Source organism: Crotalus tigris, unplaced genomic scaffold (genome assembly GCF_016545835.1).
Source record: "Crotalus tigris isolate CLP2741 ecotype Arizona unplaced genomic scaffold, ASM1654583v1 scf7180000017637.401561, whole genome shotgun sequence".
NCBI lineage: Eukaryota > Metazoa > Chordata > Lepidosauria > Squamata > Viperidae > Crotalus > Crotalus tigris.
Genome location: NW_024096530.1, coordinates 112,943 through 401,300, shown reverse-complemented (window position 1 = coordinate 401,300; position 288,358 = coordinate 112,943). Strand labels below are relative to the sequence as shown.

The window sequence follows — 288,358 nt, the reverse complement described above, 5'->3', positions numbered from 1 at the left end:
TCCTCTTCATGGCTTTAAATATTTTATTGGTAAAGTATAACAACTAGAAGATGTGACAAAGTGAAACTGAAAATATAACATTGCTAATGTAATAATATACAAAAGAGTAATTAAACTAAATATACATCCATAAAGTTGTTGTTGTTAATTGCGAAGTCGTGTCCGACCCATCGCGACCCCTTGGACAACATTCCTCCAGGTCTTCCTGTCCTCTACCATCTTCTGGAGTCCATTTAAATTCACACCTACTGCTTCAGTGACTCCATCCAGCCATCTCATTCTCTGTCGTCCCCTTCTTCTATTGCCCTCAATCTTTCCCAGCCTTAGGCTCTTCTCCAGTGAATCCTTCCTTCTCATTAGGTGGCCAAAGTACTTGAGTTTCAACTTCAGGATCTGGCCTTCTAAAGAGCAGTCGGGGTTGATCTCTTCTAGGACTGACCGGTTTGAACGCCTTGCAATCCAAGGGACTCGCAGGAGTCTTCTCCAGCACCATAGTTCAAAGGCTTCAATTCTTTGGCGCTCAGCCTTTCTTATGGTCCAACTTTCACAGCCATACATTGCAACTGGGAAAACCATGGCCTGGACTATACGCACTTTTGTTGGTAGGGTGATGTCTCTGCTTTTTAGAATGCTGTCTAGATTTGCCATAGCTTTCCTCCCAGGAGCAAGCGTCTTTTAATTTCTTGGCTGCAGTCCCCATCTGAGGTGATCTTGGAGCCCAGAAAAATAAAATCTGTCACTACCTCCATTTCTTCCCCATCTATTTGCCAGGAATTGAGAGGGCCGGATGCCATGATTTTGGTTTTATCCATAAAGTAGTAGCATAGAATTAGCTCAACCCTTTAACGCAGGGGTGTCAAACTCGCCACATCATGTGAAGTGTCGCAACATATAGCAACTTTTCCCCTTGCTGGAGCTGTAATGGGTGTGGCTTCTGCGTGACACATTTGGCCGAGGGCCAGCAGTTTAACACCCCTGCTTTAACGTATCATTAAATCTAGCTATATAGATCGTGTATTGCTCCATCTTCTCATTTTTCATAGTGTACTATTTCAGTACAATGATATTTATATAATAGGTATTTAACATTCTGCTATTTAGATGCCTTAATGAATATAGATAAGTGAATATTCTATCAATATTAGTTACAGTTTCAGATATTAATGTTACAAGCATTATTATTTTTGTTGCTGTTTAATTTGGCCCTCTGCAATTATCTTCCAAGATATTCTGTGTTCTCTTTATTATATAACAAAAATGTCTGGTAATATTAAGAAAGTGATACTCATCCACTGTGTTTAATTACAAAGCTGTTTGCTATTTTTAAAAACAAATTACAGAAGAGTGAAGAAAGGTGATTTTGATGAATCCTTCCTCCTTTTGTAGCTCAGAATATTAATTCAAAATTGTTGTGAACAGGAATTAGCATAAATTTGCCTTTGCTGAATATCAGTTCTTTCTTTGTGAAATAACAACATTGGGTCTAGTTCAGAGGAGAAGTTGGAAAGGAATAAAACTACCTTTTTATAACAGAGACAGTTATATAGATTTCCAGTCTTTGTGAAATTCTGATCTTTTGATTTGTTTGGGTTCCCTAAGGATTCACAATGCACTTAAAGGAATTCCAGATGACCGTGATGGGCTATTCGATACCATTCAGCGATCCAAGAACCATTATCAAAAAAGGGCTTACCAGTGTATAAAGTGTATGGTGGCTCTCTTCAGCAACTGTCCTGTGGCGTATCAAATTTTACAGGTAATTTGTCAACGCTGCTAACATTGGATGTTCTTGCTTTGACAATATATGAAGATGCAGCCAATTTCCCCTTAACTTGTGAGTTACTTTTAGAGTTAGAATTAGATGATACTGGGGGGGGGGGGAAGAATGCCAATGAGAATTAGTTAGACATAACAACATCGAAGTAGAGTGTTTTTCAAGGTTGTTTGAAATAAGAGATGATAAGAAATGGGTTGGAGAACTGGAGGGAAGGTCTGCATTTCAAACTAATTGGAGAATGATTTATGACTGTTAATTAGAGGAGGGAATTTTGCTTTGATACTATATGTTATGGGGAGGAGAATTCAGATTTGGCTTCGATCATGAATGTGCTGATGCCATGCAACTTGAATAAAGTTTCTTTAAGGTAAACAATGCCTCAAAGTTCTTTGAACAGTTTCATCTGTCGGAACCATCACATAATTGCTTTGACATTTTTGTGTGGTGCTGATTGAAAAAAACATGGATTGATGGAGGTGTTTTGGGGGGTCACAGCTGAATTCTTAGCAGAATTAACTAGCTAAATCAAGTTATTATTTTAGTGAAATACAGTATCAATCCTACCTCCCCATAGAAAGACCATTTTTAGTATTTTTTTTAATTCTCAGTCATGAGCAAGAAGCAATATTATATTAAAAGTGTATGGAATAGAAGAGTTGAAATAATTCTTCAAATATAGAATTGACTTCATTTTATCTCTACAGAGTAATGGAGATTTGAAGAGAAAATGGACCTGGGCAGTAGAATGGCTTGGAGATGAGCTAGAACGTAGGCCTTACACTGGCAATCCACAGTATACATACAATAACTGGTCTCCACCAGTACAAAGTAATGAAACATCAAATGGTTATTTTCTGGAGAGATCTCACAGTGCAAGAATGACTCTTGCAAAGGCTTGTGAACTGTGCCCTGAAGAGGTGAGAAATCTAATGCTATTTTGAAATTAATTTATACACAGATAATCTATCACAAAATTCTTAATAGAATTACAGCTTATATAATAGATACATGGATTGATATTTTGATATTACACTTTAATAGGAGCTTTTAAAAAAATTATAGTTTCTTCTTGCAGTAAGTTAATGAAGTAATTTTGATTGGGTTAAATCTTGAAAAATAGCTGATGACTTGCATGTTAACTTTGGATAGAAAATATTAATAATAAAGACTACATTATACCAAGATGTTATTTTCCCCTTGGTACAATATATTGAGGAAAAAATAAAGAGAAGTCACTAAATCTTATATTTCCATTATTTTCCAAGTTCTACTCTTAACTTTAAGCATCAGTTGTTCTCTAAATTTGCAGATTTTAATTTCTTTGATTTCATCAAGATTTCAGCATATTACAAATTAAGCCATAGTGGAATTCAAAGTTTTGAACTTCTATAAATCATAATATCAAACATATTAAGCATGCAATAGAAAAAGAAAAGGCATAAGAGAGTTTGTGACATTCGCATAAACCAGTAAGTTTCAGTTATTATCAAGCCCAGTTTTTATGTGCATGATTATTTTCTTTTCACAATAAAAACCCAGTTTACCATGGAGTTGTCTTGTATCACACACTTTTATTTAAAACATAAACTGAGAGCCAAAATCAGTGCAGTGGATTTAATATTCCATTGAAGGACTAACTCAGCAACCATTAGAAGTTCTGACCTGGCCCTTTGTTACTCCAGTGCTGCATATGCATAGTCAATGTGAAAATAATCCATTTAAGCAAACATTTTACTTGTTAGCAATCAATAAATATTGAATTATACCTAGTTGTTTGAAGCTCACTAAAACAAGTAAATTTTATATTCTTGCTGGAATAGATGATAGGGCAGTGGTACGAACCTATGGCACGGGTGCCAGAGGCGGCACTCAGAGCCCTCTCTGTGGGCACGCGCGCTGTCGCATCAGTCCTAGGCCTTCAGCTGGGTTTTATAAAACCTTTTCGCTTTAGGCTTCTGTCACTGTTTGCCAAAAAAAAAAAAAAAAAAAAGTTCAATCAGTCAATTTCAACTTCTCGTGGGAAAAAAAATCTTACAAAGTTGGAATTGATTGATTGAACTTTTTAGTCCCACCCAGTCTGCCGTTACCACTGCAGCCACGCCCAGCCAATGGGCCACACCCACCCGGCACCCGACGATGCATAAGTGAGTTTTGGGTTGCAGTTTGGGCACTAGGTCTCTAAAAGGTTCGCCATCACTGTGATAGGGCAATAGTTAAACAGGTGTGACTCCAGTAGAACAGAGCCCTGCAAATATAGTGTGAAGCAGAATTTTCTATTTTCTCCTTTATTAGGAATAGTATTGTACACTACGTAACCTCACAGTGAAGAAAATGTAGATGGCAAAAACATAAAACTAGTGGAATGATGTTTCTATGGGTCTTAGATTAGTGGCAAGTGGATTGCAGATGTTAATATACCAGAATGTTAAGTACATACATAGAAAATTTCCTTTGAGAGTGATACATACACAAAAATGGAATGACTTAATTCTGTATTTGGTCATTTAAAAATTATTAAAACTATGAGTTAAAATGTCTGTACTGTGTAAGCTTAACAAATGTGTAGGAAAATAATCATTTTTAAATAAAAAAACAGATAAAAATTTTGCCAATGTCTTAATGGAGTGAATTTCATTTCTAGGAACCAGATGATCCAGATGCTCCTGATGAGCATGAATCTTCTCCACCAGAAGATGCTCCATTGTACCCCCATTCACCTGGCTCCCAATACCAACAGGTGAGCAGAGATGAATCTTAAAGAGAATTTGTTACTTCACTATATCATCCGTGAATGGCAGATCCACCTCTTTCTTTCTAATCATAGCCAGCCCAAAAAAATGACTTTGCATATAACATACTGTGCAAACATTTGTTGATGCTTGCAGGGCAATTTTACAAAGCAAATCTAAATGCTTCAAAATATCTAAAACTATACATTTTGCATGAAATTACTGCTAATAATAGTAGACAATTAGCACACCAAATGTTTTAGTCTGTAATTCTCAAATCATTGATTATGTAAACTGTAGCTTACAGAAATTGCTGGTAAACATGTGTTAGGTCCTGATTGCCAAACATAGTGCTGATGTCAGGGCCAGCTCTAGATACTTTGGTGCCCTAGGCCTGGGGTCCCCAACTCCCGGTCTGTAGACCGGCACCAGGCAGTGGCATGCCAGAAACTGGTCCGCACAAATAAGCAAAGCTCCATGCAGGCAATACATGAAACCACGCCCTCTCCAGTCCACGGAAGAACCTCTCTACACAGAACCGGTCCCTGGTGCCCAAAATGTTGGAGACCTCTGCCCTAGGCAAAGTCATAATCTGGTGCCTCCTGGTTTGGCTCATCTTCCAATTTTCTTAGGAATTTCAAAAAGGCACTTCCTTTTCTTCAAGTTTTTGAGATTTACACTTATGATTTTTAGCCCCAGACATTTTTTTCCTTTTCTCCAACATTTCATCTGATTACACTAGGAAATTATACTAAATGTTCAAGTGTGTATTCAAGCTCACATAGTATGCCTTTACTTCTTTTTGCCTTTTTACTGCGTTTTTCAATTTGGTATCTGTAGGCTTGTACCTTCTTAGCCTAGTGTTGAGCTCAGGTTAATGGTTATGCTTCAGTCAGCACTTATCTGATTCTACAGTTCATTTGCAATGCTATCTAAAATAGTTCAAGAATAATTTGTGTGGTGGATTTTGAATTTTCAGTTTTTTTTAACAGGCATGAAGAAAAGAAATTACATTAAATGCAAGCATATAAAATTAATCGCTTGAATGTTATATGCTGCTAAAATACCATGCTATCTCTGCAAAATTAAAATCATGTTATTTGATATGAATTATGTTATAATAATTGCATTATTAGTTTTATTTTTATTAACCTACTTGTTAAATTGATTAATATTGGTTATTTGCCTTCATTTTGCTTTCTTTACTGATGTCTCTAGATGTAGACCTGTTGTCACAAAATTAACCATATTTTTTTTATTCATCACCTCCCTTATCTGTAAATACATGATTTATTCTCAAGAGATTGTTTTTCTCTCTTCCAGACTTGCACATTGACTAATTTTTATTTCAATTGTAGGTTGTAATTAATCCTAGTTTATATTATGATATACAAATTCTTTAAATTAATTTAGTTAATACATATGATGTAAATTATTTTACTATGTTTGACTCAAAGACTACTGTACCTTAGGGGCAAAAAATTAATGACAGTTTTCTTTAATAGATAATGCTACTACTTTCTCACCATTTCAATCCTGAATATTCTTCTTCCTTCTTTCCCAAGCTGTTTGTTTGATAGCATCTTTCTTTTCCTTTAGATCTTGCATGTAGTTAAACAGTGAATCGACATTTTGGTTTCATTATAAATTATATTTTTGTTAACAGATAAGTTTTTCTCTAGACTGTTACAAACTAATCCACCAAGCAGCTATTTAAATAAAGAAATTCAAATAATTCTTCTTAAACTGTATTTTCCTTCTTACAGAATAACCATGTGCATGGACAGCCATATACAGGCCCTGCAGCACACCATATGAACAATCCTCAGCGAACTGGCCAACGAGCACAAGAAAATTTTGAAGGCAGTGAAGAAGTTTCACCACCTCAGACAAAAGAATAGTGAAAATGCACACAATTAACTTGCTCCATCAAGACTGTGCACCCAGGCCTTACAGTCCAACTTTTCTCTGTGTCTGGCTGATATTTAGAAAAACTATTCCTAATCAACATGGAGTGAAGAGTCTATTCACTGTCTTATCTGCAGAAAATTGCTGTCAATATATAACCTGCCTGCAGTGGAAAGTGTATAGTGTTTTGTAATAAATGGCCTGATGCTAATGTGTAAATGGCAAAGGTGTATATAGTATATTAATGTTTGACTGTTAATTCTTAAACAAGAAACTTTTTTTGTCTTGAATGAGACTCACAGATCTACAACAATTAATTTCTTGATATATCTGCTGCGCTCTACAACCAGTGTTGCCTGCCTAATGGCAGTTAGATCAACTCAACTCCTTACCCTTGCCCCACCCAAAAAGTAAGCCTCTTCATGTCAACCAGAAAAATACTTTCATATAATTCTTTGCCACTGGAGTCCATTTTACTATGAGCATCATAATGACTGGTAACCTTTTAATTCTTTGGTTGATATGGAAAACTGGTGATATACCTTGTTTCTAGATCTTTTTCCATTGCCTTTTCCATTCTGGTATTAAGTTAATCACTTGAAGCTATAGTTAAGCTGTAACATTTAGCATGGCTTCACACCAAGTTAGAATAGCCAGTGAGGAAAGAAAAATTCAGTTGTCCAAAATGACAACTGTTACTTAAACCCTTTTCTTCAGACACCTGGGTTATAAAACAGGAAGGGAGGGTTGGGCAAAGTGGCCGATGGTTTTCAGTTGCACATATGTTCCTCACATCTGATGTTTGACAGTTCTGTCTCTGGATGGGGTAAAAGAACACTTAGTTTTCAGTAATAGGAAATTAAAAGATTTAAAACAAATATGCAAATTTTGCTATGCCAGGATGCCTGGAGCATAACAGACTGTATTTGGTGTGCTTGTTTTGTTTCTTCAGTAGAGCTTATTTGATAAAACTTCTAATACTTTCCTTTATACTGCACTGCAGTGAAGTGGAAGTCAACAAAATCACACAATACTTGTGAGTGCCACTGCACCAAGTTAACTTGCTGATTTTCTGCTCATGCACAATTCTACTTGAAAGCAAGAATTGTCTTAGCTCTATATCCATTAAAAGAGAAATCTTAACCTTAGGAGCAGGGTTTGATTATTAAAGTAAATAAACTACTGGTTAGTCAAATATAAACCCGAGGTATCTCTGTTCCAGAGTAAACATTTGTTTAAAGACTTCAAGGAACTCATCAGTAAATACTGTATTTAAATTAAAAATTGGTAACTTGAATGTGTGTAATTATTTTGGAACCTGTCAAAAAACCAAATACCCCTGCAAACAGATACAGCCCACCCTATACTATTTAAATATTTGCTGTTTTATTTTATAGAAATTATTTTGCTGAATTCACAAATAGAATTTGATTTAAGAAGACCATTTTTGTCCTGTGGTATGTGTGTGTGGTTTTTTGTTTTTTGTTTTTTTTAAACAGAATGCACAGGTAGTTGAATTCTGTGCACTATACTGAATTCTGGAACAAAAGTCACAGTGAGATTTGGTGGACCGAAATTTGATCCTTGACAAAGAATAAAAAAAGAAACCTGTCATAGTTTATTAATGTGACTATCTTGTACTTTTTGTATGTTTTATATATACATATATATTTAATGAGCACAAGCTTCCTGGTATTTTTGTTAAGTTAATACAAACAATGCTGCTTATCAGACTTAGAATTTATAGTTGAAATAAGTAAATTGAGGAAATCAGAGATTTCTTTTGCATTTAGTGTAACTAGAGTCTTAACACATTTTTATTCTAGGTAAAATGTTCACATTACCCTTCCAGGTTTGCTCTCAGATACTTGTTATGTTTTAATAGCATTTTCTTGGATTGGTTACCAACATTTGACCGAAGCTTTACCCATCTATTTGGGTAAATTTAGTACTAGCTTAAACAAAATAATACTCTGATTTTGTATGAGAACCTCAAACATTCCCTTGCTCCAACACTTATTGTTAGATGTTGTTTCAAAAACTTTTTGCCTTCCAAAACAAAGCAGTTATTATTTCAGCCTGGGGGGGGGGGGAAGCAAGTGTGACACAATTGTGGAACTTATGTTCACAATGCTATATGTTTTTTACCCTCCATGGGGGAACCTGTTTTAAAATGTTCAGCTTAGGGTTGTTATTAGTAAACTTTTACAGAAAACTGAGAGTATGGCTAGTTGGAAGTCAATGGGTAGCAGAAACATGAGAATTCTTTTTTTAGACAAAATGTCAGATTTATTCCTTTTAAAATGTTCTACATAGTAATTTATGCTTCTGCCAGTTACGGCAACAGCTTCAAAACTGTAATTTTATTACCTCAGTATTGATGGCACACATTAGAACAAGTCCTCAAAGTGCCTAAATGTTTAATTTTACTTTTCCCCTTATTGAGTTCTGCTTTTTTGTTTTTAACACCTAAGGAGAAACTGCTGTCTTCCATAAAAGTTATTCACCTATTGTTAATCTTACCTTTTTTTAAAATAATTTTAAGATTCAAACAAAAATAAGTTGAATAGCTATGGAGAAAAAAATAGCAATTTTCTTACCAGAATGTATTTATAAAAATAGCTTTCATTTTTATAGGACCAATTCTGTATGTGTGTAATTCTTTTATCACTAAGCTCAGTGAATACTAAATGTTTTGTTTTAGTATTCTCACTGCTAAACTCTAACCTAATTAAGTATGCATGGCTGCCAGCTTGCTGTTTTTTTTAATGTATTTTTCACTTTGAAAGATCTTTTGAATGCCAAAAGTCACAGGAGCTTCATTCATTAAAAAGCAAAACTAGATTCTAGTCTTTAGCAGTTTAGGGAAATAACGGTAAGCATGATTGCTATGTTCTCTGAAAACCAAGCAAGAAGTAAAAAATATCCAAAATAGAATTTTAAATCTCATAATTCTTAAATTGCATAACGTAGTTTCAGTTTTCAGAATTAGTTTTAGAAATGCATGTATTGATTTTATTTGCTTTTCAAACAGAATTAACTAGAAATAAACAATTATAAAGAATGTATATAGAGAGATACCTTTCTGAATGTCTTTTGTTCATTAATGAATTAAATAGAGTAAGTATTTAGTCAGTGTAGAGTTAGGAATAAACTAGGTTTTTTTCCCTCTTTTGGCACACTTTCGTATAGAAGCATACATGATCTTGCCACTGCCCTACAGGCATTCTTAAATAAAGTTGCACTTTAAAAACAAGCTGCAAAATGTTTGTGTTAGGTTTCATGTTTCATGAAAAGCATATTCCCAAAGTGGAATAATCTGAAGAATTACCCCAATAACACTCCTGTGTGTCCCATTGGAGCTTGATTAAAATACTGTTTTGTTTTTCAGACAGTCCTAATGTTCATTGATCTCCATGTACTGTTTATAGAAAAAATGGCAACATTACCAATTGTTATATGGCTAAATGTTTGTGCTATATAAAGTAGATTGTTACGGATATTTTTAACACAAATTGTGCTAGGGTTCACATTCTTAAAAACTTTTTTACCAAAAAAAAAAAAAAACCAAGAAATTTCTGCAAGAAATAAATACTTCAGAAAAGTACAAACATTTTTCTCAATGGAGATTATGGCAAATTGAAGAAAAATATGACAGGACAGGTTCATACTTGTATGTGTACCATTTCATGATACTCATGTCAGGTGGTGATTTGTATGTTACTGAGTCATAAATGTTTTGGCTGAAACATTTGCAGTTTTGCAATGATTTCTAAGAATGAACAAAGTTGACAAAAGAGGGCTTCTGTCTCTTCTAATAGTCTATCCTGAACTCAAGAGGAGTTCTCTATCTGAATTGGAACAGTTTTCTCCTCTGTGTGATACTGTTCATCTTAAAGTTATCTTCTACCTCTAAGGAATTATTTGGGGGGGAATAGGGAGGAGGTAGCTGAAATTTACTGTTTTCCATTTTCTTTCCTAATTAGTTTATCAGATCAAGGGAATCTATCCCAATACAGTAAATAGAAGCAAGTTGCTACATGTTGATCTTATGATGTAGATTTAGCCATAAATTTGGCTATGGGTTCTATCAGCTTTCTTTGGTTGAAATCATTTAAAGAGAAGAAAAGCTTTTCCTTATGGATGAAATCTACACATTCTTTCTTATTAGTTTCTCAACTTGCTTTCTATTTTTGAAATTAATTAGGTTTATTTATATATCTTATTTGTCTAATTAAACATGGCTACAGCATTAATATTGTTCATTACATTAAGCTATTTTTGGTACTTCCTATTTCTTGAGGAATTTTACACTGAATTTCACTTTTTTTCCAAATCAAAACATTACATAAATTAAATGAAGTAAATTTGAATCACAATGGCTTCCAGGTGCCTAAAAATAAATACTTTTAGGTTACTAAAAGTTATTATATTGGTGACTTGCTCTACTACAAAACATGTACTTAGGGACAGGCCTAACTACAAATCAGGAAGTTTACCTGTTTGAATTTCATTTGCTTAGAGCTCATTAGATAGCCTTTGGCAAGTTACTCTTTCAGCATCAGACTCTCTAATTATTGTACTACAGTTGTATGCAAAAGTGTATGCATGTTTGGTCAAGTCATAGTAAAGATGAAAACATTGAATTTTCAGCAAGACAGTGATCCAAAACACCTCTGATTCAGATTTGTTTAAAATAGGTTAAAAAAATTAAATGGTCTTCAAGGTCAATCAAACGGTCTTCAAACAATTTTGAAGATTGTTTCTGATTTAGAAATGTTATGTGAGAGAGGGAGAAAGGAATCAAAAGCAAAATAAGATCCATTAACAACAAAACTGAAAGCTGCTAACTTCAGCCAAAAGAAGCGTTAATGAGCACTGATGAAGGGAATATACAGGCTGCAATATTGACTATTTTCTCATTCTGATTTTGTAAGCAATCACATAAAGAATAAATAAGCATTCAAACCTTGGAGAGATGTGTTGAACTGTTACATGTAGAGGTATCAACTTCTGTTCATTTAATGATTCATCCAGTCTACATTTTGACCAAGGGTATCTAAACTGTAAATAACTCTTAATTTCTGTCAGTGTAGTAACTCTTATCACCTGCATGCAGTTGGGTTTTCTCTGTTTTTAATTTTCTGATTTTTAATCTTTCTGTCACAAGTGCTTTTTTTGGGACTAAATTGCCTTCATGTATGTTCTACCCAATATCCCCTGGAAATACACTACCAAGGGCCAAGTCAATGTTGGGTAGCAATTTCAATTGCTATAATGAAAATGAGTTTCAGTCATGACTGACCCAAGCACAAATGTCAGATTGTGTGCCAAGCAAATTATATATGTTTATTTTCTATAGATCTTTAATTCATTTTGCTTTTTCTTGATATAATAATTCTAAAATTTATTAAATAGCTTTTGTTGTTTCCCCCTCCTGCCAGTCACAATGATACCAAAAATATTTGTTTTATTTTATATGGCTTAATTTTCTGACTTCTTTAAAAAGAAAAATAATGTATTTTTAGGATTTTAGTATATTAATTTTTGGGACAAATTGGATGAAATTTTTACCGTTTTGCTTTTCTAAAATACTATCTTTTGGTAGTTCATCCTTTTGTTCTTTTTTAAAATGCATCAGTTGCTCTTAGTATAAACATCTAAATGTTCACTAAATTCATGGTGTACCTTCAAGTTTCTTCTCTTTTTTTTAACTTGAATGCTAAAGGATTCTGATTATTCCTGCACATGTGCTTCCTGTATGCCTCTTTTTTTTTTCTATACTGGCTTTCCTCTAACAATAATGCAATGTTGGTTAATTTACCTTTTTTTCTAATTTCATGTCTGTTTTTTAATTTTAGAAAATAATGTGTCGCTTTCAGTACAGTATTATGGTTTGGTTGATTTCTTAAAATAGTAACTCGAACAATAACTGTTCTAAAGTGCTTAGCTCGGTGCTTTCTTTATTGCAAGGCTAACTTGAAAAAAATGGTAAAAGGTCATGGCTTCCGACTCTCATCTTACAAAAAGGTTAGGCAAAACTAATCATTGCAAATTAATTATAGATGTGAAAAGGAAGTAGCAGAACAAGAAATGCTTTTACTGTTGTAGAAAGAAGTTATCTTTTAGAAAAGATTAACACCAAATCCTTACATTTTAGCATCTCTTTCTACATATTGGAATGCTTTGCATACAGAAATGTGGTAACTATTGGTTTTGTCATCAAATGCCAGAAGGGCTAATAGTCCAGTGGGTGTAAACTTGGATTCTCCTGCTACAAGATTCTATGGTTACTTACAAAGGACATAGGGGAATTAAGTAAAGAGCTGGAACTAAAATCCAATGAACATGGCTATGATTTCAGTACAAATATGATAACCTTTTCTTTCTTTGGGTCTAATTATTCCAAATATATTGCAATATTTTTATTTTCAAATATTGAAACATTGTTATGTTTTCTTTTTTACCCTGGGAACCAAATGATGGAAAGCTTAATGCTTTTTCAGTAGTTCTTTTTTAAAACCTTTTTACCTGACAAATGATTTAAGCTCTGATATTTTGTTTTTGTATTTAAATACATTTTAAAAAAAAATTAGCTAGATTTTATTAGTGTCTTAATAAATATTCTGTTTACCTAACAGGCATAGGTTCTTGCAGCTATAGTAGATTGTTCAGATAATGCTGTCAATATTATTGACCAATAGTTCTAAAAAGTCTGAAACTGCTGTTTTGAGCATTGTACCTTCTAATTTGCAAGTAGCAAGTAATTTAATCCTCCAGATGTTATTCAATGGCAATTTGGGACAGGACCAGCTCAGTGAAGAATGCCAAGAGAAACATCTGGAGGGCCAGAGGGTCTGCAACGTATCTGGTGTACTACTTTGGTTCCCATGGAATGCAATTTCCCATTCCCCACCCTTCCTTCCTGCCCTTCCAGATACTGTACTTCCAGATTCCACTTGGGAGCAGGAACTTGCATTGAGAAGGGAATTGCATTATCTCAGCACTGAGAGATGCTGTTTGGTTAAGGAAGGGACTAAAACATTATTTTTCACAAGTTAGTTACAATTCTATGCTCATTCTTTTCATTAGCCCTCGTAGTGCAATGGTTAGAATATGCTGACTCTAAACTGCTTTAAGAGGGCTGCAAATTGTGAAGTGGTATATAAGACTAAGTGCTATTACTATTAGCAAACTAATACAAATACTTTGTGTAAGTCATTGGGGCTATATATTTCATTGTAAACAAAAGATAGCTTGTGTTTTAAATTTTATGTTCCCTCTGCAGTAAACTCAAGTATAACAAAAGCATATGAATTTCATTTGCACTTTTGAACAGTTTGCTGCTCTAGAATATTTTCTGCTTCATTAATTATAATTTTAAATTTCCAGTTAAAGGGCTAAAGCACTAGAGTGTATCTGCAAATATGTTATTGCAGGATACCTCTTTGCCTCACACATGCCATATACATAAGTCATAACGACATGAAATTAGTGTAACTTTATAAGCGCAAAAAGTAATTGAAATTTTGCTAGCTGGGATAATACCACTTGAATCAGTTAAGTGATACCAAATCTATAACTGAAGTATGTCCATTAATCCCCAAATGAGTCATCTTCTAAATTGATAAGGATTATAAAACTACTCTAGATGATATTTGGTCTCTTGTAATTCTATAGCAGCCCTTTTCCAACTGATCCTTTCCAGACCGTAACTACAATTCTCAATTTCCTGACAAATTGAGACCATGCTGAGTGGGAACACAGAGTTGTAGGCCAAATATAACTAGATTTGGATTGGATAAGATTGTCCTAAATTTTTTGAAGTGGACTTGTTAAGTTAAAGAACTGAATGTTAGCTCTTGTGACTCCTTAGACACCAGGGGCATGAAGAGATAAAAAATAATGAATTCTTCTTCAGAGTGAAGGCAAGTCCAAGTTCTAAAAAATTTTTACATCTGCCGAAACTGAACAATTAATGGTAAGACCAATCTTCCATTATCAAATAAAATAGGTATGTGAAATGCTTGTAATTCATTTACGTCGTTCTTAAGTTTGAATACTTACATATTAGTCCATTAATGCTATTAACTTCTAGGGGAGAAAATTGAGTGTGACTTTTAGAGAAATGCTGAGCAACAAAAAAGGGGTTAAATCAGTGATGGCGAACCTTTTAGAGACCGAGTGCCCAAACTGCAACCCAAAACCCACATATGTATCGTCGGGTGCCGGGTGGGCATGGCCCATTGGGTGGTCGTGGCTGCAGTGGTAACAGCAGACTGGGTGGGACTAAAAAGTTCAATCAATTCCAACTTTGCAAGATCTTTTTTTTTCTGCGAGAAGTTGAAATTGATTGAACCTTTTTTTTTTTTTTTGCACACGGCGGCAGAGGCCTAAAGCAAAAATGTTTTATAAAACCCAGCTGAAGGCCTAGGACTGGGGCAATGACATGTGTGCCCATAGAGAGGGCTCTGAGTGCTGCCTCTGGCACACATGCCATAGGTTCGCCACCACTGTTGTAGATTTTAGTGAGCATTCCAGCGATTTCCAAAAAGAACACACAAGTTTTACACTGAACTTATTAAATACCAATCAAGATATAACAAGAAACATACTCAAATACAGTTGTCTGCAGTGAAAACACAGTGATTGATTACCTCACTGGATTAATATTATCTCACTTTTAGCTGATATTTTAGTACTATTCAGTTTCCTGGGTATATTGTGACCCACTTTGTCTTGTTTTCCTTGTTTGGATGCTTCTCTGATTATAAATAAAGTCTAGTTTCTAGAACATAAGGGTGTTGGTACAAGCTATTTCTAAAATAATTCTCACACTCCATTTAATCTTTTTTAATCAGATGGCATTTATTTATGAATATAGCAAAGTGAAGAATTTAATTCTCCTTCTCTTGCACAGTCTTTGTCCCACGCAGTCTACCAGTACGTCGGGCTGCAATAAGACCAACTTTGCGACCAGCAGGAGCATCCCTCCTAATAGTCGAAGGCTTACCGATGTGCTGATGGTTACCACCACCGAAGGGATGTTCAACAGGCTGGGAAAGAAAAGCAATCAAAGTCAAGGGCAGAAGGTGTTTCAAATATTAAAGGAACTTAATTAAAACTCCCATTAGGCAAATGACATTATTGCTAGTGTTACCAAACTGAAAGCAAAAGATTCTGAGAGCATCTTGTCCACTGCAAGCAAGCACCAGCATTAACAATTTTTAGGAAATGGTCCAAACTGCCGGTAGAGAATGTAATCTCTCTTGCTCCCTGCTTTTAAAATATTGATAACTATGTATTAGCTTTGATCTAAATGTTGTATTATCATTTTATATTATACATTTTATTGTATTATATTACAATTTGGGAGTTTAAAATCTTGCAAATAATATAGCAGACATTATAGTATATGGAAATCAACATAAAATACTAGTATGAGTAAAGATTTAAAATAAAATATGAACATCAACCTCACCATTAGGTTTGAGGGAGGAGACACATAACTAAGTCAAAAACCAATCTTGCCTAGAATTATATTATGAAAAATGCTTCTCTATTTTCCTCTTCCCTCATTCAATTTTTTAAAATCTTCGTTACCAAATAACCTAATGTAGAACTAGGAATGTGCATCAAAAGGGGCACCTTCTTTAAAAAGCGGTATCTTTTCTTGGCTCAAATAGTAACGGAGGACTCCCAAGAAAATATGCATTTGAGATGAGGTGCTGTGAATATAAAGATAAAACTGGGAACTTTTTTTGGGAGGGGGAGGGGGTTAATGGGAAAAAAATGGAACATTGATGTTATATGTCAGTGATGGCGAACCTTTTAGAGACCGAGTGCCCAAACTGCAACCCAAAACCCACTTATGCATCATCGAGTGCCGGGTGGGTGTGGCCCATTGGTTGGGCGTGGCTGCAATGGTAACGGCAGACTGGGTGGGACTAAAAAGTTCAATCAATCAATTCCATTTTTTTTTCCCTGCAAGAAGCTAAAATTGACTGACTGATTGAACCTTTTTTTTTTTTTTTTTGCACACGGCAGCGGAGGCCTAAAGCAAAAAGATTTTATAAAACCCAGCTGAAGGCCTAGGACTTGGACGATGGCACGCATGCCCACAGAGAGGGCTCTGAGTGCCACCTCTGGCACTCGTGCCATAGGTTCGCCACCACTATTATATGTTGATGGCAGCAAGATTATTTTATGCATAAAAATGGAAGGACACGTCAATCCCTACAATGGATGGATGGTTGCAAAAGCTGATGGAGTTAGCAGAGAAGGCTAAATTGACTGCTTTGATAAAAGAAAAAAAATACAATTACTTTTGTTTCTACTTGGAAACAGCTTCAGGACTTTGTGGTCGAGACGGGAAAAAAAACTTTGATTTTGGGTTTTACTGATTAGATAGAACTGTTGTTATAGAAATGGCTAGTTTATACCATTATGTAAAAGTAAAAAGGTGAGCTTTGATGTTACTATCTTATTCTATTGCACCAAAGGAAGTCGGAAGTCAGTGCCTTTTCTTTCTTTTTCCCTTCTTTTCTACACTTTTCTCTTCCCTTTTCCCTCTCCTATTTTTCCTATTACTTGCTTTTGTATTTTTGTCTTTTATATTATAAACTATGGTAACAAAAAAGGATAAAATTGAAAAGTGAAAAAAAAAAGAAGGTACTTAGGAAAGTTCTGCTCAAAAGTTCATTCCTTCCTCCCACCCACCCACCCCCGGTAATTGTTAGTAAAAGAGCTTTTGGGGTAGGATTGTCTAAAGAGCAGCTGCATGTGTAGATCAAATTTTGTGCTGGAGACTAAGCTCAGATCATCTGCAAAGATATCACTAATTTTAATTGAAAAGCACATTTCTTCATTTAGGACCAACACAAAATTATGTACAGAAAAGACTGAATGATTTCTGCAGTATATGTATCAACGCTGCTAACATCAGATGTTCTTGCTTTGACAACAGATGGAAATGCAGCCATTTTCTCTATTGCTTTTAGAATTAGATGCTGCTGGGAGGGAGAATAGAGATGAGAGTCCAGCTAGTCATAACAATAACTTAATCGTGGGAACCCAAGGACATTGGGCCCAGAGCTGATAGTGTTTTCTGCTTCAAGCTAATTGGGGAATGTGATTTCTGACTGTTTATTGGAGGAGGGAATTACAGTTTGTTACTTTGTATCCAGGGAGGGGGAATTTAGTTTCTGGTTTCAACTATGTAGTGCCGATACTGTTTCTCGAATAAAAGATTCTTTAAGGTAAACAATGCCTCAAAGTTCTTTTGAAGAGTTTCATCTATCGGAATCATGACAATATGCAAATCTTCCGAGGGTTGCCAACATGCAAACTCAAGAAAAGATGCAGCTTCATTAAAGAGATGTTGACAGGCAGTGTACAGATCCATGTCCCCTCCGAGACTCCTTTTCTTTTTAGGCAACATTATCAATGTAGTAAATAGAAATAAAAGCATGATAAATACAAAAACTACTTACATTCATAGCCACACCACGGACTCGCGGCCAGCAATTTCTCTTTGCTTTGTATTTGTGGTAGGCCCGCCCAGCCTTCAAGATGGGTTTATCAATACGACCACCGCCAGCAACAATACCTACAAGAATATGAGCAGTACAATTATTACTACAAAAGATCATCCCTGATGACATTTTTTGCAAATACCTACTTAGTTTGCCATATTAAATATCAGCATACTAAAATAACTTTCTGAAAAAAGAAATAACCATTATATTTTCATAACCTTTATAGTGCCAGGGCCATGCCATGCTGACCTAGTCTAAACTTCAGGTATTACAGATTGCAACCATATATTTAGGTTCAGAAATCTTAGGGGTAATATTTACCAACAACAGCTCGATTTGCAGAAGAGATCACCTTCTTTGATCCAGAAGGCAGCTTCACCCTGGTTTTCTTTGTTTCCGGATTGTGGGAAATAACGGTGGCATAGTTTCCAGAAGCACGAGCTAGTTTTCCACGATCTCCAGGTTTCTCTTCAAGACAACAGACAATGGTGCCTTCTGGCATTGTTCCAACAGGGAGGACATTGCCAATGTTGAGCTGAGCTGAAAGGGATGCATTTGCATGAATGAAAATGCTCTTTATAATAAAGTGACCTCTGGGTTACACAGGGAGAAGAACCATGCTAATCTACAGCAATAAAATAGTTGGCAAATCTGGTAGCATCTTCAAGGCTAAGGATGGAACCTTTTGACAACAGCAGATGCTCCTGACAGCTGATCCCTAACAAAGATGTTTGGCCTTGAAGGTCTGCCAGACTTTGTGTCTCTTTTCTATTTCATGCTTTTTTTCTCCAATACCAACTTTTCAAAGGATGCAGATGTTACAACAAATCATAAATGGTCACCAATTGTCTTTACTTACCTTTCTTGCCACAATAAACAAACTGTCCTGTGTGAATGCCCTCAGCTGCAATGAACAATTCTGTTCGTTTTTTGAACCTATATGGGTCACGAAAAACAACTTTGGCAAGGGGAGCTCCTCGGCCAGGATCATGAATGATATCCTAGAAAAATATTAGAACTTGAGAAGTTTGAGAAGCCTATGGCTTCAAAAATGCAATACAAAATACAATTTTACTTACAGAATTATTTACATGCTCTTGCAGCTCAAAATGACATTTTTTATACCCACAAAATAATATTGCAAGGCCACAGAACCGAGTACGTACGTCAAGTGCCATGTATGTAATATCCACACTGCAACGATTATTTTAGAAAAGATGGGTATGTGTGCATGTGAAAAGTTTAGATGCATTTTTATATTACTCACCCAGATGTTGTTTACTATATTTAAATTCATATTTTAGTTCTTGTATGACACTCAAAACCTTTCAACCCAGCCATCACTTTAAAAAGCCTGACGCCTCTGTTCACTTTGATTTTAAACAAACTATTTGTAAGTCTGTTCTCTTGGCATTGTTAGCTTTTTTTATTAGTAAAAACTGTTTTTAAACTTTAATAAACTATAGTTTGCTGCACAGCAATTCCACAACCTGATACTTGCCTTTACAATGCCCTTGATGTAGCCATGTCTTTCAGCAAAATCAACAGCCCTTAGCTTTGCTGCACCCTTTCTGTGTTTCACATGAGCCCTGAAAACAGAACCTGCACCTTTTCTTTGACCTCGTATTACACGGCCCATTGTGCACTGAAAAATAATTGGAATCACGGTTATTTAGGATTTTTTAAGAATAAACCCATTACTTAATACATACTGTAATGCCACATATCATTAAAATAAAAACTGTTAAGCTCCTGACAAGATCATAAATAAATCCACCTGTAGCCCTAGAAACTCAATGCAAAATATTAAGCCAGCTCTTTCAGTCCTATCTACCTTGTAGGGTTGTGGGGATAAAATTAAAGACTTAATCTGTAATAATATAAGCTACCTTGAGTTCCTGGGGAAAAAATAGAATATACATTGGGTAAACAAATTAATATGAAAATGGTTAAACCAATTCTTTCAAGGCTATTTTTTGCTTTCCAATCAAGTTCTACTGTACTGCAGGGGCTTTCCTGTTGTTTTCCTAAGTGCTAATTGGTTCTAACTAATTTTCTTGAAATCAGCCAAATTCTGATCTTGCAGTGACAATATACCAATATTAGCTTCAGTGCTATCCATAACTCAGCTCTTTCCATTTTTAAAAACAAATTCCAATAAATACTATAAATGTTTCTTTTTCTGTATCTTCATTTACAGTGATTAAATTGAACCTGAAAGAACTATGGTGCTTTTTAATCTGATCCATGTATCATTTAGGCATCCACTAAACCTCCATTTAAAAACATTCAGGGGGTTAAATCATCATTATTATTTTTTTTAATAGACCTGATTCTGAGTAAAAAACGGGTAATTTTTGAGAGCACAATGAAAAGGCACTGTGGACAAATCAGCTAAAGCTAAACTCTGGGGTTCTTTTTCAGTTTTAACTTAAAAGTTCTTCGTATGCAGTAGCAATATGAAAATACCTTAGAAGGCAATGTAAATGTTGATCAAAAGGTAAAAATGATTTAATGAGCAGCGGATCAATTGTGAATTATCGTGTAATAGCTTAAAGTTGAAAAGCTGACATGTTGTAAAATAAGGGCTTCAAAAACAGCTCGAAACAAGAATAAAAAAAGACGAGAAGATAGACAATTAAACACATCAGAATTAGAAAAGCTCTTCGCCATATTTCTCCAATTTTGCTCGTGGCCCAACAGGACCGGCGCTCGCTTGCCGCGGAAACCAAGTACTAGCTAGAGCGAGCCCGAAAACACCCGCCCTCCGCTCTGAAAGGGTGGACAAGGGGGCAAGCCGGTCAATAACCCTCAGAGGCGGCCAGGGAGGGGTCACGGAGACCCGATGCAGACGGATACCCTTGGACCGCTTTTCTACACCGGAGAGATTCTTACCTCTGCCGGAGCCTGCCCCAGGAAAAAGAAAGCTAGGGCGATGACGGCACTACAAACTCCTTCCGGCCAAGACGGGACGCGGAGAGCCAAGGCATCTCCGTGCCTGCTGGGTAATGTAGTTCGGGTACCCGGGAATCTGCATTCGTTCTTGCTTGGTCGTTAATGTCTTCCGAAGTGCGCTGCGTGCGTTCCGCTTGTGTTCCGCGCAGAGTGTTCGTCCTATTTTCTTTTATTTCCCGTTGCACGACTTCCCTTATTTATTTATGTATTTATTTAGTTTGTTCATTCAGTTTCAAAGCCGCCCGATTCCACAAGTCCTTTGGGCGGTTTACGGATAAAAATTAAAAGAAAATAAAATGTATCAAGAAAAAAGACAACTGCCCGGAGACCGAAACCCCGAGGCCAAAAGCAAAGGGGCTCAACCCCTATCCTAAACTGAGACCCCAGGATTACGTACAACAGGTCATCATATTGTTATCAATGCGCAGAAAAAAACACTCTTGAATTCACGATTATAGTATAATCAAATTGACTAATTGTATAATTAATAGAACGAAATCAAATTTAGTTTTTGTTACGGCCTTTTCAATAACTTATTGGGTACATCCATTTCAATATTTGGGGAGACGATATATGGAATTGTTGGACTTAAATCTCATGTCAGCGATACACTTAAGGTCCGTAATGGCTGTTAATGTTCCAAAGCAAGGTGGCTGTAAAAAAATTAAAAGAATAAAAATAATATTTATCAGGTAATAAAACCTTGGCAATTCCAAATTGAATAAAGTTGCTGATCTATGTTTGCAACTATCACTTTTATCTACACATTTATGTCATATGACTTGTTCTTTAACCTCTTTTTTTAGGCTTTTAATTAATTAATGTATTTTGGGAAGATTTTGTCCTGAAAGGGAACATAAAAATAAGTATTGCTTCATTGGACAGTTGTCCCTTCATTAAAATCCCCTTTTCCAAAGCAATGCCTATAGATCCCTATACAAGAATGCATGCTCTCTGTATGTAGTGTGCTTGCTATAAGAAAACGCTCAGTTCTTGAGCTAATTTTCAATTCTATTCTTTTACTACCATTTGTAAAATTTGCCCAGTTTCCCACCATTACTGACCAGAGTCCCATAAACCTTATTGTTGCTTTTTATATCATAAGGTAGATCAGTGGTTCTCAACCTGTGGGTCGGGACCCCATTTGGGGTCGAACGACCATTTCACGGGGGTCACCAAACAATGCAGTCTGCCATTTTTTTCCCCTTTTCAGTAGCTGTGCTACTCCCTTTTATTCTATTGGCTTTTAAAACCCAATAGAATAGACTCTCTTGAATAGAGTCTAATTCTATTGGCTTTCAAAACCCAATAGGAATTGTCCAGGCTGTCTCTGCCTTGCTGAGCCCGCCAAAAGTCCCATTCTGCAAACGGTGCTGCACCAGTTGAGTAGTCCTTGACTTACGACCGGTTGAGTAGTCCTCGACGTACGACCGGTTGGGGGTCGCAGCATTAAAAAGGTTGAGAACCATTGAGGTAGATATATTACTATTCCAATCTAATTCTTTTCTGCATGGCATTAATCCTACGTTGAAATTACAAAGTGATCTTATCCCACTCAAGTACTCTAATGCTTTATAACATTCTAAAATATTACTGTTAGTGAGAGTGTTATGCCTGATGGATAATTTAACTAGATTTGCTATACAGGTCACATAATTTTATGTATAAATATCCTGATTTCCAATAACATGAGAGGTGAGTGTGTGTGTGTCTGTCTATTTACAATGTTAAATAAATAATAAATAACCTCAAACAGTAAAATTCAAAGTAAACAACAAAGCAAGATTAGGAAAAAATAAACAGACTAAGAAGAACTAATTCATATTAAAGAAGAACACAGGTAATCACTTTGATCCAAAAGAATGGTGGATTTTTTTTTTTTTACTGTTAAATGATCTAGGAATAGTATGTTCAAAAGTGTGGACCACTACAGAAAAGGCCTGGTGCCTATTAGTATCTCACAATCTATGTCTTTCCAGTGGAGAGAGAGGATTCTCAGCAGGCTCTGTCAAAATTTATATCGTAGACTAGGTGGGGAGATTCATCTTCTAAAGCAGCCACTAATGTAACCTATGATGAGTCCTCTCTTGCATAGCTAAGGTAGAAGGCAGTACTAGCTGATCTCATCAATCTCTCAAAAATTAAGTATTGGACCTAACTAGTATGAGTGGGAGACTGCCAGGAAATATCAGCAATACAATAGGGTACACCGGGAAATGGAAAAACCATTGCTGAAGAAAATGTTTGGTATATTTTTTTCCAATAAAACAACATGGATGTGTCTTAGAGAGATCTGAAGGTTCAGAGGGATGGGTTTATCCCAATATCTGCATGTATTCAGACTGCTAGAATCCCTTATCACTTTTTCATTAGATTTATGTGATTTGTCCTCTTGCTGCAACATCCATTCAGCGATTGCAGTGATTCTTTTTTTTTTTTTTTTTTATTAAAATTTTTCAAAAGTTTTACAAATAAGAATCCACCCTCCCCTCCCCAACCACCCCACCCCCCCCCGACTTCCCAGAACTGAATATAGGATTATTTAAGAAATATTTTAAAAATAACATTTGCAATTTATAAAATAATTAATAATAATAATAATCACAGTAATAATATATATAATAATAATATGCATAACATAAACTTTAAAATGAATAATATATACTAAAAAAGAAAAAAAAAAAAAATAAAAAAAGAAGAGAGAGAGAGAAAGAAGAAAGAAGAAAGTAGACGAAGAATAAAGCATATATATATATAAAAAAAAAATATATATGAATAATAATACGTAAAAAATGTATATATATAAAAAAGAAAAAGAAGAAAGAAAGAAAGAAAAAACAATCATTACAAATTATAAAAAGGCTAAATAATATTTTTCCATATCCAAATTATGTTGTATAAAATTTATCCATTTTTCCCATACCGCAAAAAATTTTTCTTGAGATTGCTCCTTTAGGAAAGCCGAAATCTTTGCCATTTCTGCCAAATACGAAACTTTATGAAACCATTCTTGTAAAGTAGGCAAAGATTCCTTCTTCCAATATTGTCCTATTAACAACCTAGCGGCTGTAATCAAATTTAACATCAATATAACCTCCTTAGCATCACAGTCAATAACAATACCTAGTAAAAATAATTGCGGAGTAAATTTTACCCTCCTTTTAAAAATTCTTTGAATATTCCACCATATCTTAATCCAAAAAGCTTTTATATGCTTACACGTCCACCAAATATGGTAATAAGTAGCATCCAAATATCCACATCTCCAGCATTTCGGCTGTAGATTAGGGTACATAATGGACATTTTCTTTGGGTCAAGGTGCCATCTATAAAACATCTTATAAAAATTCTCTCTTAAATTTTGCGCTTGTGTGAATTTAACATTTCTTATCCAAATAAGTTCCCAAGTATCCATTGAAATCGTTTCACCAATATTCTGTGCCCATTTAATCATACAATCTTTAACTAGTTCAGGTTCTGAATCTAATTCCACTAAAACCCCATAAACTCTCTTAATATGGGTTGGCCTTTGATCTCTTACTTGTTTTAAAAAAATTTCATCTTCTCTAAGCCAGCCCATTTTACAATCCATCTTCCATCTATCCACTATTTGTCTATATTGGAACCATGAATAAGTTAAATTTTCATGTGTTAATTCTTCCAAAGATTTTAACTGCCAGTCTTGGCCATCCCATCTTAGTAACTGTACGTAAGAGACCTTGTCCATATTTACCCCTTTCCTTATACCTTCTATGGCATGCCGAGGTATAGCCCATAATGGTATTTTGAAGTCACTTTTATAATACTTTCTCCACACTCTTAGCAAAGAGTTTCTTATAATATGAGACTTAAAAACCCAATCCACTTTTTTATTAAATATTAAATAGGCATGCCATCCAAAAAGTAGGTCCCAGCCTTCCAAATGAAGTATTTCTGTATTTGTTAAATTCACCCAGTCGCTAATCAATGTCAATACTACAGCATCATAATACAATTTCATATTTGGTACCTTGAGTCCACCTCTCTCACGAAAATCTTGCAGTATTTTAAGTTTCACCCTTGGTTTTTTCCCTGCCCAAACAAATTTATTAATACCTTTTTGCCATTCATCTAAATTACGTTCGTTTTTTAAAATAGGTAACATTTGAAACAAAAAAATAAACTTTGGCAGGACATTCATTTTAATAACTGCAATTCTGCCCATAAGGGATAACTGTAAATTATTCCAGTTTTTTAAATCCTTCTGTACCTCCATCCACAGCTTTTCATAATTATTTTTATACAATTTTACATTAGAAGCAGATAATGTAACCCCCAAATATTTTACCTTATCAACAATTTCAAAGTCTGTTAAGTTAACTAGAGCCTGTTTATCACCATTAGTCATATTTTTAGCTAGTATTTTGGTCTTATTATTATTAATTTTAAAGCCAGAAACACGTCCATATTGTTGAATCAATTGTAATAATTTCACCACCGAAGAAACAGGTTGAGACAAAGTAACAACCAAGTCATCTGCAAAGGCTCTTAATTTATATTCTTTTTTATTAATTTCTATTCCTTTTATTTCTTGAGACTCCCGAATTTTAATCAACAAAATTTCCAGTGTTAAAACAAACAATAACGGAGACAACGGGCATCCCTGTCTTGTTCCTTTTTCTATTACAAAAGCCTCTGACAAACCCCCATTTACAATAATTTGAGCAGTCTGTTTTTGATATATATTGGATAATACTTGTAATATATTTTGTCCAAAATTCATCTCCTTGATTAAACACAGCATAAACTGCCAATTCACTTGGTCAAAGGCTTTTTCAGCATCCAAAAATATCAGGCCTGCAGAGACTTGGTTATTCTTTTCTAAATACTCTAATAAATTAATAATTTGTCTAACGTTATTCTTCATATACCTTCCAGTTATAAAACCCGATTGATCCCTATGTATAAACTGCTGCAAGATCCCCATAAGCCTGTTAGCTAAAATTTTTGCAAAAATTTTATAATCCACATTTAAAAGAGATATAGGCCTATAATTTTTAGGCAAAGTAAGATCTTGACTATCTTTTGGAATCAATGATATAAATGCATTACGCCAGGATGGAGGGATCTCTAACCCCTGTAATAAATTATTAAACAGTTCACACAACGGTTGAATCATCTCTTCTACTAAAGCTTTATAATAAATAGATGTCAACCCATCCGTACCCGGCGCTTTGCCCAATTTCAATTGTTTAATAGCTGTAACAATTTCTTCCTTAGTAATTAAACCGTTGATCTTTTTTTCCTGATCTTCTGTTAATTTAAGAAAGTTAACTTTGCCTAAATAATTATTTATATCTGTAATTTGAATATTAGTACCCTTATATAATTTTTGATAGTATTCTAAAAAAGATTTCTTAATCAATTCTTTCTAATAAACCAATTTACCATTATAATTTATTTTATCTATATTCCTCTGTTTCTGTTTTTTTCTTAACTGATAAGCCAACCATCTCCCTGGTTTATTAGCATTACAAAATGTATTTTGTTTCATAAATAGCAAATTAGTTGCAGCTTGATCAGCCATCAGCATGTTAAATTGTGTTTTTAACAATTTTAAAGCTCCTTTAACCTTTTCATCTAAGGGATTTGAAATTAAAAGTTTCTCTTTTAATTTAATCTCCTCTTCCAAGTCTTTCCGTTTCTGAGTCTGTTTCTGTCTATGCAAATTATTCATTTTTATCAAAATACCACGCATAAAAGCTTTACTTGCATCCCAGACCATTGACATTGATGTTCCCTTGTTCATATTTAAAGTAAAATATTCCTTTAAACATTCCTTTAATTTATGAACATTTTTTTCTTGTTTAAATAAATTCTCATTCACCCTCCAGGATCTCCTATCTTCCTTCTCTACAAACAGTTCCATCCAAACTGGACTATGATCGGACAATGTCCTAGGAAAAATTTTTACATTCTTCACCCTGTTGTATAAATCTGTTGTGATCAAAAAGAAATCAATTCTTGAGAAAGATTGGTGTCTATCTGAGAAAAACGTAAAATCCTTTTCTTCTTGATTACGTTCACGCCAATAGTCTCTCAATTCCCAATCTTCTTTCATATCAAAAAAGGCTTTAGGTAATTTAGCCTGTTTAAAAAAGGTAGAAGAGCCTTTTTTGTCCATTTGTATATCTAAGACACCATTCCAGTCTCCCATTAAAATCACAGATCTATAGTCCAACAAAGTTATTTTCTGATGTAGTAACCTATAAAATTGCTCCTGTTGCTGGTTTGGTGCATACAACCCCACAATAAGAATTTTCTTGCCATATAAACCAAGTTCAAGCATAACATATCTTCCGTAAGGATCTGATTCTAACAAGGTAGCAGATAAATTCTGTTTAACATAGATTACCACACCCCCTTTCTTCCCAGGGGCGGGAGATACAAAATGAGATCCCAAGCGAGGATTATTTAAATATTTTTGATCTTTAGCTGTAATATGAGTTTCTTGCAAGCAAATAATATCATTGTTATGTTGTTTCAAATAGTGGTAAATTTTTTTTCTCTTTTGAGGAATGTTTAATCCATTAACATTCCAGGACAGGAGCTTTGCCATCTCCCTTGGCCTTCAGCCTGGAGAAGATCCGCTCAAATTCTGCTGCTGATGAATATGTAGCAGAGCTTTTGGGTCTTGCTCCTCCCACCGGCACTGAAGCAATTTGCTGAGTAGATTCTTCAATTTCTTTTTCTTTTTCTTTTTTCTGTTGTTCTTTTTCTTTACGTTTATGTGCTGCACGGGTCATTCTCTGTTCTTTAACCTCTGGTTGAGACATCCATACCACCTGTCCAGCAGTCATCATCCCTGTACCTTCAGATTTCTGTTCCATCTCTTTGTCACTCAAGACTTTATGCATCATGGGCAAAGGAGAGCCTGCTCCCAGGACCGTTTTATAAAATTCCTTAGCTTTAGCAACTGTATTAAGTCTATAACGTGTCCCCGCATGGCTCAAAACAATGCCCATCGGAATCTCCCATCTAAATGGCATTTGTCTTGCTTTAAGTTCATTTACTAAAAAAGCAAAATCTTTTCTGCTTCTTAAAATTTTAGGTGGAATTTCCTTTAAAATAATAATATCTTGGGCAGCAATCTGAAATCTTTTATTATAAAAAGTTTGTAGAATCTGATTTCGCAAAGACTTCTTAGCAAAATATATCACCACATCTCTAGGCAAATTCCTCTGTTTTGCAATCCAAGAATTAACTCTATAAATTCTTTCCACATCCCCACGTAACTCTTCTTTATCAATATTCAAAATAACAGCCAAGTCATTAATCACCATTTCCATCAAATCTTGAGTTTTATCTTCTTTCAGACCCCTTATTCTCAAAGCATATTCCATCTGTCTATACTGGAACATAAGAATATCATCTTGTGAAGTCTCCACTTTTTTCTCCATATCTTGAAATTTATAATCCAAAAGTTCAACTGTTTCTTCAATTTCCTCTACTCTGGAGTCCAGCTTCACAACCACTGAGGCCATTCCAGATAGAGCTAGAAGTATATCATCCCTCAAAATAGCATTATTCTGTTCTAAAAGCTCCTTCATCTCTTTCTTCATTTCCTCCTTAGTTTCAGATTTATTCTGGTCCAAAAGTTGTTTCATTTCCTCCCTAAACTGTGAGACGGCACTTACCATTATTTCTTTAATGTCTTGTGCTGATGTGCCAGATGGGGGAGGTGAAGGTGGAGTAGATTTAGGTTGCTGCACTGAGGGTATTATTTTAAGTTGTTGTTGCACAGTAGAAGTAGCAGGAGAAGAAGTTACTTTAGAAGCTGCAGTAGCTGGTTGTCGTTTTGAAGCCATTTTAATTTATCTTCCTTTCTTCTTAAAAATACCGATAAAAATAAGTAATCCAAAAAAAAATTAAAAATAAGATAAAATAGAATAAAATAAGATCAATCTAAAAGTCCCCAAGAATAAAAAAGTAAAAAAGTAAAAAAAAAGCAATATTAAACAACAATTCAACCGATCCGTCTTTTAAAGGAAAAAACTTTCAAAACGCCATTTTACTTTCACTCTCACTTTTCCGCCCGAAAAAAAAGAGAAAGCTCAAAAAAATAAAAAAAAATCAGCACATACTAAATAAACTAAATAAACTAAAAAAAGATAAAATAAAGCTAAACTATAAATAAAATCCTTTAAACAGTTCTGTCCGGTTTAAGATTACTCACGGTTTCTTTAAGTACGGAGATGGTAGCGGCGTCTCGCTTTGTTTCCGAAGAAACAAAGACAGCTGAGAGGCGGAGAAGGCAATGAACTCCGAGGGAACCCTCTTTCTACCCCCCTAAAAATAAAAATCCAGGGAGAGTTAAGAGGTTCTACCTCTATTCATGCGATCTCTACCCCTTCCCTTCGCCCGGGAAGGGGATTGCGAGCCGCGGGCCAGCTGGTAAACGCTGTGCTCCGCGGATCTGACACCTTCTCAGGAGGACGGCTACAAAGTAGCCGCCATCTCCACCGCTTTAACCACCGGAAGTAGCGATTGCAGTGATTCTATGATGACTTTGACACTTTCTTAAGGCTGCCTAGAGTTGTAATTATAATTAAGGCAATTGTCAGTTGATAAAATAAAGTTCCAAAATCTAATTCAAAAGGCTAAAAACAGTAAAGAAAGAATGTAGCTACCAAAATACTAGGGCACGTGATGGGGCCTTCTTGCATAGGCAAGTGAAATGATTACTTATGGTGCTTCCAATTTTTAAAATCACACATTACAACAGGAAATCAATAAATACTGTCATAATTACACTGATTTTTTTTTTTATTTTTCTGAGCTTTCTAAATGTGCTAAAATAACATTTTGAATAGGAATATTTTTTGCAAGGTTATCTGGCTGAAGGCATTTTGGGAGAAAGAAAAAGTATTAGGTATGTTCACCCCCTTGAGTTACATAGTAAAGGAAAGATAAAAATCTAATAAATAAACACTTTTTCTTAAAATACACTACTTGTGCAATTTGTACCATTGCACTCAAAAGTAAGCACCACTGAATGTAATGAAACTTTTTCAATAATAATGCATAAAAATGAAACTACATCCCGTAAATTTAATTCTGATTAAATTTTAAAAATTGCCAATAGTTGATTTATCTATTCAATTATTTATTTATTTATTTCATTAAGTGTATTGTAGCCATTCACTCCAAAAGACTCTGGGTGGCTTACAAAATCTAAAATAAAACAATTAAAAACATAGATAAAATTGCCCAGACTAAAATCAGCCATTAAAATGCAGAAAGAGAACCTACCAACACACATACATATTAAAGCAGAGCACAAACCAAAGATAAGTTTCTAGGGCTCTTTGGAACCTCGGGAGAGTGTGTGCCAGCTGTATCTCTGGGGAGATGCTTATAGAGGTACAGGTCACGACAGAGAAAGCAGCTTCTTTGATCCCCAAAATGGTAACATTTAATAGAAGTGACTGGAAATGCATCCTTTTCCCAAACACAGTGGACAGCCAGAGAAAGAGGTCCCTCAGATAAGCAGGCCTTTATGAAGGACTTTAAAGGTAACAACTAGCATTTTGAATTACCAGAAGGCAACTGATAGCAATGCAGCCCATATAGCTATATGGTAACACATGGGCACAATAAGTGCCCATTACTGTTCATGCTGCTGCATTTTGAACCAGTTGTAAACTTTGAAAGGTCTTCAAAGACAACCACATACAGAGCTCATTTCAGTGATCCAGCTGCTAAGTGACGATATGGATGACAGTCTGCAGGCCCTGGTTGAAGAAAGATCTCAACTGTCACAAAAGATATACCTGTGGAAGGTTGGGTAGCCACATCTGCCACATGGTCTTTTATTTGGATCTCTGTGTTTTACAACAGAATGTTTAATTATAGTATAAACAATAAAAAAGTAATACTGATTATACAATACATTGTTATCTCCATATAAGATTCTTGGGGGCAGGGACAGGATGACTGTTATAAGGCACTCAATAAGGTTAAAATTTATCTAATTATTTTTTAAAACAAAAGTAGAAATATACATACAATATACTTTCCACAATCCCTAACTTAGATCGTTGCAATTACTTTTATCAGATACTGCATTTTGCAAAAAGGTAGCAATCTATTGGCCTTGATAGTTTTATTTGGTCACTGCATCATGCTGTAGATATATTTTATTTATTTATATCCCGCCTTTATTATTTTTATAAATAACCTCAAGGCGGTGAACATGCTCCTTTGTCCTCTTACCTTCCCCACAATATGGGAAGGTAGATTGGGCTAAGAGAGAATGACTGACAAAAGATCACCCAGCTGGCTTTCATGGGAAGTTAGGACTGGAACCTACTTTCCCTTGGTTTCTAGGCCAGCACTGCTCACTAATTTTCGTTTTTTTAAATTATTTTTATTATTATTTTTACCTTAAGAGAAATAATAATATATCGGAAGTATCTACAACCCTGGAAAACATGCAGTGAGAATCAGTTTTAATAATCTTTTCGTTTTTTTTGTTTTTGTTTTTATTGAAAATTTTTTAAAATTTTACAAAAAAAAGAGATTCCCCTCTCCAAACCCTCCCAACCCACCCCAACCCTCCCCCAATCTTCCCAGAGCTGAATACAGGCTTAGTTACAACTTAAAAGAATTTTTTTTTAAAACACTGTATACCATAAACAATTAGTTACAATAATTAAACAAATTATAAAATACTTTAAGACCAATATATAAAAAGCAAAAAAAAAATTATGATTACAATCATTAGACACATTATAAAATACTCTGAACATTTTCTAATGTCATACTTATATTATTTAAAATTTATCCATCATTCTTTATACACGCCCTCAAAAACACACATACAAACATTACTTATAACATTGAAATTCCCTTATACATATTTAAAACAAAATATTCCTTTAAATGCTCCTTAGATATCTAAACATACGCTATCTATCTAAAATTTTCATTCAATCTCCATAATATCATACTTATATTATATAAAATCTAATCTCTCCCTCTTTCTTTATTATCAAACACAAAAATAAACATATAAACGTTAGTTATACCATTAAAACAAGATACTCTTTTGAATACTCCTTAAATTACTAAACTTAAACTTCTTATCTAAAGTTTTCATTCGATCTCCATAATCTTTCTCTCCTCTTTACCAATAACCAATTCCATCCACAGTGAACTGTAATCTATCAATAACCTGAAAACAATCTATACATTCTTTATCAATCTCTCTTATCCAAAAACCTCGAGAGAAGTGCTTGGAATTCTGCCCTTAAAGGTTGCTCCCAAAAGTTTATAGATCTTGCTTCTCCCGCAGACTCAGAAACAAATACTTGTGAGGCTTCCTTAACCTCCTTCTTCTGTTGCTCCTTTTCTTTGCATTTATGTGATACACGAGTTATCCTCTGCTCCTTCATCTCAACTTGTTGAGGCCCCTCAGTCTGAAATTTCCCAATTTTCATCAATATAGGCTCTTCAGACTGCAATTCTACCTTCTTCTCTTCCAAAGCGATAGGTGGCGATGAACATACCCCCAGGACCGAAGTGTAAAACTCTTTTGCTTTGAAAACAGTATTAAGTCTATAACGTGTCCCCAGATAGTTCACCACCATTCCAGTCGGGACATCCCATCTGAACAACATTTGCCTCTTTTTAAGTTCATCTGCTAAAAAAGCAAACTCCTTTCTTCTTCTTAAAATTTTAGATGGGATCTCCTTTAAAATTATAACGTCTTGTGAAGCAATCTGAAACCTCTTATTGTAAAAAGCTTGTATAATTTCATTGCGCAGGGATCTTTTCCCAAAGTAAATCACCACATCTCTTGGCAGATTTCTTTGCTTTGCCACCACAGAGTTAACTCTAAATGTTTTTTCAATTGCACTAAATATTTCCTCTTTTTTTCTATCCAGAATCACAGCAAAGTCATTTGCAACCATCTCTCTCAGATCTCCTTGCAAAGACTCTCTCAAACCTCTAATTCTTAAAGCATATTCCATTTCTCTATATTGAAGCATAAGAATCTCATCTTGAGAATTTTCCATCTCTTTTTCCATGCCTTCAAATTTTCCCTCCAACAGCTCCACTTTCTCTGCTACCTCTTCTACACGAAAGTTCAACTTTTCAAGAACAGAGGCAACTCCTTTTAAAGCCAAAACTATATCTTGCCTCAGAATCCTATTATTTTCCGTTAAAATCTCTTTCACTTCTCCCCTGATTTGAGATATAGCATTTCCCATTATGTCTTGCAAATCCTTTACCGTTAATAACCGTGCCAAAGGAGAGGGTGAAGCTGTTAATTTAGATTGTTGCACTGATGATATCACCGAAGAAGAAACCACCTTAGGAGCTGTGGGAACTACTGGACGCTTTGGAGCCATCTTAAAAAATCTTTACTCCTTCTTAAAAATTACCCCCCCCCCAAAAAAAAGGGAGGGAAAGAAAAGTTAAGCAAAAAAAGAGAGATTAACTCCAAAAAATCAAAAACTCCTTCAAAAGGGGATCATTATAATAAAAGGAAAAAAGTTAAGAACCATTTTCAAAAAGAAAAAGTTTTGTTTCTTCTTTCCTCCTTCTTTGAAAAAGAAAATAAAGAAATACAAAAAAAAATCCCTTAAAAGAAAAAAAAGATAGCAAAAGCGAGTTTAACAAAAAAGAATCTTCCCAAAACACAAATCCACCTTAAGAAAATTTTTTTAAAAAAGAACAATCTAGTCCATTCCATTCCATTTCACTCGCTTTTTTTTTTTTAAAAAAAAAACTTTCCGATCGCCATTTTACTTTCACTCTCACAAAAAGAAAAAAAAGAGAAAAAAGAAGGGAAATAAAAATCAACCATTCAAACTAAAGTCCAAATAAAATCCAATAAAAAAATCCTTTATCCAACTCAGTCCGCTTTTAAAAGTAACTCACCCAGTCTCTTTAAGCGCGGAGGTGGGAGCAGCGTCTTGCTTTGTCCCCGAGAGATAAAGACAGCTGGGAGGCGGAGGCAACCCGAACTCCAAGGGAGCACTCTTTTCACCCCCCAAAGAAAACTTCCTGGGGGGTCCAAGAGGCTCTACCTCTATTCAGGTGATACTCCCCTCCCCCCCTTTGCCCAGCTGGTGCCTGCTGTTCTCTGCGGTTCTAACACTTTCCCAGGAGGACGGCTACAAAGTAGCCGCCATCACCGACGCTAAACCACCGGAAGTCCTCAATCTTTTCGTTTTTAAAATAATTTTATTAAACTTACCAAAGTGTAAAATACAAATGAAAATGAAAATAGTGGAAAGGGAGGTAGGAAAAGGGGAAAGAAAGAAATGTAGGGTAAAGGGGAAAAAAAGAAAGAAAAGCATTAAATGATACAGCCTCAACTTTTTACTTTTACATACTTAATACGTACTAGCCATTTTTATAACAACAAACTTATCTAATCAGCAAAACCCAAAGTCAACATTTCATTTTTCCCCACAAAATCCGCAAGCAATTTTCAAATAGGAACAAACGTTGATATATTCTTTTCTTTGATTAAAGCAGTTTTAATCTAACCATTTATTTTCCATCAGTTTTTCCAAACATTCATCCATTTTGGGACTTAAATGTGAGCCATTTTTCCAGGTTCTCTCTCTCCTTTCATAGAGAGAATTCTCTTTATCAGAGTACTCTAATAAATTGCTATTAAATGATCTTCCAACTCAGTTGCTTATTGGACAGAGAGTACCAACGCAGAACCTAAGGCCAGATTTGGCTATCAATAGATTTGCCATGATTAAACAATATTATTTGACTATAAGTCCACCAGCTTGTCTTGGCCTTCATTTCTTTTCTTCTTGAGGTAACATATAAAGAAGTACCTTCACAGAGACCTTTTTTTATATTTCTTCCAAATCCTTAGGATGGTACATCTAACAAGGCGATTCTTAAAATCAACATTTATTTTAATCTTGTTATACCATAAATAGGTGTGCTATCCAAATCTTTGTTTGTGGCCCTCTAATTCAAGTAGTCTCTTATTTTGGAGAATCACACACTCTTTCATCCAAACCAAACAGCAAGCATTAAAGTACAATTTCAAACCTGGTAAAGCCTAACTTCCTCTTTCTTCAGCATATTGCAATACTTATATCTAATTCTCATTTTTTTCCTTGACATATACATTTAAAAATGTCCTTTTGCTATTGTTTAAATTGAGTGCAAGTTGTCAAAAACTTGGTTTTTTAAAAGATTCTCACAAGATCCAGCTAAGTCAGGGGAAAACAGTGCTTATTGATCAGTTGCAAAATGCATCTTTAAAGAGGCTACAATGCTTGAATATAGAGTTAGGTCAGGGTGAAACATTTTAAAAATTATAAACAAATTATAAAGTATTAATATAATACATGTTTCTAAAATTTGAAAATGCAGTTAGTGGTCCAAATAGTTTTAATATAATTCAGAGAGTTAGATTTTAAATTGTCTTGTTTTTTCCTTCCTCGTTTCCTTCTAGAATTCTTAAATTTTTAATAGTAAGATTTAGCAAGCATAAAATAATAGAATATCCATAGAAATATGGTAAGCAACAGAAGTAAAAGCAGTAAAAGTTCTAACCCAGTGGTAGTCAACCTGGTCCCTGCCGCCCACTAGTGGGCGTTCCAGCTTTCATGGTGGGCGGTAGGAGTTTTGTCTGATACTGAAGCACTTTCCTTTTTTTTAATTTAATTGACTTTTAAAAGTTTTTTCATAGCATTATTTAAAAGCATTTTCATTAGGTTTTCATAAAATTCCCCATGACAATTTAAATTTCTGAAAATATACTATTTGTATCGCCCATGCATAAGTTTAGTTCATGTTGCGTAAGTGAAACTAAATGGCGCTATAGTGCGACCGCAAACAAAAGAGCCTCATCTCAGAATAGCTCGTGCATCTCCCCCCCACACCACCCAGCTGTAACAGACAAGCAGAGCTGGTAGCCGGCGCCCCCGCAAACCCAATCCACAACGCGCGAGAGGCATGCGCAGACGACAATACACGGCGCAGGCTCTTTTGTTTGTGGTCACACTGGTCAGTACACAATTAGATTTGTGAGAGTTAGCACGTGCCTACAGCTTCAAACAAAATATTGTGAATCCATGTCTCAAAAAAAGAAATACGCTCGTGGCTATTTGCCAGAGTATCTGAAGATGGGTTTCATATAATCTGTTGCAAATAAACAACATCCAATGTGTTTATTGTGTCATAAAACATTATCCAATGAGACAATGAAGCCAAGCTGATTGTGAGAACATCTTTCTACAAAGCATCCAAATGATAAGGACAAGCCCATTGAATATTTTCAGGAAATATATAAAAAAATTCAAAATCGTTCAACAATCATTGCATCATTTAAGAAACAACATGCAGCGAACGAAGATGGATTAATTGCCACTTATCGCATTTCACAATTAATTGCAAAAAGTGGTAAAAGCTATAATATTGGAGAAACTGTAACAATACCCTCTATAAAAGAATTTATCTCAACAGTAATGCATCAGGATATACATGAAATTTTAAAAATGTTGCCCCTAAGCGATAGCACAGTAAAGCAACGAATTGAAGAAATGGCAGTTAATGTTGAAAAAAAACCTGATAAGTATTCTCCAAAACTCTTCATTTTCCATGCAATTGGACGAGTCTACCATTGCAATTGGACGAGTCTACCATTGCTTTATTGATGGCATATGTACGTTATTTTGATGGAAACAATACATTACAAGAAGAAATGCTATTCACAATAAATCTCATTACAGATACAAGAGAATTATCTATATTTAATACTGTGAAATCATACTTTACAAAAAAATAATATTCCTTTGAATAATATTGTTGCATGCCTACTGATGGAGCACCATCAATGGTAGGTCGCTATCATGGATTTGTTGCTTATTTGAAGGAAGAAGTGCCAAATGTTTTATGTATTCATTGTGTGGTGCACAGACAACATCTTGTAGGAAAACATCTAAGTATAAGTCTCCATTCATCATTAACTATAATAATTCAAGCCCTAAACAAGATCAAATCCAGTGCAAAAAATGATAGAATGTTTCGATAGCTTTGCCGGGACAATAATGAAGATTTTATTACGTTACTTTTGCACACAGAAGTTTGGTGGCTGTGAAAGGGTACATCTTTGGCTCATTTTGTAGCATTATATGATAGTGTCATACAAGTTTTTGAAAGTAATAATGAGACCAATCTGTGTCAACAGTTAAAAACAGTAAAGAATGATGCCTTTTATTTGGCAGATATTTTCAAGAGATTTCATGATGTCAATTTGCAGCTTCCAGGAGCTAAAAAAACTCTTATAGGTTGCCAAAGTATTGTGTCATTATTTATTGACAAACTTGAACTACTTCGTTATAATCTATTGAAGAGAGAATTTCATCAGTTTCCTGAATTATTATCTATAAAAGATGATGTAACTCCAGAGGATATTGACAGATTCAGTAGCCACCTCAACGAACTTAAATTGGACATGGAAAAACGATTTGAAGATATTTTGAAATTGAAGGTGTATGACTGGATGAAAAATCCTTTTACCGCAAATATTGAAGAGGCTGATACAACTTGTCAAGAAGAACTGTTAGAAATTAGATATGATGAAGAAAGTAAACATAAATTCAATAGTGGTGGATATGAAAACCTATGGCAAAGTAAAAAAAATGCCTGCCTTATATCCAAATATGTGGAAAATGATATTCAGTTTATTGATACCTTTCCCTACCTCATATCTTGTGGAATCAGGATTTAGTGCTGTTAATCATATTATGACCAAAGAAAGAAACCGCCTGAATATTTCCGAAAGAGGAGACCTTTGTTTGTTCCTTACAAAAATTGAGCCAGATATCCAGTATTTAGTTTCACAGCATCAGCCTCAGGGATCTCATTAATAATTTAATTAATTAAATGTAATTTCAGCAGACTTCATGCTTCTATGTATGCAAAATATAAATAAAAAGATAGATTTAACTACAGTAAGTTGTTTTATAAAAATTTATTCTGCCAAACTTAGCGAAAGTCCAACATAAAGTATTTGGTAAGTAATTATTATTATATGCTTTAACTTGCTGTAACTCTGCTTTATAAATTTTATAAAGTAAAGTTACTTCCCTACTTTATAAATTACCATTACTGTGGAACTGGTGGGTGGTTAGAAAATTTTACTACTAACAGAGATACAAAAGTGGGCGGTAGGTATAAAAAGGTTGACTACCCCTGTTCTAACCAAACTCTGCCAGCAAATCTGAAGAATGCCACAGCAACCAACTGTTTGGAAGAGATCAGTCAACTTACCCAAACCAAAAAAAGTGGTAATGTTTAAACTTAATATTCATTGTAATATTAATATTAAACTTAATATTAATATTCATTGTAATATTGCACAATGTCCTTAATTTCACATGCTAACAAAGTATTACTTTTAATCAGGGCTTTTTTTCTCATAGAACGCCCAGAACGGAGTTCCGGCACCTTTTTTGGATGGAACCTTGTAGGGTAGGCAAGGCGGGTTGTATGACGTGTGTGAGTTCCGGCACTTTTTTTTTTCTTTTTTAGAAAAAAAGCACTGCTTTTAATATCAAAACACATTACAGCTGTCTATGGAAAGGGACACGCAGATGTTTAAGCTGATTTAGAAGAGACTAAGGAACAATGATATTATTTTTGATATATGCTAGATAACAGAAAAAGCCAAAATACCCAAAAATGTCAAATGAGCTTCATTGATTATAGAACTTTGTGTTATCCATGTCAAACCAATATCCTTAGGAAAACACATTGTTTTTCACTGAGAAAACTACAGTTTACACAGCATAGTAAGCCACAGTCTGGATGGCAATCATCAGATTAGTTCTCAATTGACAATAGAGTAAGAGAAAACTGTATACTCTTTTCTTATTAAATGTGTTTGTGTTAGAAAAAACATTGAGATACCATGAAGTATCTAAACCAGACATGTCAAACACAAGGCCCGGGGGCCGGATGCTGCCCGCAAAGTGGTTTCATGTGACCCACAAAGCCATCCTGGAAACAGTGAGGGAACGGCCTCCTCTGCCTTGGCCCTGCCTCAGGCCGGCTGGAAGCCAATGTACAATTTTGTGGTGGCCATCTATGCTGAAATGCATTTAGTCTTAGCTCCACAAGGCCATCTGGAAACAGCGAGGAACCAGCCCCTGGATGCATGCTGGGGAGGTGTCACCCTTTGTGAGGAATGAAGAAATGCACCATCACCTGGAAGTGGCCAGCAAATGGCCCTCACCTACTTTAGGCAGGCAGCAGGGTGCTCTCATCACAGCGCCAAGAGCTGAGCCAGGTGGCACGAATCTGATGAGAAGTGCAATGCTGCCTAGCCCCCAGTCTGCCCAGTTTCAGCAGGCAGCAAGGTGCAAAGCTGACGAGCTTCGCACTGCCCGGCTCAACCTCTTGGCGCTGTGAGGAGAGCGCCCTGCTGCCTGCCAAGACTGGGCAGGCTGGGGGCTAGGCGGCATTGCGCAGGTAATGTTGACTCTAACGCTGCTCATGGCATCTCCTCCCCCAGAGCCCACCAAGCCAGATATGTGAAGTAGGTGAGGGCCATGTGCTGGCCACTTCCAGGCGATAGTGCATTTCTTCATTCCTCACAAAGGGTGACACCTCCCCAGCTGCGTTTCTTGCCTATTTTTCTCCCTCCCTCATCTCAAATATTTTCCCACCACTCTGTACTTGGAAGGAAGGAAGGAAGGAAGGAAGGAAGGAAGGAAGGAAGGAAGGAAGGAAGGGAGAGGGAGGGAGGGTCTGAGGGAACTCCTGCTTTAGTCCTGCCCTGCTGCCCTTTTACCATCCCCTTGCCCCCTTCTCCTGGCCTATCCTGGTGGTCTCTCATCCTATTGCTAAGGAAGCTTTGGATACAAAGCCGGGCCTACTCCCACGGAGAGGGAATGGGCCTCCCTCTGACTTTGCCTTCATACCCATCATGAACAACCTGGCTAAGGAGAGCAAGCACAGCAGCAGCAGCCTTGAGGAAGAGATAAGTGCAGCTGGGGGCCCTTTTGGGCTTGGTGCTGTGAGTGCTCAAGGGCCAGGCTGGGCGTTTGACTTCTGCTGCCCAGGGCTCTGGGCAGCCCGTACCACCATCCAGCCCCCTCCGCATGGCCTGAGAGGAACAGTGAGGCTCTTCCAGTGGACCATGCCTTGGCACTTGCCCTGGTCCTACCCCCTTCTGCCAGAGACCCTCAGATCTGTCCCACTCCTGCTCAGGCCTTCATAGGTACCCTTGACGTGAACGATATAGAGCTGGCCATGGCCACCCAGTAGGCCGCACTCACCCTGGCCACACCCACCTGGCCCCCCAAGGGCAACCGCAATGCTGATGCGGTCCTCAGTGAAATTGAATTTGACACCCCTGATCTAAACCTACAAAAATCAGAACAATACAATGGTCTTTCCTATAGCACCACATGGAAGCAAAAGTTGGATTTTGAAAAAATGGGGTAGAAACAGGTAGATGCTTTTGAACTTAGGTGTTAAAGAAGATTCCTAAGAATATCCTGAATAGCTAAGAAAAGAAATGGATTATAGAAGAAATAAATCTAAATGCTCATTCAAGGCACAAATGACCAGGCTCAAATTATCCTATTTTGGACACTTTACATAAAGACCCAAGTCCTTTGAGAATTCTCTAATACTGGGGAAGTTGAAAGAAAAGAGGATGACCAGCAACAAGATAGACAGATTTTATTACAGTGGCAATGGGTCCACCACTAGAAGATCTGAATGGCCAGATTAGGGACAGTAGTTGTATCTGTGTGTGCACCAAGAGTCAACTTGATAGTCACATTCAGTTGAGGTCTTACAATACATTTTTCTTAGACATTACTAAGGGACAATGCAAAGTAGTGCTGCAGTGACTATGTCTAGCCTCTACCCAAATTTAGAGTGCAGGAATAGTGGAAAGTAGAGCTGGCATTAGCTCCTGGGCTAGCATGGATATGCTGCGCCTACTGGAGTTTAAACTGTTCATCACAGTATATCTTTTGGTTTATATTGCTTTTTAAAAAATGTCTATGGAAATTCTCAATCATCCAGGTGCTTTTTCAAAAGGCAACTGGTCTTTGTTTTTCCTTGAAGATTTTCACTTTTTCAGTTTTGACTAAATGGTAGAGAATGGAAGGATTTACATTTCTTGTGATCATCTGGTTGTTAGCACTCTTTCTTTTTTATATAATATTTTCTTGGTTTTCCAGTTTTACATTTGAGTATGTAGAAACCAACATGGTGATTGGGTTAATCAATAGTTCAATAGCAAAATATTTAGTACATATCTCAGGTTACATCATCAAATGTTTCTTCTCTGTTTCCCTTAACATTTGCTTTATCGTATTTAAGTTAGTAAATTTCTAATTGTATTAAACTCAATGAAAATTCCATTATCACATTTATCAATACATTTTTGCTTATACATATCTTAGTAGATCAGTTCATAATTAAGTTTTACCTAATTTTTAATTACAGTATTCCAATTTGACCTTTAATATCCATAGTATTTGACTTGCAGGTAACCCAAATTTCTTTTATCTCACTTCATAAAAAATATAATGTCTAAAATGCACATAATACTTATTTAAATATATTCTTATTCTATTTTGTAAATGTTTTTTATTTCTCACCCTAGTACATCACCCCCTTAATAATAGAGTATCCTTTGTTAGCTCAAGTCCATGATCTATATTATCTGGGCTAATCAATAGTTCAAACCTATTTCCTAATAGTTAGTTTTCATTTCCCTTGTAAGTCTAAGTCCTCAGTATTAAACAGATTAATCCCTTATTTTTTACTATTTTCCAACTATTTTAAATCTAATAGTCAAATTTCCCCTTGTCTCAAAATCTCCCTTTAGCCCACTGGTTGGCAATTTAAGATCCTCTCTAATAAATCAAAAGACCCCAATTTTTGAACCTAATTCTAGCTTTCTCCTTTTGCCAACCAGGCTTCCATACCAATGCTTTTAAATCATCAAATAGATCTCCCTTCATTCTTGTGTCTGTTACTTGAATTAAAGGAGACCATCTAGTTGCCAATTTTCTGGAAGAATTGGCCCATTTATAATCATTGTCGCCCTGAGAGGGCCCAAATCCCCACATTTGCTCTGGTATATTTGTCTTCAATTCGATCTGGTCTTCTTCTTTCTCGGATTTCTTCTGGTTTGTGTAGAAAGTCATTTCCATTTTTAAAGTTGTTGTTTCATTGTCTGGATTTTCGGTGAACTGTACATGTTGATCTTTAAAGCCCTCTGCCTTGGTATTCACTTCTTCCACTTCTGTTGTTTTTTGGATTGTTGGTTCTTTAATTGCAATCAAGGTTTTGCTTTGTACATCTGGGCTGGCACCTTGGTCTTTCAGATTAGATCTCATTGTCTTGCTGACTGTAAGAATAGTTTCAAGTATAGATTTTAGCATAGCCAAGATTTTTTGCTGGCCCTCCTCCATTTTTGGCGTAGTTGCAGATGGTCTTTCTAGTGAAAGCTGTTTCTTAAACAAGAGTCAATAAGTGTTCACCTCCACAGTTCCTAGATACCAATTTCACTGCCCAGCTGTTCTCTCAGCTTTAAATCTCTCATAGATAATACCAAAGTCAGGTCTGAACTGTGAAAGTCTCTTTGTCAGAGATAATAACTTGCTGTACCAAGCTTCGCCACAAGATGTCCCTGATAGCATTTAAAGTCTTTTTCAGATCCCGGGCTAGGTTCTTATCCAATTTAAATTCTTTTTTGCACATAGAATAAAATAGCAGGTCCCAGTAAGAGTAGGAACTTTTGGAGTCCCCAAATTCCCAAAAGATGTAAATCCAATTATATTAAGTTGTTCTTTTCAATGCTTTGTTTCCCCTGGGTAGTCAGACACCGCCATTTTAGAGGGTAGGAGGAAAAAATTCCCTTCCCTCTCTCCTCACAGGGGGAAGAAATTTCAAGAAGCTTTTTACAGGAAAGTACTTGGGGTACAGAGAAGGTAAGATCTCACCCAATTCCTCCGCGTTGCTTTGAAAGTGCTTGTTGATAAATTTGGCCTTGGCTGTCAGCAGCTTAGTGATGGGCCATGTTGATGGCCAATGTTTTCCCTGTCAGTTTGAAGAGCTGCCCTGGATCAAACGGGAGGGCTGCCGCTCTTCCGCAATCACTTGGGAGTCCTCTTCTTGCTTGTCGCCCCTACAGGGTGACTTCTGACCCTCCTCAGGGTCCCCTGGCAGAAGAAAACCAAATGGTGGAGGGAGCGATCACCCAAACGTTCGCCAACGCCGCAATCGCAAACTGGAAGCTGTTGTTAGCACTCTTTCTGAGAGTCATTGAAACCACTTGGAGGTTTATCTGTGCCCTCAGTTACCTGAATAGTGCAAATGGGTATGGAATCTTCTTGGAACTGCTGAAAGGACTGTCTTGTAAACATGAGATAGGTGGTGTCATATCCCTCCCCCTTTGTTGAGAGAGGGCTATTCAATCTTAATGTAGATGGCCTCTTTGACTCCTCTTTCAAACCATACATGTCTGTCCAGAATGTGAACTTTACTGTCTTCAAAAGAGTGATCTTAGTCTTTCAAATGCAGATGAACTGCTGAATCTTTCCTGATGGGTTTGTTCTCCTATGTTGTGCCATGTGTTTGTGAAGTGGTTGTTTTGTTTCTCCAATGTACAGATCTGTACATGTCTCACTGTATTGTACTACATATATCACATTGCTCAGTTTGTGTCTAGGTGTTTTATCCTTGGGGTGGACAAGGTTCTGTGTTAGTGTATTTTTGGGTTTCAAGTGTGTATGTATATTGGGTTGGTTGAAAATCCTCCTGAGCTTTTCAGATATTCCTGCAATGTATTCTAAAAATGTTTTGCCTTTTTAAATTTTTAAAAGTTGGAAAGCAGATAAACTAACATATATACATGATAAGGACTTTCATTTTAAAATTAATTTTTTATATCAAATAGTACTCATTCAAAGTAAAATGAATGCAAGTAAAAGTAAGGCAAGTCTGCTCAGTGGCCAAAATGTTCTTGAAGGACATCCAGTCCAAGAGTTTATAATAATCTGGCATAGAATTTGCTGATAATGGGTAGAAGATTAATTGAGCAGTAATTTACAGGATAACCTGTATTATCTTCGTTTATTGGAAAAATGGTGGAATGAAGTCAATCACTAAGGATAGAAGAGTTATTTATAACTGTAAAAAGTGTGGCTAGCCCAACATAATTTAGTTTTAAGAATTCTCTTAAAATTGGATATGTACGGCAGTTGGGTGCAGTGAAATACTGTAAATAAACTGAGATAATATTGAGTCCAAGATTTGAGAGTGATGAAATTATCATTATAGAAGATAATTTTGACAGGGACTCAACAAACACACTGCCAAAATAGACATTTTTTGTTGGTCAGAGTCTGTGGAATCCTTGTCCAGTTCTTTAAAGCAAAGTTTTGCTCTCCCCCCCCCCCCCGTCCCTTTAAATACTGGTCAGTCTTATTATGGATTAAAGTACTATATTATCACATCTCTCTGGTAAATACTGCAATTTGCTTAAAGGCACCCCATATGTTAATTTAATACATATAAGATATAATACCTCATAAATGACTGGAAGAAATTAGCTCCTACTTCAACTAAGCATCCTTAAATTACCTACATTACTATACCATGGTACTACCATCCAAGTCAAAGGATGGTAACCACCTAGGTAACCTAGTCAACAAGGCTATATTCTTCCCCCAGTATTGCTTCATTTTTATTTTATAATATATTTGAGTTGTTGCCAAGTCAGAATTCCATCCTCCATTCAATTGTTCCTTTTCTATTCTTCTTTGTGCTGTCTCTTATCCAAATAGTCCTCCAAAGATTTCTTAAAGCTATATTGCTTTATTGTACTATAGAACATCTTGAAATTTACTATTCCAAAAGAAAGGTCTTGATGTTTTCTAGGAAGTATTGTAAGACTCCACTTAGATGGATAACAGAGGGTAAGCAAATTGAACATGTTAATTCTTGGATGTTCAATTTCAAACTTTTACCAGCTGGTCAATTCAGGCAAGAGTGCTGCCTAAAAAGCTCCTCTTTTAAATTTTAAATTCATTGTTAAGTTCATAAATCAATTTGAAAATAATTATGGCCCATCCACGATTGAATTATTTGAATATGTTTTGGCTATCAATTGTGCATCTGTAAGGAAATTCCTAGCTTAGGCATAATTTAATCAAAACTCTTAAAAGTTATATGTTCCTCACTCAACTTCTAATGTTATTAAAATTAACCTGCATCTCCTTTTGGGGCTTGATGAAGCCCCAACTCAATAGTTTAGCTATAGAAACAATTCCTGATCCATCTCACCTTGCTTAACAGGTTTGGCTCTACCCTAGAGAAAAATTAGCAATGACTTGGTATATTGTGGCCTTTCCTTGTTGGCAGTTTCTGCCCTTTCTCTGGATAAAATTGTGGCTGAATTACAGCAGAGGAATTGGGATTTACTGCATAATTGGCCTCCACAAATCATATTAATAAAATTAATAGTTTTAATAATTTATATGTTCTCCACAGGAAACTTTATTCTGACATAAATAGTTTGTTACCATTAGGATGACAGTTAGCAAATATATTAACCTTTTGAATGAAAGTCAAGCCTGCTTGAGCTATGCATCATATCATTAAAATGTCCACTATATATCCAAATGGCAATTGAAGCTCATAACCCCAACTGCCAATAACTATAATTGCTCCTGTAATTATGAGATTATCAGTTCTTTTATTTTCAGATATCTCTAAGGTTGCAAAATTATCAGTAATGTGGCTTTTAGAAGTTTCCTGCTACCTTAGTCACATTACTACCTGATTCAGGGTTTTATTTTATATAGTTTTATACTTCTATTTTATTTGTTGCATTTTGCCTTTATGATAGATAGGACTTGGACTATAACTGTTTTGAATTAGGTCAGCGGGTACCAAATGTTTTGAACTGTAGTAATAAACTGTTGTAAGGAATTTAAAGGACAGAATGCAGATAAATAATATTTCTTTATTAATCATACTTAGCAAACAGGCCTTTCCATATACTTCCCCCTCAATATATCGCAAATGACCAGTGAAAAGGTTGTCAAATGAAGAAATGGTATCATGGCTTCTAAAGTACCTCCAAACCTATTAAATCCAGAATGCAAAATTGCCTAGTGGCAATCGTAGACCAAACTGTTGTATTTTATTCCTTGAACTGCCATTTCACAACACCAGAAGTCTAAATGGAAAATAATCAACAACCAAAACAGCTTCTTAAAACCTAGACATTTATATAACTTGCGATAATGCAAAAAAAGGGCTTTTTTATACAATTTATTTCTCCTTTCAGACAAAGTTAAAGAACAAAGATGCTAGTAATGTTTGTAAAAAAAAAAAAAAAAAAACCTGAAAATCCTGATACCAATATTATCCTTTTATCCATAACATGGTATAAAATTGCCTGGAGTCTGAAAAAGCACAGGGAATGGTTCTGAAAGAAGAGTTGTAGCAGAAGAAAACTGAACCATTAAGCTTATTAAAGGTAACCTTTTCAGTTCTTTTTTTCTGTCTGTATGCAGCTGTTATTGATGGATATGAGGAATGCAGCTAAGACTCTAACTGTTGCTATGGTTTCTGGGAAACTATAGTTTCTACTTCACAAATAAGTGCATGAAATTCAGAGCATGAGTGAGTTAAAATTCAAGACACATTTTAAGACATGATCAGCTAAGCTGACTGTATCTCTGAGGTTCTTATATTTATTCTCCACATTTCTCCCCATAATTCAGAAACTTTTGTTGGCTTACATAGATACATATGATACATAATTTTTCTAGTGAAAAAATAGTGTGGGAAGAATCCAGAGAAATAAATATTTTGGGGAATATTAAGGGCAGAATATTGTATTTCCCCAAAGGATCTTAAAGGCAGAAAAGCAAGCCCAGTTTTTCTTAATAGCCCCAAGCAGAAACTCAGCAAAAACCAGCTTTTAGAAATGCAGATGTAATAATCCATTCAGGAAGGTTGGGGCCAGGAAGCTAGAACAGGGGTGTTAAACTGCTGGCCCGCAGGCTGGATGTATCACGCTAAAACTGTGCCAACATTGCTGGCAATGGGAAAAAAGTCGCGATACGTCGCAATATATCATGTGACATCATGAATTTGATGCCCATGAGCTAGAAGCTATGAGATTAGGAAGATACAGACTTCTAAAATCTACATACCCCACCCAAACTCTAAAAGATACGACCTTTGGGGACATAATAGGATTAATCCACCAATACCAAAAGGGCACACTCAGACTCAGGTCAAAGTATATGACACAGGAAATACAAAGCCTCAAACAGGAACAGGAAACAACCTCAAGAGCCTCAGGGGATATAAAAACCCACTACTCCCAGCAACATGTGGTCAGCTTTCCCAGAGCTATGCTTCTGTCTAGCTTTGCTCTTCAATAAACTCCAACTTTCTTTCTAAAGCAGTCTCCATTTTGTTTATTCCCAGCTTGGACTGGACTCTGATGAAGACTTTTCATTCTACAATAGGATCTATGGGCAGATTTCCCCCCCCCCCTTATTAGCAAACACGATTGAACACTTATTGTACAGAATTGCTGTTAATTCTTACTGGATTTGGTCTCACCTAGACTGAGATAACTACTTTTTATTGTGATTGTCAGTTTGGTGCATGTTATGTCTTTTTTTAGTGACATCTTCTAATTTCTTTTTATCAAGTGGAATCTCATTTTACAAATATTTATTATCATATTAAGGAATCGCCCATCTCCCTCACAGAGGGACTTGGTGATGTACAAATAAAACATTAAAAGCATAAAAACAGTATATAAAATTTAAAATGTTACAAATACAATCAAATACAATCATCTGGCTAGATTCTGAAGTAAGTTGTTCAGAAAACAGACTCAAGGTCAAATCAGATGGGAAAATACTAATCAGCACAGAACCAAGAAATACCTCTTGATAATAAAGACAACTGTAGCTTAGAATAAAACAACCTCCTTTATGTATGATTTGTGATTATCAGGAATTAACTTCTTCATAGATTAATCTCAATTCTCATCAGCAATCCTAGTTATTTCAATGATAGTGAATAAAAGTCTCCCTGGAGACTTGATGAGCACAATCTTAGCAATAATATTGAAGTTGTCTATCACTGCTGGGATTTTATTTTTGTCTTAGATTAGCAACAGCCCTTGTACTGTTTGATGGTCTTCTACCCAAATACTAATCTGGTTCAAGCCTGCTTAACTAGCTGTTCAAGTCCTGTGACATAATGTAACCATGGCAGTATACAAATCCTGATGTTTTATCGGGAATGAAGGCAAATATATGTGTCCCAGGATAATGTCGCAGGAGTCAATCTGGATCTGTCACCGGCACCAGAGGTTTAATCCTCTGAGCTTTCAACTTGTGCTGGAGCCCATCTTCAGGGAACTTCTCTCTAGTAGTAACTAAACTTATGGTCCTGGTGACCGACCCAGATTGGATTCTGAATTTTTATCTTGAGTGGATTTTTTGCACATTACTGTAAAATTGGTAATATACATGTGGGCCTAGTTTAGGAGAAATAGTAGTATTTGGTTGTCCTCGTTGACTATCCCAGATATGCTAAACAGTGCTGATACAGCAGTGCATCTAAAAGTGAACTATTGTGCTTCTGCAGCCAATGTTGTCTGCTGTTCCGAGATTCAACTTCGCCCCAGAAAGCAAACTCTTGAACTTGAGAAAATGCCTCTTTGCTGCTATGTAACGGTCATCAGCATTTTTGCAGCCTAGATGAGACCTGCCAAAAATAGTACTTGAAAAACGGCGAAGAGGAGGATGGCTTTAAAATATGTGTGGGTAACAGTGACGTGTTATCAAATCGGATTTACCCTTGATGAGGAACGCGGGAGCAGGCACAAAGCTCATTATCCCTTTATTGTTCGGCGATTCTGCGGGTCTGTGAGGAGGCGGGAGCAGTTATTACCCATCCTCGTTGTTGCCAGGGTACCGCTATTTAGGTCACACACAAGGCAGAAACGAGTCACATCATGCCTCCATGACATACTCATATACTCTCCTGCTGCTTTTTGCAATCCTCCAGACGTAAGCCTCAGGCCCCTTACAGAATTCCTCCCATCTCCCTTTCGGCGACCCAGAGCTGCGCCACTGCAGCAGCGAAAGCCGCTCATATTCTAAGATGGCGGCTAGACTAAGCAGGGCTGTTCACGTGACCTAGGGAGACTGTTGCCAAGAGCAGACTTCTTTTGACAGAAATCTCGCGAGATCTTACAGGAACCGGTTGAACCACTAGAGTTTTTATGAAACGAAAACAGAAGGGAGGGGGTGGCTAGAGGAGGGGGAATCTCGCGTGAATAGCGCTATAAACTTTGTGTAGGGAAGCCTCGCGGTACCATCTAACGCCTCCCGAATCGGAAGGAGTCCAGAACTTACTTTAGTTCTCGCGGTAGCCTTGGGATTTCTTCACCCTCCCCCCACCTCTTAATGCGGAGCGGAGAGTTCTCCCCGCGATACCTTTTGCAGCAAGCAGAGGTGGGGGGAGGGGATCGAAAGGAGGAAGAAGGGGCGTGGCTTGCGCGCTGAAGTCAGCACGGCGGCTGCGAGGGGGCGGAGGAATATATAAAGGCCCGGGTCGAACGGGGGGGGGTGTTTCAGTTAGAGAAGCGATTCTAAGACGGAGGTGGGAGAACTGTTGTAGGCGAGGCGTGTATTACTTCTGGTGAATCCGAATTTCTCTACGCGGAGCGGGACCTCCCGGAACGATCTCTCGTTATGAGTCATGTGGCAGTGGAAAATGCCCTCGGTCTAGATCAGCAGGTGAGGGAACTCGAAGGAAAAAGACGGGTGGGCCCGGAGTAGCGAGGGCTTTTCGCCCCTCCCCCATTGGTGGCCGATGTGGCTTCGGGGCTCTCTCGTAGTCTTCAGCGCGTTCCTTTGCCCTTGTGATAACCCTACTATCTTCCCGCGCTCCACCAGCCCGGCACGGTTTCTGTGCCGGCCTTCTGGTGGCGTATTTGACTGTGACGCAGTTCCTTTTTTGGAGGCCGCAATTGTGGCGGCTTGGGCGAATCGTTGTAGGCCGAAAAAAGGAGCGGGGGAGGGGGCGTTGAAGGGCAAGGGAGAATCGCGCCGAGGCATGAAGGATAGGGTGAAGCGCCCCTGGGCCGTGTGAGACAGGCCGGGCCTGTTCCGGGGCTTTGTGCGGCTCTGGCGAGTGTTACATCTGCCGGGCCCCCTGGTGGCGCTGGCTTCGAACTGCAGCGGGCGGGGGACCACGGCGGCCATCGAGCGATGACGAAATGGGAGGACGGGGGAAGCGCGTGCGCGGTTCCCCAGCCGGGGAGCGGGAGCCACAGAACTACGGCTGCCGCTCTTGCTTCCCGTGTTAGGTGCGCGCGCACGCGCAGACACGCGCGCCCCCATCTCCTTTGTCCTCGAGGCCCCTGTCGAAAAGGGGGAGAAAAGGGTGGTACCGCGCCTCGAAAGGCGGATTCTCCTCCTTTACGTTGACTACGGTCGCTCCGCTCCTCGCTTCCATTCTTGCCCATAGACGAAGTGTTAAGAGAGCGGTGGCAGAGTAAAGTCCTGCGGGCGGGGTGGGCTAGAACCAGCTCCCGAAATGGATCGAGGAGAGCCGGTCAGGGAAATCGGAGCAGGCGTATGACGCTGCCGCCGGATTAGCGGCAGGCTAGGAAAGCGCAGTCGCCGTTCGCTGCGGCAGAGCTGGAATGCCGCGGCTGCGGCCTGAAAACGCAAAGAGTAGGCAGGAAACGACTCTCCCAGCTAGATCTATCTGGTCCCGTCAGGCGGCCGCATAGTTTGCGATTTTTGAAGGAGGGTGTATTTAGACGAAGTTCAAAATAAACGTTTTTACTTGGGCAGGTTTATTTTAAAATAAAAAGAATTGATATATCTAATGCAATGTATAAAGCTGCGATTTACTGCATAGGGCTCCTGTAGCATATCACTATTTAGAGTAATGTGATTTTGCTCAAAGAAATCAAAACTGCTGTAACGCATTTGAAGTCTGGTGGAGAGGATTTGCTTCTATGTGCATCAGGAGTTTTAAATCTGGATGGTAGTTATTGGGAAACAATTGAAATGTTTAATTTCAATATAAAACACTCTGATGGTACACCACTTTAATTGCCTACTCTATAAATAAAGTACTGATAAGGCAAATGAATAAGTTTTAGATAAGGTTTTCTCTTGCTTTGATATTGCTAGTGAAATTGCTTGATTTTTTTGTGTGGAAGCTAAAACTTGGCAGGTTTTCATTTGAAAATGTAACTAATGATAACTTTTGTGTATTTTTAAGTTTGCTGGTCTAGACTTGAATTCCTCAGACTCTCAGAGTGGAGGAGGAACAGCAAGTAAGTACATAATTCAAGAATATGTTGCTAGAATTAATAGATCTTATGGGTGGCCTATCATTTCAGTAAAAAATAAGCTACTATTCTGATCCCATGTCAGTATTTATATTTGTTATGGATCTTTAAGGTTAAGTAATGGTTTTTTAATCTTCCTGGACAGTTGAGGTTCAAAAGAAACATTAAGGACTGCATGCTTCCTAAATCCAGTGTTTGATCAACCTTCATTCAATTTCTGAATCCTATAACTTGGAGCTTGTTGGAATGGAATATCACCTAACTGTGCTATCTTTATTCCTTTTATACTGCCAAAGAACCACTATTGATTGAATTCAAGTACTGTACTTTTTACGTTCTGACAATATTGGGATAAATAGGTTTCAAAGGAAATGATACAATATAAGCATTAGTGGGGGTTACTGTTTATTTTTACTTTATGATTCTGAGGTAATCTGTTAATGGCAAAGTAGGTTATTACATAACTACACTTTATAAATTATGCTACTGTTTAGAAGATTGTTCTATATCTTAATAGCCAAGTAAAAGTTATAAACTAACAGCTTCCAATCATGAAAAGTATAAGAACAATACTGTGATGGATTGTTCTAGAAAGCAGAGGTTTTTAAACTAACAAGTATTTTTTTCCCCCAGAAGGCCGGTACATTCCTCCTCATTTGCGGAATAGAGAAGCTTCAAAGCAGGGTATGTTTGTTGGTATAGATTTCAATTGTGAAGTAATATTGCTTTATTTAAACTTGATTCATAGGTGGATATGCATTAGGACACCCTAAAACATTAAATATTAGTCAGAATCCTATACTACAGCTTGGAAGTGATATCTATGGTTATAAGTAGCAAGGAAGCACATAAAAAAAGAGTTGATTCGCACACTAACTCAGTGATATTTTTTACAGTATGAAGGTTGCAAGAGAAAATTCAGCTTGAGTGTAATACTGTTAGTAGGACAGTGATTTGAGAGTTGCATTTTTACTTCATCAGTAAAGCTATTTAAGTAATAATACAATTTACTATACCTGACCAATGATGATACTGGGCCAGCAGAAAATATTGTTTCTTCTGAAAGTTATGTTGAAAGTCATTGTCAAGTACTGATTCTAATGTGGAATGACATAATTGATAATTATGATAGTTCAGATTGCAATTATGAAAGGATCCATTATGAAATGAAATATTTTGAAAACACTAGTAATAAAAGAAATGGAAGTAAGCAGAGACCCAGGCTTTTTCCAGTTTAGCGTGGGTGCTGTTCTTTCAAAAAGCCTGCTCACTCCTATAGGGTTAGAAATTTAAAACTTCATAGAAGGAAGTTTCTAAAGCTGTTAATTAGTTATTAAAAATATTCTGAGATAAAATTATAATGATCAAAAAGGTTGTAGAAATGATAATCAAATTTCTGAGTTTTCTCAAGAGGACCCATATTTCAGGAATTAAATCTTGTTAGATACTAAACAAATAAAAAATAACATTTAATGCAAGCTTTGTTAAGTTTAGATCAGTGGTTCTCAACCTTTTTAATGCCGTGACCCCCAACCGGTCGTAAGTCGAGCACTACTCAACTGGTCGTAAGTCGAGGACTACTCAACTGGTGCAGCACCGTTTGCAGAATGGGACTTTTGGCGGGCTCAGCAGGGCAGAGACAGCCTGGACAATTCCTATTGGCTTTTGAAAGCCAATAGAATTAGACTCTATTCAAGAGAGTCTATTCTATTGGCTTTCAAAAGCCAATAGAATAAAAGGGAGTAGCACAGCTAAGGAAAAGGTGGAAAAAAATGATGGACTGCATTGTTTGGTGACCCCGGTGAAATGGTCATTCGACCCCAAATGGGGTCCCGACCCACAGGTTGAGAACCACTGGTTTAGATACTTCCCTTTTTATCTTTTTTTGTGATTTGAAAGAAAGTTGCTTACACCCAATTTTTGGGAGAGAGGATTATTTTAAGCTGACAATAGTGGGCAAAATATATCAAGTTTGTTTCTGTGTTGTAGTCTTGTGGCAGTTACATTTAACAGTTTTTTATTGATTCTTAACAATTGATTTAGACCTATCTTCCATTTTTAAATTTAAAATTATAGGGATATGGTCATGTGGTCCAATGAGCAGTAGACCCTTAGGTCATTCACCTTTTTTTGAAAATTTTAGAAGACTTGAATGTACAGCTTTCTTTAATATATTTGTCCCATTATTGAAACTAGAGCATTTTGGCTGTTTCTTGTCTTCACTGTGGAACTTACTGTAAGCTAAAACTTGATAGAATTTGAAAAATTGTTTTGACTTCCAGGATTTCCATAACCATAAATAGCTAATCTTAGTCTATGGGTATACATGGGTAAAAAGTTAATAGACTTGAGAAGCTTTTAAAATTGTGTGAGTTATGAACGCATAACAAAGATTAACAAATTAGTGCATCTCTCACCTATTCTAGTACACAAGGAAAAGGTCATCTCATTAGAATGATTTTTAGTAATTTTCTAGAAGTTGTGTTCTTCATACATTTTGGCTTATACTGTAAATATTGACTGCTGATTGGGAGTGATGTTGGTCTAAAACAGTGTTTCTCAACTTTGACAATTTTAAGGCATGTGGACTTCAACATTGAAGTCCACATGCCTTAAAATTGTCAAGGTTGAGAAACACTGGTCTAAAACATCTTGGGCCTTGTGGGAAGGTTCATGAAAGACTTGAAGTGGGCAGCAATTCTGTTGCTTCACAATGACATTCTAATTCATAAAGTAATTTTGGGGCCTTTTACTAATTAGGGAGAAGAATTAAAAGTTTTTCTTGTTAAAAACAGAAAGTCAAACTGATCTCTTAGATGAAGGTGGGTAGCTGCTTGGGTTAATCTTCCCCAAAGGGATATTAACATGGTAAGGGTACTTGAAAGCAATTAAAGAGAAGATTCATAATACTATTTTGAATGAGTGAATAAAAATCAGCTTTTTACTGGACTGAAACAGGCTTGGAAGTAGTGAGAAATGTTTATTTCTGACTGTCCTAAGCTGTTGATTGGCCAGCTCCTTTGTTTTTTTTTAAGCACTCTGTGTTAGATGATAGGAGGGGGGTGTCCATATTGGTCACAAAAATTCAGAGACTTGCTTGTTCTTCTACTTGTCCAAATGTGAGCTCTACTGTCACCAAAGGTAAGCTGATATATTTGCAGAAATTTTACATTTCATAATGATAAGATTGCCAAAAAGTTGTTGGAGACATTCCATAACAATGTTTTAATATGCTTTCGAACTGAACCATGGGAGTTTTCATGGCTCTTTTGCAGCATACAATATCCATAACTATACAGCAAACTACTATTCCAATTCGATGCCACCATCAAGAAGCTGTAAGTTGGTGTCAGGCTGGGGTGATTTTAAAGTTTGCCGTTTGGGAGCATGCCTCTAAGCAGTAACTTGCAGTTAACTAACAGTTTGAGCTTTTTCTTCAAGCACATTCTCAGGCATGCCTTCCTTGCCTCAAGTTAATACGTTCCTCTATTGGTGTAACGATTAAGGAAACATGATTAAGACACAGGCAGCGAAGAAATGTTAAATTCTTTTGCTCCATTCCAAGTTTAGTACTTTTTTGTAACACTGGTTTTTATTAAAAGCCTATAATTTAGCAAGTACCAGGATCCACTTTTGTAGACTTAGGGTTACAAGGTGAGAAAGTTATTTGTTCTTAAACAGGACACCAGCATAGTAACAAAAAGCTTGACATTCACTTTTATTAATTTTAAATCTAAGGTTATTAATGGCTATAGTTCTTTTTATGGCTACATGTACTAAAACTATTTAACATTTTCTTCACCAGCAATGCAGTTAAACTGTTCGTCAGTAGTGTAAATCTATTCCAAGTTTTAAAATAAAACACAGGTTTTCTGTTTAGTGGGCACGTTCATATAATGTTATACACTAACATAATGTGCTGAATCTTTCAAGGTAATTCAGCAGGTGGCTTAGTACTTTTCCCATTATTAACTGTAAGTATTTTATCTATGAACTGGATAAGTTTCTGAAAGATTTAGAAAGATCACAAATTTGAATAGCTTATTCAAAATACTATAATAAAATTAATGGCAGATTTTAAAAGTAGAATTTGTTGGCATATTAAATACTGTCAGACATAATAGGACAAAGTTTGGGGAGCCCTGGACTAATGTGATCTTTTGAACAGATTAGTTCATAATGTCCAGTTTTCCTTAAACTTCCCTTTCTTAAAGAATTGGATTTTAGACTGGAGGCATGTGGAGAAACGGGGAGGCGCATTGCCTGTTCTGGTGTTTCCTGGCTTGTGAGGAAAAAAATCCTTCAGCTCTAGTTGTAGCAAATACTTTATACCCTCCCTCCCTCCCCCCCCCCTCCGGGGAGCTTCATGGTCACATTTTCTATAGGAGATTAACCTGAGCGTGATTCTGAGACTTCAGAATGTTTGTAAAGAAAAACCAGATAACTAACCTTTTACTAGAATGATGAGTTTTTCATGGGCTCATGAATGAAGGCAAATATATGCGTCCCAGGATAATGTTGCAGGATCCAATCTGTGTCTGTTACCGGGACCAGAGGGTTTAGTCCTCTGACCTTTTGGACTCATGCTCTGAGTCCGAAAGCTTAGAAGATTAAACCTTTGGTCCTGGTGACTGACCCAGATTGGACCCTTTCATGAACTTTCTAATGATAGTTGCAGACTTCTAATGTACTGTACAAGCAGCTTTTTCTAAAAAAAAAAAAAAAAAACCGATTTGAAAAAATGTACATATTAGCACTGGCTAGTCAGAGTGGTGCTTTTTAATTGCTGTGTGCTTAATAAATTGTATCTTTGAGCTTAGCATTGGACATTGAGCTTAGTGCTGGACTTGCTTCAAATTGACCAGTTTTTATTTAGGATGTGCTTCAACTTATTGCATGGCAGCAATATTGGTGTACAAGATACATAGCTATAGTACAGTTATAGTTATGTTTTTAATATTCTTAAGAATGTTCAGCTACATAATTAAGTATCCATAAATTTTGCAGATTTTGTGAACATAGATGCAGAGAAACCTGCAATTTTAATTATTTGAGGGCAAGTTGCCCTTTTTTAAAAAGAAAATTGCCCTTAAGTGTAAATTTCTGGCAGCAAAAGTCACACTGTTACAGTGGAGCTGGCACAAGTGACATTTAACACTTTAATTGTTTAACTTTTTATTCTCTGCTAAAGATTCCCCCAGCTGGGACTCTCGTGGAGGTAATGGCTATATGAATGGATATGATCGTGACAGCCGGATGAATGGCTACGATCGTGATCGCGATGTGTTTGGATCCAGAGGAGGATCTGGACGTGATGACAGAGGTGGGCGTGGGGACCTGTCGCTTCTATCCAACTTAGTGCTTAAATAGTGATTAAAAAATAGAGAGCTTAAGATAGGGCAAAGTATGAAGCTCATGAAACTTCTTACGGGAAATTCTTTGAATTTTCTTACCAAGCAGCTTTAATGGAGCTGCCCTCCTGAACAGAAATGCAGCAGATATCATAGTTCTCAAATTTTAACGGGTCTTTAGAATCCTTGCCACAAAAAGTTGAAGATGATCAATTTGAATCCTGGAGTCAAAGCTTTTCACATCAGAGGTTTCTATTAATGACTTAGCAATATTAAAGCTACTGCCCAATAGTTGTTCCAATTACTGTCTTCTCCAGGTTTTACATGTCAAGGCTGGTATAGATTCTCAAAATCTTTCATTTGACTTTCTTCTTAACTGGTGTCAGTATGTGGGCAAATTCATGAAACCTGAAATGATCCAGTTTTCAAGCTGTTGTGAAATTGTGAAGTTTTAAATGACCATATGTTTAGTATGGGTTGCCTAATGGTTGTATTCTAGAGATATGCCATAGGCTCATTCCTCATTGAACAGAAGTAAAAGTATCCAGGGTAGGTGGGTTTATTCAGCTTGAAAGGATCAACAGCTGCTGGATATTGAATGCCATTGCCTACAAAATTAACTATCTCTCTCTCTTTCTCTCTTTTCTTTTTTCTTTTGGTGTCAGTGCCATCTTAACTTGATGGCAGTATGACTTTGAACAAATACAGATGTTATCTTTGGAAGACTGGTGGCTACTTGTTGATATTAATGGTTCTTTTCAATATATTTCTTTTCTCTTACCTGTTAATATCTTTGGAAATATTTCATAATTAATTGTATTTATAGGATTTGATGGTGGATGGAATGCTGCCAGAGACAGGGATGCATATAGTAGCTTTGGTGCAAGAAGTGAACGTGGATCAGGAAAATCAAGCTTCTTTACTGAACGTGGCAATGGCTCAAGAGGAAGGTAACCACTTTGTTTAATTTTTTAAAAAAAAAACTGCAAATCTTTACTATTGTCTGCAGAAATTTAGTTGTATCATAAGTTAGTTTTAATAAAATCATTTCACTAATCCTAATATGTTACTGGTCTGAATTGTTTGGTGCCAATAGCTAGGTGTCTGTGTGTTTGTTTTAATTAGAAAAAAATACTCAGCATTTCCTATAAAATTGCTTTTGGCTAATAGATTAGTTCAGAATTTGTGAAAAATTATTTTTGGTTTGCCATATCTAAAATCTTGCATGGGTACTTTTGTCCTTATATCCAAAGCCTGTTCTGTAACTATTTGGTTTGGTGTGATTACAGCGTATCTTGATTTTTTTTTTAATTACTCTTGCATCCCCACTTTCCATCAGAGTGTTCAAGGTAGCATGCATGTTTCCTCCCTTTTTATCTTCATAAGAATCCTATGAAGTACTGATAGATTGTACTGAGTGAAGGAATGGCTTTAAGGTCATGAATGTCATGACTGAAAAGGGAGCTGAACCCAGAGTTTGGTATACAAGAGTTCCTAATTAATTACTAAGAATAGAGATGGAATAAATGCAGTCTGAATCGTTAAAATCCTTCTACTTAGTTGAATCTCCACAACTGATAGTGAGGGCAAAGAAACAATAGAGAGCCTTTGATAGCTGAAAGGCAAAAGCTGCAGCCCTCATATCAGCATGATTCCCAAAATTTTCACATGTTGGTTTCTTAACATGACAGAAAACTGAAATTATTAATTTCTATAGTGTTAATTAATTAAACCTGATCTTTTTTGGATTATATCGTTAGTATGTTTCTGAAAAGCAAAATGGGCTTAAGCCTCAAATAATGCAATCTGTTTTAAACCAAATGTGAATAATTTAAAGCTGCCAACTTGCTAGGCTGCTTTAAAGTAGCACGTACATGTGGATTTAATGCAATATTGTATGATGTTTAGGTTTGAGGATCGTGGTGGAAGATGCAGTGATTTTGATGGCATTGGGAGTCGTGGTGATAGGAGTTCCTTTGGTGGTCGATTTGATCGTGGTGGAAACAGTCGTTGGTCTGATAAAAGTGATGAAGATGACTGGTCAAAACCACTTGCCCCAAGTGAACGTGTGGAACAGTGAGTATTAAAGGTTTACCTGGCAACTTTCAATGAAATATTCAATGCTATATGATACCAATAGACTTATTTTCATTCTAGGGAGCTGTTCGCTGGGGGGAATACAGGCATTAACTTTGAAAAATATGATGACATTCCAGTTGAGGCAACAGGCAACAACTGTCCTCCACACATTGAAAGTGTAAGTACTACAAGTTTCATAATGCATTTATTTGGTAACTTGTGCTAAAATTGTTAAATTTTCATATAGTAATAAATTAGTACTTTTTAATTGATTAATCCTTCAGAAAGGACATTGGTTCCATTTTTATGCTAGTAATTTTGTTTGGAAAGAGATTATGCCTTATAATTCTGTGTCTGATTCTTTTTAAACTTGGTCATCTTATTATGCCTTATTAACTGTTAATGAAGTGTAGGTGTGGGTCTTTATATTCAGATTATATTTGTAAATAGTACAGTATATATCTAGATTGTGTTAACACAGAAGTAATATTAATGCCTGGGTGGCTTCCTCCTATTGCCTTTGCTTGTCGGAAGCCAGCTGGGAAGGTTACAAATGGGGATCCCATGACCCCGGTACAATGCATCTATCATAAGTACATGCCAGTTGCCATGTGGCCCAAATTTTGATCATTGGACCAATAACTGTAAGTGTGAAAAATGAATCTTTAAAAAAAAGACATGAGCTGATTGTGTAGCATAGTCCAATTATTTTTTAAAAAATAAATCCTGTTTTTCATACATTTTCTTCAGTGGAAAGCAGATCCCCCCCCCCCCAAAAAAAATTGCATCCAGGAATTATAATTAGCTGCTTTTGATAATCTGCTGTACATGGAAAAAAGCTGTTTGCTTCAATGTCAAGCTTAGAACTGATTTTCTGTGAATACATTTGAATTGTTCTTAGACGTCAAGCACTCAGCCACCTCAGAGTCAAATTCCTACCAAGGCTTTAAATCAAACAAGCCTCTATAATCAAACAAGCCTCTATAATCTATAAGCAAGGGCAGTGAGTAGGGTGGAGTGCTCCATCCATTCGGGATCAGGCCTCCGTATGAGTGCAACGCTGGCTATTAAGGTAGTTGGACTGATGTAGAATACTGCTTAATAACTGAAATACCTTTGCAGTTTAGCGATGTTGACATGGGGGAAATTATCATGGGGAACATAGAACTCACCCGCTACACTCGACCTACTCCTGTTCAGAAATATGCTATTCCTATCATCAAAGACAAAAGAGATCTGATGGCTTGTGCTCAGACAGGTAAGTCTGTCTATGTTATAGTTGCATGTTCTAAATGAATTAAAAATAAAATTTAGGAACTATGAAAGCCATGCAGTGCAGATTTAGAAAATTTTCCTTTAGAAACCTGGTTGATTATTGTATTTTGAAGTAACGTTGTGTTGAATAAATACTGAAAATGCTCTTCTCCAAATGGAGGGGTTTGGGTAAATTGTAAAAATCTGCTGTTTTGCATTTGGCTGTAATTGGTTAACTACCACTAATTTGAGTTTGCATGATATATTTGGAATAAAAACCATTTGCAGCTAACACAGGTTTCTGTATAACTTAGAATAATAAGCAATAATTGCTTAGTGATTGAAATTGTTTTCAGAAATAAAAGGATTTTGCATTGCTAACAACTTTTAATGTACCTTTCTCTAGGTTCTGGGAAAACTGCTGCATTTCTTCTGCCCATATTGAGTCAGATATATACAGATGGCCCAGGTGATGCTTTGAGAGCCATGAAGGCAAGTGTATGGTTTGCAGCATATAAATATCTATGAAAAACTCCCAGCAATGTGCATTTCATCATGCTTTCTCCAGTTGTCAGTTCTGTGTTAATGTGGGCATTTGTGATGGGAACGAACTCTTTCTGTTTGGGAACATAACTCACTCACTTGCCTGTGCGGGAGAAAGGCATGCACTACTTTTGTTTCAGCACAAAAATGCTCTACAGAGCACAGGTAGGCCTTGACTTACAACCATTCATTTAGTGACTGCTCAGAGTTTTAACGGTATTGAAAAAAGTAATTTTTGATAGTTTTTTATACTTAAAAACTGTTGCAACATCCCCGTGATCAAAACTTAGGTGGTTGGCATCTGGCATGTGTTTCTGACAACACTGTTCCAGGGTCATGTGATCACCCATTGTAACCTTTCCAGCCAGCTTTTTACAAGCAAAGTCAATAGGGGAAGCCAAGTTTGCTTCATTGAATCACTTCAGTGATTCGCTTAACTGACAAAAGGTAAAATAAAATGCAACTCAACTGCCTTGCATAGAAAAATTTGGACTGAATTGTGGTCGTATGTCAAGGACTATTAGTATTGCTGTTTAACTTCAAGGAAATAATTGGGCAGAATGAAATGGGCATAACATTGGGCTATATTTTCAGTGACATCTTGCTCTTTAACATTACAGGAAAATGGAAGGTATGGGCGACGTAAACAATATCCAATTTCATTAGTTTTGGCACCAACAAGGGAATTGGCAGTGCAAATATATGAAGAAGCTAGAAAGGTAAATATTACAAGCCCTGGGAGCTTATTAGCAGATCACAAGACAAAGTTTTAGATCTGAAATTCTTGATTTTCTTCCCTCTAGTTCGCCTATCGTTCCAAAGTCCGTCCTTGTGTTGTATATGGTGGTGCTGACATTGGTCAACAGATACGTGACTTGGAACGTGGCTGCCATTTGCTTGTGGCAACTCCAGGCCGCCTTGTAGATATGATGGAGAGAGGAAAGATAGGCCTGGATTTCTGCAAGTAAGTAATACGGTTCTGTATGTTTATGATAAGAGTTGTAATATTGATAACCTTGGATATTCTGGAGCTTCCTTGTCAATATGGAATCATAGAACTCTTTATGTGCTACTATGTATTTTCTAGATACTTGGTTTTGGATGAAGCTGATCGTATGCTTGACATGGGTTTTGAGCCTCAGATTCGTCGTATTGTTGAACAAGATACTATGCCACTAAAGGGTGTCCGTCAGACAATGATGTTTAGTGCTACTTTTCCAAAGGAAATCCAGGTATTTATGATGTTCAACTTTCCATAAGATTCAACACATTAAAGCAGTGGTTCTCAACCTGTGGGTCGGGACCCCATTTGGGACCGAACGACCATTTCACGGGGGTCGCCAAACAACGCAGTCCGCCATTCCCCCCCCCCTTTTTCCTTAGCTGTGCTACTCCCTTTTATTCTATTGGCTTTTGAAAGCCAATAGAATAGACTCTCTTGAATAGAGTCTAATTCTATTGGCTTTCAAAAGCCAATAGGAATTGTCCAGGCTGTCTCTGCCCTGCTGAGCCCGCCAAAAGTCCCATTCTGCAAACGGTGCTGCACCAGTTGAGTAGTCCTCGACTTACGACCGATTGAGTAGTCCTTGACTTATGACCGGTTGGGGGTCGCGGCATTAAAAAGGTTGAGAACCACTGCATTAAAGGGAAACCGATAAACACACTGAAAGTAATTGTCTATGGCACGGGTATCACTCATCACGTGACATGTCATGACTTTTTTTGCATTGCTGGAGCTGGGGTGGGTGCGGCCTCTGCATGATGCAACCGGCCCATGGGCCAGCGTTTTGACACGCTGGTCTATGGTAAACCCAAAGCTGGTGTTCAAAAGTCAACTGGACTTTCTTGTTTTTTTCCTTGAAAACCTTTCGTTTCTCATCTAAGAAGCTTCTTCAGTTCTGGCATGAGAATCAAAATGTTTTCAAGGAAAAACCCAAGAAAGTCCAGTTGACTTTTGAACAGCACCTTTGGGACAAACATGACCTAGATGACTGAGAATCTATGGTAAACTTGTTAAAAAGAAATAAGCAGAGGTCTTGAATAGTTTTTCTGTTGAAGAACTTGTCTATAGTTCCTATTGGAACACTTCTGTACACCCATAGAGTTTTGTGGTGATTGATGAGCTATGGTTAGATGCATATTTATGCTAATTAAGTGCTATTTTTTTTAGATGCTTGCTCGTGATTTCTTGGAGGAATATATTTTTCTGGCTGTTGGCCGAGTTGGCTCTACATCTGAGAACATCACACAGAAAGTAGTATGGGTGGAAGAGTCAGACAAACGGTCATTTCTGCTTGATCTCTTGAATGCCACAGGTAAAGACTGAGGAAGAATTCCAGCATAAATCTAATGTAACTCTGTGTTAGCTGAGGAGAAAAATGCAGACTTCCCTTCCTATTTTCTCCTATAATTGACTGTTTTTACTTCAATCTGCCTGCAACTAGCTTGATTAGTAACTTCTTTTTTATTGCAATCATAGCACTAGTTTGTATCGCGTGGTGCTATATTGACAGGTAAACCATTAATTAATGAAATTCTTTGTATATGCAGGCAAGGATTCCTTGACTTTGGTGTTTGTAGAGACTAAAAAGGGAGCTGATTCCCTGGAGGATTTCCTGTACCGTGAAGGATATGCTTGCACCAGTATTCATGGTGATCGCTCTCAGCGAGATAGAGAAGAAGCATTACATCAGTTCCGCTCTGGCAGAAGTCCCATCTTAGTTGCCACTGCAGTAAGGACATATTTGGTTATATAGCTTTGTGTGTCTTTTTAATTTTAACTTTGGGAATTCAGGGTTCCCCTCTTGTCTTCAATAGGTAGCGGCACGAGGATTGGATATTTCCAATGTTAAACATGTCATAAATTTTGATTTGCCAAGTGACATAGAAGAATATGTGCATCGCATTGGCCGTACGGGTCGTGTAGGAAATCTTGGTAAGAGGGCATTAATCCTGGCGGGGGTTTTGTAGTTGCTAAGATCTATATATGCAGAAGTGCTAAATAACTTGAGAATGTAGCTGCTCAGAATTTTCCCAACCTCTACTGAAAAAAGCTTTTTCAAAATAATAATGGACATTGATTAGGATGCAAGTACTTTTAAGGAGATCTCTACCAATAAAGGCCTGTTGGAAAAGATCAGTATGTATTATTGAGTGAATTTGTAAGTTCCTTGTAAGGCAGTATATGAACTTGCAAATCTTGTTGCCAGGTTTGGAAAATTCCTAACGGAAATTGGCATTGGATAGCTTTATTGCATTTCTGAGAAATTTTCACATTGAAGAATATATTTGTGAAAAGAGTATCCCAGGTTTTGAATAACATCCCCGTTTAAATGCCTTTGGTTTTGACATGTTTTTACTTTCAGTGTTGTAAAACATGTACTGTAGAAGGAAAAGCTCATCAATGGCTTATCCTTCATACAAAAAGGGGAACAAATGTATCATAAATGCAATGATAAATTACTGTTAACTAAGCTCAATATGAGTGGTTAGGAAGGACTATCTGCTTTTGTGTCATTTTGAAAATAAGCACAGATAGCTGAAGTTCTCATGTTTCCTTAACTTTTCTTTTAGGTCTTGCCACATCATTTTTTAATGAGAGGAACATAAATATCACAAAAGACTTGCTAGATCTACTTGTTGAAGCAAAGCAGGAAGTACCATCTTGGCTAGAAAACATGGCATATGAGCAACTTCATAAGGGCGGAAGCAGCCGTGGACGTTCCAAAGGGTAACATGAATGAATTTAAGTTTGAGAAACCTGCCTTCCATATAGCTGGCTAGAGCTTCACTCAGTTTGACTTTACATTAGGTTGGAAGCTGTGTTCTACTTCCTGTGTTTTCAGGATGGGGGCTTTTTGCTGTTCCAATATTCCTTTGCATTTTGCAGAAAAGTAGGGTGTGAAGGGGCTGTTTCACTGTTGAAAGACCAGAGAAAATGGTAGTAAATATGGTACTTATTTATTAGATTTATATTCCACTTTCTTTGTAGGAGCTCAGGGCAGCATGCATGGTGTTCCCTGCTTACTATGTTAGACTTTTTGGTTTGGGGAAATTAGATGCCAGTTCAGTTGAAATTCTGAAATAACGTTCTGCAGAGAATGAATAATGGATAGCTTAAAAAAAAAAAAAAGTTGAAGAATTTAAGACAGTAGCTATAACGAGCATGCTATAGCAAAATAGATACAGAATATAAGAATTAACTTTGCTAGAGGGGTTATTTAATGGGATTTGTGGATATTTTAAATACTGACTGACTACCTTTTTGTTTTCCTTCAGCCGCTTCAGTGGAGGCTTCGGTGCCAGAGATTATCGAACAAGCAGCAGCAGCGGTGGTGGTGGGAGCAGTAGTTTTGGCAGCAGTCGTGCAAGTAGCGGTCGCAGTGGTGGTGGTGGAGGTGGTCACGGAGGTAGCAGAGGATTTGGAGGTAAATCTTTTGTACTGTTTAGGTTGGGAATGAAAGGTGATAGAGGGTTTTCTATGTTAAAATGTCTTGCGAACATTTTCATTGTATCTTAAATTTCTCTCTCTCTTCTTTTGTCTTAATAGGTGGTTATGGCGGCTTCTATAACAGTGATGGATATGGAGGAAACTATAACTCTCAGGGGGTAGATTGGTGGGGCAACTGATCTGCTTGCTGAAGATTCTTACCAAACAAGCTAATATGGAAACCACATGTAACTTAGCCAGACTATACCTTGTGTAGCTTCAAGAACTCGCAGTACATTACCAGCTGTGATTCTCCACTGAATTTTTTTTAAGGGAGCTCAAGGTCACAAGAAGGAAAGGAACAGAAGCCCTACTTTGAAGAAGGTTTAAAGACTCCATTGTAGTCAGGATTAACTCCTCTACCCAACCCCACTCCCACTCCTAAACTGTATTTATAATTTTGTGACTGAGGATCATTTGTTAATGTACTGTGCCTTTAACTTTAGACAACTTTTTATTTTGATGTCCTGTTGGCTCAGTGATGCCCAAGATTATCAATTGTCTTTGCAAAATTATTCAACTTGGGCTTTATAAAAATCAAACCTTGGCACACAGGTGTGATACAACTTACAGGAATCATTGATTCATCCACTTTATCTGCAAAAACAAAAGAAAAAAAACTTGTGCGGTGGCCTACATTAGGGCTTTGATACTTGGAGATTTGAAAAATAAAACATCTTGAAGCATATCAATGGAATTAGTTTCTAATGTGGCACAACTGTACAAAGTTAAAGTTGATTTGCTCACTCTATCCTGGATAGGTACTTCGAACCTGATTGTCTTTAAAAAGCCATTCCAGTCCTGATAATGAGGTGATGTATGGATTGCATGCATACAAGCACTGTTTTAAAAGTAAATGCAAGTAAACACAGCAATTCCAGTGTTTAGGCAGATTATTAATGTGAGCTAGCCAATAGAAGGCAGAACATTACAGGGAATGTTTAAAGGTCTGAACTTGAAATAGTTTTTAGGAGAATTCATCTACTTAGACGTTTCAAAATTGCCTGCCATATTAAGTTGAAATGGTAGAATGGCTGACCATAACAGTGAAGGTCCATTTTTTAAAAGGGCCTGACTGATTTTTTTGGTCTTAACGCATGCTAGTGTTGATGTTTTTTGGTCAAGGGGGAATGAACAGGAAGAATTATGCAGCAGGCTTTATTTTAATGCAGATTCACATTACTCTGTTCAAGCTGCGTTGAAGTGTTAACTGGCTTACTGTAGACTTGTAAAATGGCTCCAGAAGAGTAACAAATTCTGAGATCACAAAGGTTGGAATGTACATAACTGCACAAGGTTCAATTCTGCTATCAAGTGCAGTTTTAGTCAGTTTTAGTTGCATAGGTTTCCATTGTATTTAGTCTTGTTATGCTGATCTGGCCAAAGATGAGTATTTCCAACAGTAAAAGGCCTCTGTCACTTAGTGTCTCTGAGATAACGTCTGTTGCCAGAGCTATTACCATCTCTTTCTCTAAGTGGCATAGGACAACAGCAAAATCTCCTAAAGTGCAATAGATCTTTTCAAGTGTATTGTGCCTTGTACTAAACTTTAAGTAGGTGCACTTGACAGTATTTGAAGTCATTTGTTATGGTGCTATTTCAATTAGTCTAGATTTAGGCCCTTGTACATTTTGCCCATAACTTTTTACAAAATACTTCTTTTATTGCACATTCAGAGAATTTTATATGTCTTGTGTGCGTGTCCTTAACTTCCAATCTTATTTTGTCTCTTGGGAGACTGAACGCAGCTTGGCTAAGGAGAAGGAACTAGATTCTAAAACTGGGACCATGGGAATAATGGTTGGGAAGAAAACTATTTGCACACGACAGATTTCTAGATACTTTTTGCTGCTAGTTTTGTGTAATATTTATTGAACATTTTTGACAAATATTTATTTTTGTAAGCCTAAAAGTGATTCTTTGAAAGTTTAAAGAAACTTGACCAAAAGACAGTACAAAAACACTGGCACTTGAATGTTGAATGTCACCGTATGCGTGAAATTATATATTTCGGGGTAGTGTGAGCTTTTAATGTTTAAGTCATATTAAACTCTTAAGTCAAATTAAGCAGACCCGGCATTAGCAGTGTAGCCATAACTTTCTGATAGTAAAACAAAAATTGGCAACTTTAAAATTAAACATGCCAAGGTTTTGATACACTTGTCTTAAGATATTAATGAAACACTTCAAAACACTGATGTGAAGTGTCCAGATTCTCAGATGTTCGTTGCGTGAGTTTTGTTTAGTTGTGTGGTTTTTTTTTTTTTTCAGTGAATGTCTGGCACATTGCAATCCTCAAACATGTGGTTATCTTTGTTGTATTGGCATAATCAGTGACTTGTACATTCAGCAATAGCATTTTAGTGAGTTTTACAACCAGCAATATTCTTCAGTTGTGATAAAGATTCAGTCATATGCAAAGAATGGGTTTAAACTTGCTGAGTGTAAACAATATGAGCGTCAGGTCACTGTAGGTTTAGTAATTGCTTATTGTATTAGTTTAGATGCTAGCACTGCATGTGCTGTGCATTACTCTCAAATTTTAATAAAATAAAAGGTTGAAATGAATCCTGTGTAGTTTTGATTCTTACTAAAAGTGGAATGAATGGTTTAACCATAAGAAAAAACAGATGGTTGGAAAAATTAATGATTCTGCTTCTCCTAATCTCTGACTAAATCTGGGCACCATGAACTGAACTTTCAGGGGGGCCTTTTGGTTTGGGGTAGACAGCCATTTATTGCCTTTTTGTATACTGTAATCCAAAACAGATAAGTAATAGTATTGGTTGCAACCTGTAGATGAGGTTGTTTAGTATAATAATATAGTAGAAATATATAATTCAGCAGTTACTTAACTATCACTCATCTAGTAAGCCACTTTTGGGACTGGGAGACTATATTTACATTAACCTCCATTTTAATATGCATTGGACCATTGAAGTAGAATTGTTTTGTAGGATCTGAGTATGTGATAAGTGTTTGTGACAAGACAGATGGAAGTTCGGGTCAACAAATGTGACCTGTAAGAACTTGTTAGTCACTTTAGAAAACTAGTTGCGTGTTAGGTTTGAATGAGCATTTGGGGAAGGATAGCAGAGCAAGAATATAGTAGTAAAAATTTATTTGCTGCTCAGCCTCCAGTAACAGGTGGTTTACAGCTTTTTCAAAATATCAAAAGCAAAATTGAGCACGATGGGTAAAGATGACAGCATTATAGAATAAGGAAGACTGGTGTTCATACAACAACTCGGGATATGTCAGCTAGCAGAAGACAATGAAAATTCCCTGATCAACTGGGAAACAGCATCCATATATGCATTAGATTGCTTTGTTAATTTGTGCTTTATGTTTTGTCATTAGTTGCTTACTGAGAGGTGTGGCACTAAAAATAAAAAGGAAATGTTGGGTTGGCATTCAGACCATTTAGCCTTTAACAAAACAAACCGTATTACACGCCGCTCGAGAAAATAAGGAAACAACCAGAACATGTTCTCTTTAGTACCAACATTCGGATAAGCAGGAATTAACCCCATAGAAAGCAATACAGGTAGTTCTTGAGTTGCAACTTAAATTAACAATGGCTCAAAATTACAATGACCTCAGAAAAAGTGGCTGATGAACTGTCCCCCACAGTCGTGTGATGACAGTTTGCTTGACAACTGGCTTCTTAACGTGATTGGAATTGGTAACCTGAGTTGACTTCTGATAAGCAGTCAATTGGTGAAGCCAGATTTGCTGAATGACCACAATTCACCTAATTACTGGATAAAAATGGTCATAAAATTGGTTACGATGTTACTTAACCATGTAGCTTAGCAACCAATATTCTGATTCCAATTGTGGCTGCTCTAATTGAGCTAGCGAGGAGAAAATCATATTACTGTCAACACTTGCAGGGCAAACTACAGTATATAAATAGAGCCAATCTCATGTCTCATTACCCAATCTCTACTTGGGCAAGCAAGCAAACAAACCCAGACAGCATCAAGGACTCCACAATGCAAGCCTGACCAACATAGATTCTACTGAAATGTTAGCCTACAATCATTCATGATTTAATTGTGTATCTGAGAGGTAACCTGGTGGGAGCTCTTGGAAAGATGTACTGACTTCAAGTGTGGCATTAACTGATTCCAGGATAGGGGCATGGATGTGGCTATAATAGATTTTTCGGGCTTTCAGAGACATCATGTAGTAAGCGTACCACACCCTGATTCTGAAATTAGCCTCTCCAGCAATAAGTGGGATTGCTGCTGGTATCAGCCTCTGCGGCATAGCAACTTCATACCAGAACTGTTCAGTTCCATAGCCAGGTTGGAAAGAGGGTTTCCTACATTTGGGAGACTTTAACCTGCCTCCTGGAGTGGAATCGGAAGCAATTCAACAATAATTTAAAGGAATGAAGAGCAAATTGCTGAAATAAAAAAAATTATAAAGATGTAACTTCTCTCCTTTTCCTGGGCACGACCCACTGCATCGCCTCCTCAGCTGTCCAGCTCAGAGGCAGATTCTCTGAACTGCTGGTGGCGGGCTGCAGAGCCCCAGAGTGCACCAGTTGAGGGGCCAGCAGGCTGTGGCTGCTGACAGACACTGTTGGCCCCCATGTGCTCGCTGGCCTCTGTGCATGGGCCGATGGTGTCAGGCAGCAGCCACCCCGGCCCCTGCCTTGCCTTGCCCTGCGACAATGGCACCCCCGCCTTGCCTCACCTCACTCCACAGGGCGAGCCTCCTGCCCACCGCCCCACCTGCCAGAGGCTCCCTGGATCTCCCCCAACCCTGCCTGCCCCCCACAGGTGTCCCTCCCTACGAGCAACATCAAGGGGACCACACCCACCTTGGCCACACCCACGCAGTTTGCCATGACCACCACAGCCACGCCCATCCAATGGGCCATGCCCACCTGGCACCCAGCGATAAGTGGGTTTTGGGTTGCAGTTTGGGCACTCGGTCTCTAAATGGTTCGCTATCACTGCCCTATACCTTTTCAGACAAATGGTTGTCCAGTCTCTTTGTAAAAACTTCCAGTGTTGGAGCATTCACAACTTCTGTAATCAGGTTGTTCCACTGATTAATTGTTCTGTGAGGAAATTTCTCCTTAGTTCTAGGTTGCTTCTCTCTTTGATAAGTTTCCATCCATTGCTTCTTTTCCTGCCTTCAGGTGCTTTGGAGAATAACTGGACTCCCTCTTCTTTGTGGCAAATCCTGTTATCATGTCATCCCTAGTCCTTCTCTTTATTAAACTAGACATACCCAATTCCAGCAACTGTTCTTTATATGTTTTAGCCTCCAGTCCCCTGATTATCTTTGTTGCTCTTCTCTGCACTTTTTCTAGAATCTCAACATCTTTTTTACATTGTGATGACTAAAACTGGATGCAGTATTCCAAGTGTGGCTTTAGCAAGGTATTATAAAGTGATATTAACACTTCACGTGATCTTGATTCTCTCCCTCTGTTAATGTAGCCTAGAACTATGTTGGCTTTTTTGGCAGCTGCAGCACACTGCTGGCTCATATTTAAGTGATTGTCCACTAGGACTTCAAGATCCCTCTCACAGTTATTACTATTGAGCAAGGTACCCCCCTATACTATACCTGTACATTTGGTTTTTCTTGCCTCACTTTTTTCACTATTGAATTTTATTTTGTTAGATAGCGCCCATTGTTCAAGTCTGTGAAGATCCTTCTTTATCTTAAGCCTATCTTCCGGAGTGTTGGCTATTCCTGCCAGCTGGTGTTGTCTGCAAATTTGCTGAGTTCACCATCTATCCCCTCATCGAAATCATTGATGAAGATGTTGAAGCGTCCTGGGCCCAAAAGAGAGCCTTGGGGTACCCCACTGCATACTTCCCTCTATGTGGATGCAGTCCATTGAGGACTACCCATTGAGTGTGGTTGATCAGCCAGTTAAGAATCCATCTGGTGGTGATGCTGTCTAGCCCACATTTTTCTATGTGACTGTTGTAAGTTGAGGACTACTTGTACATGTTCACCAAGCATATTTCCAGCAAAAGTTTCAGAAGCTTTTATGCATTCTAGACAGTTTTTCTAATGACATGTAGTAACAATTCCTCATTATATAAAAATTATCTTTAAGACTATAACATAAATTTCAGTCCTTTCAATCACATATTCTCCCATTGATCCATGTATATGTTGTACATTCTTTTACTTATTCTTCTGTTTCATATTTCAATAAAATTTATACATTTTAGCAATAACATGATCACCATTTGTGCATAGTTCCATTTCAAATTCAGCCTTACAATGTTCAAAAGCACTGCTATGTACTTTAAAACTTTTAAATAATTGTATATATTATATCCTAAATCCATTGCCCATGTCACCATTGTTTCTTTAACCTGTTCCTCATATAACTTATATTCCAACAAGTATTTATAAATATTTTTAATTTGGTTTTTCTCCGGGCCTAGCAGTATTTTATCTAACCCCGTGTCTTGTCTGTTAATACTCCACTCTTGCTTATCCTTCATGTATCTTGCTTGTATCTGGAGATAAGACCACAATTCCAAGACTATTCCTTGTTGTCTTAACTCTTGTTTTTGTTTTAAGTGGCCTTCCTGTATCAAGATGTCTTATAATAGCCTTATTTTTCCTATACAGATTGGGATATGTGACTGCCTCAAGTGGCGATAACCAAACTGGAATCTTTGTGTAGTGTTGGCGTTTGACTATATTCCAGCTTTTTATTAGTTCTTGCCAAACCTTATGTCTCAAAAAATACTGGTGGTTTCTGCTTTGCCTTATCCATATAATAATAATAATAATAATAGTAAAGTTGAAAGGGACCTTGGAGGTCATCTAGTCCAACCCCCTGCTCGGGCAGGAAACCCTACACCATTTCGGACAAATGGCTGTCCAGTCTCTTCTTAAAAACTTCCAGTGTTGGAGCATTTACTGCTTCTGGAGGCAAGCTGTTCCACTGATTAATTGTTCTCACTGTCAGGAAGTTTCTCCTTAGTTCTAGGTTGCTTCTCTCCTTGATGAGTTTCCACCCGTTGCTTATTGTCCTGCCTTCAGGTGCTTTGGAAAATAGCTTAATTCCCTCTTCTTTATGGCAGCCCCTGAGATATTGGAATACTGCTATCATGTCCCCCCTTGACCTTCTCTTCGTTAAACTAGACATACCCAATTCTAGCAACCGTTCCTTATATGTTTTAGCCTCCAGTCCCCTAATCATCTTTGTTGCTCTTCTCTGTACTCTTTCTAGAGTCTCAACATCTTTTTTACATCGTGGTGACCAAAACTGGATGCAGTATTCCAAGTGTGGCCTTACCACGGCATTGAAGAGTGGTATTAATACTTCACGTGATCTTGATTCTATCCCTCTGTTAATGCAGCCTAGCACTGTGTTGGCCTTTTTTGGCAGCTGCAGCACACTGCTGGCTCATATTTAAGTGATTGTCTACTAGGACTCCGAGGTCCCTCTCACAGTTACTACTATTGAGCATGGTGCTACCTATGCTGTACTTGTGCATTTGGTTTTTCTTGCCTAAATGTAGAACCTTGCTTTTTTCACCATTGAATTTCATTTTGTTAGTTAGTGCCCAGTGGTCAAGTCTGTCCAGATCCTTCTGTATCTGAAGCCTGTCTTCTGGAGTGTTGGCTATTCCTGCCAGCTTGGTGTCGTCTGCAAATTTGATGAGTTCCCCATCTATCCCTTCATCCAAATCGTTGATGAAGATGTTGAAGAGTACTGGGCCCAGAACAGCGCCCTGGGGCACCCCACTACACACTTCCCTCCATATAGATGCAGTTCCATTGAGGACCACTCGCTGAGTACGGCCGGTCAGCCAGCTACGGATCCATCTGGTGGTGGTTCTGTCTACCCCACATTTTTCTATCTTGTCAAGTAGTAGGTTGTGATCTACTTTATCAAATGCCTTACTGAAGTCCCAGTAAATTATGTCCACAGCATTCCTCTGATCCACTAATTTTGTCACTTGGTCAAAGAATGCAATAAGATTTGTCTGGCATGATCTATTTTTGACAAACCCATGTTGTCTTTTAGTAATGACTTTGTTTGCCTCTAGGTGTTCGTTGATTCGGTGTTTGATTATCTTTTCCAGGATCTTCCCAGGTATTGAGGTCAGGCTGATAGGTCTGTAATTTCCTGGATCCATTTTTTTTCCTTTTTTGAGGATGGGAACTACATCATCTCTTTTCCAGTCCTCTGGTAGTTCCCCTGTGTTCCAGGATCTTTGAAAAATATAGTTCAGTGGCTCCGATATCACATCTGCCAGTTCCTTGAGAACTCTGGGGTGTAATCCATCTGGTCCTGGCGATTTGAACTCATCTAGGCTGGACAGGTGCTCCCATATATGAGCATGCCAACCCTTCTGGAGATTGTAACCCTCTAAATGTGGACATCTTTTATTTTCTGAAGTAATCAAGTCTCTAATCCATGTCAGGGCCGCTGCTTGGTAATATAACTCCCAATCTAGGAAACCTAAACCTCTCTCTTTGGCATCCTGTAATGCCTTTAATTTTATTCTTGCCTTCTTTCCTATCCACACAAATTCTAAGGTTAATTTATTCAACTCCTTGAAGAATTTCTTGTCTAATTGAATTGGAATGTTCTGAAACAGGAATATCATTTTAGGTAGGATGTTCATCTTCACTGCTGCAATTCTCCCGAGAAATGAGAGATGTAAATTTTTCCAGCGATCTAAATCTACTTTTATATTCTTTACCATTTTGCCATAGTTATCTTCTTTAATTGATGAGCAACGTGCTGAAATAACTATCCCTAGATATTTTAATTTAGAAACTATTTGTATACCTAATTTTTCTCCAAGGCTTCCTTTTTGTATATTAGTCATATTTTTTGCAATAATCTTTGTTTTATATCTATTTATTTTCAAACCAGCCAAATCTCCATACTCTTCTAATATTTCGAATAGCTTCTGCCCTGATTGTTCTGGGTCTTCTAATATAAATACTAAATCGTCTGCATAAGCTTGAAGTTTGTATATTTCCATCTTGATCCTAAGTTCTTTAATCTGCTCTTCTTGTCTTACTGCACTGGCTAAGATTTCTAATGTGTATATGAATAACAATGGCGAGAGAGGACATCCTTGTCTTGTGCCTTTCTGGATATTGAATTTATCAGTGGCCTCTCCATTTATTATGATCTGGGCCTTTTGTTCAGAATATATTGCGGTTATCACATTTAAAATTTTTTCCCCAGCATCCATTGATTTTAATTGTTGGATCATAAATAGCCAATTAACATTGTGAAAAGCCTTCTGTGCATCAAGGAACAGAAGTGTCACTTGGCGATCACTATGCGATTCATAAAATCCAAGGATGTCTAAAATTGTTCTTATATTCCGTTTGATCTGCCTGTTTGGTAGAAACCCATTTTGATCAGAATGTATAAAATCAATTAAGTAATTTTTAAATCTCTCTGCCATTTTTGAGGCAAAAATTTTGTAATGAGAATTCAATAATGATATAGATCTATAATTTTGTATCCGTGTTTTTTTCCGCTTCTTCTTTTGGTATCAGTATTATGTTTGCCTCTGTCCAGGACTTAGCTATTCTAGCTTCAGTTAATACGGCGTTAAAAACATCTAGTAAGTATTGATTAAGTACACTTTGTTGCTCTTTATATAGTTCTGGGCCAGTCACCCAGTCGATCAATGGCAGCAAGTATGAGAACGAAATAATAAAAGCACACTGGTGACATCATATAAAGAAAACCTTTATAAGATGGTTTACAGATGGCATATGCCTCCGGCCAGATTAGCTAAAATGTATAACGGATACTCACCCATGTGCTGGAAGTGCAAAAAAGAAAAGGGCACATTTTTTCCTGTATGGTGGACATGTAGAGAAGCACAGGTGTACTGGCTTATGGTCTGGGAATGGGTAATAGAAATGACTAAGCAAAGCATCCAATACAAACCTCAGACATTATTATTAGGAATATTAGGAAAAAACGTAAATAAAGGTGACACATATCTAATCATACACGTGATAACGGCAGCAAGGATTATATTTGCTCAAAAGTGGAAAGCAATGGAAGCACGGAGTGGGGAAGCACTAATAAAATTATGTTTTGCGCAGAATTAGATAAGATAACTAAAAGATTAAAAAATCAGGAAGAAACAGAATTTTATCGAATCTGGAATAAATTCTACAAATGGAGGGAAAAAAGAATGGGGTCAACAGAAAAGATATAAGTAGAGGCAGATACAAGGAATGTGTAGCTGTATATAGATTTATCATATGTATTTAATGTATAGTATGGACTGACAAGACAGAGATGTATATCAAAGACAATTTACCATGATCAGTGTTTTTAATCTTTTTTTTCTTTTGTATTCAATAAAAATTTATTTTAAAAAAACTTTTAAATAATTGTACATTTGAAATCCATTGCCATGAATATCTATCTACCATCAGTTCTTTTGTTTTTCTTCTACATTCTCCTTGACAGAATTCTAACATATCAAAGTAAATCAACCATGTTTCATAATTTTCATAAACAGTTTAATTTACATAAACTAATTTACTAATTTAGTAATTTACATAAATCTTAGTTTGATCATATCATAGATATCTATGCTACCCAAATCTTAAATCATGACCTCCTAACTCAAAAAGCTTTTGTTTCTTAGCAGCATCCATTCTTTCATTCAGACCAAATAGCAAAAGATAATTTCAAATTAGGTAAGCCCAGTCCTCTTTGGTGTAATGCTTTGTATTTCATTTATTGTTTTCCCCCTTGCTACACAAATCTGGCTATATCTTTCTGCTGTTGTTTAAATCAGGGGTGTCAAACTGCTGGCCCATGGGCCAGATGCGTCATGCCGAAACCGCGCCCACCCCGTTGCTGGCAATGGAAAAAAGTCATGATACATCGTGACACGTCACGTGACGTTGCAAGTGTGACACCCCTGGTTTAAATGATACATCAGATGTCAAAACAAAAATATTCTATGCAAGGCATTAATCTCATCACAGAAATTCTCCCCAACAATGACAATTGTGTTTTCTTGCACTCTAAGGTATGTTTTTTATTTCATTCCAGGTCTTAACATAATTCTTTTGAAAAAGCATACAATTTATATTTCTCATATTAATACCCAAATACGTTATCTAATTCTCAACCTTGAAACCTATTTTATTCGATTCTATTTGAACTTGTGTCTTCATATTTTTTGTCAACATTCTTTGTCTTCTGTTTGTTAATCTTATAACTTGCATTTGCACCAAATTCTTTTTATTTCCTCATTAAAGTTTAAATTGCATTTACAATTTCCTTTAGGACAAATACAATGTCATCTGCAAAGCCTCTTAATTTTTAAATTTCTTTTTTTTAATCTTTACACCCTTAATCTTCTCCTCTTATGTCTCTGCTTAATATTTCTAAAGCTAAAATAAACAAAAGGAGACTGGACAAAAAAGTCCACTCTCTGTATCAAAAAAAAATTTAATACAACTTATTTTTCATTGTGCTGTTCAAAATATTCTAAAATATCCAACACTGTTCTTTTAACTGTCTTTTAGGTTAAAAACCCAGCTTGATCTTAATGTATAGGTTCTTGTGAAATTATTTTGAGTCTATTAGGATCATTGTGAACAGTTTATAATCTGTAATTATATTGATCTATATTAATTCTCATAAAGTCAAATCCTATCCTTTGGATACTTGTGTTACATATGTTTATAATTATGTAATTGACATCTCAGGCATCTTTCCTCCCTGTAAGGTAAAATTAATTGTATTTTGTAAAGATTGCAAGACATTATCTTCAAAACATTTATAATAAGATACTGATCATCCATCTGGTCCCAGTACTTTTCCTAATTTAATTTTTTTATACTTTCAGAAACCTCTCATTGTTATAGGAATATTCATTGTTTCTCTGTAATCTTTGCTAATTTTATTTTTTAAAATATTACTCTATTTTTTTTAAATATTACTCTATTTTTCCCCACAGGAATATCATATCCTTATAAAAATTAAAGAATATTGATGAAAAACCTTTTGTATTGCCATATTATTCATTATTACAGTATCTCCCTCTTGAAGTTTCACTACTGTTTTTTTCTTTTCTTAATTTATATGCCATTTTTCTGGTTTATTTTCAATTTTTTGTTTAATGTAGCTTATTTTATTTCCATTTCTTTTGTTGTTTTTGACAACTGTTGCTATAAAGGTTGATGAGAGATATTTGTCTTTTTTTAAGGTTTCTTTAATTCTTCTTTTCTTTTTATTTCATCCAAGATAGGCTGTGCTTTCTCTTGTCCTTCTTTAAGTAAAACATATTGTATAGGATATCCTCTCACAAAAGCTTTGTTTGCATAACAAACCATTGTTAAAGTTCATACTTTATTTATTTTCAAAAAACTCTTATCAGTTACTTTCACTCTTCTTTCTTTCTATAGCAACATTTCATTTAGTCTCCATTTGAAAGTAATAACTGTCTTTTTATAAAGCAAACTCACACGGTTATGGTCATAAAGAGTCTTTGGTAAAATCTCTACTTTAGCAGTCCTTATAGCTAAATTCTTTGAAACCCAGATCATATCTATTCTTAAAAAAGATATATGTCTTTTTGAAAATTAAGAATATTCTTTAGAATTTCCATTTTTCTGTCTTCATGCATCCACCAACCCTAAATTATCCATCATATCAAAAAAGGCATTTGGTAATTTACCTTGAGTAGTTTTGATATTTTTCTCAGATGTTTTATATAATTGTGGAAAAATTCTAGTTCCCCATCAAACTCCAATTTTCATAATAAAAATAATTAATTTCCCTATAAGTCTCTTATGAAACTTTGCTTTACCTTCATTTGGGGCATAAATTCCCAATAGTATAGACTTAACTCCATATAATTCAATTTCAGCTCCAACAAATCTACAAAGTTCATAAGTTAATAAAAAGTTTTCTATATTATAAATTAACATAGAAAACAATTCTATTTCTTTTAGTTCTTGCTTTCTATCAAAGCTTTTATATCTTTCTTCCTGGTATGGATTTTTGTAAGCAAATTATATCCTGCTTTCAATTTTATTAAAATGTATTATAATGTGAAATACAATGAACGTAAGGATTAAAAGGGGGAAAGGGGTTGCAGGATAAAAAGAAGAGGCAAAGAAATAAAAAGCATTGATTATTGACTCTTTCCAAATACTAAGTATCCTTACAACCTCAGCTTTTTGCTTTGCATTCAGTTACTGCAAGTCATTTCTTTAACTACAAAATTATCCCATCTTCAAACTGAAGTCAGAGTTTCATTTCTTTTATTTTGAGCATAAAGACTAGAAGCAATTGCCAGATGGAAACAAAACTGGATAGGATCTTTTCTTTGTTTAAAACAATTAACATAGCCATCACAATCATCTCCATTTTTTAAATCAATTTTGCCATTGTGAGAAACAGTACATCTTTCCATTTATGTTTATTGGATATTCTACACTGTCAATATCAAGTGGGTGATGAGAATCAAAATGTAAATACTGAGCTATGTGTGGGGTTTTTCTGTAAACTTCACTTTTACAATAGATGCAAATACCTCCTAAAGATTGGTCAAATGCATGCATCAGAACAGGCTATGTTGTCTACAGTGACCACATGGTGTATTAGGGGAACAATGACTATAAATAAATATTCAAGTGTTCCTAAAAACATGCAAATTCTATACATTCCAGCTTGCCAATCTTACTCAGCTCCTGTTCAATGTTTCTTCCCAGGTAATCTCCAGTTTCTCTCTATAGCAGGTAAAATGGGAATAATATAGGTGCTTCTTTTAAATTTAAGCTTTCAAACTTGATCAATTTAAAAAAGTGTCTTCCAGTGCAAATTATGGACAAAGGCTCAACCACAGATATTTGTTTAGACAAACGCTAACATTAAGCTTTCTTCTTTGTGCATTGTGTAAGAGGCACCAGAACTGAGGGCTTAAAAAAAAAAAGAGTCCTGCTAATGCAGCGATCCAACACTTGCCTGTTACTGCGGAGGGGAGGGGGGAGAAGGGGAGGAATAAAAACAGATGGATTTATCAGCAATCCAAGAGCTTTATGGAACAAATTCTTCCATCTCCAGTAATCCCCTCCTGATACAGAGGATTTCCTTACCATTAAATGATAGCTTTTGAGAATGAGGGTAAAAGCCCAGACAGTGAGAGACACAACACATCTGATGATAAAGGCTGGACAAAAGGTGGCACAGCTCTCATCTTGGCAGGTGAGCACATTTCATCTTTCTTGCAGAAATGCCACAGAAAGATGGTCGATTGATGGTTGGGATCAGAGATATTCATTTCCGCACCATTTGTGCATTTATTTCAGTACTGCCATTTTCCCCCAAACGATGCTTTTCCAGACTTCTTCTAGTTCTCATTTCTCAACAAGCATCGTAGACATAGGAAGCTGAAGTTCAGTGGAAGACAGCAACAAGAGGCTCTAGGCTTGTTTTACCACGCATTCCACAGGCATATTTAATTGAGTGGAAATAAGAAAGGCTGCAGGGACCATTGTTTTCTGAAAAACCATTTTCGGGCAGCAATCCAGGGAACAATCATACGGGAGTAGCCCCATTGAAACTAGCCCTTAATTCACCTCTGAATAAGTGTGCAAAGTACTGAGATTTTAGGGAGGTTATAAGATCAGAAAACAAGCAAAACGAAATGGATAACCGTGCATTTTAAAGAATTCTTTTTAAATCCAGAAGCAAAAGCAACCATTATAAAAGCATGAATGGTATATTTTTGTGCTTTCGTTTGTTTTTAGATTTGCAAGAACATTTGTCATGTCTGAGATGCCATAGTGAATAATCAGGGTAATGTTGGCCATCATTTTAAATGGTAAGTAACTTCTAATTCCAAGAGACTCCACAGATTTTTTTAAACACCAAAATCTAGTTCTTTTATTTCGAAAGCATTTATCATATATTTTTGTTCATTTTTGTTCATGCCTCTGCAACCAAGAATATCTGACTACCAGCATTATCTTTAAAAAAAGAGCAAAAAAATCTATTCTGATACTTGGACATTCCTGACAAGAAATTGTATCCATCTATTACATTTTAGATTTTGGTCTGAAACACAACCATTTCATCTTCCACTGTACAACTTTCTGACAGTTCTGTCTCAAAGGATTTCACTTTTTCTGATTAGCAAAATGGATACTCATGAGCTGATCAACAAACTACAAATACTGCAAATTTCTTTATATTTAAGTAAAAGGGGAAAAGGGGTTTTTCTTGTTTGTTTGTATTAGACATTCCACTCAGAATAACAGAATCACCCAAATCACAGAGTTGGAAGGGATCTTGGAATTCTTTTAGTCCAACCCCGACTATGGCAGGAAACCTATTCAAGAGAAAGGAATTACTTGATAATTATTTCTGAATATAAAATACGCTATAAATGTTATCCTGTAAAATAGCAGAGGCAATCAGTTTTGAATGTGGATTACATAAGATAGCATTTGACTTGTTCAGACAATGAATCAAATGTATTCCTGTCCCTTGGAACAAGAACCTTTGAAGATCGGACCAGGGCCCCATCTTGTCAGGATTATGTAGTCTGCAATACTCAAATGGAGGCATTCAGGAAGCTCAGAACAAGAACAGGAAGGTGATTGATTGACTTCTCCCTCTGGAGCTTTCTAGAAGCAAGCATTTCAGATATGTTCCTTGTGATCAGAAGTTTGTAAAAGTCGTAACTGTAGTCAATGGTAGCCCAAGTCTCCATGAATTTGTCTTTCAAAATATGTGGCCATTACATCTCATGGTCACAAATTTCACAGTAAGGTATACAATACTTCCTTGTATTGGTCCTGAATCTCTCCATATTTATTTGTAACAGAGGACTTCAAAATTTATTGTTGTGAAAAATGGCCAAAACCCTTTTTATCTTCATTTTCCATATCTTCCACTATTTTCTATCATGTGTCTCATGATTTGCTTTCTCTTCAAATTAAAAATAGTATATAATTATTTCTGTTTTGACTGCCTAATAATGCTGGTTAGGATTGTGTGTATGTGTTTTTTCCAGCTTTCCTTTGAAGTGCAGTGACCAAACTGAACACAGTGTTTCAAGAGCATTCTTATAGAAACTGTTGCGTCCTTGGCGGGAAAACAGACACGAGAAACAGCTGGAGTTCTCAGGTTCTTTTATTCAGCGTTCAGCTTACAGGAAGATGGCTTCAGCTCAGCCCAAACGCCTCACAGCCTCTTATATAGGCAACTCCCGGGTAAATGGGTTACTTTTCCCGCGCCAGCACCCGCGCATGCGCACGGCGCTGGCGACAGCCTGTCTGGTCCCGGGCAGCTTTGCACCTGCCCGGGACTGCCTGCAAACGCCCGAGCCGTTTGCAAGGCTCGGGACATAACACCCCTTTCCCCCGGGCTAAAACTACTATCAACATACAACATTTATTTTACACGACAATTTGCTCCCCAGTGTTCCCACTGTTTACTGGCTTTTGTCTTGCCAACAATGTTATGTAATCTTCTAGGTACTTAGGAGATTTCTTTGCTCTCTGTGACCTTCTTAGCTCTGGGTTACTGGCATAAGTCCCCTGACTGGAGGGAGGCGTGAGCCTGTTCTCTCTACTGTGCCCTGGTGTCTTCCAAGGACTGTGCCCCGATGCCTGGCCTGCTTGCTTGCCCACCGGGCTCGTCAGGCCAGGGCTTCTGTTGCTTTGTGACCTGGTTGTCCTACCTAGCTGTAGCCCCTCAGGCCCCTTGAAGTGATAGCCACTGCTGGGCGTCTCTGTAGAACCCCCTAGGTCAGTCCAAGACCTGTCAGGAGGCTGTCTATTCCCTGAACCCCATTCTGTGTTTGGGCTCGTGTGGGTTTCTGTACTCTCCCAAAACTCAGGTGTCCCCTGATTTGTGCTAGGGGTGTTGTAGTCGGGACTTGGTTCCTCGACTAGCTCTGTGTATGTTTGACCCCCTGTAGGATTTGGGGTAAGGTCAGGCCAACCTTGGGCATTGTGTGCCAGCTCTCTTGCGGGGAATGATTTGTTGGGATGCCCCCGGGTATCCTCCGTTGCTGGAGTGCTGTGTGCTGTGTGTGGAAAGTGAGTATGCCCCCGGGGTAACTCCCTGGCTGGAGTAGGCGTGAGTGCCTGTTGTGTGGGTAAGCTCCAAGACTTCCTTTTCGGAGCAATTGCAGAATCTTGGGACGAGCCGTTTGTGGCTCCCTCAGTGGCGATGGGCAGTAGCTCTTGCCCTTCCCTTTGCTCCAAAGGGTCCCCCTCCCCCCCTGGAAAAGACCCAGGAGTTTCAGCAGAAAAGTCCCGCCTAGAGCGGAGTTGGTCGATGTGCCGACGCAGGACACGACCGTTGTCCAGGGCAACCTCGTAGGAGAGAGGACCTGTGATCCTGGACACAGAAGCGGGGACCCATGTATGACCAGGCCCGTAATTGCGAGCCCAAACCGGGGCACCCACAAGTAGTTGTCTAGGTGCCCTAGGATGTGAGGTAGATGAAGGCAGTCTGTCCGGATGCAACCGGTCAAGTCTAGTAGTAAGTTGGCGCCCCCAACGAAGTTCAGCTGGACTTCTCCCTGTAGAAGTGGACGGTGTGGTGCGATAAGAAAGGAGAAAGTCAGCCAACCTGTGATGCCAGTCCCCGTAGGTGAGTCTCTTCAAGGCGTCCTTTGCGATGCGCACCATGCGTTCAGCCATACCGTTGGTGGATGGGTGAAAAGGCGCAGATGTGGCATGACGAATCAGGTTTGCCTGTAAGAAAGCTTGGAATTCGGAGGAGGTGAATTGAGGGCCGTTGTCAGACACAATGACATCTGGCAGCCCGTGTGCAGCAAAAATCCCCCTCAGTACCTGAATAGTCTTTGCAGTGGTGGTGGACGAGACAGGCACAACCTCAAGCCATTTTGAATGGCTGTCAACAAGGACCAAGAAGAACTGGCCCTGAAAGGGCCCAGCGTAGTCAATGTGCACCCTAGACCATGGGGACTGTGTTTCCTCCCATTTATGCACAGGAGCTTGGGGCATCTCTGGGCGAGATCGTTGGCACATGTGGCATGCGTGTACCTTAGCCTCAATATCTTTATCTAAAGCAGGCCACCACAAGTGGCTGCGTGCAAGAGCCTTCATGCGAACAATGCCAGGATGACCCTCGTGGAGGGATTCTAAGACCCTAGTCCTCATTGAGGTGGGAATGACAACTCTGTTTCCCCAAAGCAAACAACCCTGAGAAAGGGACAATTCGTTCCTTTTGGACCAGAAACTCTGAAACTCAGGACTAGGGCAGTGCTCAGGCCACCCGGACAGGACCCAGGAGCGGACACGTGAAAGTGTGTGATCTGTACCTGTTTCAGCGGTAACATCCCTGGCACTAAGAGGGAGCTCGGGCAAGGCTTGGATTGATAGAATGTTGACAGCTGGCGCGGGGTCAGCTTCTACTACTGGCAGAGGCAACCTACTGAGGCCATCAGCATGGCCCATTTCTTTCCCAGGCTTGTGGAGTAATGAAAAATCATATGCAGACAAAAAAATAGACCACCTAAGCATTCTAGGGAAATGATGTGGGGAGTCTGCTTACGTGTGGTAAACAGTCCCAGCAGAGGCTTATGGTCAGTGAAGACCGTGAAATGCCTGCCATATAGAAAATCGTGGAATTTTTTAATTCCAGCAACAACAGCCAGAGCCTCCCTGTCTATCTGAGCGTAGTTGCGCTCGGCAGAAGACAATGTTCTGGAGTAGTATGCAATAGGAACCTGAGTTCCATCAGACCTGAGGTGACTCAGGACAGCTCCAACCCCGTAGGGGGATGCATCACAAGCGATGCACACAGGAAGAGACTCGTTGAAATGTGCAAGAACACTGTTAGAAGTGAGCAAGGCCTTGACTTCTTTAAAGCAAGCCTCATGTGCTTGTGACCACAGCCACACAGCTTGTTTGTCTAGTAGCCTGTGAAGAGGCTCAGCTACACTAGCTTTATGTGGAAGAAAAGAATTGTAGAAATTCAGGAGGCCTAAGAAGGCCTGAAGTTCGGCCTTAGACTTTGGCCTGGGTGCTTCTAAAATAGCAGTTAGTTTGGATTCAGCAGGATGAATCCCAGCAGCATCAATTTTGAATCCCAGAAATTCAGTAGAAGGCACCCCAATCTTGCATTTGTCTTTTCTGAGCTTAAGGCCTGATTTCCTGAATCTTAACAGGACAGCCCTAAGCCTTTCAGCTAGAATGTGTGTGGAGTCTCCTGCAATCAAGACATCGTCAAAGTAGGGGCAGACCCCTGGTATACCTCGTAGTGTGTTTTCCATTACGCTTTTGGAAAATCCCAGGAGCGACATTCACTCCAAACTGCAGCCTTTTTACCTTAAAGGCTCCCCTGTGGGTCACAATAGTCTGAGCTATGGCAGCATCATTATCAACAGGCAGCTGTTGATATGCTTGAGCTAGGTCAAGCTTTGCAAAAACACGCCCCCCCTTGAGAGAGGCCAGGATGTGACTGACCACAGGAACAGGATAGGCATGTTGCTGCAATGCCTTATTGAGTGTGCATTTGTAATCAGCACAAATGCGAATGTCCCCATTTGCCTTTAGAGGCGTGACAATGGGGGTCTCCCATGGGCTGGAATCAACAGGTTCTAGGATTCCTTGTTGGATTAGTTTGTCTAATTCAGTGTCAATCTTACTTTTTAAAGCAAAAGGGACCCTTCTTGCTTTAATCCTAATGGGAGTGACAGTGGGGTCTAGCTTTAAGGACACAGGTGGTCCTTTGAATGTGCCCAGCTGGGGGCTGAAAACATCTGCAAATTCCTTGCAGACTTCCTGTAGGTCGAGTGTTTGTAAGCTGTTGAGTCCTGTGACGTGTATCCCCAGGGCCTCAAACCAATCGAGTCCTATGAGACTCGTTCTTTCACCCCCTACTACTAACAAGTCTAGTGGACCTTCAAAACTCTTGTATTGCACGTTAAGGGTGGCCTCCCCCTTAACACACACTCTTGAGTTCTGAAAATCAGTTAATACAATATCAGAAGGCCTTAACTTGGCCTTAGTCCCACTACTGGAACAAATCTTCCTAAATGTATGCAATGAAATGATGGAAAGGGCAGACCCTGTGTCTAGTTCCATAGATAATGGAACCCCTTGTAGCTTCACGTTGAGTGACAGCTTTTTCTTCATGGGCTTGTGTGTGCCTGTCCTACAAATGTTTCTACGCGAAGCGCAAAAACCTACCCTATTCTGGCTGGGGACTCTGGTACCCTTCAGGCGTTCTTCTTGAGGTTGTGCCTTTCGTCGGCCCAGACACACAGCTGCAATGTGCCCTTGTTTGCCGCATGCCCGGCAGGTAGCGGAGCGGAACTTGCAGTCGGTTCTCCTGTGGCGACCTCCACAGCCGATGCACTTGAGCGGAGCTGAAGAGCTTTCCTTCTGATTTTCTCCCTTCGCGGGGTGTAGACGGTCGACTTCTTCGTCCGGATCCTCCTCGGAGTTTCGTCGGACGTCTTCTTGGTGCACGGACGCACCCTCTGCACTGCTTCTGATCGGCCGCATGTTCTTGACGGCGCCGCCTGCTGCTTCTTCCGCGGTGGCTTCCCTTAAAGCGTCTTGGAAGGATAATTCTTCCTTAGCGAAAAGTCTCTGTTGTAGCTCTCGATGCCTCAACCCGCACACGAATCGGTCCCTCAGTCGTTCCTCGAGGTCCTTGAACTCGCAGGGCTTGGCGGCCTTCCGTAACGCGGCGATGTATTCCTTGGCTGACTCCCCGGACCGTTGATCCCTCTGCTCGAAGGTGTGGCGCCATGAGATAACGGACACCTTGGGGTGGAAGTGGTCCTTCAGCAGCTTCTTCAGGTCTGCGTAGCTTACAGACTCTACTGGAACAGGTGCTGCAAGGTTTTCTGCGATTTCGAAGGCGTCTTGGCCGCAAGCGCAAAGCAGGGTGGCAGCCTTCAAGCTATCTTCCCTCACTTGGTTTGCCTTGAAGTAGTTCTCCATTCTGGATACGTAGGACTCCCACCGCTCTGGATGTGAGACGTCGAATTCCGCAAGCCTTCCGATTTTCGCCATCTTCGGATCTTCAGGAGACGGGTCTATCAGCCAGCCTACCCCCGAATGCGCACTGGATTGGCGGGCAGCTGCTGAGTCAACACCGTTCCTCTTCCGCCGCTCAGGACTCCTTGGGTAAGCTTACACTTTTTCCTTTCCAGGTAGTGCAAGGCATCCCACCTTCGTCGCCAGTGTTGCGTCCTTGGCGGGAAAACAGACACGAGAAGCAGCTGGAGTTCTCAGTTCTTTTATTCAGCGTTCAGCTTACAGGAAGATGGCTTCAGCTCAGCCCAAACGCCTCACAGCCTCTTATATAGGCAACTCCCGGGTAAATGGGTTACTTTTCCCGCGCCAGCACCCGCGCATGCGCACGGCGCTGGCGACAGCCTGTCTGGTCCCGGGCAGCTTTGCACCTGCCCGGGACTGCCTGCAAACGCCCGAGCCGTTTGCAAGGCTCGGGACATAACAGAAACCATTACCATATTGACTATTTTTAATTTGCTTAATGATTCCAAGTATAGAATTTGAGCTATTGATCAGGATTCCAAAACCCATTTCCTGCCCAGTCACTGGAAAGTTTACACACATATGCACACAATAGGATTTGCTGAGTGGTAGTGCACCTGCTTTGTATGCAAAGGATTTCAGTCTCAGCAACTCAGTTTCACACAATTGCACGAAGCATTAAATTGGGTTGGTTTTATTTTACATAGGATGTTATATGAATGTAATCATTGTCCCTTATTTAAGCTAACTATGGCTTTCTCTGATGCATTATCCCAGCCATTTTAACACAGTTCTATATATAACTTTGCCAATGTTTTTTTTCCCTATGGCATAAATGGGGACTCAAACCTTTAAATATCGCTTGACCCAAGTTCTAATCAGCTCCACCCCACATCATTAAAGATAGTTGGAAGCCTAGAGAACCCCCAAATTCCTCATCTTTGGAATGTAATTAGACCAGTCGCAAAACCATTGGTGAAAATTGTTTTTGCTCTAATATAAAAAAATGTGCCTTGTGTAAAAGAAGTATTGTTTCTTTTTTGTTTTGTTCAACTGGAATCAAAATTGTAATTTAAGGACCCTAGCCTGGTTTGCATTTAAATAGGCTTTCCATCTTGTATGAGATGCTTAGTGGATCATGGAAGGAGTATGTCATGCAAACAAGAAAATCTAGTTATATAAACTACATAACCCAGTGCAGTTAGTTTCCTCGTGATGCACCCCTGCCATAGATGATTAGTCTTCTTTAGGGGATAAGACTATGATGTCTTCCTGCGACATATAACAAGCTTCTTCTTTTAGTAGACAAGTTTTTCTTGTGTCAGCATTAGAGAGATGGGCCTGCAGTGTTAGATTCCAAGTAAAGTTGCAACCATGTTGCTAATGTTAATTCCAATTTTGCTATTGCAAAGCTTATTGGATGGATAGAATTTAATATTACCAGGTCCTCATTGTATAAAATCATCAAAGGATTTGTGAATAAGTCTTGGGAATAAACAAGTCCTAATTGAAATTCTGTTAAAAATAAAGGGCAAAATGATAATGACTATGCAATGAACCAAATAATAATACTTCACTGTTTTCTAGTTTGCTTTTATAAAATTGAATATACTTTATATATATATGTATGATTTCCCATTTTCTTTTAAGAAAGTAGTATATACAGTATGAGTGACTAAACAGTCTTCCAGACAAGGTTCCCATGATATTGTTTAAATATTGAAAAAGAGGTACATTATATAATTGAGAACTAAGATCCTTTTGGCCTTATGGCCAGTTATGTCACTTTGGCAAGAGACATGACTATTGTATTACATTGGGGATTCATTCCGTATTACTGCATATACCCTGCTGTGTTTTACTACTGAAAACCTTGTAACTAGTGGTGGGATTCAGCTGGTTCGCACCGGTTCATCAAAACCGGTAGCTAATTTTTGCTGCATTCGGAGAACTGGCTGGCTTCCAGAAGTTCAGTCTAGGCCTCAGAGGCCTGGAGGAGACCTCCCAGGCCTAGAATGGCCCACTGGAAGTGCATGGATGCCACTTCCAGAAGCCTATTCTAGGCTTTGGAGGCCCATGCCTGTATCGAATAAGAGAACTGGTTGTTCAGGTATTTAAATGCCACCATTGTACGTAACATATTGTTCATTAATAACTTATGAGAACATCTATTGAAAATTAAAGTTCCTGAAGTTAACTGTGCTGGAATCACCTTATATATTTAGCCATAACAAAACTTGCTTGATGTTGGAATTTTGTGATGTGAGAGCAGTACTTTTATCACACGGTTTATAATACATTGTGTGAATATGGCCCACATATTGCCTTTAGAAGGTAATATTTCTGCATTCTATTCATTTTCTTACCACAGCTGGTAAGTTAGCTTGCTATGGGCTCATGAAATGTTTTCCTGTATCCCAGACAAATAAAAATAGAGAAAGAGAAAATTACAAGAGGATGGAATTTTTTTTAACTTCTGTATATTAGATCAAATTGCTCTGCTGGAGATATATTAAAGAATCAAAGAACAACTATTGTTCTTGATAAAGAATTTGTAATTGGGCCTGGATTCTAAGTTAAAGTGGAGGTTTTTATTTAGTTTTATTTTATTTTATTTATTTAGTATACTGCGTGAATCAATATTGCAATTTGTAAACCATAGTTTATAATTCTACATTTTTTGTGAATCAGAGAACCACATTGTGGTTTGTTTGAAATCATGGCTAGGCAAGTCATGGCTTTATGTGAGGTGTGAGACTAGCTTGCATAAATCAGAATTGTTTATGTTCATTCCACTATCATTAAAGTTTACTAATCTCTCTTTTCTCTTTCTTTCTTTGGGCATAATGATGGGACCCTTTTTTGCCAGTCTTGCTTTGCATCTGCCCTGTGCATTCGGTGTGGGCTTGTGTCCGTTCCTGTCCCGCCAGTTGTGTCTGCACTGAAGAGAAGAGTTGTGCCATTCTTTGTGACCGAACTGGCCTTGCACAGATCCCTAATGAGTTTCCTTGTGAAGCATATTCTATTAACTTGGATAAAAATAACATCAAATTCCTTGCTGAGAGGGCATTTGGTACCCTCCCAGCCCTAAAATCTCTCTCAATAAGCCATAACAACATATCCTTTATTACTCCTGGTGCTTTCAAAGGGCTTGCTAGCTTAATTGAGTTAAAAATGGCCCACAATGAATACATTCGTTATCTGCATACCAGGACTTTTATTTCTCTCCAGAGACTAGTTCGATTGGATTTAGCAGACTGCAATCTTTTCAACATTCCAGACAGGATTTTTATAGAACTTCCAGCTCTTCAAGAACTCTTCTTCTTTCAGAATAACTTCCGAAGGATCCCAGGAGCTATAAGAGGGATGGAGAATTTAACCCATGTTTATTTGGAGAAAAACAAGATAGAAGCAGTAGCATATAATTCACTTCTGGGCCTGATCCGGTTGAAATATCTCAATCTGCAAGTCAACAGAATAAATGTCATTCATAATAGAGCTTTTCAGGATTGCCAGAAACTGGAGTATCTTTATTTAAATGACAACTTTATCAGTGACCTCCCTGATAATTCCTTTGATGGTCTGCGGCATCTAAAGATGCTTAATCTTGGTGGTAACTTTTTCAAAATTGTCTCTAATACTTGGTTCCAGGATCAATCTGAACTGGAAGTTTTGTATTTGGATAGAAACTGGATCAGTTATATTGAGGAAGGTGCTTTTGAAAACCTCACAAGTTTAGTATATTTGCACTTGAACAGTAACAATTTAACTACGTTGCCTTTCTTAGTCTTTCAACCAGTCTATCTCCTAGGAAGACTCTACCTTTTCCGGAACCCCTGGGAATGCGATTGCAAGATTGAGTGGCTGAAAGAGTGGATGGAGAATTATGGACTTGTGAGAGATATTCCTTGCACTTCCCCATCTTCAGTAGTTGGCCTTGACTTAATTGATGTTATTTTTGAGAAGACAGATGAAGGTTTATGTCTTGACCCAGAAGAATTAAACATCTCATCTTCTACCCCTCTTCCCATGCAAGAACTACAGTCAACTACAGAGAATAAATTCAACAGTCTTATCTCAAAATTTCTACTCCAGAAGGGACTTTCAGAGGAGGCGGTAAACACCACAGAAGGTTTCAGCAACACTACTCTGTTAGATGACTTGATTAATAAAGCATCTTTAGGACAAGGAGAATGTAATACAAAACAAATATATTTTAATATTTGGGTATTCTTTGTATCTCAAGTGTTATGGACCATATAGCCCAAAATTCTTTAAAATTAATTTGACTGTTTTTCTACTCAAACAATGGACCAAAAGAAGAAAATTGTGATATCAATACTATATTTAGAACTAAATTTAAAAATATCTTCTGGGCCCATATTTTAAAATAGATTCATATTCATAGCAATGACAGTTATTTCACATAGTTAAGAAATTAAAATGAGAGAAAACTGGAAGGTAATAAAGCCAGTTGTGTTTATTAAGGAAGTTCTGCAAAACACATCACAGGTTTCAGCAATATTACTCAGATATGGAAACAGTACTATAGTATTTAGAGGTTCTGAATGAAATGGAAGCCAAAAGAGGAGTAACTTCCCCTAGGTTTCAGAGACATTTGGTACCAGTTGTGGGAAATGATATATTGATTTAGATCAAACAATGTCAAATTCTCAGTTTCATTTTGTCATTTTAACTCTGCTTAAGAGGGAGGTTTGAACCCTGCAGTTAGGGCTGGAGGGCAATTTACTTCTTAATAAAAAAAACTGATATTCATAGGGATTGATACTAATAGAAGACACTATTTGTAGCTCAGGGTTGAATTGTTGATATGCTGAAGGATGGAAGATGTAACCTAGTTGGATAATGAAACATCTCCACGAAACAACCAAGCTCAGTGAACACCAAGGACCCTCCAATAGGGATTGATACAGTAGTTGTTGTCCAGTTTGTGACTGACTTAAGCAGGTCCTCATATTTTTTTCTATGAAAACTGCCAAAAGTATCTCTGTAATGCTTTAAAATAAGGAGCAAACTTATGCACTTACATTGTCTGTGTTACACTCTAGATCTCAGAAACTGAAAGGCATAATAAACAAACTACAAGCTCACTCATGTCCATTTGACTTTTCTTTGCCTGTGGGTGGTTTAGTATGAAGTATTGAATAAAGAGCTGTGGCTATATAGAACAGCGGCATATATCAAGTATAAATATTATTTTAATAAAAGCTTTAATTTTTTATTGTTGCTCATGGTTTCACATTTTGTAGCTGTTTATGTAGCAATGCTCAAAAAAGGAATCAATATATGTAGCATACAATGAGGTTTAAGCATCACTCCCCTTCTATAGAACATAATTACATTGGTGCTTCCAATGGCCCCCAACCTTACTGGAGTTTAGGAAAGGTTGAAAATATGTTTGTTCTAGTGAGCTTTGGAGGTGGAGATGTTGTAAGGTTTTTCTTTCTTGTTTGTTCAGATTTTTTATTAGTATGTCCTGGTATGTAAAACCATAGAACTCAAAGAGGGTGTACTTTCTTTTTCACACAACTGTATGTATAATTAATGTAAGAACTGAAATTTATTTATTAAAATTTATAAATTGTCCCACTCCCACAGGACTCCGGGCGGCTAACAATAAAAACACAATATAACTTAACAAGACAAACAATACAGTAACATTCATCCAGGGGTCAGATTTTATAAACCCCAGGCCTGCCGGAAAAGCCAGGTCTTAAGCAGCTTGCGGAAAACCAACAGGGTGGGAGCGGTCCTAATCTCCGGGGGGAGCTGGTTCTAAGACGTGGGTGCCATCACAGAGAAAGCCCTCCCCCGCTTGGCCGATGGGACCTGAAGGAGGCCCAGCCTGTGGGATCTAACTGGACGAAGGGAACTATGAGGTAGTAGGCGGTCTCACAAATAGCCTGGCCCTGGGCCATATAGAGCTTTAAAGATAATAACCAACACCTTGAATTGGACCCGGAGACCAATAGGCAACCGAGGTGGCGCAGCAGTTAGAGTGCAGTACTGCAGGCCACTTTAGCTGACTGTGTTCAGCAGGTCAGCGGTTCAAATCTCACCGGCTCAAGTTGACTCAGCCTTCCATCCTTCCGGGGTAGGTAAAATGAGGACCCAGATTGTTGGGGGCAATGTAAATATACATTGCTTACTGGTGTACACTGCTTAGAGAGTGCTTGCACTTAAAGCGGTATATAAGTCTCATAAATAAATAAATAAATAAATAAACCAGTGCAGCTTGCGGAGGATAGGTGTAACGTGGGTGTACCGAGGAACACCCGCTATCACTCGCACAGCTGCATTCTGGACCAACTGTAGTCTCCGAATACTTTTCAAGGGTAACCCCATGTAGAGCGCGTTGCAGAGTCCAGGTGTGAGGTGACAAGGGCATGAGTGACTGTAAGGAGAGCCTCCCGGTCCAGGTAGGGTCGCAACTGGTGCAACAGACGAACTTGTGCAAAGCTCCTCCCAGCCACAGCCGTCAAATGATGTTCCAATTTCAGATGTGGATCAAGGAGGACACCCAAGTTACGAACCCGCTCCGAAGGGGGTATATTTTCCCCTGCTAGAGTCAACACTGGATAGTTAACATGATCCTTGGGAGGCAACATCCAAAGCCACTCGGTCTTGTCAGGATTGAGCCTGAGTCTGTTAACCTCCATCCAGACCCTCACGGCTTCAAGGCAATGGCCCATCACATCAGCTGCTTCACTGAGAGAGCTCGGGAAAGAGATATATAGCTGGGTATCATCAGCATACTGATGAAACCTCACCCCGTGCTGTCTGATGATCTCACCCAGCAGCTTCATGTAAATGTTAAATAGGAGGGGAGAGAGGACCGACCCCTGCGGCACCCCGCATTCAAGGGGCCTCGGGGTTGACCTCTGTCCCCCCACCAGTACCGATTGCGACCGGCCAGAGAGGTAGGAGAACCACCGTAGAACGGTTCCTCCCACTCCCACCCCTCCAAGTCGTCGCAAAAGGATACCATGATCGATGGTATCAAAAGCCGCTGAGAGGTCAAGTAGCACCAAGACAGAGGAATAACCCCTGTCTTGGGCCTGCCAGAGATCATCCATCAGCGCAACCAAAGCAGTTTCTGTGCTGAAGCCGGGCCTGAAGCCAGATTGAAAAGGGTCTAGGTAATCCGCTTCATCCAGAGACCGTCGGAGCTGGAGCACCACCACTCTCTCTACAACCTTCCCCAAAAAGGGGAGATTGGAGATTGGACGGAAGTTATTTAAATCAGCCGGGTCCAAGAACTGAAAAGTGACTTAAAACAGAGCCTCAACTATGGATGTCTGATGTGCAGATGAGGCATTTCTACATGGTAGGCAGGTAGGATGCAGTTCATACTGACACTTATCTAATTGAAATGCATATTTCAAACAGGGATACCTCAAATTTTTGTTTAGTTTTTCTGACCACCAATCATTGTGAAAAATAATGGTCAAACACTACTTGCATTTGGAGCATTCTTTGTTACTTTGCATTTCTATTTCCTTTTTAATCCCTAATTCTCTTTTTGCCTGCCTGAAATTGAGCGTTATCTACTGTATCTTTCATGTCTTCCAAAATTGACTAAATAAGTATGGGGCAGGAAGGAAGAGAAATGTGCTTGGTTGAATTCAGATTATCCAAGATCTAGCACGATTTCTAAATAACTGAAGAATAATGACCTAATTCCTCCTTAAACAGCAGTACAGTGAGTGGAGATATTTTTCTAAATAACATGATCCTCCTGACCTAGCTGAAACTAGACCTGAACTCCCTCCTCCCCCTCCCCCCCAAAGTTTTTCCACCTGGAAAGCCTTATCCATGAGAGCCTTCCCTAGCAGCCCCCTTCCAAGTGGAAATATTGCCAAAGCCATGCTCTTGAGTGGCAGAAACTGTAGCCGGTGTCTATTTGTTTCACTTCCAGCAGTGAAAAAATCTGATGAGCTTCATAGATGTGCCTTTGCCTCTCAACACAGGCTGTTCCTTAGAGATTGTAAATGCCAAGCCGTGCTCCCATTTCATCAGCTGCCATTCAAATTCTTTCTGCACCCTCTAAACCATGTGCTGCTTCCCCATATGTACTCCAAATAGATCTTTCCCCCCACTATTGTCAGAAACATTACCATTAACACAAATTTTGCTAGTTTCTCCTCGAGTCTACTTTCCAGCTTTGGAAGTGGATCTTGAAATGATTGACCATGATTTCTTACTGGCTTCCCCTTTGATTCGATTTGTAGGAAGCTGTCAAAGAACATAAAAAAATTGTGATCATGTGATCATAGCTCACTGCAACATCATAATTGTTAGCTGATTACCAAGCACTGGATCACAATAATATGATGGCAGGGATACTGTGATGGCGAGAACAGGACAAGACTGCCACTTATTCAGTGCTGTCTTAAGTTTGAATGTTTGGTGAACAAGTGGTTATTAAAGGAGGACCACCTATAGTCTGACACCAGCATCTACAGCTACTGAAAATGTTGTAAGAAACCTGCTCCTTCAAACTCAAGCTGCCAAAATTGCCATCCTCCAGCTTCTAGTTAGCTCATTATGCTTTCCATCCCACCCATCTCCTGTAGAAACACTTGGACTTTCTATAGCAGTACCAATAGGAGAGCCACTCCTTGGGCTCTTCTCAATTTCCATTAACGAATGATGTTGCAGAACTTGCTGGCAAACATACTGAGAAGAAGGCAATTCAGGAGTCTGTCATTACCCACCTCAAGTAATTCAACTGGAGTATGGTCCAATTCTACTAATCTAAGCCCTTCAGTTTTTGAAAACAAGCTAGCTATAAACTCTAGCTTTTCCTCTGATCTCACTAGACATGTTCCAGTATCATAGTCTGCTAAATGACACTTGCCCTTCCAGTAGCCCCTTCAGCTAATCTTTCTGAATGGCAGATTATATCTGGGGACTCAGTTTTTCTTTCATCCCTAGAGTGATTTTTTTTTTGCTCTAGGAAATATGGAAGCTCAGTTCCCATAAAATTAAACAACTCTACAGCTATTTCCTTGAGAATGACACCTGACCTGAGGATGGCATACTCATGGGGCATGAACACACTTATTTCTTCCAAAGTGTTTGCAGTTGTGTCACCCTTTACTCCCACTTTTCCTTAATATGTTCTCTTTGGCCACTGAGTTAAAAAGTATATTGTTAACCTTACTACTAATCAATATACAGTATATATATCTTCCATCCTGGAGGCCTATTTCACAAATCAGCAGAATTTGGGACAGTTGTGAAGATTGGCTGTTAGAATTGACAGTGCAAAACCAAGCTGCTCCTGCACCTTGGGGTGTGAAAACGGGCTGCTGCTGTGCTGCAGGGCACAAAAGTGGGTGCTGCTGTGCCACAGGGTGCAGAAACAGGGTGCTGTGCCACGCAAGAATGAATATTATGTGGGCACTAGCCCCACCCATAATACTGAATATTATGTGGGCACTAGCCCCACCCATTTGCATCACACGCGGCCCTGGGCTTGCGCACATGCATGTAAAATGCTTCCCCCTCCCTTTCTCTCTGGTCCGCCAACCGAGAAAAGTTGGTGACCTCTGATTTAAATGATGATTAAATTAACCAGCGGAAAAATCTGCCTTTATTATAACCTTGCTAGCTATAAGCACCTTATTGATTCTTATAAGGCAACAAATAAACTAAACTTGCTGTTCACTTGTCACTAACAGCCATTTTCCTTTTTAATTACCTAAAACAATAAATGCAAAACGATGATAAAATCCATGCTTTTAACATACTTTATAGAAATTTCAGCAGATGGTTACAAGCTGTAAGAGGGAGGAGGGGAAATCATTGATGAATTTCATAAGATTCCTCAAGTTTCCTGCAGATTGCAGCCAGGCCCCTCAGGTTTACAATAGGCCCCCTGAAATAAGGGCAATCATAATAAGCCTCTTAAATCCAATTGTTTCAATGGATCTATAAAGTTTACTTTTTAAAAATCTCATCTTATAAAGGTCCCTAAAGACATTTCTCATAGTATGGGTGCTGTGGTACGTCTTTTTTTGAATGCTAAATTCATTCTGAGATAAGGAATTGTACATGGTATTCCAAATACAGTTACATAACAGATTTATGTAAAGGTGTTTATATAACTTTTGTTTTCATTTCTTCTCCTAAAAACCCACTTCTTTCTCTTTGCTGCTCCAACATTAAAAACCAAAATACAGCAAGCAAAACAAAATAAAATCAGCTAAGGAAGATGAGAAACTTAAGATCATTTTGGAGCTGAATCGGCATAGCACCATTTTCCTAATGAAGTTCTTGTTACAGTAATGATTTGTCTACCAGAATAAAGCATGAATAGCTGTACAAAACTTGCCAGTTTTTTTTGCTCCATGAAGTAAAACAGATTTCTCCTATCTGGCATCCTGCCGATATATTTATTAAATTTATATGCTGCCCATCTTGCCAATTGAGGCAACCCTGCATGGCTTACAATGTAAGTGTCTCAGGTTACAAGTCCCATAATCCCCTATCAGAAAGGCAAATAGAGGTGGACCAAACAGGAAACACAATCAGATGAGCCAATTCTACTTTATTGTAAGGTGACATGAACAGAATATTGCAAATTTGAAAGAACAATTCCCTCTCTGTCTGCTTTACATCCTGAGAAATTAGGGGGTTGTCTTCTGAGTCTCTTGCCTCACCCACTGTCCAGCTGTGGAGCATGGTCTTACAGACTTTCCTAGGCAGCATCTTTGGGCCCAGCTTCCCAAGGAAACTCCCACATACCATCATTACAATAGTTGACGAATATATTTTTCACTCGGGTGCTGGCACTCAGATAAAGATTAGCCCAGCGCAGTCATGGCTGTCCCATATTTCAAAAATAAAAATGATCAGTCACATAATCTGCTAAAATAGCTAGTTGCACTCTGTGAAGATATGAACATCTTAGGGTTTTGAACTAGAAACACAAGTAGAGCTCTGAACAAAAGTAATGCAATTCTGTTCTTTTCATTCAAAGCATTCTGGTACATTTTTACTGGTCAAAAATGATTCACTGCTTGTGTTGTAAATACACAAGATATAAATTTAAAATATTCAACATTTCTTTTAGCACCAAGGATACTTTATAGCCTTCTCCATTTTCCCCAAGAAATACACAAAAGCTTATTTACGATCATTTTCAAGAGGCCAATTATAAACATTAATGACTGAATCAAAATAGTGAAAAATTCAATAACCCAATAACCAACTATTCCTATTTCTTTTCTTAAGAATGATTTCTCTGGACAAATACTTTTTCTCTGTGAGGTATATTAAATTTTATTAGATATAGATGTAAATTTTAATATTTCTTATTCACACTGAAAACATCAGATATCTGGTATATTACCAATCAGAAGACTTATTCATGTTAAACCAGTGTTTCTCAACCTTGACAATTTTAAGGCATGTGGACTTCAACTTCCAGAATTCCACAGCCAGCATTGCTGGCTGTGGAATTCTGGAAGTTGAAGTCCACATGCCTTAAAATTGTCAAGGTTGAGAAACACTGTGTTAAACCAATCTACCAATTTCCTCTCTCTTCTCTGACTTCCTTTTAAAAAGCCAGTGTTAAATCAACTTATTTCTAGACATCTTATCCAGAGGGTGAACTTAGAACTGTGCATATGCTCTGTGTATGTTACAGAAAATATATGATTTCACAGTTCAGTTAACAACTCTCACTCAGTATGACCAGAAAAAGGCTGTCAATCTGAAAATAGGGCAGCACTCGTATCAAGCATTAAATGTTTTCATGCATGAACCTCACTGCTTTTCTGAACTCTTTCCAGGCAATTATCTTATCCTCACAGTAATAAAGCAGAACTTTGACATTGAGGAGCTTATTGCGTTGAGCACATTATGTAACTTCTGTTTAGGAGGGACATGATCCACTCCTCTACAGGATTTTACTTGGAAATGAAGTTGCTATCTGAGATGTACAGGGGACAAGGAAGGTTCAGCAAACATGGTTAAATGGGGAGGGGGTCCCACTGCCTTTTGCTTCAAATGGACACATTTGAATTTTTGAAGTTGTGTTGTGGGCATTCTCCCATATCTGGTGATAGATTATGCCTGAGGCTGTTTTCCTCTGCAGTCTGCACACTTTTCATTTTTTAAAAACTAAAATAATTTAAAAACAGAATAAAGTAGGAGGAGCTTAAAGAGGCCTTTTTCTACTGCAATTTATTTTGTATGACAATCCCTGTCTCCTTCATATCTCTATTTTACTTACCGTAACATAAGTATCTCTTCAAGTTTTCTTTTGCTCCCCTTGATTCATTTGTTGTAAACTTGCTTCCCAGTACAGGTATGTTATTTTTAGAAAGGGTTTTTGTGTTCTCGTTGATCCCTATTAATTAATTAATTAATTAAACTTATATGCTGTCCATCTTGCTGGAGGTGATGGCTTACAGACATACAGTTAAAATATACTATGAAACATTAAAACAATAAATGAGGATCTTAAATTTAAAATTCAGGTAAAATAAAACTGACCTCAGTGGAGAGGAGAGCAAAATGTGCATAAGGAGGGAGGTTATTTACTCCACCAGTCATCTCCAAAATGCCACACTGCCATTGGCCCAGGCTACTTGGCACAGCTATGTCTTCAAGGCCTTTTGGAAAGCTGAAAGGGCAGGTACAGATCTCACCTCAGGGGACATGATGTTCCACAGGAGAGAGCCACAGCAGAAAAAGCTCTTCTTCCAGACCTCACTGGCCAAAATTCTTTAGCCAACAGAGTCTGCAGCATCCCTTTCTGGTGGCATGGATGGATGGGCTAGTCCCATAGCTGGTTCCTCAGATAACCTGGACCCATGCCATGAAGGGTTTTAAAAGTTATAAGAGCTAATCAGTGCAGCTCATGGAACAGCGGTGTAACATGGGTCACCCTAGGGGCCCTAAAAACTGCCTGCCCAGCTGTGTTCTGCACCAGCTGAAGCTTCCATATACTCTTCAAAGATAGCTCTATGTAGAATGAATTGCAGTAGTCCAGGCATGAGATGACTGAGTGCAGGGACTCCTGATCTAGGAAAGGGTGCAACTGGCATATGATCCAAAATTTGTGCAAAGGCTATCCTAGCCACAATTGCTACCTGCTCATTGAGCAGGAGTCACGAGTCCAGGACAACCCCCATATTATGGACTGGATCTATTTGGAGCAGTACAACCCCATCCAGAATTAAAGATATTAAAGTTCCGGAGCCAGAAGCTCCATACACTGAAGGCCACTTGGTCCTACCAGGGTTCAGTCAAAATTTCTTGTCTCCCATCCAGACCTCTGCAGCCTCCAGGCACCATGAGAGGGCAGCAACAGCATCATTTGGGTGACCCGGGATGGAGTATCATCAGTGTACTGAAGTTACCTCATCCCATGGCAATTTCCAATCAAGACAGAAACTTGCCCCTGAAGAGTACACAAGTAAGATGAAGAAACAGAAACTAGGCTTTGTTCTTCATTTTTTTTTTTAAAGTTTTCTTATGAACTTTAAATATTTGAAATCTTTTAAAAATCATTATAATGAAGAATGCTTTTTTTGCAGATGAGTTTGTCAAGTGTACCTACAGAGGTGCAGAACTCTGGTAGGACAGATGACAATAAGTAAAATGTGGGAAATAAAACATGGCTTTGTGTCAGTAAGGGAGCATTCAGGTCAAATTTTGTTCTTCAGTAGGACATGAAAGATATCTACGAAAGTAAGGTCGTTAACGCACACAATAATAAACAGAATACTTTGTAAATGGTTCAAAATTGAGCAAGGAATAAGAAAAAGAATACGTGTATATTTTATTTATGCGCAGAGGATAATGCTAAGAATTCAAATCATTTGCAGAAAAACTAAGAGTTTATGTCAAGCAAGAATGGTCAATGAAAATAGATGTCTGATCATGCTGAAGTGCTTTTTTCATATAATGTGAATTAAGATAGAATTGCAAATAAAAAATATGGAGTAAATAGGCCAATACAAGAAGGAAAACTAAGAAAATCTCAGATAAATGGAGCTTATGGGACAATGAAAAAGAGATTAATAAGAAGTTTAAAGAACAAAAGGCAGCGTAGGAATTAGTATATGAATGTCATGGTAGCACAGATGATTTATAAGAACAGAATACAGAGATATAGTTGGTGTAAGATAAGATCTAGACTTCCTTTTCTTATATATTCTGCCTTTAATTTTTTGCTTATACTTTATTATACATAACACAGCATAGCCTATGATGTATGTATGTATGCATAGGATCCAGGAGACATTTGATGGCATACTTCAAAATGTAGCTATCTTCAATAACTGATATACTAAAAATGCATGATGATGATGATGATAATACACAATAGCTTGGAGGGCTAACCATGCTATTAGAATATAGAATAAGACAGAATCAGCCCCCTATTACACGGAAATTTACTCTCAGAATTCCTGAAAAATCAAAGCTATTTGGATAATGAAAACATCCATTGTGACACAGATGTTAACAAAAACCATGAAAATAGATGACCAATTCATAAAATTGGTGAATACAGCAGATTTTAAGATTGAGAAGAAATTAAAATATCTGGGTATCACAAATATGAACTATATATTGTTTCATAATAACTATATTAAGACATGGAATGAAATTAAAAAGATAAGATGGGAAAAACTATAATCCTCATTGCTGGGGGGAATTTCTGTGATAAAAATGTTTTGCTTAGAATGATGTTTTTGTTTCAGATAATATCCATTTTGACAACTGATGCACCATTTAAACAGTGGCAAAAGGATACACCAACATTGTCTGGCGGGGGGCAACCCCCCATATTAAATATAAGATATTACCAGACACAAAGAGGATGACTGTCTTTACCTGATTTGAAATTGTATTTTACAGTTTGCTCTTTGGTGTGGATGAGAGTGGTGTTATTGAGAAATAGAAGGCTTTTGGGGTTAGAAAGATATGAGATTTGGGTAGTGTGGATATTGTAAGATAAGGTCAAGATTATTGTGGATTTTAATTATCATGTTAGACATGTCATAGTGAAAATATGGAAGAGTTAGAAATCTGAGTTGTGCCCAAAAATACCTCTGTGGCTCTCAGCACAAGAAACATTTTATAAACAAGAAATAATAGGCAAATACAAATGGCTAACTTATGAGATATTAGAATTTTGTCAAGAAAAATAGAAAATAATATCAAGAGAAGAATTGATGGCAGAGGGACATAGTTGCCAATAGTTTTCTTATTTACAGTTATTAGAAACATTTAAAGTAGACAAAAGAGTTTATGGTTTTGAACTGTAAGACTGAGTTTGAAATGGAATTTTGTACAAATCATGAACATTTTATATTACTAAAATGTGTAAATGAAACAATGTATGATAAACTGGGCTAAAATTTTAATTATGAGATACAGATGGAACAATGAGAAATTGCAATTGCAATGATTGAAATTTACACTATGTTATACTTTTACAACATTTTTATAAAAGATAAAATTGTCCAGAATATATAAAGGTATTTCAAATTTATGTTGGAAATGTGAACAAGGGCTTTTATCATACTTAGTGGACATGTAAAAAAGCTAGAAAATTTTGGATCCAAATACATAAAGATTTAGTGGGTGTTAAAGATTAATACACAATTGAAACTAAAGGTTTTTCTTTTAGGACTGATGGATAAAGAGTTGGAAAAAAGTAATGGAATTTTGATTTTGTACATGATAACTGCAGCACGATTATTTTATGCACAAAGATGGAAAGATTCAACAATACGTACAATGGAAGGGATGGTTGGTCGAAATGATGGAACTCACTGACATGGCCAAATTGACTTTTTAGTCAAAGACAGTAGCAATAGTAATAGCACAACAAACTTGTATACCGCTTCACAGTGCTTTATACACTAATGGTTTACAGAGTCAGCCTATTGGCCCCAACAACCTGGGTCTCATTTTATTGATCTTGGAAGGATGGAAGACTGAGTCAACCTTGAGTCAATCAAGATCAAAGGAATCAAACTCCTGACAGTCAGCAGAATTAGTCACTGCGCCGCCATGGCTCCTCTTCTTATTGCTGGAAATGGAATGGAAACCCTTTGTAGACTTTTTGTGTGAAACAGAAAAAAAATGAACTTATGACTTAGTTTGATGATTAGACAGTATAGATTATAGAAAGAAGAGAATCATGTTGTAACTTTAGAGAGGTAAAATTGTAATTGCACTTCTAACTGCTGTTAAAAAAGTCAAAACCAATACTTTGTATCATTCTTCTTTCTTTTCTATTTTTACTGTTTTCCTGTCTTGCATTTTTAGCTTTCTCTTTTTGTTTTTTCTTTCTTACTTTACATTAGTTTGTATTTGTTTTTACCTTTTCTTAGAATACTGTGCATGAATGTGTGTGGCTGTATGTGTATGAAAGAATCTACTATGTAACTCACATCCAATTCTCAATATTCAGGACTTTCTTAACACAATAAATTCTGGCGAGGTAACAAAATATGTTTTTTTAATAAAGCTTGTTTCTGCATAAAAATAAGAGCGAAATGACACATGATGTTATAGGGTAGTGTTTATATGCTATCTGGACCCTACATTGCTTCTAAAAAACAAACACCCTAAAAAGTTCACAATTCCCAAATAGTTTATGTTTAGCTTTCAATTCAATATATTTTGTTCTGTATTTTCCAATATTAATACAGTAATAGTAGCAAGAGCAATCCTTTACAAATCATGGATATAATCCTACTTTATTAAAATTAATTTATGTTTGGTCATTATAATGGGAAGTGAACTTATACTGCAATGTTATGCTGGTGTTGTTATACATTAACGATACAAACATTTAGCACCTATTGTCAAATCCCTATTTTGTGCCCAAATATTTATCAAAATTAATAAGAGAACTGATAGTTTAGTATATTATATAAAACCAAAACAACAGAGGGAAGAAGACCTCCTTGCAGATGTCGGGGTACAAAGGGAGAGTAAAAGAATCTTGAATGAACTCAGTGATTTAGGTCCTGGGGATCAGTTCTCAAAAATAGTGAAAACAAAAAACAATATAACTCATTCCAATGGCTTTTTCAACAGTGTTACAGAGCCATATAAATCATATAATGACTATATGGGATGCTATAAATTATATAGATACACATTGATCAAATTACTAGGAACCTGATTAACAGATATAATCAAGGGAAAATAATACACCCCCTTTTAAAAAATATATGTAACATCCAGAAATTCATAAATAGCTTGCAAAGTGTACAGTAAGTTCAGAATATGTCACTGGAACAGAGGCAGATAAGCTTTCTGCCAATAAACATACACTTCTAGGTGCAAAATGACCACCTTGCTATTCTCTGCTCTAGTTTTGTTACTAATCAGCATTTCCTTTGATAACCTAATTACAACTGACTTGGAAATGCATACAATGTAATGTTAAAGTATGTATATATATATATTATTTGATTGTTGCAAAAGTGTTGTAAGAATCCTCTGAGTTTAGGTTTTTTTTATTTGTAAATGTTTCTTCAGAGCTATAATCTTGAAGAAGTGAGGTTAGCTACTTGTGGCTATTGTGGCTATCCACCAAAATACATAAAAAAAATTGCCAGACAACTATATACAATCCTCACTTCTTCAAGATCACAGCAGTGAAGACGCTATCTTGATAGGTAATGTAATGTGTGCAAATGAAAAATTGTGCTCAAAGGATTCTTACAACCTAACTTGGAAATAATATGGGGGAACAAGCTGCAATCTTAAAAACCCTGAAAGAAGAACAATCTTTTGTTTTTTAAGAATGATAACTATTGAGAACCTTAAATCATTCTCAAGGAATTTACATTAATAAATAATACTTCTGTATTGCAATGTTGAAGATAACACTTTTCAAAAACATACTGGAATTTAATAACAAAAGCAAAGAATCCATATTAAATAATAAAAATGTAAAACAATCAGTCCAAGATACAGTAATACCAGTGATACATGGAGATTTGATTCACAAAGATATCACAAACTGGAATGGATAATGCACAATCTCCCTCTGTTATGATGGGGAACAGATGTTATCCTTGCTAAGACATTGGTTAGAGAAATCAGAATATAGCAATAACCCTGAGATGAATTCATGGTAAATTTGCTTATTAAGGCTCCATATCTAAGATTTAGGACTGTTCCACACATTGCCAAAATTGCATTTTTCCCGACCAGAGCATATAGCTCAGGGAGCCATAGCTATTTGGAAAATCCATTTTATCTGAACCATATATTTATTTTATTACAATGTGTTTTGGGAATATATACTTTTCAGCATGTATATAATACAAGCAAGTACTAAAAATGTGAATATATGAATGTATAAAGCGACCCTTATTTGCAGAATGAGCTTGCAATTAAAGCATGAATGTCAAATATCACAAAGATGAGAGAACTTTTTTCTAAATATCTACAAAAAATTGGCTGTTTTTTTAAGTAGTTGTAGAATCCTATGATGAAATGAATGACTCAAGGCATTTAATTGTTGAACACATAAAATGAAGTATATTTAAAATAAAACTTTAAAAAATGGTCAGACTATAGAATCTGAAAAGAATTTACAGGGCTGCAGCAGCTGAGTATTTTTGGAACTGTTAATTTATCGCAAAGCCTAAACTGGGTTTCTTTCATTGCACAGTATTTTCTCTTAAAATGTGTGCATTTTCAAAACAATTACATACATATTAAAAATCAGCATATTTGCTTAAACATAATTAAAACGGTAATACTCTCAGACAACACAGATCTGAAATGGCAAAACCAGTAATTTTTCCCCTCCCATTTTTACAACAAATTAATTTGAGACAAAATTACAAACACATTTCACTACATGATTATTAATAAAAATTAGGATTTTTGTTTATAAAGTTGCCCAAAATGCAAGGGATGTGCATAGGTTTTACAACTTAGTCATAATATTTTATTTGATTCCCTTGGGTATCTTCCCCCCATGAACGGAATGTACTTGGTTGTAGATTACAGTTTTTTCAACACAGATACACCAACGGCATGAACGCTTGCAACTGTCCACATGCATTAAGAGTCAAGACCCAACTTCAAATCTCTATTCAGTTTTACAGAGTTCTTCAAAGAGACAGTATCACATTATCTGCATATTAAACCAAAATACTTCAAAAATGCTATCCTAAAAATGATTTTAAAAAGCAGAAGAAGGCCATTAGAATATAAGTACTGATCTGATTATGATTGGGCTAATAATTTCAAATAAATAAAGGAAAACTCAATCCAATTCACAAAATGAGACTCTAAAAGATGCAATGTTTCACCCCCAATTAAAGTAAAGATCATATTATTATTAAAATAGATTATAGAAAGCAGCATCTATTTTGTGCAGTTTTAGGGGCCTTTGAAATTAAAAGCTATGAGTTCCAAAAATATAACATTCCAAAGGATTGAATAATACATATATTTAAAGATACATTTTAATAAAATTTAGGCGAACTGATTAAAAAAGATACTGTCTCTTTAAATTATCATATTTTTTGCCTAGCTATAAGGACATGACAATAATTATAAATTTAGGTCACACTACATCTAGGTAGTCTCTAGGGGCCAAGACCTGTTGACATAAGGTCAATAACAAAGAGGTTCTTCCAAGTATGAGGTGGCTTCCAATAATGATCACATTCTTCTGGTAATTGGGTTTAATATATCCAGGAAACAGGAACCCATTGTGATGCTTTACAAACAAGCTCAATGGCTTCCTCCAGATGCCTGATTGTTTCATCAATTTCATTGTTGATAATTGTAAGGTCAAAATAGTGTGCATATGTTCTCTGTAAGATTTCTGATTCCTTTTGCAAGCGTTGAAGAGATTCATCCTGCACAGTGATTAGGAAAAATGAAAGTAGAACAACTTTGTTATCTTGCAGTTATTGCTTATAAGGAAGCATATTTCCAAATGCATTTCTTATATAAAGATTCATTCATTTTGAATCCCTTTGTAAGACATGAATTTGGGGTTTTGCTTTACTTTAAAAAAATTGAGCTGAACTTATTAAATTGCTTGGTTAAGTTATATAATATAAATTTATTTTCTTTGTGTAACTCAGCATTTGTTTAAATGGAAGAGATGAATGTGAGAATAAATAATTGGATTAGCAAGGAACAAGAGAGGAGTGGTACCTTATTAATGAATCATGAGAGATTTATTTATTTATTATAGCTGACCATTTCAAATCATGATTCTGGGTGATGAACCATAAATAATCAAAATTGTTAAATCAGAATATAAAAAAGAAATCAAATATAAATAGTAGCCAAGAGATATTGTAATCTGTCAGTGTCAACATAATTTAGCATAAAACTTTGGCTTTTGACCAAAATAAACTACTTATTAACAATCTGGTTAATACATACAGAAGTGGCCATATATTGGTAACCCTCCACTTTTTTCTCCAAAAATTTGGATTTGCCCTGAAATAAGTTGAAACTGACACAAGTGAATTGCATTCATTGTTTTTATTCCATAATCTCTATGGGATGCTTTGCTTTTGATGTATGACTTAACATATTCTTGTAAATAATAAAATAAACTAATCAGATTAGCTGGAAGGACCTTTGAGGTCTTCTAGTCTAATCTCCTGCCCAAGGCAGAGTCCTCATACCATCTCAAGCAAATAGTTGTCCAATTTTTCCTTGAAAAACTCCAGTGACAGAGCACCCACAATTCCATGAGGTAACCACTCCACTGCTGAATACTTCTTACTGTCAGAAAATTCCTCCTTATCTATATCTCCCCTTGATGAGCTTTCACCCATTGCTTCTTGTCCTAACCTCAGGTGCTAAATAGATGCTCTCTATTGGAAGATTGGTATCATGTCTCCCCTCTGAGTTTTCTTGTTTAAACTAAATATAGCTATTTGCTTTAGCTACTCTTTATAGGATTTAGCCTCCAGATTCCTTATCATCTTTGTTGTTCTTCTCTGTATTTTTTTGAACTATGGTGGCCAGAACTGGATGTAATATTCCTAATATGGCCTCACCAATGAGGTATAGAGTGGTGCTATCACTTCTGGTGATCTTGATGCTATTCCTCTGTTGATGCAGCCTAAGACTAGGTTTGCTTTTTTGACTGCTGACTCAGACTTAAGTGGTGGTCATATTATGATATAATTGTTCTCATATATGTCATAAAACTGTGAAAGGATCATATTATCTATTGAGCTGTGTTAGAACTACTTATTACTTTATTTTATGCAAAATATGATATACAGGTAGTTCTAGGGTTACAGCCACTAGTTCAGCACCATTCAAAGTTGTGATGGTGCTGAACGAGGGAGACTTATAACAAGTCTGCAAATCTGCAGCTATCGCAGTATCTGCAATCATAATCTGGGTTCTTGGGCTTGGCTTGCAATTACAACATTGCAGCAAACCACTGTTATGTGATTGCGACTTCTGACATTCCTGCTGACTTCCCACAAACAAAGTCAATAGGGGAACTGGCAGGAAGTCACAAGTTGCTCCTGCCACTTTTTTGATTTCCTGAAATCCAAAGTGCCTGCCCACGGCACCTCCCTATGGTACCCATGCAACTCGGACTGCTGGAATTGCCATTAGTAAGCAATATGGTTTATTTAATGTATGTCAGACTTTACAGCCACATTGCTTTATGATGGTAATTCTGGTCCCAATTGCCGTTGTAACCCTACCTATATTATGCTGTAAAAAGTGTAAAGAATTATTAAAAATGTGGAAATTCCTATCCTAAATCCAGCCTCAGTTAATTCTGTGGAAACTAGAATAGATTGGGAGCTGCAGAGTCTGTTATAAAATGGAAAGTTATATAAATGTTTTAAATAAATAAATATCATGGTGAAATTTTCAGAATTCAGTTAGTTTTTCTACTGTGCCGAAAAAAGCAAGGAAACACTTACCTAGCTTCAGGTAATTATTCCTTACCAAATGAGAAACAGTCAATACTTCCTAATGTAGTGACTGGGGAGATCACCTGAACTAAAGATATTTGCATGGTGCCTAATGAGAGGTCATTTTCCCCTTGATTTATATATCATTCTCTCTGACACTGAACTACAGATCTTATGATTAATGGAATTTTTTGCTTTGGGCTGTAATTCAACTGCATCTGAAGGCCTATATGTACACTACCAATTCCAGTTTTAAATTAAAAATATAAGAAAAATGTAAAAATAGCTATGGCATATAGGTTACATTTAACTGAAAACAACTTTCTTTATTGAAACAAAGTTAAAATAACAAAATCTACATAATACTGGTTCCTAGCTGGTACTTACGGGCAATTTTCTGCACCATTTTGGCAGCTAGATAGAATCAGTACAAGTATAAGAAAAATGAGAAGAAAAGCAAAGCAAAGATAATAAGTGAAAAAAACAACAATAATGCAATCATATAGGATATGTCTGTAACAGTAATCTTCCTAACTATCTTTTATTTCAATTTATTTAGGTGTGTGTATGTATGTGCTTTCTCTCTTGTAACTCTCGATTTGGCAATTTGTATTCATTTTGAAAACATAAAACTAAAATATGTAGAATTAACACATTTATGTAAATACCATTAGTTTTCATGCAGAATAAAAAGACAGTTTTAATTCTAGGAAGTTCTACTTTTTATTTTTAAATTAAAGAAAATTTGATTATGGAACAACATAATCATTAGAGCTGGATAACATTTACTTTTGTATATTCAATCAGCGAATTATTACTATCTCTTTAAAGATATATTTTTTTGTAAAGAAACCAGGAAGTAGATTTCTGACCAGGGAAAATCTCTAATAAGAAACTGGATGAATGTCCATTTTCACAGTCTAACGTCTGCTTGGTTAAACTATACAAAAATTAGCTGGTACAGACATGGCCTTAGAAAAACAAAATAAAAATTAAAATGAAGTATGACAGGTAAAGAGAAAGAAATATTTATGCAAATTATGTTGTAAAAAGAAAAACAAACAGACATGCTAAACATATACAGACGAAAAATACTGTATTTAAGACTTCCTTAAATTTATATTATATTACATTCAATTACACTAGTATTTCGCTGTAAAAGGCTTACCTCATTAATGCCTGGCGTAATTGTAGGTGCAGCAATAAAAACAACAAAAGGAGCAAACTCTGCAGTTCTCAGGACCTTCAAGGCCTAAGTGAGTATAATATAGAATGGTATAAACTTTAATATAAAGTAACATATTCTTGTCCTTACTTCTAGTTCATATTGCTCCATCGATCTTCTGACTCCTCTTATATGGCCAAAGCAAAGAAAGAAATGTCTTTCTTCATGTCAAAGACAATTGGAAAGAGAGCATTTTATAGCAGGCTAACATTTTGTCATCATACCCAATATGAAGGAAAATATTTTCTTTGTCTGATAAAATAGGCACATGAATGTTGTATCTACCTGAGGCTCTACATCAAGTATTGCAATTAATCCCTGTTCATGGATCTTCCGTATAGTTTCCAGTTTTGTCCCATACATTGCATCTTCATGGCTACCATATTCCAAATATTCGTTGTTGGAAATGTCCTGCATCATTTGGTCATGTGATACAAAGTAATAATTCTTTCCATTCTCTTCATCTTTCTTTGGTGGCCTGGTTGTATCTATAATTACAAAAGTTAGGCACAACAAACCCAGACTTTTTTCACATTCATCTATACTAAAAAAAATAAACAGTGGGTAAATATGTATAAATTATAGGTAATAGTTTAGCTATTCATTTTTGCAAAGACTATCAATTATTTATTTCTGTATTTGAATTTTTGTCTAAATCAATGAAAACAGGTAATAATCTTAAAACTGTGATAATGTGTGGGTTTTTTTTTTTGAAAAAATCCTTTTTGAAAAAGATTGAGAATTATTTTTATTTAAAAAAATGGCTTCTTTCCTATGACCATAATCATGATTTATTTACTTTGGCCACCTTAGTAATTCCCAATGACTCTGGGCTCTTAACAATCCATCTTACAAAATTTTTACTTACGTGGAATAGGGTATGCAAATCGGTCTGGATGTTTTGTAATTAATGTATTTTTAATATGTCTTCTCCCAACACCATGTGCTCCTACATGAAAAAAAATGATATTATTACAAAGAACTAAAAATATAATATATAATTCATTACTACAGGATCAGCATTAAAATTACCTAATAAAACAAGTGTTTTCCTTTTGAATGCAGGCAATTTTACCACTTCTTCATAGGTGACAAGATCTAATTGATCGAACACTGTAACAGGAGGAAAAACAACAGATATAGAGGAAAAATGTCTGATATTTTTCATTTTTTTTTCATTTTTCAAATATTTTTATTACAATTTCACTAAATATTTTACTTAACAAGAATGTATTACAAATTACATGCTCAAGAATTTGTGCGTACACCATGCAAATAGGTACATTTTAAGTATTAGCATTTCTGAAAATTTCTAAGACTCTCCATAGTAATTATTGTAAGGAATGGATAGATATGTGAGAATATCTATTTAATCAACAGTAAAGATTTAAATATATTTTATTAGCTTATAAAAATGAATTAAAGTCTGCTTTTAACAGTTTTATTGTAGTGTGTGTGTTTGTGTATGTTAGCATTATGTCTTATAACGATTCTCCCAAAGAAGTCTTATGGCAAATTATAAAGCCACCACAACAGAATCAATATGACCCTGGAAAAAAATTCCTCAATTGTCTTTATGCTACTGTCAATTATTTGAGAATCTCAATGCATTGTCAACTGCAATAGTTTAATAAATCTTATGTAAAAACCCTTCCCTTTCTATGCCAAGTAATGAAATATTGTTTGTATTATAATAATGTAAATGAAATAAAAGTATTAATCAATTGTAATAATATATCTGAGTTTCTTAAGCAATGTAAGAGTGAATAAACAATTTTATTAAATGTTATACCAGAAAAAGCATATTTTCAAAAAGACAAAAAGGGAAACAGGGAAGGAGTTAGTATACCAACAATACTACTATTATTTATTTTAATTTATTACAGTACAGTTTTATATTTAATATAGATTAAGAAGTCAGTCATCCAAACACCCCTGAAATTCTGGCAAGATATGTATTTCATGTACTGATGGAATATTTTACTATCTTCTGATATAACAAATTTGACATTTATGTTGTCAGAAATCTTCCTATTTATAACATAAATCATATAGCTGTTATGATCTGAGTCTCTCACAGTAAATATGGACATACATATGTTAATAAATAAAGAATAGCTACTATTGCTAAGAAAGATTGGGCTCTTCCGTGAAAAAAAAATAACTTCCATTAACTTCTACCTTTCTGAGCTATATTTTTTTATCAGAATTAAAATAATATTTAACCACATTTTTGTTTTCTACTTAAAGTAATCTTACTTAATATAGTTATTGATAAACATAAAACCCTAATAATTTCCTTAAGGAAAAATCTAGGTTGTATTTCCATGTTCATTGAATTTACAAAATGTATTACATACTAGATGAAAACTGGTTGGAATTTTAATTTTTGGGTATTTTTCAAGGCCACCTCTTAATAGTTAAAAGCATAATGTATAGTGAGAGTGCCTCAACACAAACAAGCAGAAAAAACATTCTAATAACCAAATGATCACATTAAATATTAATTCAGGTTTCTAGACAGAATTAAAAAAATGTACACATATTAGAGGAATACAAGGACACATTTACCAACTTTTAAACATTTCTACACTTCTAGGTAATAAAGAAAAGGAGTTATTGAAGGGAAACAGTAAGAAGCAAATAAAAAGGCATTGTCACTTGACAGGTTACTTACATGCACAGAGGCCATTGGGATTAAGACAGCATGAAAAATGGACAGGGGTCATTGAAATATGGCTCATAATATTAGTAAAATAAAAAGCATATGCACAAAATAAACTTCACCATGCAATATTCTAAACACAATGCAAATAAATCACTTTAAATGATAAGCATGTTTTTAAACCATTTGTTTTGTTGTAAATTGCTTTTAATTACATTAAAGGAAACATTTTATGCTTGTCTTAAGGTTGCGAAATCAGAAAAATGATCCAAAATGAATTATTACATGCTACGATATGTAAATTTACTTCATAATTCCAAAATAATGTTGAGGTAATATGTAGTATTATTTAGGCATGATTTAATAAGAAGACATTTGCAAGATTTCTAAAATAATTAACAAAAAAATGAAATTTGAGTATTTAGGAGAAAGTTGGAAATACTCTATATTTTTATTGTCTAAATACATGAAGAAATAAAATTTGATTGTTTGCTATATAGTTGGAAATACTGTATTTTATATTGTTATTGCCTAAATACATGAAGAAATAAAACTTCACTGCATTACAATATACATTTTATAAATCTTTTAAATCAGCATTCATCTATGTGGAAGATTTTTAAGAAATAGATTATTAAGAAAGTAGCAAGTTTCTTTTCTATTTTTCTCCCTCAATTTTTTTTGTTAGCTGAATCACAAGATTTATACTGAATGGAGAAAAATAAGACATATGTTACTTTTTAAAATGCAATCATTTAAATTTTTAAAACCCCTAGTTTTCTAATGAGTGAGCTGTGTAAATCTATGTAATTAACTGAACTATAGGGTTCCACAGAAGTTATATGTTGCATGAGTTTGCTATTTTCATTAGAATGACAAAGGTTGTAGCTTATTAACACAAATGTGCAAAGTCATGATGCACATACAAAAAGGTGCATCCAGAAAACAACTGAGAGCCAGTGCAGTAGTGATATAACTCAGGTGAACTGTGAGGTACCTAGAACTGTTTGCTGCTGCAATCTGGATCAGCTGCAGCTTCTTGATGGTCTTCAAGGGGATCTCCATATAGACCGCATGCAGTAAGCAAATTGGGAGATGATTGTGAGTAAGACCTCCTGGTCTAATAATGGGCACAATTGGTGCATGAGATGACTTAACGCAAAGGCCCACCTCTTTAAAAGCAGCAGGAGCTACAAATCCAGGAGGACTCCCAAACTGTGCATCAATTTTGTCCAGAGACTGTTACCCTGCCCAGATATGTCAAACTTCCATACCCTGGGGGACAAAAAACTACACGGATTGTTGCTAAGGTTGAATTGTAGTCAGTTTCTCCCTATCTAGGCTGGGGAGGGACCAGGTTAAGAGACAGGACTAATTATTTGCCTGATCATAATGTAAGAGGTAGAGAAGAATTTGATATGAGAGTTATAAATGGATTTACTTTGGTTATGAATTTATTCACTATGTGAATAAAATGCGTATGTAGACTTAAATAGAATATTTATATTTTATAAATTATTATAAATCCACATATCAATCCCTCTTTGCAGATTAAAATATTTTGATAGCTTTAGAAATGATATTGTATGGAAGAAGCACTATTAAATCTGTATGATTTCATTGAGAAAATATAATTCAATCATTCATCATCACAATGCAATAAATAGGCTTTATTAACAAATAGTATCCTATGCAACAAGAGGCATTTTTATAGCAAGATATTTATTTGAATATTTAAAATATTTTAGATTATTGAACTCTACCTAGTCTTACATATCGAAGTTAAAGTACTTTTTAGTCCTTCTGGAATGAACTAGGGTGCTTTTTTCATTAAAATATGTAAGAATTATTTTTTCTCCCTTCCATTCAGTCTTGTCCTGGAATAAAGTCCCTGCAGCTTTCTTGGCAAGATTTTTTTTAAAACTGCTACTGACTCCTTCCTAGAGTTAAGAAAAAATGAATAGTCCCACATTACCCAGATGGCTTTGTGCCTAAGGCAGAACTAGAACTCATAGTCACCTAGTTCCTAGTCTGATGCCTTAACCGCTATAATTATAACAATTATAATTCTAAGTAAATTACTAGAAACTTCCAATAACCTTGATGAGAACAAACCTGTTTAGAATTCCATTGCAAGCGGATTTTCACTATTTAAAATCCTTTATAATAGTGACAAAAGTGAAGCAAATTTTATTTTATATATTAAAATGCATTGCAATTTCCTGACAGAAATGAAGAACATATAACATTACAACACTATGCTATTGCATTCCATAAATCTGATTTATTGTATATAGGGATTGGATCCAAAATAAATATGGTCAACAAACAAACCAAGGTTTGCTTAGTTGGCAATAAACAAGTTTGACACTATGGCTTCGTATGGACCTATTAGCTTATTGATTTAATAGCAATTAAATGGTATCATATGCATATGAAATATTCCCCGAGTTTGTGCCATAGAGGGATAAGGCAAGAGTAATAGCAGAAGCAACACTATTTAAAAAAAAAACTAATTATGATTATAATTATGGGTTAAACAACCCATAAATACTTTACTCCCTTGAAAAACTGAAGCTAGAACAGACATGTTAAACTTGCGATGTCACGTGACGTCGCACAACTTATTGGGATGGTTTTGCCATTGTCGGCACAGCTTCCGAATGACGTGTCCGGTCTGCAGGCCGGCAGTTTGACACCCCTGACCTAGAATGTTTATAGTTTGTTCCATTAATCATTATAAAAATTTATCATGGTTGTTATGCAAGAAAACAGCCAATATGGTGATGAGATATTCTTTATTTTTTATGATTTTTCATATTCCCCATCCAAATTGATCATATATTTGATTTACTACATTGTCTTATAGTACCCACATACCTTGTGACTTTTAGAAAATTTAGGATAAGTCCATCCATAAATTCATTATTCTTGTCTACTCTGTGTAAGAAGATATTCTTTATAACATTACAGAAATAATACCATAAAGTTCTTAAATAGCCTAATAAAAGTGTTATGTATATTTTGATGTATGTTACCTAGAGTATCTCCTGTGGAATGAAAAAAAAGGATAAAATCATCCCCATCAGTATCAGAAAGATTTTAGTGATACAATTAGTTTACAAAAGTGTTCAAGATTAATTTCAGTGATGATTTTATTTGTATCACAGAATATGAATGTAGCCTAAAATTGTTCATAAGGGAAATAATATAGACATTAGGGGATCATCAATCTTGTTTGGAACTGAAAGAATAATTTCTACTTCTACATTTTTGAAATTGGATGCAAAGTTATGCAAGGCATATGAACACTTGAATTATATCACTTACACTTGTCTTGACTAATCAGCACAGTATAATGTTAACAACTGTAACAATTTAAGTGGTACGCTGTATTTTTTATTTAAAATGAGATATTAAACAGGTTGGCAAATGTTCTTTTATTTTCTTTTAAGAGCTTTTACAATATAGCAAATAAAGTTGCCAGTAGTTAAGACAGAATACAAATTATTAAAAATTGATTAGCAGTAAACTTTTGGGATCAATTCAAAGTTACAGTTATTATCTTGAAAGCGTTCTACAGTACAGCGCTGGAATATACCATGTAATGCCTTGCAAGCAAGAAATCTCAATAGAAAAGAATATACTGTATGTAGCTCAGGGTTGAAATGTGGAATCCATGGTGTTCTTTGAGCTTGGTTGTTTGCTTGCAAACATTTCGTTACATGTTAATGAAGGTAGGTTATATCTTCAGTACTACAAAGGAGTGGGGTTTGCTCTCTGTTTATATATAGTAACTTGCCTGTAAGTTTTGGTGAGGGTTTTGTTTTTTCCTTGATAGCTCCTTAATTAGGTTGTTGTTTACTGTTTGTCTCAATTAGTGACTCCCCACTACAAGACTTGAGAAAATCAACAAATCAAAAAAATCAAATCATAAATAATAAAGAATAATAAAAAAACAAATTTACCGAAAAGTGCTGGATCATTCAATCCACTACAGCACAACTAATAAAAGCTATGAAAAGGATAACATTGCTATACATCAAAAACATTGCTGAAACAATGAACATATTATTACAACCTCACGGCATCACCACTGCATACAAATCAACTAAAGCACTCCAAAACATATTAAGTTCAAAGAATCAGTAAAAAAGGAACCATTTGGAACATACAGTTAAGGACTATAACAGCCACTATATAGGTTAAACAGACAGAAGATTAGCAAAATGTATTCATGAACATGAGTTAGTAGTGAGTAGACACGATTAAAAACTTCTTAATTTCACATGGACAGACTTAATGACAGCTTTAAATGGGAAACTGTGAGCATCCTAGAACAAGCTAAATCCCCAAATGCTAGGAAATTCCTGGAAGCCTGGCATTCAGACAAATCAGCCATCAACAGTCACATACAGATAAATAACATTTATACATCATTCAAAAGAGATAATAAATACGCTAAAGGAAAACAAAAAGACTAGAATACTGTTTCACCAGCAATCAGCACCTAGGTAATCAGGATTAACAGTAGACAATCATCATCAAGCTTCTGTATATAAACAGAGAGCAAATCCCACTCTCTTCCAGCACTGAAGATGTAACCTAGTCAAGTAAGGAAATGTCTGTACACAAACAACTAAGCTCAGAGAATATCAAGAATTCCACAGTAATGAATCTGTCCTCGTGGTTCTAAAGAACACCTGCTGAGAATACCCCCCAAGAGAAGAACATGGGGGTAAATAGGACAGCAGGAATAGCTGTCACCCTTTGGAAGATGTCCTCTCCGAGAAGGAATGTGTATCCCCATCTTTTTCAACTATTCAAAAGCAACTTAAAGTAATATTATTTCAACCCCAGCTGATTGAGTGATGACACTTTATAATGGGAATTTACATGGGAATTTTTGATTGGATGATTATGTATTAAAATATGTATATATTCCAGAGTCCTTTTGACATGTGTAAATTATTAAAATTATTAAATGAGGTTGGTCTGTATGATACTGTAAATGTACTGTTAACCTGTAGTGTCAGTGAGACTTTTAGCATACCGTGTTTCCCCAAAGAATAGGTTTTATATATTTTTTTGGACCAAAAGACCCATTAGGACTTATTTTCGGGGAATGTCTGACTCCTTTGTGGCTGCCCGCCCACTCCCTCTTTCTCTTGCCCGCAACCACAATGGCATACAGAGTTTCCCAGGGCAGCTGGGAAGTTGAAGGACTGGGCACCACAAGCCTCCCCTGCCACCTCCTCTGCCTGCCACAGTCTTTTCCTTTTGTAAGCACATGAAGCTTCCATTCTCTGTCAGTTCTCCATCTGAGCGAAAAGTGTTTTGGTGCCTATGAGGTGCTTGGAAAACGAGTGATCCAAGCGCCCCATAGGCGCCCAAACATTTTTTGCCCAGAGGGTGACTGGAAGCTTTGTCTGCTTGCAAATGGTGCCCTTGGAAATGGAGCGGAATGATTGTCTCCATTTCCAAGAGCCCCATAGGCACCAAAGCACTTTTCGCCCAGATGGAGAACTACGGAGACTGGAAGCTTCATCTGCTTGCAAAAGGAAAGAGTGTGGCAGGTGGAGGGAGGCGGCAGGGGAGGCTCACGCTGCCTAGTCACGGCGCAAGCCATGGGAGAGCTGGCAGAGGAGCTGGCAGCTACCACTGGTCAGGCAATCTGCAGAGTGAAGCGGGGAGCAACCAGGACCAAAGAAATCTCCTCCAGTGGCAGATGTGGCTGTTGCGCAGCGGCGGTGGAGCCTTTCACTGTCACTTCCTCCTGGGAGTGGGCGAGCTCTTAACTAGGGCTTATTTTTGGGTAGGGCTTATATAGGTGCACGCAAAAAATCAGGCTAAGGTTTATTTTCTGGGTGGGTCTTATCTTCAGGGAAACATGGTAAGTTGATTAAGCTACCCTAACAAAGGATTGGGAAAAGAATTTTTTTTATTATTATCTGACTTGCTTTAATCCTACAAGAAAATTTTTAAGGAAAAATTCACACACACACACAAAAAAAACCCTGGCTTCTGAGCAAAGACGGAAGACTGAAGAGAGCTCGGTAGATAAGCCCGAGTTGACATTTCAGTGAAGCCAATGCAGATCAGCTCCTATGATCCTCTCTGGATCTAAGAGAGAGACATGAGATTGCCCAGTCCTTACAGTTGCTCCTCTTTCTAATGAAGAGATTATAAAATAGAGGGGAAATTCATTGTATTTGGACACTGAGTTGAGCTCAATTGTGGTCATAAGTCAAGGACTACCTGTATAAGTTTCTTGTCTTCTTATAACTCCAATTCAGAAAACATTTTTCTTTCCCACAAATATACATTTATTCTTTAAAAAATAATTTAAAAGTCTTAACATTCAGAGTCCAAAACTCCAATATTTTCTGAGTCCTTAAATCTTCTATATGAAATAACAAAAAAATTCACTTCTTTTATTCATCACTTTCACAAAATTAAATGTTTCAAAGAAATTAGATACCTGCAGAGTGAAAAGCTGGAAATTTTAAGAATATGAACATTTATTTTTGCAATCTTTAAGAACACCTAACAAAAAGCAAGATAAAGTTTTAGCTGTAAAAAGTTTTCTGAATTGGAGTTATAGGAAGACAAGATACAGGTAGTCCTTGACTTACGACTACAATTGAGCCCAACTTAGTGTCCTTTGAAAGACATTTTTTAGGTGATATTTGCCCCATTTTACAACCTTTCTTGCCACAGTTGTTAAGTGAATCACTGTAGTTGTTAAATTAGTAACATGGCTGTCAAATTAATCTGGCTTTCCCATGGACTTTGCTTATCAGAAGGTCGCAAAAGGTGCTCTCATGATCCGGGACACTGCAACTTTCTTAAGTATGTGTCGGTGGCTGAATTTTGGTCACAAGTGTGAAAAATGATGGAAAGTCACTTTTTTCATTGCCGTTGTAACATCAAACGGTCACTAAATAAACTGTTCTATGTTGAGCACTACCTGCAATGGCATCTTTGAGGAATTGCGCAGGGTCCTATGCTGTGAATTTGATTCAATCATTTTAGCTATGTTGTGCTTTCTTGAGAACAGTTTATTCCTAAATGATATTACACAGCAAGATATGCAGCAAAATTTATTTGAGAAAAATATGAAATTAGAACTTGTCACCAGATAAAAAGAGAAAACTGGATGAGATTTTAAAAATTAAGAAATAAAAACGATAATCTCAGAAAATAACTGGAATAATTTTCTTTTGTTAAATTTATAAAAGAGACTGTTTAAAGTGCTAAAGAAAGCTATAACAAGGATCGAGAACCATCTGAATGGATTACGGAGAAATTATTCCAGTTATTCTTTGGGATTATCTTTTTGGGATTATCTCTGGGATTATTATAGTCTACCCTGTGTAGAAGAAAAAAGGACTAAAGTCCTTGACCAGATATTAAATGGGATGTTGCAATTTTGAGTGCTTCTTTCTGGATATACTAATACCTTAATTAGCAAAATGGGATATATTGGATTTGGTTACATTTAATATCATGCAAACATCTTTCCCCCTATAATTAATTTACATAATCCTAACTTTATAGTACTTAAACTAGTTTAAACTGTTCATTTTAATTCGAAGTAAGGAGCTTTGGAGAATTTGTCTTTGTAAAGGAAAAATTATTTCTTTCTGTTATGTAAAATTTTAGTTGTTTGTTTATATTTTGGTACTGAGATTACTTAATATTTGTGAAATTGGACATGCTTTTGGGTTAAGGGTGGAGAAGTGAAACTTTTGGAAAGCTGCATATTGGAGCTTATCCTTTAGTAAAGGAGAAATTACCTGTTTTTGTCATGTTCAACATGGGGTTTATTTCGTTTACATTAAGATATTGAGAGCATTTTATGCCTTTATGGGATTTTGTTTATAGTTAAGAGTCGAGCTATGGAATGTTGAGTTTCATGTATGGTAATTAATATTAAAATCTAAGATCTTTTGATGGAAACTGCATTGAAGAAGGCATTACTTGATTTGTCTATTGTTAAAATATGGGTTCTGAAGAGTTTTATATTTTATATTTATTATCTAAAAGGTGATTATGGGATTGTTTATACTTGCCATGATGAGGGTGGGAAATCACTTTCTTAAGGGGCTTTTCTACTTTTTCTTGCATTTTTCCTCTTTTTTCTTCTAGTCTGTATTATCTTTTACTATTAATAAACTTTAGTAAACTTTGCTATTCAAAACTTTAATATTTTTAAAAGTAACAAAAATTCTAGGAAACAAATATACATAGCCCTGGGAAGAATGCAAATGAGCAACTTGGAATAAGGAGTGATTCAGAACAAAAACATATTAAAAGGTGGGAAAAGCCACAGCATGGAAATACATGAGGAAGAATGGCAAAAATGAAGAATATTGATTCAAAATATTGCTTAAAAATTTTTTTTTGTGGGAAAACCTAGGCAAAATATTCTCCCTCTATCACTGTTATTAATTATCTCTTAACAGGTGAGTAACTAGAGAGCAGCTGTGGTCTTCATCTTTGCTGAAGTCACCATTTATATTAATAATACAATGCCTTCAACTGTACACACAGTATCAAAAAATAAAATAGACAAAGTAATTGATATTATTCTATAAGCAAATATAAGGCAAGTGATGAAAAGGATCTATATTGCTTACCATGCTTACATTTTAATACATATATATTTGAATAGAACTCTGACACAGCTTTTCTAATATAAATTAATTAAGTAATACTTTTCTTGTCTAACAATACCTGCATTTCTGTTTTCCAACTGTTCAAGTACTTCACAAAAAAAATAAATCACAAAATCTGCAAACTTTTGATACGTCCAGTTCTCTTCATCAGACAAAAAAGTGAAAAAAAACCTGATTTGATTTAAAGTGATAAAAGTCTTCATGGATGGAATTTAAATAAAATATATTTGCAAGTCTTCTGATACTTTCCACCTTTCATTTTCATTTTTACCATGTAGGCCTCGTGACTTTTTGTCTGGTAAAGAAAATTAGAAATCTCAAAAGTTTATGTTTCTTCTGGCAAATTTAGAACATTCCAGAAAGTAAACACTTCTGATTCTTCTTTCCCTTCCAGAAATATATTAACCCATCTTTCCAACCATATTTGTTATTGCATCTTTTTAAAAAGCTATCCATATAGATGGAGATACCAGGTGGGCAGCAAGTGGCAGGTAGCACTGTGGCCAGTAGCAAAAGCTGCAAGTGCCCAGTGGGCCCAAACATACACCCCTTGGAGACTGATTCAATAGGGACCCCCATGTGGGTCTGAAAGTACCCTTGTGGATGCTATTAGACCTGGGAGTGTGTGTGTGTGTGTGTGTGCATGTGTATGTAAGATTTTGTTACCCACTTTCTTGAGTAGTATTTGGGAAGAAGGGAAAAGTGATTGGAGCACCATCTTGCCAGTTAGGGAGAGGCTTGCTAGGGTGATACAGTTGGATGGGAGTTGGATTAATGGCTTAAGGCTCCGGGCAGTACTAAGAGTGAAAGCTAAAGTGCTGTGGGTATTCGCCTCTATACCTGGATCAATAGGAGGGTGGTTGGATCATATGAGTGGATGGAGGGATCCTAAGCCAGGGGAACCAGGCCAGAGTTGGGGGGGGGGAATGTATACTCTGGGGGTCTAGGACAGAACAGTACATTCAGATGGTGATGGGCATTTTGATGAGAGGCAGAGGGGTTGTTACTGGGGAAGATGCCCCTGGAGTTTGGTACCAGTGGTGCATTCTGGTCCTCTTTGCTTAGGCCCAAACCCTGGTCAACAGGCCTACAAAGATCCAGGATTTCAGCTGCTGCTGCTTAATGCCAGGTCAGTCAATAATAAAGCTCCCCTTATTTGTGACCTTATCAGGGAGGAGCAAGCTGACCTGGATTATCAAGATCTGACAGGGCCAGAAGGTGTGGTTCCCTTTTATGAAATGTGCCTGGTGGGATTTCAGGTGTGGCATAAGCCAAGATTCCCGGGCAGGGAGCAGTTGTCATTCGAGAATCTGTTGGTGTGTTCCGCAAGTTGCTGGTTGTGAGACCCTGTTTCTGAAGATAGACTCACATGATCAGCTAGGACTGTTGCTGCTGTACTAGCCTCCCTGCATTGTAGCAACCTCTCTGCCTGTCATCTCAGGGTTGGCAGTGGAGCTCTCAAGGTTTATGGTCTTAGGGGACTTCAATTTGCCATCCTTGAAGCTCCCCTCAGAAGCAGCTCAGAATTTCATGGCCACCATCATCCTATCCTGACTTGGAACACTGGACATGTTTTTTTTTTGGATCAGTAGTAATGTGATCGGAGAGTGGAATTTTCCTTGTCCATCCTGTCATGGTTGGATTATGCCCAGGTGACATTGAGATTTTCCTATGCTACCCCCTTTGCAAGGAGGCACGACCTATTTGATTGGTTGTGCCTCCAGCAACTGAGGGACCTGGTGAGATTTCAAATGGAGTTGGGGGTTGTTCTTGAGGTTCTTCCTGCCAAGGCTTGGCTGCTACTGGGAATAGTGAAGGCCTTGGGCAGTGAGCCTGGCACTCCCTCTGGTTTACAGAAGAGTTGAAAAGTTCAAGAGACATTTAGATATCTATTGAAGGAGGACAGGGAGTGAATGTGATTGATCACAAGTTAGAGAGCCTCCATCATGGCGATAAGAGCAGCAAAACATCACCATATCTCTGCTCTTATTGCATTTGCAGAGTGCTACCCAGCAGACTTGTTTAGGGCCACATATTTCCTTTTGGGTAAAAGGGACTCTGAGGTTCACCTTCAGGGCCATGGTGAGGAATTTTCAATGCATCTGGCAAATGAAATTGCACAGAACTGTTCTCAGTTGGGAGATCAAGCATGATGCAGGTCCATTGGAGTTGCCTGGGGAATGTTCTTATCCAGTTATTGAAGAATAGTTTGATTCTGTTGGACCTAAGAAAGTGGGCAGGGGCCTCAGAATTGTTAAGTATGACCACCCCTGATTTAGATACATGTTCCTCTTGGCTGTATGAGGCCACCTGGGAGGTGATATATAGGTGGGTCTTAGTGATAATGAATGCATCCTTCAGTGAGGGAGTATTCCTGGCACCATTTAAAGAAGCACTGATGTGTCCTCTTCTCAAGAAGCTATCGCTGGACCGTACCGTTCTGGATAATTTTAATCCAGCCTCTCATCTCTCCTTCTAAGTAAAGGTGATGGAGAAAGTGGCCACACTGCAGGTCCAGAGGATCCTGGATAAAACAGATTATGTGGACCACTTCTACTTATGTTTCAGGTCTAGATATGGGACTGAAATAGCATTATTTGCACTTTTGGATGGCAAGAGAGGGATAGGGTTCATGAATCCATCCTGGCTCTTGTTAACCTTCTGTAGGTATCTTTTGGGGCTACCTTAAGGAGCTGGAGATGGGGGGACACAGTTCTCTGCTGGTTCACCTTCTCTGAAACTGGTCCCAATCAGTTGAGGAGTTATAGGGAGCGAGAAGTCTAGCCTGCAGCCACTGTTTGAAAAGTATTGCAGGGCTTGGTGTTCCTTCTGCTACCTTTTAACATCTACATGAAACTGCTGGGTGAGATAATCCATTATGTGGGATGAGGTATCATTAAGTGATATTGTGGGCACCCTTTTATGGTGCTTGGAGGCTGATGGGAAACAACAGGCTTCAACTGAATCCTGATAAGTCTGAGTGGCTATGGGTAGAAGGCTTCTCTGTATCTGGGGGTTTAGAATCTTTGGTCCTGGATGAAGTTGAATTGTAACAGATGGACTAGTGGGTAATCTGGGGGTCCCCCTGGACACAAGACTGGTCTAGAAGCAGTAAGACTTTTGCTCAACTTAAACCTAACCCTAACCCATTCCTGGATTTAAAAGTCCTGCAGTCATTCATACCTTGGTCATAGGTTACTGCAATGCACTTTACTTAAGGCTATTCTTGAAGAGTATCTAGAAGCTATAACTGGTGCAGAATGTGATAATGTGAGCAAGCCTGGGTGCCTCTAGGGTTGCACATATCTCTGCTACACAAGCTGTATTGGGTGCCATTTTGCTTCCAAAATGGTATGGGAACAGGTTACCTGAGGAACTGTTATGTTGTCATGTCTCATTGGATCAGGCAGGGAAGGTATGTTGCAGATTACATAGGTTAAAAAAAAAAATTCACTTAGCAGAGTCCAAGAAGAGAACCTTCTCTTCCATTGCCCCTGTCTTTTGAACACCTTACCCTCAGAGGTGAGGTGGACCCCCATTGTTCTGATCTTCATAAAGAGTGTTAAGATTTGGCTCTGCCAATTGGCATAGGGGTTGAAGAGTGTTAGGCAACCCTCAGGATGATTGGTGTTGTGAGGGTGTTCTTTCCGCTTTTTAATTTTTAATACTATATAACCCTATGTTTTAATTTTCTTTTTTATCTTTACTTTTATTAATGCTTTTAAATTTTGTGACATGTTTGTACTGTAAACCACCCAGAGTTACTTAGATGAGATGGGCAGTATAGACATGTGATGAATTAAATAAATAAATAATCAATCTGGAGGAAAAGAAAAACATTTTGCAAAACATTCTGCAATTTTCAAGGAATAAAAAATATATACAATTAAGAACATTTAGCATATACAAACAGTATTATTTAAATCTCCAGTTACACATTTAATTTAGTAGCAGTTCAGTTTATTTACAGAAATAAACTTCAAAAGGAGTGCTATCTAACATGGTTGTCATTTTTAATTTATTAATTAAAAATAATCCAAATCCAAATAATACAGAATAGGTTTAGAATATGTATAATTTCATTTATATTTCAATTATATCAGAATATGCTCAAACTCTCAAGGAATATAAATAAAATAATAAAATTAATGATTCTTTAATTCATCTGCATAATTATTAATAATGACCTTTAATGCATATTCAAGTTGCAAACATTTTCATGCACAAAATCTTAGGTTACCTATCATCTATTTTTTTTCAAAATACTGATTTTGCCCCAAAGGTAAATGTAAATAACTAACTAAATTTAGCTAATAATTACATTTCCTTTTTTGGCTAATGTGTTTGAACACATTGATTTTTTTTTTAACTAAATGTGTCACTCAGAAATTAACATTAATGTTTAAGAAGCTAATAGTGCAGCAATTTTAAGAACATCTGAGATAGATTTGTATTTTTCTCACCTGCATTGTGCTTTGCTAAATATTTGTCTTTGTACTGCTTCTTTTTCTTTCCAAACCAAGTACAGCTTGCCTGCTGCTCTTGTTTAGTCTTCTCCATAGCAATACAAGCTACTCGCCTTGCAAGTGAACAGGAAACAACTATCAGCTGTACATTTAAGGTGACCTATTTTAATATTATTAATTCAGAAAATTATATCCCCATCCCTCTTTTTACTGATAGACAGATTAAAATATTTTCAAGGTTTCAAATGGAAATCTTAAATGAGTATTCTAAAAGTACAGAGCCCTTCTTTACTTGTGTAGCAGCCACTCAGGAGACTATAAAATTAGCTGCAGTGGTTGAGAACTTTGCAGGATAGCAATAGTACTATAATAGTACTAAGAGGACTATCTAAGAGGACAGGATATATTGGAATGTTCTCTAGTTTTCAAAATTTTTCTGGTGTCATGGCCCAAAACATAGATACAATGAGAAAACTCCTGTGACAATATTCACACAGACATTCTCTCAATACAAGGACATGGCATCATCAGGTACCGATCAAATTAAATTCAAGAAATATATCTACATAGTAGATATGTTTGCTTTTACAAATAACCAGGGTATACTTTCCTAAATCAGGGACAAGGGAGGTAACTGAATTTGTGTACATTCATCGCTTCCACTAATATTCTAATGGACTTCTTGGCAGACTAAATTATCAACTGTGTTACCATGAAACTACTTTTAATAGCTAAAGTCAGAAATTCCCAGCCATTATAGAAACAGGCTACCAAAACAGAATCAAGATCCAGAGTGATTTATATTGTATTATGTAGTTCTTTTGAAACCAAGCAGTTATGACCCAGAAGTGGTTTAAGATCAGTGTAATATTTGTTGTTGTTGGTTGTGAAGTCATGTCCAACCCATCACGATCCCATGGACAACGTTCCTCCAGGTCTTCCTGTCCTCTACCATCTTCTGGAGTCCATTTAAGCTCACGCCTACTGCTTCAGTGACTCCATCCAGCCACCTCATTCTCTGTCGTCCCCTTCTTCTATTGCCCTCAATCTTTCCCAGCATTAGGCTCCAGTGAGTCCTTCCTTCTCATTAGGTGTAATATAGTGTAATATAGCTAAAAGTAAAAATTTCCCCTGTCCAGTTGTTGTGTCCAACTCTAAGGGACAATACTCATCTCTGTTTCTTAGCTGAGGAAGCTAGTGTTGTCCAAAGATGTTTCTGCGGTCATGTGGCCAGCCTGACATCACACCGCAATGCAGAGCATTTGTTACCTTCCCACCAAAATATTATCTATTTATTTACTCGCATCTGCATATTTTTTGAATTGCTAGGTGGGCTAGCATAATATAAGTATTACCCAAATAAACCCATTGGGCTATCTCAATCATTGAGGCATGAGATTATTGGTGTGAGGATAAAATGAGGGGAGAATACTCAGAAAAAAGAATACATAAACAAAATACAGAAATTAACTGATGAGACAGTTTATTGCCTCTTTAGAGTTAGTGGATTCATTTCAGGTTGCCAAGTAGTAAGGGAGTTTCTGCAGAGAACAAAATTTAAAAATGACTTTAGTTATTAGTACTGTGGCAGCACTCTCTTCATTGACCTCTATAAGACACTACATGTCAGTATAGTATATTGCTAAGGATTCTGAAGTATTAAGAAAAGAAACTAAAATACAAGAACTGTATATTTCAGGCCAAATTAAAAGCAACGTAACTTTTTTGAAGTCCATTATAATGATAGTGATTGCAATGAAACAAATGCCATCTGATGAAACTTTTTACATAGAAAATAAATTGTTATCTGGAATAGTTTACCACTTTTCTAAACCATCTGTAATCTTTTATACTCTACTTAACAAATCAATTTGGGGAAAGGAAGAATATTTTTCAACTATTGTGAGCTGGCTGTTTTTATTGTCATAGTATCCAGGCAGAAATATACTCGTCATATTTATTTCAATCATTTTTCCCCTGTTTTATGTTATATGTAAAGACATGAGTGAAAAACAGTGGAAATAAAAATTCACCAACATAATAAGATTAAGAGATGGGTATTGTCAGTGTATTCTGTGAGTCTGAAACTGTTTCAGGAGTAATAGTTAAACTGAAAAAAGTTAGTGTGCTTGCAGATACAATGTCATATACAGGCAATCCTTGTTTAATGACCACTTGTTTAGCAACTGTTCAAAATTGCAACAGCATTGGGTAAGAACATTTATAGACAATCCTCTTAGTGTAGTATTTTTGTAGTCACATGACTGCAATTCAGGCACCTGGCAGCCAGTTAGAATTATAACAATTATAGTGTCCTGTGATCATGTGAATGCCATTTGTGACCTTTACTGCCAACCTCTAATAAGGAAAGTCAAAGGGGAAGCTGGCAAATCACAAATGGTGATCACATAGTCATGCCTAACAACTACATAGGATTCACCTAATATGGCAATTGGAATTGCCACAACTGATGTTGTAAGTCAGTGAAGTCATGTGATGTCACATTTTAAAACTGCGTTGCTTAATGATGGAATTGCCAATCCCAATTACCTTTGTTAAATGAGGTCTAATCAATCTGGTGTTCATATTGGATTTTGTGAAAGATTAAATTAAACATTTTAGATTAAAAAAACATCAGCTGGGCTATGGGACAATAATAGCAGGATCATCTTCTTCCTTTCTTATTGTTTTAGGTAACTTTTGATAAGGCTAATAATTTTTTTCTTTATTTACACAGAGGTTTTCAAGTATCCATCTCTACCTCCTCTTATCAGAGGCTGAAGGAATATGATTTTTTACTTAGGAAAACTGCCAGCTAAATTTCTATAGCGAGTGATCTAATGAAGGGGTACCCAACCCCTGGTCCGTGGACCAGTACCGGGCCATGGCATGCCAGCAACTGGGCCGCATACACAAGCAAAGCCACATCTGCGGGATGCAGGCAGCACACAAAATCATGCACCCTCCCCTCCGGTCTGCAGAAAAACCTCTCTCCACAGAACTGGTCCTTGGTGCCCAAAAAGTTGGGAACCTCTGATCCAATGAACAGTTCATATTTACTTTATACCATTTATATGTCAACTACGTGCATGTATTTTCAGTGATAGTCTAACCAGTCAAGTTACCTAATTCAAGCATTCTTTTTATCAACCAATGACACAAATATTTAAAATATGAAATACTGACAAATTCAATTATTAAAAATTAAAGGAAATTACATTCATGTTTACCAATTACCAAATAACATACCATTCCTGAAGCTCAGGAGAAGGAATGAGGCCTGCAGTTCCATTTTTTGAATTCTCAAGTTTACCCTGCCACCAATTGTGATCATCTTTGCTAATAATCTGAATAATATCGCCAACTCTAAATCTGATGCCAGCTTCCTTGCAGGGAATAAGATCATCCTTTGCTGGATCATATTCAAATTGTGCTCTTACATATATCTAAAAAACAATATTAGAGACAGAAACTATAATGTTAATATATGTCAACTTTAGATGTAATAGCTTGCATTTGTTTTCCTTTAGTTTTTTTAATAAGCAGCCTTTAAAATAGAATTGCAGAAGATTTGATTTTAGAGAAATGTGTGGCTATAGTTGAAAATATATATACAGCCAATATTCTGTCACATTTCAGGAAAATCCTCTCTTCTCCAGTTATAGATCTATAAAACAGAAGCTGCAATTTTTGAGAGGTTTTCACAATAATCTACTGAAGCTTTTGGGGAGAAATGCAGGGAGATCTGTTGCCTGAGCTAATTTCTATTCGTGGACTAATGAATCTCACACACTTCCACACTAAATTAAAAAAAACGGACAATTCCACACATATTAATAAACCAAGATCCAAAAATTATTTAGATTAGCAATTACATTGCAGTTTTTTTTGGAACATAATGCTAAATGTGAATATTTAAAACTACACATTTTATTGGTTACATTACTGTTTCACTTCAGTGCCTCATTTATAAAAATGGAGAAATAATAACCAAAATAGAGGTATAACAGAAAAACTACAATTAAAGGGTTATAGAATAATTTGTGCACTAATTCTATAAGAATTATGTTCATATGAATAATTAGGGGTGATCTTTTGCTTGCAAAAAGCAAGTGCAGGATTGTAGGAGTATGACTCTAAGCTGGGAGAAGTGTTCATCATTTTGCTTCTGTTTCATTAAAACAAAAAACTAATTTTAAAAAATTCTTAAGGGGATCCAATAATAAATAAAGGGTGGCAGCCGGAAGCACCTCCCTACTTGTTTTTAATTCTGCCAGAAATAAAAAACAAACATGTATTTCCCCAACCACTGTATGTGTTTATGTGAATGTAATTTTCAATAGCAAAAGGGCTAAAAGAGAATCCCCACAACTCTTCCATTTAAAAAAGACTTTCCTGTAATTAATTAAATTTATATACATTAATAGGAATTAATGTGCTAATGTATTAATTAATTAAATTACATTTAATTATACATCATTTGCATTTTCAGCTGAATCATAAATTACAATGTCAGAATTCATTGTTTATGATCCTATTTGAAGAGTTATCCTGCTCTCATCAGGACAATAAAGCTACTAAAAAGCGACAATGGTTATAGATTTATTAAGACAAATATACCCACAATACATTATTCTTGGATAAGATCTAATGAATAGGAATAACATGACAAAATAGCAAATCAAAATCACAAAATGAAATGAAATGAAATCTGATGAGAATGCTGATGCTGATAGACAACATGAAAGTGAATGGAGAAGCTGTTAGTAAGAAAAAAAACAAATTAGTATCATAGGAGTACCACATGATAAATAGTGTGTTTATTGATCAGCCATATGAATAAAACACAAAATGATAAAAGCTGTAAAATCTAAATCAGCACATTATGGGATAAAAAAATTGAGACGGTAAGGAGAAAATGGATTGAAGCAACTAAGTTATGAAAGCCTTCATAGAGAATAGCTATTCACCTGTCGTCCTTTTGGTTGTGTTGTTGATGGCAAGTCCTGCAGAATAAAGTCAACCCAGGAATAGTAATTTTTCATCTTACTTTGAAAATAGGTAACAGTTTTAATGTCGAAGCTATTTTAAAAGTATTAACAATAATCATGTTCAGAAAATGTCAAACCCAGACTGTTTAGCAGCAAGCCGAAGCAGATAAAATTTAAGCAGACAGAAAGTGTGCTTTTAATAAGTAATTCATCATCTTCAACACAAAAATTCCTTAAACAAAGGAAAGTAATTTTAATATTCAAACTGATGAGGCATTCATATCGATCAACATTGTAATTACAAATTGAAGTTAATATATTTATTTAAAATCTTGTTTTAATGGTATTACATAAGTTTACATGACTAAAATATATTTCTAATTGTATCCATTTTATTATTTAACCAGTTTTTTTAATCAAAATGTAATTGCAATATTTTTAACAGTTTTTGAACTTCTCCAGAAGTTTTTAAAATGTTTAGTTAAGTGTTGACAGCAGAAATACAAAGAATATTTTTGAGGCAACATTTTTCTACAGATACGTTTTAACATTTTACCATGTGTGTTCACAGAAAGAGAAAAAGTAAACAGCAGCAATATCAACAATGTTTACTAATATCTTTTTGTCTGAACATATGGTAAAAAGAACAGCACTTTGTGTTAAAGATGTGATGTTAATAGCTCAGCTTATAAAAGCAGTTTAAAGACAGTTTATTTTGCTTTTCATATCCAGGCAAGGCTCATATTTCACGAAATATGTGCACGTACCACAATAGCAGGGGACACACCAATTCGTTAACTCAGATAGCGGAAACCAATGTGGTAATCTAGAGAACTTTAATAATAACAATAGTAATAATGATGATGATGCCTAGGTCTTGAAAGCCTCAAATAACTGCTTTACTAATGTTTTGCTTAAAAACACAACTTTAAAGTTCAAAATGGAAATTATTCTTTTTTGCTTGACTTTGAGCTAATCAGGATGAGAATAACAAGAAGCATATTTCAAGATGATTAAAATATTTACCTGATGGTTGAGTGCAACTCATTAAAGGGATTTTGATTAGAAAATTATATTACTTAATAAACACTTGAATGAGAGAAAATAGGGAATTCTACGTATTCTTCATTTTATTAATAGAACACAATTTTCCATTGAACATATAAAAAGAATGGTACATAAGCACCAACAAAACTGTAATGCTCTCTGTCTGGAATTGGAGGTCTTACCGAAATAGAATTGTTAATGCTGCTATGGCCATTAGCTGGGGACTGTCTGGATGTAGAGGGGGAATCTCTCTGAAATAAGACACAAGGTTCATTATCACACAACACTACATAGATATATTTTAATAAACAAATATTGATAGGTTTAAAACCAATTTTGCCTTATTCTTCTTAAGAAATAATCATATTTTAACTTACACGATACTCCTAAGAAGTCTATTTTTACATAATGTGAAACTGCTTATATATTAACTCTATTTTCTCTTAGTAGCAGAAACATTTTATTTTGATGATCATCTCTTCTGAAATGATTGCTTATGTAATGATGAAAAGTAGAAAGATCTCACTGGCCTAATTATCATATAATGCAAAATCAGGTTTGTTAAACCACATTCAAACATTATAAACTATAGATGATTCAGTTAAAGACAATTTTATTTATTCCTAGGATGCATCTCTTCCAGAAATAACATGTGAACTAAATTAGCATTTCAAGATTTGGTAGTGGAAACCGTTAAGAAAAGTAGTATATATTGCTTTTTTAAAAAATAGTACTAATGATATTTTTAAAATACTTCATACGGCTTTGCTATATATACAAACACACACACACACACACACACCTTTGTAAAAAACTATTAGCTTCACTTGAAAACTTTTGCAGCAAATAATTTGCATTATGAAAAATAAAGAATATAGAACCAATGATTTTGCACTGCAATATTTGAAATTAGTACTATTTTTAAAGTTTATTTTTATTCCTTTAATATACCAAAGGGAAAAAAAAGATGAAGAAAAATGAGGAAAGAACCTAAAAAAGAAGCAAGAACTTTTTGTATTACAGAAATAAAATTAACCGATCTAATTTTTAAACACATTAGTAAACGTTGAGCATATTTATCGATCTTTCTTAATGAATTTGACAGACAGCTCATATATAGAAAGTAAAGACAATACTGGTGATCTCTAATTGAAAATCTGGAGTTACTCTGTATTTCTACCATTGAACTAACTTCTATTTTATTACTGTCCAAACTGGATAAATCTAATATTCATTTTGTAATGTTAGATACCATATTCTTGGTTATCGATTTAAAACAGATATTCACATCTTTAAACAATATTGCGCTTTTTAACACTACATTAACAAACTTAAAGATATTAAATAAAAACTGAGTAATAGTAGCACCAGTGTTTTTGTAAAAAAACAAAAACAAAAAAAGGTGCCAGAACTCACGGACAGCTCCGGCTCCAGTCGAAAGCGCTTTATGGAGTGGGGGGTGGGGGAGAGAACAAACCGCATTAGGGAGCAATTTTACGGCTTCCCAGCAGCCTGATCCAGGCTACGGAGGCCTTTTGCAAGCCACCACCGGAGCCCAGATCCATGGCTGCAGAGCGATTTTGCGCCCTCCCAGCAGCCCAATCTGGGTTCCAGAGGCTTGGAAAAGGCCTCCGGAGCCCGGATCGGGCTGCTGGGAGGGGGCACAAAATTGCTCTGCAGCCATATCAGTACTTCTGCTGGCAGTTTAGAAGGAACTGGTTCTTCCATTCAAAAAAAGGTGCTGGAATGTTGTTCTATGACAAAAAAAGCCATGAGTAGCACAGTTCTAAATAATTCAAGTACTGTCTCATCTGTTTATTTTCCAACATAATTATTACATAAGGGATTATGTTTAGCTAAATATAAATTAGAATCTTTTGCTGAATCATATTGGTTCAGTCTTACTTTAAGATTGTAAGAAACACATCAATGTTCTTTTATTATTAAGGCTCAATTAATTATTATTAAAATTAAAAATGATAATTATTAATGATCCATGGCAGTTGATTTGTTAATGTGGGTTATTCTGACTTTTTAATTCAGAGTTCCTGCAAATAATTAATATCCAGCTTAGTGGTACTCTTCAATTTTTTATAAAAATATTGTAGACTTTGAACTCTTCAAGTTAATTCCAATACTGATTATTTACTCAGGAGTTTTAGTCACTTCATCTGGGCCAAAGTGTGAAATCAAGAAAACTCTTAACTAAATATACTGCTATTTCACAATTTTAGATATTTCAAATTTATTGGCAATAAAGTAATCCACAGTATCAGTATCTCTAATTTCTCATGATTTCATTCCCCCCCAAATATAGGACTATGCAAGAGGGTAAATTTATCATGTGAATAAGTATTGAAATTACACTTCCATTCTGGCATCTTCAAATATATCTTGCAATCTTCAATGCAAGAAAATGCAATGGAGTTAGGGCTAAAAATAGAGCCAAATCATATCAAATGGGCCACATAGTAACCGTGCCCATAATTATTTTTTTACTTGATCCTTAGATTGATATATAAATGATATATAAAAATATATATCCAAAAATTAAACTGAACTTGGGAAGATAATGCTCGCCTCAGCATCATATGACAGCTGTAATTTAGCTAAAGAAAATCTAGGGGCTTGTCTTTCTTATTAAAAAAAAATCAGTACCTTATCTGCTTGAAACAATACAAAGTTATTAACATAGGAATACCTATATATCATTTTTGAAATAATCAGTTTACAATATTTATTTCTCCACAAAAGCTCAATGTATTTTTAATCATCTAATTATGTCAATTATTCAGCTTTGAAAAGATATACAGGTAGTCCTCAAATTAATTGTAATTCTTCAATTACAAATGAAGAAAATTTCATTGGTATAACTATTCCCAAACATTTGAAAGAAATCAAAACAATAATTAAATATCACAAAGTAACTTTTATTATAGTTTTTTTTTTTTTACAGAACAAAAGCAATGCAAATTTGAGAGCCAGTTTGGTGCAGTGGTTAAGATGTTGGCTTGGAAACCAGAAGACTGTGAACTCTATTCCCACCTTAGGCATGAAAGCCAATCAGCCTAAGACACTTCTCAGGGTTATTGTTGTAGGGAAAAATAGAAGATAATAAATATTATGTATCTTTGCTATCTTGCATTATTTGAAAATAATAAAGGCAGGATTAAAAAAGGGAAAACAAATGAAAGTGATAAATAAGAAAAAAGGGAAAGAAAGTAAAAGTAAGAAAGATACAAAGGAACAACTTCTGATTTACTTTAAAGCAATTGTAAATGCATCTTTTTTATCCTCTCTTTAAATATACGTCTCCCTTTTTTCACATTCTAGTCTTTTTAATCATCAAACTCATAAATCATCCTTTTATTTGTTTGTTTTCAGCAAAAAGTCAGTAAAGGTTTCCACTCACTAACAAAGGTAGTTATTGTCTTTTCCCCAATTAAACAAGTCAATTTTGACATCTCTGCAAATTCTACTATCTTAACCAACCATTCCTCCATTGTATGTACTTCAGCAACTTTCAAATATCACAAATAAAAAAAAAAAAATAGGGGAGATCTGTATTGTACTGCCAGATCTGTAATGGTTGCAAATTATCTGCTGGTATTTAACTTTAAAGATTCAAAGTGGGATTTGATTTTCTGCAAAATCTCCTCCTGGCAGGAGAGGTTCTTTTAAAGAACCAGAAACTTGATTACTATATATAAATGAAAACTCCTTGTTTATGGAATATGCCATTCGTTCTTACTGTATGGTTATATAACTTCAATACTGTGAAAAAAAGAATGCAAATGATAATTCTATTTTGAATTGCTTCATTCTGCTTTATTATCAAATTAAAGTTAAGTGTGAAGCATACTTTTAATAACTACATGAAAATTTTACAAGAGTTGGGTGCCTCACATATGTTAAGTGGATTGCCATATTGAATATTTTGTTAAATGTATTCTTTAAAATCACACAGGGATTCTTACACAAAATAATTAGATGTGGTATATAATAATGATGTTCATGTAGCAATTTAAAAATGGTTCATAATTAAAAAGCCTAACATAGCCATTGATTCTGGATAGTTTGTACTACCTGACCTAAAGCTTCTAGGTTTGAATCATCTTTCTTTCCTTCTACTACTTAAATAGCCCAGTGGTTGGGATGTGATTTCAGAAACATTTGTTTTTAATCTATACATATCTGTATTAACCAAATGATACATATCCTTAACCCAATACCATAAAATATGGAATATTAAGTCTTGTTTAAAATTATTTTTACATTTTTAAATTAAGCTTCTCTAACTTGTTAAAAGGAGCATGTTCTTTTTAATGTAACTTTTCATTATTGACTTTTAAGCATTTGTATTTGCTCTTAGCTTTTTCATCTAAACCAACTGGCAACATTAGATGTTTGTGACTGAAATATACTGACAATCTGGTTTCCAAGGTAGAATTCTGTACATTTTGAAAAACAATATACATAAATTGCATGAAATTGTTTTCTATTTCTAAGTAACAGTAAACAATTTCATGCAATTCATTTCAAATATTTTGCAACAAATAAGTCAACTGTTTTATTAATAATATTTCTATTTTGTCACATATTGCATGTAAACCTGTGAGAAAAGCTGGCTGAACACTGTGCCTAGAACAGTGATGGCGAACCTTTTAGAATCCGAGTGTCCAAACTGCAATGCAAAACCCACTTATGCATCGGGTGCCAGGTGGGTGTGGCCCATTGGGTGGACGTGGCTGTGGTGGTAATAGCAGATTGGGTGGGACTAAAAAGTTCAATCAATCAATTCCAACTTTGTAAGATCTTTTTTTTCCCGTGAGAAATTGAAATTGACTGATTGATTGAACCTTTTTTTTTTTTTTTTGCACACGGTGGCGGAGGCCTAAAGGGAAAAGGTTTTATAAAACCCAGCTGAAGGCCTAGGACTGGGTGATGGCATGCGTGCCCACAGAGAGGGCTCTGAGTGCCGCTTCTGACACCTGTGCCATAGGTTCGCCACCACTGGCCTAGAAGAAGAAAGTACTTTTTTCTTCTAGGCACGTTCTCCTCAGCATGAGAAAATAAGATAAATTATTTCAAGTAGTCATGCTAAAAACAGGGTGTTAAGGCAACCAGAATGCCTACCTGCCATCCATCCATCTTGTTTTTTTCTCAATTTTTTTTCTATATGTATCTTTTTTTGCCTTTTTTCTCCTTGAACATTTAATTTAATGTAATTTAAACAATACAAAAGGTTAAAATCCGCACCCCGTTCAAAAGGTTTTTAGATCACATCCTTTTCAACAAGTATTTCATTAATGACCATATTCCATTTGTATTGTAGAAGATACAATGAAACTAATGCTTTATTTAAATATATTTCATTTAGGTGAGAAGCAATTACAGATATTGGCTGAACTTGAGATTTATTTCAATCAGTTGGGAGCTGACTTTTGGCACATAGAAAATGAATTCATAATCCAGAGACTTATTGTTCAGCATCGGGAATATACTATATATATAAGCATCGGGAATATACTATATATATAAGACTCCTAAGTATTTAGCATTCTGCATAATTAATTAATACAGACCAATCATGGATGACTGTAATCAACATGGCTTCAATTTATTGTTATAATGTATGTATGTCTGCAAATGTATATTTTGTATATTTTTGTTTTTCTCCTTTTATAATTTTGTGTTTTTCTCCTTTTTCTTCATTTTTTGTATTTGTTAATAAAAATTGTTTAGGAAACATACACATTATTTTCAGTCTTAAAATAATTCAAAAGCTTTAGCAATATATTTTAATGAGTTATGATTCAATCAGTAACCCTTGACTTATGTCCATTCAGTCACCATTCCAAGTTATGATGGCACTAAACCAAGGAACCTACAACCCATGTCCAAAATTACAGTCATTGCAGAGCCCCTGCAGTCATGTGTTCAAAATTCAAGCGTTTGGCAGGCTGCCCACACTAAAACTGCAAAGGTATTTCATCTCCCACTACCAGCCTATCTCCCTGATCTCTGCTCTTCTGGCCCTCACCTCCCTGCACTCTGCTACCCTAGCTGACTTTTGCCATTGTCTTGCTCCATCGCTGACTCCCAACAGCAGCTCCAGAGCCATGGTACACTAGAAAGTCCCTTTGCATTGCATTGTTGGGCTGGGCCAGGCTTTGGCTTTATTTTGCAACTGAAGCCCAGCCCAGCCCAGCCCAGCCCAGCCCAGGAGTGGATGCAGAGCAGTTTTCTGGTATGCTGCACTCTAGTGTTGCTTTTGGCTAATTTGTTTCCCCCACAGTTGAAAGCAGCCTAAGCCGGCCCAGGAGGATGGTGCAAAGGGCTTTCTGGTGCATTATGGCTGTAGTGGTGGTGTTGCCTTCTTTTTTTTAGCTGAGGTCCAGCCTGACTAGACCGGGTATACTTCGTCAACAGTGAGAGTAAGAAAATAACGAACATCAACTGGGGTGACAAAGCACAAGATGGCATGGTTCTTGGAGTGCAGGATAGTGAGATTGAGTGCAGCTGGGACTGGGCTAGAGAAGCTGTGGCTTCCCAAGATGTGGCAAGCAGCCACAGAGTTGTGCAGTTCTCGGACTGCTTGCCATCCTGCAAGGCAAGGGTGCAGAGCAGCCAAGGGGCAGAGCTGGTGGTGGTGGGAGTAATATAGGTGGTGGTGGGAGTTTGAGACACTTCCTTACCTTACTGAGGTGTGGAGCTGGAAGGGATCAAGCCTGGAATGGCTTGGCTTGGGGTGGATACTCAGTCAATGACCCATATTTCTAGGTTAATCATGGCAACTGGGATTGCTGGGATTCTGGTCACTAAGCATAAGCAATATGGTCATGTGGCATTTTACTTTATAACTACATCGCTTAGTGATGGAAATCTTGGTCCCAATAGTGGTCCTAGGTCAAGGACTACCTGTATATGGAAGCCTGTTATTAAAAATATTGCTACTCAAATGCAATGACCCCATACTCCAAATCATTGTTCCTTAATTGATACGAAAGAGCAAATTATGGGTTACAAAAACTAGGGGAGATGAAATTGAAATACTCAGAGTAAGAAGTAAGAGGAAATGTATGGTTGTTTTCCAAGTGGCAAACTAGAGCTGAATCACAAAGTGAAAAAATACTCTAATTAAGCTCTCTCTCTCTGTGTGTGTGTGTGTGTTTGTATGAGTGTGTATATGAAGTAACATTTACATTTTATGCATCTTTAGTTTAGTAACCAAAGAAAATTAATCAGAAATGAACAAAGGCTAGATAATCACATTTTATAATGTATCAAAGATTAAATTACAATATACATAAAGAAAATGGGCTATGATTTATGAAATGTTGACAGTTCATATAGTAGCCTCAGGAAAGACTTGTTCAAAATGTTAAGGAAAGTGAAGATTTCTCTACACACACACACACACAAACACACACACGTCATAATTAAGTTTTGAAATTAACAGTAGCTAATTACAGTACAGTATAAGTAAATAGCACTTCAAAAAAAGAATTTTATTTCCCTACATTTGTTAGAAATCTAAGATTGTTAAGAGTAATCTAAGTGAAAATATGTTAATAAAATAATCAAATAAAATCATAGGAAAATATATGGGCAACTCTGGTTATATTCCTACATTTTAATTTAAAATCTCCATTTATACTACTGAATGTAAATTAGTATAAATTACCATTTTTCAAAATTCCTGGCAATAAATAGACTCTGAGCATGAGGATGTCTGAGAAACACATGAGATTAACATTAATCTTAAACAATATTCTTTTTATAAAAAATGAATTGTCCAAATCTAAAACTTGCTATGAATAGTATAGTAGTATAGTATAGTATTTTTATTTGATACTATAATATTATTCATATTTTATCATCTCAATGCACTCAGATAAACAAAATTGTGCTAAATCCACTTCCAAAATGCTTAGTCCAAGGATTTTATTTACAGCTTCAATTTACTGCCCATGCTCTGAATTAAAGCTTTTGGAGTTAATAAATATTTTAATAATTTTGGAAGATTCAATTGCTGGAGTTAAGAATTATCCTTCTATATCTTTCTGTATACAGCCATTTTTTTTAGTGCTACAACAAATATTGTCAAGAACATCTACAATATGACTCCAAAATGGCAGCGTGTGTAATAGAATGATGTATTTTTGCAGCATTCAAACAGCTCTTTTATTTTTTTTTTTAAAAAGTGTAAATATAAAAAATAAATTGCAAGTTCATTGCTTCTGTCATTACTGTGAGTCCTGTGTTTGAGAAAGTTATACAGGTACCTATTTAATATAGTCTGCACTGTGAGTAGGGATAGCAAAATAACTTTTTTTTAATAGATAAAGGTGAAAGTTTGCTCTGTCCAGTCATTTCAGACTCTAGGAGATGATGCTAATCTCCATTTCTTAGCCAAGGGAGCCAGCACTGTCCGAAGACATTTCTATGGTCATTTGGCCACCATGACTATATGCCGAGGCGCATGGAACATTGTTAGCTAATTTAAAACCCTGTTGCATAATTATTTGTGACTATTTACTCTTACTATCCAGTTAAACACATATCAAGATACTCATCTTCATACCTTCAATTTTAAAATAAATTAAAAAATGCCATGATTAGCTTCTTTACCAGATTAATCTATCCCTATCCATTAAAATGACTTTTTAATGGATAGGGATATTTGTGTAGGCATTTTTGCATTTGCAGCTATATTGCATAATAACTTAAGTGTACTTCTGGCAAGGCAACTTTCAAAATGATAGAATTCTAGTTTTTTTAAAAAAGAAAAGTATATAAATGTGTATATCTGTGCATTATGAATCTATACCGTATTTTATCAGAATCTATACAGAGGAACAGTTAATATATTTAAGCATGCAATATTTTAAAGTATGGCATCACTTACATAGTATTTCTCCCAGTGTGTTTGCTAAGTAGGAAAAACATCCTTTCTTAAAATGAATGTAAGCATAACAAATCTAACAAAGCATAATTTATACATCTATAAATTCTTAACCATAAACCACTCAAAAATAAACAACTGAAAACTTTTATATTGGTAATGAGGCAACAGAAGTTTTTGGTTTAATTTTCCTCCTGGAAAAGGTATTTCAAATAGTTTACAGTGAAGCATTAATATTTAGATGTTATGAAATTATAGAGCTTTAAAAGGTAATTTGCGTATATTTAAAATATAACTGCATTTAAATTTGTTTAAATTTGCTGTAGAGGGATGTCCTCAATTTATTACGGCAGCTTTTGAAGTTGCACATAACTAGATTATGAGCTGTTTCTAATATTTCATATTATGATGTTTTCTTTAAAAGTAATCTCTGGCTATTGGATTTTGTAAGGCTTTATTTCTATATCACAAAATTTTGCTCCATTAAATAGAATTAATAGGATTAATTTATTAAAATAGAATTAATTAACTTAAGATAAGGTAGTCCTCAACTAATGACCAGATGTTTATTGACCATTCAAAATTATGATGGACCTCCCATGATCTATTTTTAAAGTTATGATGGTTGCATCCCTCACGGTCACATTAGTGCATTTTGAATGCATGGCAACTTACTGCACTGACTTACAACTGCAAATCTGGGCTCAATTCAATTCATAAGTCAAGGATTACCTGTGCAGTGAATGCCTATTTCCTACACTAAAATAAACAGCAACACGTTATGGAATGTCCCAAGATTGCAAATATTCTAGAAAGTTTTAAGTGTGACAAAAAATTAGCACCAATAGCTCAGGTCAACTTCTTAATCTATCTTCAAATGTGTTGGCTATATCTTCCATAAATTTCTAGTTAAGAATAATGGCAGTTATATTTCTAACGTATTTGTTGGACACCCAATTAAGGAATGTTACTGATGGATTTGATGCATTTTTAACTAATTTATCTTTGGATGAAATATAATTATTAGGCAAAACTGGCAGGAGACAAGTAACTACCACCATGTCAGCAAGACTAACTTTTACTGTATTTCTCAAAACTATCCTTTCTACCTTCTGGTTTCTGCTGTTAGGTTCTTCCTGCAACCTAAGAAAATTTTGCCTAGTAGATTCCTCTAATTCAATTTTTCCAAAACTGGCTCCTTCTAGGTGTCCTGGGCACATTTTCCATCAGTCCCATACAGCAGCAGTTCCCAACTTTTCTGGCTTTGCGGACTGACGGGGGGGGGAGGGGATGGTTCCGTGCATGCAGAGTGCAAGTGTGCGCACTTCCATCTGCACAAGTCGTGGGCATGCTGCTTGCGCAAATGGAGCTGTGCATGCATGCTCACTGCTCGCCTGCTGCTCGTACACGAGGAGTGGTTTGTCTGCTGCTTCCGCAGCCCTGTTCCGAATCGGCTGTGGCCTGCCAGTACCATACAGCATATAAATTTGATTGGTCAAATGAGACGATGGGAGCTGTATTCCAATATATAAATATTTTGTCTGTGTAGCTTTCTCCCTCCTAAAATATTGGATCTTTGATGGATTATAATATTTCCTTTAGCCTACAGACACAATATACTTTACATTTATATGGCACTTTGACTGTTATTATTCATGCAAAAAGGTATGTTTTTCCAAGCCAGTAGATATCTATACTTATACTGGGTAGAGCTCTTATTAGTTCTTTTTCTAATATCACTATATTTGTATATGTGTACCTGTGTGTGTACATATGCACACATATACACATATACATAAATCAGGGTCCATAAGTTAATCACAGTACATTTTATTAATATTTTTCCAGAAAAATATTGTTTTATTTAGGAATACTCAAAGGTCATCAAATAAGCAAGGAAGTGTTCAGAAGAAAATGGCAACCAATTGGAACATTTAATATAATTTATATAATAAATTATGGGGATCTAACTTTTGGTATATCCTATATATATGTGTTTTCATGATGGAATCTATATGCTGAAAATAAGCCCCACTAAAATGGACCTCTTTCTGAGGACAAGCCTTATTATTCCTTATTATTTCCAATATTCCTTATTATTTCCAATATCCCAGAAAATATGCAAATTATTTAATTAAAATGAATATATATACATGCCTTTAAACAAAGTTGGTACTTTAAATGGGTTATGACTAGAGTGTAACATCACATTTCCAAGAAAATTATTTGCATTTCTTCTATTTTTCTTTTGCTTTTTCATGGAGAATCTGGTTTGTTGATCAAAATAATTTTAATAGTACTAATTAGCATTTGCAGTATATGATCACATTAAATATTCAGCTTTTTCACTGGATGCATTCATTATTTTGATTTTTCTTTTTATTATTATTCCTCAATTTTAGCTCTGGCTCTTTAATCAATCTGAGTTTATTTTTAATATTAAAAATTCTGTCATATCATTGAACCTTTTCACCAGATCTTTTTATGAAACCATCAGAATTCATTGTACAGATTTAAAAAATAATAATTTCAATTATTTTGCCTAGATGTGTTTGTTAGCTCCTGAAATATTATTCAAGCCTTATTCCACAACCTAATTATCATTATTGGTTTTGCTTTATTTTAGACATTTTTACATTTTTGGCTATTATGCAATATTTAATGAATTGATGTAATGAATATGAAATAGCAACAATACAATAGGTGGATAGAGCTACTCCTTTGTTCCGTTATCTTTGTTGTAAAATTGGTGTGTGTGATCTAACAGCACAGGCAGAAACAATTTCCCAGAAAGCAATAACATTCAGCCATAAGCAGGTAGTTAATTTTAAGACTGAGAAGAAAGCAAGTAATTTATTACCTCACATGAAGAAGATTGAGTGCGATAACTTGGCACAATCTTGAAGGTGATGCTGCCTCTCATTTCTCTCTGGTGAAAGTAAAGTATTTGTTGTTTCGCAAAACTCAAAATAATTAAGTGGAGCACTCAAAACCATCTAATATTTTAACAAAATCATAAAGCCTATAGGTTTATTTCCAAAATTTAGTCACCAGATATCAACAGGGATCTAAATACACTAAAAAAAAAAAAGTTCTGTATGAACCAAGCTGAAGTACTTGTATAATAAGATTAGTATTTTAGAACATATATTTGGTAGTAGCAAGTTGGTTTTTTGTCTTTGAAGTTTTATCATGTTCCCTCTAATTTGTAGATACTTCAGCAACAAATACATTTAGCATTTTAAAATATAGTTGTTAACTACATGACACTTATTAAACATACTATATATAAGTCATTTGCTAAACTAAAGTACAAGCTTGATAATGAAATGGCATAAATAGTAAACTAAAATTTCCAACAAATTACCTTTTTTAAACAGAAACAAAACTACTGAAGACTATTTTTTTAATTCACATAGCAACTCAACAAAACTTGCTGAAAGCAATCCATTATTCCTTTTGTGAAAAAAAAAGTCAAATCAATCTGGATTCTAAGAATGTGATTATTTTATGAACAAATAAATGCATGTAGGAAAAACATAACAAGGATAATTAAATCAGATAAAAATGAAAGCTACTTAATAGAATGCTCTGAAAATACTTTCCTTCCTGTTCCTTGGTATTACAATGTGGAGTATGTTCTAGAATGTTATAAATGAAAATAGAACTCCTGTATTCAACAAAAGGTAAAGACTAATCTATGTAAAAAATAAACTCAACAAATATTAACCCAGATTCTACAATTGTAATCTAATTAAATAGTAAAGTGTTATTTGTCAAACTTTACTCCTTTGTTAATGAACACTGACTGACTCTACTAACACAATCAGTTATTATTTTTATTCCTTTTTTCAAAATATTATTTGGAGTTCATGCCAATTTAAAACAAGAGACAGGATATATACAAAGGAAGAAGAGTTGGAACAAAAAAGAGAAAAGAAACATCAATTTTCCAAAATATTTCTTTACGTAGGCTTAAATTTAGTTTAATTTGGACTAATATTCTGTTAGTATTGCTTTTATAATTTTCTGGCTGCTGATGGAATAAAAACGTGCTAAACATTAACTCCTTTCAGGGAAAATCTGGGCATATTGTTCACAGCCAAACACAGTAACAGGTTCAAAGGAAATATTAAGGCTGTTTTTACAAAATTCCTGCTGGTGAGAACATGGGGCTGCCCTTGAAGAGTATCCAGAAGCTTCAACTGGTATAGAATGCAGGAATGTGGGCAATTTTGTGCAATAGAGCAGTATTTTATACCTCTGCTCTGTGAGCTGTATTGGTTGTCACTTTACTAATTTAAGATGCTAGTTTTAATCTTTAAAGCCTTTCATGGAATGGGACTGGGCTATTTGAGGGACAGCCTCTTCCCAGTTATTTTAGCCTGCCCCAATAAATCAGGAGAAGTCATGCTGTGGTTACCAAAAGTTAAAGTTCTGGCAGGTCTCAAGAAACAAGATTTCTTTGCCATGATGCTCACTTTATGGAACATTCCTCCCCCCCAAAAAATGTTTTATTAGCTCCACCCATTTGATATTATGGAAGGCCCTCAAGACCAGGCTATGTCATTAGTTCCAGGGAACTGGAGGTATCTTAGATGGCTCCACTGATGAGGTGCCACTTTTATATTCTCTTTGCCTAGCAGTTTATATATTTGTTTTTATGTTATTTATTTCTTAATGTAGGTTTTTTACATTTTTTAATATATGTCATTTTTATATTTGTGGCTTTTACCCACTTGTGTGATTTTGGTTAGAAGAGTGGTAATATAAATTTGATAAATATATCAGCCAAAATGGGACTATGAGATAAAACTATGAACTAGTGACATATTACTGCTAATGAGTCACACATCTCTAGAACACTGGTTTATCTTTTAATATAAATATTGCCAAAATTAGGTTTATGTTGCTGATATTATTTTTCAGAGGTATAAAATGGAGTCTTTTAAAAAAATTATATCACAGTTCTTAATTTTTAATTCAGCACGAGTATAATACAAACCATATTCATACATTGTCCATCTTGTTCTATTTGAAAAGTTAAATAAAACAAAAATGAAGAAGAGGACCAAAGCTACAGAGTTTCTTTCTATTTGAGAAAGGTTTGCAGAAAAACAAGCAATCTGAAAAAACAAGTTCCAAGTATTATTAATTAATGCTAGAGGGTATGCATAACTGTATTTTGAGTAATATTTTGAATTGCAGTGTTTTAGAGTTTCATATTAACTCATATTAAAAGTAAAATGAATCAGATAAAAACTTTTTACATGCTTACAAGCATTTTTTGAAGTTGTTCCACTGTTTGATTTGCCACACTAATTCCATTTATTTCCCGAATTTCATCACCTACATGAAGTGTACCTACAGAAACAGTAAAACAAAATGCACTGAATCACAAACTATTCTATTATTTTCCACATATCATTTTATATGCATAATTAGATATTGTAAGCAATTAGAATTTCCTCAAACTATGTGGATAAAAAATCTTGCAAACTTAAAAAATTACTAGAAGTCTAGCTACATAACCACGAACATTTTCTGCTACATTCAATAGGAATATTCCCACTTAATTTTGAATAAAATTGTAGCTCTAATAAATAGAATCCACTCTTTTAACATGGAAAAGCAAGTACAGCAAATAGAGATGAGAACAGAGGTCTCTTATTTATTTACAATTTTATCATCTTTTGTAGACAAATACTATTTTCCAAAATGGCTCATATCTATATTACAAAGACAGTTTCAGCCATTGTGTGTGTGTGTGTGTATGTGTGTATAATATCTTACTATCAGATACTATCAGAAAAAAGTGGTAACATTTAACAGGTTTTTATTTCTTTTAAACTTTGACCAACAGCTTTGTTGGTAATAACTGATATTAAATAGGAATTAGGAAAAAGGCAAATAAGTTCTTATCTAGGCAATAATTGCAAAGAATTGGTGAATCATGAACAAGATATACTGAGAATAAAGCAAAAAAGAAAATACAGACTCCATAAGATATTGTTAATAAATGAAGGGACAGGAAGAAAGATGGGTGGTTTCTTTCTGAAAAAATATTAACTCAGGAATACCTACTCATATTATAAAAATGTTTTAAGAACTTGTTAAGACATTTATTTCCTCTTTTTAAAAGTAAGAACTGAAATTATATGGTTAAAAAAAAGTAAAGCACTGAAAATATAATTAGCAAAGTAGGAAAATATACTACTGTGTTTCCCCGAAAATAAGACTAGGTCTTAGATTAATTTTTGGTCCAAAACCTGCATTAGGGCTTATTTTCAGGTGATGTCTTATTTTTTAATGTACAACAGATATATGAAACACAGGGCCCATGGACTTGTGGGCCCCATATCTGCCCCGTGGGCTGCCCAGAGATAGGTAGCGGGTGGGTGCCCCCCTAGTGCACGCACAGGAAGCGGTGAGTGCTCGGGGGCCGACAATGTCTGGCAGCAGCCCGCAGCCTGCTGGCCCCTTGGGCCGCACCCTCTGGAGCTGTGCAGACTACGCAGCAGAGGTGAGTCTGAATGCTGTGACCACTGTGCCAGCTCTCCAAGCAGCAGGCAGAGAGAGAGTCATGGGGAGGCACACGATCCCGCCCACCTGGTGCACCACGCGGTCACCTGTCCACTCCATTCTGTCTGTCTTTGCTTGCCTGCACCCACGACAGAACAGGTAGCCAAGCAGTATGTCTGGTGGGCCGGATCCCGTGCCTACCCCCTGCGGCACTGCCTCTTGTTTGGAGGGCCAGCCTGGCGGTTGCAGCACTCAAAATCACCTGTGCTGTGCAGGCTATGCAACCCCAGAGTGCACTGGTCAAGGGGACAGTGGCCTGTGGCTGCTGCTGGATACTGTTGGCCCTTGTGTGCTCATTGCCTCTTGTGTGTGTGTTGGGGGATACCCGGCTAGGCTGGTCCAGGTTGGAGTAATGGGGGTGTCTCCTGCCATTTCCGGGGAGGCCCCTGCAGGCCAGTTATGGGCCCACTGTGGGCTGGATCTGGCCCACAGGCCTTGTATTTGACATGTCAGTGCTGTTGTAACTTTGAATGGTCACTAAATGAACTGTTGTAAGTCAAGGACTATCTGTATTTTGAGATTTTTCTGGATCTTGTAAATTAAAGAATATATGCTTTGTGTACGAAGGAATATTTGTCAATGGAATTTTTTGTAAAATGAAACGATATATATTATTATGATGATACCTGTTACTAACTACATAAAAATCTGCTTTGATTATGGAATTGCAAGGCTTTTGACAATTTCTCTATTGGAGATAATGCTCTTACTGATGCAGTAGTTCACTTGTTATCTTTTGATAACAAAATATTTTAACCACTATATTTGTAAATTTTTGATTAAAATGTTAACTATGTAGGATAGTGGAAAAAGGTATATATATGAAAACAATTTTCAGTTCAATGTGCAATAACATAGCTTTTATAGTATAAAGTAAACAAATTTCTTCTTGTTTTTAGTTATGACTTTGAAAACCTTTATAGAATAGAATAGAAATAGAAATTTGAGAGATTAGGGCAGAAAGTGGCCATGGTGGTCCCAGTGGTTGTCAGCACACTGAGTACCATACCCCCAAAAATCTTGATGCCCACCTAGTACTTAGAAAATCTACACATTGACAAAATATTTATCTATCAATCACAACATGTTGCAATGCTTGGATCTGCACGTATACTAGGCTGATACATTATGACATCCTAGATTTTTTGGAAGAATTTAATGTACATGAAGGCCAACATCAGTTAAAGAACTGGCATCTGTGATTTCACATGTTTTGTGTAAATAATAATAATAATAATATTTTGTCTGTTAATGCTGCAAATAATTATTATACAGATAGCCACTGAGCTTTTTCAATTGTGGAAATTGATGCACCAGTAATCTCTTGATTGCTTCTGGTAATATATGTTCCTCAAAAGCATATCTAAATTTAATTGAGGATATTCCAAATGTATAACAGTTGATGTTCAAAATTTCATTTTCCATCTTGTCTGCAAACTTGGTAATCATCAAATCGCTAACTAAAGAATGGATTTTAACAAATACACTTTAATCATGGATAGCATTATTTCCTCTCTAATATTTTATCTTTTTAAAATTGTCAAATCAAATACTCGAGCAGAATTGTTCCAAGTTGCCCAGAAAATAAGTTCAGAAGCAAATGAATTTAAATTACAAGGAAGTAAATTTTAGTAGTTGAACTTTCAAAATTAATGCTTAATGTAAAAGTTGTTCAGCAATGGAAGAGGCCTCAATTAAAATACATACCATAAATGATCTCAACAAACCAAACAGAAATTTTTAAGGCAAAATCTTGTCACATAATATTTTATTTATTTTAGCAGGTCTACTCAGCGTTCATATCTTCATTCAGTCTTGGTCACTATTCTGGTGTTAAAAAACACTGGCTTTGAGGATATAAGGTTCCCATGTGTACTCTCATAATAAATATGTACATTTCTTGGAAATTTAATTATTTATACTCTAAATGCCAGGTAACTAGTGATCTATATACTTTAGATGATATTGAGAATCTGTCCATTATAGGAAAACATTATTTGATTTTCTTTCTTTGTTATTGAGTAATAACAAGACTCAGTGATTCAAAATATTATATTATAGGCAATTTATGATTTTTGATACTAAATATTCAAATGTCATTTAGATTCCATGTCTGAAAATTTGGATAGTATCATATAAAATTTGTATTCTTCATTAACTTTTATATTTACGTTTACCTTGCCTGTGAATCATTCCTCCATGCATAATTCTTGCTACAATGCAATGGTTCAATTCATTCATTTTTAAAGTGATTCCCTAGTAAAAGATAAAGTAATTTAGATAGTCACAATAAGATTCTTTAAGCATTGATCCAGTTTAAGCATTTTAACATTTGACCATGCAGTAATAAGATCTAACCTGTCTCAATTTCCACTATATCTATTAACATTTTATCTCAACTCACAAATCATATGCCCAGAAATTATATGCATACTTCTTTTATCATACCTCAAAGAAATACTTTAACTTTTTGCTCTTTAATAAATAACATTGTGAACTGTGGTACAGATATATTTTAAAAAGCTGTAAGTGCTTCCAGAGAAGTTATTTAAACACTAAGTGCCCTATGAATAAGATCACAGTTCTTTTGAGAATGTGCAGGAGAGAAAAATTTCCATTCTGTTGATGGAGGAAACACTACTTAGGAGCAGGCAATATCTGGATATAATACACAGGATACTGAGAAGAAAGCCTTTAAATTTCAAAAATAAAATTATTTATTAATATAATTTGTATATTATTTCAACTTAATTAAATCAACCTTTTCCAAGATAATCTATATTTATATATATTAAAAGCTTTTTCGGTACAAGCTTTTCTCTGGATATTAAGATTTTACTTCCAGGATTTTTTTAAGTTAATTTTCCTTTCATTTGCCCAAGATAAATTTATAGTATTACAAAAGTTAATTCATAAATTTGATATATGACTGGCTATATCTTACATGCTTATAAAATTAAATAACAAAATTTATCTATTTACCATTGGTTCATCTGTATTTTTTTGGAATTGAACCAATCGCACTCTTGTGACATTCTCCATGTCCATGTCTCCATTGATGCTTTCTGGAGAATCTCCATTTAAGTACGGAGATGTGGGAGGTGGAGTAACTCTTAATGCTTCATCACTGTAAACTTCATGTGCCACTACATCATGAGTTTGGAGTAAGGCCTACACAATGAATATAATTTTCATTTTTCGTTATCTTTTGGTCTTAATTAAAGCATAAATTAAAACATCAAGCTATTCAACCTAGTTCAACCCAAACAGCATGTGTTATATCACTTTCAGTTTTCCTAACAGTAATGACAGTATACTAATATCTCAATTATACATGTGACAGGCATTTCCATATACTACTTACTCATGCAATCCTAGTCTACTTAAGATGCACAGAAAGGAAGTGTCCTTGAACAAAAAATTGCTGATTCTCAGAAAGTCCTTTATTTTACTGAGTTTCATTGTGTGTTAAAAAGGTCTCCAGAAATATGCAAGAGAATCCTTTCTTCCAAATGGATTCCTCGCCTATTTTCAGAGCATTCTTTGCTTCTGAAATGTAACAGTTCAAAAGGAAAGTATGCATTTAGTAAAATTAGCATATACAAACTGGCATGATTCAGAATCAATACAAAAAGGACCTGATTTCCTGTCTCTGAAGGACGACTAAGCAAACTTTATTTTCTACAATTAAAGTTGAGCATATTGATAAAATAGAATAAAACTCTTAGACAAGAAGTCATGTTCCTCTTATTAGACAAAGTATCAGAAGATGAGTTCACTAAGTAAGAGTAGGCTGTCTTGAAACGATTGACAAACAATTGTGGGGTAAAATAATTTAAGTAAGAATTGGCACTGCTATATAATGGAATACTATAAGACTGTATCATTAAACTGAAATCATTAAAAAATAAACTATCACTATGATATTCTTAATTAAGATTTTATTTCTAACAAAATTTAGAATCCATAATTGGATGACAGGTTGAGCCATCTAAAATATCTGTGGAAATTCCAGTAAAAGAGAGGCCTGGCTAATGTCAATATTGTTATCTTTTTGGATTTAAACACTTATTTTTCAAAGTTTATAAAATTACAGCATTTTTGTTTTAACATATTGTCATATTTGATTTACATATTACTTTATGTTATAGGAAACTGAAGGATGCGTATAAATATTTTAAATAATTTTAAAAACCTATAATATTTATTATGCATTTTTCTATACCCATAATTAATATATTGCTATTTCTATCCATCATCCACTGAAATTAATGGGAGATATCCATGCCAAAGAAATTAGCTTCCTTAAGTCCAGTTCGGTGAACATTGGGACGGAAATAATTTAAATACGGTATATGAACGTTCAAAATTCATTCACTAAAATTCAATGAAAGATTGTATACATTTCTGAGTAATTATCTACCCCTTCCCCAATTCTTATTACTTTCAACTAGTAATTTCTTTCGTGAATCTATTTTCCATGGGAAATATTAAAAATGATATCATAACAATTAGTTACCATGAAATGAGGTTGAGTTAAAATACGTTTAAGTTCTTTTGCATCACTATTTTCTGGGTAACATGAAATTTCTTCCAATACCTGTCAAGCATAAGAGTAGATATATGAATAAACTTTGGTAACAAATAAAACTCATGTTTTTGAGTCATGAATTACAAAGAAAAAAGTCTGAAAGAAGGGATTTATTTTCACTTCCTACATCGACTTATACTGTAAGGAAGACTTTAATAAGACTTTAATAAGTTAATAAAAACAAAGCTACATCCATAGAAATAAATACAGTATATATAAACCAAAAATAGGCCATGCAAGTTGAGGCAGTTGTAATTTCATTCAATTATGATTGCAAATGAGAGGCGAGTACAGGGCAGTGATACATGGTAAATAAAAAAAATCTATGAGTAGATAGCTGAGGCAAAAGGGAATAAAGTTTGAAAGGGTAAACTAGGTATAAGAAGAAAAAACTCAGGAAATGATAGGGAGAAGGGAAGTTTTTGTTCGTTTGGGTAATCCATTGTCTCTTCACTTGTGAGACTACTGTTACTTTGCAAGAAGGGACAAGAAGTAAGGAAGTCAATATAAGTAACAGAGGTGGGAATGATTTCTTTGGTTCTAAGCACCTACTTTCTTAAAAATTATTCCTCTGAGTCGATATTGATTCCTGGCAACTATCTAGATTAGTCCCTGCAGTTTACTGGGCAAGGCTATTGTCTCTCTCCTACTGTTGAAAGGAAATATTAATCAGTTGCCAAGCATCCAAATTTTGATCATATGACTACGGGGATGCTGCAATGGTTGTAAGTGTGAAAAACAGTCATGAATCACTTTTTAAAGTAATGTAACTTTGAATGGTCACTAAATGAACTATTGTAAGTCAAGGGCTATTGTTAACAGGAGGCTATAGGTTCAGTGATGCCCAAGAAATGGATGTCTAGAAATTTTTGCAAAGAATCTTGGACCCTTAGACATGAATATATGTTTATCTGTTCAATTTGTTTCCTGTCTTTTATCTGGGAGATACTCAGATAATTTAAAAAACAATGAAACATAAAAATGTTAAATTTGCTGAAACAACGAAACTGTTAAATGATTTAATCTTCTTCTAAAAGAAAAAAATAAGAAGCTTACTGCAACTACTGGGGGCTGTGTAAACACATAGTCATATATGCATGCATACATTTCATTTACAAATTTAAACTATTATTAAATTTATTAAATTATTACATTTAAACTATTTCTAAAATTACCTCTTTGGCTCTCTGTACAGCATCACTTGGTGGATTCCTGATTTGTGGTGAAGATTTTGTATTAATTTTGTCATAGAGCTGTAACAAAAATACGTAACATAATATGACTATATTAAATAATTTTATCAGCTTATTTTATAAACGATTTCTAAAAATTTCACTTAAAACATCAACAACTGCTATCTGTAAATCTAATTTTCTATAGATAACTGTAGAAAATATAACCATTTCATTTTTTCAGATATTTAGCAACTTCTTGCCTGCTCATGATACTTCATATAAAGACACATCAGAAATAAGCAATGCTATTTAATCATATTTTCTTGCCAATAGCAATTTGTAATAATTTAAGATATTTACTGTAGAGTAAATTCATTTCTTAATATTTCTATAGACTTCACTCTTGAAATATTTCCCTCAGCAAGATAACCAACTAAAATGAGGAAATTAAGGAAAGGTACTTGAGCTGCCACCATCTGCATTTTTGCTTGAGAGGATAAGTTGCATCCTGATTTTTTTAGATCTGAAACTGCTGAATTTGCAAGTGACAGTTTTTCATTCTGTGGCCAGGGATTCATTCAATATACTCATCTTCTTTGGATATAGTTTAAAGAAATAAACTCGCCATGTCAGTAATGATGAGCCTAACCCTCACTTACAAAAGTTGTGCTAGGATGACACTTAAGTGGCAGATATTAATGTACAGTGTGCCTGTCAGCACTGTGGAGGTGCTATGACTAGCTGCCACATATCAGATTCTGAATCACATAGAAACCAATGTATATGCAGTCACTGTGAAGGCCTGTGTACTGCAAAGTATTTTCAAGATCTTTAAAACTTAACAGCAAGGGGACAATCTGAATATCCAGGGGAGGGAGGGAGGTATTGCCCAAAGGACATGACCATGGGGTCCCTAAGGATTCCCTTGGCTATGGAACTATCAACAAGCTTGCTGTCACTGGGCATGTAGCTTTCATTGGGAGCAGGTGGTCCCATATATACGAAGGCTCTAATCCATTTAGGACTTTAAAGATGACTACTGGAATCTTGAATTGTAAAACATTCAATGTAGCTTCTATAATAGTGATGTTACATAGGTGAACAGAGGCATGCCTATAACTGCTCGAGTTACTCTGATCTCCAGTTAATGCATACATTTAATTTAAAATGAATGTAGATTTATAGAAACGTGTAAAATATTCTAAGTAATCTAATATATGTTTATTTTTAAGATTTTACATTATTTTAAGCAGGACACTTCTGAAATTATTGTCAATGTACATCTGCAGGCATCTGGTATTTATGCTACTTTTGTGAAAACATGTTTGCAAAGCTTGCTCCATATTGGTTTTAGGGAATTACTGAAGAGATTATATTGAAAGGGAGCATTTTCTGTCTCATCTGCAGTACCAAAAATATTGCTAAGAACTGCCCTAAGTTCAATTAGTTCGGTTTGATATTTCTTATTTGCTTTATTTTTTTGATTATAGCTAAAATTAAATAATCCTTTTTAAAGAGAAAACAATACTTACATCTAGTAATGTATGAAGATGCTGATCCTGAAAAACACTATGCAGAAAGTCTAAGTCTTTTTCACTGCAATCTGTAAGTGCATGAATTTCTTCTAGGCTGTCTAACACCTGTGAAACTGCTCCTATTATTAAGCACAGGGAGAAAGAAGAGAGAAAAATATTTAGGACAAATCATCATGTTGATCATATTTCACTGCATTCATTGAATAAAATATGAATCTTTAATAATGCAGTCTTGTTTTCAATGAGGGTAATATTTAAAGAGCAATGTGTGAAATAAATTTAAATTTTGCTTTTAAACGAAAAAAAAATATGTTCAAAGGACAATGTTTAGTACCTGCCAATTGTAGAATGGATGACCTTAAATATGTAGATGATTTTAAAGAAGAATTCAACAACCGTTATGAAAACATCAGCTTGGTTCAGATAGACAGGAAGGGCTGAGGAAGAAGCTCAGATTGCCCTACCTTGATTCTCTTTAATATAAGAGAATATAATTTTTGTCAGACTTTCAAGATTCTGTTATTATATCCCATAATAATAAAGCAGAGTTTGGTACTTTTATAGTGTCTTTTTCCTGATTTCAAAGCTCTGACATCATATTTTGAATCTGATTGTATCTTTTTGAATAAAAATGCTATAAAAATGAGGCAGACAATTAGCAGTACCATGTACATACACATTTAAATACGTTGCAAAGCAAAACAAAAGCATCTCCTTGAAAAATTTTCAGAAGAGAATTCTTAATTTATAAATCCTAGTTATAACACCAGGAGCTAGAAATTAACTTAGAAAACTAATCCGACTCTGCAAGCAATTTCATGTTGCATGACTGTATAATAAACCTACTGATGCTGATTATATCAATTTGGGAGTTCCAGATAGTAAAAACTGTGAAAACAGACCATAATTGGGGAAATTTCTCACTCTTATCTGAGATATATTAATTTCAAAAACTTCAGAGAAAAGCTGATCTATACAATTTTGAAGGAAAATAAAAATTCAGAAGGATAGATGAGTCAGAAAACAGAGACATAATTGAAAAAAAATATTTAAAGGTAATAAAGGGAATCTACACAAAACAATATGGCTACACCAGGAAGTTTCTAATGCGGTATGACTTAATTCTAAATCTCAAAACAAAACTTTGCTATATTAGGAGCCAAAACATTATCAAAGAAATTTAGGACCAATAACTATTAGAGTAATATACAGATTATTTTAAAAATAAATTTGCTTTTTTATTACGATTATCAATGCTTTCAATGTGATTGAGTTTCTCTTCTGAAATGGGTTTAAAAAATGGGGATTCAACAAATACCAGTAGTTGTTAAAAGGGGAAGGTAATTTTGCAATAAATGTAATTATTGTAAAGAAAAAAACTTGTTATATATTCAATATGGCTTAAATGAAATCAATTTTGATTATGATTAAATGTTTAATGTCTTGGTTAACAGAAAAATACAAATTCAAATGATGTCTGAGACCTGTAATATAACAACAGGTTTTTCAATCCTATAGGGAGAAGCATCTGTGAATTTCTCTTTGTGTTTTGCCTACCCTACAAGGAAACTTCAATAAGGATTAGTTGAAATAATGGTAAAAGTGGGACTTGAAGCCCAGGATAAAGAAGATAATTAACAAACAACTTACTCTTTTAAATGAGTTTAAGTATCTAAGTGAAAATATTTTCATTTTTTCCCCACACTCATAAACTGTAATTTTGAAACATTTGAGAGAATGCAAGACTGCTAAAATAATGGAAATGATGTTCTTATACTTAGAAAACAGAGAAAAGAAAATCCACAAAACTGGATGTAATATTATACTAAAACAAACAGGTTAAATGAGTTTTTATAAATCAAGACAATTGCTAGAAATCAAACAGATTGATAAGGAGTAAATAATATCAAGTCAACCTTATTTCAACTTTTTTTTGGTAAGTATCACTGCATTATAGAAATACTACTGACACAGCATATCTTGATTTCATATCTTTTTCACAAGATTTCCTAACATTTTTCCTTAGATGTATCAAATTAATTGGGCAGTTGTAGTCAATTACAGTAATGCTTATTAATACCTCTGAACAGAGATTTCAAACAGAATATATTATGAATTGCACGTCGACAGTGGAAAAAAACATAGAACTATTCCAAGATCTCAAATGGAAGACATATTGCCCATTTAAATAGAGATGATTCATATACTTCTGATGTAAAATTTGGTTGAGGAATAAATGTTGAAGATAGATCTTGCTAACATTCATGCCACTCATATAAAAGTTATTCATTCAAGACTATTATTAGATTTTTACAGACATGGAGATTTAGCATCAGTAATATGCCTTTTCTGACTGTAACTATTTTATTTTATGGTCAGTATATTTGAGTATATGTTTGAATGTGTCTCAGTTATGACCCTTTTGTTTCATCAAAGATCAAAGTCAGATCAAGGATATTTTAGATAGATATTGCACAATCTCTAGCATTACTGGTCAGTAATAAAAATTGAAGAATACTAATATTTTTAATGAAGCCTTTTAATTACATTTTGGCAAGAAAGCAAATTAACTAACAGATGCATTAAATCATGAAATTATAAACACCAGAAAGTGACACAGTTAATTTTTGCATATAAATACATTTATACAGGTTTTTGAGTTGTGTGAGTCTGTTCTTTTATCTATTTATTTATATACTGTTGTTCGTATTTGTACAAATAACTCAATGCAACAAACATACCCAATACATCTTCCTCATCCTATTTTTCCCACAATATCAATCCTGTGAGGTAGGTTAGCTTGAGAGAGCGTGATTGACCCAAAGTCACCCAGCTGGCTTTCATGGCTAAGGCGGGACTTGAACTTATGCTCTCCTGCTTTCTAGCCTGGTGCCTTAACTTTTTTGTCATTTTTGCCATCTTTTACTGGGCAAATGATATATAAATGTTATAAAAATACATAAAAATTGGGAGTTTCTATGAAGGTTACTCTGTAGTCAATGATATGTATGTAGTAATTAAATAATTATATAATACTAATAATTAGAATTCAATGACAATTCCAATTTCTTTTAACTAGATCCACTGAATAACTTCACAATATGCAAAAAATGTCAAAGTAACATTTGACATTTATATTCCTTAAATCTCAAGATATGAATTATCAGAATATAAATTGGATATGTATATGGCTAGAAAAACAAGACTATTTTCCATAGAGATTTTTACTTTTCTTTCTGGTGCCCTTAAAGATAGATATTTTAAGAGTATCTATCATGAACAGATGTTGCAACCTTATGTTAAAAAGAATTCTTCCCTCAAACTAAACTTTTAAAACAAATAATTTTTACTGTACAGGTAGTCCTCAACTTACAACAGTTCATTTAGTGACCCAAGTTACAACGGCATTGAAAAAAGTGACATGTTACTGTTACAACATCCCCATGGTCATGTGATCAAAATTTGGATGCTTGGTAACTGGTTCATATTTATGACAGTTACAGTGTCCCAGGATCATATAATGAGCTTTTGCGATTTTCTGGCAAACAAAATCAATGGGAAAGTCAGATCCACTTAACAACCAAGTTGCTAACTGAACAACTGCAATGATTCACTTAACAACTGTGGCAAGAAATGGGGCAAAACTTATTTAACAAATGTCTCACTTAGCAATATAAATTTTGGGCTCAATTTTGGTTGTAAGTTGAGGAGTACCTGTATTCATCTTCTACCATGAGCATATTGAAATAAAAATATACTGTATCTTTGTTCTTTAATTGCTTAGATAGTATTAAAACTAGGATATGTTAAGCAGGGAAAAATCATGATTTAATTATGCAAAGCCAAACATAATAGCTAAATGCATAGCTTTAGAGGAAAACAAAGAATACCTACTTTCTGCAGCTAGAAGTCCTAGCAGGAAGGCAGCATTTGGACAAACAACAAATAGTATGAGGATTTCAAAACAATTGTAAAAGCTGCAACTAGGAGCATTAGCACAACCGTAAAACACACACAAAAAAACCAAAAACAAAATAAAAACCTTCCACACATTACTAAATTAAAGGATTTACATTATATTTTCATAGTGCTGCACATCCAACTTTTTAGTAATTATTAGTTCTGAAATTTAAGGAAGTACAAAATACTTACTGCTTGTTACATTATGTTTAAGTGAGGAAGCTCATTGATTTGTTATATAAACTGTTAACACAAATATATCAGCTGTATATATTTTTAATAAATATAGGTTGCAATTGTTAATAACTGTACTGAGGTCAGTCTATTAAAATCAAAAATTATATATGAATAAGGCTGTGAAATTAAGGTTGGATTAATCATACATTTAATATTCTCAATTAATAATTAACAATCAACACTGCTTTTATTAAATTTGAAATTAAATTTCATGTTCTAAAAAACAAGTAGTGATAACCCCAGTAAACTTATGATAGCATTGTCATGGTTGGTAAATAGTAATTGCAGTACTGTGAATACAGTGTATGTATTCAGGTACAATATTGGAACTACAATGTGATGCAACCAACCAATTTTATTGTAATTATAGGAATATTATTTCATATATATATATATATATATATATATATATATATATATATATATATATATATATATATATATTTGCCACCTTGAACTTCATATCTATAGCTTATTTTTCACATTTTTATTATCAGTTAAATGTTAACTAAATCCTATTCTTACAAAATAAAATAATGTTCTTTCATTTCAGAAGCAAAGTACTATAAATATATATACATTGATGCAAAATAAACAGATAAAATAAAACCATAAATGTAGCTAAATAAATACTGAATCCATTAATATTTTCAGTAGCACTTATATCCTCTTCTAATTTCTTTAGAAAATATTAAAATTTAAATGTTGACCGTTAGCAGTTAAATTCACAAGCAAAAAGGAGCTATACAGTATTTGTCTTTTCTTAAAATTATAATATTCATTTACAGAAATTCTTCATGGATTGTAGCGCTGCATATTTTTACACTATATATAAAAATAGTAGTTAACAATTCTAATAATGTAATTATTTTACATAAAAACTAAACATTTCACTCACTATAAAATAGGACTTTTCTTTAGCATTTCCCTCCCAAAGATATTTTCTTTTTACTCCATACTAGATAATCAGAAATTAGGAGATAAAAACATATTTTCACTCCATTCATAAATAATCAAATGAATTATATTTTAACACTGGATTAGTAAATAAAAGAATGATGTAATAGATCAATTCTAAGCACAATTATTCTGGAGCTATCAGATCTGGGTTAGGGTGATTTCTAGATGGCAATAAAGAGACAAACTTCTGCCTGATCTTATAGCTATGGTGTAATCAGAAATCTTATTGTATTTAACAGCCTTAATTCCAGCCTATAAATTATATAGTCAAGATAGGCAACACAACCTGTAAACCCACCTACTTTAGCACATTAAGCCCAATCTTTTCTGTCCAGTCAGATTTGAAAAGAAAAATTATTTTCGCAGCAGAAGGGGGGAAACACCCTAGAAACCAAAGTGGAATAGTCTTCAACAGTGATTGCGTTGAGATGTAATGCGATTGCAGACATGGATTATATTCTTTAATGCTTAATACTGCGTTTCCAACTTTAATTCTATAGGAACATTTATAAGGAAAGAACATTAACTTTTTATTGTCCACTGACCCAGGCTTTTCATTCTGCCTTGCACTGATATGGAAAAAGAACAGTAAATTGAAATAGTTAATCTCACAGCTGGTTGGCATCTCTATGAATATGGTATCTCAGAGACTGTGAATTTTCATCTGGATAGTGGATTATTAAAATGAAACAAGGTTTCAGATGTCCTAAAAAAAAAAAACCCTAAAAGCCTTAGTGGTTGAAAGTCAGGTAGGGTAAGTTTTTGTGTGCTGATAAGGTGAAAAGTTTCTTCATTCTCCCTCTGACAAAAATATGAATTTGATTTTTAAGCAAGATACAGATGTGCATATATAGTATTACTTAATGACACTTAGAAGTTATTCCTCTACCGTACTTTACTGAATATATAATTTTCTTATTATGGCACAGTGCTGCAAAAATGTATGAGATTGAGTAGGCAGAGGACAGAGTGGTGGAACAAGTCAGAATCGAGAAAAGCAAACTATTAATGGTTAAGCAGCAAAACCATGAGTAACTAAAGTTACGGTGTGGAAACAATCAATTACTATTAATATAAAACTGCTCTGAAGGCTTTTTTTCTTAAATATCCCTAAAACTGGATATACTATGTGGATTCCCCTTAATGTGAGGACCTTATATATTTTGAGTTGAACATGCATCAAGAGAAGAGTTGTATGTGGAAAAAGAGATAATATCTTCATATTACCAAGTAAAGCAGAATCAGGATGTTTAAAATGATGTTTCTACTGACTTTTCCCTTAGTTTTCAAGTTTGTTCGGCTACCAAGAGCAAGATGGTTAAAATATACATTCTGAAAACATACCACATTTTATAAGCTTAGAAATACAGAAAGAATAAAAATATTGTATATACATAATTACTAATAATCATAATTACTAATAGTATTTATATAGCTTTTCTGAATTTTCAAAGCATTTTAGCCCAGCTTGTAACATAACTAGTGAGTTCATGATAGAGATGAGATTTTTATTAAAGATTTACAAGTCAATTATTCTTAGCTACAGGTCAGAATTCTAACACTGCATTCTACAAGTCAGAATTCTAAAAAAAAAATTACTTTAGTTAAACAAAAATCTAAAGCAAAATCCAGGAGTTCACATGTCCTACTAGCGCATGTTATTTTAAAACAAGAAAGCAAAATCATGCCGGTAAATAAATAAAAAAAGGACTGATGAGCAAGTAGAAAACTACTAAATCTTATTTACATTGAAAAGACCAATCATCTGAAAATTTATAATTTGTGTGTGTGTATTAAATCTGAAAGAATATGAAAATACTTATTATGTGCCACTTTGATTGGATATATTAACTCTATACTGCAATACAATCACAAAATTACAGAATCCCAGAAGATTTGCAACCTTTTTTGTTGGCTTCCTACAAGCAAAGTAATAGGGAAGTTGATAGGTGGTGGCAAATGACAACCATGTAATGTCCTTCCTTAACAATGCCACAGGATTTGCTTAACAACAGCAACGGGAAGTGCTGGAATTTCTGTCACTAAGCAATGCAGTCACATTGTCAGGTCCCTATAGATCTCTATCGGGATGCTGCCATTCTGAGGGTAGGGGGGCCCTTTGGAGTCATCAGTTCCTCTTCACTTGATATCTTTCTGGGGAATGTAAGGGGGGGGGGAGGAAATTACCCGAAGCCATCTGCTCTGCTTCAACGTGGAAGAGATGTCTGGGAAACATCTTCTTATCACTGTCTCTGTCCAGAGTTCTCACAACATTTTCATACCTCTGGATTGGCTCCTATGGACTGGGCAGTTGGGAGGGGTTTTAAACTTTAGTGTGTAACCTAGTGAATTTGCGTGGGCTTTTCAGATCCTACCTGCCTTCTTTTGCTTTCACTAATGCTCAATAAAGATCCTGTTGTAATGATGCCAGTTTCATTAGTTCTGCTTTCTTGAGAGATTCAGCTGAGGCAGGGCCTTACACACATGATGTCATGCTTTAAGACTGCATCACTTAGTGATGGTCCCAATTATCTTCGTTAAATGAGGATTAACTGTATTTGGAAATATCCGCACTACCTAATTTTCCTGCTTTGTCAACTAAAGTTGTCAACCATCTCTGAAGTCTATACTGGAGCCTTTACATGAAATGTATTCACATAAACACTTGCATATACACGTATATACATGTATGCAATACAATAGTCAGAAAAATATGCATTCATTTATTAAATGTCTGTGCCGCCGATCTCACCAATAAAGCCAAGACAAAAAATAAGTATTAACACATTTATGACTATTGACAAAAATTGCTTGGAAGAATGAAATCCTATTTGCAAAATAATTTATATCATTGCTCTGTATGTGTTTGTATATACACACATATAGTTAAATCATTCATACAAATGTCTTCACATCAATATATACAAACGTATATAAATGCACAAAGAAAAAACTGGAACAGCTCGGCTCAGCTAGCATACTCAGATTAGTACCTTTATTATTTCCAACTACAGGTAATCCTTGACTTATGACCACAGTTGAGCTTAGAATCTCAGTTGCTGAATGAAGCAGTTGTTAAATGAGATGTCACATGACTAATTAACTCAGCAACCACCATCCTGGCTCACCTATTTGCTGTTGTCAAACAACCATGTGGGTTGTTAAGTGGACTGAGGGAGTGATTCAACAGGTTGGAGAGGCCCTGGGTTCACGGGTAGATGTAAACCTGCTGTGGGTCAGGAGACCTCGGTTGGTTCCAACCCAGGTAGCCACTTAGGAGAGCCTCAGATTGGTTGCAGGGGCTATACGTGCAAAGCTACTGTGTCCTTGCAGGCATTGGCCTGCTGCCAATCCAGCTAATCAGCCATTCAGGGGAGCCTTAGCTGGCTTCAGGGGCTACTAAAAGGCATTAAACTGTTGTGGCCCTAAATGTGGGTCAATTGCTGAGTACCCAAAATGCAGCATGTGACTGCGGGGGGGGGGGGGCTTTAGACCTGACCATAAGTACCTTTTGTGGATCTGTTGTAAGTCAAGGACTACCTCCCTTTCCTTATCCCTCTAACAGAGCGAAAGATCACGGGAAAGAAAAAAAATAAGAATTTGCTTCAGTTGGGCTATAAGGGATAAAAAATGCAAAAGGGTAAAATAATACAGTTCATATTCCCCAAGTCCTCAAAAGTCTGCCTGCTATGTCTTCCTAGATGATTTGCACTGAGACTTTTACAGAAGAAAACTTTTCTGCTATTTCAAATATTCTCCAAACAACAATACAAGGATGGCTACAATTAAAGATACAGAAGAAAAAAAGAACAGTCAGAAATTACTTTTTCTTTTTTGCAATAGTACAAAGAATATTAAAAGAACAAGAGAATTATCTTTATTTCACATGTGTTACAACAATTGACCAAGTTATCTTCTTTGGTAGTGGATTTGTCAATATTAATAATATAATGCAACTTTTAATAAGCAGAAACTCAAGAAGCATATTTGTATTTGTGTATATAAGTCTTTACTGTGCTTACATAGTTAATTGGATCTGTCTTCAAATTTTCAAAGATGTTAATATGGTTGGGGATTTGCACAACTCTAGACTGACTTCAGAACTGGTTTGGACACTTAAAATAATGATACATCAGTAAAAACATTGACCAAATTAGAACTATAGCATTCTAACAGCACTATTTAAACAAATAATTGAAAGCATGAATTAAAACTGAACTCAAATAATTTAGTTGTCAAAATATAGTCAGTCCCAAGTTTATGTACTATCCCAGTAATTTCTGCATTAAGTTTTTGTATAAATTGGACCACCATTTGCATAGTGTCCTATCTATCATTTTTTGCATTGTCTATACCAGGGGTGTCAAACTGCCAGCCCGTGGGCCGGACGCATCATCCGGAAACCACGCCCATCCCATTGCCAGCAATGGCAAAACTGTCCCGATATGTTGCGCGATGTCACGAGTTTGATATGTCTGGTCTATAGGTAAAATTCTGTAAAGCCAAATTTATCTTAATGAAGTCTTACTTGGTCCTGGAAGCATCTGTAAAACTACGTAACAGCTTAATATACTTTTGATAAAAGTACCTGAGGAGGTAGGGTCTTCTGAGAAATCTGGCAGTTCTTCAGGGGGGTCACCATAGAAGGAATTGAATTTGTGGCTTGATACTGCTGCTAGTACTGCACCCTAGATAAATAAAACTTGTTACTAATTGCACATCAATGTTATTTCAACAAATTTTATGAATCACTTTAGATTAATATTCATCGTTGGAATTAATCAGAAGAATCTTAAGTGTTTCCATAATAAAACTGGCTATTTCCAAATGATGTGGAAATTTTCAACTGGACATACAGTTCTGAAAATATTTTAGAATTGTACAAGATAGCTAATGGTCATCTGTAAAGAGACTTAGTGCCATGCGTACCTCCAGGATAAAAGAAAAGCTTCTTTTCTTTGATCTTTTATAAAAGTATTATGGATTAGCATACATAAACTAATACTATACACAAATTGTTCACTGGAAGGCATATCTGCTTTGTCCTTGAAACTGATAGTTTTTTCACTCTTAATAGTGAAAATTTTGAACACTCCTGTTCTCTACTGGACATATCTTTTAGTTGAGAATGAAACATTCAAAATTGTTTTTTCTTGTCTGGTTAGTAACATTATTTTTCTGAAGGCAGAAGATGGAAAACAGAATTCACTTCCTGGACTTAATTCTTCTTAATAAACATAACAAATTACAAGATATATAAAGTTGGAAGGAGCTTTTAGGGCATCAATTCTAATCCCATGCTCACTGCATAAAGCCTGATTGTCTAGCCTCTGCCTGAATAGATTTATTGAAAGTGAGTCTATCATCTCTCTGGGCAGTTTTTTCTAGAAAGTTTTTCTAACAGCCACTGGAATCTGTCTCTCTCCAATTTAAAGAAACTATCTTACATTTTGCATTCTGGAATGATTAACAACAGGTCCTGACCTTTTGTGTGATATCCTCTCCAGTATATGGACACTCTTCACAGGATTGTTCCTAGCTTGTTAATCATCTTTGCAGCTTTTTTTCTGAACCTGTTTACATTTTTCTGAATCATTCTTAAAAATATCATGCCCAGAACTAGTTACAATATATTATTTGTAACATGATCAAACTAAAATTGTGGGACTATTACTTCCCATAATTTGGAAATTTTATTTATGTTGATGCAGTCTAAAATTTCATCTGCCCTGGTTACCTCACAGATTCATATTCAGGCTGCAGTTAACTATTATTCTAAAATCTTTTTCGCAAGTATTGTTACCAAGTATGAATACATCCTATTCATTTGTTAATTCCATTATTTTTAGCCCATTTCTCTGACCCAATTGTTTGTTTTGAATTTTATTCCTATTTTCAACATTCTATCAAGGAGAGAAGCAACCAAGAACTAAGGATAAACTTCCTTACAGTGAGAACAATTAATCAGTGGAACAACCTGCCTCCAGAAGCAATGAATGCTCCAACACTGGAAGTTTTTAAGAAGAGACTGGACAGCCATTTGTCCGAAATGGTATAGGGTTTCCTGCCTGAGCAGGGGGTTGGACTAGATGACCTCCAAGGTCCCTTCCAACTTTATTATTATGGATCATCGCACAGTCAGCCAGATGTTCAGACTGGATTTGGCATTTTGTCTACCTATCGAGGCCTTACCCAGGACCTGGGTTAGGCAGATGTGGATGTTTGATGGTATTACAGGTATCGTCGCAGGATGGAAGCAGTTCCTAGTAAGGCCGCCTTTTGCAATTGACTAATAGCGAATTTGTCAAAGCAAATTATTATTATTATTATTATTATTATTGTTATTATTATTATATTTGCAGATGACAATGTGTCATCTACTAATCTGATAACCAATTTTCTTTTTTTTATCCAAGTCAGTTATAAAAATATTGAAAGGTAGAAACTAAATAATAAATGTGAAGCTGCAATCATGGTTCCAATAAGACAGTCCAGCCTTCAAACTCAAATATCTACCTGCTGAACTATGCTGAGAATTAAAAAAAGAAATCTCTAATTAAAAAACATAAAAGAATGTGACATATAATAATGAAGTAGGACAAAAATTGTTCTCCAAATTTCTGTTAATATACTAAAAAAATAACCAAGAAGCTAGTTTGATTGAGATATGCAAAGCAATTATTGAAAAGGAAAGGAACAAGTATTAGTTTTCTATGACCTTTAGAATGTTTCCACAAACTGGCAAAAGTACAGGTAAAGAACGGTATTATTTATTTTAAAAAATATGTCCACCCATCACCTACTATTTTATGCAACTCAAAACAATAAATTTTCTCTGACAACTTTATATAAGTAAGAAAGCATAATTAAGCTTAATTGTTTTATATGATTTTAATAATTTAAACTAGCTTAAAAATTATTTTTGGCACAAATAAAAAAGTGTGTCTTGATTACAAAAACATAGGATGTAAAAAGAAACCTTATTAGTCTAAAGAGATCTATTAATGCAGTTGTGTTTGTTTACCATGACCAGTCTGTTTTAGTTGACTGAATTAAAGAAGAAACTGCTCTGCAGTGATATCTAAATTCTAACCACTGACACTATCCTCTTAACTGAAGGAAGCCTAGCTCAAACAATATTGTCTCTATGTAAAAGTGATAACTAGGAAATAAATAATCCTTTGGTTTATCTCTGCCCAAATATATACTGCAGCAGCTGAACACATGTGCTTGAGAGGATTTTTGATACTGTTTCTATGGTTAGTACCAAAAAAGGAAAGTATCTTTTATAACATTTATGAGGAAAAAGTATTGTATGAATGAATGTTAGCTGTGTTATGTGAAAATTCTAGAAAAACTAATGCTTATCTCAGTGTATGCTTTAGATTTATACTTTTAAGTCCCAGCTGATTCAGATATTGCTATCAAAGCTGCTTCTACATGTTATTTATATATTTTATGAGAGATGTGTAGAAGGGTGACTTCTGAGGAAAAGTCAGAAACATTCATTATCTCTACTAATGTAAATAAAGGAAGAGAGCAACTCCATCAAGCCTTCTTTAATGTAGAATGTTCTATGCTCTAATCATTATATAAATGATCCCAGATTTGATATTTATAGAGAACAAAGAATACTTTCAAAGGGGAATTTTTCTCTTATCAAAGACGGAATCTCCATGGAGAATCAGATATGCAAGAGTATAGTCTTATATTAAAGGAGAGATGTATACGTAAAAAATCCATGACTTCTGAGACCACAAAACAACTTACTGAAAAGTATACATCAGTCACAAATATCTCTGCCAATTTTTGATTTCAAAAAATATATTGCATTTTTCAATTAAATAATGGGATTATGCAATGAATGTTCATATTTGATTTGGAAGAAGTATTGAGGAATACATGGGAACATAAATGTAGCATCTCAGACTCATTAAATCAGCTGGGTCCATTTCCAGGAGTGCACATGATTTTACTGTGATCATGGAAACAGATGTAGCTGCTTCGATAAACAGCAGACAAATGCTGTGTTCATATTCTTGTACCTCCTGAAGTATCTATTCCAAATTGAATGCTAATACAGCCAGTCAATTTGTATGATGTATTATTGCTACAAATCTGTATCATAAGCCGAGGTGGCGCAGCAGTTAGAGTGCAGTACTGCAGGCCACTTTAGCTGACTGTGTTCAGCAGGTCAGCGGTTCAAATCTCACCGGCTCAAGGTTGACTCAGCCTTCCATCCTTCCGAGGTAGGTAAAATGAGGACCCAGATTGTTGGGGGCAATGTAAATATATATACATTGCTTACTAGTGTACACCGCTTAGAGAGTGCTCGCACTTAAAGCGGTATATAAGTCTCATAAATAAATAAGTTTAACATAGGTGTGCTATTGTTCTTTTACCTTCAATTTTCTTCTTGCATTAAATTTTCTCAGCTGTTCCACAGTTTCTGGAAGATGAATCTTATATGCATAGCGATCACGCTCCTATAGACAGCAATGTAATTTTCTTATATTCAGTGGTATTTCACAAACATGAGACTAAAGCACTTTTTATATAAAATTCCAAATAAAATGAAAAATCAGTCTACATTGTTTATAAATTATCTAACTACTTTTGATTTCAGAGCACATAAAAAGCTATTTGCAAACAAGATGGTATGAGATAGAATACTTGTCCTTCTGATTATATATTGCTCTGCTTAGTGAATAGGGCTTGAGAATACATATTTATGGGTATCAAAGATTTGTAGCAGCCAACTATCATCTTATAGTTACAAATTTTGCCCAATGGGATTATCAGCACAGGTTTCCCTAGCTTCACACTAGGATTATATTCTCCTAAAACATTTTATAAAGTGAATTCATATAAACAAGTTGTTGAATTGGTGGAAAAAAGAAAGGTGTAGGACACAGTGTCAAGGATATAGTCTTTTCTATAGCTGGATTTCTAATGCATATGTTTATCATGGCATACAAGATATGGAATGCATCATGACACTATGAATTTTATTAATGTTATGTTCTGTCTAGTATATTTGCCAAAGGCTAGAGATCTTTCACCAGCTTTGTTGCAACATAATTATGTCCAACTTTGTTTCAGTGTTAAATTCCTTCCCTTTTCATTTTGAACAACAGGATTGTACAAGATGTTGGCCGCTGTTTTGATCCCATAGTAACAGTAGTAGTTATTGCAGGTACAGTAGTAGTTATTGCAGGTACAGAAGAAAGTATGAGTAGTAGTTATTGCAGGTACAGAAGAAAGTATGAGAAAGATACACAACTAAAATGACTGCAGAAAATGTATGAGAAGTTTTGGTGCGAAAATGTTCAAGTAATTTTGGTAGAAAGAATTTTAAACTATTTCCAGACCTTTGGTGCAAATTGACTATGTTGGCTTAAATTTATATATTGTACATATATACATCTGTATGTATATTCATATGCATTTATAAAGAGAATTCTTGGATATAACAGAGCAGTGGTTCTCAACCTTTTTAATGCCGTGACCCCCAACCGGTCGTAAGTCGAGGACTGCTCAACCGGCCGTAAGTCGAGGACTACTCAACTGGTGCAGCACCGTTTGCAGAATGGGACTTTTGGCGGACTCAGCAGGGCAGAGACAGCCTGGACAATTCCTATTGGCTTTTGAAATATTCAAGAGAGTCTATTCTATTGGCTTTCAAAAGCCAATAGAATAAAAGGGAGTAGCACAGCTAAGGAAAAGGGGGGAAAAATGACGGACTGCGTTGTGAAATGGTCGTTCGACCCAATTGGGGTCCCGACTCACAGGTTGAGAACCACTGTAATAGAGCAATTGAACAGTAAAGGATTTGTTTAAAGGAAATTTATGTAAATTTGTAAGTTTTAAAAGAATATCACTAAATAGAACAAGCTCCTAGAAATAATTCTTAAAAATGTTCTGGAATAACTCTCATTATGGAAATGTAGGACTATTTACTACTGTTTAGATATTTATGCCAACTGAAACTTTATTTATAAAGGATTGTCTGGTTTGGTTAATCCATTTAGTAATGATGTACAAAACAAACTAAGTAACAAAAATCTTTGTAGATCTTTATGGTGTGAACCTTTATTTGATTACTTTGCCTTTGAATTTTATATTGCTGAGTTCTAACATACAGTTAGTTATTTTAGTGATATCTTGGCTGAATGTTTTCCTAATATTCAATTTTACTGGTTTTCATTATTCCATTTTTGAATTGAGCTTTTTATGTCTTTTAGAAAGGTTTAATCTGTATATTTTAAATTAATAGAAAATGTGAATCAAAAGCAAATACTGGATTTTAGATGTAAAATAATATCTTAACATTCTTGCAAAAGCAATTATCCTAGTTTTTGCAAAGAATACTTTACTCTCTATTTTTTTTAAAAAAATGAAATAAACAAGAGTAAAGAACTCAATGTATGTTTAAATAAAAAAGAGGGTTGAGGGTAAAATTATCAATACAGCTATCTATTCATATACAATCTTCCGAATAGTTACAGTCCTCTTTGGGTCATTTTTGTAGCCTTTGCCCACAAATATATTTAATATCAATAATAAATGCCGCTTTTTTTTTGGCATACTCCATCTGGCATCTTAGTACAGTTTGGGGGGAGGGGCTAAACTGGTATTTTTTACTCAAATTTTTAATATTTTAAATATTTTAGTTTTAATGTCATTTTAAAATTTTAAGTGAATTGAGAATTGTATTTATGTATTCTAATAAGTTACCCAAAACAATGGATACTTATAGAATAAGTGCAATAAATTATTACATAAATTATCAATGGACTTGTAAGAATGTAATTCATGTTAGTAAATAAGTATGTGAAAGGACTTTCGGATTTTTAAAGATTTTTGTTTTTCATACCTTCAGCCAAGGATGATTAAGTGCCTCATAAACAGTTATTCTTTCAGCTGGGTCAAGCATAAGCATACGCCGAACTAGATCTTTGGCACTTTCAGATATATGGCTCCATTGTCTGGGATTCATCTAAGGAAGAAAAAAAGTAATTTAAAACTAGGCACTATGGTAAAATTTTCACACAGTTTCTGAAGTTTTTTTTTGAAGGCAAATTATTTTCAAAATGTTTAATAAACAAAGAAAAACTATACCAGGTATTTCACGTTTGTACTTTTTCTAGCAACAATCTGTTGAAATTAAAACCCCAGAAGTTAAATAAGCTGTCATTTAAAATAATAATTTACTTGTAGATTGAAAAAGACACATATTTAAAACATAACAAGAAATCACTGCAATGTCTCATTAGAATATTAAGCAAGATGTAATAAAATAGTGTCATTACTTGATATACCAGGTTTATGAGCACAATAATTTCTTGATTTCCACCAAAGAAATACAATCTACACTTTTACTATTACTGAATCAGGATCATTTACTAAGATAATATATTTTGGGTGAAATTAAACTAACATAAAAGATTAGCAAGTAAATTAATTGACAAAATTCACTGGTTCTGCAAAAATGGTATACAATTTCTTTTGAGAAAGTGAAATAGGTTTTGAAGTATTTCTAGCAGGACTATCTGATTCTGTAATAGCTTTGTTTCCTATGTTATCTTTCTGGTAAACTCGTAAGATTTGTTTTTCTCTCCATGCACATGTATACATAATCTGAACTAGACAGTGTTGTTCCTCTGTGTCATATAATATATGTGGGTATATGCATGATTCTGTATTTATTTATTTTTAGTGTATATTGGAGTGTATATTGGAGGTGGTGACCCTTTGAGAGCTGTATACAATGAAATTTCATTTTAATGTATACCAATTAGTGTACATTCAAAGTGACAATAAAATTATTAGTCTATTCTATTCTATGCATACATACTGTATATAGATGATGTAGAACCTATAGAAATCAGATACAGAAGATTTGAGTCAACAAATCTCAATTGAAACAATGGAATGACAAATGCTAAAGATCTTATTCAAATGTGGTAGCCAAGTAAATGACTTGCTACAAGATGGAGAGAAAGACTACAGAAAGATCTTGGTCCTAAATGGAATGAAATATACATATCTGTTGAAGTAATTGACTCTGGGAATTATGAGAACTAAATGTTTTTGGAGGTCATTGTTGGAAGAAAGATATCTAAATCTCAATCTGAGAATAAGTACTAGACAATTTATGTAAGCTCCATAAAGAAAATAGTAAATTTGAAACTAGGTTTAACGTTAAACCAAAGCAAAATGAACATGGAGATGAAATGTCAGAATTTTTGGCTTATTTGATATTGTTTGGGGATTTAAAGGGTGGGCACAGGAGTAGTCACCTTCTCTCATTCCTATCTTTTCAAATCTCTCTCCAAAGGGCTGAAGTTGCTCCTGCAAATTGTGACTCTGGAATGTAACAACAAGAACCCCATTTGCACCTTTGATTTTTAAAAAATTGCACTGGTTAAATGTAGGAGAATAGTTTTGGGGGTGCTGGGAGTTGTATATTAGTTGTGAGACACTGGTGATCAATGCTATCCTATTCTATACCTAAACATATTGGTATAAATTGAAAAAAATGTTTTTCATTGCCAAGTACAATCTGGAAAGTTTATTAAAAGCTTCAAAATGTGCATATAGGATTATCTTTTATTGGGTAAAATTTGCATGTAGGGAATGGAATAAATATACATATTTTAAAGAGTGAAGTAAATATGTCAGGAATATAACTGAAATCGAAACAAAATTATTACTGAGCAGGGAGGTCAGGGAGTAGAACTTTCATTCGCAATTATTTTTGTGGCAGTAACTTTAAACAATGAACCACAATATGGAGCTGGGCAACGAGGGCCATTATCCATACAATTGTATAGGGATAAGTAGCAAAGAAGTTCAGATTTCCTTCAAAATTCAAGAAAACTACTAAAAATAACACCCAATTGCATATCTTAACCAATAGAGATCTCTGGAGCATTTTGCTTTTATTTATATACATCTTTTATTTATATTGAACACCAAGAAGCAAATCCTCAACTGCCAATTACTGCTTCCCAAAGCAATGCCACTTTTAAAGTTAAAATCTATAAACATTTCTCCAGCAGGATGGCTGTAGAGTCCAATGGTTGGGTTCTATGACATCCTTCCTGCCCAGCAGACTGGGTAAAAACTTTGGCCACACCCTTCCCTTGGGCGTGACCCCAGTTTTGACTCAGTCTTGAAGCCCGTTAGCAGCTAAAATTTTAGCTCCTGACAAAGATTCTACAATTAGGCCTAAAGCCCTCTTCTCTCTCTGCCAAATTTACAATTCAAAGTAAAAAAGCTCACAGGGAATCCCTTTCCTCTCAGCCTTGGCTCGGGGCTCCGAGCAGCCGCAGATCGCCGTTCCTTGAAGGCGTCGACCAGGAGTGGTGAGAGTATCTCAAAAAAAAAAAAAAAAAAAGAGGAGAGCAAACAGCCGAGAGAAGCTGTGAGAGGCAGCGGAGACATTAGGGAGCGCCGGCTGCCTTTGTCTCCCGGATCAGCTGGGCCGTGCAAGAAAGCCCCAGGGCTAATTAGAGCAGCGGCGCCCAGGATTTAGGGGATTGCCAGCAAACGGCAACTCCTCCACCCTTTTGACGGCCGTTTTCTATTCAGCCCGTAGCATGCAGGAAAACCACGGTCCATTCAGGAGGACTCGTGGGGTTTTTTTCTCGGAGCGAAAGAAAGTTTCTAAAAATAGCTTCTGCCGTCCCCAAAGCCTCCTCAGCCGACGGAGCGACCGTTGGAGCAAATTCGCCATTTTGAACCTTGTGGTTCTTCTTGGCAGTTAGCAGGAAGGCGTAGCCTTCACCTAGACTCCATTTTGGGTGTAATTCTTATAGCCTCCATATTAGTTGGCTCATACTCTTGGAGTTTTTTCCACAAAAAGTGAGGGATAGAGAGAGAGAGGGAGAGGTAGAAAGGATTATAAGCACACCCGGTGGACTGTTTTCACAGCCACACATTGGGGAATACATAATCACAGCGCCAGCAAATCATTTGCCTTCTAATCCGGGCCATTACAATCGCCCTTGGTGAAGGAGAGGGAGGAAAAAATTTGAATTGATCCACTGTTCTTCAAGGTGACCTTTAGTCACTGCCCACAGGATCCTTCCTTCCAAAGGGACCTGTCTGTCCGGCCATTCTTTTCTTCTGTGCAGAATAAGCCTTGCAGGCCTCATTCATCTGCAACCGATCTGCGTACAATTTATTCCCCACTCCGGGTATTGCCTACTCGGGGTACCTGGCACAATGGCAGACAATGTCTCGTATTCAGCTATGCAGGTCCCCCAATTGCCCCCCCCCACAACAACAACAAAAACGCAGATCCTCTGAATCTGAGGTGGGGGGGGGGGAAGAAGAAAGCTAAAACAAAGCATCTTACCCAAAGGGGACCATCCAAAACAGCTGAGCGAGAGGCCTCGAGGAGACATTTGGCTCTAGAAAGACAATTTGCCAGGGCCCAGAAAACCAGTTCCAATGGGACAAGCATGGTTTCCCCTGCCCCATTGGTGGCCCCTATTACAGAACCTACCCCCCAGGAGGTTCTCAGAACTTGGTCTCCTCTGGGGGAAACCGAGCAGTTGGATTCCTCCCACTCCTCCTCACCTGCCTCCTCACCAGACCATACTCCCATTGTGGCTGCGTCCACGGACAAAGCCCAGGAGGACATATGGTCTGCCCAATTTCAGGCATTCATGCAGGATGCCTTTTCCCAATTTATGGCTTCTAAGGGCCAAGTAGCCTTTCAACCATCCCTTAAGGGACGAAGTAAGGCTCCGGCTACAAACATTTCTGAAACTTCCTCTCAAATAGGAGAGGGAGAATTACTAGACCTAGACATGTCTGATATGCCCCTCTTGGAGGATGAAGGGTCCACTCCTGAGCAGGCAACGAGCTCTGGCCTCTTTGATCCAGCTCTTCTAAAATCACTTTTGATAAAGGCAGTTCAGGAGGAAAGTCCTTCTACTAGCAAAGAGGCAAACCCTCTCTTTGCCAAGAAAGTTCCACAGGACAAGTACATTCCTTGTCCTGAGGTTTTCCGCACCACGTTAGAGGAGCAATGGGATTCCCTAGCAACACCACCAGCACCTAATAGCGTGGAAAGGAAACTGTTCAATGTTTCTCCTTCCTTTTCGGGCATGTTAGATGTCCTCGCAATAGATAGTCCCTTGATCTCATTATTTTCTACTTCTGCGATTCCAGGGGACGTGGCGGAGGCCTTGAAACCAGAGGAAAAGAAATTTGAGCACTCCCTCCGTCGTTCCCACATGGCCGCAGCCTGGGCGGCCAAGGCGGCAACATCATCATCATTCTTCGCCAGGGCGTGCATAATGTGGCTTCGCGAGCTACAAACCACTGTACCTCCAGATCAGGTCAGAGCTCACCAAACTTTGGCCAAGATACTGGCGGCATCACAATTTATGGCTGATGCCTCACTTCATGCAACCAAGTATGCGGCAAGATCCATTGCGGCTACAGTGGCCTCTCGCTGACTACTGTGGCTTAAAAATTGGAAGACAGATCTGAAGGCCAAGTGGCGTCTTTCGACGTCCAAGTACAGTGGGTCATTTTTGTTTGGATCCATTCTGGATCCACATGTAAGCGAGAGTAGGGACAAAAGGAAAATTCTAGTCCATCCATCAAAGAAATTGGACAGGAGAGGCAGTCAGGAATTCCGGAGGCAAAGTTTCCGCCCAGGCAACTCCTGGGACTGGGCACAGCCCTTTCGACCAGGGCAATCCTGGGATTGGTCTAGAGGCTCACGATCCTTCTATTCAAGACAGGATCGTTCCCAGGATCGCCCAAACAGGGGAGCCAGAGGCCAGTTTCAGTCAGGGCGTCCCTTTAGAGGATCGGGAGGCCGACCCTTTAAACGCGCCAAGTGACGCCAGACAGGACACTCCCATAGGAGGTCGGTTAAGGAATTTCATCGAGGTCTGCGAGCAGACCACTACCGATGCCTGGGTCTTGGAGACAATCAGGCATGGCCTGACCTTAGACTTTTGTTCTCCCCCACCAAACCGATTCATCAGATGTCCCATCTCCAAAAAGGCACACAAGGCAAGGCTGATAACCTTGGCCATAGCACACCTCTTGTCAATTCAGGCCATAGAAAGGGTACCAAAGGAAGAGGAAGGAAGAGGATTTTATTCCATCCTCTTTGTGATACCAAAACCATCAGGAGGGTGGAGAGCAATATTGGACCTAAAGGGCCTGAATTATTACGTAAATTACAGGAGGTTCAAAATGCAGTCCCTGAAATCCATCCTAACCAGTGTCAGGAAGGGAGACCTCCTGTCCTCAATAGATCTCACGGAGGCGTACCTGCATATTCCCATCCACCCCAAATACCGAAAATTCCTCAGATTTACCTACGCACACCGGCATTACCAATACAGGGCACTACCCTTCGGTCTATCCTCAGCCCCAAGGGTATTTACCAAAATTCTAGCAGTAATAGCGGCCCACCTCAGGCTAATGCCGGTGCGTGTACAGTTTTATCTGGACGACATATTGATTCAATCCAGCTCACAGGAGCAAGCAAAATTAGACCTCCAGATCACAATCCGCGTTCTACAAGAACACGGATTCTCAGTCAATGTAGAAAAGAGCCATCTCACTCCCTCAAGGAAGCTACAGCATCTGGGAGCGGTGACAGACTCGTCCCAGTGCAGGGTATATCTTTCCCAGGAACGTCGAAGCAGCATCTCCAAGCTGGCTCATCAAATTCAGAAAGACAAGAGAGTACCTTTGATACAACTCTCGAAGCTCCTAGGAAAGATGATATCTTGCATGGGCATTGTCCCATGGGCAAGACTCCACTCAAGGGAGTTGCAGTGGTTCCTCCTCCCATATCAGAGGAGGAGCCTCAGTATCTCCAGCAGGAGGGTCTTGGTACCAAAAAATGTACTGAAATCATTGAATTGGTGGATATCCCCCATGATGCTCAAGGGGAGTATATTCAGGGAGCCGAACCGGATCACGCTCACGACAGACACGAGCCTATTCGGATGGGGAGCACATCTGGGAACTCAGATAGCGCAGGGCCAGTGGAATCAGGAGGACCTCACTCACAACATCAATTGGCTGGAGCTTCGGGCCATTCACCTGGCTCTACGTCAATTCTCCCACATAGTAACGAGAAGACACGTTCTCGTTCTAACAGACAACGTAGCAGCCAAGGCCCATGTCAACAAAGAGGGAGGAACACAATCCTCGGAACTAATGCAGGAGGCATCAGCTCTGGCTCGGTGGGCAGAGGCAAATGTGAGTTCCATCAGAGCGGAACACATCTCAGGGGAGACAAATACCCAGGCAGACTCCCTGAGCAGAGCCAAGGTGGATCAGTCGGAATGGCGTCTGGATCCAGCTCTGTTCGAGGAGATCTCCCGGAGGTTCGGACAATCGCATCTGGACCTATTTGCCACTCCCAAGAACACTCAACTCCCCAGGTTCTTCTCCAGATTCCCGACTCCGGGATCGGAGGGAACGGACGCTCTCAGGTGTCGGTGGCCGGCGCAACTTCTGTACGCCTTTCCACCGCTGCCATTAATACCGGCAACCATACGCAAGTTGATCCTGGAAGGTGCAGAAGTAATCTTGATTGCTCCACATTGGCCACGGCGCCCGTGGTTTGCCGACCTCGTGGATCTTTCAATATCACCCCCGTGGAGGATTCCCCCGGACCGAGTAATACTCAGTCAGGGCAAGCTTTTACATCCAGATCCTCAGTGGCTACAACTAGCCGCTTGGCATTTGAGCGGCAAAGTTTAGCCAAGTAATCCTATTCCTCAGGGGTGATATCGATCATACAAGCATCAAGACGACCTTCGACAAACAGGATCTACGATGCTACATGGAAAAGTTTTTGCAGGTGGTGCGTCCTGCTTCATCTAGATCCAACCTCAGTATCTATTCCCAATATTCTAGATTACCTATTGGAAGGACTTAATAAGGGCCTGTCAGTCAACACTATTCATAGACAGGTATCGGCCCTCTCAACTGTACTTTCCTGGGACAACTTAACCTCTCTGGCGCAACATCCAGCGATTAGCGCCTTTTTGAAGGGTGCGGCCAACACTTAACCTCCTGTTATACACAGGTACCCGTCATGGAATTTGCCCAAAGTTCTTCAAGCTTTGACATCAGCACCCTTTGAGCCTCTTGACTCATGTTCTCTGTATCACCTATCGTTAAAGGTAGCCTTTCTAGTGACTATTACTTCAGCGAGAAGAATCTCGGAACTAGCCACGCTGTCAGTGAAGAAGGATCTCTGCACCTTCTTCAAAGACAAGGTCGTTCTTAGACCAGACCCTGCATTCATTCCAAAGGTAAACAGCATCTTCCACAGATCTCAGGAACTGATTCTTCCTGATTTCTGCCCAAAACCCAGACATAGACTAGAACAGAGATGGCACAAGCTGGATGTACGTAGAGCGTTGTGTTTCTACGTAAAGCGCACTTCGTCCTTCCGTAAGATGGAAGCATTATTCGTTTCCTTCCAACCATCAACTATGGGGAAGAAGGTGTCATCTTCTACCATAGGTAGGTGGATCAAAGCCTATATAGCCCAAGCCTACGTCTCGCAGACTCTACCAGTGCCCCCGCACGTGACTGCCCATTCAACACGCAGCGCAGCCACATCGGCTGCGTGGTCCACACAAGCATCGGTGGAAGAGATTTGCAAGGCCGCAACTTGGTCTTCTCCCTCCGTATTCATTAGGCATTACCGTTTAGACTCCTTTGCAGCAGTGGATGCTGCCTTTGGTAGAAGAGTGCTACAGCAAGTTGTATCTGCTCAGGATTCGGTGGCCTAGACACTCCCTCCCAGGGGGACATGAGGGCTTTGGTATGTCCCAACCATTGGACTCTACAGCCATCCTGCTGGAGAAGGGGCGTTGTCTTACCTGAACGCCTTTTCTCAGCAGGATGATGTAGAGTCCAAGCCCACCCAGGTATTAGGTCTAGGCAGGTATTGGACAAGGAGCTACCGTATCAAATCCAACAAACAATTCTCGCCTAAGTCAAAACTGGGGTCACACCCAAGGGAAGGGTGTGGCCAAAATTTTTACCCAGTCTGCCGGGCAGGAAGGCTGTCATAGAACCCAACCATTGGACTCTACATCATCCTGCTGAGAAAAGGCGTTCAGGTAAGACAACGCCCCTTTTAATACATGAGTATGTTAAGATTTTAATACCTGAGTATGTTAAGTTTAACACCTATATCAAGTTGTAGTATGGTCAATTTTGAAAGGCTAAGTAAGATTTGGGTCTAACTAATAGTCACATGGGGTCCAAATGGGGTCCCGACCCACAGGTTGAGAACCACTGTTCTAGAAGAAAGTAATGGCAAACCAAGTGTCAAAGTTAAGATGAATGAGACCAATAAATCAGTATCCTGAGGTAGGAAAGTTTCTCAAAGAACATGTTTATTGGATGCATAGCATCAGCATGGTCAAAAGTGAAACTAAATCTAAACTTTCCCTCCTAGAATCAAAGTAATACAATGTAATAATTCCCATCCCTCTACTAATGCTATCCAATAGAATGACTTGGCGGGCTTTCTGACTAAATGATCCTCCTCTTCCACTAGGGTGTGGGAATGACCTTGGTTCCCACAAGATTTTCCCATGTTTTGGCTACCAGAAATACCTTTCCCCCCTCCCTTTCTTGTGGCAACCTAGAATGACAAAAATGGCTGTAGCCAGGTTTGTTGTAGAGTTCACAGTCAGATCCCCCCCCCCAAGGAGAAAGCAATTCCTGTGAAAGAAACAGAAATAATAATTAAGAATCCTTCTTGTACTTCTGGGGATGTTTCTCATAAAATCTCTGTATTAACCTTTCAGCCTTTACCTCCCCACTTTTCACCCATGTTGCTTCTGATAAAGGATACCCTTCCACTGCACCAAGTATTGCAACTTCACTTTTTATAATCTAGAATCAAGAATGTGTTTTATTTCATAGTGAATCCCATCCTCTATCATAATGGGACCCAGTGCTTTTTTGGAATTGGCCTTAATGTTGACTCTGTGACTGTTTTTAATAAACTGCAATGGAAGACAGGGTGAGCTTTTCCTAACCATCATGGGAGTTTTAACACAAGTGTGACAGGATTGATAATTTATACTATAGGGAAAGGACTGAGGATCTTAGGTCCTAATTTCTTACTGGGTAATGTCAATTTTAGATACATAGTAGATAGATAAACTTCTCCCCCACATAAAACGGTCTCTCAGGAGACTGTCGCTTATTGGCTTGTTCTTTGTATACTTTTGCAGCTTGAGTTAGGGCCCACTTAATGTTTATCCAAGCACTCTGCAGGGATATTATCCATTGATTTAAAGTTTGTGAGGTAGGGGGTTCCTGAGGGTACTCAGGCATAGGAACAAATTCCCTGCCAGCTGCTACTTTAAATGGGGAGAGTCTAGTGCTACTATGAACCATATTATTATATACTATTTCAGCAAAAGGCAGGAGATCTGCCCAGTTAGTCTGCTGATAGTTGACATAGCATCTAAGGCATTGTTACACCATTGTGTTCATACATTCAGCTGATCCATTCATGCTCGGATGAAAAGTGGAGGAGAGTCCCTGGGTTGACCCAATCAGTTTCACAAAAACCCTCCAGAACTTTGCAGTGAATTGAACTCCCCTATCTGATATAATCCTCTTTGGGACTCCATGGAGCCAGTAGATATGTTTCAAAAATAGCTTGGCTAGTTTTTGGGCAGTTCCACAAGCAACGAAGTGAGCCTGCTTCGAAAAGAGATCAATGACAGTCTAAATTACAGTACTCCCGTTGCTTTTAGGCAGTTCCACAATAAAATCCATTGCTATTTCTTCCTATTGTTAGGAAGGGTCTGCCACTCGTTTAATAGTCCAGGTGGCTTTCCAGATTGTTTTTTCATGGCAATACAAGTTGCACAGCTCTTCACATAACTCTCAATATCCTTTTTCATTCCGGGCCATCAGGACTGCCATCTCACTAGATGTAGAATTTTCAGAAACCCAAAGTTTTAGCATCATGGTTCCTCTGGAGGGTTTGGATTCTTAGGGTATTGGGAAGGTATAATTTAGACCCCTTCCAAGCCAGCTCATCTCAATAAGTTAGTAGCTGTCTGTTGTCATTGAACCAGGGGTCAGTTTTCAGTTCATCTTTGAGTTTCTGATCAAGCGGCTGTCGGGTTCGACGGATCGTCCTTGGGCTTGATGCCTGATGGTTATTTGAGAGGCTTTTTGCGGTAAGGGAATAGCTGCCTTAATTATTTCTTCATTGCGGCTTTTATACTGAGGCATTCTGGACAGTGCATTAGCCAGGAAGTCCCCCCCAGAAGGTATTTTAGTGCAAAGTTAAAATGGTTGAAGTATTATGCCCATTGGACCTGTTTAGGGGATAATTTCTGCGGGGTCTTCAGTGGTTCTAAGTTTTTATGATCAATCCACACCTTGAAAGAAGTTTCACTCCCCTCTCGAAATTGCCAAGTGAGTAATGCCCATATTACCACAACAGCTTCCTTCTCCCATATAGCCCATCACTTTTCCATATCTGTGAGTTTCTTTGAGGTATAAGTGCATGGTTGTAAGTCCCCTTTGTCATTTCTCTGCAGAAGTACGGCACTTACAGCAACATAACTAGCATCCATCTGGATGATGAATTGCTTCTCTGGATCAGGGTGTTTGAGGATTGGCTCCTCCACAAACAGTCTTTTTTAATTGTTCAAATGCCACTTGGCATTCTATAGTTCATTTCAAAGGTTGACTTGGGCAAGGTCTCCCTCTCCCTTTACCAGTTTTCAATAACTCAGTGATTGGTAAAGCTATTGTGGCAAAGGAAGGAATGAACTGAGGGTAAAAGTGTGTGAAATCCAAAAATCTCTGTAGCTGTTTGTGAGTCCCCGGAGGCTTGCTATTCCAATACAGCCCTAACTTTAGCAGGGTCCATCTCCACCCCTTCGTTGGAAATTCGATACCCTAAATAGTCAAGGTGGGATTGGTGAAATTCACATTTAGACAGCTTAGCATAGAGGTTTGCCTTTAAAAGTTTCTTGAGCATGTCACGGACCAACTTTACATGCCCCTCCATGGTTTCTGTGTAAATAAGGATGTCATCAAGGCAGACTAACACCCCCTTGTAGAGGTGATCATGTAGCACCTGATTGATCAGCTGCATAAATACAGCAGGGGCCCCCTGAAGGCCAAAAGGCATCACCTTGAATTGGAAACTTTCCAGGGGGCAATTGAAAGCTGTCTTCCACTCATCCCTTTTCCTGATTCTTACTGGATAATAAGCTTCTCTTAGGTCCAGCTTAGTAAAGATCTTCCTTCTAGCTAGGTGGGCTAACATGTCCTTCATCAGGGGAAGAGGATACATATTTTCCAAGCTAACAGCGTTTAATCCTTTAAAATCCACGCACAGTCTCAAAGAACCATCTTTCTTCTTGAATAGCACTGGAGTAGCTACTCGTGATTTGGCTGGCTCAATAAAACTCCTGGCTAGGTTCTGGTCTATATATTCCCTTAACCCCTTCACCTCTCTGGGGGTCATGGACAATTGGCAGTTCAGTGAGGGGGAAATATGTTGCAGTCCTCTTTGCTGAAAGCCCCCACTAGGTCTCAGTATTCCACGGGAATGAGCGGGACCCCTGGCATTTGGTCCATGGTGGCTTTCAGTGGCTCAATCAATTCCCCTTCTACCTTGGCGTCAGTTATTCTCTTTATCTGACTGGCCACTGAAAGTGGGAGGGGCCTCATTGCTAGCCTCAAGGTTCTCACCTCATTCTCCCACCAAATGGTGGGACGCCATTTGTCAAGCTATGCTAATCCCAGAATTAGTCTTGGTCATTTTTGGAATTACTACAAAGAGGATGATCTCCCAATGTTGATCCATCTCCAAACAGAACGGCTCAGTTAAATGAGTCGCTGGGGAACCTCCCATCAAAGACCCATCTGCCTGCTCGAATTTCATGGTTTTGCATAACAGCTTGGCACGGATTCTCATTTCAGTACAGCTGGGAAGCTGATCAGGCACCTTGTGCAGCCTGAGTCTATTAGGACATTTAAGTCCCCCTGTGTCCCAATCTTTGGCATGATACGTTTGGTGGCAATAATGAAAGGTGGGAATGGGCTGACTTACCATTGGGTCGTTACTGTTGTTGTCATAAGGCGCTGGGAGCTGTAGGCGCTCAACTGGAGCTATTTCTCCTCCCTGGGTGGGAGGTGAGAGCTTGATGGCTTGATCTTGGCGTGCCCAGTTCAACCTCTCCCGTCCTTTCTGCGGTATTTTTTTCCGGGTTGGCAATAGTGGCAGATACACTTCTACCCTGAGAGGCTGGAGCTAGGCAATCAGCAGCCTGGTGACCCTGCTGGCCACACTGTAGCACTTGATGGGAACTCCAGTGGATATCCAGAGTGTGCTGGTTGCAAGAGCGGTCGATGGTTGTTGCCCAAATAGTCATTTTTCCTGGCTTCAGTTCAGTGGTGCTGGGTTTTCTGCAGTGGGTCAACTCGATATCCAGGGTCATGGCCACGTGATACCATTCACAGAGTTGATCAGGAAACCCTGGTAGGTGCATGCTTGGAACAAATCCTGGTCCAGTCCCTCTTTGAAGTGGTGAACCAGCAATCGTTCTGGCCACTGTCTGATTCTACCTGCAATTTTCTGGAATTCCTGGATGTATTCTTTAGCTGGGTGACCTCTCTATCTCAGGCTATGGATTTCTATTTCAGCTTGTAGGGCCTGGGGTTCATCTTCAAATCTGGCTCTCAACTGGCCACTGAACAGGTTTATGTCCCACCATTTCAACGCTTACTCATTGTGTAGGCTAGTCACCCACTAAGCTGCTTCCCCCTCTATGTTTGCTGCTATTACTTTACCATCATGGAATCATCAGGTATCTGGTTCAGGAAAAAAGGCAACTTCTCTGGATCTCCATTAAATGTGGGTTTGATGGGAGGTGGGTCCACAGGCTGCTGCCCCTAGTATGCAGGACACAAGGCAGATCATTTATACTGGGGCTGAGCCGGTTGAACTTCTCCCTCAATCTTTTGACAGAATGGCTATGGATTGCTGTCAGTACTTCCATTCTCTAGAGCAGAGGTTCTTAACCTTTTTGAACGAATCGCCCCCTTGAGCCAATGCGGAAGTTGTCATCGCCCCTCTCCCCCAACATAACCTCTCAAATACAACATAGGAAATAATTCTTCAATTTATGCAAACACTTTGTTTTCTTTAAAATTGTCATCAGGATATATCGATGCAAGTAATTTATTTCCAGTCTTTTTCCCATGTCTCAACTGTGTGAAAAATTTTGGTGCCACCCGTCACTTTATTCCCAAACTTTGTGATACATGTATTTCATTATTATCATATTTATTCAAGATGCTTAAATGTAATGACCACTGAAAACAAAATTCAATTGCAAGAAAGTGAAATGCCTGAAAAGAAAAACAGTAACATTTAATGATTGAATTACAAGTGAAATTTAAGATGCAAAAAGAAATATAAAAAGGGCATAAGAACAAACCGCAATGCAGGAACTAAGAATTTCAAGACGAAAACTCTGAAACTAAATTAAGATTTGAGGAAAGTATATATAGTCATGCACATTCTAAAAAGGATTAAAAAAACACAAAGAAAATATAATATCGAACTGGAGTGCACGCTAAAAAAGTACAATACAAAGAGATACACAAAATGTTTTACAGAGCACAACAAAAATTCAAAAATGAAGCTGAAAACTCAAACTGGAATGTGAAATCCAAAGCGCTTCCCACTCCATCACTGCCCATTCTGGCCAATGGCATGCCACTGTATGGGTAGAGGCTGCTGCGCAATGTGCATGAAGATAAGTGATGCATATTTACATATGTACGGCGTTCTGTACTGAAGCTAGCTGGAGGAACATTTGAAAACACAATTCAATCCACTAATAGCGAGCAATCTGATTTTTTTGTACGACAGATATACAGCGATTCACTGTATGAAAAAGTCTCAAAAGTGTCCTCAAACCTCCTTGCTCCATCACCCCCATATTGCCCCCTTTTCATTCCTTCGCCCCCGCATCGCCCGTTTTCGTTCCATCGCCCCCTGAAAAATGAAATCGCCCCTTGGGGAGAGATATTGCCCAGGTTAAGAACCACTGCTCTAGAGCATACGTGTCAAACTCGCAATATCACGCAACGTATCGGGACTATTTTGCCATTGCCGGCAATGGAATGGGTGCGGCTTCCATGTGACGCGGCCGGCCTCTGGGCCGGCAGTTTGACACCCCTGCTCTAGAGTCTAGACTCATCCCATCCTGCTGGTCAATTTGCCTTCCTCAACACAGGTGACAGAAGGCTGTGGGATGAAATCAGTGGGAGTTCAGCTGCAGCGGCTTTAGGAGTACTTCTGCACTGGGGGGGGCTCCCTCTGCCCAACCGAGATCCCCAAGGGTCAGAGTCCCCTTCTGCTGCCCCAATCTCTCAGGCTGGGTTACACGGGTCTTCGGCCAAGCCCCAGCTACCAGTGCTCCACTCTCCGCCTGGACAGTAGCCTGCACTCTGGCAACAGGAGCCACGCTGTGGTTAGTGGTCTGGTCTGCTCCTCTTTCTTCTCCATTCCGGATTCTTCTCTGAGTCTTTGCTGTCCTCCCAAAGACAGTGGGCAGGTGACTGGGCCTCAGGACCACGAAGTAAAAAGGGTTTTTAATAGATTTGATTTAATGCCAAGGTTCCGACGAATGAGACCAAATAAATCAGAACTCGGAGGCAGGAAAGTTCCTCAAAAAACATGTTTATTGGATGCATAGCATCGACACAGTCAAAAGTGAAACCATATCTAAACTTTCCTCCTAGAATCAAAGTAATACAATGTAACAATTACCACCCCTCTACTAATACTATCCAATAGAATGACTTGGCGGGCTTTCTGACTAAACCAGTGGTTCTCAACCTGTGGGTCGGGACCCCATTTGGGGTCGAACGACCATTTCACGGGGGTCGCCAAACAAGGCTGTCTGCCATTTTTCCCCCTTTTCTTTGGCCACGCCCCTGGCACCCAGTGATGTATAAGTGGTTGGGGGTCACCACAACATGGGGAACTGTATTATGGGGTCGCGGCATTAGAAAGGTTGAGAACCACTGGACTAAACGATCCTCCTCTTCCACTATGGTGTGGGAATAACCTCGGTTCTCACAAGATCTGTTCATGTTTAGACTACCAAAAATACCTTCCCCCCCTCTTTTTCTTGTGGCAACCTAGAATGACAAAAATGGCTGTAGCCAGATTCATTGTAGAGCTGACACCAAGTTCATATTGTTCCAAAGAAAATAACAGATATATATGTCTTTGAAATAATAATGAAATAATTTTTCCTCTTAAGTATTTAAAGCAATTCAGACATAAAAGAAGCTATATTGTCAATGTAGATAAAAATGTCCTTCCCCCCCCTAAACACTTACCTAATTCCTAAAAATTAAAAATCATTTTTCAACCCAGAGTTCTGGGATATTGGCAAGAATTTTAAAGGCTGCAGAAGTTACCACTGATTAAAACAAAACTTGTGTCCAATTGCAATAAATTTTCCTTCTCTTTGCTTTGCTTTCAAAATTTCTATTACATTGGATTCAAAACATAGTACCCAAGATGGCGAGGGCCTTGTAGAAGAAATGCAGCAATTAGCAAAACATGAATTAACCCAGCAAATTGGAAGAAAGCACTCGAAAGAAACTTAAATCACTCCATTTTGCCTCTCTTTGGTATAAAAGGAAAGGAAGAGAAAATGCTGTCAAGTTTTCAAGATTCTGTTATGATGGTCTACGTTAACAAAGTAGACTTCCAGTATTTCTTAGGATCTCTGTTTTCTGACCTGTCTACCTTGAAGGGGTAGAACATACTATCAAAGAAAACAAGAGGCAGCAGATATTCAAAATCCAATTAGAAATGTACAAAAAAGAAAAAAGAAAAAGCAAGGTTGTTGCATATTTAAGTAACAAAATGGATTAGTACATAATTGGAGAAAATATTCAGTTGAGCTTCTGACACATAACATGCAACAGACTAGATTTATTGCTCGCCAAGATGGCATTTGAGATTCTTAAAAATGGAACTAAAATGGAAAATATGTAAATTTTGATACCAAGTCTCTATTCACCATAATCTGACTACCAGACTTGGGGGCATGGCAGGGCATATGTTGAAAGGGACAAGGACCTATTATCTTTATGCTTTCTACTTTATCTTTCAGAGACAACTAGCTTACTACATTTGAAAGAGAATGCTTTGTATAAAAAACAGATAGCAAATACAAATACATGTCAGAAAATGTGACTGACTTTGTTCCCATGTTACCACAGACTTCATAACAAACCCAGTTTTAGCCTTATGTACTGTAGTCTATTTCCTTGTTTTGTTTTAACTACAGGGAATTTTTCTGTTGTTGTTTAAATATTTCTTAATAGTAAAACAAATAGTATTTGTATTTTAAGAGCTTTGTATACGTAAAAGTGTGTGGGAAGTACAATTCATGAAACTGGATTAGCATTTGCAAACATGTTTTTCAAATGAAAATTTTTAACTAAAACATTTTTCTTGAGATAAGTGCTTACCTTGTATTTTCCTTTGATAATGCCTTCAAACAATCTTTCCTTTGTACCATAAAAAGGTAAACAACCACTAAGCAGAATAAAAAGAATCACTCCACAGCCCCACACATCTACAGGCTTTCCATAAGGCTCTCTTTTTACTACTTCTGGAGCCATAAAATGAGGAGTTCCTACACGTCCTAAAATAAAATTAAAAATGTATTGTTTTTAAAGATGGCAGAGAAATACAAATCAAAATTTTACACTGCTTTTATTTTATCATATTTTATTGATTTAGTTATGTGATTTATCTGCAACCTCTGTTCTAGCAGGCCTCTAGATGGTGTACAGTTACTAACAATTATATAGCAACACAAGATCCAATAGCAGTATGCTAATGGTTGCACACTAATCAATCATAGCAATCAATCAATCAATCGATCAATCAACCAACCAACCAATCAATCAATCACCAAAGCCAGAGCAGCCAGCTTCTGGAAGGCTCTGAGAACCGAACCATCTTCATTTGGGGGGGGGGGGGCAATCCAAAATGTGATGTGTTAATACAGTTACAAGTGAGACATCAGCGCCCAAATATTCTTTCTTAATTCATCTCTTATAGCAGGCATGATAAACTGCTGGCCCGCGGGCCGGATGCATCATGCCAAAACCGCGCCCACCCCATTGCTGGCAATCGGGAAAAAGTCCCGATACGTCGCGTGACATCATGCCTGTCTTATAGTAATAGTGACAGGAGACCACACCCACCTGCCATTTCAGAGTCCCACATCTGGACTACCAAGGCAATTTTTAAGGGGGAGAGGTCCTAATCTTTCCTTCTAGATGATGCAATTTCCTCGCAAAAATTCTCCTGCACTGATATGGAAACAATCCCTCACTAATTTATATGCATATATATAAAATAGAAAGACAGATTGCACGTGAAGAAGAAAAAAGCATATTGTGACCATATGCCTTTTGTAGCTTGTGACTAAGTTATGAAATCCTGGCATGCAAGCCTGGAATCAATTCAGTGTAGAGGTAAAAACGTCAGGCACTAACATTCTTTATCCATTGAAACTTTAGGACCATTTTCAAAAGTAGCTCTATTCACAGCAATGCAAATGGAGAATTACTACACTTAGGAAAATCATCACTAGATCATAGAAATCACAGGTGTGCAAAATATTTTTAATTGAAAAAACTTTCTGAGTTGAACACCCTGTTTCAAGCTTGAAATGACTGTTTGACCTAACCAGAACAGTCCTATTTCCAGCTTAGAAGTTCTTCAGAAAAGTTCTGCTGGAGTTGAGAGAGCCCATTTGAAACTTGAAATCACCATTTCCAGTTCAAAATAGCTATTTCTACTTTGAAACTTTCTGCACACATTTAATAGTTACACGCACACATATATGCATGCACACGTTAAATTCTTCAAAAGCATAATTCCTGAGGTAAGAGGAGCTAATTTGTCTGTGAAACACTGGTTTTGTTTATTCTCAAACAAAATGTGTTTTGCTTAATCAGGCTAGAATAGACAGTGCTAGGTTGCAACAAAGACTTAAATTAAAGAAACTCACATTTAAATAAAATATGAAACGTGTAATAAATTAATATATTATTTTATTTTCTATTTATTTTTCATTCTTTAGCATGGTTTACTTTGCAAATATTTAATGACGTTTTCTAGTTACACAATTAGACTGTTCTCCGTTTTCTTTTTTATAAACAAGCTGTAAACATTTAGTAAAAATGCTTACTAAACATGATATGAAATAGCCATTACTTACCTCCAGCAACAAGTCCTGATTCTCCTAATTGAATAGCAACCCCAAAACCACCAAGTTTTACTGGTGCTGAATTTTCCTTTGAAGCAAGTAGTACACAGTGTGGCTGAAATGACAAAAATCACTCTGATGTTTAATTAAAAACCATTTATTATGGCACCAGAATATATATGTACAATAATCATTGGCCGGGTGTATCATGCATAGTTAAAATGGGCTCTTCAAGTCAGATGGCACTCAATATGTTAGTGAGGAATCTAAAAAACTTTTGGAGTACCAATGGTATTTAGAATGTGGCTCGATTAAAACCTTTGCAACAACCAGTTTCTTATTAGCATGGAGGAAAATAAATTCCAAAGCTGCAAAGAAGTAGGAATTACAGTGGTAACATGAAATATGACAAAGTTGTGAACACTGAAACAGGCAGTAAAAGATGACACAAAATGATATTTTAGGTATCAGTAAATTGAGATGGACTGGGATTGGACACTTTTAGTCAGAAGATCATACTATTTATTATTCAGGATATGAAAACAAATTACAATGGTGTTGTTATAAGTAGGAAAGGTATAGAAAGAATAGTATTTGCTACAATGCAGTCAATGATTCCATAATACCACTTAGCCTTCATGTATAATCCTTTAATACAACAATCATCCAAGTTTATGTTCCAATCACTGATGAGGAAAGGAGGCGGCTGAGGAATTTTATGATCGAGTCCAATTTGAATCCAACAGAACATGCAAGCAAGATGCTTATGGTTGGAAGTGGAATGCAAAAATAGGAAATATTGAGGAAAATATAGTTCGGTTGCATGGCTTAGGAAACTGAACTGAAACAGGAGAACAACTTATTCATTTCTGCTATTCCAATGTTTTCTTCATAACTAACATTATCTTCAAAAAACAAACAAACCCCAAAACAATGTTGCAAGTCACCAGATGAAGTACACAGAAATCAAACTGGCCATATGATTATTAAAAGGTGAAGAAGCTCAGTTATAGGATTAAATACATGATAAAGTGCTGTTTCTGGAATAGATCATGAACTGCTCATGTGCACATTCCAAGTGAAGTTAATGAAGTAGAAAGTAACCAACTTCCCCAGTATGAAAAAATACTGGAAACAGTTGGAAACAATTACAGAAAACAAGGAAAGTCTTTCAAAAGATCTCCAAGCTCAGGAGGAGGTTCCATCCTCAATAGAAGCAGGGGTGTCAAAAAAGTCGCAATACATCGCGACATGTCACATGACATTGCAAGTTTGACACCCGTGCTAAAGGATGCCAATGAATAAATAATAACTGATTCAAAGAGAAAAAAAAGATGGAAGGAATAAACCAAAATTCTGTGTAGTAGAGATGTCACTTTTCAAGATACCCCCATAAAAAGGGAATGATTACATTAGACTGAAGAAAATTTGTTTATTTCTCAAGAATATCTTGTTCTGGCATGAACACATTGGAAATTATTGAAAACTTGGACTGAACATTATTAACAACAAAACTTGCCCTCTTTTCTTCTGCATACAGTATCATTTGCTATAATTTCTTTGAACACTGTATATAGTGGCATTTACAATGATGGTTACTGGCTTCAAAATGGTATGACTGCGTGATCAAAACCCCACCCTCTTTTAATATGTGTCATCCCTTTGAAGTCAGTGACTGATGCTCCTGTTTTTATTATTTATTTTTGTAATAATCCAATTTTTCCTGTAATTATATTACATAGTATTTATCTATATTCTGCATGCTTTTACATTTAAGTTGTAAATTATTTACCTCAATTTCTATACAGTACTTGTTTCGTAATTATAACTGCTATACACAGTTACAAAATATATAGTTTTATATAGGTTATTCAACTATATTATACCCAAGCATTATTTATAAAGTGATACAGATACCGTATTTTCCGGTGTATAAGACTGGGCGTATAAGACGACCCCCAACTTTTGGGAAGATTTTCATGGTTTAGAAAGTCGTCTTATACGCCAGAAAATACGGGTACTTTAACTTTCTAATAAAAGTAATGTAAGTCCTAAACACATTAGCATTTCATTATATTTCATCGCTTGTTCCTGATCTGCTGAAGACAAATGTAGCTGGTAACATCCCATAATAAGCATGGGGGTGCACTTGTGAAGCTTTGCAGTACATGAGGAACTGCCTCACCCCAATGGGACTAGCTGGCCCCTCTCATTCCAGTGGAAGCAGCCTAATTTGAATCCCACTGGCCAAAGAATTTCTGCTGCTGGGCTCCAGGAGAAGATTTCTGCTGTGCCCCCCCCAGAATATTCTACCATCAGAGGTGAGATCCCCCCCCCCGACACACAAGAACACAATCCTGGCCTTCTGGCAGAGCCAGAAGTTCCAGTTGACAGTGAAGCCAAAGGTGGGCTGGGGTCCCTGGTGCTGGATGCCCTGCAGTGGGGATGGCCCGATGGGATTGTCGGAGGCCAAGACTGCCATTTTGTAGAGGCCACTGAACACCCCCGTGTTACCGACACTGTTGATCTCCATGGTGGAGTTGAGGTCATTCTTCCAGTGCTGATCAGGGAGGACTAAAGGAGAGTGGGAGGGGAGAGGAAAGCGGGTCGTAGCGCTAGCTAAGCCCAGCTGTCCAATAGGTAGAGACTTTGGATCCATTTTCTCTGTGAGATCTGAAAACACCCTCTACTCCCACTTGCCCAACCCCCGAGGCTGCCCATGCCGGGTGGGGCTGGCAAAGGTGGTGCATCCTAAAGTCTGTCGGTGGAGGCGCCTGCCAGACCGCTTCCGGGACGACACCCCGTGGGCGGATTGCTCTGTCATCTGCGCAGCGAGAGCACCAGCCACGGCGGCAGGTTGCCAAAGAAGCGGCCGAGCACGGAGGAGGAAACGCTGAGCGTCCGTCCGTCGGGGTCCCAGGGCTTCTGGCGCTCAGTGCGACGGCACCGGGTGCGGTCAACCCTGAGAAGCGGCACCCTCTGCGCAGCCCACCAGCTCCCAACAGCTGCTCCTGCCGCCCACCCGAGCAGAGGCTGGTGGCAGGGGGGTTTCCCCAGGGGAGGAAAAGCCCCGCTGACACCGCCTTCCTCCACCGCCCTAGACTGGGAGGGGCAGGATCCCCGCCCGAGGGGCGGACGCTTCTGTGAAATCGCTGGCCTTCTGCAAGCGCTGAGCAGCACTTCAGCAGCAAGGGGGGCGGGGGCACTTCTTCTCAGGAAGCCCCAGCCGCTGACCCAACACGGGCATTCTTACTCAGCTGGCTCTCTGCCAGCGCTCCTCTCCCACCATTGGTCTGCCAACGCTCCAACCTCGCCCCTTCCTCCCGCCTGTTTCTTGGAGGGACACTTTTCTAGGGCTATTTCGCTGCGTGGGACACTTAAACTCTCATCCGGACAGCCAACCCCCACGCCAAGGGGTGAGGAGCATGGGGCACAGGATACGGGGGAGCTTGCTTTCATGTACCATATTTTCCGGCGTATAAGACGACTGGGCATACAAGACGACCCCCAACTTTTGAGATTTTCATGGTTTAGAAAGTCTTCTTATACGCTGGAAAATACGGTAATAGTAAACATATAAAAAAATAGAATTACTGACTGCATCAGATCTGGATTCAATAATAGAACACACAAAGAAACAAACAGACCATCTATACAAAAACACATTTCTACCTCTCAGACTAAGGGCTGTGGAAAATGTTTTGAATTCAAACAGAGCTCAAAATCGGCATTTCAAATTCAAAACACTTCACATTCTAAATGTGAAGTGGCTACAGGAATTTCAAGGTTAAAAAAGAAAAAGAAAAAATGTAGTGTATATAACTATATTACACTAAAATATATTCTATTATTATTTTATGTGTGTGCACTTCTGAACTAAAATTTACCATATGAAATGGTTCAATTGTTTTACTGATAATGTCTTGGATTCTGACTATGCAAAATTCCAAATTAATAGGTGACCTTGACTGAGTAAAACAGAGAAACTAAACAACAATAATACAAATGCCAACATGGAAAGTATTTATCTGTAATAATATAACTTACCTTCACATCCCTGTGAATTATATTATTATCATGACAATAGCGCAGTGCTTCCAATATCTGTCTCATGTAATGACTGCAAAACCAAACATGCAAATAAGTTATAAGCACTGTAAAGAAAAAATAGGCACAAAATTCAGGTTGTTTGGGCACTATATTTTAGAAATTCAAAATCACCAGGGTCTTTATTTACATTATACGTTATTTGAAGCCTAAGGGTATAACATTTCTCTCCAGAAACAAGTCCTGTAAGAAAAAAATGCTTCTGAATAAGTATGCATGATGTTATTTATTGGTCAGACTATATTCAGAGTTCTCGGAGTAAGATATAATCTAAACAATTCAATTCAAACAATTCAAAATTCAACAGAACAATTTAATAAAAACATAAACATCCTTTTATAACAAAATATTAAAGCTGAAATTAACATACATTTCAATCATAGTAAGATAGTTTAAAACAAGACATACACAAGCCAAAATAACAACATAAAGCTCTGGGGCAGGGGCCCCCAACCCCTGGTCCATGGACCAGTACCAGGCCGCGGCATGCCAGCAACCGGTCCATACAAAGAAGAAAAGCCCCATCCACAGGATGCAGGCAACACACAAAACCTCTTTGCCTTGGATCCATCCTCTTTATTTCAAATGGTGGGGAACTTGATGCTAACCAGTTGTAGAATGGAAGGAAAACTTGCTTATGTGTAATTTTAACTAGTTGAATAGTCATCTGTGCATTAATAAAAATAGATAATTAGCAATAATTTTATTTTATAGAGGAAGAGCAAGTACCTCAGCAGAAGAGAAATTCAGATAAAAATATCTGGATAAAGACTGCATCTGCCCTGACTTAGTGTAATCAACATTATAATGACCTTTGCATAAATAAAGTGTAGAAGGAGTGCTCCAGATCCTTGGGAGAGTTTGGGGTAAAAAGATAATAGAAGAAATTCAAAATAGTCAAAGTCTAAAACTGGAAGAAAATATGCAATGTCAACTCATAACTAAGAAATCAAGATATGGCACACCAATGAGCAAGGAACTGATTGCTAACTCAGCATGCTCATGTGAATTCCATCAAATTGCTACATTAAGTGAACAAAACTAACAACAGAGATTCAGGATCATTTCATGAGGACTACTTACAGCAAGAACTACTTACTTACTTGAGAACTAGTGATTAACTTAAGGTAAAAATTGTGAAGGCTTTTCAAGAAGCATTCCATGCCTAAATGACAAAATATTGGATCATTATCCACTGGTAGGGGTACCACAAAATGTTTTTAAGTAAATATGTGTGGGGATAAAAGCCAAATCTATGACTTTAATGACAGAAGAAATCGAAAAACTACGTGCAGTGGGAAGAATCAAGTCATGTTCCTCATTGTTCAAAAAAATAAAAAAAATAAAAAAAATGGAAGAGACAAATGGTTAAAACAGTAGAATTTATCATTTCCCCATATACCTTGTGATAAATGGCTAGACACTCTAGTAATATGAAGTAAGTCCAGCTAATTTGGAGCAGAGAAAACTACAGTTGCAGCCAAAAATATTGGTGATCCTCAAGTTTTCCTCAAGGAATCTTGATTTGCCATGAAATAAGTTCATTTACAAAAGTAAATGACATCACCCATTCTTTATTCCATAGTCTATAGAGCAGAAACTTTGCTTTTAATGTATGACTTCACATATTATTGCACATAATAAAAGAAATGAAAATGATATGGTATATGGTGTTGAAAATAGAGATGCCAATATTATAATTCCTTTATATAAATCAATGGTGCGACTGTATCTGGAATATTGTGTGCAGTCCTGGTCTCTGTACCTCAAAATGGATATAGTAGAGCTACAGAAGATTCAGAGGAAAGCAATTAAAGTGATAAAGGGGTGGGGCAGCTTCTCTATGTGGAAAGGTTGTGACACTTGGGGCTTTTTAGTTTAGAAAGGAGATGAAAAAGACTGGACATTATTGAATTTTAACAATACTATGCATGGTATAAATAAAGTGGACAAGAAGTTATTTTCCCTTATCCAAAATACCAAACCAGACATTACCCAATATTATTGAGTACTGGAAGAATCAGGACAGAAAAATGATTTTTTTTACATAATATGTAATTAAACTTTGCAATTCACTATCATAAAATATGGTGCCGGCTGCCAGCTTGACTGACTTCCAAAAAGGTTGGACCAATTAATGGAAATAACGGGGGATCAATGGCTATTAGCTTGATAACAGTGTGATTGATTCTGAAAGCCATATCCTCTGACAGTAGTAGGCTTCTTTTACAATTGATTACCCATTGTGAGAACAGACGACTGGACTAGATGCACCAGGGGTCTAATTCAACAACTCACTGCTTATGTTCTCATATGAATTACATGTCAGGGAACTTTTGAGTCTGAAATCAGGAATTGATTTTCAGATCGTGCTCACCAAGAAGACCAAACAGCCTAGGAGGTCCTTATTATAGTAAAACAAAGGTGGGGCGCTTGGCTATATCACAGAATTTCCAGAAAGCCAGATTTATCACATGAAAGGCTTCATGCCCATCCAGTCACTGAGCTAACAGTGCTTAACTTTACTACTAATCTGATACAGGACATGGCAATTTCAGATAATATCTGGGAGTTTATCATGAAGGCAGAATAAAAAATCCCATGAATGCCTATCCATAATACCTCAATAAAAAGAGATTTCTTGGTGGTTACACAAGAAATATGTCAAACTGTTCACAGAACAGTCAGGATTTACTAACTCGGCCATCTATATCATCGGCACAAGGCAGACTATATTAAGAGCATCACTCAGGATTCCCATGACAAAATCAGGCCACTGAGAAGAGATGCAGGCAATAGAGTTAATTTGACTCTCTAAAAATGACTGGGCTTCCCAAGTTATCCTAATATCCAAGTGTAGAGAAGAAGTCAATTTCTGTAAGGACTATAGGAGTTAAATAAAAAACTCAAATCAGATTACTTCTTTGTGGTTCACATCAAAGGCCTGCTGGTACAGCCAGGGACAACTAAGTGCATTTCTTTTCTGGACTTGATGAGCAGGTACCCTTGGCAAAAAGAGATAATGGTTTTGTTTCCATTTAAATTCCAAAGATTGGACATTCCAAAAACTGGAAATAAGATGCTCACAGGTTTAAATTATTTTGCCATTGCACATTTAACATTTTCAGCCAACTGGGACAGCACCTTGAACATTAGAAGTAGTGTTAAGATCAGATTTCTGAACTTGCTATCAAGAAAAGTAATTCCAAACTGGTCTAAACCAAATAGTCTTGCTGGAAGAATGAAAAAACTATGGGATCAGATAATCTTTGGAAGCTGAAGCACAGACAATCCATGACTGGTCTGTACGTATAAAGAAAATCATGTACTGTGCAATCTTTCCTGGGGCTAGCTAATTACTATCAAGTGTTCAAGTGCTCAAATACAGGGAAATTTTAACAGTGTTATATTCAGGATCTTCAAGGAATGGATATTTCACAACCAAATCTAGTGTGGTCTGACAAATTACAGTTAGCATTTGAGCAGCATTAAATAGTAGATATCCTTCATTAACTTCAATTTTGGTCAAAGCAATTGTGTTAACAACTGATGCCTCAGAGTGAGTCACCACCTGAAGTTAGTACAGAGCAAGCTCCTCATTTGGTGGAATTTCTGAATATGAAACTACCCAAACTACCAAACTACTCATTGGACTGTGTTGGAGAAAGAACGTATATGCCCTTGAGAACTACATCACTATATGTAGGGTTAGGTTCACATGTTATTTTGAACTCAGAATTGACCCTGCAGCACTGAAATGGCTACAGGAAATTCAACAATGTGTATATTATAGTTTCATCCTGCTGGTGTACAGTTTTAAAATTGAGTATATGAAATGGAAGAAAACATAGTAGCAGAAATATTTAAGGAGGAGAAGTACTCATATGGAAGAGTAGAGGATGATATCTAGTAATGGAGGATACTGTTTATTGATATAGTGACAGGTCCAAGCCCAAGGACAATATAGCAAAATCTTGACAGCAGAGCAACTTTTCCAGGGAAGAGACAGTACATTCCAGAGAGAAACTTAAATTAAGAGACTGTGTAGTTCTGAGCTGGATTAGGCAGGGAGGGAAGAATCTCTCAGGATATATCTATTAGGGTACTGGGTTCTATCTAGAATCTCTCAGGATATATCCAGGGTACTGGGTTATAGTTTTAGTCTGGCAAAATTCTGTCCATTAGGTGTAAGCAAACAAAATATTGGAAATCAATCGGATTTTACTATTTCGTCTTTGGGTTTGGTCTGTATAAAAGTAGACAATATCCCTCCATTAGTAGATTCTCCTTTCCTACTCTTCTATACGAGTACTTGTCTTCCTTTAATCTTTCTGCCACTATCCATTGAATACATGGATAATGGTTACCTGAACTACTTCCTTTTTACTTGTGGCAAAAGAAAAAAAAATGGATTCCTTCTGAACACAGGCAGAAACTATAAACGAATGCTGAAAAAAAAACCCCTAGGGCTGTGTTTAATTTCTTTAGAAGCTTCTGAATTAACTTACTGGAATCCTCAGGGAAGCAAGAGGTCCAGAATTAAGAAAGAGAAAATATCTGTTTGCAAAAATTGCTACTCTAAATGTTTGACTAGGAATGCTGCTTTTAAGATATCATCTTTGGGTTTTTTTAACTAACCTTTTATACCTCTGTATAAGCTCAGTAATTGTATGTTTATTTCAGTCTTTTATGCATAGTCTCAGGTTATATATAAAGACATAACTTTCCTTTAGAATCCTTTTAAATTCATAATAATTGTTTTGAAACTTCCTTCAGTATCTTTCTATAATTCCTGCAGAATGCTAATTTGTGTTGTAGAAGGGAAAACTCTTGTGGCCCGAGAAGAGCACTGTACCTTCTTCTATTAAATTTTCTTCTGTGCAGTTCTGGAGAGGGAGGAACAATTGTTGTTGTTGTTCAATCACTTCCCTGTCCTCCCGTCTCCTGGAGTTTGTCCAGATTCATGTTCATTGCTTCAATTACACTATTTAACTATCTCATCCTCCGGCTGTTCCCTTCACCTTTGCCTTCAATCTTTCCCAACATCAGGGTCTTTTCCAATGAGTCCTCTTGTCTCATCTAATTTTTCATTTAAAACTTTTAAGTTGGCAAATATTTTTTGCAAAAATGTTCAAGAAGGCTCTAATGTTAAAAACATCTGAATCCCATCTCTCCTTTATATATTTTTTTTGGGGGGGGCATTGTAGAGAATATATAATAGTCAAAGTACTTAATTTACTGTTGATTTGATTTTAATATAATATAGATCTCTCTTATAGCCAAGCTCCTCATCCTAGTGTAAACATTTTTTTTTCAAGGACAGAGAAAATGGATATTCCATAGCAAAGTTACCACAGAAGCAGCTGGGATAATTCTCACGAGAGAGAGAGAGAAAAAAAGAGAAAAATTCTGTCTTTTTAAAAATAGAACTCAGCACTCAGCCAGGGTATTAACAATTAAACTTCAAAAACAGAGTCATGTCTAAAAATATAAGCAGCAACTAGAAAAGATGGAGACCCAACCCTCTGGCTGTACTGAGAATCGCAATCCTCTAAGGCAAGTACTGGTAAGTACATGGTCATCCGATGGTCATTATGGGTCATTCCTAATTGCTCCCATTTAAATCTGGGGAGCATGCTGCCAAAGAACCAGTTTTGGCAGCAAAGTCAGCTGTCTGTCAGCAGGGAGGAAAAAAAAGCCCCACTGCCTTATATATTCTTGCCACCTCTTCTTAATCTCTTCTGCTTCTTTTAGGTCTCTACCATTTTTGTCTTTTACCATGCCCATCTTTGCACGAAACATTCCCTTGATAATCTCCAATGTTATCTTTCTTGTCTCCAATCTTTCTAGTCTTTCCCATTCTATTGTTTTCCTCTACAGGTAATCCTTGAGTTACAACAGTTCACTTAGCGACCGTTTGAAGTTATGGCATAACACCCCCTCCTCCAAGTGCTTACAACACAATCCTGAAGTTACAAATGTTGCAGCATCATGGCAATTGTTCACCCTTACGAATGACCATGGAAGCACTGCAGCATTCGCCCTGCCTATTCCCTGTGGATGGCCTGGCCTGTGGATGCTCATCTTGCAAAGATCTAGTGAGCCCTCGGTTTCTTGGCCTGCTTTGGTGCCTCAGGTCTTTGGTGTGTTCGCAGAGAATGGAGGGCTAAAGTACTGCAAGATCATGCGAGATCAGTAGTGCAGGATCTTGCACTAATGATCTCATGTGATTTCACAGTACTTTAGGCCTCTGTTCTCTGCAAACGGAGGCTTGGATGAGATCTGCAGCAAAAAGCTTTGCAAAAGGAGGGAAGGCCTGAAACACCAAAACCTTCCCTTCATTTGTAAAGCCTTCTGCCATCTTTGCAAAAAGCTTTTGCTGCCAAGAATGGAGGCCAGCTGGGCAGAAACAATCGAGATGGGACCTGGCTATCTGACGGACTGGCTATCATGCAGGTCTTTATAGTTAATAAACTGCATCTTGAATTTTACCTGAAAGCCAGCTGGTAAACAGTGAAGCAATGAAGTTATATGGGCATAACATGCTGCTCCCATCATTGCCTGCACTGCTGCATTCTGGACTAGCTGTAGCTTCTATATCATCATCAAAGGCAGCTCTACTAGACCTCATTACATTAATCCAGGGAGCAGGTAAGCATAACATGATTTACTGATTGAAGAGCTTTTTAGCCCAGGGGAGGATGTGCAAAAGATATATATACAGAAATTAAAAAAAATATTCTATTCCCCAACAATAAGTAACATAAATCCTATGAGTCCCTTTCCTGATACCTCTGGTTCCCCCTCTCATCTTTGAATAATAAAGGGATTTTTTTCTAATTAAATAGAATTCCTCAATGGCAGAACTTCAAATGTACTGGAAAAGTTCTTAAAAATTCAGTGCGATATTCAGAGATGGAGTTGCCTTGACAGTAACTGACTGCATAGCACAGTTAAACATCAGGAGCTGACTACAGGAAATATTTTATGACATTTTGTTATGTCATAGAATACCTTATGATAATTTTTATGTCATAAATTGTTCTATAAAATTTGCCAAATTTCAGTTCCATAGTGTCATGTATCCCAGGTTTTGGATGCATTCTGTAAGTTATCCATGGGTACCTGGGTTAAAAAGGGTTTGCCCTACAGTGAACTATTTTGTCCAGTTACAAACCTGAGAGTTTTCGTACTGTATAGATTGGACTGACTTGGTTAGAGAAAACCAAATTGAAGTTTAAATGTCTCGTGTAAGTGAAGGTAGAGAGGAACAATTTTCTCAGCATGCCTTCTGATAAATAATTTTTTTTGTGATTGGATATGTTTGTCATAGCAGCCATTTTCAGCAACCTCTTCCATGATAATCACTTTATAATAACATCCTAACATTTTTCAAAATTTCAGATATGTCCTTTTTTTAAAAAAATAATTATAATTATTCTAGGACACACTATCAATTCTCAAACACTGTTTGTTTATGGCCCCTCTATGAGCCTCATTTACCTCTCTAATCCCCATCATAGTCACACCTGGAAAAAAGCTACTTTACCATCTGCACTGTATCTTAGTCATATTGTATTGTACTATACAATATATCTTTATATTATAAAGATGAAGTATGCAGTAGCTAACGAAAACAACTCTATGCAACCATAATTGTGTAATAGCAAACAACATTCTTAAACACATAAAATGACTAACAACAACATAAGGTTACCTAGAAATACAGTATGACCCACTGGGAGCCCTTATTGTCCATATCTACTCTAGATTAGAATAGGAGTTCCCAACCCCCGGTCCGCGGACCGGCACCAGTCCATGGCATGCCAGAAACGGCTGCATAAACAAGCAAAGCCTTATCTGTGGGATGCAGGCAGCCCACAAAACTAGTCTCCCTTTGGTCCACAGAAAAACCTCTCTCCAAAGAACTGGTCCCTGGTGCTGAAATAGTTGAGAGCCACTGCTCTAGAACACTGAAAACATATATTGCTAAAGAAAATTAAAGGTTCTATCTAGAATCTATGAATGCATAAATAAAATTAAGAGAGCATAAACTCACAATATCCTGGTGTTATTTTGTAAAACAGACAAAAAAAAAAACCTTCCATGTTAGTATATCACAAAATTTAGTTATGAAATTAAAGGATTCAATTCCTCACCTGTTTAGTTAAACTTAATATAATATCTTTCATTGAATTAATATAATACAAATGTACTTACACAATTTGTTACTAAATGTAGTTTATCTATCTACTTAGATGGTTTTAAAAGAGAACAGTCTCACATGAACTTGTCTATTACTGCAATAATTCATGATTATTTAATGAAACTCCTATGTTTAAAAATAATGTGCTTTTGAATAATGCTTGCTAGGAGGCAAACATGGCAGTGCTATTGGCTTCATCTCTTATAATTTTCTGCAAACTACAACTAGAAAAAGAAAACTGGAGTTAATCAAATCTAGATCAGATCCTAGCCTCTTATCCTCCTAATTTAAAAGTGCTTCACTTTGCCCTGATTAAGTTCTTTTGTTAGCTGGAGATTTAGATGTTTAATTGATAATGATGAATATAATAGTAGTACAATTTAATTATAAACTTTTGAGACAACTTGTCACAAATATTTAAAATAACTGAGAGCTAAAATTAAAATACTATCTTTTGCCTTTTTAAACATTACGAGTTATAGTTTCTTTCCTCAACATGTACTAACCTTCTTAAAAAGAATACCATATTGGCTTATTTAGCAACGGTTCAGAGTTATAATGATGATGAAAAAGTAACTCTGCAACCAATTGTCCTATTTACTATCTTTGTAGGTTCTTAAAGCAAAGGAAAGCTGAAGTAGGATCATAAGCATAGCTGCAGTTTTACTTAACAACTGAGTTGCTGGTCTCAGTTGTGGTCTCTAAACAATGACTACCTATAAAGCTTTTTCAGACTGATTATCTTAATCCGTGCTGCTTATAGTATTAGCTATCAGACAACTGTTAATTATTATTCATTTTTTCCCAGCACAAAATTAAAATAAGAACACATACCTGGCTACGGCTTCACTGTACACAAAACCAGCATCTGCTCTCTTTACAATTTCAAAGCAGAGATCTGCACCATCCATACTGCATACAAAAAGTATTGAAAAAGTATTTATGAAACATGAAACTGACTTTCAAAGTAATGTTAATATTCAGAAATGTACATTGTTAGAAGACAAGAAAAACATACAGACTTTATAGTGCAATCACTGACCAGTAATTTCATCTCGAAACACTACAATTTTGGAGAAACGGTCTCAAATAGGAAAAGTTACTGGCATTTCTAAATTCTTAAATGCAAAATTTCTGAAAAGTTTGGCTTTTCTCTTCTCAGAACCCCCGTCCCAAATGAATGGACATTGGAAATCGATTATTAACTTCCGTATGTATTCTCCCGTATTAAAGGTGGGGTAAGTGTAAAGTAATATTTGGACTAGGAAGATATATATCACTGCATGATAGTGCACTATTTTGGTACTACTTCACATGATTGTAGTGAGATAAAAAGCCCTGAGTTCTTGGAATAATGATGGTTTATTGATTTAGAAGAGATATGATGGAACTGTTAGCCCTCTCATCCAAATTTATGTACAGAAACAGAATGAACATGTAATTGAATAACATCAAGAAGAACAGGTTAGGGTTCTGCCATTTACTGTTTCCAAAATCACCTGGAAGGCTGCGATCATTGCTCTCAGTTTGTGCCACCTGAGATAACTGCTTCATTTAGTCAATGACAAAGCTGTTTGAACTTAATAAATTGTAGTATTGGTAAAATATGATGCAAAATAAAAGATCCACAGTAATAGGTAATATTACCTACAAGATTATCTTGGTAATTACAGAGACATACAATTAGTCCTTGATTGACAACATTTATTTGGGCTTGGCACTGCAGGTGCTCAAGGGTCAGGCTGGGCGTTTGACCTCTGCTGTCCAGGGCTCCGGGCAGCCCGCACCACCATCCAGCCCCCCTGTATGGCCTGAGAGGAACAGTGAGGCTCCTCCAGTGGATCATGCTTTGGCACATGCCCTGGTCTCATCCCCTTCTGCCAGAGACCCTCAGATCTATCCCACCCTGCCCAGGCCCCCACAGGCCTCCTTGATGCGAACGATGTAGAGCTGGCCATGCCCACCCAGTAGGCCACACCCACTCCATCCACGGCCACCCAGTAGACTGCACCCACCCCGGCCACACCCACCCGGCCCACCGAGGGCAACTGCAATGCTGATGTGACCTTCAAGGAAATTGAGTTTGACACCCCTGCATTAAATGAATATAGATTAAATTTAGATTAAATACACAAGTGACAGATTATAATGCAAAAATAATAGGCTGACATAGTTTTATCACATAGAAAATTATATAAAAAAGAATGAATGGATCAAGAGGAAGGGGAAGACTGAGATGCGTGAATGAATGATACAAATGATATCCTCAAAGAAAAAGGTAAGTAGATTAAAAGACAAAAGGCAGTCTATGAAGTGGTGTGTGTTATGGTTTGCAAGGAGAGATAGTGATGTATAGCAAATGTTAGTATAACCTATTTTTAACTACAGATTGGTTTCAATTAGTGAGGTTAACAAATCCCATGAAATAATTATATTATTTGAATTCACACTTTTCAAAGTGATCTTTCTAGCGAAAATATGAAAATTGGTTCCAGCTTAAGGTAACTTTTAGACACAAATTTAATAGTATATTAATGAAATATTACAGAAATGAATAAAAAATATACTTATACTTTAATTTTATGGTTAACAAAGTCATAGCAATTATAGAAAGCAAAGTAAAAACAAAAAAAATCTAAATATCGTTCCTAAAGATAAGCGTACAGTGACAAAAAACACCTTTATTGTCTCTCAAATATTTTAGCAGCATAGACCAAACTGTTTTCTCTTTCTTTAAAACTTCATACAAATACCGGTAGATGCAAAGTGATATATTTACATTTCTGCAAATTTGTATGCTTTGATCAACCTTAGTATCCATGTTTTTGTTTTCTCAAAAGATATCTTCAAATTCCTTGAGAATGAATTCACTTGCACATTATTTTCTTTTAACAATATCTTACTTTCCTTATGGACTAGCCTTAATTGCCTATGCATTAACCTCACATAAACTGAAATCTGGATTGCATTAAACATGACCTTGCTACCTGTATTCCTTTTCCTTATGTCATATTTTCAGGTTTTTTTTAGTTTTCTTCTGCATATTCTGCACTCGTTCTGAAAATCTTTGAAAACCTAGCTTTGATCCCCAACCTAGGCTTGGGATGATTATCAAGCCTCTATTGTTTTTCTGCTCAGTGGGTTAGTTTTTTTCTGGATGTTCATTCTCTCCTTGTCTTTATTTGTTCTTACTTTTAAAATGTAAGCTGGGATTTGGGTTGCTGGATTGGAATGGGATAGAATAAGATAAGATAAGGCAAGAAAACACAATATAAAAGTTTATCTTTCTCTTAGTATAGTATTCAATACTAATTTAAAGAACATTATTCACTTCCTTAACTGATCACATTATTCTCCTCTGGCCAGACATAACAATAGTTACTGTACAATTTGAACAGAATATGCAAGTAACCATTACACATAATACACATACTTATTTATGCACACATGTACAAATTGCAATGTGAAAAACCATACTTGGCATTCTAGAAGAACTGAAAATCTCAACACAAATATGAGGAATTTAAAACTTACAATTCAAAAACCATATATAGCATTCCATCAGAACTGTAGGTCTCCAAAAGTTCAACAATGTGAGGATGTTTCAGCATGTGACAGATACTTGCTTCCCTCTTCAGATCTGTTTGAAGACAATAATTTCTGTATCATTAAATATTATAACAAAGTAACAAGAATGATATATTCCTAATTAAATTCTTATAATTAAATATTTCCTGTAACATTGGTTTTAAATGTTTACGAAAGCTTTGACAATTGAATATTAACTATATAGCTATTTTATGGCAACTCAATACATAATACACAATGGCATAATATAAATGTTATCTAGCACATGCATAAGAAATTAAGAAGGTAAATGAGATTACTGTCTAGCACATAGACCTGGCTAAGAAAAAGTGTCATTAGCATTCTTCAGTGAGTTCCCAATTTTTTCCAATTTTTTGAACCTCGTAGAACCTCGTAACACAGAGATAGGCAACCTTGGCTCTTTTATGACTCGTGGACTTCAACTCCCAGAATTCCTGAGCCAGCATGGCTCCGTTTGGAAACCTCTCCCTTTCCCCTCAGCATGGCTGGATCAGGAATTCTGGGAGTTGAAGTCCATGAGTCATAAAAGAGCCAAGGTTGCCTACCCCTGCCCTAACAGAATAAGAGGTTTTCCGGTTTTGTTTTTCAGTGCATCAGTTATTTTAACTATCTATTCAACATATATATCTACATCTAAATGGCTGTTGTTTTACAGCGTAAGATAGTCCTCAAATTACAATCATTTGTAAAATGAGTTATGATGGTCCTCACTCTTATGACTGTCATAGCATCTACATGGTCACACAATAAAAATTTGGGTGCTTGGCAACTGGCATGTATTTATGATGGTTGCAGCATCCTGGGATCATGTGATCACTATCTGTGACCTTCCCAGCCAGCTTCTGACAAGCAAAATCAATGCAGGAAACTAGAGTTACTTAACAAAAGTGGCAAAAAATGCTTGTACAATTAACTGCCTTGCTTAGCAACAGAAATTCTGGTCCCAAGTTTGGTCATAAATTGAGACTACCTGTACATATTTATATAGATACATGTAGGATTATTGGAATATCATGGATTTAAATACTCAGTCATAATACATTTTTAAGTAATCAATTTGATACAGATGGAAAAAAATCTACCTAAATCGATGGAAAGGACAAATTCATTATTATATCTATGTAAAACTGTCATACAGTGATACAATGTTATATATTTTTCAACAGTAGCAACGTGGTGGCTTCTTTGCTTTGTGGTTTTCAAATACTTGGGAATATTTTATTGTACTCCACCACGATCAACATCAGCCACAGCACCGGTGCATGCTCTGTAGAAGTCCAACCTCGTATCAATTCAGGATCTTTGGGAGAAGATACAGGCAATCCTCCACTTATGAGCATTTGTTTAACATCAATTTGAAGTTATGACAGCAGTGAACAAAGTGATCCCAAAGTTACAACCATTGCACCACCCTCATGGTCACGTGATAGTGATCTTAGCACTTAGCAACTGGTTCACATTTATGATGGTTGCAGCATCCTGCAATCAGATGATCACAATTTGTGAACTTCTTAGCCTATTTCTGACAAAGTCAGTGGAGAATCTAGATGTGCTTAACCGCATGATCCACTTAATGACCATGTGAATTAGTTAATGTCCCTGCAAAAAAGTAGTAAAATTGGATGTAAGATGCCTTAATAACTGTACCACTTAATAATGAATTTCCCAGTCCCAATTATTATCAGAAGTTGAGGACTATCTATAAACTATATGTGATCCAGCACAAATATATGTAGTCCCTGACAGAGTAGCACATTATTCACATTAATCAACCTATTCTACTCACTGGACAAATAGCACATTTCTTAGGAAACTGAGATGCATAATGCTTATCCTGAACCTGACTGCTTAACTCATAATTTTTGTATTTCCCTCTCCCTTTTCCCCACACCACAAAATTTCCTTTTTTGCAGGTGGGACAGATTGCTTTAACAAGTTATCTCTTCCTAAACTGCTTTTCTTTTCCCTGATTAGTTAATTAGTATCCTTGCTGCTTGCACTGCTATCTGAAATTGCCACGATTCTAATCAATTTCATCCCAAAAGCTTCCTTTTGTATTCTAAGCAGCCAGGATCACCATGCCATTTCTTTCAATGCACATTCTCCATTGTTTGCTCGCTTATTCTTTTGTAATCTCTTTCTTTCCAATGAGTATAAATATAAACATTGTTTCCCCTTGGTAATTATCCCAGAACCAAGGTGAGGATTCCAAAGGGTGGGGAGAGTGGGGAAAAAGATTTGTATGATTGACATCTTTTTCCCAGCTTCCTCATGAGTCGAGTACCAGAACATGAAATTTCCCTGCCATTAGGGCTCACCTAGCTGACTTGGGTCGTATCCTGCTGATACTGTAAATATTTAGGGCAACTTATTAATTAAGCTTTTTAAAGCTTTATTAAAGTCCTAGAGTTTCTGTTGGTGTTCTCCTTCTTTGGCATCTATCCTGCAAATTCTAAATTAAATGTTGACATGCAGATTAACACAAACAATATTACGTCCAGGATTCCTGTTTCAGGAATGGTAAATGATGCCACTGACTACTGAAATCTTTCAATAGTCTACAGTATTTACATTTTAATCTGTTAAACCAAAAAGGATTTAATATACCAAGTAAACCCCTATTCAAACTAATTTGTTTCAGAAAAAGCAATAGATAATCATCTCAATTAATAGGAATAGCATTTCAGAATTCTGTGATGGGTGGAAAGAAAGCAAGACCCTAAGTTACAGGGAGATTGAATTCACTCCAATGAACTTTCTTGAATGACCTCAATTACCAAATACAATGGCTCAATGCGCAGTTCCAGCACTCTGTGATCATGCTACTCAAATTTGGTGGAAGAATAGTATTTTTTTCTTTCTTTCTTTGCAAAAGGTGGGAATGGAAGCAGCAAACTCATGGAAGGCAAAAACTCTTAAATTCACCCAAAAAAGAAAAAAAAAAAAAGATTCTCCAACTCATGTCACTAATATCGGACTATTTGGTATTGAATAATGGTGGCAATTTCGCTGTTTGTCATTTGTTTGGCACATCTTAACGACAGAAATCCCTGTGACTTTTCTCATACTCACTGTTCAACACAAAGAATAGTTTGAATAAAAAATCCCTTTCCTGTGATTTTACTGTAGCTTTCTGAAGGTTGGGAGATTAGTGACTATAAGGGGGAGACCGCCAATACTTTAGATCATGGGTCCCCAACCCCCAGTCCATGGACCGGTACCAGGCCGTGACATGCCACACTCTGGGCCACGCAAACAAGTGAAGCCCCATCTGTGGGACAAAGGCAGCATGCGAAACATGTCCCTTCTAGTCCACAGAAAAACCTTTCTCCAAGGAACCAGTCCCTGGTGCCCAAAAGGTTGGGGGCCTCTGCTTTAGATGGGGCTTGAAAAGATAAAAATAGATGCTGATTCAAAATTTAGACAAATGTAGAGTAGTAGAATCAACTTCACAAGTTTCCTTAGGCATGAAGACAGAAAAGAAGCTTGTTTGCTTGATGCACTTCTCCTGAACTTGCCTTATGGCAAATATCACGACTGCTATACTCCTTTCTGGCCCAAAGCCATAATGTACCTTTGGCAGACTCCTTTCTGAGACAAGTCTGTTCAGAAGAATAAAGAGAAAGATCTTGTCTGCAAAGGATAGCACTGAGGTACCTCTATATTTTTTACAGTCTGATTTGCTTCCCTTATTTTTATAGAGAGCCACAGTGAGGGCATACAGAAGTCATCAGGAATATTCTTTATACATCAAATGAGGGAGGCAGGTCTATGGCATCCAAGATTGGCTGTTGAGGAATCTACTATTAAGAAATTATGACAATTCTGGATAATTTATTGAACAGGTAAGAAAAGTAGATGGCCCAGTGGTTTTTTAGTCCTTCCTGGTCTTTCATCAATCTTGGCCCATTAGATTACAGCAAGGGGGAGCATCCTGATTTAGAAGAACCATAAACTGGCTTAATGGGCTAAAGAACTCTTGGCTGGCTGGCTGGCTGGGGAATTTTGATAGTTGAAGTCCACACAACTTAAGAGTTGCCCTGATTGAGGAACACTGCTCTAGTGATATCCATGTTTGGATAGCATTCTGCCTGCTCAGTCTTCCTCTACCATCACTTATCCTGCATTTCTCACAGTTCCATTTGTGCTTAGGACAGCAGGTGCTTAAACTTGTCTGTGTTTGAAACAGATATAGGTCATTCTGCTGTTGGCACAGACCTTCTTCTTGACTTGGAGGGTAGCTAAAATGATCTCCTGGTTTTCATCCAAGTCTTGATATCTGGATTCTGAATCCAAGTACAGTTGTTGCAGTCTTATGATGACATCTTTAAACTGCATCCACTTTTCAGAACTGTTTCCTCCAGAAAGTTTTTCATTAAATAAATCTTAGAAGCATTGGACTTTGTCTGAGTCTTGTATTCTGCTGATGTTGAATGACTTTGATACTTAACAGGAAAAAAAAGTTGTTACCACACAGACATATATCATATACAGGAAAGCAAAGAGGCATGAAAACTAAAACACTCTATGTTGTATCTTTGCAGACATAACCAAGATAGAAAACTGCCCAAGGACAGAGCCCTTTGAAAGATCTAACCCAGTGACAGGAAGCCCTCAACCAGAAGGTTATGATAGTTGTGTTCTTCTGATGTTCATCCTTAACAAGTATCATTCAGTAGTATATGATCTCTGTATTTAAAGATTTCATATACAGTAGTTAGCAACAGTAGCAGTTACTGTTAGTCTCAATTGCTCCAATAATCATTTATAATTACAGGTAGAGTCCTTGAATTACAAATGTAATGGAGCCTGCTCATTTCATTCGTAACTTGAAAATTTGTGGGAGTGAATCTCGTACCTTGAACGCGATTCACTCCACTTTCGTCCATGCATTTGCTAATTGTTTCCGGGCGGCAGCAGCCTGGAAAAGGCCTCCGACGCCCGGATTGGGCCTCTGGAGGCACATGGAAGTATCCCCTGGTCTCAGATCTGGGTGGCAGCAGCCTGGAAAATGCCTCCGACGCCTGGATCCAGCCTCTGGAGGCAAGTGGAAATGTCCCCCAGCTTTGGTTCTGTTCTCTGTTGCAGAGAACAGAGGCCTAAAGTATCATAAGATCACACAAGATCAGTAGCATGAGATCTCGCGCCACAGATCTTATGTGATCTTTTGTTACTTTAGGCCTCCATTCTTTGAACGCACCCAAGGCCTCGAGCAGCCAAGAAAGTGAAGGATCTCGATCTTCGCAGGGTGAGTATTGAAGGCCTAGTGCCTAGGGACACCCGGGGTGGGAGGGAATAACCAGGGTGAATGTTGCAGTTCCGCCGTGGTCGTCCGTAAGGGTGAACAACTGCCGTGGTGCGGCAACATTCATAATGTCGGGATTTGCTCATAAGCACTGGGGGCGCTTATTGCGTAACTTCGCTAAGGGAATGTTCGCAACTCGGAGATTATCTGTATCTACACTAGACTTTACTGTATATTTTGGTAAAATGATTTTGTTCCCAGGTTTAAGTTGTTACATGAAAGATAAAGTATATTATATTCACTTTCTTCATACCATGCATTAACTTTCTAAGTAGTATATGATATATAAGCATGTCTTTCTAAATTGTACTTAGAAAAACCTGCAGGTTCTCCTCTCATACAAAAGGCAGTCTTACCCCTTGGTATTTTTGGAGATCCTTTTTGAGTTAGGGCATAATTGAAAAAAAATCCCAATTTTCTCTAATAAAACAACAAAAAATCCTGACAATATTTTTTTTTAAAAAAACATTTAATAAAATATGTAAATAAAAAGTTAAAATAATGAATCTATTAAGACAAGTGCACATTCATTCCAATCCTTTGTTTCTCCAAACTGTTCTATCAACAGAGCATTCCAGTTTGGATAGAAAATTGATTCTCATGTAAAAGAGTAAAGATTTGTCTTAATACTAGCAAATTTCAGTTTTTTTTTAATCAAAAGACTTTCAAGAAGATTTTTTAAAAAGTTCATTCTCAGAATAAGACTACTGAATGTAGTGATAAGTTAAAATAAGACTGAATAGGCAATGAGCCTTTTTGATTTCTCTTGTTTTTCTTACTTCTCTTGCTACAATATGAACTATTCAGGAGACAAAGCCAGAATATATAACTGTTTTACTATGTTCATGATTTAGTCTTTCTTCACCTTTTTTCTGATGATTGTCAGACCTAAGAAATTCCAGGTTTCTTAAGGTCTTCAGCTTATATTTTTTATAGTAAAATTTAAATTATTTCTATTATATTATTATTCAAAGTTATTTTTAGTTAATAAGCAAAACTATTATATAATTATACTTTACATGCAATAAGTATATCAAACAATCATTTAGAGCAGTGGTTCTCAACCTGCGGGTCAGGACCCCATTTGGGGTCGAACGACCATTTCACGGGGGTCGCCAAACAACGCAGTCCGCCATTTTTTCCCCTTTTCCTTAGCTGTGCTACTCCCTTTTATTCTATTGGCTTTTGAAAGCCAATAGAATAGACTCTCTTGAATAGAGTCTAATTCTATTGGCTTTCAAAAGCCAATAGGAATTGTCCAGGCTGTCTCTGCCCTGCTGAGCCCACCAAAAGTCCCATTCTGCAAACAGTGCTGCACCAGTTGAGTAGTCCTCGACTTACAACCGGTTGGGGGGGGGGTCGCGGCATTAAAAAGGTTGAGAACCACTGATTTAGAGACTAAGCATATTATACAGGTAGTCCCTGAGGTACGAACCTAATGGAGCCTGGCCATTAGGCTCATATGTCAAAAATCAGACTTAATTTTACAAATTTTTAAAATCAAATTAATTAATTAAATCAAATGGGTTGTTAAATGAATGAATATCTGACTTACTATTTCCTCAGATAGCTGCCATGCTAACTGAACTGGGAGGGTTTTCTGCCGGCTGCCGATCAGCTGTTTCCGGTGAGCTGGCTCAGGAATTAAATTGCCTCCAAGCAGGGCTTGCAAGCCATCAGTTATTTAAAAACAAAAAACAAAACTGCTGCTAGCCAGCTCAAGTGTCTTCAGCTATCCAGAGAGGGGTGGGGTTGGGGCTGCTACTTTAATAAAAACCACTAGCTTAAGAGCCAGCCAGGCAACCAGAGGGAGATGGGGGAAGGATCTGCAGAACTCTCAGCTTGCAATAGTAACAGAGATGAAACGGACTTTGAGGTCAGCTAGTCTAACCCACTGTTCTCACAAGAGTGTATATCTGATAAATGGCTATCCAGTCTCTTCTTAAAAGCTTCTAGTGATGGGGCACCCACAATTTCTGGAGGCAATTTAAATTTAAACCCTACAAACTACAGTAATATATGCTAATTTCCAAGATAAAAGCTGAATAGTTTGCAAACAAAATAATTTACAAAGTACAGTACTTAAAAAGCAGAGCAGTTCCCAAACTGCTTGCAAACAAATATTTTAAAATATTTTAAAATACTTAAAGAAGTAATTGTAGCACTCAAGGCCAGTCAGTAGCAGATTGCAGCAAAAGCAAAAATTGGTGCCAGCTTGGCTCTTGTTTGGCCCCTTCTGGCTTCTTGTAGCCCCGAACGGCCCCAGGCAAGTCACAGAGATAAAAATGGCCACCGCTGCAGTAGAGACTAAAATCAAGTCACATGGCTACAGAGGCCTCTTCTTGGTCGCAGTTTTGAATTTCTAATAAAAGTACCTTTTCTGAATTAACTCGTTTTTGTGAAAACTTACTAAATAAATGCTTGTACCTGGGGGTTTACCTGTACATAATTTTATGTACTCAATGTAGCAAAGAAAATCATTCTCAGTAAGCATTGTTATTCCAATTATGTTGTTCAAATTCTAAGAATCTACACAGTAGAAATTGCTTTTTATATAAAGTTGAAGGTTTTATTAACTATTCATCATGTTTTCTGACTTTTTGGGCCTAGTAAATTACAATTAGTAGAACTGTGGCTTCTAAGCAGAAATCTTATCTTAAGAATCCCGTATACTACCAGAAGAGAATGGTTTGACTGTCTAAATATAAATAGTTAAAATATAGTAGCTGTGATTTGTAGTTCTTTAAAATATAATATAATGATTATTAATTTTGTTGAGAAATAATAATATTCAATAGCTGTGTCATGACATAATTTAAAAACACAATTGTATCAACACTTCCCTCTGACCATGGCATACATAGAACTAAGTTAATCACTGGATTCCCCAAATGTTCCATTAGTAAGAGAATGCACACATATAAGCACACATATATTAAAAGTATTTTTTACATTTGATTTTTAAAGTGTAAACAAATGCCGAATATAGAACAGCAATAAACAAGATACAGGCTCTAACAATCTTTTTTTTTTTAAAACTAAATACTCAACATTTTATTGCAGCAAAAAAAGGCAGAGCTTAGAGCTTTAAATTAGTAGCACATCTATATATAATTATTTAGTAAAAATATTTTTCAATTTGCCTAGAACAGTTTACTCCTTTGATTTCTTTGTTAAATAATTGATTTGAGTGAAATAATATAGATCAGAGGTCCCCAACCTTTTGGGCACCAGGGACCGGTTCTGTGGAGAGACGTTTTTCCACAGACTGGAGGGTGAATGATTTTGTGTGCTGCCTGCATCCCGCAGATGGGGCTTTGCTTGTTTGTGCAGACTGGTTGGTGGCATGCTGCGGCCCGGTACTGGTCCACGGACCGGGGGTTGGTGACCCGATATAGATAATGGACTCAGGGTAACAGTATTAATCACTTTCATTTTCTTTAATTCGTCAATACTTGCAGAAAATAACTGTAATTGACGTACTTTTCAAACAGAGCATTTGTTTGGGGTAAAAAATCCCAATAAAATTTTGGGACATAATTGTCAGAAAGATAATAAAAGAGAATAAAACACTGTATGGTAACAACTGATTTTTTTACCTTCAGTACTTAAGCCTGGACTTGAAGTGAATTTTGCTACATCGACAATCTTGACAGCAAACTGTTGCCCAGTTTCTCTGTTGATACATCGCCGCACAACACTGAATGGACCCCTAGAAAGAACGACATTGCTTAATTAATTTAAACATTCAGAAATCTCTTTTTTCTTTACAACTTTATTATTTTTCATTTTTTATTTAATTTTCATTGAATTGGCATTTCAAGAGGTATAAATTGTTACAAAATAATTTTGTTTTGTTAAAACTTTTATTTAGAGAACTACAGCACTTATCAAATGTTCTTTGCTTTTAAAATAAATGAAAAACCCATATAGTTGGCATTTTAATCCTACACTGCTTTGTAATGTATCAGTAACACAAGTAAATTTAAATAAGAAAAAAATGACATAACACAAATCTATTTAACAATAAACTGGAATTTCATGAAAACAGTCATATGAGGAGGAATATAGATCAGTAGGATTAAAAGAGATTGCTGCAAATTATAAATGTGGAACATTCTGATAAGGGATTTTTTTTTTAAACAACTTCTAGTGGGGAAATGGTGGCTTGAGCAGCTCCTTCAGAACTGTAGATGAGGCAACAATTGAATTGGGGCCCAGGCAAGATCCCTGTAAATTGAAAAATTCTCCAGAATCAAAAGGAATCCCAGAAATTGATGTATTTGTCCTCCAGACAACTGTTCTTTGAAAGAAGATTGTGAAAGGGAGGTTTTTAAAATCAGCTGGTGAGTCAAATGGCTGGGAGGCAGGTTCTTACAGCAACTTCAAAGCTGTAGCACAACAGAAGAAAAAGCGGACAATATAATTGACACCCCATTTCTAAATCACTTTATTATAATTTATTATTCTTTCAGTTTAAGAGAGCCTTAGTCCAGATATAATTAATATTTCCTTTTGGAGATTTTCAGTATTTTTAGTACTATAATTTAATATTATTTTCACTATTATAAAAAAGCTGATATGGGTATTGGGAGTTGTTTGTCTAGCAAAAAGATGAAGGTTTGGATTATCAGCTGTTTTCTAAAGAAACAAAAAAAATATTTTATGGATGATTAAAATTTACTTTTTGGTGAATTTATATGTAAGGTACCAGATCTTGGAATTTTTAAATGTAGACTTTTGTGGGAACATTGTGTTTTTTTTTCCTATTGACCTTGTGCTGACTAGTGTGGATTTATAAATAAAAGTAGTGGGAGAAGTTTCCCTTGAACTTTCCCCCCCCTTTATTCTATTTTTAGTGAGGCTGTTAGCTGCCATTCATTTTCTGGACACTAGAGTGTGCTATTAACTATGGCTAGGAAAAGATCACAATTGTGTAGGTTTGAACAGCAGAATGTTTGCAAAAAACCTATATAGGAAAAAAAGGATGTAAAATATTTGAAATATAAGACTTTGGGTGTAGAATTTGTATTAACAGATTTGAAAAAGACTAATGGACTTGTTTTGTATATTAAACCACAACTGAAACCATATTTTTGTTGTCTTGCGAATTTTTGTTGTCATGCATATGTTGTATTAGAAGTAGAGATGCATGGAATGCATAATTCATAATTAAGCAAAAATCAAGAACAAGGGGGAATAATCTCAAACTAACAGAAGTTCAAAAATAATCTTAGAAAGTATTACGCCATAGAAGGAGTAGTGGAAGCTTTGAACCAACTGCCAGCAGAAGTAGTGAGTAAATAATCAGTAACTGAATTTAAACTTGCTTGGGATAAACACACGTCCATCGTGCGACAAAAAATTAAAAGTAAAAAAAAAGTAAATAAAAATAATTAATTAATTAAAAAGAAAATGAAAAGCAAATAAACTCAGAGACTTGATGAACCACTGGGTCAGTTTTCTATGCTTCTATTATTGTTGGAAGGAGTGTGATGGATGAGCAGCTAAAGACACTTGAACTGGAAAGCTGACAGCCCGGATTCACGACCCAAGCGCCGCCCAATGGCATGAGCTCCTGTTTCTGCCCCAGCTCCTGCCCACCTAGCAGTTCAAAAGCATGCAAGATGCAAATAGATTAATAGATACCATTTCGTAATTTTGGTTGCCTTTAGTCCATTACATAATACTTTAACTTTCACTTTTTTTCAGTCTTATTCTGGGTTTCTTCTTATGCCAAGTAGGTTTCCATAGCAAAGCTTCTCTTCCAGCTGATAAGTCTCTCTTTATTGCTTGTAGTGTCATTTGGATCAGTGAGAACCATCCTGACCTATGCATTGGTCCTCTGACTCCCTTAACCATAAAGTCTCGTTGCTTTAACATTTCAAGTCTCAGTCTTTGCTTCTGGTCCTCAGCACCATAAATGACTTACTTATAAGGCAAAATCAATTTTTCTTTATTTTCAGTCAAGTCCTCTTCTTGTGTAATCTGTTTTATAGAAGAATCAGGTGTAGTCTGAAAGTTAATTTTGAAGTTTGAAGGAGAGATTCTGGCTCTTAATTCTATAGTAAACTCTTTTATTGTAGCACATATTTCTTCTTTGGCCTCATAGATCTTTTCCAGAATAAGTTTACAATTTAAATGTGAGTGCAACTCCATTTTAAAAATTGTTCAGCTGCATCAAATTATCTTTCTCTTGAAGAACAGTTTAAAGGCCAAAACCATCTCCTCTCCAGATAGACAACAAATACAATATTAGCTTTTAACCAGTAGATGTCCTCAGTAAGCTAAAAAATCTTTTTCAAAAGTCATTTTTTCTTTTCCCTTTTTTCTATTTTTTCAGGAAAAAGTGGAGAAAGAAATACTAAAAAAAAAAAGCAGAACAGCATAGATTGATAGTAGAATGTTCTACCAAAGTTTCTTTTTTTGTTTCAGATGATACCTATTTTAAAAAAAGATATAAATTTGGAGGAATAGCAGAAGGGTATCAATAAATTTATTTGGGCTGGGAAGAAACCAAGGGTTAAGTTTAAGATTTTGCAAGATGCCCGAGAAAGAGGAGGACTTATAGCACCTAATTTGAAATTATATTATGATGCAGCCACCTTAACTTGGATAAGCGATTGGCTTAATTTAATGAATAAGGATATTCTTTCTCTTGAAGGGTGGGATTTAATGTATGGTTGGCATGCATACTTAATTTTTAATAAGAAAATTGATCGGGCTTTTAAATCACATATTTTGAGGAATGCTTTACTCCGAGTTTGGAAAAAGTATTATTATAGACTAAATTATAGAATACCTATTTGGGGGATTCCTGGACATGCAATTGAGGGAATCTCTAAGGGGATGAATTTTGATAAAATCTCTATAAAGAATTATTAAATTGGTCAGGTTCGGATTGGCATTTAAAATCCTTAGATATATTAAGGCAAGAAAATATTTTACAGTCATGGTTTCAATACTTACAAATAGTGGACAGGTGGACTGTAGATAAGAAAGAGGGAATAACACTAGAAGATGAAAATTTGGTAATTCAGATTAAAGATCAGAATCAGGCTCATATAAAAAGAATTTATAATGTTTTAACAGAATTAGATTCGGAAACAGAATTGGTTAAAGATTGTATGATTAAATGGGCTCAGAATATCCAGGAACCGATCCCATTGAACTTATGGGAGATAATTTGGATTAGAAATGTTAAATTTACACAAGCTCAAAATCTGAGGGAAAATTTTTATAAAATGTTTTATAGGTGGCATTTAGATCCTAAAAAATTATCTTGTATGTATTCTAATTTACAACCCAAATGTTGGAGATGTGGTAATATGGATGCAACTTATTTTCACGTTTGGTGGAATTGTAAAAAGGTAAAGGCTTTTTGGATTATGATTTGGTGGAACATTCAAAAGATCTTTAAAAGGAAGATAAAGTTTATTCCTCAATTATTTTTATTGGGTATTTTTGTGGATTTAGATGATTTTAATGTTGAATTTATTAACTGCAGCAAGGTTATTAGTAGGTTCATATTGGAAGAAAGATTTGTTGCCTACTTTAGAAGAATGGATATTTAAAGTTTCTAATTTAGCAGAAATGGCAAAAATTTCTGCTTATTTAAAGGATCATACACAAGAAAGATATATTATTGTATGGAGAAGATGGATAGATTATATTCAGAAGAAGTATGGGACTATAAAGTTTCATTTATTTTATGAGTAAATTTTATAGTCTTTGAAGTTTTGTTCTATTCTTTTGTTCGCCTTTCTTCCCAAATATAGAAGCTACCTTTCCAAGCCAGGGAAATAGTTCCAAGAGGGCTTTTACAGGCAAAAAGAAGCAAAAAGGCATAAAGAGAGGAGGGGAAAAAAAGATCTCATCCGGATTCACCACGGTGGGTTTTCAAGCTTAGCTGTTCTTTGACTTGTGGTTACTAGCAGCTAAGTGATCGGCCATTTTACTGGCCAATCTTCTTCTCTGTTGGTCCTCAGAGTCAGCCCGGACAGCTGGAGGAGCCACCGCTCCTCCGCAGCCAAGCGAAGCCTCTTCGACAGAAGTTGCACCCTCCAGGGCGACTTCAGACCCCATAAGGGTCTACCGGCGAAGGGAGGCTAGCTGACGAGGAGACAAGTTTCTTCGTGCGACTAGGAGCGCCGCAACCTGGAACCGGAAGTTTAAGGACTAAGATTATGAATTAGATGTAAGGGAAACGGGTGATTAATGGAAGATATACAAAGTTTATCTATATGAAAATTATTTAATAAGATGATTTATCTGGTTGATGCTCAATGAATTGAAATAATTTAAGGTTTGATGTTCTCTTATCAGCTTAAAGAGATTGATTGATGGATTAGATAGGTCTAGGATAGATCAATATTTTAGCTAAAAAAGGAGATATTTTTAGGAAATAGATTAAAGGTAATCTAGAATTATAGGTTGATTTCAGGATTAAGATTATTAGTTAGAAGTAAAAGAAAAAAGGGTGATTAATGGAATATATATTAACTGGATTAAGAGTGTGTTCTCTTTTTAGGATGATAGGGTTACTTGTAAGAAAATTATTATGTAATGTTGAGTTAATCTAATAAGATGATTTGATTGTTTGATAACACGGATCTTATTAGTTATGACAATTAACTGGATGTAATTTGAACTTTAATAGATTGAAATGTTTTAAGGTCTGATTTTTTCTGTCAGTTTAAAGAGATCAATTAATTGATGTACTAGATATGTATAGGATATTAATATGTTATTTTAATTAAGGGATATTAGTGGAAGAAGAATTAAATAAGATCTATGATAAAATCAAGAAACTAGAATATATTTGGAAGGGATACCCGAATTGATAATGTTTGTACTTAAAGTTAATTTGATTATGATAGTGTAAATTTTTAAAGCTTTAAAAACAGGTATAGGTTGAATAAATTTAAGCTAGAATTGGACTATTTTAAATAAATTATGTTACTTAAGGGAAAAAGAGAGGGAATATTAGATGTATTGACTGAATTATGTATATATGTTTTGTCTTTGGATGTTTGACTACCCTAACACCACGGTGTGTCTTGAGCATTTTGTTTGAAAAACTGAAAAACCAATAAAATTTCTTCCTAAAAAAAAATAGATACCATTTCGGTGTAAAGGTAACAGTCTTCCATGAACATGACCATGGAAAATATCTTTGGACAATGCTGGCTCCCTCGTCCAAGAAATGGAGATAAGCACTGTGCCTAGAATTAGACATGACTGGACAGGGAAATCTTTACCTATAATTGTCGGACTTATGTGTCAAATGACAATAAAAAGATTCCCCCCCCCCCCAATATCTAATGGATCAATTGTCATCGCTCTTGTATGGAATGGCCTTTCCACAGCTTCCCTTCAGGCAGGGGAAATAAGCTGAAGTACCAAAGACTTTCTTTCTTTTTCTTTTTTTTTACTTAATGGACAATATGATGCTAATAAGACTGTTGAGATAAAAGAATGGAAATTCTAGAGAACATCTTTTTCAGAAAGACATAAATTTTTTTGAAAAATTGATTTGATATGGATTTCAAAGAGTTTGGTGAACAAGATTGCTATTCTACTTAAGAACTTTTTTGATCACAATCTGAAAACCTCTGATTATGTAATTAATTACATAAGAGAAAATTTATAACTTTTAGATGGAGTTTAAATAAAGAACTACAAAAAGAAATTAAAAGAATTTTTTATAACAATTTTGATAAAGGTACATTTAAAAACTGTTTGGGATACTAGTAAACCTGTAATTACAGGTTACTTTATGCAATATAATTGTGAGTTAAAAAACAAATTCAAGAAAAAAAATTAGAATATATTAGAGGAAATTAAAAGGAAAGAGAATGAATTACAGAAGGGACCAACAGCTTCTGCTATTTTATATGAAATTAAACTTTTACATCAACAATTATCTATGTTAACTGTGACAGAAATAGAAACTAAATTATATTATGTGAAGCATAATAAAACTGAATTTGTAAATAAACCAGGGAAATGGCAGGCATATAAATTGATAAAGAAAACTATATTAAAGATTAAGGAAGGCAATACTGCATTAAGAGATAATGTGAGTTATTTAGAAATCCATTATTTCTATTCAAATTTGTACAAAAAACAGGAAATTTCCCTGGAAATATTGCTTAATATTTGAAGAAACAGAATTTACCAAAACTTTTTCAATCACCAAAATAAATTATGAATAGCCCCATTACAACTTTTGAAATATTAGAAACCATTGAAAAAACAAAATAGGGAGCACCTGGGCTTGATGGATTACTTAATTCATATTATAAATGTTTTGAAAATAAACTTTTCTCATTTTTTTCTCCTGCAATCTTGTATATTTTTTGTTTAGTACTTTTCTTTTTGGTGGTTAATTATATCTGATTTTTAAAAAACTAATAAACTATGGAATAGTATTTAGTGGAATGTTTAATGATTTTATTAATGGTATGGATGAAGAGACTGAAATATGAATATGACACAAAATTAGAAAGAGTAGTTAACACCTTAGAAGGGAAATAAAATATTCAAAAAGAATTAGCAGAGATTGAATACTAAGCTAGTATGAAATGGATGAATCTTAAGAGAGAAAAATGTAAATTGTGGCTTTGGGGAGAAAAAAAAGTAAGGAAACATACATGGGATAAGAAACCTGTCTTAAAACTAGTACATGTGAAAAGAATCTTGTATTCTAAAACAGAGGTCCCCAACCTTTTTCGGTTGGCAGATCGGAGGGAAAGGGAGGGGGAAGCATTTTACACGCATGCACAAACGGGGCCACGAGCACTGCAAATGGGGCCCACATGACACTCGCTAGCCTGCTGTTTTTGCAGCGTGGGTGCTAGCACCACTCCATTTTTGCCGCATCGCACCCCATTTTTGCCACACGCTGACCCGTTTTCACTGCGGTGCTAGCAGTGTGTGCACGTGTACAATGGCCAGCCTGTCCCATGGCCCTGTGCCAGTGGGTCACGACCCAATAGTGGACCACAGCCCACAGGTTGGGGACCCCTGTTCTAAAAGATCCCTAAGTTAAACATGAACCAATAGCATGTGGATACCTAAAACCAAATGCTACTTTAGGATGTATTAACAGAAAAACAGAATCAAATAATAGGAAGTAATTGTCCATCTGTTTGCTGGTTTTGTAAGGTAGTTTCTTGGAATACTGTACCCCTTCCTGGGCATTGAAATCTAAAAAATGTATTTGCCAAATTGGAGTGAATTCAGAGGAAGGAAACCAAGATGGCATGTTGAATAATGGGAAAAAACTGGATATGTTTAGCCTGTGGAAGGAAGATTGAAGGGAAGTATGAGATAGTGATAGTAATATTTGGACAACTAAACATTTGTCATATATAGGACATTTTCTATTATCCCAAACAGCAGGAATAGAACCAATTATTAGCTACAAAGAAGTACATTCAGGCTACACATGAGGAATAACTTCCTGAGTGTATGAGCTGTCAGTTAATGGAACAGATTTACCACATGAAGCATGTTTCTCTTCACAGGCAGTCTTCAAACAAATGCTTAATAGCCATCTGTCCAAAAAGCTTTAGTAAAATTTGCACTGAATAAGGTGTTGAACTAGATAATTTCTCATGTCCCTTCAAATTCCACTATTTTTCTAATATACCTTAAAACTGATAAAAACCTAACAGTGTAATTTAAGAAAAAGATCTTTTGGGTGTATCAGAATTATGACATGAAAACCATCTCTCATTTGCAACTTTTGGAATAGTTAAATCATACAAAAATGCATTTTTGGAGTCTCCTCTAGTCCTGACTCTTTGAGAATACTATGGAAATTAGTTAAGGCCCCCCCAAAAAATCTATGATGTAATTTCTCTTCATTTAATAGTGGGACATTTACCTGCCTAACCCTAAATGATTTCTTTAAATTCTATCACTGCATTTAAAAAAACCTCCCCAATATTAAAATGACCATGCATTATTGAAGACTATAAGTTCATATTGTTGTAAAGTTTGGCTATATATTCAAAGATGCTGCTAATCTTTAATATGGTTTGAAATTATTTTGTTACTCTCTCTTCTGTACCTTCTGAATCAAATATTGAAGGCAAACAAGACTGTCTATCACCTTGGTGGTGAACCTATGGCACGCGTGCCACAGATGGCACGCAGAGCCCTCTCTGTGGGCATGTGCACCGTCGGCCCAGTCCTAGGCCTTCAGCTGGGTTTTATACAACCTTTTCACTTTAGGCCTCTGCCGCCATGTGAAAAAAAAAGGTTCAATAAATCAATCAATTTCAACTTCTCACAGGAAAATAAAAAACCTCACAAAGTTGGAATTGATTGATTGAACTTTTTAGTCCCACCCACTCTGCCGTTACCATTGCAGCCACGCCCACCCAATGGGCCACGCCCACCTGGCACCCGACGATACATAAGTGGGTTTTAGGTTGCAGTTTGGGCACTCAGTTTCTAAAAGGTTCGCCATCACTGATCTATCAGCTTCCAGAGCTAGCAGACAATCAACAACTGTGGCAGTTTCAAGGCATAATGAGCTGAGCAGGTGAGACCCAAATTCAGACAAGGGGCCAGGTTCTGGCAGACACCTAGGCCTCAAACACAATGATAGTTAGAAAGAACTGAGCAAAAGCAATTACCAGTCTTCTTGAAAAGAGAGGGCAACACCCCTAATCAAGACACATAAGCACCGGAGGCTATAAAAGAGCAATCTCCAAATCTTTGTCTTCCGATGGAAACAACTTTAGCCCTACCGTGTTTCCCTGAAAGTGACCTACCCTGAAAATAAACCCCAGCTTGATTTTTGGGGGAGGCCTAATATAAACCTCAAAAACAAGCCCTACTTTTGGGATGAGGGCGCACTCCTAAAAATCAAGTTAGGAAGAGGGTGGAGGGTGGAGCTGCCCCACGCACCCACTGCAGCCAGGCCTGATTCGACACCTGCCTCGCCAACCCACTTCTTCTGCGGTGCCCCCTGGCCTACATTTTGCTGTTATAGGCCTTCCGGAAAGACCTATGCAGCTGAGAACCGAGAACTACAGTGAAAGCCAGGCCAGGGGGTGCTACGCATGTCAATCCGGAGCTCCATTCTCAGCTATTGAGGCATTTTCTTCCTCTGCAGAAGAAGTGGGCTGGCTGGGTGAGGGTGTTGGTGTCACTGCCATGAGGCGAGACCATGGAAAAGACATCCCTCAAAAATAAGACCTGGTGCCTCGTTTGGAGGCAAAACAAAACAAAACAAAACAAAACAAGACCGGGTCTTATTTTTGGGGAAACACAGTATGTCTTGTTTCTCTTGCTCACTGTATTATATTAGGTCAGCTTATGGAATTCTCTGATGCTCAGTTTATGAGCTGTTATGGACATCTCATAAGGCTGTCCATTTTTTCTGATAGCAGATTGGATACAGTTTAGATTACAAGGTAAGTTATGGGCTGTTTGAACTTTCTAAGTCAATAAGACTATCTATATACTACTGAAATGTTCCTGTCTTAACTTTTAACTGGATGAAACACTGCACCATAGGGCAAAACATTTCATTGAAGCTACTTCAGATAGGCTAACTTATAAAATGCTTTCAAATCATGGAATTAAAATTTGCTATGTTTTATAAAATATTTATGATACAATAGAAAAGGGGCGTTGACTTACCTGAACGCCTTTTCTCAGCACGGAGATGGATAATCCACGCAGTGGGTTGAGACTGTATTCCTGGCCAATCAGATCAGTCAGCCAAAGTTGCCACGCCCCGTCTTGGACCATGATCCTTTAGTCTTGACTCGAGCGCAGCCATTGACTGACAGTAAGACGTTTTGGCTCCACTAAATATACCCTATTATTCTAGTCTATAAGGGTGGGTGTGGATTATCCATCTCCGTGCTGAGAAAAGGCGTTCAGGTAAGTCAACGCCCCTTCTCCAGCACTGGAGATGGATAATCCACGCAGTGGGACATACCAAAGCCTATTGTCCCTTGGGTTGGGGAATAGACTGGTCCCGTGTGCAACTTTGGTCTAGCACCTGCTGGAGAACCCTCCTACCGAAGGAGGCCTCTGCAGAGGAGTACCTGTCGATTTTGTAATGACGAATGAATGGAGAGGGCGAGGCCCAAGTGGCTGCCCTGCATACCTCTTCAATAGAAGCCTGCATGGCCCATGCTGCTGAGGTGGCAGCACTCCTTGTGGAATGGGCTGTGATATGCTTGGGGACTTGCAAGGACTCCGCCTGGTATGCCCCCGTGATGCATGCCCTAATCCACCTACCGATGGTAGAGGACGAGACCTTCCGGCCCCTAGTAGCAGGGTGGAAGGATATGAAAAGCGCTTCCGAGCGTCGGAATTCCGCTGTGCGTGAAATGTAATGTCTTAGTGCCCTGCGTACGTCCAAGGTGTGCCATTGTTGTTCCAGGGGATGAGCTGGGTTTGGACAGAAGTCTGGTAGGACTATTTCCTGTGATCTGTGAAAAAGGGAGTTGACCTTTGGAATGAATGAAGGGTCTATTCTTAGGACTACCTTGTCCCTGTGAAAATGGCACAGGTCCTTCCTCATTGAGAGAGAAGCTAACTCGGATATCCGCCGAGCTGACGTGATGGCTACCAAGAATGCTACCTTATGGGTCAGATAGCGAAAGTCACATGTTTTGAGTGGTTCGAAGGGCGCTCTGGTAAGAGCTTGTAGTACTCGTGGTAGTTCCCACGATGGATACCTGTGCACGGTTGGCGGTCTGATGTTTGCAGCCCCCTTGAGGAAGGATCGTATTAAGGGATGCTTGCCCAAGGATTCACCGGGGCTGGCAGAAAGTATAGTTGAGAGGGCGGCGATTTGCCTGCGCAGTGTGTTTGGCGAGAGGTCCCTCTCTAGGCCATCTAGTAAAAATTCTAGGATCTTGGGAATTGTGATCCCTTCGAGTAACAATTCCTGTTTAGAGCACCATGATTGGAAGCTTCTCCATGTGGCCTCGTAGATACGGTTCGTGGAGGGGCGCCTTGATGCCTGTATGACCCTAATTACACCCTGTGAAACCACCCCCTTTTAAGTGGGGGTGGTTTCCCCTGTAGGAATCTGACTTCCTGAGTTTTACAATTTAGCAAGGAAATTTTTGAGTGGTCAATTAAATTGAATTAAATTATCTCTAATTAACTTTTTAAACTAAGCAATTTCAGCTACTAGAAAAAATCCCCCCTAATGGAAAGGAACTATACCTGCCCAGGAGCCAAAAGTTGTAGATGTCTCGCATGGCCAGATCAGTCAAGACTAAAGGATCATGGTCCAAGACGGGGCGTGGCAACTTTGGCTGACTGATCTGATTGGCCAGGAATACAGTCTCAACCCACTGCGTGGATTATCCATCTCCAGTGCTGGAGAATGTGATAAAACATTTTTGGTGGTCAATTGTTGACTGACTATGCCATATAGTTCAAAACGATCTTTCAAGGCAGATGTATCTCTGAAGATCTCCCTGAATTTTTAAAAACTTTGCCAGTATATTAGATGCTCTACCATTGTTGAACTTTGTAGAGAAGGTCACAAGTTGCTTGGATAAGGAAATATCTCTGAAATGATGACACAACTGGTCATCACAACAAATTGTCCAGTAAACTCTTAAAGATTTGAATTTGCCTGACTGAATTGGATGGTTCAGGACATATTTCTGAGTAGTGTTTGGATAGAAAACTGCTAGAATATAACATGTACACTGTGAATTTTATAATGGACAAAAGGTAGGATATAAACATATGAAATAAAATAAAGTATGCACTTAATTAATTTGTTTCTACATTTTTTTCTACTTTCAACATTTGTTTTTTCCTGTATTTTTGGGAGGAAAAGATACATGATTTATTATAGATACTGTATCAGAATTTATTTTGCTTACATGCTGTCCATTCTTGAAGGCGTTAAGAATCTTTGTAAGAAGCTTATCAATGTCAACATACAAAATAAAATAACACCAGAAAATCCTCAATACACACACACACACACACACACACACACACACAAATGACAGGAAAATAACAATCAACTAATAAAAATGCCAGGGTCTTGCAACCCCGCCTGCAAATTACAACTTATGTGCAAGACACAATCCCATTCCATTCCCATTGTGTTCCATTCCAGGAGGGACAGAGCTATCTAAGTTGTTGTAGGCAGAGAGTGTGGAATGTAGAAGTATGGAAACAGCTATTAAAAATGATCACTTCTGAGGCCCCAACAAGTGACAGTTCCAGAGGGACCTGGAGGGTAATTACTTTGATCAAGTTGGAGGGTCAGATGAAAAGACAAGACACTCCATCCAATATTCAGGCCCAGACCCATACAAGGCTTTAACGACAAGAACTAGCACCTTGAATTTTACCTGGTAACAAATGCAGCTCCCAAAGCAGGGGGATCCTGAACATATAAGAAGATACCAATCACTATCTGAGCTGCTAAATTCTATACCAACAGTAGTTTCTGAATGTTGTTCAAGGGTAGTTCTCAGACATTTGGGGTAGACCTGATGAAGAAGCAGGCTCTAGCGGAAAAACTGAACAACAATAACATAATCAAGTCTGGTCGTGTTTTATTTCATGTCTCTTATATCCCAATGAATCAAGGAGAAGCCTGCTTGAGTATTATACGTTCTTACGTTCTTGCCTATTTCCCCCAGAGTGATCTCCCTGATTTTCTTTAGCAGGCCCTTGTAAAATCTATTACTGTTGTTCAAACTGTAAAAGAACGTGAATGAAGAGAACTTTCCCAATCCAGGAAAAATTGCAACTGGCACATAACTATTCTTTAAGCAGAAGTTATGAATCTAGAATTCCCAAATTGAAGGCCCGTGTGGGGGAATAGAATCCCATTTATAATGCAAAGAGAATTTCCTTGTAATCCTGAGGCCACAAACCCAAAGGCATTCCATTTGGTAAGGATTCACATGAAATCTGTCCTTAGCCATCTAGACTAGGTACCACAGCCTTCAGGCAACTGATCAGCACTTCTTCCATTCAGCCCAGGAATGAGATATCTAGCTACCAAGTAATCTCAACTCTGAATTGTATATGGAAGCCTTTTGGCAGTCAGAGGGGCTTCTATAGTACTGATGCTGCACAAGTCTGATAGCTTTTACCTACTCAAACTAGATGGCTGCATTCTACAGCAATTGCAGCTTCAGCGTAGTTTAAAAGCAACCTAGGGATAAAGCATACTGCAATAACTGATACATAAGATAATAAGGGCATCATGATTCAGAAAAGGTTACAACTATCTTAGCCTTTACCTCTACTGGTCAATCTAGCAGTAGCTATTAGTTTGGGAGGACTACCAAGTCACATATCTGCCTCCTTAGGGGAACTATCTCTATAGTTCAAAAGTGCTAAGTGGTTTCTAAACAAACAGAACCTCCATCTTGCAGAGATTCAACTTCATGCAGACCCTAATATAGTTTCCATGTATCAGACCAGGTTTTCTATCATCTCGTGAAAACAGTCAGAGATGGCCATATATAATTGGATATCATCAGCATATTGGTGATAATTGCACAATACTTATTTTGTTGTTATTGTTAATTGCGAAGTTGTGTCCGACCCATCGCGACCCCATGGACAACGTTCCTCCAGGTCTTCCTGTCCTCTACCATCTTCTGGAGTCCATTTAAGTTCACACCTACTGCTTCAGTGACTCCATCCAGCCATCTCATTCTCTGTCGTCCCCTTCTTCTATTGCCCTCAATCTTTCCCAGCATTAGGCCCTTCTCCAGTGAGTCCTTCCTTCTCATTAGGTGGCCAAAGTATTTGAGTTTCAACTTCAGGATCTGACCTTCTAAAGAGCAGTCGGGGTTGATCTCTTCTAGGACTGACCGGTTTGAACGCCTTGCAGTCCAAGGGACTTGCAGGAGTCTTCTCCAGCACCATAATTCAAAGGCCTCAATTCTTTGGCGCTCAGCCTTTCTTATGGTCCAACTTTCATAGCCATACATTGCAACTGGGAAAACCATGGCCTGAACTATATGCACTTTTGTTGGCAGGGTGATGTCTCTGCTTTTTAGTATGCTGTCTAGATTTGCCATAGCTTTCCTCCCCAGGAGCGTCTTTTAATTTCTTGGCTGCAGTCCCCATCTGAGGTGATCTTTGAGCCCAGAAAAATAAAATCTGTCACTACCTCCATTTCTTCCCCATCTATTTGCCAGGAATTGAGAGGGCCGGATGCCATGATTTTGGTTTTCTTAATGTTGAGTTTCAAGCCAACTTTTGCACTCTCCTTCTTCACCCGCATCAAGAGGCTCTTTAGTTCCTCTTCACTTTCTGCCATTAGAGTGGTATCATCTGTATATCTTAGGTTGTTGATATTTCTCCCGGCAATCTTAATTCCAACTTTTGATTCATCTAGCTCTGCCTTTCTCATGATGTGCTCTGCATATAAGTTAAATAGGCAGGGCGACAGTATATAGCCTTGCCGGACTCCTTTTCCAATTTTGAACCAATCAGTGGTTCCGTGTCCAGTTCTCACTGTTGCTTCTTGACCCGCATATAGGTTTCTCAAGAGACAAATGAGATGGTCTGGTACTCCCATCTCTTTAAGAACTTGCCACAATTTGTTGTGATCCACACAATCAAAGGCTTTTGCATAGTCAATGAAGCAGAAGTAGATGTTTTTCTGGAACTCCCTAGCTTTCTCCATGATCCAGCGTATGTTGGCAATTTGATCTCTAGTTCCTCTGCCTCTTCGAAATCCTGCCTGTACTTCTGGTAGTTCTCGATCCACATACTGCTGGAGTCTAGCTTGTAGGATTTTAAGCATAACTTTACTAGCATGTGAAATGAGTGCAATGGTGCGATAGTTTGAACATTCTTTGGCATTGCCTTTCTTTGGAATTGGAATGTAAACTGACCTTTTCCAATCCTGTGGCCACTGTTGAGTTTTCCAAATTTGCTGGCAAATTGAGTGTAGTACTTTTACTGCATCGTCTTTTAAGATTTTGAATAGCTCAGCTGGAATACTGTCACCTCCACTAGCTTTGTTGTTGCTCAGATTTTCTAAGGCCCATTTCACTTCACATTCTAGGATGTCTGGTTCAAGGTCAGTGACCATCTCATTGTGGTTATCTAGGATGTTAAGCTCATTCTTGTATAGTTCTTCTGTGTAGTTTTGCCATCTCTTCTTAATCTCTTCTGCCTCTGTTAGGTCTCTGCCATTTTGGTCCTTTATCATGCCCATCTTTGCATGAAACGTTCCCTTCATATCTCCAATTTTCTTGAAGAGATCTCTGGTCCTCCCTATTCTGTTGTTTTCTTCTATTTCTTTGCACTGTTCATTTAAGAAGGCATTCTTATCTCTTCTAGCTACTCTCTGGAATTCTGCATTCAATTGGGTGTATCTTTCTCTTTCTCCTTTGCCTTTCGCTTCCCTTCTTTCCTCAGCTATTTGCAAAGCTTCCTCAGACAGCCATTTTGCTTTCTTGCATTTCTTTTTCTTTGGGATGGTTTTAGTTGCTACCTCTTGTACAATGTTGCGAACTTCCATCCATAGTTCTTCAGGCACTCTGTCTATCAGATCTAATTCCTTAAATCTATTTGTCACCTCTACTGTATATTTATCAGGAATATGATTTAGTTCATACCTGAGTGGCCTAGTGCTTTTCCCTACTTTTTTCAATTTAAGCCTAAATTTTGCAACAAGAAGCTCATGATCTGAGCCACAGTCAGCTCCTGGTCTTTTTTTTACTGACTGTATACAGTTTCTCCATCTTTGGCTGCAGAGCACATAGTCAATCTGATTTCTATGTTGACTGTCTGGTGATGTCCATGTGTAGAGCCGTCTTTTGGGTTGTTGGAAAAGAGTGTTTGTTATGACCATCGTATTCTCTTGACAAAATTCTATTAGCCTGTGCCCTGCTTCATTTTGTACTCCAAGGCCAAACTTGCCTGTTATTCTGGTTATCTTTTGGCTTCCTATCTTAGCATTCCAATCCCCCACGATGATAAGGACATCATTTTTTGGTGTCAATTCTATAAGGTGCTGTAGGGCTTCATAAAACTGGTCAATTTCATCCTCTTCAGCACCAGTGGTTGGGCATAGATTTGGACTATTGTGATATTGAATGGTTTGCCTTGGATTCGAATTGAGATCATTCTGTCATTTTGGGGATTGTATCCCAGTATTGCTTTTCCTATTCTTTTATTGACTATGAAGGCTACTCCATTTCTTCTGAGGGATTCTTGCCCACAGTAGTATACCTGATGGTCATCTGAGTTAAATTCACCCATTCCTGTCCATTTTAGTTCGCTGATTCCTAAGATGTCGATGTTCAGTCTTGTCATCTCTTTTTTGACTACGTCTAGCTTGCCTTGATTCATGGATCTTACATTCCAGGTTCCTATGGAGAAAAAATCTTTACAGCATCGGACTTTCCTTTCACCACCAGATATATCCACAGCTGAGCGTCCTTTCGGCTTTGGCCCAGTCGCTTCATTCTTTCTGGCGCTACTAGTACTAGCCCTCTGCTCTTCCCCAGTAGCATATTGGACACCTTCCGACCTGAGGGGCTCATCTTCCAGCGTCATATCTTTTTGCCTTTTAGTACTGTCCATGGGGTTTTCATGGCAAAGATACTGGAGTGGTTTGCCATTTCCTTCTCCAGTGGATCACATTTTGTCAGAACTCTCTGCTATAACCTGTCCATCTTGGGTGGCCCTGCACAGCATAGCTTATAGCTTCATTGAGTTACGCAAGCCCCTTCGCCACAACAAGGCAGTAATCCATAAAGGAGACAATACTTATAGGTATTAAATAATGCAGGAGAAAGACAAATCTTGCCACAACCATAAATAGTTAACCATTTGGATAATTCTACTAATAGTGCTCTTTTCTGAGTGGTACCACTGCAAAACCATGCCAATTTTCAACCTTTACGGGTGATTCATGACCAATAATGTTAATGGCCATCAAGGGGTCTAAAATTACCAGAGAAGTTAGTAGACACCCCCCCCACAATGTCCTAATGCAGGTAACCCATTAGGATGGCCAAGGTAGATTCTATCTTAGCCATTATTGAAATGGATCTATATAATCTTCCTCTAATGTATTTGGCACTCCATCTTCCTCTCAAGAACCCTTGGTAAAAAAATAGAAGACTGTAGACTAGACAATAATTGCCAAGATCTGCTAGTTTCAGGGAGAATCCTTTTGAGAGTGATGGCACCAGAGTTCCCATCAAGATATCTGCCATTTCATCTCTTGGAGCTCTTCAGTTAATCAAAGGGCTCTATCATGTTTTCTTGAAAGTAAGCCCTACCCCCAAAATAAGCCCTAGTTTTGGGGTGAGGCACACATTTAAAAATCAAGTGAGGGTGTGGATCTGCCCTCTGCACCCATTTACCTTGCAGCCAGGCCTCTCCTTCTTCTGCGATATCTTCTGCAGCCAGGCCTGCATTTGTCAGTCAGAGGCTTTTCCGGAAGGCCTATGTAGCCAAGAATGAACTAAGGATTCAATCCATAGCTTGATTCTGCAAGACCTATGTAGCTGAGGACTGAGCTATGGATTGAATTCATAGCTTGGTACTCAGCTATATAGCCTTCCGGAAAGGCCTGAATGCAAAATGCAGGCCAGAATGCAGCTGCAAAATGAAGCTGCTCCTTCAGCCCCAGAAGAAATGGACCGGTTGGTCAGGGCTGTCGGTGCCAGAGGTAAGACATCCCCCGAAAATAAGTCCTGGTACCTCTCTTGGAGGCAAAAAATAAAATAAAATAAAAATAAGACCCGGTCTTATTTTCGGAGAAATATGGTAGGCACTGTTGCACAGGGAGGAGTGCTAAAGTATAATTTTGTAGTGCATATTCCAGAGTCAAATCAAGCAAGTCCTTAATTAGATCACGCAACAGATTGCTAGGATGCAGCAGGCAACTGGGATGAACTATGATAATTGACTGACCAATGAGGAGTCACATCACAGCTACAGTGATCTAATGATGATGGCAAAAATCTTGTTCTTATATCGTTCAGTTTCAGGGTGCTAATAAACTGCTCAGAGATATAGATCTGATGATCTTTGCATGTTAGGCTGAGATTATCTGAGTCAAATCCATTGTTATATGATGACCATGAGCTCCTGAACTTTCCCAAAGCATCAAGATTAAAATATCTTAGGACCAAAAGTGAAGAATAGTCCACAATCACCCCTCCCCCAAACTTCAAGGGCTAGATACAGACCCTGTCATGCAGTGTGGGCAATATACAACATGGATCTCTATACTGTCCCTCTGTCCAATGTCATAAGCAGAGATTCACTCTTTCCCTTAATATATTAATATGCATTTTCAGTTACTCTACATATTCCAAAGTACATAGAACTGATCTGAAACATTTTAATATTGACATAGAATATTTTGTTACATTAGGTTACTGCAATTAGAAAAGATATGTATACATTCTAAAGATAATTATAAAACAATTTTATTATTAGTTGCCCTTTCAGATTTTAAAAAAACAATAGCCTTCAAGCAATATTGCTATTCAGACGTTAATGTGGACATTTTTCAAAATTTTGCTCCAATTATTTTTCTTTCTCTTTTGAAGTAACAGTCATTAAAAATTAAAGAGGGAAACTAAAAAAAACCCCTCTTAGTTCACAAGTCTCGTGAATGAGGGCTATATAGAACATGGAGTTGTGAAAGACTAATATATGCATTATGATTTTCTCACAATGCTGTCTGACCACCCTGTCAAAAGGTTATATATATATATCTTACATGCATGCATCTTTTTTATTAAAAGTTTTAAAAAATTTATTACAATATAAACCCCCCACCCCTCTCCCCTTCCCCCCTCCCCCACTTCTCAGAGCTGATTAGGATAACAAATAAACAAACATAATCTAACTAACATAAACCAACTATACTATCAATCAAAACCATAACATACTTTAACTCCTTCTCAAAACAAATATTAACAAATTAAAACAAAAATAATAATATAATTAAAACTATTAATAATTATCTAAAATCTACTCAAAAGCAAGATAATACTTTTCAATTTCATATTTCTTTTGAATATACAACTTGTGGCTCAGCCAACATTCCTGCATTCCTATGGGAGTTTGCCAAAGAAGTTTGGATGGAACCAGAATCAATTCTAGACATTCACCATTCAATGTGAAATGTTTATGGCAGGCAGGCTGGTGGAATTGCCTACTAATTGCACCAAAGTGACTTTTGCGCTAAGCTTACTAAAGAAAACAGTAGCTGAGTGGGAATACCATTCCCTGAGGGGACCAATCCAGTGCTGGACAACTATGAGGATTTCATGCATAAATTCAGAGGACGCTTTAAGAATCCTATACAATTCATCACTGCTAGCTGAGAGAACCAAAAGCTCACACAGAGACAGAGAAGATCATACATTTCAGACTTGAAGTCAGTTGCTAGAAATGTAGAATGGAATGGCAGCATTGACTGACCAGTTCACAGAAGGGCTGGCTGAAGATGAGTGGTACTGCAAAGCACCCCAAATAACCTGGAAGAGCTTTATAAATATTGCTTAGTAATAAATATTTGACTGGAACAGTTAAGGCAGGGAAGAAACAGTAAAAAGGGCATTGTCTTACCTCAACACCTTTTCTCTGCATGGAGATGGAGAATCCACCAATGGGTTAGCTCTGTCTTCCTGCCCATTAGACTAAGTCAGCCAAACTTGCCACACCCGTCCTGGACCAGGACACACCCAGTCTTGATGAGTGCAAAAGCCACTGACGATAGTCCGACGTGTTGGCTCCCAGACCCCTAACACTGGACCTGATGGACCCTAAGGGTTGGGAGTGGATTCTCCATCTCCATGCTGAGAAAAGGCATTCAGGTAAGACAATGCCCCTTCCCCAGCATAGGAGATGGAGAATCCACCAATGGGACATATCAAAGCCTCACTGTCCCTGTTAAAGATTGCATGGTCAAATGGGCTCAAAATTTTGATGAGCCGGTTCTATTAGAAACATGGGAGATAATTTGGGTGAGGAATGTTAAATTCACGCAAGCTCAAAATTTACGGGAAAATTTTTATAAAATGTTTTATAGATGGCACCTTGATCCACAAAAGATGTCTCGTATGTATTCAAATTTGCAACCTAAATGTTGGAGATGTGGTTGTTTGGACGCAACGTATTATCATATTTGGTGGTCATGTAAAAGCATAAAAGTTTTTTGGATAAAGATATGGTGGAATATTCAAAAAATTTTTAAGAGAAGGATAAAATTTACTCCACAATTGTTTTTGTTAGGTATTATTGTTGATTGAGATGATAAAGAAATTATTTTAATGTTAAATTTAATTACAGCGGCAAGGTTGTTGATAGGACAATATTGGAAGAAGGAATTTTTGCCTACTTTGGAGGAATGGTTTTTAAAAGTTTCTTATTTATCTGAAATGGCAAAAATTTCGGCTTATTTGAAAGATCAATCGCAAGAGAAATATCTCTTGGTGTGGAAAAGATGGATAAATTTTATACAGTATAAGTATGATATTAAAAGATATTATTTAGCTTTTGAATAATTTATGTTTAAAGTTTAAGAGAATAAGTATTTTTTATTGTATATACATATTGGATTTTTTTATTATATATATGTATTGGATTTCTCTCTCTTTTTTTAATGTAACTTCTGTTTGAGGTTTATTTAAGTTTAAATGTTTTGTATTCTTAGTTCTAGTTAACCCTGTATTCAGCTCTGGGAAGAGGGAGAGAGGGTTTTGGGGAGGGTAGGGAGGTAGTGGGAGGGGGATTTTATTGTAAAAACTTTTAATAATAATAAAAAAGCCTCACTGTCCCTATGGGAGGGAAGCAGTCAGGACCGGTGTCTCGTCCCTAAGTACCACTTGTTGGAGGATCCTCCGACCAAAGGAGGTGTCCACAGAGGCAAACTTGTCCAGCTTAAAATGCCTCACAAATGGGGAAGGCAAAGACCATGTCGCTGCCCTACAAACGTCCTCGATGGACGCCTGTGTGGCCCATGCCGTGGAAGTCGCAGCACTGCGAGTTGAATGTGCCGTGACATGACTTGGAACTGACGAGGAATGTGACTGGTACGCTCCCGTGATGCAAGCCCTGATCCACCTGCCTATAGTTGAGGCAGAAACCTTCTGTCCCATAGAGGAATGGTGAAAGGAAATGAAGAGGGCTTCAGACTTACGGAAGGTCGCCATTTGCTTGATATAGTAGCGTAATGCCCTGTGGATGTCCAGTGTGTGCCATTGTCATTCCAAATCATGACACAGATTAGGACAAAAATCCGGCAATACAATCTCCTGGGCCCTATGAAAAAAGGCGTTGACCTTGGGAATGAAGGTAGGGTCCAAGCGAAGGAACACCTGGTTCTGGTAAAAGATACAGATAGTGCTGCAAGCTCAGAGATTCGCCCGGCTGATGTGATAGCGATCAGGAAGGCGACCTTGAGAGATAAGGACCGCAGAGCACAAGTTATGATAGGCTCAAATGGCGGCTTGGTGAGGGCCTGTAGGACCCGCAGCAACTCTCAAGAGGGATACCTATGAACCATGGGCGGCTTTGTATTGGTGGCGCCCTTGAGAAAGGGCCGTATCCTGGGATGTTGGGCCAGAGGCACCGAATTGGCATAGGTAAGTAAGATGGATAGGGCCGCAACCTGCCTACAGATGGTATTAGGCGCCAAGCCCTTATCGAGACCTTTGAGTAAATAATCCAATATCTTTGGAATAGTCATGTCCGAGAAAGCCAGTTGGTGTCTCTTGCACCAATGGCAGGAATTCCTCCATATGGAGTCATAGATGCAATTCGTGACCGGCCGTCGGGAGGCCTGAATCATGGATATCACGCCTGATGAATAGGATTCCCGAGTTAGGATCCGGCGTTCAAGTGCCAGGTAGTTAACTGCAGCCACTGGGTTCTGGATGTTGTAGAACTCCCTGGCTGAGTGTTATGCAGTCTGAGGGAATCCTCCATGGGGGAGAGCTGGAAAGATTCACGAGGACGATGAACCACGGCCTCTGTGGCCCATATGGGGCCACAAGTATCACCTCAGCCCACTCCTGCAGCATTTTACAAATGGCTGCCAGGATCAGAGGGAGAGGGGGAAACGTGTAGAGCAGACCCCGTGGCCATGGACCTCGGAGAGCATCCGCTCTCTCCGCCCCTGGAGATGGGAATCCGGAGAAGAATCTCGGGAGTTGAGAGTTTGCCGGAGAAGCGAACAAGTCTAGGACCGGTTGGCCGAATCTCTCCGATATCTCTCTGAAGAGGTCCGGATGCAGGCGCCATTTGGAATGATCCACGGTTGACTAGCTTAAAAACTCAGCCTGTCGATTTGCCTCTCAGAGATGTGCTCGGCCCTGAGTGAAGAAAGGTTGGTCTCTGCCCAGGAGCCCAACAACTGGGCCTCGGCCATGAGGGACCTGGACCGGATACCCCCTTGCCGGTTCACATGGGCCTTTGCCGCCACATTGTCCATGAGGACTAGCACATGTTGCCTTGCAACCCTGTTGCGGAAGTGGCGGAGAGCCAGGTGTATGGCTCTGAGCTCCAACCAATTGATATTGTGTCTCAGATCTGCTCAGGGAGCCAACTGAGGCTGGAGGTGCGCTCCCCAGCCGAACAGACTGGCGTCTGTCGTAAGTGTGAGCCAGACAGGTTCCTTGAAGAATGATCCTCTGGCTACCGCTGGTGAGGACCACCAATGGAGGGACTGTAGGGTCTGAGAGGGAACCCTCACCCATTGGTTGGAGGAACTGGTGCCCAATCTTTGAAAAGGGAGCAAGAACCACTGGAGGTTCCTGGAGTGCAGTCTGGCCCAAGGCACTATTGTGATGCACGATATCATCTTTTCCAGCAACTGCGTACTGGTACCAGTCTCAAGTGTGCGGCGAGCACTGCTAGGATTTTGGTAAACACCTTTGGAGCTGACGAGAGGCCGAATGGCAGGGCCTTGTACAGGTAATGCTGGCCCATATAACAGAACCTGAGGAATTGCTGGTGGTCGGGGAGGATGGGGATATGGAGATACGCTTCTGCGAGGTCTATGGACATCAGGAAATCCCCGCTCCTTACACTGCCCAAGATGGACTGGAGCATTTGCATCTTGAATTTCCGGTATGCAATATGGGAGTTCAGACCCTTGAGGTCGAGAATCGCCCTCCATCCTCCCGAGATCTTGAGAACCACAAGGAGGATGGAATAAAATCCCCATCCCTGCTGACCAGCCGGCACTGGTTCTATGGCTCTTATCTCCAAGAGATGTTGAATGGCCTCTTGTATGAGGCCCTTTTTGATGGGTTCCTTGATTGCGGGCAAGAAATGAAGAGCCCTGGTGGGGTGGACACGAATTCTAGGGACAGACCGTATCGGATGGTTTGGAGGACCCAGGAGTCTGTGGTGGTGACTTCCCACTGGTGGGCAAAGAGAGTTAGCCACATATGGGAGGTGTGGACCGAGAGTCACTTGGACCTTCTAAAAGGGCGACCCCCTCAAAAGGGCCACTTGCTCTGATACTGCTGCCTGGGTCTGGAGCCCGATCTGTCAGCCAGACAGTCCTGTCTGGCCATGAAGGGGTAGGGGGGCTGAGTGGAACCCGAGCTTGTCCCTGACCAAAAAGACTGCCTGCGGGCATACGGGCTAGCACGCCTGTCAGTCTGCCTGCTAAGGTGGGTCATCACCTTCCTCTTATCCTTATTCTCGGTCAAATAAGGTGCTAGGGTCTCTCCAAATAGCTGTCCCCCCTGATAAGGGGCCGCAGGCAAACGCCACTTGGATTTGGCGTCAGCCTGCCAATGCTTGAGCCACAGTAGTCGTCGTGCTGTGACATTGGAGGCTAATCAAGACTACTGCTGGATAGTCAGTAAGACCAGGCTGATTTTGCAGCACACGGTCTCTTTGCAGTTCACAAGCAAAGATAACACAGAGTTCATAACGTGCTGTGTAACTGTTTCCTTGCAAGTGCTCATCATTTTGGAAACAGAGTAGCTTCCGCTACATGATCCAGATGCAAGTTGGGCACAAAGGACACTCCCATTTCCCACCCTTAAATACCACCTGTTCTCCCTCCTTTTAAGCAGTGCTTAAAAACAGTGCAAGTGTACTCCTTCCCCACTCCAATGCAGAACAATGGAGGGTTGGACTACCAGTAAAATATTCAGAATCTGCAGATATATTTGAGGAAGAAGATACAGCTATGTTATCTCTGGTAGCCAAGAGGCCATGACCCATTAGTGGGCCACGGACCATAGGTTGGGGACCTCTGTACTGAACGGTCTACAAAAGGCATGAATCTATACAAAATTAGACTTGAGAACTGCTCACAACCTAGTCAGAATGAAGGAAGGACACAAATATTTGATACAAGATAGGGCAAGTTCAAAGACACAGTGATGCCTTTCAGCTTGGTAAACTGTGGAGCTGAGATTCATGAATGAAATACTTTCAGATATTTTAGATAAGTTTGTGGTGGTGTAGTTAGATGACATCTTGGTTTATTCCAAAGATCCCTCTTTACATGTCATCCATACAGGAATATACTGCAAAAACTATGGGACAACAAGCTCTTTGTCAAGGTAGAAAAAAAATGTGTATTTGACTTGCTTCAATTAGACCAGGTTCTGCATAATGCACAATCTACCCCTCAGCATAATTTTTCTCCCACTCTAATTTTTACGTCTCCTATATTCCAGGATCCAGGACAGAGGAAGGAAGATGTACTTTTCTCATGCAATGCAGAAAATGCAGGCACTAGTCTGCTTCACCAGTGTCTCACTTTTGAGTGATCAAGCTAGCCGACTTGTTACCTGCACACCCAGAAATTTGATGCTGCTGACCATCTCCATAGGTAAATCATTAATACACAGAGGTGTGTGGCTGTGACTGCCTTTTCTGAAATCGACAATGATCTCTTTAGTTTTTCCTACATTTAAAAAGAAGCTGTTTTTGTTACACCAGTTCACCAAACCCTCTACTTCCTTGCAGTAAGCACCCTCATTGTCATCTTGAATAAGGCCCACAACTATTGTAATATCTACACAATATTATTGGTGGCAAACCTAGCACAACAGTCATGGGTCAACAGGGTGAACAAAAGCATACTTAGGACACAGCCCTGAGGAGAACCTGTCCTCAAGAAAATGGTGTTAGAAATATTAATCCCAACTTGTACATACTGGGCTTATCAATAAGAAAATCAAGAATCCAGTTGCACAAAGGACTATTATAGCCTAAAAGGCCCAGTATGTCTACTAGATGCTGAGGAATGACTGTATTAAATGCTAAACTGAAGTTGACAAGCAGCAATCACAAATGAGTGTTTCTTTCCTCTAAGTGTGCCAAGCTTAAATTAGGTTTAGGTAAAAGAAGTGTTCATACACAGAATGTAAAGTTGCAAAAAACTGCACTATCTCTGCCACACTATATGCTTGATTTTGGGGTTGAATTTTTAAGTATTCCAATTTTTCTCATTTGTTGTACTCATTTGAGTACCTATCAATCCAAGATAGTAAATTTTAAACCTGTTCTGAATACATATATACTTATATTCTTTTTCAGTGTTATGCAATTCAGTGTTATGCAAGTTCAGACAAAGAGTAAAAAGACATGTGGTAAAGAAATCCAAGGCAGGAGATAAAGAGAGAGATAAATACTGTAAAAAGCAAGAACTCTCAAAAAAGATTTTTATCTATATATTTCTTTTATTCTGTGAATCATTCTTGCTTCAAAAAATATCCATACATGAAATGTTACCTTCCATTCTTTAAACACACAATAAAGTAAACAAAATGTAATAAACATTTTTTCTAATTTTCACCAACACTCCAAAAGTCAAAAGAACTGGAAAATATAATATACATTTTATAATCAACACCATATAAATAATATTTTGTTTTCTATGATAGATTTACAAAAGTTAAGACCACCTTCTCTCTTTTCTGTCCACAAATGTTTTGACCCTAATCATTCAAAAGCTAAGTGCACTGTTAATTAAGCTATTAGACTCAGAATATTTTCAAGCACAACTATATTCACCTTTCTTTTATTAAGACAAATTTTATGTCTACAATGCTTCAGTCTCAGAGCAAGTACATTTTCTTGTTCAGCTCTCAAAGCATTGAGCACATTATAGCATATAGGGCTTTATAAGTAACAACTAGCACATTACAACTACTGATAATGGATCCTTATCAGCCTCTGAGTAGAACTCAAGATGCTGGGCTGGTTGTTACTTATAAAGCCCTATACAGCTTGGTACTGAATACCTACAGGATCACTTTCTTCATTTTCTGAAATTGACCTACCCAACCCAGGGATTCTGTGGAGAAACTGCAGCAATCCTATTTCCATTGCATACACAGGTATGCAAGTGAAATAGGACTGCATATACAGGTAGTCCTTGAGATACCACAGGGCACTTAACGAACATTCAAAATTACAACACACTCCAAAACTACATACAACTCTGTTTCAAGGTTACAATAGCTGCAGCACTTCCATGGTTATTTGTCCTTACAACAGACAATGGGGCTGGTGTAGCTCACCCTAACTCTCTTCCCCCCAATCCTGCTCTGATGAAATCCTGCAGTGTTTGGGCCTGAGCTCCATGCCTCCTGGAAGCAGCTGTCATTTTCAGTGCTCCAACAATTCCTTGCAGAAATGGCAGCTGCTTTCAGAGCTTTCTGCTTTGATAAGCTGGCTATTGAGAGACTACAAACCCTCTCTTGGCTCTTGCCAGGCTTTCAGAAACCAGATCATGCATGCTTTAATTCCCTCCCTCAGAAAACCATGTTTCTTCAATAATAATAATAAAAAAAGCTGGGACAGACTTCAGCCTTCTTGATCTTTGTCCCCACCAATTAGGTGCTGAAACTACCCCCCCCCCCCACCTTCCAATTTCTATCCTTTAAAAAAATACCTTACCTTACTCCTGGCAGAAGAGTAGAGGAAAGGAAGCAAACAAGCAAAGAAAATCTTCCTGCAGCTTTTTACCTTGAGTAGCAGAAGATATTTATCTCATAAAGTTTAGGCTAAAGCACAACTTGTGCAAACAGACAGAAGCCGATCCTTGCAAACTTTTTTGTGATTTGAATTACTGACTTTGGAACCCAGCTAGGGCTCAAGGGAAAGTTTTGGGAAGCTTGTCCTAAAGCTGCAGTCTTAGCTTGCAGGGTCTGGTTTCCCAAAGCCTAGCAAGAGTCAGAAGGGGGTTTCCAGTCTCTTGATAGCTAGCTAATTGGAGCAGAAAGCTCTGAAAGGCTAGAGCAGTGCTTCTTAACCTTTTTGAACGAATTGAATTGCCCCCTTGAGCCAATGAGGAAGTTGTCATCGCCCCCCTCCCCCAACATAACCTCTCAATCACAACATAGGAAATAATTCTTCAATTTATGCAAACACTTTTTTGGTTTTCTTTAAAACTGTCATCAGGACATATGATGCAAACAATTTATTTCCAGTCTTTTTCCCATATCTCAACTGTGTGAAAAATTTTGGTGCCACCCGTCACTTTATTCCCAAACTTCATGATACATGTATTTCATTATTATCTTATTTATTCAAGACACTTAAATGTAATGGCCATTGAAAACAAAATTCAATTGCAAGAAAGTGAAATGCCCGAAAAGAAAAACAATAACATTTAATGATTGAATTACAAGTAAAATTTAAGATGCAAAAAGAAATATAAAAAGGGCATAAGAACAAACCGCAATGCAGGAACTAAGAATTTCAAGACGAAAACTCTGAAACTAAATTAAGATTCGAGGAAAATATATATAGTCACGCACACTGTAAAAAGGATTAAAAAGACACAAAGAAAATATAATATCGAACTGGAGTGCACGCTAAAAAAGTACAATACAAAGAGACACACAAAACAGCATGCGATGTTTCGAAAGAAGCACTCCCCCCTCCATCACTGCCCATTCTGGCCAATGGCGTGCCACTGTATGGGTACAGCAGGGGTAAGCAACCCAAAACACTCAAAGAGCCACTTGGACCCATTTCCCATCAAAAACAAAACACTGGGAGCCACAAAACCCTTTTGACATCTAAAATGAAGATAACACTGCATATATCTTTTTTTTACCTTTATTATATATACATCTATCTATCTATCTATCTATCTATCTATCTATCTATCTATCTATCTATCTATCTATCTATCTATCTATCTTCGGTGTTATCTTCATTTTAGATGTCAAAAGGGTCTCTCTCTCTCTCTCTCTCTCTCTCTCTCTCCCTCCCTCCCTCTTTCTGCCCTTGGTCTGCCAGTCCTCTTCCCCTAGTGTGTGTGTGTGAGAGAGAGAGGGGGGAGAGAGAGGCACTTGCACTTCCTCTCTCTCTTTCTCTCTTTCCCCTCTCCCTCTCTTTCTTCTTTCCTCTCCCTCCCCCCTTCTTTCTCCAGGTGAGGAGAGAGAGGGGGAGAGAGAGGCACTTGCACTTCCTCTCTCTCTTTCTCTTTCCCCTCTCCCTCTCTTTCTCTCTTTCCTCTTCCTCCCTCCCCCTTCTCCAGGCGAGGAGAGAGAGGGGGGAGAGAGAAGCACTTGCGCTTCCTCTCTCTTTCCTCTCTTTCTCTCTCTTTCCCCTCTCCCTCTCTCTTTCCTCTCCCTCCCTCCTCCTTCTTTCTCCAGATGAAGAGAGAGAGAGAAAATGAAAGGCAGAGGGCACCGAAGGGGCGGGGGGGCAGGAGGCAGCAGAAGACCCCGTCGCTGCTGGAGGCACCCAGCTCCACTGCCCACCGGGCCTGCAGGGACACCCCGGCTCACAGTCACGTTGGCAGGCCGTCCCACGTGCCGCTGGCGTCCCTGAGCTCAAGTCGGGGCCACGGGGCATCTGCGAAATGCCTCGCCCGTCGGCTGCATCGCCAAGCCTCCCCTCACGCTGCCAGGGTCCCTGGGCTTAACTCGCAGGGCATCTGCAGAACACCCCCATCAGCTGCTGGAGGAGCTGGGCCTGCTCCGGAACGCACGATGCTCCCAGCCATCCGCAACCCACCAGAGTCGCCCAGGGAGTGATGCCCCCACCAGCCGCCACCCCAGCCAGGACTGCCGCCCGGGGGGCAACAGGAGGAAGAAGGGGAGGAGGAGGAGGGCAAGGAAGCCGGCGCTGGACCTCAGGAGGAGGCGCTCCTACAGGTCTGGTTGGAAAATGCCTCCCCCTCCCTTTCTCTCCCCCCCATCTTCTACTCACCTCTCAAAGCAGCCAGTACTCCGGCGCGCCTTCCCGGCCAGCTGGGCCAACAGTCCCACGGCTGGGGATCGCAGGGGCAGCTCTCCCTCAGGGCCGCGGCTTGCAGGAAGGCTGGCCCACTAGGCTGAGGCTCTGGTGGGCTGCTCCCCTGCGCAGTTCCCCGGCCACGTGCACCTGGGACGGGGCCAGCCAGGGAAATGGACTTCCTGGCTGCGCTTGTCCCAGGAGGCGGGACACCCGGACGCAGGGCCAATCAGGAGCCCTGTGAGGGGGCAAATCCGCATCAGAGAGAGAGAGAGAGAGAGAGAGAGAGAGAGAAGCCAAGTGCCTCCCTCTCTCGATCTCTTTCTCCAAATGGCGGAGGAGGCTCGGAGCCGCAGGGGCAGGCTCAAAAATGTCCCCAAAACTTCTTGCTCCATTGCCCCCACGTCGCCCCATTTCATTCCATCACCCCCCTGAAAAATGAAATCACCCCCTGGGGGGCGATATTGCCCAGGTTAAGAACCGCTGGGCTAGAGAACTGATCAGGGCACCTCTGAGAAGGAATGAGAGCAGCAAAATGCACCCAACATTTTCCTTCTCCACTGTTTCTTGTGACGAGACAGCTGTGTGGTATGCCTGCACGTGAGCCACCTAGGGGCAGGAAGGGAGCATGGAGATCTTGGGATGGAAAAAGGCCTTGGGAGGCCTGAGGCAGGTGGACTTGTGCCCCCACCCGAGCTACACTTAACAACCTGTACGGTCATTTAACAAATGCACTGGGAAAGTGAGGATGGCTGGTTGTTACTTAAGGCAGTTCATTTAACATTTGTCTTAACTTCCTATCCTGATGGGCAGGCTCCATTATGGTTGTAACTTGAAGACTACCTGTATAACACGGATTCTTTTAGGCACTGTTTTTCTGTGGCAACTCCTACAATATGGAACAGTTTCCTATTATATATGTGTGTATATATATATATATATATATATATATATATATATTAATTTTTTAAAATTTTACAAAAACAAAACAACCCATCCCCAAACCTCCCCAACCCTCCCATTCCCTCCCCCAACCTTCCCAGAGCTGAACATAGGCTTAATTGAAATTTCTCAAAAAATCTTAAAAAAAGATTCCTGCCCGGTTGGACTAGATGACCTCCAAGGTCCCTTCCAACTTTATTATTATTATTATTATTATTATTATTATTATTATTATTATTATTATTATTATTAACAATAATATATATATAAAAAACATAAAGTTTCCTATTATATATTAAAATAACTCCTGCAGTACTGGTCTTCTACAATGATGAAGTCATTCCAGAGTGTCTGATAAACAATGATGCCTGGGCTAAAAAAAAATATACATTTGATTTTTTTTTTTAAAAAAAATATTACTGTGGATGTTTTAACTTTTTGTTTGCATTTACCACAGTAAATTTCTGACTCTCTGGTGTTTTTGCATATTAAAATAAAAAAGGGGAGATGCTTTCCATTATACGAATTCTGAGAGGAGCTTAAAAGGAAACTCCTCTTCACAAAATAGTCTTTTAAAGAAATAGTTCAAATTTTCCCTGTTAAACAATGTTTAATGTCACTTTGTGTAAGTTGGGCAGCTGTATAAATTTGTTAAATAAATAAGTAAAATAAATAAATAAATACTAGGCCCCAAAATGTTTCAACTACTTGAAAACTTTCAACTGCATCAAGAAAACAGGTCATGTTGGATTAAACAGGTTTTTTTTCTTTTAATAGACGTCGACAAAGTAAAGATTTGAGAGAATAGTTTAGATACATCAGGTTACATGATACTGAGATGTGCACATCAAAGCTCTCAACCTTAACCCAAGCAAATATACAAAGAGATAAAGGGCGAGAGAACTGAGGCAAAAATAAAACTGCAGAACCTGGGGGAGGGAGGGAATCTTCAAGCAGCACTAAAAATATAAAGTTTAAACTGTTAATTTTACCTTACTGCGTCCAATTCTCCCAGGTTTTTTGTGACTTGGACCCCAGTCAGACAATATCTTTCCTAAGGTTTTTCCTTCTCAGAATTTCAGACAACACTACTCAGTTACAAAGACACCTTTAACGTTTTCTTCCTAAATTCCTCCATACTACCTCTCATTGAAGATACTACAGAATACCAATATAGTGAACAGCTAGCTTGTAAGACAAAAGCTTGGGGCTGGGAGGGATCAAGCCTGGAATGGTTTGAATTAAGAGTTGGGTCCTTGCCTAATGACCAGTGAAATTTGCTTAATAATAGCAATGATGAGTGCCAAGACTGCCGTCACTAAATGATACAATCACATGACATGATTATATATGAGTAATCTAGTTTACCCTATATTCATACCAGATGAATTAACAAAGAGAGTAGCAGACAAATAAAAGGAAAACTATCACAACACGATTGGGATCAAAACATCTGTGGACAGAAAAGAAGGAAGGCAGTCCCCTTTTTGATCTTATTTCACTATACAACTATAGAAATCAAAACAAAATGGGACAAAAGAGGCACTATGTTGAGGAAGTCTCATTAGATAGCCACTCTGGTCTATTATCTTTGGGTCTGGAGTTAAAAGTTGACTCAGGTGTGAACTTGTGACATCTTAGGTAAATACCTGTGACATCTTAGGTCAGGGGTCTTCAAACTTGGCTTTTATGACTTGTGGACTTCAATTCCCAGAATTCTTCAGCCAGGCATGCTGGCTGAGGAATTCTGGGAGTTGAAGTCCACAAGTCATAAAAGGGCCAAGTCTGAAGACCCCTGTCTTAGGTGAATAATATGGCTTATCATTTCATTCAAACCAGATGACACATTAGATCAACAGTTAACTAGCTTAATGCATCATGCTAATACAGCCTGTAAATCAGTGGTTCTCAACCTTTTTAATGCCGCGACCCCCAACCGGTCGTAAGTCGAGGACTACTCAACTAGTGCAGCACCGTTTGCAGAATGGGACTTTTGGCGGGCTCAGCAGGGCAGAGACAGCCTGGACAATTCCTATTGGCTTTTGAAAGCCAATAGAATTAGACTCTATTCAAGAGAGTCTATTCTATTGGCTTTCAAAAGCCAATAGAATAAAAGGGAGTAGCACAGCTAAGGAAAAGGGGAAAAAAAATGGCGGACTGCATTGTTTGGCAACCCCTGTGAAATGGTCATTCGACCCCAAATGGGGTCCCGACCCACAGGTTGAGAACCATTGCTGTAAATGCTTCCTATATTTTATGGAAGCAAATGAGGTAACAAAGGTTACAGTGACCACTGAGAAGATAGCTGGATGCTGGCTTCACATCTAGATTAATGGAGCTGAGCAGCAGTTTCTACATGAAAAACTGCCTATTAAGTTGTGTTTGACAACTTAAGGCAAGTAAGACAATTGCAACATAGCTGCTAATAACTTTTTACAATTTCATATTTTGAAGGTTCCATGTACTAAGTCAATCATCCTTTGAGTTGTGTACTGTACTAAACAACATGACTGTGATGATGAAACAAGTAAGTTGGAGGTTATTTATAAATAACTGACCCAGACCCCAGCTAAGAAAGCAAAAATGTAATGCAGTTAACCATAGCATATTCTACTTGCATCCAATTATTTAGTCAAGCATGCAAACTTCAACAAAAACTTAAACATGGGACTATTTATTAAGTATATAGTCATATGCATTACATAAGGTTTATACAAAGTAAGATGCAAAAGAATCAGACTCATCTTTACTGAATTAATACAGTATATTCACTGTGATAAGAAAATACTCTCTGCAATCCTAGCTCCTCAGTACAGGAATCCGAGTTAAAGCATCCTTGACACATACCATTCAGGTCTGAAATGAACACATCCAATGAATGGGCTCACTATTACCTTTAATTATAATAGTGGTTCCTCTGTCAAACTGCAAGTTTGTTTCAAAATAATTTGTTCCAGCAGAAATTCAGCTGCTTTAATAAGCATGCTCCAAATTTTCTTCTGAATTAAACTGAAATACTGCATAGTCTTTCCACGTAAAGACATAACACCGATCCCATAGTTAACTAGCTTGTTAATCATTGATCTTTGGGTGCTTTTATAAAATGCTTTGTTGAATTCAATGATATGTCCACAGCCCTCTCATAATCTAAGAAAATTACTGAGAGTGGTTAGACATGAATAAAATATAATTAGTCTGACACAGCTTATTGCTATGAAATCCATGTTGACTTCTAAAAACTTTTTAAAGTTTTTAAAGTTTTTAGAAGTCAACAAGTTTTTGTAAATGTTTTAAGTTGTTTGTGATCTGCCTAGAATATTCTTTGGTATTGATGTCAGACAAGCTCATCTGTGTTTCCACAAGAACTACCTTTCCCCTTTTGAAGACTGAAAAAAATTTGGTCTTCTTCAATCACCATTGTCCCATTTTCCAACTTTCTCAAATATAATGGATCTTTAGTCTGATCATCAACAAGTCTCTTAAGAATACTTGGATGCAACTCATTCAACCTTAATATCTGCACTCATTCAAGAATAGCAGGTAAGTCTAATCATAGATACTAAATATAACTCTATCTTATTGAGTAAATTCCAACTGTATTTTAAATGAAAAATACACATAGGTAAAATCAGAAATATTGGGGACACTCCAGAACATACTGTAACATTTAGGTAATCATTATAGTAATTCACTATAATCGTGGTTACTAATATATATAGATATAAGAGTAGAGCCAAAAATTACAGGTAATCTTCAGTTTACAATCATTTTTTCATTGGCCACTTAGTTATGGCAACACTGAAAAAGGGACATATAGTTGGTCGTCAAATTTCTAGCCAATGGAGAACATCCATGACATATGATTGCAATGCAGGTGCTGATATAGCCAGGTATGTAATTACAACATTGCAGGAATCACATGATCCCTCCTCTGCCAGCTTTCCCACAAGCAAAGAAAAGTGTGCAATGTGGAAGGATTGTGCTTTTCCTCCTGCCCACAGCATTGCTTACCCATATGTAGCTCCCTCCAGCCTCTGCAATTTGTACCCTCTCCCACTCCCAATGACACTTCTTACCTTAGACTTCCTGCTTCTTTCTATTTGATGTCCCATGCATCTTTAGGTTGATGGAAACTGGGATTGCTGTTGCTAAGTGATGCAGTCATGTGATGCTGTGCTTTATGACTGCATTGCTTATTGATGGCAATCCTGGTCCCAATTATCACTGTAACCCAAAGGCTATCTGTACTTGTCAAAAATCTAGGCTGAAACTTTTCTTCCCTGGCTATATGTAAGAAAAATCTTTTTTAAGACAGAATACTATGTCAAAATATTATTCACTATTTAAGAGTGGCATTTAGAAGTTTACACTAAATGTTGTATTTTTTTAAAAATAACTTTTTATGTGCCTTCAACTCTTGGTGTCTGCCTGGATTAGTTCCTGAATTTTTCTTGGCAAAATTTAAGAAATGGTTTGTCACTGCCTGCTTTCTAGAGCTAAGGGAGAGTGACTGGCCCAAGGTCTCTCAGCTGGCTTCGTTAGGGTGTGGCTAGAATTTATGCTCCCCTGGCTTCTAGCCTGTTGCCTTTAATCACTACACCAAACGGGCTACCCAACATAAGTACAGGTAGTCCTTGGCTTATCACAGCATTTGGGACCATAATTGCTGTTGTTAAATGACATGGTCAAAGCACAACATCACATGACTATGCTGATTAGTTATGGTAAATCCAGCAATACTGGTTGCATTGTTAAGCATGACCTCACATGACTGCAACTTCTGATTTCTTGCTGGCTTTCCCATTGACTTTGGCTGGCAGGAATGCTGGAAACTGCAATCTTGTGACCAGGGGATGCTGTGACAGATGGGACTCTTAAGTACCAGACATACCATCACTCAGTGCCATTGTAATGTGGAATGGAGGCTGAATCAATGGTTGTAAACTGAAACTGTATTTATAGGTATAATCTGCATACTGACAGCTGGGGGAATATCAATTTAAGAAAAAAAATCCATATTCACTATCTCTCTGTTCAAGTCATCTTTTGTTAATTATTTCTTTAAAAAGTAATTAAGTTCTAGTCCCATCTTAGGCATGAAAGCCAGCTGGGTAACTTGGACCAGTCATTCTCTCTCAGCCCAACCTACCTAACAGGGTGGTTGTTGTGGGGAAAATAGGAAAAGGAAAGTGTGTGGGATACATCTTGAGTTATTTGTAAAAACAATAAAGACAAGATATAAATAATAAATAAAAATAAAAAAATCAAATACTTATCAACATATTATCTCCTTCCGAGACATGCATGTCAAATCTCATTCACAATTCCATTTGCAATATGCCTCCTTAGAAAGTATAAACCCAGTTATCTCTTTTCAATATCAAAGCACACTCTTGGAATATATACCTCTGACTACATGAGGATCCCTTGCCTGAAACTTTGCTAATTCATCTGGCATACAAGTTTCATTAAAGGGTCAGAGGCTACAATGCATACAGTGGTACTTTGGTACACAACTGCTTTGAAACTCATTGAATTTGATACTCAATACATTTTGATGTGAGAATTTTGTCCCGATAATCATCATTTATTTGGTACTCAACGCACAGGCTAGAACTTGTCAGGGTTGGCTGCCTTGTGACACACTACATTATTCATTATGGGGAAAAATTGTTTGGTACTCATTGTTTTTGGTATTAATTGCACCTTCCAGAACCAATTAATGATGACTACTAAGGTATGACTGTATTCATATTAACTGCCCCAGAAACTCGATATCCAGCTGCCCCATCCCCTTCTTTACCAATATAAAGTACTTCAGAAATCTCAGTACTTTCCTATACAACTTAAAAAAGATTTGACTTGTTTCTTGCATCATCCATGCCTGAATTAAAAATGAGTGTTATTATTCTGTAAAATGAGGTTATTTTATTCTGGGTGTAGACCAAATTCCTACAATAGAATAATAAAGTTGGAAGAGACCTAGCTCCACCCTTTGCCCAGTATAACATCCATCATATCATTCCAGACAAATGGTTGTCCAATATTTTTGATAAATGTAGCGACTTAATGAACTGAGATTAGTTTGCATGTATGTGACGGAATGTCTATGCCTGAATTTCCTTTAACGTTAACTATGAATGAGAACTATTGAGAATTACTCTGAAATGCAGGAAACAGCAGAAAATAATGATTATGGGGTTTTGATAATAAAAAAAATCTTTATATATTATATTTTTAAATATAAATTTATTTTAAAATTGTAAAATAAATTATTTATCTTCATAAACAAATCAAGGGAGGGTGTGGAGTGATGGTGGCGGTTTCTTGGGAAAAAGTGGAGGCTGTGTGGGAAGTGCTGTTGAAGTTAGTGATCAAATTAAAAGAGAGGGACAGGGGCTTCCAGGAAGTGCAGTGCACATACTGCAGCTTATATTGCAAGTGTTTCTGAAAAATGAGCCAGTGGGCTTTAGCAAGAAGGGCAGCAAAGCCCAATGCTTACCCACAGATCTTTTCTTTGCTCCCAGCAAAGCCTTCTTCCTGCAAAGTCAATGAAATTCAAGGGGCTGGGGGAAATGTCCTACCTGAGGCACGCATATAGAATAGTCTAACCACAAGTTGGAAACCTGCGGCTCCAGAGCCGCATGTGGCTCTTTGAGCCTTCCCCTGCAGCTCCCAGCCTCCTCTGCCATTTTCAGAGAGACAGAGACAGAGAGAGGCACTTCACTTGCCTTCCCTTCTGTGTGTGTAAAAAAGAGAGTGGACTCACGGTGTTCTCCAAGGAGCTGAAAAACTTATTGGGCGGAGCTCCTCCCTTTGCTGCATCTCTGCAGGAAGCAGGAAACAGGAAGGGCAGGAGAGAGCTAGCTAGCCCAGCTATGCTGACTCAGGAATTCTGGGAGTTGAAGTCCATGAGTCATAAAAGAGCTGAGGTTGCCTACCCCTGAGCTTGTTGGAGAACAGCTTGAAGCCAGTTTGCCAGGTAAGCAGAAGATCGGGGGGAGAGGAGAGAGGCAGAGACCCTTTTGACATCTAAAATGAAGATAACACTGCATATATCCAATGTATGGCTGTGAAAGTTGGACCATAAGAAAGGCTGAGCGCAAAAGAATTGAGGCCTTTGAACTGTGGTGCTGGAGAAGACTCCTGCGAGTCCCTTGGACTGCAAGGCGTTCAAACTGGTCGGTCCTAGAAGAGATCAACCCCGACTGCTCTTTAGAAGGCCAGATCCTGAAGTTGAAACTCAAGTACTTTGGCCACCTAATGAGAAGGAAGGATTCACTGGAGAAGAGCCTAATGCTGGGAAAGATTGAGGGCAATAGAAGAAGGGGACGACAGAGAATGAGATGGCTGGATGGAGTCACTGAAGCAGTAGGTGTGAATTTAAATGGACTCCAGAAGATGGTAGAGGACAGGAAGACCTGGAGGAATGTTGTCCATGGGGTCGCGATGGGTCGGACACGACTTCGCAATTAACAACAACAACATCCTTTTTTACCTTTATGATATATATAATAACTATAATAAAGGTAAAAAAGGATATATGCAGTATTAGCTTCATTTTAGACATCAAAAGGGTTTTGCGGCTCCCAGTGTTTTATTTTCGGTGGGAAACGGGTCCAGGTGGCTTTTTGAGTGTTTTGGGTTGCCTATCCCTGGTCTAACCAATCAGGAGAGCAGCGTGCGATGCCAGCCAATCAAGGAAAGACACTTGAAAGTTCTCCCCAACCCTACCATGTGAGAGCGACCCGCAGGTGTTTTGAGTTCAGTATTGCAGAGAAGAAAATGTATTTGCTGAACACAAAATCTTTGCATCAGTCCTATAGCCTCTTTTGTATTTCGTATCTTGTTCCCTCCAGTGAAAATTCAGTCTTTTCTTTGGGAATACCAACTGAGAAAAACAAAGGAATTTCCCAATGTATGTGGCACATGCTGTGGTAGCAACCACATGGCAGGTGGGGAATGAGGACAGACTTTTAAATGTTGATTGAGGAGTGCAAGAGAAGTCTGCCTGTTTAGGAATCCCAGTGCCAGAATATGTGAGCGGGCATCTTTGCAGATATGGCCCTGGATGGCATGCAAAAGGAGCCTGGCTACTTAGATATGCAGTTCAAGAGATTTGCCCCCCCCCCCCTTTGACAAAGTATATATCACTATCATTTTTATCTTTGTATTTTGCTCTTTTTTGTTATTAATTAAAAAGCAATACAATAAAGCTACTTACCATGACAATCCTATAGGACCTATAGACACAAATGTGCTGAGAACAACATAACATACAATATTTCTCTTTCTAGAAAAGATACTTTTCCATTATCCAAATTGTATGAATAATTTCCAAATTCCAGCTGTACAAAATAAAAAACATATACTGGATTAATATAGTTCAATACCTTCCATTTTATTCCATTTATAAAAGTAAAGGTTTCCCCTGTCCAGTCAATTCTGATTCTAGAGGCGGTACTCATCAATGTTGTCCGAAGACATTTCTGTGGTCATGTGGCCAGCATGAATATACGCTAAGGTGCCCGGAATGGTGTTACCATCTCATTGAATTGGTACCTGTTTGTCTATTAGTACCTGCATGCGTTCGAATTACTAGGTGGACAAGAGCTGGGGCAAGAACGGGGGCTGACCTCATTGCATAGTACTTAGGTCTTGGATCCAGGATGTCAGCTTTCCAGCTGACAAGCTCAACATTTTAACCACTGACTCTTGGTGCCTCCTATTCCATTTATACCACCTGCCAACATGCAGAGAAATATAAATTAATTATCAGTATTTTACCTTATACTGAAATAAACTTGCTTGGTATCTGAAGACAAAATCTCACTACAATGCTTTACGATGTGTAGATGTTAGCACAATATAGAATAGTGACCCATAAGAATTCTTGAATTCAAATCTCCTTATGCAAGCAAGTTCACCATAAAATTATGCAAGCCACTTTCATATATAATGTGGGGATGATATCAACTGCTCTCACAACTAGTATTAGAAAGTCTAAGATAAAATTACATGTGTTACCTGCTTGAAATGCACTATATTTGAGTCTTCTATTTGAACAAACCTACACAAAAAAGGGGAAGATAACAACAACTATATTAAGAGCAACCTCTTGATTCTTGTTAGATTGCAAAATAGCCTTCATGTCTATTATAAGTTCATTTTCATACCAGTACATGTTCTATCAGTAAATTAGACATGAACAGAAAAAAACTCAAAATTATTTCAAGGAAACACAGTACTGTAAAACAATATTTAATTATATAGAGAGCACTGAATACGTTCTGTAAAAATAAATTCTTGGTAGCCTAAAATCAAGAGCACACATTAACCATATTAAAGTAATCCTTCTCAATCAGATGTTTTGCTTCATTAGCAATATATTGTCAAAGACAAAAGATACTATTCTATAGTATAACTGGGCATTCAAACAGAAAAAAACTGCTATAAAAACTCACTGCTAAAATTCCAATTGCCATATTCTAACTGTAAATTTAAAGACATTAAGAATACTATATGAACACTTTATTGATTAGTCTTTCAACCATACTATCAAAGAATACCAACAAAGAATGTAAATACAATTAAAACTATATTCACTGTGTCAATAAAATAAGTATGTAAGAATCCTCCTCACATACTTTAATAATGGTGTATGTTCTAAGCCCCAAACTTCAGCTCCTGTATAGTTGTGCTTAAGAGTTTATGAATCATTTTGACGTTTTGATATTTCTGCATAAATATGACCTAAAATAATTGTTCTCCACACTTCCTAAAACTGGATTAAGAGAACTCAATTAAACAAATGAGTCTAAAACATTACACTTGTTCATTAGTTTATTGAAGAAAATGAATCTACATATTCTCAATAAATCAATGAACATGTACAATTTTTGATCATGAATGTGAGGGAGAAAATATTTTAGATTTTTAAATTTTAAAAATTGCCATTTGGAATAAGGGGCAGCTGACATATTGGCCTGATCTCCCTTCTTTTGGCAATCCTGTCATTTTTTGTGGTTTATGGAGTTATAGGAGTTGAAGTGAGGGAAGTGCTGCTGGTGCTCAACAAATGATGAGCTTGACCAAATATGAATAGATTACTAAGGCAGTCATGACTGAAAAGATCTTTGCACAGCTTTTGTGTTGTACATCAATTTTGCCTGTTCCTAGATTGGGCTAGGGTTAGATTGTATTCCTAGTCACTCATGTTCTAGTCATCTACAAATTGGACTACTGTAATATGTTCTATACGGGACTGTCCTTCTTGAGTATCTAAGTTTCAACTACTGTGTTTCCTGGAAAGTGAGACTCAGCCAAAAAGTAAGCCCTAGCTTGATTTTTGGGGGTGGGCCTAATATAAGCCCTACTCAAAAAATAAGCCCTAGTTTTGGGGTGAGACACATATCTAAAAATCAAGCTAGGGCAGGGGTAGGGGGATGAAGCTGCCCCACACACCCTGCAGCCACTTACTTTACTGGTAGGATTGCCGCAGCCAGGCCTCCCATGCCCCAACACTTGTCAAGCCGCGTGGCTTGTCACACCAGTGCCGCCGCTCCCGGCAGGAGGTTGCACAGCGCTTTGGGCCATTGCTGCTGCTCGCAGGACGCTGCATGGTGCTTTGTGCCATTTCTGCTGCTCATGGCAAGAAGCCTCACGGCACTTTGTACCATTTCCTCTGCTCACAGAATGCTGCATGGTGCTTTGTGCCATTTCTGCTCCTCCCAGCAGGATGCCGCATGGTGCTTTGCGCTGTTTCTGCTGCTCGCAAGAAGCCACACGGCGCTTCAGGATCATGTCGCGAGCAGCAGAAATGGCACAAAGCACCGCGCGGCTTCTTGCCGTGAGCAGCAGCTATGGCCCAAAGCGCTGTGCAATCTCCTGCCCTGAATAGCAGAAATGGCCCGAAGCGCTGTGTGCCTTTTTGCCACGAGCAGAAATGGCACAAAACACCATGCAGCGTCCTGCTGGGAGGAGCATAAATGATGCAATGTGCCACAGATAGCAAGCGGCCACAGAAGTCAAGCAATGGCGCGACATGTGTCAGGGTGTGGGAGGCCTGGCTGTGGTGGTCCTAAGGTAAGACATTCTCCGAAATTAAGACCTAGTGCCTCATTTGGAGTCAAAAAAAATATAAGAACAGGTCTTAATTTCGGGGAAACACGGTAATAGAAAATGCAGTGTTATAGGCAGTTATCTGGGCTTCCAGAACAACACATCTCACCTCTGCTCCACAAACTGTATTGGCTGCCATTTTGCATCTGGGTCCAATTCAAGATGTTGGTGTTAACTTGACCATCTCTTACCAATTACATCAGCCTGTGCCATTAGATCTGTCAGAGAAGGCATGTTGTGGGTACCATCTGTTAGGGACTTACATTTGATGGGTCCCAGGAGATGGACCTTCTCTGCTCTAGAGACTGCCTTATGGAACATTCTCCCTCCATGCCCCCAAAATTGGTTTATGTCCATCTTTGTTAATGTTCCAGAAGTCTCTCAAAACCTGGTTTTGTCATCAGGCCTGGGGACCCCAGGTAAAAAGTAACATTCTAAGATGGTCCCACTGTTGTAGTTGATACACTTACCTTCTTCCCTGCCTGTGGTTTGTATATTTTAATTTCAATCTTGAAATTTCACCAAAATACTTGATGCCTCTTACCTGTTTCTCAGAAGTTTCATCTAAAATACAATCCTCATAGCATTAAAAGCTAAGTGTATTATGTAATATATAAAAATAGATAAATCTGAATACAGGCTATCCTTTGTTTAGTGACTGCCTCATAGAGTTATGATGGTGATAAAAGTAATTTTGCAATTAATCTTTGCAATTATGATATCTGCAGATCTATAAAGCAAAAGGCTGAAGAAAGATCATAAACACACTTGGTGTTTCATTTAGCGACCACTTCACTTATAATGATCAAATTGTCAGTCCCAATTGTGGTCACTAAGCAAGAACTACATGTACTACATATATCATTCAACCTGTGAAATTCTAACACAGACCAATTTAATATTAGCAATGTTAAAATTTAAATCATTATCTTCTACATTTTGTAAACTGTACTCAAAAGGATCCTCTGGTTACGTTTCTGAGTTAACCTGAAAGTCCAGCTATGCAAGATTTTGCAATCTTTCTGGACAGATTATTAACAAATGGTTGGCGATAAAGTATTTAGCAAAAGGCTTTAATTTCCAGTTTCAGAATACAGATCAAAAAGAAAGATCCCAGACTGAGATCTTGTAAGATTTCACTGATTGCTTCTTTTAAGGTAAAAGAATTGTTTAGCCAACAAGACTGCTAGCTCTAAAGTTAAGAGGCTGTGATTCTGGTGAGATATAAGCTTGATAAATCTTAAGTACGAACACTGGCATGTAAAATGCAAGAATATTTTTCCCTTGAAGGAAAAAAAAGGCTTAACTACAGAAACTGTGATACATTTTAAAACTTTCCAATGAAGTTGGCAATATGTATATTCATTAATTCAATATATGCTAAATATATACAGAGGAGATTAGCTTGGAAAAAGATAAGCCTGGTTTTAAACTCAGAGAAAGCAACATCAATAACCTGCACTATATTGGTTAATACTAGTCTCCTGAAAATGCAAATAATTTGGATGTTCTAATAATAAAAGTCAAGGCACATAATGAAAAATTGGGAATGCGATTAAATCTAAAGTAATGACCATAGGTACTACAATCAAACTTAGAACCAACAATAAAATGGTGCATAATTTCTGCCTTTGAGGATTGACTGGAACAGTCAAAGAACCAGCAGTCAAAAAATACCTGTCAGTCAGTCAGGCGCAAGACACCAAGAACCAGGATAGAGTTCAAAAGCACTCTGCATTTATTCCATGCAACCTATAAACAAGAATCTGATCTACTAATGGTCAAGGCAAACTGGCACCAGATAAAAGTCAATGGACTTCAGGGGGGGGGGCTGGACTTAGGTCTCTTTCAGGGGTGTAGGACTCCAGACTGATGATGCGTTCGATCCCACCTGCAGCCGCTACCTGGTCATCTGCTACACAGACTCGCACTTGGTAGGGAAGCAATAAAGGCCTTGCAAAAGATATTCAGATGCTATGACATATCATGCAAAAACTTGCAAAAATCTTTCCTGTGAAGCTTCATGGCAGTGAAAGTTGAGCTCTGAAGAAACTATATAGAAAGAGTAGTGATACTTTTCAATTTTAGTGTTGCAGAAGACTCCTGACATGATAGATAAAAACAAACAAATGAATTGTGGAACAAATTAATACTGAGTTCTCATTTGTGGCACAAATGACCAGGGTCAAATTATCATATTTTGGACAGAGTATGCAAGGTGAGATGGGTGGCAATCAATCAATACTACCTCCCTGGAAAAGTCTATAATATTACTGGCACAGATGGAAGGAAAGAGTAAAGTGAATGGATTCAATTACAACAGTGATGGATACTATTTTACTGTTGTAAAATTTAAAGAAGCAGGTTTGGGACAGATCATCATGTGAATAGTTAACACTAACGTGATGGGACATTAGAACATAAAACAGAATAATAGGATTGAAAAGGACCTTGAAGGTCCATGGCAGGAGATCCTATACCATTCTGGACTTTCTTTGGGTTTTATGGAATGGATACGTGTGATCACGAAAGAATAACAGAGGAACAGAATAACAAAATTGGAAAGGATCCCGGGTGTCCTCCGGTCCACCCCGCACCCCAAGAAGGAGATCCTATACTATTTCAGGTAAATGGCTGTCTAATCTCTTCTTAAATACTTCCAATATTGGATCACCCACAACTTCTGGAGGCAAGTCGTTTCACTGATTAATTGTTCTGTCAGGAAATTTCTCCTTAATTCTAGGTTGCTTCTCTCCTTGATTAATTTCCATTTATTGCTTCTTGTCCTTCGTGCAGATGCTTTGGAGAATAGCTTGACTCCCTTTTGTTTGTGGCAGCCCCTCAAATATTGGAACACTGCTATCATGTCACCCCAGCCCTTCTTTTTCACTAGACTAGATGTACCCAATTCCTGCAACCGTTTTTCATATTTTTAGCCTCCAACCCCTTAATCATCTTTGCTGCTCTTCTCTACACCCTTTCTAGAGTCTCAACATCTTTTTTATACTGTAGCGACCAAAACTGGATGCAATATTCCAAGTGTGGTCTTATCAAGGCATTACAAAGTGGTACTAACATTTCACGTGATCTTGGTTCTGTCCTTCTCTTAATGCAGTCTAGGACTACATTGGATTTTTTGGCTGCTGCAGATCACTGCCGTCTCATATTTAATTGGTTGCCTACTAGAACTCCAAGATCCCTCTTGCAATTATTGCTATTGAGCCAGGTTTCACCTATTCTATACCTGTGCATTGGTTCTTTATGAATATGAAGTGGCTATCTAAAGTAAAAATTCCTCCAATTCTAGTATTGTATGAGCACTTACTAACATTAAACAGAGTTTGAGCATTACCATAAATTAGTACATAATTCTTTTAATTGCCAACTAAAATGATATATGTAAGGGAAAATTCTACTATGTGAGGTTATACTGTGGTTAAAAGCATGGCTCATCACTTAAACAAAAGTACTAGAAAGTTATTCATAAGGTAAATTAATATACCAAGCCTAATTCTATATCAGAAGATATTACATTGAAAAATTATCCAGAAAGGTACATAAGTAAGTATGCCAAACAAATTATGGCAGGTGATAAATCCAAATCAGAAAAACATTAAACTACTTCTATTTTTAATTTCTAGTTGATTGTTGAGAGCCAAACAGTTCTGAAAATCCTACCAAGAAAGATGAAGGGACTTGTCCAGGCAGTCACCAGGATTCAAAACAAAACAACTAACAGCAGATTATGAAATACCACAACGGGGGGGGGGGGGGCGATATCTGTAGTTATTACAAAAATTCTATGACCTCTATTAAATGAATAAATAGGTATTTTGAGCACAAATCTGTTTCCAAATTGATCAGAATAACTAATATTGCATTCAGAACAAAATGTTTCAATACAAGTAAGGCTCTACATTTAGGCAAGAAAAACCAAATGTACAGGTATAGTATAGGGGGTACTTTGCTCAATAGTAGTAACTGTGAGAGGGATCTCGGAGTCCTAGTAGACAATCACTTAAATATGAGCCAGCAGTGTGCTGCAGCTGCCAAAAAAGCCAACAAAGTGCTAGGCTGCATTAACAGAGGGATAGAATCAAGATCACGTGAAGTATTAATACCACTCTTCAATGCCTTGGTAAGTCCACACTTGGAATACTTCATCCAGTTTTGGTCACCACGATGTAAAAAAGATGTTGAGACTCTAGAAAGAGTACAGAGAAGAGCAACAAAGATGATTAGGGGACTGGAGGCTAAAACATATAAGGAACGGTTGCTAGAATTGGGTATGTCTACTTTAACGAAGAGAAGGACGAGGGGGTACATGATAGCAGTGTTCCAATATCTCAGGGGCTGCCACAAAAAAAGAGGGAGTCAAGCTATTTTCCAAAGCACCTGAAGGCAGGATAAGAAGCAACGGGTGGAAACTAACCAAAGAGAGAAACAACCTAGAACTAAGGAGAAACTTCCTGACAGTTAGAACAATTAACCAGTGGAACAACCTGCTTCCAGAAGCTGCGAATGCTCCAACATTGGAAGTTTTTAAGAAGAAACTGGACAGCCATTTGTCAGAAATGGTATAGGGTTTCCTGCCTGAGCAGGGGGTTGGACTAGATGACCCCCAAGGTCCCTTCCAACATTATTATTATTATTATTATTATTATTATTATTATTATTATTATTGATCATCGCACAGTCAGCCAGATGTTCAGACTGGATTTGGCATTTTGTCTACCTATCGAGTCATTACCCAGGACCTGGGATAGGCAGATGTGGATGTTTGATGGTATTACAGGTATCGTCGCAGGATGGAAGCAGTTCCTAATAAGGCCGCCTTTTGCAATTGACTAATAGCGAATTTGTCAGTGCCAATGGTGTTCAAGTGGTGCTCCAGTTGTTTTGGGATTGCACCCAAGGCGCCTATGACTATTGGTACTACCCTTGCTTGCTTTTGCCACAGTCTTTCTATTTCTATTTGTAGGTCTTTGTATTTTGTTATCCTCCAGTTCTTTCTCGTCTATTCTGCTCTCTCCAGGCACTGCTACGTCCACTATCCAGACTTCTTTGTCTTTCTTATCGACAATTGTTGTTATTATGATTATTATTATTATTATTATTAAGTTCAGATTCAAAATGTTTATGACAACTGGAACCAGAATTTCCATTGCTAAATAAGACAGTTTTAAGTAAGTCGTACTTTACTTGTTGGAAGCTGGCTAAGATAGTTGCAAATGGTGATCACATAACCCTGGGACAAAGCAATAATCTAAGTACATGCCTGTTGCCAAGCATCTATATTTTGATCAAACGGTAGTGGGGATGCTATAATGGTTATGTGCAAAATCATGAATCATTTTTTTCAGTGCCAAAGTAACTTCAAATGGTTGCTAACCAAATGGCTTAAATGGAGGACTATCTGTATTTCTTTTTATATTTCCAAAACACATACATAAGAATTCTACTAGAATTAACAATGATTTTTAAAAATGTCACTTAGGGTCAGAATATGAAGGTTTGCAACCCTAATAATTTACATAAAAGTAATTTTCATTTAATTTAATATTCTTTTTAGCAATTGTTGAAATGTTATTTTAGATGTTGTATACTATTACTACGAGGCAATGATAAATAGTACCATCACATGAAGTACACTAAGGACATATAAAAGTGACTAGAGAATTTACTTACTATTCCCACAGGAGTAGGGAATTAAAAATTACAGTGATTTTTTTTTACACAATGTTTTTTATCTCCTGACACAACAGCATTATCTAGAATTCCCAGCCATTGATATTACTTATGATTCCATTATAAGTAACAAGATCAATACTCGCAAATTATGTTCTGGCTGTTTATAACAGTGGTTCTCAACCTTTCTAATGCCGTTACCCCATAATACAGTTCCCCATGTTGTGGTGACCCCCAAGTGGGTGTGGCCACCAATAAGAGGGAGTAGGACAGCTAGGGAAAAGGGAAAAAAATGGCGGACAGCGTGGTTTGGCGACCCCCGTGAAATAGTCATTTGACCCCAAATGGGATTCCGACCCACAGGTTGAGAACCACTGGTTTATAAGATGTGCAATCTTAACTAAAATCAGTACTATACTTCTGGTCAGATTAGCAATTTCATTTATAGAATTTGTCTCTTGCATTGATGAAACAACTTGTTTGTTCTTTCCTACCCCAAAACTGCTCACACTTCTATTCAAGATTGCCAGTGTAACTCTGGAATTAGAAACAAGAAAAAAAAAATCCAAGAATCACAATGACATTTTAGCCCACATCTATAGATTTATTTGCCTAAGTTTAATAAATAATAATAAACTCCATGTAGAAGTTAAAAAGTGGGTAGAGGGGATCAAAACAGAACTTTGAGACATCTCAAAATTCAGCTACCATAAGGTTGCCCAGAAATCCTCCAATAACTATTATCATATTGAGAGAAACAACCACTATCATACTGGGCATCAAATCCCAATCTGGAAACAATTTTAAAACAGATACTATGACTACAAGGCCCCAACAGGGCCAAACTCTTCACTATCTAATCCCTGTATCAATAATCCACTAAGACAGTTTCTTCCCAAAACTCAGTTCTGAACCAATCCTGGAATGCTAATCTAAAACTGCCTGGAGTTAATAGGCTATCATTTACTCTAAAGTCATATTTAAAAATTATATTATACAATCTGAGCAAGCAAATTCCAAGGCTACAGAATTTAAATTTGGCTTTCATATAAGGAATTTCACAATTATTCCTATAATACAGTTTGGGCAACCCTACATTTATTACTATACTTATTATATCTACTCGGGCCATTTCTGGCAGATTTCAGAAGCCACAAATTGTGAGGATTCAAAAGTTAAGTTTATTTCAGGTCTCCAAGTAGCTTGTCCATTTCTCCATTACCAGTAATGCAAGACAGTTATGTAAATAAAAATGCTAATAGCCTGGAGATTTTATTTATGAAAACTAAGAAAGACTGAGATTCCAGAATCAGCAATGCTTTCATGGTCTTTTCTCTGCGGCAGAGGAATATATATTATGGTCTTATTAAGTTAGATGGGTGTTATAATAAATAACTTCTGAAATAATTATTTTAAAATCTTGCAAAGTAATAGAACATTATACTGAGAATTGATCTCTGTGTATTTTGCACTTTAAAAATTTAAATCTACATTTATTTTGGATTCAGTAACCTGTAAAAATGTTTTATAACAGATGAAACAATTTTAAAAGTGAGAGCTAGGCAGACAATGAACATGAATGAAAAGTAGTATTCTTCACAATTACACTATGACACACATATATGCATATTCCAGGCTTCAAAAGAATAATTATTAGACATAGTCTTTCTAAGCACTCTATGCCAGTGGTTCTCAACCTGTGGGTCGGGACCCCATTTGGGGTCGAACGACCATTTCACGGGGGGTCGCCAAACAATGCAGTCCGCCATTTTTCCCCCCCTTTTCCTTAGCTGTGCTACTCCCTTTTATTCTATTGGCTTTTGAAAGCCAATAGAATAGACTCTCTTGAATAGAGTCTAATTCTATTGGCTTTCAAAAGCCAATAGGAATTGTCCAGGTTGTCTCTGCCCTGCTGAGCCCGCCAAAAGTCCCATTCTGCAAACGGTGCTGCACCAGTTGAGTAGTCCTCGACTTACGACCGGTTGGGGGTCACGGCATTAAAAAGGTTGAGAACCACTGCTCTATGCAGTTATATATCATAAGTTATATATCAATAGTGCTTCAATATTGAGCTAAAATTTCCAAAGATCAGAAAAATAATTAAGTCTGAAAAATGTGGTTTGCAGTCACAAAACACCAAATTATTTTTTAATCCTAATTTAAGCATTGGTTTGCCAAACATTAACCACTAAGGCATTTTTTTTTACTTTAAATCATTATTGTGCTGATGCCTGATAGCCAACTAATATTTGTGCAAACTGCCACTTCCCACTTTCTAATTATTTGAAATAATTTAAAAAAGGCTGATGATAGCTGGATCTTGATCAGAATCCCCCCTCCCCCATTCTCATTGCTAAAGTAATGTTACTTTTGGGAAGAGGTTAAAAACCAAAATGGAACAACTAAGTTATCTTTTCAAAAGCACTCTATTTGGTGGCTGTATCCCATATTATTTCCTGAAGAATTGATGGATACTGTACTTACCATAAACTACGTCTTAATGCAAGTTCACATGACATATGAGACCATTAGCAGTCTAAAACAAACCACAATTACAAATTGTGATCAAGGAGGAATATTTAAAGCACATTCTTATTCATAATTTGGGTACAGATGACACAATTCTTGAGTATTTTGTATGAATATAATCTCTGATTATCTTAAGGGTACCTTAATATTGGTTTACTCAATATTAAATCTAACATTTCTTCATTCATCCTATTTGCACTTCATATAATATTTCACAGTGAAGCATCAATTAATTTAGCATATAGAGAACAAGAAATAATATATGAGAAAAACTTGATAGAATAAAAAAAATGTTTCTTCCAAAAATAAAGAGCTACCACTGAAAAGCCCTGTTCCAGGTCAATTTAATCGGAACTTCCTTACAATTACATGCAGGATAGGAAAAATGCACAAACTGATATTGAATCTGTAAGGTCAAGGGGTGTAAGATCGGAGATGTATATTACCATGATCTCAACATTATATCCAGGTAAAAAAGTTGATATATATATATATAAAATGTGTGAAAATATTTTATTACTTTTAATTTATTTTACAAAGAAAAAAAATGTCATAATTATGAAAAATGCATGAATATTTGACCAAAATTTCTAAGCTCATGCTAAATTATGAGTTTCTCTTCTCATAGAGAAAGTTGTTAAAAATTAAAAGCGAGACTCTATCCATATATTGTATAACAAAGTAAAAACTAAATGTTTGGTGTTAGGTGTAACAACACATTAAATACACCCAACTATATAAAGCAAACAAGACACAACACTTTCATGAAAATAAGTCTAAACAAAATTCATGTTAAAGTTATTTTTTCACACTAAATCTCTGAATTTAAACAAACATTACAGGAAAAACAGAACATAAATTAAAAGCTACTTTATCAAATCATAATAGGAACAAAACCATCTAACTTGTAAAACATCCACTTACAATAAGGGAAGGTATTCTCATGCATTTCCATTTAACTTTTCTTTTTAGTGACATTTCACATGATTGAACAAAAGAACAAGCTCCCCAAACCAACAAGCAGGTATTGAGGGAGGGTGAAACAGGCAGACTGAGCTACATTATTTCACTACCATAATTAACTGCACTTTTCATTTCTAGAATAAAAACTTCGGCTGCCATTTTCAAACAACCTATCAAATTGGACATTCAAAATATACAACAGAGGCATTTTAGCAACTGTTGCAGCTTCACTTTTGGGTGAGCAGTGAACATGAATTTTAAAAGTTGATTAATGAGTAAGAAGGCCAATATCCCCTGCAGTCATTATTTTGAGACAGAACTAGAAACTGAACATTAGCTATGTGCCAATTACTTGCCAATGAGATGAATATTATGCAGCAAAGAGCAAGAAAGTATCTGACATTAGGGACACTACAAAAAAGCAGGGTGGAGGACCCAGTCCCATCTTTCCTTGTCTACTCTCCAGGTAAGCAAGTTGTCAGATCCATTTGCACAAACATTAAAGCAGAGCAAAACCGGATTTTCTGCAACATCAGACCTCACTAAAGATATAACTGTGGCGAATGAAAGAATAAGCTAGACAAAAAAAAAAGAAAATCCCAACACATCATGTCACCTCTCCTATCGTGTGAAATCGCGTGGGCGCCACGGTGAAGCTACTCGTCATATCATTCCGTTCCAGCAACGAGGATCTGGCCTCTTCCTTTCCTCGGATAAGACACGGCGGCGGCGCAACTCAGGTGGGAACGGAACCGAGCATCTCTTCCCCCACCTCTTTCCTCCCTCCCGTCGGGGAGGAGGCTTTGCAGCTGATTGCTGCTTCGGTCGCCTCCGTCTCTCCCCGCTCCCGGCCCATCTGCCTCCTCCCCCCACCAGTCCCCCGGCCACTTACTTGCCGATCACCTCGCACAGTTCATACACATCCTCGAACAGCACGTCGTCGTCGGCCATGGTCCAGATAGGGGAGAATTATCCTTGCAGGCGGCCGAGGCGGGAGGAGGCGCGGGCAGGATCCCCTCCGCGCTCCCCGCACAACACGCCGCCGCCGCCGCCAATCAGCACACCACGTTAAATCCCGTCCTTTTAACACCGAACAGCTCAAATCCGTCCCGGAGGTTCCGATGACTACGCCGAAAATTTCACCAGCTGCCGCCGCTCCCCGTTCCTTTCTCCTCTGGGCCTCGGCCACCCGCCTGCCTGCCTCTCTCTCCGCTGCCGCCTCTGGCTACCGCCGCCAGGTCGTCACCTTTTTCCCACCCCCTCCGTCGCGAGCCTTTTTTTTTCTTTCCTAGGGCCTCGGAGATTAAATGAAGCAGGCAAAGGCTATCCAGCCAGAGGGGTGGAGCAGCAACCATGGAAGGGATGGATACAAAAATGAACCGGCCGAGGGCAGAGACGCCTCATTCGCTCCCCTCCCCCCACTGGTGCACACTCACACACGAAGGGGACAAAACGAGAGCGCGCGGGAGGGGAGGGGAAGGGAAGGGAGAGGCAGACGCGGCTCCGACCACGCGCCGACGACAGCGATAAGTCATTTAACGAAGGGCGCGCGCGCGCCGTTCCTGTCCCAGTCGCCACCTTTTTTAATCAGTCACGCAACCGCCCAGAGCAAGCGCGCGCACCCTTCCTTACAGAGAGCGAGGGGGGGGTCCCTCACCCGCTCTTCCTCCTCCCTCTTTTTCTTCTGCACAAAGCCACTCCCACAAGTAGCTCAAAAAATACGCGTTTGGCGTAAGGAAGCGAAAAGGGGTTGTTCTGCGCAGACGCAGATGTTTTAACGTCATAGAGCAGCAAGGGTGGGGGGGAAGAGCGGATAATGTTACTATCTTTTCTCAAGCGGGTGGGTTTTTCTCGTAGCAGTTTTCGAGGCAAGGCTTCGAGATTGAAGTGGAGTCCTGTAAACTAAGATGAAGAAACGAGTATGGCTTCTTCGGATGTACTGATATCGGATAGTAAGGCATAGGAAGAAAGAGCAGATCTCCGTCACCGTGCTTTTGGGTGTTTTTCTTTTTAATGATAGTCGACTAGTTTTTTGCGAGAGCAGCAAGTCCTTTGGGTTACGCGAGAAAGTAAACTAAAGGAAGCTCCGAAAGGAAAACTAGCAAAATTAGTTGTTCCTGTATAACCAGAATTCCTGATTGCAAGTTGTTCTGTTTAATTCTTTTCTGTTCTGGTGCATTTTCCCCTGTTCCTTAATTTGATTAAGAATTAATATTTTAAAAATACGGTAGGGAAATAGCATTGCTGATTCGACAGGAATGTGCAGTTAGGAAAGTGGAAAAACTGTTAAAACTACAAGTAGAAATTCTGGTTTATCCATTCACTGTCCTACTCCAATTTGGATCACCCACTTCCAGATGGGAAATCACTTGGATATCCTTGGCTATAGAGTGATTTATTATGTGCCATCAAGTCTTAGCGACCACATATATTTCTTCCATGACAATCTGTTCCTAACCTAGTATTGTCAGGTCTTCCAATGTGCACCCATCACCACTGTAAAAGTCCATCCACCTTTGCTGCTCGTTCTCTTTTTCTTTCCTTCTGCCTTTCCCAGCATAAAATGTTCTTCTGTGAATTAGGTCTTTGCATAATGTGTTCAAGGGAGGATAATTTAAACTTAGTCAATTGTGCCTTAAGTGAAAAGTCTGTGTTCATTTGCTTGACAATCCATTTGTTTGTTTTCTTGGCTGTACACAATATTCTCAGGAGCATTCTCCAACACCAACTTTAAAGGAATCAATACTTTTCCTATCCTGCTTCTTCAAAGTCCAACTTTCACTTCTATAGAGTGTCACAGGGTATACCATGAATTGTAATATTCTGATTTTTGTAGCTATAGTATTTAAATATCTTTTACAAGGCCTTCAGGATTGCTCCACCAAGTGCTAGTCTTTGTTGTACAGGTAGTCCTCGACTTACAACAGTTTTTTTTTTAATAAAATTTTTTATTAATTTTTCTTTTCATCAACATATGTTAATTTTTCCAATCAACAAGTTGTCTGGAGTTTGCTATGCTAATACATGTTCAATTCTTAATCCTTCATTCTCTTCTCTAACCAAGAATAAAATAAATTCCAAATTTGATAGTAGTCTGTATCTTCTTTATCTTTCAACCTCATAGTTAATTTGTCCATCTCTGCACATTCCAATATTTTCCTGATTATTTCTTCCTCTGATGGCAGTCCTTCATTCTTCCAGTATTGTGCAAAAATTATTCTCGCTGCTGTAGTATGGACTTACAACAGTTTAGTGGATGTTCAAAGTTTATAACGGCACTGAAAAAAATGATTTATGACCGTTTTTCACACTTAGGACCATTGCAGCATTCCCCTCAGTCATGTGATCAAAATTCAGATGCTTGGCAACTGGCTCACATTTATGACGGTTGCAGTGTCCTGAGGTCACCATTCGAGCACCTTTTGCGACCTGACTGGCAAAATCAATGGCGAATCCAGATTCATTTAACAATGTTAAATGTTATTAACGTAATAACTGCAGTAATTCACTTGCGGCAAGGAAGGTTGTAAAATGGGACAAAACTCATCACAAATGTCTCACTTAGCAACATACATTGTAGGCTCAATTGTCATAAGTCGAGGACTACCTTTATTTCTTGACTGCTAGTTCCTGTCCTGTTGATGGTTGATCCTAAAAGGCGGCTATTTACTATGTCTTCCTTATCAGTTCTAATAGATATAGAGAAGAATGGGGGACGGGCAGATAAGCCCATTCTGTATTGTTGCACAAAAGCAACATCCACATTGCATCAACTAGAAATCAGGCTTGATTCAAGAATGCATACACCTAATGGCTGATATCGTACTGTCAGTAGTCCTGAACTTACAACCACAATTGGAATTAGAATTCTGATCGCTAAATGATGATATTGTTAAGGAAGTCATCATGTGATAGGACCTCATTTTACAACCATTTTTAACCACATTTGTTCAGCAGATCACTGCAGTCATTAAGGGAATCTGGCTTCCTCAACTGACTTTGCTTGTCAAAAGCTGGCTGGGAAGGTTGCAAATCATGACCATGTGATTGCAACATTTTCTAATAATTCATAAATGCAAGTCAATTGCCAAGGACCCAAAAAGAGACTACATGACTGCAGGGATAGTGCAGTGGTCATAACTTTATAAGTCATTTTTTCTGAGGCAATTATAACTTTGAACATTCGTTGTTAAATAAATGGTTACAAGTCAAGGACTCCTCTATGTGCAAATAAGATTATGAGCACCAAAATTTAGAATATGGAATATAGAGTATTGTTATAGAATATAGAATTCAAGGATTAGACAAAAAAAATTGTTATTCAAATGAGCTTGATAATGCTGGTCTGTATGGACTAATCCAGTGTAAGACAATTTCTGTTATCACAATTGAAATATATATATGCGTGTGTGTGTGTGTGTGTGTGTGTGTTGCATGGTAGTCTAGATTTATGTATTGTATTAAGCCATGGTTTAGTTACGACTGATTAAATAAAACAAGTGGCTAGATTCACAAAGCACTCGAAGCCCATACATGATAATTTACAGACCGCATTAGAAAGAAGCAAGCCACAAAATAGTTTTTGGCAATATAGAAATATAGGCAGAGCTTTGTACAAAAGATATCAGAAAGTATGGGAAGAGGATAATTCAGAGACATTGGGAATGTTTCACATATTTAAGTTTATTAAGCCATTATTTACTGAATAAACAGTTATCCTCTCATAAAGGATAGATCTATGCTGCATTTTAAGCCAGGGTTCTCTCAACCCTGTGAGTCAGGACAATTTTGGGAATTGCAAGCAATAGAGAAATTCACATAAAAAGTAAGTAAGACCTACTTTGCCTTTATAAGCCTGCAGTTGTACCACAAAGTTTGGGAACCCTGTGGCATACAGCTGATATGTATTAAAGGTGGTATATTTGTGTTTTGTCAATGCTGACAACAATGAATCATTGGTTTTATTCTAGGAAAGGGAATGTACAAGGCCACCATGTACAAGGCGTACGTGTACAAGTTTACATGTAAAATGTACAAGGTGAATAGAAGTCTACTTCTGTAACAGCAACCTTTCTACTTCTTTAATTTCAGCATCATAAATTCCCCTTTTTGATCCTGAGCATATGTCAGTTCATTGCATATACCGTATCTCCTATTTGGTCCAGTTACAGAATAAACCAGATGTGGTGTGTGTGTCCGTAGCCATTCTGAAGCACCTTTTCAATTTCAAACTCAAACCCAAATTCTGCATCTGGCAATTTTATTTTATCTTAGAAAGTAATTTCTAGTTTGGACCTACTAGCTTTCAACAAAGAGCATCAGCTTTCTGATGGTAAAATTGAGTTTTAATCGTGCTTATGACATACTGTCTGAAATCTGGCAAAACAAACTAGCACTGTCATTATTTAGCAGGAAATGTTGCAGATGGACCTGGGAACCATGGAGCCTTGTAACTTATTTGGCATCTACTCTTGCTTAAAAAGTGTTATGTGAAGTATCATTTGGAAGAGCAATGATGGACAACTGAGGTCCAATATTAATGATCCATCTGGTGATGATCATAGTATATGAAAGATAACTTAGAATGTAAGAGGAGTTTATAAATTTCTTTTGTTAAAGAAAAATAGTTCACGCTGTGTATTAATAAAAGTATGAAAAAAGATATAGCAGATTGGAAACCAATTGGTCTGATTTTTGTGGAGAATAGTGGAAAGAAAAGGAAGAACTGGTCCTGTATATAAAATATTATTAGAGTAATATCTTAGCAAAAAGAGGAAGTGGACATAAAGAAGATATAGGTTCTTAGAACTGAATACAAATAATTAATTTACTGTTTGTCATGTGTAGTTACAGTAAGGTGGAATATAAAAAGATGCTTGGTGAAATGATGTGTCAAAGAACAAAAATTAGATAAATATACTGAATAATAATTACAAAGTACAAGGAACAGTTAAGATTAAATGAGGTAGAGAAAATGCAGATAATTTTTGATGAAAGATCAAATTTTGGGGGAGACGATTGAAGTGGGCTAACCAAAGTGTCTCCAACGGAATAAATAGAATTTAAAAATAAAGGTGATAAAATTATTTAAACTGAACCGAATTGGGGCAATAAAAAGGAATATTTTAGATGTTTGTATGGAAATGTTAGTGATATGTTGAAATATAAATCTAAATATCCAAAAGAATGATGAAGAGGAAGGTATAAATATTGAGATAATCTTGAAAAACAATAAGGTGGCAGGTATATGGATGTAAGTGGAAAAACATTGAAGTATTTTATTTACTTAATCTTCAATTGTTATAATCTGTCACAATCCAAGAGTAGCTAAGGTGTGGTTTGCTTATGGGAATGGTTTATCAAACACCTGTGCATTTGGGACAATTGAGAAAAAATGCTGCCAGTGTGCCAGTATACACAGGGAAACGTTGTTAAAGTGAATGTCTAAACCAGGGGTAACCTTGGCTCTTTTATGACTCTTTTTGGGGGAGGAGCAGGATTATTAGTTTCAATCTTGTAATATTTAATTTGAATTTTATGTAAGTTGTAATTCATTTTGAATCTATAAAAATAGAATACAAATTTAACAAATCATATCATGTTTGTGGTACATCTATAGCAGATGTACATCTATACATCTCTATTAGAGATACTTATGTCTGTAACCATTTCATATGGAGGCAGTAGATGGACAGAATAAGTACACAATTTCTCTAGTCAAAAAGCACAGAACCAAGTACAAGATACAGGAGAGTGGTGATAATATACTTTTAAAAGTAGTACTTTAAAAGCAGTTGCTCTAATGAGCATTTAAAGCACTTTTTCTTTTATTTATGACTTACAATTTTTTACTCTAAATTGTACTGAATTTGCTGTTAGCCAAAATATTCATTCATTCCCTAGCTGTATGAAAAATGTCATGCAAATTGGATAGCAAGAATACTACAGTTTGGCATCAGGTTTTTTTTTTCCCCCTTATCTAAGTTGGAACCCTTACAACTGCTCCAAGTGTTTGTGAGATTACTTATGGCATAGCAGAGCTGAATCTGGCCAGTTGAACCATGGTTAAATGTAATGTGCAAACCAGGCCCTTAAAGTATGTTTTTCTTATTACCAACTACTTTTCTATAGAATAGAAAAGTAATCACCTAATTCATGTAGTTCTGCCTAATATATACCTATATCAAACCATAGAGCATGGCTGTAGCAGTATTATTTATTCCTTTTATTATCTTCTTTACTCCCTCCTTTTATTGCTACTATTCCTATTATTATTATTATTATTATTATTATTATTATTATTATTATTATCATCATCATCATCATCATCATCATCATCATCATCGCCTTGCAAGTACACTAAGTGCTCCTGTACCAGAGACAAATTCCTTATGTGTCTACACATACTTGGCCAAATAAAATATTCAATTTGATTCAAAATATTTCAAGGAAATATGCTACCCTAGGTCTCTAATGCATTGGGTAGGAGAGCCTAAATTTTGCAGTTTGAAGGACTCTGTAGGAGTTCTTATAACATTTTTGCTATGGGAGATGCATAGTAATCTTTGGTAGGATTTTTGTTCTTTGCAGATTATGTTATTAAATAAAAAGCTTTAAATCTTATCATAATTTCTGTGTTTTACAATGTTGTCTGTTGCAGAATAGATTTGAATATTGAAAAAAGGTTATTGCATTCCTTTTATTGGGCTACCATATCTGAATATAAATAGTAATATTTTATTTATTTATTAAATTTATATGCCACCCATCTCACTATCCCAAGTGATTTCAATACTGCACATAAGTCTTCACATGGAAACTTAGAACCTAAATGAGAAATGAATCCATGAAATACTATTTTTCAAAAATAAAAAATCAAATAAAGCAAGCAAAATAAAAGGAACCAAACTAGTCACCTTTCACCCATAACTATTGAAAGTACATACAAATAAAAACTGGTGTGCTGCCTCTGAAATATATGGTTTGAGCTCATGCAAGATTCTTGTAGAAAGGGCTAATATTTAAATGGTATATTGATAATGTCATTTTAATAGTTAAATTACACTGAGCTGGCATGCAGATTATACCTCCTGACAGTCAAGTAAAAATTGATGGGCTGGCAACTGTTGCTGCTCTCTATAGGTAGTCTTTGATGTATAACTAGCTGCTTAGCAACTGTTTGAAGTTATGGCAGACCTTCCAAAAGTTATTTGTCCCCCCCCCAGTTGTTCACCTTTATGACCAACTGTAAGGATCCTGCAGCATCCCCCTCCTATTGCTCCTTATCGTCTAACCAGATCCCTGTAGACCTTGGGCCTGTTTTCCACCCAAATGGATCCCGTACCTTCCTCCTCACCCCGTGTCACCTATCACACAGAGAAGCAGCTCAGAAAATGGTGGCTGCTACCAGGACCACAATGCATGGCCCAGCAACAAAGCAGTTTGCTTTGCTTCCCTAACCCAAGCTCAGAGAGCTTGAAAAGGTAAGTATGGGTGACACAGACTCCATTTAATGACCCACACAGTCATTTAATGACCCGGAAGAGCAGGGCTGGGTCATGAGTGCTTCACTTATCATGGCTTCTGACTATAATGGACAGACTCCATTACTGTTGAGAGTTGAGAACTACCTATTTTTAATATGGCATTTTCATCTGGGCTTAACTTATTTGCACCACTCACTAAACCCATAAACTAAGTATATTAGTTCAGTTATTGGGTTTGTATAACTGACCTAAAACATGTTTTTATGATTCAGTGTTCTGTCCAAACCTAAGCAATGAATATTTTTATAATATTGAAAACCTGAGCTAATTTAGTACTTGTTACAGAAGATGCATAATGTGGTGCTTGTTGATGTTAGTATTGTGCAGAGTAATAAATCATTTCTGGTCTAAAATGGCTAATATTGGGATGTATTCAGCTGGTATTGGCATGAAAATTATTCTGCATACATATAGCATTCATTATCAAGAACTGTTCAACATGGAATTCTAAGAGATCTTTGAAATCAGAATAGCCACTGATCTTACTATACTTGTCCTGTCAGTTTCTCTTTAAGAATTATTCCTGTTACATTTTCAATCAAATCTTTCTTGTTCAGCAAGGTAAGTCATTCTCATATTTATCATTACCATCAATATGTTAGTTATCTCTGGTTATATTAATACTATTAATTATCCAATCTGATTAGCTACTACAGGAATCATTTCCTCATAGAACATGAAAATAACTAATGTAAGTATTGAATATACCTAGGAATATTGGACTAAACTAAATCTGGACCATTCTATAATTCTTTCTAATTAAATATTGGTTAATTAGCTTTTGAAAGACATATTGTCAGCGTGTTAATGCCTTGGGCTCATATACTGTATGTATCACAATAGATGGCATATATTTAATCAAAAATAAGTTTATATAATGTTCTTGGACTTGAGATTCATGGATTTGTTGCTGATACTATACACATTAATATAAACAATTTAAATACTGTGGACTGAACAAATCAGACAAAAAGGTACTTCACAAACACTGGTACATGCACAGAAAGCACTCATCCTTAAAGCAGTAAAACATCAGGAAGGCCAAAATGTTGTAGGGTTTCTCAAGCTGAGTCTTCATTATATAACTACTCTGCTTTTTTGGGAGTCCCTGCAGAAGCATATCTGTGTATGCATGCGCAGACAACCTAGGGAAGATCTCAAAATAATGCTGAGCGAAATACAACCTGTGTGTGTAATGTTACTTTGTGAATCACATCCTTATTAAATGCTAAGCAAAACATGCAAACTTTTCACAAAAATGCAAAGAACATGTTTGAGGAAAGGGAGTTTTAAGAACACACTCACTTCTTTGGAGCCATGTAGTCTTTTCCCATGTCCTTTATTTCTGATGAGACAGTCTTCTTAATGTTCTCTGCAAAACCTGGAGTAGCTAATTCTTTAGTTTTAATTTGGTACAAAGGAAGCCGATTTTCCTAACAAAGCAGGTTTGGCAAGCAACTCAACAAGTTTTTTCATAGCTTCAAAGTAAGGGAGGAACCTGACTCCACCCTACACTTTAGAATTGTCATTCCCAGGTTCCACCCATTCAGTTGATTTTAAAAAGAAACTCTTGGAATTTTGGAATAATAATATTAATATTTCCTAATCTTAGGAATGCAATCTTTAAAACCTCAATCTGCCATTGTGAATCTTCATACTTAATAAGAATATATTATTCAAGAACGGAGAAAAAAATTATGACTGGAACTTCTCAAGAGAATCCCTTTTTGTAGTGCTATTGTTTCCCTTTGGAATTACCAAATAAAGTCAAATGTGCCAAATTGAATTCCAAGCCATGCACTTATTAGCACAGTAGGCTCCACTTTTTTTGATTTGTAGGTATACTTGAACACTGAGAACATGTAAATACTATCACAAAATGGCTGCTAGGGAGAAGCTTGCCCATTCACAAATAGCTACCAACAAGGATATAGCCTCCTAAATTTGTGATTTTGATTAAAGTAGCCTATATGTTTGATTAAATAAATAAAAAATATAAAAATTCATCAGTAATTTATCAAAATGATACTTGCCACCAAATCTACACCTATACCATACAGAACCATTGTCTACTATCTCTCTGATAGTTACCTGAGCATCAACAATTAATGCATGTTTTATTCCCAACATTATCATCAGATTTTCTGTATATATGAGTGCTCAGATCCATAATAAATATCATTGTGGCCTTTGGAAGCAACTTTATGCAATATACATATTTATTAATCTTGATTTATACAAAGTAGGATTGTAAAACTTGATCCTACTGAATGGAAATTTTGTCCTGCAATACTTTAGATGTTGATATAAACTTTAGATTTAGATGCCACACTTAAGACTTCTATATTGTTTAGCATAAATGAGATTTCCGTCAAAAGATACTTGCAAAATTCTATGGCGTAGAACAGGGGTGTCAAACTTAATTTCATTGAAGGCCACATCAGCATTGCGGTTGTCCCTGGGGGGCTGGGTGGGTGTGGCCAGGGTGGGCATGGCCTACTGGGTGGGCGTGGCTGGATTGGGTGTGGCCTACTGGGTGGGCATGGCCAGCTCTACATCGTTCGTGTCAAGGGTGTCTCTGGGGACCTGGGCAGGAGTGGGACAGATCTGAGGGTCTTTGGCAGAAGGGGGTGGGACAGGGCAGGCGCCAAGACATGGTCCACTGGAAGAGCCTGCTGAAACCCCTCCCCTGGAGCCCATCAAGCTGGATATGTGAAATAGTTGAGGGCCATTTGCTGGCCACTTCCAGGCGATGGTGCATTTCTTCATTCCTCACAAAGGGTGACACTGCCCCAGCATGCACCCAAGGGGCGGGGCTGACATGGCAGGGGCTGGTCCCTTGCTGTTTCCAGACGGCCTTGTGGAGCTAAAACTGAATGCGTTTCAGCATAGATGGCCACCACAAAATTGTACATTGGCTCCCAGGCGGCCAGGGCTGGGGCCAAGGCAGTGGGGGGCCATTCACTGTTTCCAGGATGGCTTCATGGGCCACATAAAACCATGTTGCGGGCCGCATCTGGCCTCTGGGCCTTGTGTTTGACATGTCTGGCATAGAAGGTATATATGCAGTAGAATATTTTAAAAATCCACCATTTGTTAATAATGTTTTGAATGCAGACATATTCCAAAGTCTTTAAAGTGAAAACCAAGATATCACATTATAACTGAAATTAAAAATAGCCCAAACATTTTGCATGAAGCTGTATGAGGATTAACAAACAACAACATGACCTATATGAGCAATTCTGTAATATTTTTTACTTAAATTTATGAAACCGCTTTATTTGATAGATATAAAATATGCTCCAAAGTCTTTTAAAATCAATGAAAGCATTGCTTTGATATTTTACAGTGTATTATATTTTACAACCAAAAGCGTTCCTTGTTTGATAATCATCTATGAGCTCATCCTTGTGTTTCTCTACCTGGGACAAACATATCTCCGTAAGCATGTTTAAATTACATCCTCACAATTTTACTGTTGTCTCATTCCTAGTGCAGTGTGAACACAGCTTAAAGTTATATTTAGCTATTATAATTTTAAAGTAAAGGTAGTGCTTGACTTATTACCGTAATTGAGCCGGAAACCACAATTGTAAGTCATTGCAATCATATGAGTGGATCTGATTTTTTGATGTTTTTGCAGCATTCGGTAAGTGAGCCAATTTTCCTCAATGGAAAAAAATAATTTAAATTGCAATCATGTCACTATAGGATGCTGCAAATGGTTATAAAGCCGAGCCAGTTGCCAAATGCCCAAAATGTGATGATGGGGGGATATGGCATCATAATAAAAAATGGGTCTTAAAAAGCTTTTGGGGGGTATTAAGTGGCCAGTCATAAGTTGAGGACTAGTTGTTATGTTTTCCTTCTTCTGATGCAATTTTTGTTGAGAACACAACTTAGAATATTTGGTTTTGTCTACACTGACTTTTTTGCATCTATAAACTATTGAGCATTAGTTAGTCTTTTAGAATCAGACACAGTTGAACATATAGCATTATTATACAGCATGCCTTCTGTTGGAAAGCTTTCATTACTCTCTCAGTTTAGTCTTCCCTTCTTCATTAACAGTTAAGCTGATGTGTAAGAATGGACCCACAAAGTTCTTTTTCTGATCCCATCTCTTTGGATAGAGAAGTCAAATGGTTGTTTACTTGCTCCCTTCTTATTTAACTTTTATGTTAATAATATTGTAATAGCCATGAAGTCACAAAGCTTTCATTCACTTAGTGCACAGGTCGGCAACCCGCGGCTCCAGAGCTGCATGCGGCTCTTTGAGCCTTCTCCTGTGGCTCCCAGCCTCATTTGCCATTTGGAGAGAGAGAGAGAGAGAGAGAGAGAGAGAGAGAGAGAGAGAGAGAGAGAGAGAGAAAGGCACTTGCACTTCCCCCCCATCTCTCTGTGTGTGTATAAAAGAGAGTGGCCTCACCCTGTTCTCCAATGAGCTGACAAGCTTATTGGGCAGGGCTCCTGCCTTGACTGCGTCTCTGCAGGAAGCAGGAAGGGCAGGAGAGAACCAGCCCAATAAGAATGTGTGTCAGCTTGTTGGAGAACAGCTTGAAGCCAGCTTGTCAGGTGAGCAGAAGACTGGAGAGAGGGAGGGGGGAGAGAGGGAAGGAGAGGAAAGAGAGAGAGGGGGGGAGAGGAAAGAGGGAGAGAGAGAGGGAGAAAGAGGGAAAGGAAAGAGGGAGAGAAAGAGAGAGAAAGAGAAAGGGAGAGAAAAGAGAAAGGGAGAGAGAAAGAAAAAGAGAGAGAGGGAGAGGAAAGAGAGAAAGGGAGAGGAGAGAGACAGAAAAAGAGGGAGAAAGGGAGAGAGGGAGAGGAAAGAGAAAGGGAGAAAAAAGGGAGAGAGAAAGAAAGGGGGGAGAGAGAGGGAGAGAGAAAGAGGGAGAGAAAAGAGAAAGAGGGAGAGAGAGAGAGAGAGAAAAAAGAGAGAGAGAACTCATGCACAGCACCCTCTATTTCTTTTTAATTAAACTCTTCAATCAAGCCCACCCTCTGGTGTGTGTGCGCGCGCGTGAGTTTTGCAACTCCCAGTGTTTTCTGTGGGAAACGGGTCCAAGTGGCTCTTTGAGTGCTTATGGTTGCCGACCCCTGACGTAGTGGATAGAAAATATCAATTTTTATATACAGTATGTTGACAACAAGGCTCTCATTTCCTGTATCAAAACTGGCTTTAGAAGATAAAAGGCCAGATAGATTAACATGGAATAAAGGTGATATTTTTTGATAGAAGCACTGTTAAACAAAATGGATGGTCAGTGCCTACCAAATTAAGCAATGCACCTCTTTTAAATATCTAGACATAACCTTTCATAAATCCCCTGTATGTAAGAAACATATTTATTCACCATTCTGGAAATTGTCCAATGAACAGTGGGGTCTATTCTGAAAGTTCCTATTCCAAAGATGGACAACTGGTAGCCCTGCACTTACATGCTCCAGGTGAAGTGGCTGCCCAGATACTATATGGAACTGAGATCTAGAGGTGGGATGAGATGGTTATTGCCAACTTTGGAAGTAATGCACAACAATTTCATAAAGAAGATTTGCAAGCACTCTCTCTCTCTCTCTCTCTCTCTCTCTCTCTCTCTCTCTCACACACACACACACACACACACACACACACACACATACACCGCTACTTATCTAAGGATGGAAGTAGAACTATCCATCACTATCAGAATAGATCTTGCATTGCTGGATCAGTATAAGAAACTAGAAAGCTTTCAAGAATCCCACTTAGCCAAAGTTTTTTTTTTCTGCATTACATAGCTAGGAATCAATAGGGCACCTTTTTGTCACCTATCTTACAAAATATTCCCTATCCTTTAGGGGGAACTCACTCCTTGGAAGAGAGAAAATGTTAAAATATTTTGAAAGAGATGCCAATAACAATGCTATTACAGTATAGCTTTCCAAATGTACATCTTGGTTTCACCACTATAAAAACATAGAAGACTCTCCCAGTTTCTGGTTAATATTAGTAGAACAGCAATATAATAGTAATAGCAGCTTTTACATCTTTTCATTTGGAGACAATCCTTTGGGATATTTTGAAGGGAAATTTTGTAAGGGGTCTATTGAACAGGATATTTGTCCCTGTGGTGCTGCTTAAGTGGAAGATATTATTCACTATGCCACGGTTCCCAATCTTTTCTATACCCTGCACCCTAGAACACTTCTGATATATTCTCACATCCCTTACCATTCAAAATAATGGCAATGAATTATGCATGTACACTATAATTTTGAAACTTCTAAAACCAAGTTTTCGCACCCCCTGGAATATCATCTCTCACCCCCAGGGGGTAGGAGCACCCCTGGCTGGGAATCCCTGCACTATGCCTTCCATTGTCCCATTTACAATGAAATTGAATTATCTTCTTGCAGACCTGTTTCCAACAGTTAGTAATCAGGTTGCTATTTTTGCTTTGTCATCATTTAAACTCAGAAAGTTATTAACTGTAGCTCTGGCCTTATCTTGTCTTGACCTCTTTGTAACTAATACTCTTTATTGAGATGTTCTTTGAGCTCCAAAGACACCTCATTTCAAACCTGAGCTACACATATTCTTCTTTATTGGTACCCCTTTTATTATTCTTTTATTTTGTTGCTTCATTGTTTTATCATGTTTTATGCTATGTCACAGGGAAGAGTATTTTTAAAACACAGAAACTGAAACTAACTGAAAGTATTAACAATGAGGTTCATTCATAAGACTTTGTGTATAATCTATCTGAAAACTCCAGATTCATGTGGCTGGCAGCAAGGTGAGATAAGAATGGAAAAATAGTGCCCCCTCAAGCCCCACAGAGATCCAGCATTATTGTGTTTTGAGCTTTCTTACAGCTGAGCTAGAAGAATATTGGACAGAGAACACTGTCATGGGAACACTGGGATACAGTACTGAAGGGTAGCAAAGCCTCTTGTAAAAAGTCCAGAGAAGAGGAACAATATTAGTTGTTTGCTGTGCTAAACTAGGTCTTCTGGAGCTATGGGAAGATACATTTTGAAAAGTGTTATGTCAATTATGTCTTCAAAGTATAGAAGAGTGTGGAGATGCTCTTGAAGAAGGAATTCAATAGGTGTTAAGTAAACACCAGTTTATCCCTAAGAAAGGAGGAGTGAGTGAGTGAGAAACTCAAAGCTTCTGTATATTGATTTTTTGGGGTATAAGATAGTGAGATGGAATCTCTGTTAGGCTTTCAAGATTCTGTAATTATAACCTGCATTTTAAAAGTAGACTTCCAGTAGTTTTTGTGGCGTCTGCTTCCTGATCTGGTCTACCTCAAAGTGTTGACAGAAGGTAATGGAAATTTGACAATGAAGTCAATTACTTAAATCTGGTGGGAGAGATTGGACTGGCATCTACTGGAAGTTCTCTAGATGTGGATTCCCTGCATCAAATAGAATAATTTACTAAGTAGCCCAACACATCCTTTTCAGTTTTGTAAGGGAAACTTCAAAAGCACTCATACATTGTGATGTATGAGCCGAGGTGGCGCAGCAGTTAGAGTGCAGTACTGCAGGCCACTTTAGCTGACTGTGTTCAGCAGGTCAGCGGTTCAAATCTCACCGGCTCAAGGTTGACTCAGCCTTCCATCCTTCCGGGGTAGGTAAAATGAGGACCCAGATTGTTGGGGGCAATGTAGATATATATATACATTGCTTACTGGTGTACACCGCTTAGAGAGTGCTTGCACTTAAAGCGGTATATAAGTCCCATAAATAAATAAATAAATAAATAAATAAATAAATAAATGAATGTGTTATGACTGAGTTCACATCCTGCACTAGATTAGACTAAAATGAGACTTGTTTGCAGATCAATGCTTGGTGGAAAATCAGTCACTGTCTTAGCATGTTGTATGAACTAAAATGTCATATGAATACATAATGTTGAGTAAAGCATAGCAGATTGTTTTATTAACCTGGATTTGTGAATAAGCGCCTTGTGTGAATCCAGTCAAAGTGCAATAACAACATTTTATCAGATAAATAACAATTTCCTTCTGATTTACACCTGAACATATTATATGAACTTTTTTATGGGTTACCCCTGTGGGGACTTTCTCTGTCAAATGCAGTTTATAAGCCTCATTGAGGCAACTAATCCAAGAAAGATATTCTTTCCTAAATTGTCCTGCAAAAACCCTTACAAAATTCAATCCAGACTTCCACAGCTCTGAATAGTAACCATCTTCACTAAAACTAATGTTCACTAATGTTTGGTTTCCGAATATTCTGGGTTTGAAATGGTTGATTCACATTTTTAGAAGTGGTCTAATGATATTAGCCATCCTGGAAGTTTTCTGAGCAAAAATACTCCTGTTCCAAATTTAGCAGATTTGTATTAAGTTCCTCATGTACTGATTACTTGTTGAATGACTACTTAAAGTTATACTGGAATTAAAAAAAACCACCAATTTTGTGACCATCCTGTGGTCACACAATTGCCATTCAGGCTCTTCACAATCAGCAGAAATTTACAACTGTTACAGCATTCCACAATTATTTGATCACCATTTGCATGGTTCACAACTAACAAGCTGAGCTAATGGAAAATGTGCAAGTAAAATTGTAAGTCATGGTTATGTGATGTTTCATTTAACAATGGCAGTAATTCACTTAATGATCAAATGGGAAGAGATGTAAATTGATCCTGGCCATATGATTTTCTGCTTAGCAACTGTGATGCTTTGCAAAAGGAGATGCCAGTCCTAATTATGGTCATTAAGTATGACTACTTGTATTTCCAACTGATGATGATGAAGATGAAGAAAATGGAACTGCATCTACATGGAGGGAAGTGTGTAGTGGGATGCCCCAGGGCTCTGTTCTGGGCCAAGTGCTCTTCAACATCTTCATCAATGATTTGGATGAGGGGATAGATGGGGCACTCATCAAATTTGCAGATGACGCCAAACTGGCACGAATAGCCAACACTCCAGAAGATAGGCTTAAGATACAGAAGGATCTTGACAGACTTGTACATTGAGTGCTATCTAATGAAATGAAATTCAATGGTGAAAAAAGTAAGGTTCTACATTTAGGTAAGAAAAACCAAATGCACAGGTATAGTACAGATGGTACCTTGCTCAACAGTAGTAACTGTGAGAGGGATCTCAGAATCCTAGTGGACAATCACTTAAATATGAGCCAGTAGTGTGCTGCAGATGCCAAAAAAGCCAACACAGTGCTAGGCTGCATTAACAAAGGAATAGAATCGAGATCACATGAAATGTTAATACCACTTTACAATGCCTTGGTAAGGCCACACGTGGAATACTGCATCCAGTTTTGGTCACCACAATGTAAAAAAGATGTTGAGACTTTAGAAAGAGTACAGAGAAGAGCAACAAAGATGATTAGGGGACTGGAGGCTAAAACATATAAGGAACAGTTTCTGTAATTGGGTATGTCTAATGAAGAGAAGGATGAGGGGTGACATGATAGCAGTGTTCCAATATCTCAGGGATTGCCACAAAGAAGAGGGAGTCAAGCTATTCTCCAAAGCCCCTGAAGGCAGGACAAGAAGCAATGGATGGAAACTAACCAAAGAGAGAAGCAGCCTAGAATTAAGGAGAATTTTCCTGACAGAACAATTAATCAGTGGAACAACCTGCCTCCAGAAGCTATGACTGCTCCAATATTGGAAGCTTTTAAGAACAGACTGGACAGCCATTTGTCTGAAATGGTATAGGGTTTCCTGCCTGAGCAGGGGGTTGGACTAGATTACCTCCAAGGTCCCTTCCTACTTTATCTTTATCATGGAGGAGGAGGAGGAGGAGGAGGAGGAGGAGGAGGAGGAGGAGGAGGAGGAGGAGGAGGAAAAAATCTATGTATATGACTGCCCATCTTGCATTCATGACTCTGGGAGATGAACATAGAAATAAAAACCAAGAAAGCGACTAATAATTTTTTTTTTAAAAAATTATACAATAATAGTTCAGTGGTACTTAAAGCACTCAATATTATGTATTTCAAACCCAACAATTTTTACTTTGAATTGCTTTATGCAATAAATCTCATTTATATAATATATTTTATACACACTCTACACTCATATAGACTTTCTGAAAAGTAAACATTCTAGTAAACTAAATTAGAATGTATATCAGTCTACAGTCTACATTTCTTATTCTTTTTCAAATCTCTTTACTGCACAGCAGCTTAACTGAACTGCTGCTCAGTAGTTAGTTTAAATGAAACAATGTAAATTTTGAAACTTCTAATACACATTAATACTATCTCAAAATTGCAGTATGTCAGAAGAATGGCTTGTAAAGTTTAATACAACGTCTTGCAAAAAAAAAGTAAGTAGCTGATGTCATATTGTTTAGAGTGATGTTTGCTAATTTATTTCAAATATCTTTTGTGAAAGTTGCCTTTTAGAAACAGATGTCAGATTCTGCTTATAACTGGTAATTCAATTTTTTCTATTGATAGGATCAGTGCTAAAAGTGTCTTCACATTCAGCAATATTGGATTGAATATCAGTATTATTTTCATTGTGCATAGCTGCTGATTCAATTCTTTGCAAATGAGAGAATTAATTTGGTGTGCCTTGCTATAAGACTCCAGTGCTGATAGGCTGCATTGTCTTCAGTAAGAAAATTGTTTAATATATTAGTATTTCATAGACTTGATACTTAGGAAAAGGTTCTATTCTGTCAGTGGAAATACCTAGTGATTTTATTATCTTCCTTTCAATTTCAGTATTTTTTTCATATATAAACTCATAAGTTCTGGAATATTTTCCTATGGATGCCCACCATCTCTTTTAAGTCATATCCATAGCAATTTCCAGACTCTAAATTATCAGTGTTAAAAATAGAGGTCATACAATAATCTGATATGAATCATTTTAATAATAGGAGTATTTCAATGATTACTTATATTGTTTTCATTTAAATTCTCTATACATTCTTAAGCAAATACCTTCAGTTACCAGTGACTTGCAATAATTTAATGTGTCACTGAGATATTTATTAAAGAAATGGTTTTCTGCTCTTAATGGTGGAATGATAAATTTACTATTTTATCTGATAGTCTACTCTACTGTATTTCAGAAGCCCTGAGCTGTTTTCACAAATAATTATTTATATTTAGAAAAGAGAGCAAATGGTGCTCAGGAAGACAGGAAATGGGGCACTTCCAGTGTTCCTTTATTAAATTGGTTCTTAATTGTGCTCACTTTTTTTTTCTCTTTTAGTGGAACAAAGCAACTCTGCCTACGCCCCAGACCTGTGTTTAGATGCCATGCTAACCTTCATTGCTTTACTTTGATCTATTGACAAGCTCATATGTAACATTAACTGACAAATAAATAAAACAAATTTTGTCTTAATATAATGTGAAAAGCCAAATTTAAATGTACATCTTAGAGAAAGAGAGAAAACAGCTCAATAACAAGCCAGAATAAGCTGCATTTTGTATATTTCTTTTCAGTGCTGGGGTTGTATCTTTCCCTTTATACTCATAAGGCAGGGGTGTCAAACTGCCGGCCCACAGGCCGGTTTCATCATACCAGAGCTGCGCCCACCCCATTGCCGGTAATGGCAAAAAAGCTCCAATACGTTGTGCAACATCACGTGACATCACCAGTTTAACATGTCTGCCATAAGGTAATACTGGTACAAAACCCCATTCTACACACATAAACCTAATTTCTTTGTATCACAGTTATATGACAAATGGAGAAAATTTAACATGAACTGGGTAGGATAAAATATACTGAATTAGCTAGAATACTTCTCATAATTATAGGTAGTCCTGAACTTATGATTACAGTTGGGACAGGCACTTCCATTGCTACGTGATGTGGTCATTGAGTCACACCCAATTTACAACCTTCCTTTGTCACAGCCATTAAAGTGAATCATCACAGTTGTTAAAAGAATCACACAGTCATTATGTGAATCCAACTTCCCCCAATGACTTTGCTTGCTAGAAGCCAGCGGGGAAGGTCACAATCATCATTTGTGCATCATTTGCTGCAACCAGCATTAATACATGCTGCTTACCAAATGCCTGAATTTTGATCATGTGACTTCAGGGATGTAGTCATAAATGCAAGGTCTGTTTGTAAGTTGCTTTTTTCAGTGTTGTTTTAACATTGAATGGTCATTGAATAGTCATAAGTTGAGGAGTATTTCCAACTGGAAAAGGCATATCAGTAGCTGCAATTATAGATGGAGTTGCTATTGCTGGAATTCTGTCCAAATCACAGTAATGTTTACCTTCATGATTATGTTCCTACATGCAGTGTCACAGTAAGAAAATGCAAAAATTGTCAATATTTGTCTAGATCTTATTGCCATCAAAAGAGACAAATCTAGAACTGATGATGTTACGTAGTTAGGGTAATGAAATATCTGCAAGAAAATAAGCAAGCTCAGAGAGCACCAGGAACCCTTCAGAGACAAATCTGGTTTTTTTCCCTGTTGATAATTGTCCTAAAGCATTTTTTAAAAAAAATTCCAGGAAATATTCCTTTATTTGCATTTTATGTCAAGAATTCCCAGTTCATTGTCCCAGAAAAAGAACTGACAGAAGAATAGTGTCCATGCTGAAATACCTCTTTAGGAATTATTACTTCAGAGCCTAAAGTGGCTCATTCGCAATAGCTCTAAGATGCTGAGGACAGTGGGTTCAAGAATGTGGGGAGGATCATACTTTAGACTCTCCAGTTCAGACTTCCAATTAGGCATCGCAGTGTGATGGATGCAGGAAGACTGGGCTCCATCTTCCATGTTCAATTTTGCCCTGCTGGAGACCCTAAAAAGGGTCAAAAGTCACCCCAGAGAGGTGACGAAGAAGGAGGAGACCCTCATCGATCATGGAGGGGCCCTTCTGCTGGATCTCAAGAAGCCCTCCAAACCGGTGGGGGAAAGACTGGCTACATTTGTGTGGCCAGTCAGAAGCTGTTGACAATCGAAGATAAGCACTAACTAGCAATTTTTGACCAATGTGGATGGAACTGGGTGAGACTTTATCCTCTTTTTATGACCTTAATACTACTTTCTGGAAAAAAGAATGCCCAAAGCAAAGAATCCTCCCCGCTGAGAGACGGAAGTTTTCCCCCTGCTCCCTCAGGAAAAGAAAAGTGGCGACTTAATTGCTTTGGGAGAAAATAGAGAAAACTACAAGATCAGTTTGGAATTAATACAGATATATAGCTTTGAAATTTGGGGACTAAAAGTACCTTTGAGACTTTTTTTTAGAAAAGATATTTGAAAGTCTGTAATATAGGCTCAGATTTGGAAAGCTGGAAGATGGTGTCAACGACATCTAGTGGTGAATCATGGCACTACAATTTATTATGCTTAAAGGAAACTTGGCTTGAAGATAAGACTTAGATAAGACTCTTTGTTGTTCCTAGAAACTTTCATTTTTGCAGACTGCAGATGGGAAAAGGGAAAAAAAAGCCTCTTTGGCTGCTTATCTGTGTTGGGGACCCTATTGGACTATAAAGACTACATACAAAAACAAAATGGGTGTTCCATACTTAATCTCAAATGGTAAAAAAAACATCTTTAACACTTGTCTCTGAAGCCCCCAGCTTGATATACCAACAAGAAAATGTTAATGAATCTCAGAAAGAAATTCTTTCTATGTTGCAATCAATCCAAGAGATGATTGTTTTATTTCATGATGAGACTAAAAATAATGCAAATGAGATAAAAGAACAATTTTCTAACCTAAACTTACAAATTCAGACAATGATTACAAAGAAGGAACCGAGAAAACAGAAGGAAAATTACAAGAAACAATCCAAAGATGGAGGACCTAAAGGAAGGAATTAACATTGTTCATTTTTTCATTAAATCAATAGTTTTATCAGACATTTTTGACTGTACAAAGTATTTTTCCAGTGGTGCAATAGATGTAGCAGATTCAAGAGTGTTTTTGACTATTTGTTCATTTTGGTCCATAATGTTCATCTCTTCCAAATCTTGCAATAGAGCAAAGTGATTTGATAGATTAAACTCAAAATCGCTGTTCTCCTTTAACAGCTTATCACTCTTGATTTTTGTTTTTTGTAATGTCTTTATAATTTTCATACACACTTTTCAACAATCTATCTTCACTTTAGCTTATACCATTCTATGGTCACTTCCAATGTTAAAACGATTGATGACAGAACAATTGCAGAATATAGTTTTATCACTTGACATGATGTAGTCAATTTCACTTGTGTACCGTGATGGATTCTCCCATGTCCATTTTCTACTAGCTTTTTTCTTGTAAAATGAGTTCATGATATAAAGTTCCTGTCCTTCAGAGAAATCTATTAGTCTATGGCCTCTATTATCTCATTCACTACTTTCATGCAGGTCAGTCACTTTTTCTCCAGGTATTGTTCTTCCTATTCTTGCATTAAAGTCACCCATTATTATTTTGTATTGGCATTTTTCTTTGTCTTGAAGATGGGCCACATCGTTGTAAAACTCTTTGACCTCATCATCATTATTGCTTATTGTTGGTGCGTAAGCTTGGATGATTTGAAGCTTGTATTGTTTATTCAATTGAATGATGCATTGGGCTACTCTGTCTGATATACTTTCAAATATTACTACAGAATCTTTCAGCTTTTGGTTGATGAGAAAACCAACTCCGCCACATCATCCATCTTCAGTATGTCTAATGCAGAGTAAATGCCCAATCCTATCAAATTCAATAAATTTTTGCCTTGTGTTTCACATAATCTAACAATACTCCAATGCATATGATTTCATTTACACATACAAGCCCCTTTGCCTCATCAAGGCCCCGATCATAGAAGGAGAGGACCTCAGATATATTTCCTTAATAAAATTTAGAAGAGGTATTGGGGCAAGGGTAGAATCTTAAATGTTCAATTATCTTTTTCCACAATCAGAAGCATTTGTCTCCCCAAGTGTAATGATTTATAGTGCTGTCTGTGGTCATTCCAGACATTTTATTGCTGCTATAATCATTCACTTTAGTGGCTGTATATAAATCAATAACATTCAGCTGACTGTTCCTGAAAAATAAAAATTAACCCAATGGGAAGAGATAGTGAATTCTTAAACATTTATTCTGAGATCTTTATTTGTTTTATTTATTTATTATATAACAATTATATAACAAAATTATCTATGACCATGTAAAATTACCATGATCATGTAAAAATATCATAAAGTATCTTAATGTTTAAGGATATCATAAATCCTCATGATCTTTAAAACATAAGTTTGTAATTTTTTTACATTTATTTATTTATTATAATTATTTTTACAAATAACTCAAGGCACCATACATATTCAATATACCTTCTTCCTATACCTCAATCCTGGGAGATAGGTAGGGCTGAGAGAGAATGACTTGCCCAGCTGGCAAGTCATGCCTAATGCAGGACTTGAACTCAGAGTCTTTTGCTTTTTAGCCTGGTGCCTAAACCACTAGACCAAATGGGCTCTTACTGTGTTTTCCCCAAAATAAGGCCTATCTTGAAAATAAGCCCTAGTTTGATTTTTACATGTGTGCCTAATATAAGCTCTACCCCAAAAATAAGTCTTAGTTAAGATCCCGCCCACTCTGTCCCACCGTCTGGTTGTACAAGGTGGGGTGAGACACATGCGTAAAAATCAAGCTAGAGTGGGGGTGGGAGATGGAACTGCCCCATGTACCCCACACAGATTTACCTCATGGCCCTTGCAGCCAGGCCTCCCATGCCCCGACACCTGCCTCGTCTTGTGACGGTGGCACCAGCAGCAGCCCTATCCAGCAGGCCCTTGCATGGCCACTGCCCCACTTTTTCTGGTTGCTAGTGGCTGCTCATGGCGT

At 37.3% G+C, this 288,358-nt stretch overlaps 5 protein-coding genes across 24 annotated transcripts; 3 read left to right on the top strand and 2 right to left on the bottom strand.

The window, feature by feature from the left end:
* Nucleotides 1-1,487: 1,487 nt before the first annotated feature.
* Nucleotides 1,488-9,981, top strand: LOC120304365 (probable ubiquitin carboxyl-terminal hydrolase FAF-X). The gene is made up of 4 exons (XM_039334843.1): nt 1,488-1,756; nt 2,482-2,694; nt 4,419-4,514; nt 6,273-9,981. The coding sequence occupies exons 1-4, from the start codon at nt 1,709-1,711 to the stop codon at nt 6,405-6,407; spliced, it is 492 nt and encodes a 163-aa protein (XP_039190777.1). The 5' UTR covers nt 1,488-1,708; the 3' UTR covers nt 6,408-9,981.
* Nucleotides 9,982-15,261: 5,280 nt separating this feature from the next.
* Nucleotides 15,262-20,998, bottom strand: LOC120304364 (60S ribosomal protein L8). The gene is made up of 6 exons (XM_039334842.1): nt 20,847-20,998; nt 19,453-19,596; nt 18,811-18,952; nt 18,273-18,491; nt 17,907-18,022; nt 15,262-15,470 (listed from the first exon to the last, which is right to left on the bottom strand). The coding sequence occupies exons 2-6, from the start codon at nt 19,588-19,590 to the stop codon at nt 15,312-15,314; spliced, it is 774 nt and encodes a 257-aa protein (XP_039190776.1). The 5' UTR covers nt 19,591-19,596; nt 20,847-20,998; the 3' UTR covers nt 15,262-15,311.
* Nucleotides 20,999-49,546: 28,548 nt separating this feature from the next.
* Nucleotides 49,547-67,605, top strand: DDX3X (DEAD-box helicase 3 X-linked). 3 transcript variants are annotated; one of them, XM_039334839.1, is made up of 19 exons: nt 49,551-49,750; nt 51,252-51,306; nt 51,955-52,005; nt 54,597-54,659; nt 56,513-56,644; nt 57,499-57,622; nt 58,581-58,748; nt 58,830-58,929; nt 59,874-60,009; nt 60,412-60,497; nt 61,169-61,267; nt 61,352-61,512; nt 61,636-61,780; nt 62,719-62,863; nt 63,099-63,280; nt 63,366-63,483; nt 64,122-64,278; nt 64,827-64,975; nt 65,098-67,605. In XM_039334839.1, exons 1-19 carry the CDS (start codon nt 49,706-49,708, stop codon nt 65,175-65,177), a joined length of 2,196 nt encoding a protein of 731 aa, XP_039190773.1. In that variant the 5' UTR covers nt 49,551-49,705; the 3' UTR covers nt 65,178-67,605. The 3 variants fall into 3 exon arrangements, with proteins under 3 accessions (XP_039190775.1, XP_039190773.1, XP_039190774.1); XM_039334840.1 differs by lacking the exon at nt 54,597-54,659 and having other exon boundaries at nt 65,098-65,177; XM_039334841.1 differs by lacking the exons at nt 54,597-54,659; nt 56,513-56,644 and having other exon boundaries at nt 49,547-49,750; nt 65,098-65,177.
* An 11,571-nt stretch (nt 67,606-79,176) lies between these two features.
* On the top strand, nt 79,177-91,141 carry NYX (nyctalopin). Of its 2 annotated transcripts, XM_039334838.1 has the most exons (3): nt 79,177-79,258; nt 79,804-79,877; nt 88,916-91,141. In XM_039334838.1, exons 2-3 carry the CDS (start codon nt 79,856-79,858, stop codon nt 90,307-90,309), a joined length of 1,416 nt encoding a protein of 471 aa, XP_039190772.1. In that variant the 5' UTR covers nt 79,177-79,258; nt 79,804-79,855; the 3' UTR covers nt 90,310-91,141. The 2 variants fall into 2 exon arrangements, with proteins under 2 accessions (XP_039190772.1, XP_039190771.1); XM_039334837.1 differs by lacking the exons at nt 79,177-79,258; nt 79,804-79,877 and adding an exon at nt 86,568-88,156.
* Nucleotides 91,142-103,902: 12,761 nt separating this feature from the next.
* On the bottom strand, nt 103,903-273,871 carry CASK (calcium/calmodulin dependent serine protein kinase). Of its 17 annotated transcripts, none has more exons than XM_039334824.1 (29): nt 273,845-273,871; nt 262,986-263,037; nt 213,161-213,273; nt 204,182-204,287; nt 201,482-201,559; nt 192,382-192,454; nt 188,347-188,449; nt 186,581-186,756; nt 169,887-170,009; nt 167,413-167,496; nt 163,599-163,698; nt 157,748-157,765; nt 153,851-153,972; nt 152,319-152,396; nt 151,072-151,152; nt 149,535-149,723; nt 148,730-148,808; nt 145,249-145,334; nt 142,831-142,899; nt 139,974-139,997; nt 131,245-131,313; nt 129,995-130,030; nt 128,274-128,470; nt 125,022-125,137; nt 110,245-110,325; nt 110,081-110,161; nt 109,498-109,700; nt 109,156-109,239; nt 103,903-105,938 (listed from the first exon to the last, which is right to left on the bottom strand). In XM_039334824.1, exons 2-29 carry the CDS (start codon nt 263,018-263,020, stop codon nt 105,762-105,764), a joined length of 2,781 nt encoding a protein of 926 aa, XP_039190758.1. In that variant the 5' UTR covers nt 263,021-263,037; nt 273,845-273,871; the 3' UTR covers nt 103,903-105,761. The 17 variants fall into 17 exon arrangements, with proteins under 17 accessions (XP_039190758.1, XP_039190757.1, XP_039190753.1 ...); XM_039334823.1 differs by lacking the exon at nt 273,845-273,871 and adding an exon at nt 264,886-265,665; XM_039334819.1 differs by lacking the exons at nt 262,986-263,037; nt 273,845-273,871 and adding an exon at nt 264,886-265,666 and having other exon boundaries at nt 110,245-110,310.
* Nucleotides 273,872-288,358: the final 14,487 nt, after the last annotated feature.

Coding starts and splice junctions, on each gene's coding strand:
- DDX3X (XM_039334839.1), top strand. CDS start 49,706: ATGAGTCATGTGGCAGTGGAAAATGCCCTCGGTCTAGATCAGCAG. Junction 56,645..57,498: donor ATCTGGACGTGATGACAGAG/GTGGGCGTGGGG, acceptor TTGTATTTATAG/GATTTGATGGTGGATGGAAT. Junction 61,781..62,718: donor CTTTTCCAAAGGAAATCCAG/GTATTTATGATG, acceptor TATTTTTTTTAG/ATGCTTGCTCGTGATTTCTT.
- CASK (XM_039334818.1), bottom strand. CDS start 264,944: ATGGCCGACGACGACGTGCTGTTCGAGGATGTGTATGAACTGTGCGAG. Junction 167,497..169,886: donor TTAATCATCCTTGGCTGAAG/GTATGAAAAACA, acceptor TGCTGTCTATAG/GAGCGTGATCGCTATGCATA. Junction 128,471..129,994: donor CACAACCAAAAGGACGACAG/GTGAATAGCTAT, acceptor ATTGTTTTTTAG/ATATATGTAAGAGCACAATT.
- NYX (XM_039334837.1), top strand. CDS start 88,084: ATGCCACTTCCAGAAGCCTATTCTAGGCTTTGGAGGCCCATGCCTGTA. Junction 88,157..88,915: donor TAAGAGAACTGGTTGTTCAG/GTATTTAAATGC, acceptor CTTTTTTGCCAG/TCTTGCTTTGCATCTGCCCT.
- LOC120304364 (XM_039334842.1), bottom strand. CDS start 19,590: ATGGGCCGTGTAATACGAGGTCAAAGAAAAGGTGCAGGTTCTGTTTTC. Junction 18,953..19,452: donor ACATCAAGGGCATTGTAAAG/GCAAGTATCAGG, acceptor ATATTTTTCTAG/GATATCATTCATGATCCTGG. Junction 18,023..18,272: donor TGCAAATCGAGCTGTTGTTG/GTAAATATTACC, acceptor ATATTCTTGTAG/GTATTGTTGCTGGCGGTGGT.
- LOC120304365 (XM_039334843.1), top strand. CDS start 1,709: ATGGTGGCTCTCTTCAGCAACTGTCCTGTGGCGTATCAAATTTTACAG. Junction 1,757..2,481: donor TGGCGTATCAAATTTTACAG/GTAATTTGTCAA, acceptor TTATCTCTACAG/AGTAATGGAGATTTGAAGAG. Junction 2,695..4,418: donor GTGAACTGTGCCCTGAAGAG/GTGAGAAATCTA, acceptor TTTCATTTCTAG/GAACCAGATGATCCAGATGC.